The sequence below is a fragment of the Atractosteus spatula genome, chromosome 5, assembly GCF_055471065.1.
Source record: "Atractosteus spatula isolate fAtrSpa1 chromosome 5, fAtrSpa1.hap1, whole genome shotgun sequence".
NCBI classification, from domain to species: domain Eukaryota; kingdom Metazoa; phylum Chordata; class Actinopteri; order Semionotiformes; family Lepisosteidae; genus Atractosteus; species Atractosteus spatula.
The window spans coordinates 47,653,455-47,928,540 of NC_142710.1; the positions used below are offsets into that span (position 1 = coordinate 47,653,455).

The 275,086-nt window shown below is 38.0% G+C and overlaps 7 protein-coding genes across 10 annotated transcripts; 5 read left to right on the forward strand and 2 right to left on the reverse strand.

The window, feature by feature from the left end:
- The first annotated feature begins 3,133 nt into the window (after nt 1-3,133).
- Nucleotides 3,134-107,356, forward strand: synpra (synaptoporin a). 2 transcript variants are annotated; one of them, XM_088915908.1, is made up of 6 exons: nt 3,134-3,322; nt 3,448-3,513; nt 84,121-84,245; nt 96,728-96,926; nt 102,156-102,347; nt 105,608-107,356. In XM_088915908.1, the coding sequence occupies exons 1-6, from the start codon at nt 3,305-3,307 to the stop codon at nt 105,902-105,904; spliced, it is 897 nt and encodes a 298-aa protein (XP_088772034.1). In that variant the 5' UTR covers nt 3,134-3,304; the 3' UTR covers nt 105,905-107,356. The 2 variants fall into 2 exon arrangements, with proteins under 2 accessions (XP_088772034.1, XP_088772035.1); XM_088915909.1 differs by lacking the exons at nt 3,134-3,322; nt 3,448-3,513 and adding an exon at nt 69,093-69,929.
- Nucleotides 107,357-113,131: 5,775 nt separating this feature from the next.
- Nucleotides 113,132-116,039, forward strand: LOC148835177 (sentan-like). The gene is made up of 4 exons (XM_088916466.1): nt 113,132-113,241; nt 113,865-113,899; nt 114,272-114,411; nt 115,667-116,039. The coding sequence occupies exons 1-4, from the start codon at nt 113,132-113,134 to the stop codon at nt 115,817-115,819; spliced, it is 438 nt and encodes a 145-aa protein (XP_088772592.1). The 3' UTR covers nt 115,820-116,039.
- Nucleotides 116,040-161,382: 45,343 nt separating this feature from the next.
- thoc7 (THO complex 7) lies at nt 161,383-168,982 on the reverse strand. Its single transcript, XM_088917386.1, has 8 exons — nt 168,752-168,982; nt 168,459-168,576; nt 167,002-167,129; nt 165,397-165,483; nt 163,597-163,654; nt 162,834-162,900; nt 162,664-162,733; nt 161,383-161,718 (listed from the first exon to the last, which is right to left on the reverse strand). Exons 1-8 carry the CDS (start codon nt 168,768-168,770, stop codon nt 161,645-161,647), a joined length of 621 nt encoding a protein of 206 aa, XP_088773512.1. The 5' UTR covers nt 168,771-168,982; the 3' UTR covers nt 161,383-161,644.
- Nucleotides 168,983-169,165: 183 nt separating this feature from the next.
- atxn7 (ataxin 7) lies at nt 169,166-228,073 on the forward strand. 3 transcript variants are annotated; one of them, XM_088917868.1, is made up of 13 exons: nt 169,166-169,299; nt 175,727-175,829; nt 183,960-184,172; nt 184,367-184,435; nt 198,229-198,333; nt 214,216-214,495; nt 216,395-216,657; nt 216,917-216,999; nt 218,165-218,415; nt 219,361-219,559; nt 220,170-220,291; nt 221,333-222,326; nt 225,200-228,073. In XM_088917868.1, the coding sequence occupies exons 3-13, from the start codon at nt 183,968-183,970 to the stop codon at nt 225,215-225,217; spliced, it is 2,589 nt and encodes an 862-aa protein (XP_088773994.1). In that variant the 5' UTR covers nt 169,166-169,299; nt 175,727-175,829; nt 183,960-183,967; the 3' UTR covers nt 225,218-228,073. The 3 variants fall into 3 exon arrangements, with proteins under 3 accessions (XP_088773994.1, XP_088773993.1, XP_088773995.1); XM_088917867.1 differs by lacking the exons at nt 169,166-169,299; nt 175,727-175,829 and adding an exon at nt 177,074-177,104; XM_088917869.1 differs by lacking the exons at nt 169,166-169,299; nt 175,727-175,829; nt 183,960-184,172; nt 184,367-184,435; nt 198,229-198,333 and adding an exon at nt 210,728-210,903.
- A 2,140-nt stretch (nt 228,074-230,213) lies between these two features.
- Nucleotides 230,214-237,013, reverse strand: psmd6 (proteasome 26S subunit, non-ATPase 6). Its single transcript, XM_088917344.1, has 8 exons — nt 236,778-237,013; nt 235,553-235,758; nt 234,477-234,622; nt 233,164-233,383; nt 231,484-231,592; nt 230,927-231,095; nt 230,681-230,758; nt 230,214-230,475 (listed from the first exon to the last, which is right to left on the reverse strand). Exons 1-8 carry the CDS (start codon nt 236,920-236,922, stop codon nt 230,379-230,381), a joined length of 1,170 nt encoding a protein of 389 aa, XP_088773470.1. The 5' UTR covers nt 236,923-237,013; the 3' UTR covers nt 230,214-230,378.
- A 569-nt stretch (nt 237,014-237,582) lies between these two features.
- On the forward strand, nt 237,583-250,049 carry slc2a9l1 (solute carrier family 2 member 9, like 1). Its single transcript, XM_088917464.1, has 12 exons — nt 237,583-237,606; nt 239,198-239,293; nt 240,155-240,315; nt 240,719-240,843; nt 242,260-242,389; nt 242,676-242,824; nt 243,496-243,683; nt 247,729-247,839; nt 248,200-248,301; nt 248,604-248,679; nt 249,196-249,323; nt 249,846-250,049. The coding sequence occupies exons 1-12, from the start codon at nt 237,583-237,585 to the stop codon at nt 250,047-250,049; spliced, it is 1,494 nt and encodes a 497-aa protein (XP_088773590.1).
- A 2,401-nt stretch (nt 250,050-252,450) lies between these two features.
- On the forward strand, nt 252,451-270,578 carry LOC148835182 (uncharacterized). Its single transcript, XM_088917969.1, has 7 exons — nt 252,451-252,529; nt 253,504-253,599; nt 255,407-255,498; nt 256,224-256,414; nt 257,814-257,875; nt 260,762-260,863; nt 268,402-270,578. The coding sequence occupies exons 1-7, from the start codon at nt 252,527-252,529 to the stop codon at nt 268,600-268,602; spliced, it is 747 nt and encodes a 248-aa protein (XP_088774095.1). The 5' UTR covers nt 252,451-252,526; the 3' UTR covers nt 268,603-270,578.
- Nucleotides 270,579-275,086: the final 4,508 nt, after the last annotated feature.

Sequence of the window (275,086 nt, forward strand, 5' to 3'; positions counted from 1 at the left end):
ATCGTGCCAACTGGTATGCAGACAGACACTTGGACCACAAAGTCCAAATCGTATTTTGGAGAGGGGAAGGCTACTGCCAAACTTTGGGTTTATTTGTCATGATATCAGCTTTCCACAAGTGGGTGGAACAGAAACTCCTGGGCTCATACTATTTAGATCCCAGTTCTTGTGTTGGGTAACCATATCCCCTGCAAAAGGATGCATCGCAGCTCAGGGGCCTGGCTTCAGTACTTGTACTCTTTCAGAAGCCCCCTTCAAACCACTTTCATCAGAGGACATACAGAATTTGTTGTTTAGAAGCTGCCTTTCTCATAATAATTACTTCAGACAGTAATGTGTGGGAATTCTGTCTTGAATATTAGTCTATCTGTGGCAATGCTGTAGCCCAATTAAGCTTTCATGCCAAACTTTGGGATAGATTTTTATCTCAACTGACCACTGACACTGGATGCCTTCGGTTCCCCTCCACAGGAAACTTTATATCAGACAACTCACCTCACGTGCCTTTTTGGAGATCTGTGTAATGTGGCAGGTGGACAACTGCATTGCCATTTGGACCATTTCTGGCCTATGAGTCCTCCTGCTTTCTGCTTGGCCTTGAAGCCCATTCCACTAGAGCCCCATCAACTCAGGCCATCTTCAGTGGCGCATGTTGGGAGGGCCTTTGCTAAGTGGCCACCTTCTACACTTGTCCAGTTCCAACTTCAACGTGGATGGGCTGCCCTTGGAATCACTCCTCTGATCATGAAAGTCAGAGCACTGTTGTCACCAGTTGGTTATGAATGCATTTTGAATTGAAAGGGAATGATGGGCAGATTTTTACAACCTTGGTTCTCTGAAAGAAGTCATTACCCTTCCACTTTGATCCCCACTGACCTCATGGATTCATTCAGCAAACTAATGGCAATGATTTGCTATGCAGCTCAGCCTCATAGGAAAGGGAGGTTCTGGGCCTGGCTGAAAGAGTAGTAGTTGGGCCTCTCTGATACACAAGCTCAGAGCCAAAGCCAAAGCTATAATGAAAAAATCTACCATTCTGAAACAATTGACAGATGAAAGACCCAAACAACATTATGAACACAAAAATCTATATATGGTTTGATCAAATACTATGTAAAGACTTATGTCCTCAGAAACCAATGATTTGATTTTGAGATTTTCAAGGCTTGACAGGTTAGGTGTGCTAGATCATGGTTATTGATTCCTTTTTCTCTGTCCTCCAATCTCAAGCTCCCTGTTCTATATCATCCATCTCCTCAGTGCACTAAACAGTGACCTGTCTGCTCAACTTTGCATTCTCATTGTTTCACTCCTTTGCACTGATCGTTCACCCTCCCCTCAGCGCTGACCCTGCCTGTCCATCTTGTGGTCCATTACCTCACTCACCGCGTGTTCTTGATTCACAGTGAAATTCAGGTGTCCTGAACAATTACCAGGGTAATCAGACACAGAACAACCCTGGACTGTAAGGTTGCACAAAAAATAGTAAAAATACAGAACCATAAAATAAACACTATTACCTTTACTCCAAAAATTATCATAAGAATTACACTTTGATAAATCAAGTTTCTCATTACGGCAATAGAAACAGAACTTCTCAAACACATAATCCACTAATCCAGAAGAGCTGTTTTCTACAGATAGCAGTCAGATATTTTCGCTCTTCTTCTGAACTGTAGCCCTCGGTTCCTTTTCTTGTGGCCACCCATTATTTGTTTGCCTTCTTGTATTTGTTGTATCTTGATGTTTTGATCCGTTTTCAAAATGAATAAACATTTGTTAAACAACTTTGATATCACACTGTTGTATTGTGAAATCTCTTGGTCTCATTTTTCAACTGTGTTAACGGCTTCCTATGTAAGATACTGTACCTGTACTGTATAATGCTAGGAATCTGCATAGTGGTTATAGTGTTTTTTTAATTTTAAGTTTAATTTTTTAAGTGAAGCGATTAAAGCTATTAAAGCTATTAAGCTATTAAATCTACGCTATTAGTAAATTTAGCAGTTGTAGTGTTCATTAATCCAAGACAAAATACATTGGTTTGTCTGCTTTGTTAATAGTAATGCATGATAACAAACTTCATATTCCATATAAAACATCTCTGTTGAAAGCACAGGCTTCTACTTTGTGTATGCCTTTGAAAAGGAACTCTTACCCTGGATAAACATTATTGGCAACACCTATTTATCAATCAGTTACGCTGCAATAATCATTGAGGAGGCTTTATGGTTACTTAAGTTTTATAGTTCATGAACAGATATAAAAATACTCAGAAAGTCGAAGATCGGCGACTGTGATAATTCTGATAATTAACTGTACAGTAATATTCCACATCGAAAACGGATTTGAAAATAGCTCGAATCTCCCGATAAAGAAGCTAAACACAGAAGCAATGGAGAAGTAGCAATAATTATGCATGTTATAACTTGGAATCATCTGTTATATAGAGTACAGAGTGCAAGGGCGGACTTTTAAAAACAGGTGCGCTAATTAATGATTGGCTATGTCTCAAGTTGCTGGTCCGGTAAATTCTCAGAAGATTGGTGCTTAAAGTTGAAACAGCTTGTGAAACAAATGCAATACGAATATTCAGTTTTGTTAGCTTTTTTTTTATTCATGAATGAAAAATTAAAGTGAGTGAAACAGGTCATCCCCGCCAAAAAGCCTCGCTTTGACTTCTCCAAAACGTTGCAAGGTTTAATTTGGGTGCTGCTTATGCATTGTTCCCCATTCAAAATTAGATTCGTCCATACTGTTCTTCCACTTTGTACCTTACTGTTCCGTTAATTGGTCTATTATGTTAAAAGTACTTTTACAGCATGTCTCTTACGGTATCAATTGAAACTCAGCTTTGCAGGAAATCACTAGAATGTCGAGGAAGGTCAACTCTTCGCTTTTTTAAAATTCAGCGACAAATTCTTTTTCAGTGGCTTCTCTCGTTTGCTTCTTGAAGTTAGCGTAAATGTATTTCTTGGGAAACTCACGCATTTCATTCCGACATGCAACACAAATCTGTACTTTTACACCAGATAGCAATAAACAGTATACCGATGTCAGTGTTGTCCAATAACAAAATGCAATAGCTCTCGCTCATCTTCGGAAAGCCAATCCTGGTCTGTCGCCGTGGGGCTTTTTTATTTTTCACCAAGGCATAGGCAGTCGGCTTTTTCCGTACAGAGTAGTAACATTTGAACGGCGAGTCGTCTGTTTGTGCTGGAGAGACGTGCACATCAACTGGGTTTTAGGTGTGAAATCCAAATCTGCTACTGCGGAGACAGCGTTCAAAACAAACTATTTCCAAATGGATACGGCTAATCAGGTAATGACACGGCTGTCTTTTTCTGTGTTTTCTGTTTTTACAATGTTATCAAAATGTATTTTGAAATTTTGCCAACTTAAAATCTTGTCGTTTTTTTTTTATAAATGCACTATTCTTTTTTTTAGCTCGTTTCTACCGGGATGTTTGGTATAGTGAAGGAGCCTCTTGGATTTATGCGCGCTTTGGAATGGGTAAGTTCGGAGCTACCTGTATGAAGAAACATCAGTTTCCTTGTTTATTTGTGTACAACCAATGAGCGGACTCTTTATGAAGTAACGTAGGCTCACTCCAATAAAGCGAATATTTTTTTGTGTTGTTGCAATGTTTTTGAAAACATTCCATGTAGTATCTATATGTTGCCTTTCAATGTACTGACAATTTAATATTTTTTTACAGCGGAGCGCGCGGCAATTTTGCTTTGGATGTTTTACACAATTAATGCCTTTTGTGCGGACGTGCGAAACAGGCTATCTTTAGAAGTCCCTGTATTTTTGCTTTATCGTATTTTGATTTTTGCTCATATACTATTATATTGTAAAACTGATTTGGTCTTTATTTTATGCAAGACCTGTGACTCCTAGTTCTGGTCAGTGCATGGAGTATTTGATTTAATATGACCAGGTGGTTAAGGATTGTAACAGATTGATGGGTTTTTTTTAAATTGCAACTGATCAGAACGAACTTCGAAAGTGTGAAATACACTTTTTTAGAAGGGAAAATATATTTTAAATTGATTATTGCTGAAGGTTTGAAATAATGTGTCTTTCGGTTTCAGTATTTAGAAATTACTAGGAACATCTAAAGAAAAATAGATGAGAGGGAACACGCTGTTTTAAACCTAGTGGTCACTAAGGAGTCAATTGTAAGTATTTTCAGCCAGTCAGAATAACTGAGATTTCCTTAACAAGTACAAATAAGTGATTTATTTGCGCTTTTTAAGACGATTTATAATTGTTAAGGTAAGTGAAGAAGAACGGAACTCATGTTGAGGCGGAGTCAGAATTTCAAGGTTTCTATTTTTATTGTTTCATATGATGATTTCAATTAAGTCTTTTAAGACAAATGGTTATTTTTTGTACATCATTGTCTGGTTTCTTGTAAGCACATGCTGTAATACATACAATTCTTGTCATAAATGTCATTGCCTAGAAACTTGGCTAACCTCGATAATCTTCTGCCTGTGTGGGGCCAATGCGGAGCTTTGGCAATGCGATTTGAAACAGTTTCTCTGTTAGAGGCGGCCAGCGATGGGTGAAACAGTATTGCTTATTAGTATGATTGTTATTCGCAGTGATATTTGCGGGTCAGCTGACAGATACCGCCAGTAGGTCTTAAGCACCATCTGTATGTTAAAGATAGCCTTGATGTTGAGTCCGTGGAGTGTCATTTAAAATTATTCATATGGAACATGAGCAACATTCATTTTCATTTGTATAATTTTTTGCTACCGAAAATACAAAGTATTTGACTTTGCATATGGAGGACTGAGACAAAAACAACTCCACAGATTTTTCGTTTTATACAAATTAAAAAGTCAAATTCCGTACGTAGCAATTTAGAGGCCGTTTGAATGTTTTGTGTTTTATTAGGTGAAAATGAGGTTCTTTTGAAACAGAACACAAAACCCCTGAGGTCTGTTATTGGGTCTCTCTCTCTTTTCTGGTGTTGCCGGCCAGGAACAGTAATAAGTAGCTGAAGTGATCCAGCAAGCCTCAAGGTGGAACAGTGTCAGGAGCGTCACGCATTTCACATGATGAGAGCTGTCGGAGAATATTATTACGCATAGAATCTTGAATCTAGACTATGGCAAAGCATCTAATACGTTTTGGCAAGTGTTTATCTAAAAGAAAAAAACAATTTTTGATGGGCAATTAACTTAATGTTTTTCACACCCATTATTGGTAAATACGTACGAAAAACAAACATTTCAAGCATGCAAATATTCATTTACTCATTGGCTTAACATGGTTCTCTGTTCACTGATAAACTTTAAAGTGTTTCTTCTTCACAGAATACAGTCATTCTGGTTTTGTGCCAGTAAACTGAAAATATTCACCCAAATGCAGTGATACATGTAATGTTAATCTCATTCAATTTGAAGGAATAAGTTTAATTAAGTTAAGCTGTATTAGTTGCCGTCCTGTTTACAGTATGTTACACATGTTGCAGTTTCATGAGTATACTGGAGCTGTATAATGTGACAGTATACTGTATATTGCGCATACTAATACAACCGTCATCCAAAATTGTGGAAATTGCGTTTTATAGGAAAATAGCAGCAAAGAATTGTGGTGTGCTCAATTAATTGATAAACATAAGCAAATGTTATTCATAATTATGCACTATCAAGCAGCCGGTAGTCCTTTTTGTGAAATATTTTGCATAAAACCAATTTAACAGTGCTTTTTGTCTATATATTAGCACAATAATTACCACATTGCTGGTGTGTATACTGTGCATTGAGGATTAGGACTGATGCTTAACAATCATAAATACAATACCGATTCATGTTGTTCTTAATTGATGTGTCCCTGAGTTATATAAATGTAAAAAGTAAAAATCCTGGCACCAATTTAAAATATCAGATAAAACTCCCCCCTATTGTCAGAAATGAAAATGACCTAGCATATCACATGGTTTCTTTGTTTGAGAGTGTGATGCCCAATGTAGTGAGGAGGCACACACTTAAGAGACTCATATGTAAATAACTAAACACTAAATACAGAACATGAACACAAACTCTTTACAGTCATGGCAAGTTCTTTAATTCAGGATTCCTTCAGTACAAAGCTGTCTTAACTCATCCCCTTAAAGATGGATACACATTTTACACACAACAGTTTAATGAAGCAATTATGTTTTTTATTTTTGTTTTGAATTTAGAATCATGCATTATGTTTTTCTTAACTGAATTCAGGGCAGCCAACTGCATGGCTATCACCCAGTGTTCACATGGCTACTAACATGGCAACTTCACATGGGGAAGAATAAGGAAATTCTCCTCTGACCCAGCCACCTTGGACACATCAAGGGCACCACAGTTTCAATCAGGAGGCTTAACTTTGATTGGAGGAGAGTCCACTGATAACCAGGCTGTGAGCCTATGAGCACACAGGCTGCAGGGATCACTGTCACCAGTCGTCACCATGCCAACCAATCCTGCCCTTTCCTCTGTGGCCTTCAGCCAATTGTTCACCACCACTTGGGGAAACCTGGTCACAGATGGGTAAATGCACCAAAAAACACCCTAGTCTTCTCTCTGAAAGTGATGTTAAATTATGAGAACTGTTCTATGAACAAAACAATGCATCCCAGAGACACAGGCTCTGCCTGATGGATAATACATCTTCCTTTAGAAAAGAAAAGCACAACCTTTTTCCTGTACTATCATTTCAAGTCTCTTCAGTGCTCAAAAATGCATCTTACATTTCAGTTCTTATAGAGCAGACATATTACTGGAGCTATGGTATGTTTGAAGGATGAGCTTACTTGTAGTGTCCTGGTTCTGCAACTGCGGCAGATGAGTCAGTAAAACATGGCTGATCCTACTTCTGATAGATTATGCTGGTCTTCCTGGATTGGCCAGTCACCCCTTAGCTTGCTGTTTCATTATCATGATTGGGCATCTTTTCCAAAGATCTCCACTTAATTGTACCTCTCGCAAAAAAAGGGATGAGGTTCTGTATATATGGCTGGAGTGTTAGCAGTAATTTTCTGTAATTGCAGAGAACACCCTAAACAGCCCCCTGTCTGACCTGGAGGCTCTCCGACCTGCATAGCTGTCAAGATGTACTGGAGCTACTTAGCAGGTGGCTGTAACGAACAGTTCTTTCCGGACCCTATGCGGACGACACAGTCCGACGGAGAGGGGGGAACACTAGGGAAACGTCATGCAGGAATACGGGGCTGAAGACAGGGGGGCGTGTCCAAGGTGCGCTGGTGCACGGGGGAGGTGTGGCCGAGGCGAACAATCCAAAAGAGTAGTCCTTAGAGAGTATCCAAAAACACACGAGAAAATCCAAAACCAGGAGATCCATCAAAACAAGTTAAAAACCACGAAGGCCGGGTCGGAACCGGCGGACGGGGAACAGGAACGGGAACCGAGGTTAAAACCTTAACGGGACCAGGCGCCTCCTGGTCCCGGACTCGCACGATATGGAAATCAGATGCAGAGCCCGGATGAGCGTCAGCGCCTGGCTTTTAAGGTGGGCTGGGAATAGGGAACAGGTGCAGAGAATAAAGTCTTAGTGAAAGGGCTGGAGCACCCTTAAGGAGGGGGGACTATAATCGTGACAGTACGCCCCTCCTTTTCAGGGCGGCTCCGAAGCCCTAAGAAAAAAAAAGGGGAGAGAAAAAAAAACTGATGGAATCCAGGCTGCCAGGGTGCCGTCCGCGGGGTCCAGGTGTTGGCTCTGCATTCTGTAACGAACAGTTCTTTCCGGACCCTATGCGGACGACACAATCTGAAGAAGTGGGGGAACACTAGGGAAACGTCATGCAGGAATACGGGGCTGAAGACAGGGGGGTGTGTCCAAGGTGCGCTGGTGCACGGGGGAGGTGTGGCCGAGGCGAACAATCCGAGAGAGTAATCCTTAGGGAAAATCCAAAACACAAGGGTAAGTCCAGAACCAGAAGATCCATCAGAAGAAAGATTAAAAACCACGAAGGCCGGGTCGGAACCGGCGGACGGGGAACAGGAACGGGAACCGAGGTTAAAACCTTAACGGGACCAGGCGCCTCCTGGTCCCGGACTCGCACGATATGGAAATCAGATGCAGAGCCCGGATGAGCGTCAGCGCCTGGCTTTTAAGGTGGGCTGGGAATAGGGAACAGGTGCAGAGAATAAAGTCTTAGTGAAAGGGCTGGAGCACCCTTAAGGAGGGGGGACTATAATCGTGACAGTGGCCTCCTTAGGCCATATGTGTCCCTGGTTACTTGCCTTTTATTTACAAGATACTTGTATTGACTAAATGGTACAGAATTTTTGACCTTCCGTGTCTCTCAGGCAGAGGCGGGGGCATTATTGTTATTTACAACCTTTATAACAATTTAAGTCCTATTACTATACTGTACCTCCTCCCTCTTCTTTTGAGTGCCTTGTTTTAAATGTCTATCCCCCAATCTACTGTCATTGCCACAGTTTATAGACCACCCAAACTCAGCAAAGCCTTTTTAGGTGAGTTTGCTGATTTACTCTTATTTTTATGCCTTAAGTTTAAAAGGATTCTTATTCTTGGGGACTTTAATATACACATTGACTCAAGGTCTTCCAGTCTGGCTAAAAATTTCCTTTTCTTTCTCTATTGGGATGCTTTGGTCTTACTCCGTTTGTTTGTAGCCCTACACATAACAAAGGACACAGGGCAAAGGATTTAACTATTACAAATGACTCTTTTGTCTCCCACTGCTCTTCCCTTAAACTAGATCTCTCTGACCACTTAGCTATTCTCTTCACTCTGGAATTACCTGTTTCTAACACTTCCCCCTCATACTCTGTAACTTTCCGCAACTGGCGATCAATTGATCAGCCAAGGTTTGCACATTCTGTTCTATCCTCCTTATCTTGTTTCTCTTCCCCTGACCCTCCAGAGCAGTGGTTCTCAAACTTTTTGGACCAAGTACCACCCCTGATCAAACCAAAGCATCCAAGTACCACCTACTCATAGGAACCACAGAAAATCTCATAGGAACCACAGAAAATCTCAATGACCAACATGAGCACACACTCACACACACATATAATAAAAATAGCACTAAGCACTTACCATTTCAGTGAGAGGCGTGAGCCTGTTCAGTCGAGCAAAGCAGATGTGAATTGTATCAAGGTTCAACCAGTGAATTCACAACTTTGACAGCAGAGTCTAACAGATTTTAAATCCTCAGGCATTTTCTTGACTGCCAAGGCCTCGCGGTGGATGCTGCAGTGCATCCACTTCTTATCTGGAGCAACGTTTCTAATTCACGCAACTTCACCGCTGTGTCTGCCTGTCATCGCTCTAGCACTGTCTGTACAAACTCCGATGCATTTTATGCAGTCGATGCCATTCTTTTCGATAAATTCATTCAGAAGCTGAAATATGTGCTCTCAAGTAGTTCTTGTTGGTAGTGGCTAACAGAACAGAAAGTCCTCATGGGACATGCCCTTAAACACATACAGTGTCTAATGTAAACAAGCAAATTGGCCAAATCAGCGACATCTACAGACTCATCTAATTGCAGTGAAAAGCATCTGCTCATTTTAACGCACTCTATCAGCGTACTTTTGACATCATCCGCCATATCAATAATTCTACGAGTGACCCCGAATTCACACCAGAAGTGATTCTGTACGTCAGCACAGCAAAAGCGTAGCGTAAGCAACCATCTGTCCAATCTACACCAACTCCGGCAGTTGCGTTCCATATTCAAACATGGGAAAGTCAACGGAACATTTGAGAGAGAGAGAGAAACAGCCGAAGTTGCACTACCTGTAATTACAACACAGTGTAGTTGATTTAAACCCAACACAAGCAGGTGGACAAACAACAGATCTATGTTTATTGTTGCTAAATAACCACAATACTTTACCCATGTCGGTGTCAACAGCTAGTTATTGTGCTCGTGACAACAAAGTGAAAAGTTGCACTGTATCAATGGACACTCTGGGCCAGCATGATCATAATATTGTTGTAGATTGTGCTTATATAGTTCACAGAGTATAGAAAGTGTGGGTTTTGAGTGATTTGAATGGATCCCTATGGGGTTTATGCATCACTCACACATGCAAGTGGGAAAAAAATAGACTCGGAGTGTAAAAAAAAGGAGGATGGAGCGGCCGGACGTGAGACATGGGTCTCATGGAGCCGGTGTGGATTGAAACATTGGTTAAAATGGAAATGTATCTGTTCTGTGAAACGGACGACTAAAAATTTTTCAGAAACACTTCCGGTGTGAATTGACTGTGTCATTCGAAAGGGGCAGCAGGTCGAGCTGTTTAGCAGCGTTTTCTCCACACAATCCGCAAGCTTGCATTTTTCCCCATTTCAGGAGTCCGTCTCAGAAATTAAAAGATTTTATTTCATGCACATGGGAGCGAAACACAGCGATGCTCTGTGTATTTTTCTCAAATTAACCTAGAACAGTCCTTAAATATTTTTCTGTTATCTAACATGCTTTCCTGTACTTACAAAATTGGCAGTGTTTCAAAATCACGCATATTCTCCTAAGAAGATAACTCCTTTTATTACAGTTGGTCACTTGGGTTCGTAGCACGCATTCCTATACAATGTTATAGAATTTACATAGTAGCTATTGTGTCCACACTGTATCGTCGCAGCTAAGTATGTAGGCTGCATATTTGACACATAAACTAATTTTATTAAAATAAAAAATATGAAACCCCGTCCCAATTTTTCAGTGCACACAACAAATTTCCAGGGTCATCTGGCGTACCACCTGCGGTGTACCATAGTTTGAGAACCACTGCTCTAGAGGACAAAATACAGTTACTTGACAGTGCTCTTTTATCTACCCTTGACACCTTTGCTCCTCTAAAAACTCAAACCATCTCCTTCTCTCACCCTACCCCCTGGTACACCGACCATCTGTGATCTATGAAGGCAGTCTTCCCGCAAACCTGGGTGTAGGTGGCATCTTTCTGGCCTAAATGTACATTGTCAGGCTTGGAGAGATTACTTGTCTGAATATAAGGTTACTATAGAGTCTGCTAGATCCACCTACTTCTCTCGCATCATTGAAAATTACCATAACAACCCCAGACATCTTTTCTCCACCATCAACAGTTTGCTGAAGCCAAACTGCCCCACCACATTACCTGCCCCATCACAACTTTGGAACACATTCTTAGATTTCTTTAGCTCCAAGATCAACAACATCACATTCTCTCCACTATGCATATCATTTCCATAACTCCTCCTTCCTTATCCAAATTTTCTGGTTCCCTTCTCTCCAAATTCTCTCTTCTTGACTCAACATCTCTCAATAAACTAGTTACACGCAGGAAACCCACCACATCTATTTTAGATTCCATTCCCACCACTTTATTTCAGTCCTCTTTCTCTTCTCTCCGTCCCATTGTCCTCAATATTATAAATGAATCCTTTAGCACTGGCATTGTACCAACGGTCCTCAAAACTGCTGCCATTACCCCAGTGCCAAAAAAGCTTAACATTGTTTCTTGACAATCTGAACAATTTTCACCCCATCTCCAGCTTACCCTTTCTTGCAAAAATTCTAGAACGTGCTGTCACATTTCAGTTACATAACTACTGTACCTCATGACAAATAACCTTTTTGAACCCCTCTAATCTGGCTTCCTTCAACTTCACAGCACTGAAACTTCCCTGGTCAAAACCACTAACGATCTTCTAATAGCTTCTGATTCTGGTTCTCTTTCTATACTTATCCTTCTTGATCTCAGTGCTGGTGTTCCCCAGGGCTCAATTCTGGGCCCCTTGCTTTTCAGCATTGACATGTTTCCATTTGGTCAGCTTTTAAGATCACATGGCCTTAGCTATCATTTCTATGCTGATGATACTCAAATATACATCCATACCAAACCTGACACTGACGTGGCTGTCTCTATTCTATCTAATTGCATCTCTGACATATAAACTTGGATGACTCAAAATTTCCTTTATCTTATTAATTATTGTCATGATAATTAATGATAATGCATCCACTAACACAACAATGAAAAGGGGAAAAACAGAACTAAGCAATGATAGACTTTCAATATTACCTTAATATATCTAATAGTTGTGAAAAAAAGTAATAATAAGGATGAACCATATATATGAAAACATCATTATTGGAGATAGCAAAGATTTAGGAGAGGCGAATCATACCTAACTGATGTACTAGATTTCTTTGAGTAATAAACTAGAAGACTTTCAGAAGACGTTTTAATAGTGCTACAAGAAAGGCTGATCCTCAGACCTAAAGCTGTTGGAAGCAGCATATGGGGGAAAAAGTGCTTTTAAAAAGCAGAACAAAGTGTGTGGAAAAGGGGAGGTCCCTTTAATGGTAGTGAGATCTTTAGTGGGGTACCACAGTGGTTCTAGAACCACTACTGTTCCTAATCTTTAAATGATTTTGAATAGTTATGTTCACTTTAGGTTCTCAAGTGCTGCAAGCCACCTTAATATGTAACATATAATCCTTAATGAGTAAAGACCAGGAAACAGTGATAATGGAGACCATTTAAGGGAACAACTGATTCAAATAGTAAAAGTCCAGGGTAGATTGAAAAGCAGAGTAAATCGAGACCTTCCAGTACCAGGAATGCCTATCAGTGATCAAGACCAGCTGTAGATCTTTTCGTTCTGACCTGTCTACCTGTCAGTTAACAACTGATTAAGGCCTGGAAACCTCCCACTTAATTCAGACATGTCATACGTCATCGAAGTTGGGGACTGAGACAGAATGAAAACCAGAAACTGTTGAGCCACCAGAGGAATGGAGTTGTCTAACCCTTATCTTGATACTGATCCGACTCTGGTATGATGAATGAAACGGTAGCACAAGCAGTTTAAGAGGGTATAGAAAAAAGCAGCATTAAATGGGCATTATGTGTCAAATTAAATTGCAACATAAAGTTGGGCATGTCCACATAAAGATAACCATTCTAAGGCATTACAGTACATGCAGGGAACAGATTGTAAATTTCTAATGTTTAGGCTACGTATTTGTTAAGCATTGCTTGAGCTCAGTATAGCTAAATTAATTATTGACTCATTTGGCCATAATTATCATGGTTCCTAGGAACATAATTTTTGTACGGTTTAAATTTACTGTAAGATCTGCAGAAATGTGGCTCACTAAGACTAAAAATATCTGTATCTGTAGATATTTTTAAGAATGTAGAATTTAAATGAAAGTATGTCAAAATTTACACTCAATGCTAAAGAGGACAAAAGGGCATTGTTCACATGATAATTGGGACATATTGGTTTCATTGTGATTTTCTGTCTTTCAGAAATATACATGTGTATAGTAAATTTCCTATGATGCTCAATATAATAGTACGTCTGTATTTCTTTGTAATTTACAGGTAAGCCTTAGTCTATTCTTTAGACACTCTTTCTTTTTCATGAAGACGTTTATGCTATGTTTGTAGTTTTCTACGTCAACCGAAGAACCCGGTTACCCAAAATCTTACTTTATATCATGATTTTAAGTCCCTTTTCATTAACCTGTCATGAACGTTACTGCTTGTAACAAATTGCTTGATTTAAACTACTGTATTTGGAGAAATACCAAGACATTCTGCCATCATTGAATGATGTATTTTTAACATTATACAGTTTTTCTGAACAATGTATCTATACGACAATAAAATAGAAAATTAGGGCAGTGTCATGTTAGACAATGTAATTGTGTATACTGTATACTTTTTTGCTCAAGTGGTTATAATTTAAACCACAGTAAAGATTAAGCAAAATCTTTGCTTCCTACAGCTGTTTTTCTATACGGCTATGTGTAGGATAAATTTAAAAATGTAAATGTCATTTTGACCTTTGTTACACTGCATATTCCATATTTTGCATTTATAATGTCAGACACAATAATTTAAATTTTGTGTTCAAGATTAAGAATCAATATATTTTAGGCTTTGGAAATTTCCATAAAAATCAAATGCCCTGACAGTAACTCTAGCAGAACAGAAATAAGCGGCTACAGTCTTGATTTATTTACTGGTGCACATTCATGCTTGGAGCTATACTAAGTTCCAGAACATCTTTCACTTTGAGATAAGCTTCTACTAAGTTATGGTTTCTAAATGCCTAATGAATGTGGATGTCAGCTGCTGGCTTCTCTGGGTACTATTATCAGATTCATCTGTGGTAAGATAACATCATTTTTTCTCCCAGTTAATGTAAAAAGAAAAGTTAAATGTCTGTAAAATAAATGCAAGCTATTAATTAAAATGACAAAATAGGATCTCAGACTTTTCTGATGCTTAATGTGCTACAGGAGCCATTGTTTCTGCATGGAAGAATTATCGTATGATAATATAACTCATGAAGTACGATATGTCATGCATCAGTAGTTTGATTTTGATGATACAAGCACATATTGTAGAGATAATATTTGCATATACAGTATAGATTTATACCCCTGTAATATTTGTAAGATATTACAAAGTCTGTGTTCAGTACATAAAATTGTATTCTGTGTTAAATGGTACCTTTTATTGTATTTCAGCAGTGCACATACACCACAGGCAATACTAATTTTAAGCACTGGTAAACACAGGCTAGTATTAGAATGTTTTTATACTGTAGGTGTACTCAGCATTCACAGGAACTGCAGGTTTGACTGCTAAGCCAGCAAATGGGTGCTGATTTCCTGTATAATCACTCATTTAAATTTATATAAATATAATATTGAGAAGTATGATTGTATTGATTGTTTTTGTATTCACACTAGTAGCTACAGTATATGAAGTAAAGTCTTAACTAGTGTTCATGTTTAATTCAAATAAGGTACATATGAATGTGTTGATTTCCTCAAAGCAACTATTTTTATTTTTAGGCCTTCATGTAAATAGATATTAACTTTTGATACAATAAACACCATATTATTTGTGTTATTAACATATTTATTATTGTTCAGCATGAACTACATTTCACATGAGATCAATGATGTGATAATTTGTTCTTTAGTAGAAAGTGAAGCCTTGGAGACTGTTTGTCTTATCATCTACTAGTTCTACTGTTTCTGGTCCATCTATGTTTTTCTGTGTCCTTGGAATCATAACCTCTTTCCTAAAATGAGGCATGAGTTTGAATGATATTGTGTCGTTTGGTCTCTTCATACAGCTCCTTGTGAAAAGTCTTATAGACTGAATGAAAGTGAAGTGCAGTGGAGTGCAGAGGGGTCTCACAGGAGGTGCAAGAGTTCCCCCAACAACTGGTAGAACTTAAAATGAATGACCGAGCATTGTACATACTGTACAGTGCTAACAATGCCTGATCACAGATACCTTCAAAAAGCCTCATGATATGTTGTTTTGTCTTAGAAAGGACATTATTATGCCCCCATAATTATTATTATGGGTGTAATTTCTGCAATCTTATTTGCCTTTTCAGGAAAACCCCAGAGATTTTTTTTCCTTTCGAAACTGAATCAAAGTCCCTGTTGTTATTATTGAGTTCTTTGATATTTTTTTTTTTATTTATCAATGTATTGTGTTAATGTTATTGTTTACCATGATCCACTGTAACTGCTGACCTAACAGCCTTTGCTTCCCAGTTGAGTCTCCTGGAGAGAAAAGTTCCACATGTATCACACTTCACTATTCACTCAGAAGTTACTGATCCTTGCACGTACAGTACACTGTCCCTCTTGCTCATCTGATATGCTTTAAGATAGGATAAGATAAGATCACTTTATTAGCCATATACAATTTCTTGCATTAGGGATTTGTCTTTTCGCATACCCCAGCTTGCTCTCCAGAAGACACAGACACACAGACAGGGAGAGAAGCTTGGGGTCAGAGCGCAGGATCAGCCATTGTACAGCGCCCCTGGAGCAGTTGGGGTTAAGGGCCTTGCTCAGGGGCCCAACACAGTAGGAATCCTCCGCCGGCCGCAGGATTTCACCTGGCAACTTTTCAGCCACAGGCGCAGATCCTTAGCAACAGTGCACCGGCTCTGCCCGGATATGGATATGAGGATATTAGGATATGATTATGGATTGGAGGTTCATTTTTGGTTGTGAACAATGTTTTTTGTCAGGTGTGGTACGGTTGCACAGTGGTGAGCATTACTGCCTTGCAGTGCTGGGGCACTGGGTTCAATTCCAGACCTGGGATTTTATCTGCATGGAGTTTGTCACCCTGTGTCCACAGCGGTTTCTACCAGGTGCTCTGGTTTCCTTCCACAGCCCATAGACAAACTGGTAGGTTTATCCTCTTCTAGGAAAACAGGCCCAGGTGTGAATGATTATGTGGTTATGTCTATCTGCCCTCTGATGGACTGGTGTCCCATCCTGGTTGTATCCTTCCTTGTGCCTGTTGCTTGTTGTCTCCAGTTTCCCCATGACCATGTATTGGAAAAAGTGGTTAGAAAATAGATGGTGGATGGTATTAGGTTCACGAGACTTTTTCGCTGCTATTTAATTGTGCATGATGGCAAATTTATAAATTATAAATAAGCAAATTAATCTAGTCTGAGCTGATATTTTGTCCAGTTGGTTAGTTTCCTGGTCATTTGTGACACCTACAGAAAAATCTAATCTTATATTGTTTCTCAGTATGTATTTCTAATACCCTTAAGTGTCCTGCATGTTCTAATTAAAATTATATTTTCTCATTAATAAAGAAGCAGTTGTTAACTAGTATTCATGAAGTTTGCTTGTTATTCCAGGAATTTTCTTAATCTACTGTAAATGTTGAGATTGTTTTTGCTTAACCAGTAATCTCTACCAGATGAGAAGTGAAAACAGCCACAAAAACATCTTTTTTTTGTCTGAACAGAATATTGGTTGTGATTTAGCCAATACTACTGTAGGTGTTAGGCATTGCACAGCCAAAAGAGTGTTGGTCAGCTGCTACTTACGATGACCCTCAGGAGGTACAGTCCAGAAGGACCTGGAAAATGAAAAGTAATTTCTTTTGAGGACCAGAATGTTTCATCTAAGAAATAGCAAAGAGAACCTTTTGGTTTCCCTTTGTGCTCTTGGGTAGTAGCAACTATTGTTTCACTACACCTAATTGTACTGTACTTTAATCCTTAATTTTTGCATGAATGGATTATGAAGTTAATTTGCCATTCTCTTGCATTTCTCTGTGCCCGAAATGATTAAAAACAGTTTACCACCTCTTATTTGTAAGATGTAGAAATTATAAAAAAAAAGTTTAGGTCCACACAATAATGTATTAATGTATTTTTACATACAGTACTAGACATGATCTGTTCTCTACAAAAAAGCAAGGTCTCTTCAAGGTCATGTCATTTATTACTTAAAAGTTCCAAAATGAGAACTATAAACACAGATTAACTATCTTGTTAATTAGTGCACATTTACTAACTCAACATAGCAACAAGAGAAAAAAATCTGATATGGCAAAAAAAATGTTATGGGTTTACACGAGGGTCTTGCAGTGATACAGAGTTTAATTACAGGTCTTTGCTCTCATGTTCCACTGGTACTGTAAGTGAAGAGTGCACTGGGAATTCTCACTACTGTCAGGGGAATGGAGAAATAAGATACAGTAATGTTATTAAAAAGTATTTTTCAACCGTCGTAAAGTGTTTTTTGAGTAACTGAGGAGGTAGCAATACTGTTAAATCGTTTTAAACACTTTTGTGAGCAGAATAATCAAAAGCAGACTTGCTTGAGGCTACAAGGGGAAAGATTTGGAAAGAATCTGAGATTTTAATGCTTCACAAAGACAGTCACAATATTTTCACAATCCCTAGAGGCAGGGTGGTTCTGATCTATTTGTTTATTCCCCCCTTTGTAGCTTACCTGATCTATTTCTTAACTAAATTTGTATTATTTTTTGTTCTAATTCAGGGCAGATACTGCTGCAGTAAATGTCATAGGTAACAGATAACAGGAGTTATCCTTCCCTTGTTCACAGTGTGTAAAACTAAAAATACAAAATATAAAAATAAATTACACAGCATCACAGAATCCTATAAAACAACACATAGTGTAGGTAATTAAAGTACTTGTTGAAAAAAAATCTGTTAACCAATTGATAAATAAGTTCATGTCCTTAAGTTGCACCCATGTGCTCAAATCATAAATGCTGTGATTATCTAGTGGTAAAGGACAGATGCATTAAGTGGAAGTGTCATTACAGATAATTATTGCATTTAAATGCAAGAGAATCAGTCCAAAAGATGTAACTTCTCTTGGGAAAATTAATCTTTCCACATTCTATTTCAAGTGTCCTCTGGAAAATGGAAGGCTTATCACTCACAAAACATACAGTCTAATCATGTTCGGCATATTTATTTCTTTTATAATATGCAGGGGCTTTTGGAAGTTGATTTTTGTATACAGTTTTTAAAAACAGATGTACTGTTTTTGCATACTGCACATTACCAGATATGAGCTTGCCAGAGTGAAGAGTTTAATAGTATTTCCTGTAAAATATGCTGATACTAATGAATTGTGTACAGGAATCTTGCTTTATGTGGGACAATATTCTTGTCCTAAAAATGCAGTTTGTAAAAAAACCCTCTTTTTAGTCTTGTTTTATAGTCTGTGTTTACCTGTTTTCTTGGTACTTGTTTTGCATTTTTTAGACAATGGCATTCTGTCACTCTTTCCCTGGTGTAGCACCATGTCTGATCTGTATCCTTGTGTCGTTCCTTTGTTAAAACCAGATCTGCAGAAAGTTCTGCCTTCTTACACTATTGAATTAGTTATATTGAATTAAAAGGAACAGATTTCCAGCAGCATCATTATTGATGTTTGAATCTTGAATGTACAGTACCATCCATCCAAAACGTTTATCTAAAAAAACAGCCTAAGTCTATTAAACCCTAAACCATTATATATATATATAAAAAGTGATTTATAGGTGTTAATTCTGTTTGTTCAGTTAAGTTCATGTCCCCTGAAATATTAAATTAAGCATGTTTTCTTTCATGTTTTTGTGGGTGTGAAGAAAATATTTAAATTATGTATATGAATTATATATATGGCATATACAGTAACATACAGTATGTTAGTCTTGTTCCAGTAATATACAGCGGTATTCTTGAGATGCCAGTTGCTTTGTGTTTTCAAGTTTTGAACTGACACTTTTGTTTATCATGGCTGTGCTTTTAGACAGGTGCTTTCTCATGAAAGAATTCATGTCACACGAGTGTCTCTTTCTCAAGATAAGTTCCAAGCTGGTGGAAGAAGCTTAATTTCTACAACACACCAATCCTAACGCAAAAAGGGGAGAGTGGTGTTTAAATGTAAAATTTTAATTTTATAACTTTGTGACTCCATCTGGCCCTGGGAATTTCTTAACTGTTTTTTATAAAAGTTCTGCCTCTCTTTAAGCTAATATTGCTTAATATTCCTTTGTCTTGACTTAGTCTAAGGCACGATGTTAATTTCTTCATGGGTAAACACCTAAGTGAAATATTTTTCGAATACACCTGCCATTTCCCTTTTATTATCTGTGAGTTTTCCATTTTTATATCCGAGACTCTTCATTCTTTCCTTATTTTTGCTGCTCTGATATGGAAACTCTTATGCTGCAGCCGTGCGATGGCAGGTCGAGACCCAAGTGCTAGACTTCGAGGATCTACGGCCGTGAGAGACAACACGGTACTTAGGCATCGAGTAGGCAGCAGAAGTGCCCTGGCAGGCTGAGGTTAAGGTGTGAGCAAGGTTGTGGTTGACAGGATGAGGACTGTGGAGGAAGGGCAGGGAGACCAGCGGGAGAGGCGCTGCCTGGAAACGAAGGCAGCATGGTGGCTGGAGAGAGTCTGCCAGGAGGATGCAGCTAATGGGGACAGTGGGATCAAACGACAGTGGGGCCCACAGAGGATTGAAGACTAGAAGTGCTGGTGAGAGGGTTTTTAGGGAGAGGCGAGTGGCTCAGTGCTTGCTTGATCAGGTGGAGTACGTGAGCAGTAGCTTTACAACTGAAACTCAATGGCGCAGGGCCAATCTAGTGGAGAGTCCTGCTTTAAATATGGGCCTGATTAGATGATTAGATGACTGCCTGATTGATATGCATTGGGTCTAACTGGGAGGTGGCCCAACCTCGTTCTCACAGGGCTGGGGGAAGAGTGAGTCCCTGTGCATATGTGCTGGTGGCCCCCTGGTGTGACCAGCCCGGGTGTGACAGAAACAATATTCTAGCATCCAATACAATATTCTTTTGTCGTTCTAACCCTTTCTTTGTATTAACTGGAAGCTGTCCTTTTTTCAGAAAGTGCTGTAACTAGGTTTTTATTGATTTATTAACCATTTACAGCACTGATTTCGTGCATCTGATTTGCATTCTCTTGGGATGAATCTGCTATGTACTTCAAGAAATACAGTATTTCTTATAACTATTTCCATACATTCTCTGCTGATTCTGTATTTCTCCTGACCAATTCTGCTTCTCTTAAGATCTGCCTCTATCTTCATAGTTTGCTCTCCTGACTCACAATGAAGTGCCAGCATTTTTTAGCTACAGTCTGTGCAGCGATCCAGATACATCTCTGCCTCTGCTAGAGGCTAAGATTAGAATCATTGTCTAGCAAGAATACCAATTGAGGACATGATAAATATCCCAATTGAGATTAAGGGCCAAAGAGAAGGATACCTTTTTACAGAACTTCAACACTTCTGGATGCTCCCACAATGTGTAAAAATGCACCCATATCTCCCATTGGATTGAAAGTACTCTATGGACTATGTTCTTAAAAATGAAATAAAAATAGATTATTCAATGATTATGGTTTTGTTTTACAAAATTTTGAATTGCCAATCATTTTATTGTTATACCCACCCCATTTTGGAATCGTCATTTGTGTGTTTTTCATGTCTCGCCTGATGGCTATGATCACTGTGACTCCTAGGAGAATGAGGAAGTGTAGATCCACCCGTCTTTGAGCCACTCGCCTTTTATTACATCACGGGAAACACAGCCCATAAGAGAGGCTTAGAGCCAAGCGGAGGAGAGGCGCATCCCTCACTAATGGTACCGCAAAGCTCAGGAGGTCGCAGGAATCGAGAGACCCAGCTAACTATTCCCACCCTACCCTCGGCTGGCTCACTGCTTGAAGAATCAGCTAATGGCATGACCCTGGCTCGAACCCGTGGTCATAGTGCTCAACCTGCGCTTGGACAACAAGTTTGAACCATCAGTTTGAATGATTAGGAGTCTGGAAAGTTCATACCATCCCAAATATTGTACCAAGAAGTTACTCACCTGCAGCATTGAAACAAATAGTAACAGCTGCTAAGGGTGAAGCATCATCATAAAACATCAACATAATAAACCATTATTTTTCCCCTGTGGGCCGGCATCCCTTTGTTTTTGTAATGTGAAGAAAAGAAAGTATCTTTTTTCTTTAAAGAGTGTGTGAATATGAAAAACAGGCGACTGAATACCAAATCACCTTTTTATTTATTTTTATTTAATATCTGAGCTGTTCTAGGGTAATCAGCCAGGAGCTGATTTTGGTTTTTTTTTTGGATGTCCAGTGGATAGAAGAATACATACACTCTATAATCAGGATTCATAAATATGAGAAATCATTTAAATCAACATGTGTGTGTGTGTGTGGGGGGGGGGGGGGGATTGATTTGCAAAGAGGTCAGGGACAGGTGCCCTGCTCCTCCTGTCAGTACTGTTCCATATAAGACAGACTGTAAATAGGGCTCTCTGTGACAGGTAGGCATTTCAGAGGAGTGTAATGTAGCGTGTAATATTACAGCGTGTGGTATAGGAGCTGGTGCTAGAAATATATAAATTTGTGATTTTAAATTGGGTGGATAATCTAGAAACAATACAGAATGCTCAAAATGTAATGGTATCAAAAACAGGTATTGTTGTACACTTTTTAAAATAGTTACTTGCATTAACTAATTACCTACACCCAAACAGAAAAGCATATACACTATAAATCATCAAAAATCTAGCACTGATGGATTCATTAATCAATTGGTCAGCTGTTAAATTTGCATACTCACTCTTTTCTCTTACAGTGAAATTAAATTTATTAACGTCAAATTATTCATTTTTCATGAGATATACAGTACAGTGTCTTGCAAAATGTTTCAGACCCTTTCACAGGTGTTACATTTTGTTGTTTTAAAGCTTGCAGTTATAACACTTTGAAGTAGCAAGTAATATTTTATATATGCCACATATTCAATGCAAACAAGAAAAAAGTAAATTAATAATTGACCTAAAATAAAAATGGAAAAGTCACAATAGAATACGTATTCAAACCTTGCCACCAGTTGTGGCAAATGTAAATTAATTTGGTAATGTGGTAATCACAAAATTACCTTAAGGAGTCACTCAGTTGGCCTGTGTGTAAAAATAGAGGTTCACATGATTTCAGAATTAATACGCCTATAATAGTATGGTAGTACTATTAATAGTATGCTTATCTCTGCAGGGTCTGTCAGGAAGTGCCTTCATTTGCTAACCTTGCTTGAAATGCAAAACAACTCAGGGATAAAGTTATATGGAGGCACAGATTAGGGGAAGGGTATAAAACTTCACACCTTTATTCACCCTTCTCCACTTTGCACTTCCTGAGTGGCCTCTCTGCCTCTCTGCCCCTCCTGCCTCCTCCCCTCTTTTGTTCTTCTGTGCTTTTTAATCTTTGCTGTCTGCCCTGTCTTTCTCATACCTGCAGAAGGCTCCACAGCTGAAATGGTGTGTTTTCTCTCTTCTCTTTTCAGCATGGAATAAACCTATTACTTGTTCCTTTGCAGACTACACATGCTGACGCAGCTACCCACCTGAACAACTTTAAGGGTATAAAACATTTTAAAGAGCCTTAATATCTCTTTTGGCATTGTGAAGTCATTCTTTAAGAAGTTGGAGGCACCCAGACACTCCCAAGATTAGATTTCCCCTCCAAACCAAGCAACTGGGCAATGAAGAGACTGGTTAGGGTTGCCCCCCTGAAGCCAGTGGCAAATTTGGAATGGTGACAGGTTTTCTGGGATTGGAGAAAATGTCCATTGCTCATCAGTATCCTCGTCACTCCACACAGAGGCTTGTACTGAACTAAAAACAAAATATCTCACATCCCACATGGGGTTTACAACAAAGCACCTTTGTGATACTGTAAAGGCCACAGCTACAGTACATTGGAGTGACTTAAAATAGGAATGTGAACGAGAATCCTAATGAGCAACTGTGGAAAGACTTGAAAACTGTCCATACTGTAAGTGATCCCGAAGCAAAGCTGATAGAGACGTGTTGCTGTAATTGGTGCTTCCACCAAACATTGAATTCATGGGTCTGAACACCACATTTCATTTCTTTCCCTTTAGTTTTTGCTGACATTTACTGGAAACGGTACTACCTTATACAACAAAAGTTGTATGTGTCATTTAGTAATTTTACAAAATAGACTACTTTAGGAAGGGTCAAAATGTGCATGCAAGGCACAAAGTCCTGTAAAGGATTTAAATGCACAATAATATAAAGGAAAAAATGTTTTAAGTGTGTGGTAAGTACCCCTTTTTATATGACAATTGAATGTGTTCCAAATGTACTGTATACAATTTTGGAACTGAAGTTTTGAAATTGAACACATGTTATGATTTATTTTTCCGTTTTGGATGTGTAAACCTTACGCTTTATATATAGAATCTTTAGCATTACCAGCTTGCTGGAGAACCAATTTTATTATTTTATAAAATGTTATCATTTTTAAAAAAATCATTACATTTTAGGTGGTGCTTTATGAACCTAATGTTTTATTCTAGAGGTTCTTATTTCTATTCAACCAGGCAAAATCCCAGACACACATTTGACTGTTATCTCTCACTAAAACACAGGGAGTGAATAACTGAGGCAGGGACAGTGTCTCCATAGATCTCATCATTGGAGATTAAATTCTATTTCTTCTGTCACTCTAATTCAATGCTTATCTATGTTGTATGTCTGTTACAGGGCAGCTGTTGTTGTTGGGGGATTTTGGTTGGTTGAGGCACCTAAATCACCATAGATGTGTTAATTGGCTGTGTAAGGTTATTAGAGAGATCAAGGTAAATGTGCACATGGGTTAAGTGCACAAGGTTGCACGTGGGAGCTGTGCAGCACCCTGCTGCAGCTGATGCTCATTAGTAGTCTCTTAAATTATAGTTGAGACAGAGACACAGGAGAGGAAAGGTCACACACGCAGAGAGAGTAACAAAAACTAACATCGGTCATGAGAGAACCAAGTTACTTTACATCCGTTTTGAGTGGAGTCTCCCTGGTAGTTGGTTAAGATCTGTCTCTTGGTTGACGTAGGTAGACAGGCTAAGGTTTAGGAATCACCTGGAAAGCATTCTCCAGATGAAAGGGAACAGTGGGAGGAGAGAAGCAATGTTTAGTTCTTGCCAACTGGTTAGCTCTGATGGGTTAGGAGTAGAGGTCTCTCCCTCTGGTTAGTAGGGAGTGTTGTTCTCAGCTCTTGTTGTGTTTGCTGCCTCTAAGTTGGGCGGCATAGTTTCCTGTCAGCAACCAAGGAGACTGGGAAGGTAGCAGTAGACCCAACAGCATATGATAGACATCCACCACCTTCCATGGCCAAAACTGTCACCGATTCCCAATGCTAGGAGGAGCTAGTAGAACTATTTGAATGTGTGATGTAGACAGTCCTACAAGAAGAATGGAAATGAGCTGTAACACATTAGATAGTAGGGTTTCAATATTTTGGATAGCTATTGCACCAGCATCAGAATGCAATACTCATTGCTCATTGATGAAGAAGGTACTTCAGTCTCACAGTATCTAATCCTCCTGCAATTGTTTCATTCTAATGGATTGATTTTAATTGTAACTTTTAATCCTAAATTAAGTATCTCAACATTTTACTTTTCATGTGGTAGTATTTCAATGATGATAAGGGCAGAATCTAGGGCGAAAAAAATATTGGGTCTAAAGTTATCCTTTTATCAGGCGGAAATACAGTAATTTTAATCAGGAATTCATTACCTTTTTAGCATTTTAATGTCTAATTCTTTGAATTACAGTAACATACATAACATACAGATCTACTTGTGTATATGTTATGCTTCCAGTATAACAGGAAAAAATGAGAGGCTGAAATGAGTAGGTGTTTTTAGGTCAAATCTAACACCATTTTCCACAACCCATTGCACAGTATTGTATGTTGTGGACTGTGAAATTAGTTGTAGGCCTACTTAGATTTCTGTTTATCTTTGATTGTTTATGTTCCTTTTCAGTCTGTGTAACTTCCAAAAGCTTCTGTGTTGGCCCACTTGCCATACTAAAGCAGTCTCTTGGTGCAGAGGTCAGATTCAGTCCCCAGTGGGTGGCCAAGCTGCCTAAGCACAGTGACAGTGACTTCAGGGCATGGGTGGGCTATAGCTGGGTCACCTGACAAAGTTGCCATGGAAACCCCTGAGGTAAAACCTCTGTTATCAAAACAAATTGAGATTTTCTGCTTGATAATGGTTGGCGAATTTTGCAGAGACATTCGTTTCTGCTGAATGAAGAAACACAGAAGAGAATTAGATACAGTAAATAAACAATAATGATAAACAATTATGCTAAATGCAAAAGCGCTCTTACATATCAACTAGATTAAGTGTGACATTTTTTAAAAATAGTATCTTTTTTAGACCAAACAACAAAAGGATAATTGATGTACTTCATGCATACAATTTTTTGTGTTTGAGTCAATATTTTTAGAAAGTATAACAGTTTGCATAAAGGTTTCATTTTTAGTGTCAATTAATAAATAATGGAATGAATATTCCATGGAAAGGTCAGGGATCCCTTGACATAGATATACTGTAGCTTCCACTTTCGAATGAGCAGTATCCTACGCTTCCTGTAGTGCTTTAGGGCATTAACAACCAAATCCTTCTCCAGCATTAAAAGGATGAGAAAATAAAGATAAGATCACTTTATTGGCCATATACGCTTTCTTGTATTAGGAATCTGTCTTTTCGCATTCCCCAACTTGCTCTCCATGAGACACACAAACAGGGAGAGAAGCTTGGGGTCAGAGCGCAGGGTCAGCCATTTACAGTATACAGTGCCCCTGGTGCAGCTGAGGTTAAGGGCCTTGCTCAGGGGCCCGATGGAGTAGGATTTCTCTGCCAGCCGCTGGATACGAACTGGCAACCTTCCAGTCACAGGCACAGATCCTTAGTCACAGAGCCACCTGTTATTGATAGTGCAGATATTTACTGCTTGACGTGGACTTTATAATGAAAGTTCAAAAGCAAGGGCTGACCCCTCTCTCCTGACTAAGTATAAACACATCTCATTAACACTCTTTTTCCCAATGTAGTTTTGCATTCCCCCTTTCACACTATCATTGCCTTTGTGGGTTCTTGACTCATTCAGCCAAATGTCATTCGCAGAATTTCTCACATACTAAACAACTTTTTTGTTAGCCCAAAGTGGATATCCTCATCAGGTTCTCATATCGCATGCAATTATTTTAATATGTTAAACATCTATTTCATGCCTCTACATTACTTACTCATGAATCACAAAGAATATTACAGTATATTCAGGGTAAATTGTCAGGGACTTTTCAGCTGATATCTAGTTGCACACATTTCTATATTGATACTACCCTGAATATATCTGAGAGTGTGGTTTCCCAGATGTGACGAGCAGAGATACTAAACTACTGGGACTGTCAGCAGTCAACATGGCGGAGGTCATACAAGGCCAGCAGTTATACAACATGTCATTCCTAATAGAGACATGAAAATACAGTGGTATCACCTTGACAGGAGCTTGAGGTCAGGTTTGTCCAGTTATATCTCACTCAATATCATGTGCAGAAGAGGTTGGGCTGTTTAACATGTGAGATGGACCTGGGAATACTGGAGTTCAGCTCCCTTCATGAATAAGTGCTATTTCTGTTTGAACTATAAGATGTTAAGACACAGACCTGGAGAAGAGTCAGAAAGTGTTTTTGTGGGCAACATGTTGTAGAATATACTGTACAGTAAGTGTGCTTTGCACTGGGATTTCTGGGGTATACATAACAGCTCTGTACATTTTTATGCAGTAGTCACTTTGACAGCTATAAGATACACAGAAGAAAACCTTGACCGTGTGATGAGACCTTTTGCGATGTACTGTAGTATAGTGGGTCCTTACTTTATTTAACTGAACAAGCAGATTGTTTGATGTCTAACTAGAAACTACAGTGAAACATTAGTCAAGTAAATCTGTTACGTAAATCAGTCACGTAGTGAGTACCACTGAGTCTGTTCATTTTGAAGGGGGCCAGTGATTTTGAGACACTTGACAGTGAAAATTCTCTGACAGAATCCCGGTAAAATTAGCTGAGTTTCCAGTGGAGTTGCAGATTTCCGAAGTTTAATTAAGTGGCAAGTGCTGCAGGTGTTGCCATTTATTATGGGAGTCTAGATATCAGTGAGTTGTCTGCTGAAACAGGCCATTTTATAGAGCTAATAATGGGAAAGGTTTAGAAGCTACAGTTTAATGAAAATAAAAGTGAAGCTGAGTCAGGACTAATTTTAGTGATTTAGAACCAGTATTGAAAAACGAAAGACAACAGGAGATGGCAAAATTTTTGGTTAATTACTTTTCTTTCAAGATCACAGTAAGTGCATTTTCAAGATCCTGTTTATTTACAATGCACGTGATTGTTCAGGTTATGTGATTGTATAGATCGATACTTACTTTGAAAACCTGTCATGCAGAGTTTCTAATCTTGGCATGGGGCTGACAGACAAAGCTGCCCTGACCTTTTCTACAGTATGTAATTAAAAAAAACAGTTCCATTTTCTTTTCCTATGATTTTATGATTTAGAATTGTGTATAGTTGAAATTATGTAGCAGGTTTTCATTCAACATGTTGGAGTAAGATTGTAAATTGTAACTTAACCTGCCATAAAATGAAGCATGTAACTTCTGTTTGTACTGTAGATATACACTTTAAATATTCATATTCTTTAAATATTCATATTCTTTAATATATTCAGGGAATTTTCATTGCCTTTTGAAAGACCTTCCAGACATGTCACAAGAAACTTCTACAGTAAGTTTCAAGTTTGTGTTGTGGTGGATATTCCATAGCCTTTCAAAAAATGCAGAAATGTCATCGAAGTGCTAGTTATCACTTATCTTACCACAACACCAATATCTTTTACCATCTTCCTGACAAACCAGAAAGCTTTAAATAAAAGCTTATTTTGATTCCCTTAACTTGTAGAAAATGTACTTTTTCCATTACATTTCATTATAAAAGTTTAAAATTATAGTATACTTAAAAAAACATTTTAAAGCATTTTCATCCTTCAAAAAACTAGTAAGTTTTGTGGACTTAAACCAGAGTAAGTGGTTGAAACCTCACTATTCGTCTTAATATTGTGCTTTTGATGTTTTTAAATACAGAAGAGGTTAGCTGTGTTACAAACAATTTTTGAATAAAGACCCACAAGATCGACAGCATAAGATAGTGAGCCTCAGCAACACTACACTGGCCCACGATAAAATCTCACACGGAAAGACAAGTACAGCATTAATATGCTACAGTAATAACGTCAATTATATTCTCATTGTAGTAGTTATTAATTGGACCACCTGCAGTTCATACACAGTAACTACTAAAAGATGTTTTGAAACATTAACACATGATTATCCAAAATCTACATGACTAACATTGTTTGTAAAGCCAAGTACAGTGCATTTAAAAAAAAGTGTAAATATCAAAGCTACAGTATAAGGAGTAGTGAACTCTACAAGGGATGACACAATGTAGTGAAACAGACTATGTGAAAATAACATGCTGTCAAGGCAATTGAGTTAGTTTCTTTCTAGAGAGGGAAGTTCAAAGCAACTGCTATGGTGAGTGGTGCCTGTAAGTTTGTGTAAATGCCACTCACAGGCATGTTTGAGAAACAATAATGACTTAGTGCATTTTGTGGGTCCAGAGTTTTAGATCTGTATTGTCTTTCAGAATTTGTGACAGTTGTGACAGAGGTTTAATCACAATGGGATCACTGTTCCCCATCATGTGCTCTTTGTAAGAATGATGTTTCAGCGTGTTCCTGCCCTTTTCTGTGCTAGATCCTCCCCATTGCAGGCTTGCACATGAGAAGTCTATTTTTGAGTGCAGGTCAAGTGCAAACACAAGAGACAGCATGAGACAAAGTTTCACTCATTATCTTCTCCAATTGTAGTATTTGTTTTTTTTTTCTTTTTTCCTCCTGTGACTTTTCTCAAGCTCTATTATTTTTTGTTTTAATACTACTTTTATTTTGGCTTGTTTGCAGGACAGTGCCAGAGTATATCAGCCTCGCAGGCTGTGCCAGGCGAGTGCATATTTGTTATATGCTAATTGGCTGGTAATTAACATCCCCTCTAAAAATAAAAAAAACAAATATGTGAATATTATATTGTGTACTGCACAGAATAGTCTCTCATTGAATGCCTAGTCTTGTGTAACTTTGGTAAATGTTAATCAGGTTTCTGACCAATGGTGTGTTTATGTACTGTACAGTATCTAATTTTATTTCTGTAACATATGAAGTCTTTATCATTCATACCTGCTTTTAAAAACCATGCCACAGTTGAATTGTGTTAATTGCCTCATCCACCATTTCCTCGGGTGTTTATTGCTAGTTCATGGTGTTTTAGAAATCTATTTAAATGCAGACGGATGGGGCCCTGAAAGAACATTATTCAGCTGTCAGTCCTTGGAATCTTCTCTTACATTCACTCAAGAGTAAAGAGGAAAAATAAATTGCGTTCTTTCATCTACTATATATACTGTATCGGAAATAATTATGGAATCATGAAAAAGTGGCTATATCATGTAAATGACATGTTATAGAGTAATAGCTTTTGTGTAAAAATGAAATGTTTCCTAATACAGTATTATATGGATATTCTACAATGTCATTGGCTGTCAGGCAACCAAACAGGAAGTGCCACACTGCCTTCAAGGTCTGTATACAGTATGTGTAAGAGTGATGGTAACTGTGGAGTTTAAGTATGTGGAAATCTCACATGACAAGTGCAGAAACAAGTTGTTTCCCTGGCCCTAGAGGCATGTTTTTTTGGCTGCTTCTTGTTCCGTCTCTAAATCTCAGGTACTAATTGATGACTTCATTGATGATTTTTTTTTATTCGCCTTTTTTTATTTCGTTGCTCCAGTCATCCTTTAGTGTCATAAATACTCTACTTCAAGGGTATGGTTTCCAACAACTTCAGCATAAAGATCTTTACGCAGCGTCTACTCAACTTGCTCTTATTTCTGGCTAAAAACTCTTACTAGTAAAACTGTTACTAGTTATCATGACAACTAGTACTGTATCAGACACTCCCACAATGAGTGTTTTTTTTTTCCTTCAATAAAGGTCTGATTTGTTACAGTTCAGGCAGCTCACCTGAATGAAGGAAGTTCTGAAACTTGGAAACGGTTGATCCTAATCATGAATCACATGTGTCATTTTAAGGACTGGTAACAAATTTCAGGTATCTTCCTTTACTGTAGAAAACTGAAATCAGTTAGCCTGTGATTAAAACCTTGGAGCAAAAATCAGGAGAGACGGTGTTCCTCTGGGACCAGGGTTGGGAAATATTAGCATAGACATGAAACTAGAGATAATGATTACAGAACAAATCTAGAAACAAATCTTCTCCAAAATGCATGTAAAGTTTGTCATCTTAAATTATCTACAGTACATTATAGGTGACAAGGTAATAAAGATCTTGAGAATAATATTTCTGCAAGTATGGCTGTTATAATTTCTTCAAGAACAGAAAGGCACACATTAGCCCAACATGACTTCAAGTACAGTAGCTGCTCAGAAACTTTTCCTTCATTCTTTTTAGCTTCTGAGCAGCCACAGGCCATATCACTTCTCATGTGATTTATACCACATTTAAATCAACGTGACTTTCACCATTATTTTTCCATAGCTGTTTGTTTTCACTATGGAGAGTAGATTCCATGGGCATGCTCCTACCCACAATGCAGATGCAGCAGTTGAAAGAAACATAGATTACTGTCTCTTTGTGTTACATTTCTGAATATTGCCATATCTGAGCTGCGGCTCTTTTGTGGAAGATGATGATTGTGATACAAATGACAAAAACGTCCCCACTAATAACCATGTTGATGCACAACATCACCAGCTCTGTTTTCCGCGTATTAAAAATTGAATGAACTCTTCTCGCTGAAATGGTGTTGTAACCCAGACTGTCTAGAGTGTGTACAGAGTTTCTCAAACATCTTCAGAAAGCTTTCACCTCCAGAATATAGTACATCTGAAAAGGAAGATAGATAGTAGAAGGGGTTTTTAATCGCTATAAAAAGTGCCTTATAAAAGTATTCAGACCCTTCTTATTATATCTCATTTTTGTGAAATTACAAAATGATTCATACTCATTTTTTAAAACATTATATTTTGCTCAAAATGTGAATGATCAAACTGTCTAGAAAAGTCAAAAGTCTTGAAATGGTAAGATACAGTACATCACAGTAAATATCAGGAAAAAAATTAATGTGTTGACTGCATAAGTATTCAAACCCATCCATCCAATGCTTCGTTCAATTTAGAGTTAAGGGGGAGCTGGTGCCAATCCCAGCCACCATCTGGCACAAGGAAGGGTACAGTCTTTGACAGGATGCCAGTCCATTCCAGACCACATACAGATATGGATATCACAAACACCAGGTGATTTTCCCAGAAGTCAATTAACCAACAGTACTAGTATGTCTTTGGACTGCAGGAGGAAACCCACTCAAACATGGGGAGAACATACAAACTCCGTGCAGATAGCACCGCATGGCTGGAATTGAACCTAGGGCTCCAGTGCTAAGATTCGGCAATTCTAACCACTGTGCCACTATGCCCATTCAGACCCATGAATTCTCTATCTGGTGGAAGAACCTATGGAAGCAATTGCAGCAGCAGGTTTTAGCTAAGACTCTTTTTCTCACCACCTTGGTGCAGGTCTTGTCTGTTCTTTCAAATGTGCTCAGGCTCTTTCAGGTTACTTACTGTAGGTTCGCTTATGGACAGTAGTTTTCTACAGAAATCTTTCCACAGAATGTTGGATTTGTGTCACATGTTACACTTTGTATTTAGACCAAAAGTCCCAATTTTGTCATGTCTAACCACAACACTTTTCCACATGTTTTCAGGATCACTCAGGTTACAAAAGTCTTGCAAGATCTGAGATGTTTTTGTTTTTCATTTCATACAAGCTCCCTTTGTGAAGTAACCAGGATGTTGTTGGCCCATGGACATTTTCTCTCAGTTCAGACCATGAGGTCTGTAACTTCTTCAGTGTTGTCATCACATTGGTATCCAGAACCAGTTTCCTCCCCAGTCTGGAGGGACAGCCTGATCTAGGGAGTGTCTGGGTACCTTCCACCATCTACTTCACCACCAAATATCTCACCAAAGACATATTAAAAAATGTTTTATAACATTTTCCTGATCTGTGGCTTTATACAAATGTATACATGGGTTGCTTTGGAAGCTCATTGATCTTCACAGTGTAATCTTTTCTTGAAATTCACTACCTGACTGAGGGACCCTGCAGAAACAGATGTATTTATTTGGAAATCATGTGAATCACTATAATTGCATGCAGATAGAGGCCATTTAACTAATTAGGTGTCTCATTAAGGTAATTTTGAGTTGATAAATTAATTTAGGTTTGCCACAGTAAGGGGTTTCAATACTTACTGTATAAGTATGCAATGATGTTTCCATTTTTCTTTCATATGTTATCTACTGTATTTACTTCTTTCTTCTTACTATTGTTTTAATGTGGGCATAGTTTGTGTATATAATATTAATTGCTTCCCGAAAGTGTCATGACTGCAAGTTTTAAAGCAACTAAATGCGAAAACTGTGCAAGATTCTGAACATTTTTGCAAGGCAATGTATACTGTACACACCATACATTGCCAGGTTTGAGTAGGGAGCTACTTTAGCCTGTGAACTCCAAAAGAGCAAGTAGAGGTTAATTTCGCACTGAAACAATCCAATGGTTCCACAGACAAATCTTTTTTTTCTTTTCAGAATGACAATAGCATTTACTCGTTCCTAATACAGTATGTTACTAATCTGAAGAGTATTCATGAATTGCACCTCAGGGAAAGTTAAATAGAGCAAAGTGAGAAAAATGTTGCAGGTATGCTATAACTTTATTACCAGAATGCAGTGGCAGGACATAGGTTGATTAGATGGAAGAAATATATACAGTATCTGCTTTAAATTAAATTAATATACAAAAGAATATGATCTGTAAAATCTCCACCAATGCCTACTGAAGCCATTTTTCTAAACCATTTTATTTTTTGTGTAAAAGGCCAATAAGAATGTCTTCCAGAAAGAAGAAGACAATAAGTCAACTCAAAACTCATTACAACTGAGCACTGTAATCACACCACTGACATAACCAGCCTTGTGTCACAAACTGTTGTGTGGAGCCCTTTACAACTGTGTTTCAAGGACATTCATGATCTCTTGAAGCATCACTTTGCATGATGAGATTGTGCATAAATTGCTGTACAACCCAAGAGGACTGCATATCTGTATTTACAACAGTGTTCTGCTTTGAAACTGTATGCTTTAAAACATACAGATCTAATCTCATACATATCTTTTCTCTGGCCTGGGCATTTGAGCTTAGTACTTTCCCTGTCTCTTTTATTTTCACAATGTGAAAGTGAGTTTCAATGTAAAAACACTCAAAGGCTTTCTCCTTTAGTTATAATGCAAACTGTCTCCAATTTCTAAAATCATAATCATTACATTTTCAATTGTAAATGTTTACACTTATCTGCAGATGAGTGAGAACTCAGAATATGAATATCATGTTAGTGAATTAACCAAAACGTGTATGTATTCAGACTATTATGCTGTTGATGCTATATTTTAATCCCTTATATTTTAATGCCTTATTTGCTACTGTTCTAAAACCTAGAAAAAGAATCCATTTTTAGGGGATAGCTAAAAGCACATCAACTCTTTTTGATTTTTAAGAAGTACTTTTACACTTCTACACAGACATTCCTTTAAGAACTCTTAGTAAACTTACAAAGTATACTACAAAATAACCTCAGAATTTCAGACAGTTAACAACATAATAGCAAAAACCTAACACTGCCGCAGTTCTGCTAGTTAGGCTTGTAGAAAAGGTCACAGGCAGATAATGTAATGCCTGGTTAATGTGGGCTTGTTTTATTAGCATAATGACAGCACAATGCATGGCACCTGTTTTTGTTCACATTCATTTCTTCTTCTTTTGGAATCCATTACTGAGCATGGTAAATTTGTGTTCAGCATATCCTAATTTGCACCCTTTTATCACAGCATTTCTGCCTGTCATCACCAGTTTTAGTGTGCTCTGAAGCACACAAAAAGATTTTGTGAAAATGCTGGTGACCCAGCAGGTGAAAATATTAACTGTCTTTAGCTTTTATTCAATTGATGTATTTTTGCTGCCTTGTTACAAGAAAATTACAAATAAGATTTGAAGAACTCTACACTGTCCTTTAGTTCTCAGCATTGTGAAACAGCAAAATATGAATAAACAACAGAGGCAAACAGTTTCAGAGAAGAATACATATATTTCATTTTAATTTAAACTAAAGATCTAAATTTAAATGAATGTAATCTTACATGCAACCAACTGCTGAGATAAATGTTCCTTAAATCCATCAACCTAACTTTTTTACAGTGGGGAAAAATGTGTAATACATAGTGTAAAAGAGCAGTGCAGGTCTTGTATAGCCTCTTATGGTGGTATAGGCTTTGTGACTTTCCTATTAATCAAAAACTTTGTTTTCCTTAGCATAAAACTAATCAGGTTTTATGCATTTCTTTGAGAAATGTTTCACAGAATGCTAAAAACCATGAGGATTGATCAATTCTAGATTCCACCTTTTGTTGAACAAGCATGTTTAGTTTAGGAGTGCAGAGTCAAGCAATGTATAAATCTAGGTTCTGGAGATGTGCTAGTGTCAGAAGTAAAATTTAAAGTTTTGTATACTTTGCATAATCAACCTTAACGTTGTCTTAATAATCAAATTTCACTTCTTATACTTGGGATCCACTCCAGATTTCCACCCCTTAATCAGGGTCTTCATGAAATTACTGGAATATTTGTTTTAATTGACCATATTCAATGGCTGAACTGCTTTAACCGACATGGGATTCGTATAATTGTAATAATAACTTCCATGTCTGCTGTCAGTTTCAAATGTTGAGGATTGAGGGATACACTTGATACACTTTGGTTATGTTGATCATGGTAATCATATTCTCCAGATGGAAATCACTTATATCTCTTATAAAGAGACTACAGAAATTACTGTACTCTTAAAGAAAGGTTGACAATCAAAGATTAAACATTAAAACATTATTGAGAATCACACTACAGTATGTTTTATGGTAGATGTGTTGGTTATAGCAATACTGACTTAAATATAATGAATAATTATAAATAATGTTTTACACATAGAAAATCTCTCCAAATCTCATACATTTGACTAAAGAAAAATGTTAATGATAAAAGCTACATGCATACTAATGTCCTTTCTTGACAGCTCTGAATTTAGTATTTAATTTACTGTTTTCACTCCAGCAATGATTTCTTCATATAGTCATGATATTTATTGTAAATTAGTTGTGTATTTAAAACTAAAATGTTCATACAAGTTTTTATTATTAAAAACATTTGGGAAGGTATCTAAATTTCAATGGTTAAAGGAATTTAAAAGGAAAGTAAATGATTTACAGTTAGCTCATGGAATTTATTAGTATTTTTGATATGAAATGGAAGTTTCAGAAATAAATTCTGTGAATACTGACTGCATTGCAGTAAAATACTGCCAAATATGTAATTGTCATTGTAAAAGCTTTTTTTAGTTTGATGCATCAGCACTGTGGAACAGAGTGAATAGAGAGCTAAATCTAATGTATAACACAGAAAGCCAGTGGAAATTAGCAGCATGTTTAATTATATGACTAGATGAGATAAGCGGGTTCCAGTCACTTTTGAAAAACGAATTAAAATGCTATTATCGGTCTGTAACCCCATCCCCCACCCAATCAGTTTCTGTCCTTGGTTTACTGAGTGTAATATAGAATTTTAAAGAACTACATGAATTGTGTGTATTATTTCGAGAGGCTATCTTCTCATTTACAGTTTTTATTTATGTAACTTGGAAATGAAAGGTTTAGGATAGAGAAACATTTGCTAAGTTAGATTAGTTAGAATGTGGTGCCATGGTGGTAGAGTGGTCAGCATTGCTGCCTCACAGCGTTGGGGCCCTGGAGTCAATTCCTGGGGTGCTATCTGCGTGGAGTATGTACTGTATGTTCATGTGGCTTTCCTCCAGGTGCTCCAGTTTCCTCCTAGAGTCCGAAGGCATACACAGTACTGGTACTGTTGGTGAATTGGCTTTTAGGAAAGTTGGCCCAAGTGTGAGTGTGAGCGAGTCTGTGTCTGTGTGCCGTGCGATGGACTGGCATGCCGTGCAGTGCGTGCACATTGCGTGCCTGGAGAGGCTCCTCCTCTCCCGCGACCCTGGATTGGAGAGAGCAGTTTGAGAATGGATGGACGGACAGCTGGAATGTTTTACATGAACAGAAAGCCAGCTAAGGTAGATTTAAAGCTGTTGTTTCACCAGGCTTTTATTCTCCAAATAGGCATAAACACTTCAAGGCAAAAAAGTGTATATCTAAGTTGCAATTTTCAAATATGATTTTTTTCATGTCCAGTAAGTGTGGAAAAAACAGCACTCTTCTTGTAACTGTTGTAATATCCCTGTTACCTTTCTCCAGTAAATGGTCAAACAGTCACTTTATAAACAGTCTCTGGAGATTTACAATTCCTCTTTCGTATTATTATGCGTGTTCCTTTAAATATTTAGTTACTACATATGCAGAATTATATTTTGGAGAAAGAACTATCAACAGAGACAGTTTTGACTTTGAGATCATAAAATTTTGATGGGGTAAGTTGTCCCCTTTAAAGCTTTTTAATTTTTTAATTCTGGATTTCAGTTTAAGGTGTTTTCCTAGAGCAGTGATTCTCAGCCCTGGTCTTGAAAGAACACTCTGCTGGTTTTTGCTCTAGCTGAGTTGTTAATGACAGGCAAATTGATTTTAGTTTTCCATGTGGTTTCTGTAAATTTGCTTTCAGCTCTTAAAAGGTCAAATGGGATTTGTAATTTGTAAACTTTGCATTAATTTTTAAGCTTTAAAACTATCCATGTGCATCGCCTAAATTGTAACCCATCTGACCTCTGCAGAAGGAAGAATAATCTTTACAGTGGGCATGCCTGATACAGAATCATTCCCACCTGTATGTGTTCATTATCACCTGATCAACTAGAAATCACCTGACTAAATAGTCAGAAAAAACAGCCACTAAAGGGTGACAGAAGAAACAAATTAAATTCAGTGATCAATTCAGTTATCCAAACCGATGGAGATGAAAAGCTCAGGTGGAATGAAATGAAATGACTTGCCTTTACATTACTTACTACACGACAAGGACAAAACAGTGAAACATGTAATCTTATTTTGTAGAATCATTGTGGCTGATGAACACTTTCATGGCCGAATGAAGTTGAACATACAGAATATAGGTCATACAAAGCTGAATTTTGGTGTTTGACTTTGCAAAATTTCATTTGCTTTTTTAATTAAATTGTGCTGTAAAATGAAGTACTTGGGATGTTTGTAACTTAGTTAGAACTCTATTTGTCAATATGTCAGTGTTAATAAACGGTTTCCAGAACTACTGGAGGAAACCAGTCTGATTTTCCATAGACATTCAAATCAGAGAGCTGAACCTTCAAGTTCAAGTTCTAGCTTGTAAGAAGTTTCTACTGACTAGTTATTAGAGAAAAAGTCACCTAAGTAGACATTGTCTTGCATTTAGTTTATTTAATCCTTGAGAGATATTTTACATCTCTAACTTACAGACCTGAGTAATTTATTTTTAGAAAATGCAATCTATACAACTCCTGTCAGTAAACTAATAAGAACAGAGTGATAAAAGAGAAGCTAATAAAATCTTCTCTTCACCCCCTGCAAAACTAAGAAAACATTCACTGATTCCCAGTTGTAGTGTGTTTGAATTGATATTAACAACAAATTTTAACACAAGTCTAATAAACCTCAACAGACTCAATTACTGTACAATGTCAATTATTGTACACTTTTATTAAACAAAATAAAACATTTCTGGCTTTAAAAAATTACAACAACTCTGTGTACCATGATCCATGAAGGGTTTGTTTACATGCTGTAGCCTTCATACAAAAGTTTATACTGTCTTTTTAATTGGCATCTTTATATTGTACATCTAGTATTAGCCAGTGATTTGTAACTTAAAATATTTTGGTGTTCTTACTTTGATGAATTCAGTTAAACAATATTGTTCAGAATTACAGAATGTCCTTCACAATTACTCAAATTTACTCTGTGACCAAATTCATTATTCATTTCCATGAGTAAAGTTAGTGGGTTTAAAATGAAGAGTTATAGGTATTTCAGATCAGTGGACGAGTCCTTGTTTGTCCTTGAAATGCCTTTTTTTGATCACCAGGTGGCAATAATATTCTGACTAAAAACACTGTTGTGCTGTGTAAGTAAATCAAACAGGAATCCCCTTAAAAGCTGCTGGCTTTATTATAATAATAATAAAAAAAAATAAAAACTTTATTTTATATAGCGCCTTTAAAGGTGGCTTCTCAAAGCGCTTTACAGGATGACAACAAAAATAAATAAGAAGAATACACAAGATAAAACACAATTACAATATAAAGAGGAGACAGTGGATGGTGGTACTAAGAAAAGCAGAGGGGTGAAGAATGGAACCAGTTAAGTAAAGGCTTTCCTAAAGAAGAAGGTTTTGAGTCTGGATTTGAAGGAGTTTAGAGAAGGTGACTCTCTGATATTCTTGGGGAAAGAGTTCCAGAGCTTGGGGGCATAACAGGAGAAGTAGTTCAGGTGGGTAGCTGCGTCAGCATGCGTAGGCTGCAAAGGAACAAGTAATAGGTTTATTCCATGCTGAAAAAAAGAAGAAAGAGAACACAACGTTTCGGCCGTGGAGCCTTCTTCAGGTGTGAGAGAGACAGGGCAGTAGGCAAAGGTAAAGTAGCGGGAGAACAAAGGTTGGGAGGGAGGAGGAGTGAGAGGCGGGAGCAGGGGACAGAAAGAGAGGCCAATCAAGAGGTGTGAAGTCAGAATGGGTGCAGAGAGGTGTGAAATGAAACTTCCAATGAATGGAGAAAATTTAAAAGAACAGTAGTCTGTCGTTAAGGGAAGGGAGAAGGTGTGATCCTAGCTGCAGAATAATTTTAGTTTCGGTGGTCTTTCTGATGTATGAGTTTGGAAAACCGTCTTTGAGAACACAGACGGAGAGATTAGAGTGGTCGTGGCCGTCAGAGGTGAAATGAGAAACAATGGGCTTGGAGAGATCTTTAATCTTTACAGCCCTGACGTGTTCTCTGAAACGGTCTCCGAGTCTCCTTCCTGTTTCTCCAATGTAGATGGCTGGGCATTTACTGCAAGAGATACAGTAAATAAGGTTGCTGGAGGTACAAGATGCTGTCTGGGTGATCCGGAATTGTCCTGAAGGGCCTTGAATGAGTGTGGTGGTGGCTGTGTATTTGCAGGTGATACAGCGAGCTCTGTTGCAAGGGAAAGTGCCTGGTGTGGATGGTTGTTGAGGGCGGTCAAGGGAGCTGTGAACAAGGAGGTTACGCAGATTAGGTGGTCGGCGATATGAGATGATAGGGCGATCAGAAAAGAGGGCCCCAATGGAGGGATCATCCTGTAGGATGGAAAAGTTGTGGTTAATGGTCCTGGGGATAGGAAGTGTGTTAGGGTGGTAAGGAAGCACCAGAGGAATGCGGTTGTTACGGCGGGAGTTCCTGATCGGGTTGATGGTCCGGGGGGTGTTTTTGGCTCGGGCAAGGGCCCTGTCAATCACACTGCTGGGGTATCCTCTGTTGATGAAAAATGAGTACATTTCGAGGGCTTGGTTCTCGAAGTCGATGTCGTCGCTGCATAATCGTCGTAACCTAAGGAACTGTGAAAAAGGAAGAGAGTTTTTAGTGTGGTTGGGGTGAAATGAGCTGTACAGGAGGTAGCTGTGTGAATCCGTGGGTTTGTAATAAACTGAAGTGGACAGTCGGGGGTAGTTGATAGACAAGTGGATGTCTAGAAACGGAAGAGTAGTGGAAGATATGTTAATCGTATATTTGAGGGACGGGTGGAAGTTGGTGAAATGATGCAGGAAGAACTCAAGCTGATCGTTGGAGCATGTGGCGGCACCGACGCAGTCATCAATATATCGTTTGTAGAGGTCAGGGACATAGCCAGTGTAGGAAGCGAAGAAGCGTTCTTCTACCCAGCCGACAAAAATGTTGGCATAGCTGGGTCCCATTCTGGTGCCCATGGCAACTCCACTGACCTGTTGGTAAAAAAGATTATTGAAAGAGAATGCGTTCAGTGTGAGGACCAATTCTGCAAGGCGTACCAGGGTGTGGGTGGGTGGATCAAGCACTGTGCGTTTGTCCAGCATGTGCTTGAGTGCTGTAAGGCCGTCATTATGGGGAATGACGGTGTACAGAGATGTGATGTCCATGGTAAAAATGTAGCATTCGGTACCCTGAAATTGGAAATCATTAAAAAGTTGGAGCGCGTGGTTGGTGTCTTTGATGTATGAGGGAAGATCTTCAACCAGCGGTCTCATGAGGCTGTCGAGAAAGGCTGAGATGTAAGTAGTTGGACAGTTTCATGCTGATTCGATGGGGCGTCCAGGGGTGTCCGGTTTGTGGATTTTGGGGAGGAGGTAAAATTGAGATACCTGTGGATGTTCCATGATGAGCCGGTTTGCCTCCTGGGGGAGCTCATTACTGCTGATAAGAAGAGAAATGGTGGATACCACTTCCTTTTGGTAGTCAGTGGTAGGGTCCTGTTGGAGAGGGAGGTAGGCAGAAGTGTCAGTTACAGTGCCTTGCGAAAGTATTCGGCCCCCTTGAACTTTTCAACCTTTTGCCACATTTCAGGCTTCAAACATAAAGATATAATTTTTTTATTTTATGTGAAGAATCACCAACAAGTGGGACACAATTGTGAAGTGGAACGAAATCTATTGGATTTTTGAAACTTTTTTAACTAATAAAAAAATGAAAAGTGGGGCGTGCAAAATTATTCGGCCCCCTTGCGTTAATACTTTGTAGAGCCACCTTTTGCTGCGATTACAGCTGCAAGTCGCTTGGGGTATGTCTCTATCAGTTTTGCACATCGAGAGACTGAAATTCTTGCCCATTCTTCCTTGCAAAACAGCTCGAGCTCAGTGAGGTTGGATGGAGAGCGTTTGTGAACAGCAGTTTTCAGCTCTTTCCACAGATTCTTGATTGGATTCAGGTCTGGACTTTGACTTGGCCATTCAAACACCTGGATACGTTTATTTGTGAACCATTCCTTTGTAGATTTTGCTGTATGTTTGGGATCATTGTCTTGTTGGAAGATAAATCTCCGTCCCAGTCTCAGGTCTTTTGCAGACTCCAACAGGTTTTCATCCAGAATGGTCCTGTATTTGGCTGCATCCATCTTCCCCTCAATTTTAACCATCTTCCCTGTCCCTGCTGAAGAAAAGCAGGCCCAAACCATGATGCTGCCACCACCATGTTTGACAGTGGGGATGGTGTGTTGAGGGTGATGAGCTGTGTTGCTTTTATGCCAAACATATCGTTTTTACGCCAAACATATTAGTTTGCATTGTGGCCAAAAAGTTCGATTTTGGTTTCATCTGACCAGAGCACCTTCTTCCACATGTTTGGGGTGTCTCCCAGGTGGCTTGTGGCAAACTTTAGACGAGACTTTTTATGGATATCTTTGAGAAATGGCTTTCTTCTTGCCACTCTTCCATAAAGGCCAGATTTGTGCAGTGTAAGACTGATTGTTGTCCTATGGACAGACTCTCCCACCTCAGCTGTAGTTCTCTGCAGTTCATCCAGAGTGATCATGGGCCTCTTGGCTGCATCTCTGATCAGTCTTCTCCTTGTCTGAGCTGAAAGTTTAGAGGGACGGCCAGGTCTTGGTAGATTTGCAGTGGTCTGATACTCCTTCCATTTCAAGATGATCGCTTGCACAGTGCTCCTTGGGATGTTTGAAGCTTGGGAAATCTTTTTGTATCCAAATCCGGCTTTAAACTTCTCCACAACAGTATTACGGACCTGCCTGGTGTGTTCCTTGGTCTTCATGATGCTCTCTACGCTTTCAACAGAACCTTGAGACTATCACAGAGCAGGTGCATTTATACAGAGACTTGATTACACACAGGTGGATTCTATTTATCACCATCAGTCATTTAGGACAACATTGGATCATTCAGAGATCCTCGCTGAACTTCTGGAGTGAGTTTGCTGCACTGAAAGTAAAGGGGCCGAATAATTTTGCACGCCCCACTTTTCATTTTTTTATTAGTTAAAAAAGTTTCAAAAATCCAATAGATTTCGTTCCACTTCACAATTGTGTCCCACTTGTTGGTGATTCTTCACATAAAATAAAAAATTTATATCTTTATGTTTGAAGCCTGAAATGTGGCAAAAGGTTGAAAAGTTCAAGGGGGCCGAATACTTTCGCAAGGCACTGTAGTTGTCTAGAGGCTTCAGAGATGTATAGATCCTTACGCCACACCACAACAGCGCCTCCTTTGTCCGCTGGTTTGATGACGATATCATCCCTGTTGCGGAGAGACTGGAGCACCTGATTTTCTCCTTGGGTGAGGTTAGACCTATGTTTACTGGGTATAGAGAGTGCCTTGGGAGCTTGATTAGTGCATTGGTTGATGAAATAATCAACTGGTGGAAAACGGCCAGAGGAGGGAGTCCAACAGCTCTGTTTGGGATTAATGTTGTTAATGACATCAATAACCGGGTTGTTATCAGCTGCCTGTGAAGAGGAATTGTCGGCAAAATGTGCTCTGAGACGGATCCTGCGGTAAAAGCGGTTAAGGTCGACATTGGTCTGGGGGATGTCCAGCTTCCTGGGAACTGGTACAAAACTGAGCCCTTTGCTGAGGAGGGATCGCTCATCCTGTGAAAGGGAAAGGTCAGAAGGTATGGTGACAACAAGGTTAGGGTTGGTGAGGGTGTTCGGGGTGTTGATGGTTTTCTTCTGTAGAAGATGACTGAGTTTTTTGTCCTTCTCTGTAGTGAGAAACTGGTAGAGTTTAGAGTTGAGAGATCTAATGAGGTTAGTTATGAAGGGAAGATGATGTGGAGCTGTAAGCCGTAGAAATTCCTTAGCCTCTTTGATGTTGTTGTCGGAAAGGATAATCTGTTTTTTGAGGGAGAAAATGGTGGAGAGCATTAGTTTCCTAGAAAATTGTTTTAGAAGTCTCTGAGTGTTACTCTGGGTGGTATCAGAGTCAAAAGAAAAGGTAAGAAAAGGTACCTTTTCTTTTAAGAAAAGGTACCAAAAGGAAGTGGTATCCACCATTTCTCTTCTTATCAGCAGTAATGAGCTCCCCCAGGAGGCAAACCGGCTCATCATGGAACATCCACAGGTATCTCAATTTTACCTCCTCCCCAAAATCCACAAACCGGACACCCCTGGACGCCCCATCGAATCAGCATGAAACTGTCCAACTACTTACATCTCAGCCTTTCTCGACAGCCTCATGAGACCGCTGGTTGAAGATCTTCCCTCATACATCAAAGACACCAACCACGCGCTCCAACTTTTTAATGATTTCCAATTTCAGGGTACCGAATGCTACATTTTTACCATGGACATCACATCTCTGTACACCGTCATTCCCCATAATGACGGCCTTACAGCACTCAAGCACATGCTGGACAAACGCACAGTGCTTGATCCACCCACCCACACCCTGGTACGCCTTGCAGAATTGGTCCTCACACTGAACGCATTCTCTTTCAATAATCTTTTTTACCAACAGGTCAGTGGAGTTGCCATGGGCACCAGAATGGGACCCAGCTATGCCAACATTTTTGTCGGCTGGGTAGAAGAACGCTTCTTCGCTTCCTACACTGGCTATGTCCCTGACCTCTACAAACGATATATTGATGACTGCGTCGGTGCCACCACATGCTCCAACGATCAGCTTGAGTTCTTCCTGCATCATTTCACCAACTTCCACCCGTCCCTCAAATATACGATTAACATATCTTCCACTACTCTTCCGTTTCTAGACATCCACTTGTCTATCAACTACCCCCGACTGTCCACTTCAGTTTATTACAAACCCACGGATTCACACAGCTACCTCCTGTACAGCTCATTTCACCCCAACCACACTAAAAACTCTCTTCCTTTTTCACAGTTCCTTAGGTTACGACGATTATGCAGCGACGACATCGACTTCGAGAACCAAGCCCTCGAAATGTACTCATTTTTCATCAACAGAGGATACCCCAGCAGTGTGATTGACAGGGCCCTTGCCCGAGCCAAAAACACCCCCCGGACCATCAACCCGATCAGGAACTCCCGCCGTAACAACCGCATTCCTCTGGTGCTTCCTTACCACCCTAACACACTTCCTATCCCCAGGACCATTAACCACAACTTTTCCATCCTACAGGATGATCCCTCCATTGGGGCCCTCTTTTCTGATCGCCCTATCATCTCATATCGCCGACCACCTAATCTGCGTAACCTCCTTGTTCACAGCTCCCTTGACCGCCCTCAACAACCATCCACACCAGGCACTTTCCCTTGCAACAGAGCTCGCTGTATCACCTGCAAATACACAGCCACCACCACACTCATTCAAGGCCCTTCAGGACAATTCCGGATCACCCAGACAGCATCTTGTACCTCCAGCAACCTTATTTACTGTATCTCTTGCAGTAAATGCCCAGCCATCTACATTGGAGAAACAGGAAGGAGACTCGGAGACCGTTTCAGAGAACACGTCAGGGCTGTAAAGATTAAAGATCTCTCCAAGCCCATTGTTTCTCATTTCACCTCTGACGGCCACGACCACTCTAATCTCTCCGTCTGTGTTCTCAAAGACGGTTTTCCAAACTCATACATCAGAAAGACCACCGAAACTAAAATTATTCTGCAGCTAGGATCACACCTTCTCCCTTCCCTTAACGACAGACTACTGTTCTTTTAAATTTTCTCCATTCATTGGAAGTTTCATTTCACACCTCTCTGCACCCATTCTGACTTCACACCTCTTGATTGGCCTCTCTTTCTGTCCCTTGCTCCCGCCTCTCACTCCTCCTCCCTCCCAACCTTTGTTCTCCCGCTACTTTACCTTTGCCTACTGCCCTGTCTCTCTCACACCTGAAGAAGGCTCCACGGCCGAAACGTTGTGTTCTCTTTCTTCTTTTTTTCAGCATGGAATAAACCTATTACTTGTTCCATAACAGGAGAAGGCCCTGTCACCCATACAATGTAAACGGGCTTGGGGGACAGTAAGGAGAGCAGAATTAGAAGAGTGAAGGTTGCAAGGTGGGGAGTAGGGCGATAATAGTTCAGACAGGTACTGAGGTGCCAAACCATGCATAGCCTTATAGGAGAGCATGAGGATTTTAAAGTCTACACAGAATTTGACTGGAAACCAGTGCAAGGACTCCGGGATAGGAGTAATGTGAACACTTGCACTAGACCTGGTCAGGATTCTGGCTGCTGAATTTTGGACATACTGTAGTTTGTTCAGAGTAGATTTAGATACCCCAGCAAGTAGAGCATTACAGTAGTCAATTCGAGTTAATACAAATGTGTTGATCAGCTTTTCAGCCACAGTTAGTGATAGCATAGGGCGTACTCTAGCGATATTTCTGAGGTGAAAAAAAGATGTTTTGACAGTATGCTGCACATGTGGGTCGAATGTTAAGCCAGAATCGAATATAACCCCAAGGTTTTTCAATTTTGATTGAAGCTCAAGTACAGAGCCATCTACTGAAAGGGCTACAGGACTGGCTTTACGAAGTTGATGGGGGGTGCCAATAAGCATGACTTCAGTCTTGTCGCAGTTGAGATGAAGGAAGTTTTGAGTCATCCAAATTTTTATGTCAGAGATGCAGTTAGATAGAATAGAGACAGCCACATCAGTGTCAGGTTTGGTATGGATGTATATTTGAGTATCGGCAGCGTAAAAATGAAAGCTGAGGCCGTGTGATCTTAAAAACTGACCAAGAGGGAACATGTAAATGCTGAAGAGCAAGGGGCCCAGTATTGAGCCCAGAGGGACACCAGACTTAACAAGACCAATTTCAGACCTATACCCATTAAGAGAGACAAAGTGACAGCGATCAGTGAGGTAAGATTTGAACCATTTGTGGTTGTGCTATATTGTGCTATATTTATCTTTTGCACTATACATGTCTGCACTTTTGTTTATTTGGTACATTTAACATGTGGAAGGGAATTGGTTACCATGTACCTCCAAGGTAACCAAAGGTAACCTCAAACGGTTCTGACTGCTGTTATCTAGGTTGTCATGACAGAAACATTTGGCTGAACTGATTAACAGCATGCTGCATGTAAGTAGTTGCTACTATGTGATCGAGTACCTACCAATGGGATCCCAGCTCCAATCCTTAGAAACTGGAATCCAGGATGTTTCTAAGTCTCTCTTAAATATTTGTTTAAGAGCCTTAAATGGGAGCAGTTTAGCCGTTTTCCATTTAGAAATTTTTCATATTTTGAGAAAACGCAGAATCCCTGCTGGTTTCTGGACAAAAAGGCAGAATGTGAGAACTGCTGAGCTAGAGAATGAGTGTAAATTAGACAATCTGCTTGCCATCTAAGTAAAATTATCAAAGTGTCAGAAACTCCAAACACAGTCTCAAGACGAGAGAGTAAGATGTTATGGTCAACAGTGTCAAAAGCAGCACTGAGATCAGGAAGGATGAGTATAGAAAGAGAACCAGAATCAGAAGCTATTAGAAGATCGTTGGTGACTTTGACCAGGGCAGTTTCTGTGCTGTGAAGTTGACGGAAGCCAGATTGGAGGGGTTCAAAAAGGTTGTTTGTCATGAGGTGGTTATGTAACTGAAGTGTGACAGCACGTTCTAGAATTTTAGAAAGAAAGGGTAAGTTGGAGATGGGGAGACAAATTAATGTCTGCTGTGACTACTCTGTCATATTTAATAAAATTTTGGTAAATTCCATAGGGCACAAACAGACCTTCTAAATGCAAAATTTCAAAGCTTCAGGACTTTTATTTGTGGAGAGTACTATGTAAGCACTAAATTGTACATGTGGTTTATCTCATTATGTGCATTAAACTGGGAAAATGACAAAAAAAAAAGATTATCCAAAACTGGGTAGCTTTTACAAAAAATATTTTTTCTTGTGCCCATTGCTTTCCAGTATAGTCTTCAGTTCCCCTGTAACTGTGCTGGATAAAAGCAGTTAGAAAATGGATGAGGTTCTCTTCAGGACACAGTAGCTGTATTTCTTTATGTAAACTGAAGAGGGCAGCAGAGTCATTCATTTCAAAGAGAAAATTCTATAAAATCCCATTACGACTCCGAATTCAGTAAACTGGAAAAAGCTTTCTTGTCACAGATGTTTGATTTCAACACTATTTGCATGATTGTATCATTTCAAAAAAAATAAATTGGTGTTAAAGAGGTTGCATTTAATAGACCCGATTCATAACTGCGTTTGGTGTAATCCGATAAAGTATGTTGGAAGAAGCCTTGTTTTTTTTTCTTGGACTTTAATTATTGCTGTAAGTTGTCTGACTCATGTAAGTTTCACACTGATGGGGCCTTTCTCTAATTAGATCAAAATGGAGTAAACTAAGGGTGTACAAAACAATACAAACTTGAGGTGTGAATTAGATTTGCTAGATAATTTGTTGAGGGAAGTATGGTTTTAATTAGTATGGTTTTCAGAAGTCAATTAGGCCTGAAAACCAAATGCTTTTTATCCCCAATAAACCTCTGCAACAGACAGCTCTGTGGGTAGCTTCAAGAAAGCATGATTTCTAAGGGGTTCCAAGAAGAATCTGAAGTAGAGATAAAATGATAAAATGTCTAAAATAATTATGTATATATTTTATGTCTTCAGACTAAACAATATTCTCATTAAATAGAAAATGTGTGCCTTTTTGTTAGAAAAACAAAAAGTAAAACCGTTTTTGAAAGGTATGTCAACAAGATTCATTTTAAAGGGCTAGGACACGGGTAAGAATCAATGCTCATGTGTTTCAAACTGTTTCCTTCAACAGGTTAGTCTGATTTCTCAGATGTGTTAGCCTTTGAGGGTGACGCAGTGGCAAAGTGGTTAGCATTCTTGCCTCTCAGTGTGAGGGACCTGGGGTGCTTTCTGCTTGGAGTTTGTATGTTCTGCTCGTGTTCTCATGGGTTACCTTAACAGGCCCAACTGTGTGTGTTTGCTGTCTGTGTGTGCCCTATGATACCATCCAGGTTGTACCCTGCCTTGCAACTGTTGTTTGGGATAGACTATGGCACTACTGCGACCCTGTATCAGAAAAAACAGTTCGAAAGTAGATGGAATAGATGTTTAAATGAATAAAAACTACCCATCACACCTAATCAATTATGACATCATTTTAATAAAAATCACCAACTTCTACAAATCATGTCCACCAGTACTGTGCTTTATTGATCTTTTGCACTGTACATGTCTGCACCTTTGTTTATTTGGTACATTTAACATCCTCCAAGGTAACCAAAGGTAACCTTAAACGGTTCTGACTGCTGTTATCTAGGTTGTCATGACAGAAACATTTGGCTGAACTGATTAGTTAGTTTCTTAGAACAGCATGCTGCATGTAAGTAGTTGCTACTACTGTATGTGATCGGGTAACTACCAATGGGATCCCAGCTCCAATCCTTAGAAACTGGAATCCAGGAAGTCTCTCTTAAATATTTGTTTAAGAACCTTAACTGGGACCAGTTTAGCCGTATTCCATATAGAAATTGTTCATATTTTAAGAAAACACAGAATCCCTGCTGGTTTCTGGACAAAAAGGCAGAATGTGAGAACTGCTGAGCTAGAGAATGAGTGTAAATTAGACAATCTGCTTGCCATCTAAGGAAAATTATCACTTCTTGTTTCAAAATAGCTGTTTTGTTTATATACATACTGCACTGTATACAGGCTTGGGTTCCTTGTTCTTAAATCTTAATATTTATGCTACAATGATTCAACATTGAGTGTTAAATGATCAATAATGATTTAGAAAAACAACAGCAAAAAGAGTTTGACACTTGATTTTTCCAGATTGCTCCAGAAGACTTGTGGATTATTATTTAATTGAATTTTTCTTTAACACTTTACAAAAGTTTGTGGGGAGAAATTAAGATTCACTTAGAAAATAAATTATTTATCTGTCTTGCAGGATACCTAGAGTGGAAAAACCTTCTGTTTTGTAAAAGACAATGGTTACCAATAGTAATTAATGAACTTATACCTGGACAGGTACTAAATGGTTTCCATTCATCAGTCCTTAAAAGTAATAAGAAGCTTTTGTACAGTAAACTCTATGTGGAGATTGGTTTAGAAATGGGTTATGGGTTCACATCACTAATAATCATGTGTACAGTACATGTTGTTTCCTTTAGAAAATCAAAGCAAAATGAAGTATGAAATCCTGTTGAGTCACTGTTGAGCTGGAGGAAGAAGAGGACATAATTCCTAATAATGGACAGAACACAAGACTTCAGTGTGCAATCCGAGCAGGAACAAAGAACATCTGAAAGTATTAATCATGGCATATTTCCCCAAACCACATCAGCCTGAATGCTGCTTACTGTAAATAAAATCATAATAAAAACGAAATTCCTAAACGTGTTATTAATGTATTTCAGTCTTTTTTTTTTCATTGGGATTCTCAAATGTCCAATATGGCTTCTCTGGAAGACATGTTAGAAATGCGCAGTAATTTAATGCTTAACTCTATTAAAGGGTAATTAAGCATGCTGTTGCTCAGTGTGACAGTAAATAGCATGCCACATGCTCCCTGACAGGGTATCATGCTGATAAATGGAGCATGGCTCACATTGATTTGTTTTATATATATATAAAATCTCTTCCACATAAGATCAACAGCAGCACTTTGAAATTGTTCTCCATAATTATCATGCCAGGTGGTAATACAGCCAAAAAGGATTCGTTTAGTCTTTTGTTTCCTTCTAAATAACTATCTGGAAAGTTTTAAGCTGACAATTTTAAAGGTTACCGCTAAGACACATTGTAATTTAATGGGAAAGTCAAGCAAACAGAAATGGGGGGAAAACACTGCATGGCCCATTTACTTCCCAGATGCAGTATATCTCCGGAGATGTAGTATTTTGTCTGAATTTAGACAGAGCATATTCCTGCTCTCAAATGAGTACAGGGACAAATTATTCGGCTCTTATAAAATCACCCCTTAATCATCCTGTAGTTCTGACCTTTCTTTTCTTTCTACAGTAGTGTAATGTATGTGAGAGGAATGTCTCTTGACTCTGTGACAGGTCTCGTAGTGTAATGTGAAACTATTCAGGTGATATCATTCCCTGGGACCCTCCAGAGTCTATAGAATACCTGTGATCAGAGACCACAGCCTTTGGCAGTAAAGAGTTGGAGACTTAACCGGGCTGTGCTGGTTGGGTGTTCTGAAATGCTCCTGACACATGTCAGGTCTGTTCCCAAACATACTTAAATGATCTTAGCACAATCAGGAGCTACAATATGTTATTAACATCAACAGTTTACTTAAACCTGGCACTAGTGTTTTCTATGATTATCAATTGTCTTGACTTGTCTTAAGACATGTGAGACGAAACCATTCTTATCAATAGGGACCCTTTTAATTCAGGCTGATCAGAATCTTTAAAAAGCACATCACTGAAACGCAAGATAAATTATACAGTAGAAGCAAATATGACGAGTTGTATCAATTTATCAATCAAATCTAATTGACATAGTGCGCTATGTTAGAAGACTTTTGTACAATCCTGGGCCTTGGCATTTATGTTATGACTTATGAGTAGTGAAAAACCCACTTCTGACCATGCCACAACTGACCATGTACAGTAGTTACTCTAATAATTAGAAATAGGCTTATATAGGAATAGGGTTAGTGTTGGTGAACAGCGTGGATATAAACTGTCAGAGCAGTGCAGTGGGAGCGCTCAGAAAAATTTAAGTCCCTCTTCCCTGCTCTAAAAAAAGCTGTGTCAAGTCTGTTTCATAACATGCTCAACCCTCAGGCGTGGTGTTATAACCTCATCCAGATCTCTCCCATCATTTTAATATGAAGAACCCCCAGTGCTCATGCTCTTTCTTTATGATTGCCTCAGTGACTGTAGCTGGTGTAATAGAAAGTCAGGCACATGGTTTTCCAAAACTTGGCACATACTATAGTTTTCCAATGCTGGTCTTGTAGGGCTGGTATCCCTAAGGCATCAGCACCTGAAGAGCTGGAGAATGTTGTTAATTCGATCCAATTAAAGAAGTAATGAGCTGACTTGTGTCATTAAGAGCTGAGTTGAAAACCTGCAGACATACTGGCCCTCCAGCACTAATCAGCACCGTTGACTAAGTGTGTGTGAGTGAGAGAGAGTGACCTGATGGTGCACCTTCTTTACGATGAGTCCCTGAACTACAGTACACATACCACTGCTCTGCCTGGGTTTGTTATGGATTTAAATCCTGCATCTCCTACTTCTCTTCACAATGAACATAGAACCCTGTGGCTTTTGCTTGTTCAATAAGGTGATAGTGAAAGACAGAAGAGAGATTTTGCCATAACGTTTTATTTTTATATTTTAAATGAACACTGCTTTTGTACTGCTGATTCAACAGGAATATATGCATACCATTATGCAGTAACACGTCTTGTACAATAAAACAAGTTATCAGTCTGTAACTTCAAAAACAGTTGAGAAATAAAATATTGGAACATTGATGTTTTTAACCCACTGTCAAAAGAAACAGCAGAATTAGCCAGTGACTTCTGAAGACCGTGTTTCATGTTTTTGTTTTCTTCTTAGTTTTAAAAATAGTATTTAAATGGATTATACAAAGTTTTAGGTTTTTTTATAGGCTTAAAGAATGGTTATATGCCTAAGTCTGTTTAACAGAAATATTAAGTTAATTAAAAAACAGTGGTTTCAATAGTATTAAATCATTTATAACATTTAAATCACTGTTTTAAGTTTGGTTGCAATGCATTTTTTCTTTTGAAAAGAAAAAACCTACAAGCATTATTGAGCTCCACTTAGTATGTTCAGGAATGCTGAGATGAAGAACTAAAATACCTCTGCTGCCAGTGTTATTTGCAGTGAAGTCATTATTTGGTGACTAAACATCAATGTTCCTGGAATACTTTTGTAATTATTTGAAGATTTCCCACATGATTCCAAAATTCCTATGAAACTCAACTCCCTGGATGAAAAGTCATGAGACTAAGCAGGAATTTAAAGGCTTATGAGAAGTTGGGTCAAAGCTAAACTTCAGAGCCATCAAGTCACATGGTTTGGTCACCTTGTCAGTAAATGACATAATTTGGGGAATGTTGTTGTTGTTTTCTTAAACTCAACATCATAGAGGTTCAAAATTCTTAGAACAGAATGGGCCTTTTTACACTCATTTACATAAATGTAAAACACATTTTAACCCTTTTTACACTCAATAAATTATTAAAAATGTGTTTATTACAAAGTGATTGGTCGTGATTGGTCATGTGGGTAGGCTGCTATCTTGGATTTAGCAAAAAAAATTAATTAATGTGTCTTTAACTCCAATTAAATCATGATACCAATTAAGCAAAACTAGTTACACATAGGTATGCGTAACCTGTCAAATTGTTTGTGGTGGGGACACCATACAGTAAAAAAGAGGTGCCATCTTTCAGATGACATAAAACCAAGGTCCTGGCTCGCTGTGGTCATCGAAAATCCTAAGGTGTTTCTTAAAAAGATTAAGGGTATTACCCTGGTGGCCTGCCCTAATTTCCCATTGGCCTTTACCAATCGTGGGCTCCTAATAATCCCCATCTATGAATTGGCTTCATCACTCTGCTCTCCTCCCCACTGACAGCTGATGTGTGGTGAGCATTCTGGCGCACTATGACAGCCGTCGCATCATCCAAGTGAGGCTGCACGTTGGTGGTGGCGGAGGGGGGAAAAATCAAAGAGGAAAAGTAGCCTATGGGAATCGTGTTACATAACTGAATAAAGCTGATTGTTATATGGTATGGCAGCCATATAACATCTTTGATATGTCCTTCTTGTCAAATGAAAATACCTTATAACTCTAATGTGTGCAGATGGGGTCATTGTTACTATGGAACATAAATAGGATCTCTTACTGTACTGTATGTGCTTCAGCAAAAAGACTTTGGTCTTGGAACATAATCTCCCTTTTGATCTCCCTCAAAGATCAAAAGTGTATCTTTGTTGTAACAGAAAAGGAAAATGTCTGCTTAACCCCTGATGATTGCTGCTTGCATCTAAAATATGTTTATATGTGTGTTTCTCTTGCTCAGGTGGGAATTTAAGAAATAGCTCAGTCTCTGAGTTGTTACTGTACGTCCTGAAAGCTGCAATAAAGAAAGACAGAAGCCAGTCACATCTTAGTCTTTTTAGAACCACATCTTGTTTATTTCATCCATTCTCAAGTTCTTTTTTCTTCTGCATAGAATGCCCTACTCAAAACCATCATTTTCAATAAGAACTTCAATTTTTAAACTGAAATGCAAATGGCTTATTCATGTCTTCTGTCAGAAGATGTTTCTAAAAATGTACACATCTATGTGTAATCAAGCTGTATGTAGTATGCACTGACTGTAAAGGATGGGGAGGAGATTGAGTAGGTAAGCATAGGCAGACAGCTTGTAGATGTAATCAGAGGTCATAAAAGTGAATTTAAAAAATGTTGGAAACCAAAGAGACTGCTCATGCTAAAGCAGGCAGATAAGCCAGAGTTTAAAGGGTGCAGAAGTGGGTCTGCTTTTAGCTGAAGTTCTTGCCCATTGTAGTGCCAGCACAGCATTAGTGCTCATGATTTATCTGGTGAAGATTTCCTTGGGAATTTGAGAGGAATTGGCCTTGCCCAGTAATTCCTGTATCTGAATCCTGTGGACTCTGGGCATGTCTTCTTCCTTTCTTGTTTGATTTTCCTGTGTGCAACGAATGCTTCCATGTTTTGATAACCCACTGGTGCTGCACTGCTGCTTTTTGGGAGGATCTCAGCTCATTATACGTGCTTTCCATCTGTAAAAACTAGCATTCAAGTTAGATGCAGCCAATACTTTGAAGAGGTTTGTGAATAGCATATGCATATCATTAACCTAATCACTTCTATCATTCCTCATCATTTGCATACATTGGCATATTAGTATATTCATTAGTATGTAATATATTCGGTGCATATAAATTTAGACATCTTCTAAATTTTTTATCTCTGCACGCGCCTGTAAGGCTTTTAGGTGCTTGTAATTGTGGATTCCGAATGCTGCATTTCATTATGTGCCCCTTATGTTTGACTTAGACACTTCTAATTACATTAGAATCTTTCATGAACAAGGTCCACAGAGCTTTTATTAACTACAGTGCACTACAGTGCCCTGAAAGAATAAAATGAGAATTCTGTCATATGTAACACAAGGTGCCTATTGGGCTGTTGGTGCTAGTGTGCTCTGGATTGCTTATTTATAATAATAGCTGCACCATCAAATTGTAACTTTGTTATACAGTATATATATCAAGGGGTGCTCATTTTATAGTACATTGTAAAATACAAATTTCAAGTCATCATGTTTCACGATTATATTCAGCTAAGAGCTCTATTAAAATGATTATGGACCCCACTTGGATTTATGATTGACTAGTGTTGGATTGAAATTTTTTATTAGCCTCCTTGGCGCTGTGGGAGCCCACAGCTCAAGAACTTTTGGTGTACTGCACATTTTGGTTGAGTTATAGGCTGTTCCAGCTGGGAGGTCTGTCTTCCAGGAGATTAGGAAATAACCATGTTTTGTGTGAGTTATGTAATTCGAGACATGATTGCTGCTGCTTGCTGCTGTTAATAAGAAGGACACATGATATGGACAAGGAATCTAGTTTGTTAAGACCAAAATCCTTCATATTTCTGTAGTGCTGTTAACATGATGGAAAACATACATTCAAAAACTAAAGCTGCTAAAGCTGTTTTTTTCTCCTGAGCTGTGATACAGTTTATTTGCAATTTACACTTATTTTTAATAACAGTACACAGAAACATAATGCTCTAGATTCACAACAGATACTGTATGTTCCAGTGAAAATCATTGTTTTTTTTTGGGAGGGGGCAGGGGAGTCAAATGTTTCAGTTTAAAAAGTATTTATGTACAGTTGACAGGTTTGTCTGAGAAATGTAATCCTCACAGGGATCCTTTTCTGTAGAATTGCTACGAATGATTAATAGATCTACCTTTTAAGGGCCTGATCCTCAGGAAGAGAATGTGCAATAAGTGACAATATGTTGTACAGTATTTAAAGTGTTTAAATAATATTATTTAAAATAATGCATCCAGTATTTATGTAGTATGTCTTAAATCCCCAGCTCTTAAATATTGGACCAAATGCAAAAAATAGCATTATGGATATCCATTGTCATTCTTTGGGGTGGGGAGGGGCGATCAACCTTTACAAAACTTATAAGTTTGTATCCTTTTAATTGTCAATGTTAGCCAAAACCCGGAGCGTCACAACCGAAACTGATAACAATACAAACAGTAAAATGGGTGTAGGCAGGAAAGATCAGCATTTATTTCTGTAGGTTTTACCTTGTGTTCATAAAACTGTTCAGGTTTGTGTGTTAAATTGAAATACTAGTTGAATATGTATAGTATTTCAGGATTACGTGACTTAACTTTGCATTTGAAATATTCACTTTTCTTTAAGTTGATGCTTCTGTTCAGGTTCTAAAAAAATGAACCTCTATTTGCTATTTATAGTGACTGTTTATAACTGTGCACCTGTAACCTCCTAAAGAAGGCAATCCTGAAGTCGTGTCTTCAACCAGGTCAGACTTGTCCAATTATTGCTCTTCCTGAAGTGGCTCATATCATTGCAGGATGAAAGTTTCAATCAGACAATCATGTCTGAACAATGAACTAAAAATAGGAAACAGAATTGCTCTTATAAAAATAAAAATGGGACCTTTCAACACTGACATGTCACCAACCTTGGTTGTGATATGGAAGTCCCATGTTTTGCTTCCTGACAGAAAGAGTTTGTGCGTAGGCAGCTCTGGAGTATTGTCTGTGTGTAGAATGTGACCCAGTTGCATCCTTCTTTCTGTTTTCCTGCTGCTTTGAAGGACTGTCACATTTCCAGAGTGGCTGGGTTGGCGAAGAACTATTCTGTGTGTTGTTGGAAATGAATGATGTACAGTACAGTAGCATGCTCTCTGCTCATCAGCAGACATGAATGTGTCTCCACCCAGACCATCATACTGCCCCAGACTGTCAGTCCCCCAACTACCCAAATTTTTTAGGTGTTTTTGATTAGATGAGGTTGAAGCTCTGCTGGGGTCCTGAGGAGCAGATCCTCCAAGAGCCTGTCCATCCTTGCCTGTCCATCATGTGCCACAGTTGTTAGTCAGGTTGTTCATGAAACCAGACTTCCAACTTTTGGTGAAACTGAGTTTCTCAGTTGCCCTGTGTGGGGTTGGCATTGTATTTCCCCTTCTGAAGAGCTCTGTGATCAGTGGCAGGTGACTGAATGCTGAAAATAGGGTGAATGGGGGACAGTGATAGCCCAATTTATAAAACTTATTATAAAAACTCAACTGGTCAGGTAATACCATTTGAAGGTGCATGTTTTTTTTAATTTTAATTTTTAATTTCATGGTGAGGAAATAAACAGGCAGTCACTTCAAAGGCAAGTATTAGTTACACAGAACTATAAACACAACACAAACTTATATTTACATCTGAAGCGGTCTAGAGCCCAAAGCTTTACTTTAAACTTTCCCAACTAGATTCCTAATATTTCCTACCCTGCAGGCATGTGGTACTGTTGGTAAGGGATGTGCCTCTTCTGCAGCTGGCTTTGACCCTCTGGTACAGGGCTGTGGTGTTCTAAAAGATGAGTAGTTTAAAGCTGGGCAGGTCTGAGGAATCTGCCTACACTTCCTCACTCTCTCCCATTTGAGGATCAGGTGCTTTGTAGCTGTGAGTTGTGTAAAACATAATTGCCGATTCCGAATTTTGGTAAATTTAAAAAATATAAACAGCTGCACCCAGTACTGTTTCATACTACACCCAATACATAACGCGATTGTTTAAATACCAGTAATAGAGACATACAGTAATGGTGGACAGAAAAGGTCTTTATTTTCCTACTAAGAAATAGTATGTTTTTGCTTCACAGTGACAATACTGTGCTGTCAATGGCTTGTGCCTTGGTCCACTGTAATGTTGTGATACAGCAATTTATATTGAGTAATCAGCTATGGGAATGGACTCAGGCCCAACTAAAGAAAGCATTCTTGGTTATGGAAAGAAAGGGGCCTCCATTGTCTGTAGACACATATTAAATTGTGACTTCGTGTTTAAAATAGTCATAGTGTTAATGTAACTCCTGATAAAAGACAGCAATATACATGTAAATGTGGATTATTGCACTAAAAGCAATAATGGCCCTGTAATAATTTTTAAAAGATATGTTTACAATAGTCACCATGCTAATTCCATTCAGTCACACATTTAATTTAATGATTAATGAATACTGTACAAAGGCTACATCTTGGCCATGCATGACTATGCATAAAAATTGTACACCCTTTTCCCAGCATTCACTGTGGTGGATCACTCCCTTCATTCCATTATCATCCTCTCAGAAGCTCCTGGCTTAGTTTGCTTAGTTGGGGGTTGTAATGTCCTCATTCTTATTGCAAGTCTCTGTCCCCTCGGACAAGACAAATCTTTATCTCAAATGGATTATTCACTAAACCGCTCAATGTCTCTCTTCAATAATGCTTTATTACTCCTGTCTGGATAGCTGCATCCAGAGGGATCACTCTCTGCAATCAAAAAACACAAAATAGAATATTAAAATCTGGGATCTGGAACATCAGGACCATCATAGTTGGCTCAGACAATGACCAGACAAAACCCCATACTACATGTGTGGGTTGAGAGCTCCGGAGATTTGTCATTGACATCACTACTCTGAGAGAACCTTGATGAGCTGGATACAAGCAACTCACTCAGGGAATATGAAGGTAGCTATACTTTCTGTAGAAAGGGAAAACCAGAAGATTTCGAAAATAATTTGGATTTGACAGTAAGGATGAAATTATCAAACACCTACTGTACAGTACATGATTTCCCTGTTGGAATCAGGGAGCACCTCAAGCATCTTCATCTAAAATTAGCAAGGGAACTATATGCCTTCATAGGAACAGGTACAGGTTCATTCTATGCTGAAAGGCAAAGAAAAGAAACACTTCGTTATGTCAAGGGTATACAAGTGTAGTGTTCTATTCTTTTCTTTACCTTTCAACATGAAATGAACCTTCACCTGTTCCTTTGCAGCCTTTTCAGCTGACGCTGCATCCTACTCAAATGTCTTATACTGTATGCCTACATGATTTCTGCATATACACTCACTCTAGTTCCAGATGACAAAATAGTTAGGAAGATTTATATGCCAAGGGTGAAAAACATTCTTTGTGGATGTAACGAACAGTTCTTTCCGGACCCTATGCGGACGACACAGTCCGACGGAGTGGGGAAACACTGGGGAAACGTCATGCAGGAATACGGGGCTGAAGACAGGGGGGCGTGTCCAAGGTGCGCTGGTGCACGGGGGAGGTGTGGCCGAAGCGAACAATCCAAAAGAGTAGTCCTTAGGGAATATCCAAAACACAAGGGTAAATCCAAAACCAGGAGATCCATCAGAACAAAGAATTAAAAACCACGAAGGCCGGGTCGGAACCGGCGGACGGGAAACAGGAACGGGAACAGAGGTTAAAACCTTAACGGGACCAGGCGCTTCCAGGTCCCGGACTCGCACGATATGGAAATCAGATGCAGAGCCCGGATGAGCGTCAGCGCCTGGCTTTTAAGGTGGGCTGGGAATGGGAAACAGGTGCAGAGAATAAAGTCTTGAGTGAAAGGGCTGGAGCACCCTTAAGGAGGGGGGACTATAATCGTGACAGTGGAATCCCAAAGGAGGACACATTAATTATACTTGGAGACTATCGGAGTTGAAAAAGATGCCATTCTCTGGAACAGCCCCACTGGTAACAAAAAGGTTGTAATATATCAATGAACTAATCACTACCAATACCCTGTTTTTCCAGAGGAACCTCTAGTTATAGTTATTGTTTCTACAATCTGCACATAATAGAAGTGGACAAAAATGGAAACAAAATATCCTGGCAAAATCCGCTATCTAAGCACTGGCATCTGATTTAGTATGTTGTTGTCTGTGTTTAAAATCACAAAAATGTTTGTCATCTGAGCAATGACAAGAGCCCATGGGTTCTAGAATGACCATTGATTGTTGGATATACATTCAATTATGGCTATCAACCTGGCTTAAAGATATCACTTACAAAAGAGGCCATGTCAGTGTCAAAGCAACGTCAAAGCAGCAAAGCACCCCACTAAAAACCAAATGCTTTAAAGAATGCATTAAGGGAAAGCTCTCAAGCTTCTACAAAGTACAAAAGAGAGCTGTTCACTTGATCACTTGGTAGGACCTTAAGACAAATATACCATTGCTTGAAAAGAGATGCTTGGAGTTTTTACTAGAAAAATCACCAATGATCTTATTGATCAATAACACAGAATTGTGTGTATGCCAGAGTAATTCAAACTTCAAGCAGCAAATGTTGGCCCAGCAACAAACAAAAACACAGGTTCAAAGGAGAACTGTGTGGTATAGGTGTAAGAAGGATCAGACAAAAAACAATATCTACAGTATAGTTGCTTTACTGCTACTTGTTGATGGCCAAGGTGTTTATGGAAAAGTTCCTGTGAGACCTATGAAAGAGGGAGACTTCTTCAAAGAAAGAAAGACTATCAGTACTCATTCGAAGATGTTGTTTTAAGATCTGTTCCATCTGATAATACAAAATATTAAATCTGTTCAGTTCAGGCCTGTCAATAAAACATATTCAATTCCATTCCACAACACCCAATTAGAGAGCAATGAAGCTTAGAACTCTGCCAGAAACTATTGAAGTGATGAAAGCTACCATACTAATGAGGAACAACAAAACAGCAGGAGGTGACGGAGTTCCTCTGAAATTTTTGAGCACAGTGGACAGGAACTAATATTATTCCAAAATACTCTCATTGTACAGATCTGGAATGAAGAGTTGATCCAGTGGTTTAAATTCTTTTATGTTCTTCTATAAAGGGAACAAATCCAGCTGTGCAAATTATGGAGGGATCTTTGTGCTGTCCATCATGGACAAGGTAATCCCAGTGTAGTATCAGATCCTCAAGAGGCATGGCTGACATGATTTTTATAGTCAGCCAATTACAGGGAAAACTGCAACACCCCCCATACTTAGTAATCTTTGACTTGACAAAGGCATTTAACTCTGTGATTTATTAGAAAGCGTCTTCAATATGATAAAATATGTCTGCTGAATCCTCAGCAGTGGATCAATTACAAAGTTCTTTGAAGTCCAAACAGGAGTCAGTCAAGGGTGTGTCATTGCTCCAACTCTTTTTCAGTATTTCGGAATGGAATTTTCCATTACTCCATTAAACTACCCAAAAACTCCAAGATGCTGATAATGTTGCTGCACCTTGACATACAGAAAGTGGATCTCAGTTCAGTTTTTTATATACTGTATTTACTGAAACATATCACAGAGATGCACTTAATATGCAGAAGATCAAAGTTCTCCATCAGCAACTACCAAAGATTGTTCACATTGGAACAATCAATTCAGATTTACAATGAGTGACTATAGAATGTAGTCTTGGGAATTTGGGAAAGAGTTTTCATTGAAGATTGATGTTGTTGAGGAAATCAATCATTGCCTGAAATGCAGCCTTTGGTCTCATAACATTAGGAGTTTAACATCAGCTCCATTGGGCTGGTCAGGGTATCTGGATGTCAAACTCAAAAATCCCCAAAAAGGTCCTCTTCAGCTTAGCCAAAACAATTGGACCAGAAGAGGGTAGAAGAAGAGTTTTAAAGATAATGTAAAAGTTAAATGTGAAAGAATGAAACATAACATTGGAAGAGTATGGTCATTGACTGAGCAAGATGAAAGACAAATACTGTATCTGGAAGGAGCCCAGCACTTTGAGATCCAAAAGTGTCACAACAAGGAGGCAAGGAAAGCACACCATGATGACATTGCACAATATACTGTCTTGAGTCAACACCTGCCTAACCTGCCAGTGCAATTGTAGATCCCATACTGGTTTTATAAGTTACCATTGGGTGCATGGAGGACAAATTATCCTTGAACATGAGAAATAGCCAATGAATGATTGATTGCCTCCATTCCCTATCTATTAGCCTGCATTTAGTGCATTACTAAATTACCATTGCCTGCATTTGAAAACAGATGACATGAGAGTGTACAGGAGAAGATCCCTGTTGAAGATGTAGTAATTGATGAGTTGACTCTGCAACCCATCCAGAATCATCAAATACTATGTGAAAAGCTTGAGAAAACTGAGCAGAATTGCTCCAGATGGGGTCTGATCTCTCCCAGAGATCCCCACATCAGCGCTACTCAGTCAGTAAAGAGATCGCATACGGCAACCTGGCTTGCTCTGTTGAGAAAGTTGACAGCTGCATAGCGACAAACTATCCCACATTGTGCGAGAAATTCTCTGCAGCCCTCATGATCCCCTGAATATGGTAGTGGAGGGTGCATTTGGGGTTCTGTCGGGGAGTGACACTGGGAGAGAGGACAAGAGGAGACTGAACCTGCTGGGCAGGGTCTGGAGGTGCTTTACCAGCAGCCTGAGGCTGCTGAGACTGACTGTAGTGCTTTTTTAAGCAGAGCTTGCATCTCCTGTTCTCTGCTCTGTTGCTCTCTTGAGATTCTTAGGCCGCCTCAAGGGGAGCCAAACTTTGTGGGACCTCACTGAGCCCAGCTAGATTCTTTTCTTCAAACTCCAATGTGATGCAGCAAGGCAATCCAGGCAGTGGCGGAGGAGTACAGCTGAATGCTGATTTCCAGGGGCTGTGAAGTGGCTGTGTGCTACAGGGAGCTGTGCAGGGTTTTGAACCAGAACCCAGGAGGGGAGGCTCAGCCGGTGAAGCAGGGAAACTTCTGAGTGTCTGGAAGCACTGTCAGATGCACAAGCAGTGATCTTAATCAAGGCTTAATGTTGGATCGCTTCCAGAGTGGAGCCTAGAAAATTTATAGGGAACTGGGATGAGACGATTGGGTACCTGCCAGAAAGAACGTGGGTCGGACCGAGAGGCTTTCAGGCCCCGTTCTCAGCTCCACAGGAAATGTTCTTTGCTTTTTAGAATATTTAAAAAGTTTATATCCTATATCCTATCCTACTTGTCTATGTCTTATATCCTATCCTGATGTGCGTTTCTTTATTGCTGTCTCTTTCCTTCACAGTGTGCTTTCTGAAAGTTTTTGGTTTTGATTGAACTCCCAGTTTCAAACTATACTTTAAGGCACGTGATAGTATGACCACAGCTCCCCAATGGGACGCTCACTTGTCTTTTCCTCATTCTGTCCTGATTGTTTGAAAAGACGAGATCCTTACAGGCTTCCTCTGTGGTAGTGGAGGTACTGTATTGTAGAGGGTGCTTGGAGAAACCTGGGAAGGAAAGCTATCGTTATGTCCATGACTTCAGTTTCAGCTGGTGGCATATCCCTCATGGTTTGTTTACAATCTGAGTGAAGGAAACTAAAATCGCTCATGTTAACCATGCCTTCCTTTGCAGATATATTCCATACATTTCACTATGCAACACTACATTTACTGTTTAATTTGGTGATCTTAAGTATACATCGAACACAATTTTTATATATTTTTTTTAGTCTCAATTCTGAGAACCTTGAATCTTCTAGGTAACATTCCTGTTATGTTGCCAGAACACTCTTTCATTCTGTAATGTATAGTGCTATTTCTCTCCGGTCTCTCTAGAATGCTGTGAATCTTTTAGCCGTTACATCTTAATCATATGCGAGTTCAGTAGCTTCTTTTTTGTTTTTTATAACCTGGTCCTTTGATTTTAATTTAGGTTTTCTTTTTGACCTTACTTCCTGTGCATCTCCCCTGTGCTGGATTGTTCTTTTCAATTCAAGGATTATTTTTGAATTTCTCTGTCTTGATCTTTGGTACAAGCATTGTCTTACAAATCTAATCACTACTTGCGAATAGGGGTTTTTGTAAAGCCTGAAAAACAAACATAGTTTAACTTATTCTCCCAAATGTGCAGTATGTTACTCCATTTTAAGTGAATTCCCTTGCCATGACTGTAAAAAAACATCCCTCCTGGTTAACATGGGTCTGCTTACATTAAGCACTTTATTTTATTTATAGAAAATTCCTTTCACTAGAGGATCGACTTCATTGAGCTAAGCTGCTTTCCTCAACATCCTTAAACACAAGGAGCAGTTAAGGGTAGAACTAAAGGGGCATTTTGTGTGTTTTGTTTAACTGGCTACTGATATTTGTTTTGTGTTAGGAAAGCTTTTGCCTAAAAAAGTACCACAAAAAATATTTTCCTGAACAACTGTCTTCAAGTGTGGTAACTTGTCCACAATTAGCAAGTACCTTTTTGTTTTCACAATATGAATTCTACAGGAAACAAAATAAGAGGCAGAACAAGAAACGTAACTAATTGATTTATACGCCTTACTGATGTGCAAAAGGAGAATTATCTTTCATTTAATTAGATTTCTTATATCTGACAAGCAGTTTAGATAGTATCTCACAGAGATCTAGATAAGATCCACCTGTTAAACAGATTTTAAGACTGTGCCATTTCTGATGGAACTCATGCTGCAATATTTCAGAATAATCTATCTTATTCTTAAACTTTTTTGGAAGTATTTCAGTTTTTTTTAGCTCAAACATGGAACCGAATCTCAATACACATGGATCATGCTGTTTTTTAATTTTTTTTTTACTTGCAAACTATTTAATGAGAATGTTTCAAAAGTCAGGAGCATTAATTAGTTTATATGTTCTATGTTGACTTTGACAGAATGTGCGCTGACCGCTTAATATAAAAAAGTGAAGGAAGCACCATATGTCTCATCTTGTAAGTCAGTGGGTTTGGGTCACATGAGAAGGGGAATATTATCTGCCTTAAAAAGAACTTCTGCCAACGTGGTGAAATCAATTGAGTTTTCCTTCTTGTGATTAAAAAAAAACTCTCTGAATGCCATAATAAGATTAAATTGCAGTTCAGAACAACTGATTTCCTAAATGATGGTGATATTTTTGTCTTTGTGTTTTTTATCTTCAATTGAAAAAAATGTCCTTAGTGTTTTTTCTCCAAAGAGTTAATTTTCTGTCAGTGCCAGACTAGTGTGTTACCATAGCAACTCAAGAGAGGCACAGTGAGGGACTATACAGAATATGTTTCTGTTGTAGTTGTGAAAAAAAATCTGTTCAATGTTTTATTTCAACAACTTTATTGGCAGAGAGATTTGCTGCAATTAGCTAATTAAATGTTGGGAACAATCATGATTTTTGTTATGAATGTGTTATTTTTATTAATTAATTTATTGTATTTCCAATGTTACACTGGGTACTAGTGACATGTTAGTATCTAAGGACCAATGTTGATTAGACCATTAAAAGAATTCTTAAATATATGTTTACTGTCTAAGGAGGAATACAAAGTCTGTGAATCGGGAATGAAAGAAATTGATTCATCCAGTGAGAAAGGAATTCTTCACCTTATCCTGTTTGAGTTTTTTTTAATTACTCTCAGTCATACAGTATGCAGAACCATTTTCAATTAACAAGATCATTTTCATTTGATTGGTTAATTAGAAAATAATCCGTCAACAAAAACATAGTTCCATAGGTCCACCATCTGTCCCTGGTCAGCCATTTTAACCCTTCATTCAAAGTGGAAGCAAATAATATTCATAAACCATTCTCTTTATACAATGTGGGTTTCTCAGAGGATCTTAAAATAATTTTTAGAAAATCCTTTATTTAACCACTGAGAACAAATTTTTATTTACAGCGACATACAGCAGTGTACCCAGTTATGCAGCAGGGCTTTTATTGGAGCAATTTGAGTGAAGTACTATACAGTACCTTGGTCGACTGTACAACAGCAACATCTCACCCAGGACTAAAATCCATGACCCTCTGGTCAGGAATCTAAGGCACTGACCTCTGCTTCATCCAAAATGACTGGTGGAATAGGAAAAAATATCACTGGACAATTTTTCATTTTGAAACCAAATACTAAAGAAAGATTAAGCTCATAATGACTTTGTGTTTGGCTGGACTTAAAAATATTTGGTTAATAATTTATACATAATTCATAGAGAAAACAAAGCATTACATATAATTACAGTAATAAAGACTTCTCAGTACTGCAATTATTATGTAAAAGGTTATCTTATTACAACCCTCTATTAATATACTGTATCTGAAATGTTTTTATTGATGCCTTGTAATTTTTACATTGTATATTCAATATGTACTGTATACTATAGGCAACAACTTATTATGCTGTTACTAAATCATAAATGAAGAGAGGATGGTTTTGTTTGTGTGCGATATTGTTTGTATATATGTGTAGTGTTATAACCTTTTCTCTATGAAAGGATCACAAATAAATATCAGGCTGTTAACCCAAGTTAAATAATCCGTTAATTGCACTTCCAACTAATTCACATGGATTGTTTCAGTGTTAAAAGCCAATGAGACTAAACTATAATCTTTTCCTTCAACATACTGGCCGTCCAGCTGTTGGGAATACAGGAAGGAAGTTGAATGTTAATTAGATGTTAACAGTAATTATTGTAATTATGTCTGTTTAATGGCTTTTAGAAAAGCTTCATTTGTAAATGTGTTAAAAATAAAAGAGTTTACTAAAACTTTTTGTCAAGTTAGAAAGTTTTAAAGCACTTAACAGGAATAAAAATGACAATCCTAAAAAGGAACAGAAAATGCATAAAAAACAGTAAATAGAAGCATTAATTAAATGTTATTATTAGCATTTTTAATACTACACCAGTATTATTTAATTTAAATATGAATTTGATTATTTCAAAACTTATTATTTAATAATACCTATTAAAATTTTAATTGGTGTAATAATCTATTTTATTTTTTTTCTAACCATGAGAGGTTATTTTAAGAGGATTTTTAACTTTTAGAACCAGGAGTGATGGATATCAGAGATAAGGTAAGAAGTAAGAAGAATTAAAACTGTATTTCTACATTTACATTTTAATTTTACAGTGATGTTATATTTCAGAGAAATGGAAGGTCTGCTGGGTTCAAAAACTAGCCTTTTGCAGGAGACATAGCACAAAAACCAAGACTGTCAATTCAATTAAAATTATTTTAAAATGCTTTCCCTATTTAAGTGAATAAGCCATTGAACGGAAAAAAAATAATCAATTAATCCATCAACAATTCAGAAAGTTAAGGTCTGCTTTGTAGAAGAGAATTCATATATTTCAACAGATGTTGTCTGGGAAACTGATCGGTCTTCCCAGTGTTAGAACTGGTTTGAATCCTGCCAAGGTGATATGCTAGATAAATCTGTATCCAGTCTCTCTGAGGCTTTTCTTATGCAATATCAGTGTCTTCAGGATTGTTAGTTAACTGAGTGTTGGTGTTGATTCTGACTGGAATTCATGCATGCTCAGCTGGAGGTGAGATATACAAAGGTATATCTATCTGGTGGATTCATTCAAAATCTATCTAAAATAAGTCAGGCCAAAAGACTTAATCTAGGCCAGATCTAAATTTGCAAAGAAACAAGTAAAGGTTTATTCCACGCTGAAAAGAGAAGAAAAGAAACGCAACGTTTCGGCTGTGGAGCCTTCTTCGGGTCTGACCCTCAGCTGACACTAATGGAAGCATTTTTCGATGATAACTGAGAGTTGCATCTGCCCACAAATATGTGTTTTATACACAAAATGATCTTGTTAACACCTGGCAACATTAGAGTGCCAGGCCTTGGTGGCCTTTAAAATAGAGAGAACTAGAAAGAGAAGGTCCAACTAAAACAATCTAAATTTGGACAGCAGACGTTTTTATTTGAACTATATTTGAGCAGTCACTGTGCAGTTAGGTACAGTAGGTAGTAAATGATAAAAAGTGGTGCCATGTTTTTTTTTTCTTGGAAATCATGACTTTAATCACTATGGAAAAGAAGAGGCAGATTTCTGAATTTGCTGGTATTGTGAATTTCTACTACTTCTACAGTACATATTTGACTGGTTCGTTTTGCTAATAAGCTAATGTTTGATTAACCAATCTTTTGTGATTTCTGCAGTACAGTATAGTATGAAGAGCATGTCCTAGTTTTCTGTCAGGAGTAATAAACCAAATGTCTTGTAAATGTAGGATTTGGGGAATTGGTTTTCATTAAATTGCATGCCTCTGAGACAAAATACTTTATCCAAGCCCATAAATGAATTTGTTTTCCAATAAGCAAGCGGTAATTTGTGTTCTTTGGTCTTACTCCAGTAGCTAGTAGACATGATTTCTAATAATTACATCATTATTGCACACATTGTGACTTGGGCAGACAACTCTACTGTAGGCGCTGGAAAAGACAAAATCCTGATGCTTTGCAGATGGAAGCAGTTCATTAAATAAAGAATACATTACTTATTGTACATCATTAGAAAGAAGGAAAAAGTATTGTTCCTACATTTGTGAAAATATGTTGTGTAAAATGGCTTCAGATTCCTTTTGCACAGTAACGACTATTTAAACGAGTGGACTCTGCGGATAAGCTGGGTTTAGCAGCTTAAGTTAAGCAGAATTCATTATAGATTTGAGAATTGTGCTTGCCTAGAGGATATAATGCTTGAATGACATTGATAGGATAGAAGTATTGATATACAGTGTAGTCTAATTGTCATGGTCTGGGGGAAAAAGCAATTTGCAAAATGTGCATTTTTGTTCTGAACATTTTGTAATGGAAAAAATAATGCTACAGATATGTTTTGTTGCTTTTCTTTATGAGAACATTTTTCAGTTATTCAGCAGACCAACTAGAAGATCGATTTCAATTGATGGTTTTTGATGAATGCAGCACTCTTCAGTGGCTCAAGTGTTTTAAGACCATACCTTAAGGGGGTTCTCCAAGGGTGCAAGTCAGAAACAAAATAATCATCTCCAAAACTTAAGCAACTACATGTTTTCAAATCAGATCTCAGACACAAGTGAGAAGAGCATGGTATAATGTGTTTTACTGAATAGAGTGGATTGGAGTTCAAAATTGTTTTTAGTTCAAGCGAATGATATTATGAAACTTTGCCAGGCATACTATTACTTCTAATTGTCTTCATATTTCCCTGTAATGCGAAGCACTCTCCAAAATGCACAGAGATCGATTTCAAGTCCATGGTTAAAGATGAGCAGGAAACGGTCAGGAAAGCATCGGTAGTCAACAGATTTTCCCAAATGTTGGGAAAAGTTCCAACATGTTAGACAAGTGTTACAATCAACTGAAGTTAGCACATTTAAACAGCAATATATTTAAGATAAGTAAGGTAAACTGAGAAGACTCAGAAGAAGAAGAAGAAATCTATGGCATTTAGGGTAATAGCTACTGATAATGTAAGCGATGAGTACTCCATGCACATACCGTAATAGAAACCCATAACTGTGAGTCTTCATCTGTGGAAATTTTTAGATTGCTTTAGGTGCAACAAGTAAAGTTTTTTTTTTGTTCAGTCTTCAAAGATATCTTTTCACCTCTGAAATTGAGAAACATTTTGACAAACTCGTAACGTGTTTTGTTTAGTAAACTTTTCTACTACTTGTTTAATATTTGGTGCATTTTTTAAAGAACCTCCAATTGCTAATTGTTAATGCTCCTGACATGTATTTAATGATGTTCAGGTACAGGTAGCTGCGTCAGCATGCGTAGGCTGCAAAGGAACAAGTAAAAGTTTATTCCATGCTGAAAAGAAAAGAGGAGGCTACTAGAAGAAGGCTTCACAGCTGAAAAGTTGTGTCTCTTTTCTTTTCAGGATAGAATTGACCTTTACATGTATTTAATGATGGCATTTTGATTAGATGAACAAGTAAATGTTTATTGGTCTGATTGTTTCACTTTTGTGTAGTCTAATATAAATGTGCAAATCACAGCAGAATGAATATTAGGTTATAAGCAAGACCTCATAACATTACTTTTTAAATTATTTTTTAAAATGTATTTTTACCTGACACAATAGCTCCCATACTGTGCATCCGTGCCGCCTTTATCAGTGTAAATGCTGTGTTAAATCTTGCGGTTATTATTTCACAATTCACATGAACTGAATCTGAAATCTGAATTGCATTGCTTTTTACTTGGATTCCTTGTATTATATTGGTAGAGGGTGGTATACATATTTTTTCATCTGCAACAAATATGTATCACATAAAACTGCTTCAGGGGATGATTTGCAATACCTGATTTTTTTTTTTTGTAAGTAATGCAAGCTGCTATTAAGTTCAGATTTCAGAAATCACAATAGGGAATAAATCTTCCTGTTGTGGGAAGCGCCCATGGAGCGTCTGTTGAAATTACTTGCCGTCGGTCCCACTAGAGTATGACTTCTTTGTCAGCCCTCAGCAAATAAGGCAAAGCCTGCTGCCTGATAGGTGTATCATCTCACTTTCCCTCAGCATTGATTTCTGGCTTCTTTATTTACTTCATAAAAAGAGGGAAGCAGAGGGAGATGAGACTGCACTGTCTTTGGCCAGCTTCTTTGGAAATCTTTTTATTAGTATGAGAAAGCTGTTTCTGCTATTTTGTGAAGTGAAGCTGGATTATATTTTATTTTTTAAATGTGTATGGTGATATTTGCTCCGGTAAGTATTTGTTTTTTTATCTGCTCTATAGTTTTGTGAGTGGAGAGGATAATAGCATACAGTAGTAGTTAACATTTGGGGAATGATTTTTGGATGTAAATTTGAGTATCTTAAATTATATTACAGCATTGCCCTTGTTGTAGCTTTATATGTATGTGATAGTACAGTTCTGTTTTCAGATATAAATTTTAAATGTGCAATCACTGAATTAAGAATGCTCCAGTTTTCTTTAAACTGAATGCATGAATTTTGTAGATTAAAAATCAAAATCCTGTTCATTATGGTTTTATGTGAGTGTAATTAGCCTGATACACATCATACAGTTTCACCGCAGATAAATCTTAGTGAACATTGCAGAACTGTTTTATTTTTACTATAGCAGTAGCCTTTCACTAGCTATTAGTCTGAGGGATTATTTTACATAAAGCTTTATCTGTTGAATGCATTTGCCATTCTCACTCAGTTAAAGATCACTGCTGCTAGTGTTAAAATATCTAGGAAACTACATAAACTATAGTAATATGCACAATATTACTTGCTTCTACCTGCTAAATGGTAAATGGTAGCAAATCTAAACAGGTTCTGTGACAATTCTGCAAGTACTGTGCCATTGTACATTTTAAAATCTGCATTGTGCAACAATTTCAGTCTTGTTTGTTTAACAGATGTGCTTGGCATACTTTAGCTATTCTTTGTAGTAATTCTTTATCAGTTGTGTGTTCTTGCAATTTTACAATCTTGCAATATATAAGAATCTGAGGGGACATTCTTTTGAATATGACATATTTTAAAAACAAACCAAGACAACTCTTCAGCCTAACACAAATTTCTTAATTTAAATAATGTCAGTAAACTTTTTAAGCAGTACCTGTTGTGCCTTTTCTCCAGTCAATGTTTTAACATCTGTCTCTCTTGTTTCAAGATTAAAATGTTATGTTAATTTCCACCTAGCCTTTCTAATCCCTTTGATTTAATTCAGTGTTTTTTTTCACCCGCACTAGCTTGGTAACATACAATTATATTCACTAATCTGTACAAAATCTTGTAGATTAGATGCTTAATGATTTGAATTGTTACTTATGAACGAACTGACACCAGTTTTAAAGTATGATCTGATACAGAACAGAAAGACGATAGAACTATTGAAGCATTTATCTTTCCTAACTTGTTATTCCATCTGTGTGCCTGTACTATTCTCATAATGCGGTTAATTACATGCACTGATATTTCTTCAGGTCATTTCAAAGCTGTGCTTGAACTGCTGCGTTGCCATTTGAACATTCTCTTTCCAAATTTGAACCTCTGGTGCAAATTTTAGTTATGAAAGTATCCAAATGCAATGTTTAAATATTATGTATGGTGTTAAGCATCACATCATTTCTAAATACATCACAAAATTGTTTCATCAAAAAATGTGACTTTTTTCAAGGTGTTCAGGGATGCTGTTTTGATAAAATTACATTGAAACATGGGGTCTCACACAGGTTTGGGAGTTAGCACTGTGGACTCATAGTCACTGGATCCCGGGTTTGGTTCCAGACTTCTGTGTTCTGTGTGAAGTTTGTATGTTCTGGCATCTTCCTGCATTCCAAAAATAGACTGGCTAATTTAAATGGTTTCTCTAATTTGTCCATGTTTGTGTGCCCTGTGATGGACTGCCATATTGTCTGGAATGTAGTTCTGCCTCATGCCCTGAGCTTCAGGGATAGGCTTAGGGTTGCTGTAAACCTCACCAGGAACAAGTGGTATTCTGTTAATGTATGGGATGAATGACATTCACACATCAAAAACAAGAGTATCCTGTCAAGGGTTACAATTTAGTCCTTGTAATATAATGTCACCTTGCTGTGTTACTGCATTATCACACAGAATAAAAGCCTCAAACCCTGTAATCACCTCTAGGTCTGAGTATAGGCTTAAGGTTGTGTTGATGCCTAAGAAGCTATTTTAAACTGGGTGCTTTTTTTCGTTAAGGTAAATGGAAAAGTGCCGACTACCTTACATATTCAGTAGTTCAGAGGTCAAATTTTAATAACAATGAAAATGAGAAGTTGAATATAAAGGGATAACATAATTAATACTTTGGTGTTAGCTCACCTGTCTGAGGAAATGGCAGTGCTGGCCGAAGAGCAGCACCGTATCAACCTCTCTCACTTACGAGGAATGTGAGGGAGGGCTGTTAGAAAAAATTCGCACAGAATAGAGGATAGAGGAGCAGTCAGAGAGTTTTCATACATAGGAGAGTCCAAGATTACAGTTTAACCCTCTTCCTGAACTATTAAATTACTCCATTAATAACAAACCAATATTTAAGGTTCCAGCTTCTATACAGTGGCACTCTTGTGCCAGTTATTTGCAAAATGTACTTTACATTGCTTCTTATATTTTTGGTGGATTCTGTACTATGATGAGTGTTACAGTGTGTTCTTAAATATCCATAACATTGTAATGTACTATTGTACTCTATTAATCTATGTACCTAATATTTACTTAGAGTATTACTGTGTTTAAGAAAGTGAGAAATGTTAAACATTTAGGAATTTTCTTCATGTAGTATTTTAACGTGCTTGAAAATATTATCCAGCCCCTTCATGATAGACTCCAGGAAACCAGATTTAAGACTATGGTTTGTTACGTTATATCCTGACACCCATACACTCTTTTCATAAAAATGTACTGTACCTCTTTTAGGTGTGCTCCTCTTAATTTCCACCTGTGTCCTTTGACGAATGTTTCATTGTTGATCTTGTTGTATTATTCAGTTTGTGAAAACAATCAAGGATCTGAGTACTTTTGTCTAGCCCCTTCATATTATATTAATCTTGATTTTATATTCATAGTATCAAGACTAAAGAAATTCAGTTCCTTGTAGCTTGTCTGTACATTGAATGTCTTTTAGACAAAGGGTCATTGTAGTCAAAATGCGGGACTGAGCTTTATTGTACAAGGCTATGTCTTTCCCAGGTTTGGGAAACGGCTAGAAATGGAGATTAACAAGATACAGCAGGCAAATGTTATTGTCGTCTCTTCTTTCTCTCTGTTTACTTGTGAGAGCAGATGCTACCAGAAGGTGAATTAAATAATAATTGCCTTTTGTGTTTGAAGGTACAAAAATGACTGATTCTAAATTCATATAGAGTATTCTAGGTGAACCTGTGACTGTAATCTTTTGCTCCTTCCTTTTCCCTTTAGCATGGCATTTAATAACTAACTTCATTCATTGTGCCTTTAGGTACATCAAAGTCAATATACTGTATGAGATGATCTAAAAAATAAAAGGACTATGTGTAGCAAAGTGTTATGCTGCAGAATGTCTTATGATTTCCATAAATATCTGCTGCAGTGGGTAATGGAATTATCAAGAGCAGGATGTCTATTGAATAAAGCTGAGAAAGTTTAGCTGTAAATGCAGAGTGTTTCTTACTTCAAAGGGAAATGGATATTATAAAAGTACATTACAACAACGTATTTATTTCCAAAAAAATGTCTTTCCTTGCCAAAGCAATATGAAATTTTATGGTAAAGTACAATAAAACTGTATTACCATTTTTTTTATAATTAATTCATGTCATAACATTCCCCATTTTTATAATAAGCATTTTTTTCTTTGGAGTGTGTATATTTGAAGGTAATTTTAGATGCCAAAACTTGTAGATGCCAAAAAAAAAACAGGATTTTTTTAAGAAGTCAGAAATGGCAATTTGATCAATAAAACCGTCTCTGCTCTGTCACATTCTGATTAAGTCACACTCATTAAAAGAATTTTAACGAGCTGCATCTTCATCTAGCACACATTATGTAACCCATAGGTTCTGCGTCTTTTATGCCTGACACTAGCGTAAAATATTTCACAGTTAGAGCCCAGTAGTTTCTCATATTTTCTTTAGTAGGATGTTACATAGTTGCAATTGAAATTAGAAAGGGGGGCATGATACTGTTGTACATCTATGTATAGGCTGGCACTTAAAGCTACAGTACTATTTTATTGACTTTCATGTGGATTTGGTGGTGTTAAACATTAAGTAATGCTTCTGAGAATTTATATAGAGACTCTTGATTATAAGAAAAATCACTGTCTGTAACCATTATATATATCCCTTACCCGCAGGTCTATTTTGTCTATCAGGCACTGATGTCAACTTTGGCAGTTAAGTGAAATTCCCAGAGGTATTACTCTCATCTGAGACCGCTGGGCTTCGCTTTTGTCCAAATATCGTGGTGCAGTGAATGCAGCTGAGTGGTCTTCATTAAAGAAAAAGCGTGTTTCATTTAATAGGCGAGGGAGGTCCTGAAAATAGGAAACCGAGTTCAAAGAGAATTAATTCTTCGTGTTTTTACTTGAAATTGATCCCTGCTCATCCTGAAACATTTAAAAACCTGGATTACAGATTAAAAAGACATACAGTATTTTTGTTTTTTGTCAAATATAAATGTTTTTAATTAGAGACAAAACCATTACCTGATCCTAAGGCAGTGTGGCTGTCCATGTCCTGGAAGGCCAGTGTGTGTGCAGGTTTTCTTTCCATCTCAGCCATTAACGACCTACGTTAGCTCATTATTGGCTTAATTGGACCAGTTTGACAACTTCCTTCAAGCAGTGGTGCTATGAAGAGACCTCAAATCTGCCATGCGGCAGAACTGCCCATCCATGGTCAAAAGGACAAAATTGTTTCTGACACGACTCTTTACAGGAGGAGAAGGTGCTTAGTGTGACTCAAATTCAGTATCTACTGTTACATCAGGAATACTCTAAAGAGCAGTGTTTAAACAGCGGACCTTTTTGTTGTAAACCTTTTTTTACACATACAAGAAAACGCTACAAATAATATAGTGCAGTATATCCCTGAAATCCCTGCTTCTTTCCATTCTTCTGCAGCAGACAAAAAGTCACAGGGCAGTGCAGGAATTGATTTTTATCACATCCTAACTGAATAAATTTTAGAAGTAACTGTAATTATATCAAAAAAGTTTAATATACAATTATTATGCAATCCCAGCACAGTTACTGTAAATAAGGTCCACTGAGACTGGAGATTTGATATTGCTGGAGAAGACTGTTGTTCATATTCTGAGGCACTTTTGGGCCATATTGAACTAATATAACTTGTGGCTTACATGCTGTTTAAATATTTACTGTATTAGTGATAGGATAGAAGGATAGAAGAATACAATTTCTTTTCCCTTTGGATTTTGAGATACTTGTTTTATTTCAAAATCTCCAGACACCAACTGACCACTTCAACGAAGCTTTATCTTTCTTTTGTCTTTTTGAGTGGTGCAGGTATATGAACCATCATGATGTATGGCAATATGAAATATAGTCTTTCAGGGTTTAAAAATAGGCTTCAGAAACAATGCAGACATTCTAGGAATAATGAGCAGAATTATTTTATTAAATTGATCGTGTTTATGCCTTAACTTGATACACTTCAATTGTCTGTATTTTAGGGAGCTCTTGAGAGCTTCAAAGCACTGCAGATTGGTTGACTGCAGTCCTGGGTCTGTTGAGGCCATTTGATTACATTACAGAGACAGTTGGCAGCTCCTGATCTCAGCCATAGAGATTGAATGTTAAGAAATCTCAGAACAAATGCTGAAGTGCCCCACTAATTCTAGAGGTCAGTAGACTAGAAATGATAGAAGGGTTACATAATAAGCATCTTTTATTTATAATATACATAAATGAAGATAAGAGGCACGTTGGCACATAGTATTGCTGCCTTGCAAAGTTGGAGCCCTGGGTTCAATTATAGACATGAGATGCTATCTGCATGGAGTTTGTATGTTCTCCCTGTTGTCACAAGGGTTTTTGCTGGATGCTTCAGTTTCCAAATAAACTGGTCAATTAATTGACTTCTGGGAAAACTGGCCCTGGTGTGAGTGAGTGCTTGTGCATGTGTGCACTGTGATGGACTGGCTGGGATAGGGTCTCACTCCAAAGTGGCCCTGTGTGGGATAAAGTGGTTAGAAAATGGATGTGAGTATAAATGTTTATCTTGACTAATTAATAACAACGTCATAATGGGAAGCAAAGAATATACTCAGTTACACCAAATACACATATTAAAAAAAAGCCTTTTTTAATTTTCTTCATATGGATGGAACCGTATGCAATAATTTTAGACTAAGACTAAGTCAGTTAAAATGAGGGAGTAATAAGAGAAAGGTTTAGGAGTAAATTTGGCCTATCAAAGATTGATTTTGGCCTATCAAAGTGTTTAATTTTCCCAAATGGGTAACAAAACCATCAGCTTTTCATGACAATTACTCTCACAGAGCTGCCACAAATTCCCAAAAGAAAAAAAAAAACATGACAGGAGAAGGTTTTCTGGGTGATGTTTTTTTTAAAAAAAGACCTGCTCAGTGATCTCTGAATGTAATTGGGTAATTTACTACTGCAACATCTGCCTGTCATCAATGGGGGTTGTGAGGTACTGCCATTTTATTATTTTTACCCTCCTTCTTCAATTTGCTTTGTTTTCCTCAACCAAGACACCTCTCTATAGCTATAGAGCATAACAAATACAGGTTTATTAAGAAGGGAAGAATTTATCTTATTTATCTTAATATACAGGGACCTTATGAGTTCATGTTTGTCTTTGGTGTGCAAATGGTTGTGAGGCCTTCAAACTCAAGAGCTGCTGGGGTAAAACCAGTTTATGGAAGCCCCCAAGAAGGTCAGTAATTAAATAGTCTTCATTTTTTTTAAAGAAAGCCAAAAAATCATAAACAGTGGATCCCTAAGTATCTTTAAGCAGCTACTTATTTTGAAGAGAAGTCTGGGGATATGATCTCTTACTATTCCTGTTTATTTGCTGTGGGCTGACTGTAACAATATTAAACTTTACATAATCAGTGTTCTTGCTCCAGGCTGTGTAATGAATAACTGATAGGAATTAAGTTTTCATTTTTATTAAATCTATAGCATAAGCCAGGCACTGTAAAATGTCAAGGATTAGGGATTCTTTATGTATATCCCTGTAAGCATTTGTAACTATTTACCAAGGTGTACTGTATTAAAGCATTATACTGAATGCATTTATATGAACAATTCATATTGTTTGTTTCTTAAAAATTAACTCTCAAGTTTTTTTTAATTGTATGAATGAGGTTTTTTATTTATCCAACCTGCTTGCAAATGTCTTTAGTTAAATGATCTTGTATCATGCCTACAAATCTACTCCTGCTGCAGATCAGAACACTTTTCCACACAGCTCCAGACAAGAACAGACCTGGAGTTTGAAGCTGCTATTAAGAATTCAATAAGAAATGAGTGGTAATAAGCGGGAGAAACCAATATTTTGTTTCAGTTACCACAACTTAGAGAACAAACACTGTTATTCCCATGCCTCATCCTGTATCCTATCACATCAAGTATCTTCCACAAAAATAAGATTATTTTAGTGTATTTTGACATTGTTTAGTTATAAGTTATGATATGTGGACAAAACAAATAGACATACCTATCAATGTAAAGTCACTTAAAAGGGCATGGGGTCACAATGTGTGACCAGTATGGCCTATATGCTCTGTTATCATCCAAAATATACACTTGGTATCCATCATTTACCCATTTTTTGTCCATTTCTGTACATACATTATGTCAATTAAGGAACACAGGTTTGAACACTATTCTCGATTTGATTTTCATGGATGTTTCTAGGAAAGCCAAATAAGATGATTTCAGTCTTATAACTGAAGTTGAGTTCTAAATGAGATTGCATCCAAAGTGTAATACCAGCTACTCATATCATCCTCTTCTATATCACATTTAGTTTGCAAGTAAAAGTAAGTCATCATGAGAATGAGGATGGAAATTTACACTATAGAGCCAACCAACCTGGTGAACTAGAACTAGACAGGAGAGAAGGAAACCAACCTGGTAGCAAACATAAACAGACCAATAAAGACTTTGCTTTCTGTGAAGCAGATAAAAGCTAAACAGACTGAGAGTTCAATAAACCCTAAACCACTAATGGAGCAACACAATCAGTCCGAATTCTTTTAAAAATGGATAATTGCACTCAACTGGAATAGAAAATGAACTTATATATTCACTTTTCTCTTAAGCCATAGTCATACAGCATCAATTTGCATGTCAGTATTTTATATAATCAGAAAAGTGAAATAGTTTCAAAGGTGGTTATGTTATTACAGTGTGTGCTTTTGTTTAAGAAGTTAAGTATTTTCCCCCATAATTGACTATAAGAAGGTTAATAGTGTACTTTCAGGTTTCTGTGTTCAAAAGCTGTTGACATACCTTGATGGCTTCAGGGCTAGGATGTTGATATGAGAAAAAATGGTACTCATGTTATGATGTTAATGGAAACAAATTGTACTTTTGGCACTATTTCTGTCTGGTTAATCAAGTGTACTTTCCTGTACAACATACAGGTAATGCGTTTGAACTGTCCAATCCAATTAGCAGTCAGGTTCTGCAATATTTGTAATAAAGGGTAGCAGTGTTTGGAAAGCCCTTAAAGAGGTTTGCAGAAATTAAATACTGTCAAAACTCTAGGGGCTAGGTGCAGTGATCATTTTAAAATTTGAAGTAATTAGCAAGAAGAGGACCCTGGAAACATCTGGAAAGATGTCGGATTTAATTGGCAGCACTGAGCCACAGCAACATTTCCTGACTTTGATGATATCATTGTAAAAATCTTTTTAAAAATGGGGAGTGCAGAGGGTTGTTTAAAAATATATTGCTTTATTTCCATTAGGCTTAATTTTGTAAAACTAAATTTACTTGATTTTCATTTAGAGTCGGATTTAGAAATGTTCCAAATGTGCTGATGCACTAGCACACAATTTTCTGTCATTTGGAGCCAGCACTCAGCAGGATTAAGGACCAAGATTCTCCCCTGAATCTGCTTTTTTATGACACTGAAAAAGTAATGTATTGATACAGGTGCTCATTTTTGCTAAATGAGGCCCACCGCATCTGAAATGTTTATCAGAACACCAAGAAAGGTGGACATCAGTCAGCCAAGGATGTTCTCGCTCCAGTGAGCAGTGAATCTCCTCATCAACTCAAATATGTAGGCTTACAGAAAAGAAGGATTGTACTGGTTGGAATTTTCTTCAGAAGTTTCTATCTTGATCATTTAAGTACTTGTGCACTGATACAAGTTGTTATTCACTTACATTAACCAAATATGATCCCATAGCTTTCAGGAATGTCTGTGGGGTTTTGTAGTATTACTTTAAAAAAACAGTGCTCCAAATTACCTGTTCTCAGAGCACCAAATTATAATAGCACTAGTTTAATGACATGGTATTAAATCCTCATTATGTTCACATTAACACAAAGAAAGGCAGGAATGAGTTGCAATTCTGCCTTCACTCCAGTAGTCAATGGGGGTCTATAGAGAAAATATTTGTAAAAACCAGTGTGTACTGGTCTTCCTGTCACTGGACCAACCACAGTTCACTTCATAAGAACATAAGAAAGGTTACAAACAAAAGGAAGTCATTTGACCCATCTAGATTTGGTGGCTAGTACCTAATCCTTCTAAGGATTGAACTTCAGATACAGTAGTTCAAGACTTTTGAGTTAAAAAGTACATATTGCATATTATGTAGCTTACTGGGGTGGTATATTAATTTTGTATACTGAAAGGAAAGACAAAAAGTGTGTATTGGAAAAACACCATTTGTTGGCTTTCTAGTGCGTCTCTGTTTATTTAGCAGTTTGCAGGAGATAGTTTTCAGAATGAAAATGAACCTTTTGCAGTTCAGTCTAATTTGTATGTACTGTATTAGATTCCAGTCACGTTATTATTACATTCTGATCGTGATGTTTTGTTTCTCGTAAATCTACAAAGCTAAATGTAAGGGGTTGCATTGAAATCTTGACAGATGGTAGGTGTTCCACCTCTTCCTTGCATTCATGTGTGTTTGGCCCAAATACTTATAATCATGTCCTAATTTAGGGCTCCTCATATTAATCATTTTGGTCATTTTCCTTCACCTGATTACAGTGTGGCGCAGGGCACAGCCTTCCTACAACCAAGCTGTGACTGTTGTCTCACTGACTCACATTTAATTTGCACTGGTGTCTATTTCTGTTCCTCACCTGAAAAAAAAAATCTGTGCCATGCATGCCCTTTTATCTCAAAGCTAATAGCATTCTCAGAGGGAAATGCATCGATTGGAAAGACATCTGGGCTTTTAATTGATGTCACTTTCAATGCTGCTCATACCACCTTGCAAGCTCACCCTGTGCTACCAGATACACAAGACTTCTTGGGCAACAGCTACAGGTCCACAGAACTGTTAAAGAAAGGCACGTGTCAGGTTTACAGGTTATTTCACTTTTGTACTTTAATGGACATGGTTATATTTTTGCAATTGCATTGTGTTGCTCTTTTCTGTAACTGACCTATCCAGTTTCTTTCATGCAACAGCAGGGAAACTGTTTCTTTTTCTTTCAGGACATAGAGCAGGGACTGTGTCAAGGCAGAATTGATTAATCAAGAGAGCAATGCATCATCTCTAGAGGAATTATCTTTAAATTTTCTCTCTTCCCTGTGGATTTCAAACTGTGGAAGGGTGCTGGCACTGGGAACAGTCAAGCAAAGGAAAGCAATACAAGCTTCTCATTTGTTTTCTTCCTGTTTTACCTGTTTGTCATATCAAAGTCCAATTTCGTACAAAGGGAAAGTTCTGGGAGTTTTCTCCAAACATCTTGAATAATTACAGGATTGAAAAGCTGTAGGTTTATGAGTTTATCTGATGTATATCTTGCTCTTTATTTTTTTAAGTCAGTACTGAAGTAGAAATGTTTTTTATGTGTTTCTGTCAGTATTTCTGAATATGAGTATGAAGGTCTTTCTTTTAATAATAGTTAAGCAAACATAGTATGTTTTTGAATAAAATATAATATTTCAATAGTTAGATTATATAAAATACAATATAATTCGTTAGATTACCTTTGTTATTTAAGGTGCATTTTCCCAACAGTTTCTGAGAATAGGTGAAATACAGAACACTGCTAGACCCTTGGAATTTAAATTCCAGAGACCAAGAAGACAGTTCTAATAAAATGAATGGATTATTGCCCTGATGCAGCTTAATAATGGTTTCTGAAGTGTAATCTGTCTTGTTTTGGTTTGTTTTATGTGCTTTGTTCTTAGCAAGAACAGTGCCAAAAAATCTTTCCATCTATCAGTTCTAATGGCCTCTGTGGGTTTTGCAGGTAATGAAAAAAAAACTGCATCTTTAATATCAATAATACAATATCTTCCCCTGCCAAGTGCCACTTTTCCCCCTAAAGCTGTAAGAGAATGATCTGAAATGTATTTGTACTTACACAGTAAATCTCAGCCCTCTGAGTGCTGTTGTGAGAATCATCTTTTTGCCTCCAGCCTGCTCATCAGCACTCCTTCCTGCCCTACTTAAGGTATTGAGGGATAGATGCATTGCTTTGTAGTTTGCTTTGATACAGTTTTGATTTGCTCCCTTTCATACCCTAACATATGTTAACAGTAGAAGCACATTGACTAACTGTATTTTAACCTTGAGCGTACAGTAATATTAAATGAACTTTTAGTTATGGTAACATCAATATATTGACTTAGGATTTAGATTTTTCAATAACTCTTTTGAGTAAGATGGAGCCTCTGAATGGAATACTTTGCTATATCTTCCTCTCTCAAATGCACTTCTGCGGAAACTTTCATGTCTAAGTCTACCTACAAATGTGGTTTAGCTTTGTTGTTATTTGGCATTTTAGTTTATTTTTCTTTCGAATCCCATGCATAGTTTTCATCATGAGATTTGTGTTTCAATTGAGTCTTTCCTTTTGTTTTCTTTCAGATGTAGAATTTGTCAAGTACAGTACTATGTTTTAAACGGATTAGCTGGTGTAACCTGTTGGCTACTATAACTAAGAGGGTTAGTCAGATTTCCTCAAAAGTTTGCAAGACTTTAATCTGCTGTTGTGACACATTGCCACCAGATGTCAGACAACCTCAGTTGTTTGATATATTTAAAGATAATTGATCCATTGGTTAATTACCATGGATAGCTATGCAATCCTCAGTGGCACAGCCACTATTCAAGGTCTAATAGGCATAGGAATCTCACTGTGTTGAGCCTTTGCTTCATTTCCTGTTTTATTAAACCATGTTTTATTGTTACTGTAGCAAATCTTGTTTCTTGAGTTCAGGACAAATGGTACTTAAGACACAGACTGGAGTAAAACTAAGGGCCCAGGTTCTGTCATCTTTATTATCTTTATTATTTTGAGACATGCTGGAACATAACAGAGCAAAAGCAAGCACCTGCCAAGCTCAGCCCCCGTCAGCCTTTGGACTCAAAGATTGTGGGAGCCCATGCTTGTCCAGGGCAGTGACTTCAGGGAAGAGAGGCTTCCCAGGTGTGGGAGAGACCCCTGTTCTCTACAAGTCCATTAGCTCCCAGGGGCTCCCTCTCTTACATCTCCTCTCTCCTGCAGAGCTTCAGTAGTCCAACTCCACCCACACTACTGAGACACACACACTGGGAGAACGTTAACTAGCCAGAGCTACAGTACAAATCTGCTTTATTTCATCAGGGTTCCATGACCTTTACATAATGTACAAGTGGGGAAAATAGGTTAAATGAATGTGAAGTATGTTTAATACTGCTTCAGCGTGGATAGGAGTGTACCATAACTACACTTTGTACTTGCAAATGAACAGCTATGAAATGCAACACTGTGCAAACACTGTGAGAACCGTGGACAATCTTATCACATTTCTGATCACGTAATGACTAAATTAGCATGACACTTAAGATATCATAATTGTATGTGTCAGTGATTTAAAATCTTGAATTACTTATCAGTTTAAGAGTAAGAGTAATTTAGAGCCTAATTTAGAATAATAAAAATTGCAGTTTTGAATTTTCCTTAGTCAATTTACAGTGTTTTGAGCATGTGAACACTCTTAGACAAGGTGATTGATCTGCCATTGAAGCTAGTCCTGCAGTCTTGGGAAGATTTTCACTGCCTTGCTTTAGTGCGGTGCTTTGCTGTTTTACAAGGTGTTATACAACAGCACACACACACCCACAACACACATCACTAACTTATAGCAGGCTGCGTGGCTGTAGAAGTGCAGACAACACTGGGCAAGCATTCGTTCTCTGAGTTTTAGACAGGTTCCAGGATCCACGATCCTTCAAGAGTGTGCTAGCACATCCAGTGGGGAGTGCACCAAGAGCGGTACTGCCACTGGTAGCTCAGTGATGAAGTGCTTACTCGATGGTGTTTTAGGATTAAATAGGGAGTTAGTGAAAATAGATTAATTGGATGATTGGTTGTCTGACTCTTAAAGGGAAGGACATTCCAAAAGGTGACCCAACCCCATCCTGAGAGCTACAGGATAACCATGATCGCTGCAAGCTGCCACTACCTGGGCTTAGCAGTATCATATCAACTAGGATTAGCTTTCAGATCTTAACCTACCGTAGCAATGGTGGAGTGAGTTTTAAATATGTGGCGTGAACCAAAATGTTCAAGTTACAAGATTTTCAACGGACCAAAGGTGGAAAAGTAAAGACAAACAGTGTAGCCAAAAACTGGGTGTACTGGATGTACCTTCTGAGTATCATTAAATACAGACAGTGCGTCCAAAAACAAAGGCTTGCTTTTTTTAGATGGAAAGTACTGATTACTAAAGAAATCACTTACGGTCTAAAAATCTGTGTCCTCTTTGCACTAGTCACATAAATAGAAACTATCAGCAGATCCATGTAAAATAAGAGGATAATATAATGAAAATATTAGCTATTTTATGAAAGGGAAATTTTAAGAAAAAAATAATTCTGAGCTCAGCCAGCAAAGGCTCTCACTGAGTGCAGGGTGAGCTGTGTGATCTGGGAATTTCAGGTTTAAAGTCATGTGATCAGGACTCTGCAAGCAGGAACGCAGAAGCAGTTAGTTGTGTCTCTATCAACACTTGGGGAAACATAGAGCCCTGTGGCCTCCTGGACACTTGCAGGCTTGTAGTGCTGTCAGTAGTGGTAGTGCCTCTCCTTTCATCAGCATTAAGCCACCAGGTCGGAGCTGTGGTGCCAGTGATGTGTTAAAAGATGAGTGGGTGGTTTTAATGTGTGCGCGTAGGAGGAGTCCACTTACACTTTGTAACTCACCCCTGTGAATAAATGGGGAAAAAAAACATTTCAATTATTTGTGTTTGTTTTACAGCTTTTTGCAATTTTTGCATTTGCAACATGCGGTGGGTACTCCGGCCAGCTGCAGGTCAGTGTAGACTGTGTAAACAAGACGGACAGCAACCTGAGCATTGGCATCGAGTTTGCTTATCCTTTCAGGTAAGGAGATCAGCTATGGGCATGTTCATTTCAGTCTCATTTTTGGTGCAAAATGAGTTTTTCTCTTAATACTCTTTCAAAATATCTCGCCTGTATCATTCAGAATGGTTAAAGATTGGCTTAAATACCAGTCTGTAGCCGTCTAAAAAGTGGTTAAAAAGTTACTGATAGAGCAGTGCCTTACAGACACTATGCAGTCTGGAGCTAGGTAATAGAGGACCAATCATTCTTTTTTCATAGTATTTTTACTGCTGTTAATGTCTGTATTTTCAATTTATAGTCTTGTTTGGCTACTCTGCTACCTGCTGAAGCATCTACAGTGCATTACAAAATTATTCAGACCCTTGCAAGGTTTTCACATTTAGTTGCTTTAAAGTGTGCAGTGATGACATTTTGAAGTAGCAAATAATGTTTGTTATACAACCATATTACTGACTCAATAGGCATTCATGGAAAAGCTAGTGTTTGGCTTGAGAACTGCTTATTAAATAGAAATCAGAGGGTACAGGTATGAGGTGAATACTAAAACTGGGTTGAGGTAATTAGTGGAGTACTGCAGAGAGCAGTACTAGGACCACTGCTCTTAATTTATATCAATGATCTACTGTAGAAGCTGCAAATGAAACTCAAAAAGATTTAAATAAAATGCACAACTAGGAAAAGATATGCTAGATTTAAGGTGGACAAGGCATTGCGTACAGGTAGTAAAAATAAATTATTATTACAAAATGGGAACTGCTGGGAAGAGAGTAAAGACTAAGGTGTTTATGTTGATACATCATTTACATCTTTCACACAATGTGGAGAAGCCGTTTAAATGCAAACAAAATGCTAGGATATATAGTTAAGTGTATAATTTAAATCAAGGGATTTTATGTTAGAAATGTATAACACATTTGTAAGTCCCGATAGAAAAGTTATCTGTGCTCCGGAATCAGTCCAGAGAAGGGTAACCAGGGAATGTCTGAAGGAAGTGAACCTTTTCAGGCTTGAACAGAGAGGATCATTAAGGTACCTGATACAAGTATTCAGACTCCTCGAAGGCAGTGTATTTCTGCTGAATGAACTGTGAAACATGAACTACAGGGCTCAAGCGGAAACTGCATGCAAGTGCATTTAGAACAATAATGCAAGGCACTTCTTCACCCAAATGGGTGTGAGTCCATAATTACCATAATGAGCCACACAACTAGTTGTGTAGCCTCTGTTTGTGTACAATAATAGTGGTTCACATGATTGCACAAGACTCCTGACCCTGTAAGATCCTTCAGTCAGGTATGATTCAACCATGAATATCTGTTTCAGCATGGTAAAGTATTTATTATGAAATTTAAGGCACCCAGACACTGCCTAGATCAGGCTGTCCCTCCAAACTGAAAATCTGGACATGGAGGAGTTACAGAATTCAGTGACTGAGATAGGAGAAAATGTTCACGAGTCAAAAATATCCCAATCACTCCACTAAGAGGCTTTTATGAAACTAAAAAAACATCTTGAATCTAGCATGGTGTTTTAAACACAGCGCCTAAATGATACTGCCAACATGTGGCATAAAGAGTTGTGGTCACACATGACACAATTGGAACTTTTTTGTCTAAATGTCAAGCAAATCGGATGCAAACCCAATATAGTGCAACACCATCTCCACTGCCAAGCATGGTGGGGGCAGTATCATGTTTTAGTTTTGCTTCTTATTAGGTTTCTAGTTCCGGCTGAGGAGAAGCATTCTCGTTTCCTGATGCGGCCACCACCATGCTTGACTGTAGATGTGATTTTGACTGGGAGATGTGCTGTGTGGTGTCTGCGCCAAATGTAGTGCTTGGGATACAGAACAAAAAGTTCCACTTGTGTCACTTCTGACCTCAACATCTTTTTGCCACATTTTTCCAGGATCAGCTTTGTGACAAACTCCATGTAGGATATTAAATAGCTTATTTTTAGTAATAGTTTTCTTCATGCCACCCTACCACATAAGGCTAGTTACTGTATGTGAAGTATACTGGATATTGTTGACTGATGCTCAATTTCTCATGTCTCAGCCACTGAACTGTGTAGTTCTTTCAAAGTTGTCGTTCCCTCCAGTATCTCTCAGTAGTTTCCTCTTTGCCTGGCTGCTCATTTTGCAGGGGTAGCCTGATCTCGGCAGTGGCTGGGTGGTATGATGCATCTTCCATTTCTTGGTGTTTGAGATGACTACTCACAGGAATAATTAGAGATTGAAATCTCCTTAGTCATCATGGTTGAGTCTTTGCTTGAAATTCATTACCTGACCAAGGAACTGCACAATGACAGGTTTATTTATTCTGAAATGTGAACCAATATTGCACACAGACAGAGGCTACTCAGCTAAAAGTGTGGCTCAATCCTGTAATTGCAATAATTAATTAATTTCTACCTAAATTAATTTAGGTTTGCCACAGCAAAGAATTTGAAAATGATGTAATCTTGACTTTTCTATTTTCATTCATAATATTTCAATAATCATGGTTCTATATTCTATATTCATTTTTCTATATAGTACAGTATATCTATTTACTTCTTTCTTTTCTTGTTTTGAATGTGTGCATTTGGTTGTGTATATACAATAACGAATAATAATTGCTATTTCAAAGTGTCATGCCTATAAGATTTAAAGCAACAAAAAGTGAAAAAATTGTACGGGTCTCCATACTTTTACAAGGCAAAGTATATGAGGATAGAGTTAAGTAGAGCTCAGTTTTTGAAATATGTGCAGTCATCACCATAAACACTTTAATCATCTCTATGCTGGCACAGAAATGTATCTTCAGTGAATCTGCAGAGACTGCACAGTGGTCCCGGCACTGGTTTTGCTTCATCTAAAAATAAGTGTGCTTCTCATTTTGGGATTATTTGCAGTGATGTTAGTGCCCTTCATTTCTCTTTAAATGCCTAGAGATGCACAATTTGCTTGAAAGGGTCCCGCAGCAGAGCTGTTATTAACAGAAGCAATTTTAATTTCCATTCTCACCAGAGCAGTGAGTAGTGAGTCTTGACTTAAACTTCAGGGTGCTTGACATTTAGAGATGGGTCGGCATTATGAAATAGGTTAATATATTCTTTGTCTTAAATGAAAAGCCCTGTGTGTTCACATTTACATATTCCTTCATCAGCTGTCATAAGGGGATAATAGCAGTAATTCTTACAGTCTGTTGAAAGACTGTACATATAGGTCACAGTAGTTGTTGAAACCCTTTTTTATGACAAACTTTATTAGTGCATTCTTGCAGTTTTTGTAAAGTTCAAATTTTAATTATTTTTCCCATTTGATACACACTTAACTTACTGTATTGTATAGTAGGAAAGAAGATAGTAACATAAATTGTGTCATCAGGTACAGGCACTGTTATCTGCTTTTTAATGTCATTCTTACAGATTGAGAAGCAGCATAACTGTTGTTTTGGGCGGTGAACCCACATGGTGCCAGAGAAAGAGCCATACAGTCATAGGCATTGAACTAGCAAAGGTAGCCACTGGTATGCAGCAAGCAGAAAACTCTTTAGTTGACTTGTTCAGTACCTCTTTGGTGAACTATTCAGCTGGGCACTAGCTACTCCTGGGAACCCCAGCACAGCTGTCTGGTAACATAACTCCAAATTAGTGAGCTGTAGGCTGTAATGTACATCCCGTACTTCAAATATTAACTTCTCCCTGTCATGTTCGCCATGGCTCCTGAATTGCGGTATGAGCTAGCTGTGGCGCGGCCTCCGGTGATGACATCATATACCTATCTCCCTTCTCCATCTCTCGCAGAAAATTAATCAACCTCAAGTCTCAGAGCACTTGGAGTCCGTTTATGATCATAGAGTCTGTCTCTGGCTTTGAACATGGACTCATGATTCCTGGACGCGCCACTGACTTTGTCTCCTACAGTGTCTCCCTGCAAAGGTTTGCAAAGGTGCAAACCTTTGCTTGTATCAGACTACATATCTGGACTGTTTGCCTGCACCACGCTCTGCTTCACCAGTCTGCAAGCGGCCTGCTCCCTGATCCCGGAGTGCTCATTCCCCGCACCCCTCCGATCTCAGTAACAAGCTTTATGCATTTTCTGTGTGATGTTTGCAGGCTCCCCAACTCAGCCAACTGCTTGCTCAACATAGTGGGTTCTTAATACTCCTGAAATGCACTCCGAGTCTCCCACCTCAGTAGCGCAACATTACACTCCCTGGAATCATCCCACATAATGGGATTGAACAAGTAGCATGACGGGCAGGGTCTCCCCTCATTTCTTAGTTTTCTTATGTTCTGAACTGTGTGATGCTTCTAGGGGTGTAGTAGCAGATGGGCGATACGTTCAAGGGCGTGTCATGGATTTTAGTGATATTTTTGACTGTATTGCGATAGCCACAGAAAAAAAACGGACATTTCTGGAACAGGTGCACACTTTGTTCCAGACAGTATAAATCAGTTGCAGATATGCTAAGAAGAGAAAGATAAGAACACATTATAATCTGAAACAGAGGACTAATACACTGCTGTGCTGTAAAACCTTTTAAACCAGCCTGAATACCAAAACTGCAAAAGTTGGATGTAAATGAGCTGGGAAGAGATACTGAGCGAGCTAAGCAAACTAAATTAAAGGTATGCCTGATGCTTACCGGATGTCTTGAGTTTGAAGTTCTGCATAGGAGAATAAAGTAAAACCGAAAGAAGCTGAAGGACACAACACTAGTACTGGAAGGCACCCCTGTATGTGAGAAGGGAAAGAAAGAGAAACTAAATCCAAGAGAACAGACCAAGGAAAAGACTGAAGTAAAGAAGACCAGATGAAACTGAAGGTTGGAGCTGGATTTAGGCAAAGCTTTTTTTTTCCTTTTTTGAAAATGTTAAAGACAGTGAGAGAATTTTTCTTCTGGCATGTTGAGAGCAGCATACCTACCCCTGATATTTAGATACAAAACTAAGAAAGGGAGATTCTGCAACCATGAGCTAGGCTTTATTTTCCCCAAATTGAGTTTTTGAATAAATAAAAAGTACCATTATTTGCATTACTGACTGGGAGTGTCTTTTGTCCTGAGACCCAGAACCTGTATGATAACCGCACCCCCAGCAGTATCTTAATTGTTAGTGTAACAAGATTTATAGGATACTATAATCAAACACTGTATCAAGAAACACACAATCTTTTGATTATAATGCCTGAATGAAGTGTTTCTAAATTAATATGATCGTTGATAACAAAATTGCAAATGGGGATCATGGGGCAAAATTGCAAAAGTGTGATGGCAAAGGTATTTTTTATTAGTGAAGCCAAGGATTTAAAAAGTGATTCCTGTCTGACCAGGTTTCAGTACCTGGAAATATGAAGCCTAGAAGGTGGTGATTTAACTCTCTTTTAAGTTAACAGATTTTGCCCGTTTTCTTAGCTTTAAGTCTGTTGTTCAAAGTGTGTGGAGCAGTACAGAACAACTCACGTTCACTAGAGAAGTATTCTTTTCAAGAGACTGAAAAAAAAATTTAAAAGAGGTGATAGGGAAGGGAGATTCACGTGTTTTTGTTGCTTAATAATTTATTTACAGTATATAATTACAAAGTCCTTATTTTTTTTAAAAAAACTATTCAAACAGTAGCTTTTTGGACTAGTGCTGTTTTGGGCTTTGAGAAGAACATTTAGAAGAACACTTAATTCAAAATGTCATGTAAATGAAAGTGTGCGTATGTTTGGAAGGGCATGTATGCAACCACATTGCGGTGGTTCATTATGTAAAGGCTCTTTTGAATTTACCAGTTTAAGCTAGAAAAAGGGAAGACTCTTTGTACTAAATGATATTAAATTGAATTCCAATGCCTGTAACTGTAAGTAATGTACAAATCACTTAGTTCTTTAAAGAGACAGCTTGAAAAACTGCACTGTTCCCAACACTAATCGCTTTAAACAAATGTTAGATTATTAAAGCTTATTTCTAGTGTTCTGTTCTTCAGACAGGAAATAATTTTCTTTACCTGCAGTGCATTTTAGACATTGAATGCAAATAAAATTACACATTTAAATTCTCCCTAGCAGGTCTGAGTACTGCAAAGTTGACTCCTTTTCATTTGAGCGGGAGAGTTTATACTGTATACAGTATATGCAATCATTGAAACTTGAAGTATTTTGAAGTTTACTTTTTCTACATAAAGAATGTAAGTGATCCAATACAGTAGAATCAATAATATCAACTTTGTGTTTGCATCTTACATGCTACTTTCCAGAAATCTAGGATCCCCTTTGATATAGGTGCAAAGGTTTCATGCTTTTCTGAAAACCTGCTGTGGGGAGGGTTAAAAATAGATCAGCCTTAATCTGTCAAATACACTGCTCTGATATTACAGATACATGTGAGAGAGAAAAAAGTCGTAGTTGAAGTATTGTAATATACTGCATTGGCCCAGTAAAGAGAAAGACAAGCTGTTCAATAACAGATAGTAAGAGGACATTTTGATTGGAAAACTTAGGCCAGCTTCTCAGCTGAGAAGCCCCCATTTGTAGAGTACTATTGTGTTTGAACTCTTATATTTTTGTTGCCTTCATTAGCACTTTATTTGACATATTGTGAATGAAGACTGTGACTAAGACTTAGTTAAAGACCATTTTATTCACACATTTTAGGATATCTGATATTAAGTAAAACCAAGGAAAAATTGTCCTTGATTGCACAGTGAGAATTAAAGAAATGTATAGCAATCTGCCGTAAGAAGTATTAAGAAGTATCTCAAAATTGTTACAGAACTTCTGGCATCTCACTGGGAAAATCTTTCTCCAAGTGGTCAAAATATATATTTTTTTCACTTTCAGCTGCATTTATGGTCTTCCTTATGTCCATTATAATATAAGAACATCAGAAGTCTTTGTGTTCAAGCAATAATTTAAAAACTCTTTAAAAAGATGATGTTCTATTTAAGTGAATTTTGATACCCATTACGAGCAGAAATTGAACCCTTATTTGCAGACCTATCCATGGGACATAAAGCTTTTTCTGGTCTGCTTTTAGATCATAATTAAAAGAGCTAGGCTGCTTTGTACTGTCTCGCCCCCACTGTTTTCTGACCACATCTAAATGTAAGCATAGCTATTGAAGATTTTCCTGTCTCCTGTCAAATGAAGATGACATTAAAGAACATTTTGGAGTACCAAATTTAGCTCAGGGTCAAACTGAAATCAATAAAATAGACTCCCTGACTGTATTAGGAAAGTATGTAACTGAAAATAAATGCTGAGAGTGCTTGCATCCTTTTATATATTTAGAAGAATACATACAGTAGTACGTACAAATGACTTCCACCTCTCACAATATACAGTGGATATCAAAAGTCTCCACACCCTTACTGAAATGTCAGCTTTTGTTACAGACTGAAGTCGAGACAAATCATGTCAGATCTTTTTTCACCTTTAATAAGATCTTAACCAACAATATTTAAGTGAAAAACAAATGGATCACTTTTAGGAAAAATAATTCAAAATAAAAAAACTTTCAATGCCTTGGTTGCATACTGTAAGTATGCACACCTTTTAACTAATACTTCATGGAAGCATCTTTTGCTTTAATTACAGCAGTAAGTCTGTTTGGATAGGTCTCCCATCAACTCAACTACACCTGGATTTTGCAATTTTATCCCAATTTTCTTTGCAGAAGTGTTCAAGCTCAGTCAAATTGCAATGGGATCTCCTATGCACAGCTCTCTTGAGGTCAGTCCACAGACTTTCTATAGGATAGAAGTCCGGGCTCTGACTGGGCCAGGATATTGATCTTCCTTTGTTTAAGCCATTCCTTGGTTGACTTGGCTGTGTGCTATGGATCGTTGTGTTGAAAGGTTAAATTTTTCTTTTACTTCAGTTTTCTGGCAGAGAGTAGCGGATTTCATACCAAAATATCTTGATATTTGGAGCTATTAATTTTCCCCTCCATCCTGACCAGAGTCCCTGTCCCCGCTGAAGACAACCAGCCCCATATCATGATGTTGCCACCACCATGCTTGACATTAGGCACTGTGTTCTCTGGGTGATGAGCTGTGTTGCCTTTTGGAATTAAGACAAAAACATTTTACCTTAGTCTCGTGAGACATCAGACATTTTCCCACATGGTTTTGGGAGATTGGATGTGTCATCTTGCAAACTTTTTACATGCTTGGATGTTCTTTTTCATGAGTAATGGCTTCTGTCTTGCCACCCTACCCCACAGCTCAGACTTGTGGAGAATACACAGAATGGTTGTAATATGCAGCGAGTAGCCAGTTACTGCCATAAATTCCTGCAGCTCTTTTAAGGCTGCTGTTGATCTCTTGGTAGACTCCCTAATGAGCTTTCTTCTTGCTGGTCATCATTTCTGGTGGACATCCTAATCTTTGCAATGTCTTGGTGGTGCCATATTTCCTGCACTTCTCAATGATGGTCTACATAGCGTTCCATGATATATGTAATGCCTTCAAATTATTTTATATCCCTCTCCTAATCTGTACATTTCAACAATAAAATCACATAGATCTTCTGTTATCTCCCTGTGAGCCATGGTTATCTCAGTACTGTGCAACCAAGAAACCTTCAGGGAGGTCCTACAGGCACAGCTGATTTTATGTAGGGCTAATCGGAATCACTTCAGTTGATGTCAGGTGAAGGCAAATTACCTTTGTACATGATATGGAATGTGATTGGTTAAATCTGAATAGTTGCAACTCCCTTTATAAAGGGTGTGCACACTTATGCAACCAAGGCATTGAAAATGATCAATTTGTTTTTCACTTAAATATTGATGGTTACAATATCTTATAAAAGATGAAAAAATGACTGACATGATTTGTCTTGATTTCAGCCTTTATATAAGGGTGTGTAGACTTTTAACATCTACTGTACAGTATATGATTCCTTATTATATCAGCCTGCTAAATAGTTACATTACGGTACTTCATAGTAATAAACAATATTATTTTTTTTAAAAGCTGTTGGAATTTTGTTTGTGTTGATGCTGTGTTGATGCTATTCTTCTTTTGACTTGGTTGAGTGGATGCTCATTTATTTTATATTTTCTTTTTATATAGTGCCTTGCAAACTTCATTCATTCAGATCCTTCCTAGGGTGTCCCATTTTGTGAAATGGTGCACATAGATTTTTATCTTCATTTTATTTTATTCAGAACTTGAACGCTCAGACTGAAGCCTTCTAATTGTAAGATGCTGTATGTTATGGTAAATGTCATTAAAAACTGAAATATGTTGATTGCATTAGGCCCAGTCAGCAGCCATATCACCCTGCAGCTCTCACCTGGCAACCCACTGAAGCTAAGCAGGGTTGAGCCTGGACAGTAACTGGATGGGAGACCTCCTGGGAAGCTATGGTTGCTGCTGGAAGTTGTGTTAGTGGGAGCAGTGGGGGGTGCCCACCCTGTGGTCTGTGTGGGTCCTAATGCCCCGGGATAGTGGGACACTATACTGTAAGGGGTGCCATCTTTTGGATGAGATGTTAAAACGAGTGCTCATTCCCTGGACATTTCTTGATAAGAGTAGGGAATTTCCTCCCTTTACCTTGGTCTCCAAATTGTCCCCATGTATGATTGGCTTGCACTTGCCCTGTGATGGACTGGTGCCCTGTCCAGGGTGTACCCTGCCTTGTGCTGGTTGCTTGCTGGGTAGGCTCTGGCTTCCTGTGACACCGTATGGTATAAAGTGGTTTGGTAAATGACATGACCTTTGACAGGAATTACTATACATATGCAAGTGAACTTTTCACACCGACCTGGACATGCAATTTTTGTCCATTCTTCTTGGCAGACTTGCTCAAGCTTTCTCAAGCTACAGTGTTTGAGGATCTCTTAGGGACAGCAGTTTTATACAGACTCTTGATAGGATTCAAATCCTAGATTGACTGGGACACTCAAGGACATTCAATTTCTTGATCTCTCCAGTGCAGCTTTCATCTTGTGCTTTGGGTATTTTGTCCTGCTGAAAGGTGAATTTTTATCCCACTTTTAGGTCTGATTTTCCTCTAAAATCCATCCTTACTGTTTCCATCTGTGTTCCCAGAAATCTTGACAAGACTTCTAGTCTCTGCTGATGAGAAGTGCAACTCTAACATAACATTTCCACACTCATGCTTGACAGTAAGGATGTTGTTGACAGGGATGCCTTACTGTATGTTGGGTTTGATTGAAGTGCAATGCTTTGGACCAACACCAATTTTGTCTTGTCTGACCATACAATTTCTTACTATGTTTGTACTGTCACATACTGTATTTATTTTGTTGCAAACCCCATATTAGATTTCAGGGTTTTTTTTTCAGTTCTATACAACCTCCTTTGTGGAGTGTGACTAGGATATTTCTGTCCCATGGACATTTTCTCCCTGTGGAACTCCTAACCAGTTTCCTCCTTGCCCAGCTGCTCGGTATGGATCTAAGCAGTGTCTGAGTGCTTTCAACTTCTTAATGATCTACTTCTTCATGCTCAAAGAGATATTAAGGGTCTTTGAAATGTTTTATACCTTTCTTCAGAGCTGTGTCTTTCATACAATCCCTGCGTTGTTTTGAACATTCCTTGATCTTCATGATGTAATATTTTCTTGAAATTCTGTATTTGACTGAGGGACCCTACAGAGACAATTAACTTATTCTGAAATCACATGAATCACTATTATCGCACACAGACAGTGGCCATTCAACTAAATGATCGATTCATTAAGGTAATTTTGTTGACTTAAATTAATTTAGGTTTGCCACAGTAAAAGGGTTTAAATACATACAGTATGCAATCATGAGTTTTTATTTTTTCTTTGATATTAACTAAACATTTACTTCTTTCTTTTTGTTTTTTCATTTGAATGTGAAGTGTAGCTTTTGTGTAGTGAGGAGGAGGTGGTGTATATACAGTAACAAATATTAATTGCTGTTTCAAAGTGTCATGGATGCAAGCTTTAAAGCAACAAAAGGTGAAACCCATCTGGATACATTTGCAAGGTACTGTATTTACCTCATTATCAAGAAGCCTAATGCAACTCTCGCAGGCTCATATGGATGAGCCAGAATATTTATTGACTTGCTTTTCAATGCTGCTTTCCGTCTTGACTTCAACCAGGTGTTTTAGAGGAAACATCACACCTTATTGTGAAAAGCACAGAAAGCTTCTGATGTGGGTAACATGACTCCCTTTGAAGTTCTGCAGAAAGTGTTGAACATAACTCAGTTGCTCCATGTGATACTTCCAGACAACTGCTCATCTGATGAGTCAGAAGAATGTCACAGAATATCTGTGATGTTTAAAGGTTTACGGATCTAACCAGACAAGGCATTTTTAACCAGGAAGGTTAAAACACAGTACTTCTAAAGAATATCAAAACTCAAGACTTAGTTTCAATTAAAACATAGAAACTACAAGATTGCCAGTACATGGGTATCTGTAGGAGATGATAAAAATGTTTCTACTTCCTTTATGTATGTAGTGTATGTTTGCTTCTTGTACAATGAACACCCTATAGAGTTTCCTTGTCTACTGAAGAGAAATCAGTTAACTTTTCTGGTTGTCTAGGTTTGATTTCATCTTGTATTGGTCAACTTTTTGCTGCAGCAGACATTAGGAAACATATACCTGTTTACTACAAATACAAAACAAAATAAAATAAGTGGCTTAGAAATAATGGAATTTAATTGAGTTTGGGTGCTAACTGCTTATGTGTTGAAAAAAATAACAGTAATCGTGACAGATAGATCATGTAAGTGCTTTCAGAAATCTTCCATTGTGTCACATAAAACTGTTAATGCTTGTTGTTTCAGGTTCTGGATTGTACAGTATTGTGTTTTCAGCTGCAGACATACAGTATGTGCCAGTACCCTGTAAGAAGTGCTTCAAATCCGTTTTAATTCAATAGAACATCTTAAGTTTCACTAGTACAGTGACCCTTGTCTGGAAAAACAAATTGAAAATGGATTAAAATGGATGTTCCACAGGCCAGGGCAAAGAAGTTTTCCACAAATGTAGGAGAGGGATTTCATTAATAAATTAGTAAATTACTTATTTTGGACACAGGGTTTTAAATCATTCGCTTGTAACTATTGCAGTATGAATTTTTTTACTGAATTTTGTTTTGCACTGATTTTATTTTTATTTAGTCACCTAATGAAATTGTATTCTCAGTGGATTCCCTGGTTGTGAGGACCTTTGCTCACTGTGTGGAGTGAGGCATGCAGGCAGAAGATCAGCCTGGTGCAACTGGGTTCAGCAGTTTCGGCAACAAGTGCCTATTATGTTTATTGGGGGGTAGTGAGGCAGTGGCGAAACAATGAGATAAAAAAAACAGATTCTTAGCCCTCCTGGCTACCCTGTGGGTTGCAGAGGTGAAGTGACTTTTGGACTAATGGGGGAGTTAAAAGTAGCATTAACTTAACTTATGGTAAATTCACAATTCCTCCTTGCAAAAAATAAAAAAGTGTGTAGTAACTTTAATTCTGCTGTATAGTGCATACTGTAAATGCCCTTAACATAAGCATCTTGTTGTTTTTCAGGTTGCATCAGGTTTATTTTGATGCTCCCTTGTGCGAAGGTAAAAGGCGAGAAAGGCTTTTCCTGATAGGAGACTATTCTTCATCGGCTGAGTTTTTTGTCACCATCGCTGTCTTCGCCTTCTTGTACTCCCTGCTGGCCACTGTCGTGTACATTTTTTTCCAGAATAAGTATCGAGAGAACAACAGAGGACCACTCATTGTAAGTCAAGCCTATTGTAATTCTGTCTTTTTGATGCTCAGATGAAAAATCTTTGAAATACTGGTTGTAGCACAAACTGACTAAATGTATTTGCTGATTTATGTTGTATGTATTCTCCCAGTGGTTGTGTTGTTTTTTTATAACATGTCAAACACTTGACACTTTTTACACCGTGGTGGATGATTTGGATCCCCTCTTATATAGTATATAGTTATTTTCATATCCTTTGGGGAGGAAAGTGCCAGCCTGTACAAATACAAGCAATAACTTTTAATCATCTTCAGTCAGAGGCCTTAGTTTTGAGCTTCCCAAGTGGGAAGCTAGAATTTTATCATTGAGAAAATACAGAGAAATTATTACAATAAATGCTCTACTGTGTAAATGGGTATTTCATCATTACAAATGAGTATTTGTTCTATATTGACTTATGTCATTAAATGTGACCATCTTGTTTGTGGTCAGTGTCGCTAGCTTATTGATCCAAGAACCTCAACCAGTCCTTACTTGAAGGAACCCAGGTGTTTGGCTTGACTGAGTATTTTGATTCGGATACCCATGACTAGCTGGCCAATTTGCTGATGAAAGAGATTTTCTACAGTACCCAGCAGTTATGATAAATGAGTTTTTCCTCTTCAACAAGTCAGTGTAAAGGGAAAATATACTTAAATAACTAGCTCTTCAGCTATGAAAATAAATCAGCTATATTATAAATTGTTTCTAGTACAGAACAAATGAAGAGATACAGACAACCTGTATGCTGACATGTCACAGAATGTCATTTTTATTTGTGTAAAAATGTGTCATTTAAAGGGTCAGCATTTGTGGGCTCTTTAGACATGTAGTAAGTTATTAATGTATATCTCATTTAATTAGAAATATGCACACTATAATGCTAATTTTGTTTTACCTTTTTTTCCTTTACCTATTTTTTTCAATACAGTTAAACTGGAATATATTTCCTTTCCTTTTTTAAGAAGAAAAAAAGAATTGTCATCTCACTTAGATGTTCCAAGGTGTTCTTGGTCTTAAAGGACACTTCTATCATTTTTTGTGGTCAAAAACTTCACTGAACTCTTACTCCGCTAAACTTCACTGAACAATTGTCTGAACTATCTCAATCTCAGTTACTGTGATTACTTGTGATCTTAGCTTGAGAAAAAAACAGAAGAGTCTTAGAATCTTACCCGCCATGTTAGTCCTGATCATTTTCAGTACAGAATCATGTATTCTTCAGGAATGGGAATGTGACACAGTGTGAAGCATGCTTTGTATGTATCCAGTTAAAATATCTGTATAGTGTGATAATGTAAAACAGTATGGATGGTAAGTCTCATTATTATTTAGGGCAGTGTTTCCAATAGAACCACAGTTCTACCTGAGCTTGTAATGACTAAATTGGCCCAATTATTGATTTAAATTGCTTTAATTGCTAATCTTTACAAGTCTTTAGTCCTTGAAGAGTTTGAGTTTCCTAGAAAATCTTGAGGACACTGACTCAAGGACCAGGAGTGATAATCACAGATCTGGAGCACACAGCATTTTATGTTCAATTTGTTTATTGGTTCTTCATGAAAAAGCAAGAATATAACATGGTACCATATACAATAATGAACAACCATCAGGGCATGACAGACTATTTTAAGATATATTTGAATATTTATAAGATGTATTATACTTTTCACTTAATTTGAGAAATATTTGAGAAATTTCATACAGAAGTGAGTTTAAAATGTCTTTATTGAATAGATATTTATATGCCGACATGAAGTTGTGATACAGTATCTTTAAAATATATTGTTATTTTAAGATAAATTAAAATATAAAGCTAACTTGAAGTGATTTAAATTTGTCTTAAAATGATTGAATGATGCCTAAAGGATTTTTAAGATATCACATTTAAAACCAGATTTGGTGTTGCGGGAAGCCAGAACCTACTCAGCAAGCAACAAACACAAGGCAGAGTACACCCTGGACAGGGTGCCAGTCCATCACATGGCAAATGCAAGCCAATCCTACATGAGGACAATTTGGAGGCCACGGTAAAGGCTGAGGGGAGGAATTTGGCTCAGGGATCTTTAATGACCTCTGAGAGTCAGGACCTCGGTTTAACATCTCATACAAAAGACAGTGCCCTTTACAGTACACAGTAGTATCCTCACCACTATACCAGGGCATTAGGACCCACACAGACCACAGGGTGGGCACCCCCCACTGGTCCCACTAGAACCACTTTCGGCAGCAACCATAGCTTCCCAGGAGGACTCCCATCCAGCTACTGACCAGGCTCAACCCTGCTTAGCTTCAGTGGGTACCCAGTTGAGAGCTGCAGGGCGATATGGCTGATATCTAGCTGTGTTATGTGGATATATGGGAATTGTATTGAGATTTTAACATATTTTCTGATATCTGTTGACTTTAAAAAATATTTTAATATTTTCAAGTGATGTGTAACTATCTTAAAATATTCTAGGATATTTGCTGTTTGAGGAAGATATACAGTATTAGTAGTAGTACAAAGAAGAAAAACACATTTGTTGAGTCCTAATCTAAGATTCATCATTAATCAGTCAAGTAAATTAGGACAGTGGATAGAGGGGCTGATTTAGGCTTTGAAGAGATTACTACAACTTTGTAGACTACAAATCACCTGGTCTTTGGGATTTGAAAGCATAAAAGCCTGTTCTTGCCATGAAATTAAGTTTTAATAGAGAGCTTTTCATTTTACTTTGAAATCTTTTCTATTTCTTGTAACTCACCTCCCAGCTCCACGGACTATAAAGCTACATTGTAATAAGAACAGAAACGTTGGCTACAACATTAGTTTCAAGGCTGATACATTTTTGATTGTGGGGCTGTGTAGTATGTGCTTTAAGCTTTTGTAAAGGAAAATCCGCAGATGCAGTTCAATCTACACAGGCCCTACACAGAAATTCTACAGGGTTTTTTATGAATCCAATCAAGTCCTTTGCATGAAACATTCGATGAGAGAATATTCACAGTATATTGAATTCAACTAATATTTATTAAAAGCTTGCACAGAACAAATTTTGTCCACAGGAACCCTCATAGCTTCAGTATTATTTCTCTCCCTGCATGGCTTTAATTTGCTTTATTCACATACTGTAAGTACTTCTGAGCTGAGTGGTCTTTTTATGGTGATGGACAAACAGAAATCAATATGTGGTGGGTTTCCTTCCTGCAGACAGATTTAGAAATGCAGTCTTTCTCTGTAATGCCCTGTCATGGAGGGATGATAATGAGTGGGGGAGAGATGACTGCATGAAGGAAATTAGCTACTTTGTGTCAGTGATTGTGGTTCATTTTAGAGGTAGACACCCCACTGGCACTCTGCCAAGTGATGTGGATTCACACCGTGATTCCTTCCTTAGGCAATTTGACCATCTATCTTAATCTCTGCTGCTTATGCTAAATGCCTTTTACAAGTAAGGGAAAAAGTCATGAATCATTTAAAGTTAATTACATTAATCTTAGTTCTCATTATAGTGGTTGGAGATGAGAGAGAATGTGCAATGATAATCGTTTTTATTGTATTTAGCTGCATGTCCAAATGCAGTACCGCAATATGTAACAGGTCCTCTGAAATGAATATCGGTGATGAGTCATAAGAACATTACAAAGGTTTCAAAGGATGGCATTTGACCTGTCTTGCCTAATTAGTAGCCAGTCAACCCCACAGGTTCATTGAGACATTTCTTGGACATTCCTAGGTAGTCAATTTCAAAAGCCTGGCAAAGTAATATGTTCCACACACTGCTGTCTGAAAAACAAGGCGCTAACTATTTCACCCCTAAACGCCTCTCTTTGCTAGAATTAAATACATGCAACACAGAAACTTTATGTGTTACTTTTGTTGTCGTTTAGTTTTTTGGTTGCAGAAAGGAAGTTCCCCACTGTTATTTTATGAACAGATAATAGGAGGTCGTTTCAAGATATCTCTATCTAAAGTCAACTGCATAGGGGAATTTGGTAAACAGGAAAACGTAGAAGGTAAGGCTGAGGTCCCAGTGTCCCAGACTGAGTAAGGAAAATGAATGAAGATGGCAGATGTGAAACTGCATGAGATAGGTACACAGCTGGAAAATCCTTTGGCCAATTGTGATGTTGCCCATTATGTTCAGCTGTCTTGTGACATACAGTATATTTAAAGGATTACTTAATGTGGAGCACTGAACCAACCTTGGCCAAAGCGCTTTAAGAGTATAATAATAAGACAGCTCTACACCAACAGCAACAACATCAGATACACAAAAAGAAGCATCGTGCCAAATCAGAGACCTGGAATAACTGGAAGAAAAAAATTGAAAGATATACAGTAGGTGGAGGTTGGTCTACACCTTACAGTCCTATCTGACATTTGCTACAACTACTGTATGTCTTTGTCTAGTGATCCTGCCCAGCATGCCTTGTTCTCCTGGTAGAACTATCAGTGCCATGCGTGACAAAGTTGAGAGGAAGAAATTCTGATATGGTTAAGACAAGACAGTGCAACTGAGTATGTCCAGTGGGGTTGGGATGTTCGGGCTCCATGGTACACTCTTTGACTTGACTTCACAGAGACACTGGGATTTAACAGATATAAGTTATGGTGAGGAGTAAAATCTGTATCTCTGAACTCGTATCAAACTGCAACTGGCTCTGCCTGAGGCCAAAGGCTGCTGTGTGCATACCGCAAAGGAGTTAGAAAAAGATAACAGGAACACAAAGTTGACCTCTACACCTGTTAACTTCCCCAACTATTGGTAGCAGGCTGTCAGGCTGATTTTTGTTGCTTTCTGACACTTGTCTAAAGAAGTACTTCCTGTTCTCTGTTTTAAATGCACTTCCATATACAGTAGTTTCTGCTTCTGCCCTCTGGTTCCTGTTGCTTTTGGAAGAAATCTGCTGGGTAGACTTTGTCAATGCCTTTGAGGATTATGAATTCTTTTATCACAATCTTCTCTGTTCAGACTGAAAAGGTTTAGTTCCTTCCACCTTTGCCTTAAGCACAGGCTTTGAAAAAATGAAAACTTGCAGCCAAAATAAATAATTTGACATTAATCTTACGTGATGGATGTCCTATTTTTTTTCTTTTGCTAGGAGCGATTTATATCCCGTTTGAGCACACGCTCTGCCTACCGCCACTGTTGACATTTTTCATTTGTGCTGTAATCCCAACCTCGGTTTTTCTGTTTTAAAAGTGTGTGCTGTGTGCTGTGTATCCCCATGCAGGACTTCATAGTGACGGTGGTGTTCTCCTTCATGTGGCTGGTGAGCTCCTCGGCCTGGGCCAAGGGGCTGTCCGATGTGAAGGTGGCCACAGACCCCAATGAGGTGCTGCTGCTCATGTCGGCCTGTAAAGTCCAGGCCAACAAATGTCTTTCAGTTCGAGGACCTGTGTGGTCAAGCCTAAACACCTCTGTGGTAAGTTAAACATGAGCTCTATGAGAACAGACTCAGCATTTCCTGTTACTTGAGTCTTTCAAAAAGTGCAGGAATTTTTTTTATGTGTAAAGCCATGTGTGAATGGTCCTGTCACTGTCACTGTCACTGTCAATAAATCAGGACCCTATGCAGACTGTAGAATCTGGAAGGGAGTGAAACAGACACGGGGAGAGAAGACTGTCTCTCCTGGACCAGCTGGTAGGCATGCTTCTGGGCATCCATCTTCCAAAGCTGAGCCTAGAATGGTAGTAGCAGAGCGTCTGGCTTATAAAGAGAGGGACTGGAATAGGAGTCAGGTGCACGAAATCAATGAAAACAGGAGTCGGAGCGCCCTTAGGAGGAGGGACTTACGATCGTGACAGGTCCACATCAAGAACTTGGGCTAATCTGGTTTTAACATTTGACATTGTTGCGACCAACCATAACAACTACCTCTTGAAACTGTCATCTTGAAACCTGTGTTAGTAAAATGTAAAAGTCTGTATTTATTGTCACCCGTGATTTTTCATCAGAAGTGTTGCTTTAATTTAGATACATGAAAAGATTTATGAAGCCGATAATAGAAGCAAGAATGCTGAATATAACAAAATATAATGGAAATAATTATATTAATAATATGGATGTTGTTTTAAGCTCCTGGTATAATTAGATTATCTCTCTTATATGCACTGAAAAAAATCAATGACAGCGAAAAGCTACAATGTTCTTTGATGTGAAGAATAAGGATTGCTGGATTCCTGACCCACTGAATTTCAGGACTTGAGGCCACTTAATAGCTGCAAGAGCAGAGTTTCTCATATGTATTTCTGACTCTTTCAGTCCATTTTTAATTTGTGTCAGCATTTGCTGCAGTTCTGTATGGCAAGAAGCCTCTCTTTAAAACAACCCATTTGTTTTAGTGGAGGAAGATTAATTAAGAAACAGCTTAATTTAATTGCCATTAAGCTCAGATTTGTGGAATTAATGTGATACATTTAACTGTTATCTCTTGATCCTGCTATTATCTCTGTTTATCTTAAACAGTTTAAAAATGCTATTGACCTCAACAGATGTTGAATATGAGATTAAATCTTAATATTTTAATGAGCAATAAAATACATGAAAACTAAAGGAAATTAATTTCACTTGTCTGCCTGAATGTCTGTCTGAATGTTATTATACTGGCTAGGCAGTATAATAAATGTATTAATGCTTATGTTTATATTTTGGTGATGTAAGTGTATCAGATAGTAGATAGTGTTTTTTCTTCTGTTAGTGATTACCTTCCTATTCTATGTTTCAGAAGAACAGTGCAATTAGGACTCCTACTGTATGAGACAGAGAATTTGTGATTTAAAATAAGGACTAACACTATGAAGCATAATGTTGCTGTAAAAACCTCAATAGCAGACGTCATTCGACACACCTTCTTTGTTTCAATGTTGTTTTAAGTCCTTGTTTTCCCAGGCCCACCATTCATCTGAATGCATAAACAATTGAACCATTCAAAAAAGCTTACAATACTTGCAATCTCAAATGAAGCTGATATTTAATCTGATAAGTAAACTGGAGCATACAGGTACCATACCAGATGAAATTAAAAAAGGAAATATTTTTTATGACTTTACAGCCTAAAACATCTACTGAACCTGGGTCTGACAGTACGAAAAATAATGGCATACACAGAAGAAAATTGTGTTTCAATTGTGTGAAAATGTTTCAATGCATTCAGCCACAGATAGCTGCATGAGAATTTGCAACTAATTAATTTGGCTTCAGTTAGTCTGGGTGACTGGCATAGGTGTACTGCTGGCAGACTGTTAGACAGGTGGTGGCTTGTTTGGCATCCAATGTTAATGGAAAAAAGGAAGTTTGAGCTAAATTATTGTACCAGACAGGCCCCATCTCAGCAGGTGTGCTTATTACACACCTGTCGGTCCATGCTTTTTTCCTCTGCTCCCTCACAATAACATTTTCCTTCACTTCTCTGATTTTTCGACACATTTTCTTTTCTCTTTACACATTCTCACCACAACTAATAGCTCGCAGTCTGACATGTACTGTCCCCCTGCCAAGACCTCTGTCCATGCAGTGTAGATACGCCTAACATCACTCAGCACAGGAAGGCAGGAGCTGGAGAATCAACCCCTCCTATTCTTTCATCAAAGAACAGAGGAACACAGGCTGAGTCTCCTTCTCTCCAGTCTCTCAACTGCACGGACCAGACACTACACCGACGTTAACCCTCTTCTCTTAGACTGGGGTTTACACAGGCACTTTTAACAATAACAGACATGTTTCAGTTACCCTCAGACTTTATCATACAGGAGAGTTGGAGTCAGGCTACAGTCTGACAGAGCACCAGGAAAAACAATCCACACCTCCAGATCCACCATGTACCATACACTTGAGCCCACCAGCATAACCCCATACTGTGGTCTGTCAGGCAGAAGCCCTTTTCTGACAGAACCCTCCCAGGATCTTAGTTCTCACATGTTGTTCCCCTTCTGGGGACGAGTGTACGGCCTTCTCCACCCACCAGTCTTCCCTTCCACTGGTTTCCTTCCTAAACACAAACACTTGTTACCCACACTTCCAGCACCACTGACGTTTGCTGGTACAGACGCCTATCACCAGTTTCCTTCCCACAGTGCTTCACACAAATTGTAAGTATTTTGACAGGCAGTTTAAAAAGGAGAGCTCACAGCTATAGCTCATCAAGGCACTTATTCCCTGCAGCTGTGCCTTGCAGACGAATATTGGCTAACGGCCTGTCACAATCATGTTTCAGCTTGCTCTATCCATCCATTCATTTTCTAACCACTTTATCCAATACAGAGCTGCAGGGGAGTCAGTGCCTCTCGCAGAAAGCAACAGGAACAAGGCAGGATACACATTGCACAGGACACCAGTCCATTGCTGGACACACACAGACACAAAAGACACAAACACAGCCACATCGATTATCGCAGAAGCCAGTTAAGTCACCTGTATACCTTTGGACTGTGGGAGGAAACCAGAGCACCCAGAGGAAGCCCTAGGGAAAACTCTGAGGGAGCACATATGAACTCTACACAGATAGCACCCTGGAAATTGAACCCACGGCCCCATAGCTGCAAGGCAGCAATGGTAACCACTACACCATCATGCCACCCAACTTACTCTCTCTTTAAATTATTTATAGTGGTTCAGAAATCAGTTCATAAACTACTAACTACCTAAAATGACTATCTTAACTGTGGCTTCTGATGTCCTTTCAGGTATTTGGATTCTTAAACTTTATCCTGTGGGCCGGAAACATTTGGTTTGTCTTTAAGGAGACTGGGTGGCATTCCTCCGGACAGAGGTATCCTCCCAGCAGCACAGAAAAACAAGCAAGTGGCTTTAATCAGCAGCCCTATAATCAAGGTGGATATGATCAAGAAAACTTTGTCCAGTCTGGTGGGTACAATCCACAAGGGGAGTACGGGCAGCAGTCCAACTATAGCCAGGTTGGCAGCTATAGCCAGGCTGGGTATGCCCCAAGTGGGCCAACCTCCTTTGCCAATCAAATGTAACATCCATACCCTGGCCATTACTGCAATTTAAGATTGGAAAATCAAGGGAGATCTCATGGTTATGAGTTGCAGCCTAAATTAGACTCTGCAATGGAATATATTCTGTTGTTAGTAGTCTAGTGATTGGAAGGCATTTGATCTAGTTTGTAAAAAATGCAGCATATCTACAGTAGGTTGTCTGTACAGACAAGGTATTTTCTGGAGTGGCTGTCCCTGAACTCAGTATTTCTATTGTAAAAATCAAAATTGTAGTTTTTTTTCCAACTTTGGTTTTATTTTCTTTTTTGAATGTTGTATTGCAGTGGTTTCAACTGTTCGTAAGCAATTTCTTTTCTGTGATAGGTGCTATGCCACAGATCATTACGGTAAGTATTTCTAAACTGTTTTGCACTCTTGTGAGAGAAAATGTGGTACTTTGTATCTTTATTGAAGATTACTTTATTGTGTTAATAAAGTGCATGAAATTGTGCATTTCAATTAATATATATGCCTGTATGTGCACATTTTAATAATTTTATAACACATAGTGCCGACAGGATTGAATTGATGTTAACTTACATAAAAAATAGGCTTTACATAAGGTTAATTCCTTTTAATTTGTCTTATATTTTAAAGTTTAAATTATTATATAAAAGATGCTAGTTCTAATTGATGAATATCCTGATATACTTTCCTCACACTTATTTGCTTTTCTTAAAAGTTCATTTTGGAGCATTTTACAAGATGTTTGTTTAAAAAGGATCAAGTTCACGTTTATTGCATATTAATGATTTTATTGCACAAAATGACTACCCTTAATGGAGAAATATCTGTTGTGGATGTTTTGTGAGTACAGTATTTTGATGTTTAGTGTTTATACTTGTAAAAGGGGCCATTCATTTGTTAAAAAATGTACTTTTGTGGAATTTTAATAAAGACAAAGATTTGGACAGGTGTTTTAAACTTTTGCTGCAGTCAAAGTAAGCAATTACTACGTTTTCAAAGCATGTGCGATGCAAGAAAATAGTTATGATGTCAACACCTTTTAGCCAGTAGCAACTAATAACAGATTAATGCTTTTATGTTGCAAACCGCACAGCTCATCTACTGTTAGTGTTGTTTCCTTTTCTATTCAGAACACCACAAAAATTGTATTTAATGACATTTTAAATAAGTCATTCTGATAAGCCCAATTTGCACAACTATTAATAAGATTTATACAAATATAAATTCATAATTTAACTTTTCCTTCCTTGTTTTTGACTTTCAAAGCATGTGGCCACAATCATCACAGTAATTGCATTTGTTAGACCATATATATACTGTATATCATCCTTGTGTTTGCTCTGCAGTGTTACATTATAATGTGATAAAGTTGGAGTCCATATACTTCTTGTAATCTGTAAGCGATTACTCAGTGTGAATGATATTATATATGCATTTCAAATAACATTAATAAAGATGTTGCACAAACCTTGCAATGATGTGTCATTCTCTGTAGTGTAGCAGACCAAACAAATCCTCAGACACACATCAAGATTTCCTCTTTTGTTTACGTCTTGTATTTACTAGTACTTATCAGATTTTTTAAAAATATGAAAATATCATTTTTGGCTAAATAAAGCTTGCGCATTTTTTTGCACACCTGACTGCATAGATAAAGATGGTGGCCTGTGAAATATTAAAAACATCTTTTCGAATGGAAGAAAATAGTTTAAGAAACGGTTTGATGAAATAAAAGGATTAAATTAGTTTGAATGAAAATGCGGCTTAATTATGAAAACACTTCCATTTTTGATTTTCACTTCTATTACAAATTCCTACTGCAAGAAATTGTATATGGCTAATAAAGTGATCTTATTGTAAAGGAGAAGGCTGTGGTCAATGAACTGAGTCCACTGCATATAGATTGCAACACTAACTTGGTGCTGTGCATTAGTGCATTAATACAGTACCACACAGACTCACTCCTCTTACTTTGTTCTTTGGTGGTATTTGGACTAAATCTCACAGTACATAAGTTGTGTGGACAAATCCCTGCAGGAAAAGATCACATACCTGAATAAAGCAACAAAGTAATACCACAAGTGCATATTTTTAAAATAATTGTTTGCGAAAGTATTAAAAGTATTAGTTAGCCTCATGGAAAGCAAGTAATATGAATAATGGTGTTGCTTAATCTTTAATCTTGTTGCTGGCATTATACAGTGGTCTATTTGTCAGCACACTTTACATACCTCTACCTCTGCTGTACATAGAGATGCTCTGATGTTAAAATGATGACAGTCGCCCCCTAGAGGCTTTTCTGTACTTCCTTCTGGGATCTCACTGTTATCATTGGTCGCAGAGCTTCCTTCACCTGGCCAAAGATTAATTTTCTTTCAGTGCCAGTATGGGTTCTGGACTGCTTAGGGAGGCCAACCATTTATTCTGTTACAAGGAGATGCACTTAAGAGTGGCGGATATGTGGAATAATAACACTGTCCTGCCCTTGAAGTGTATTTGATTGATAAATGACAAATTCCCCTGTCTGAGTCTCGTATACTGTACATGAACTCATTTAACATTTAGAAAAAACTTAATATGAGATTAGGTTTCAGCATTTCAGCAGGAAAATTTGAAGTGTTTTGCAGACATGAAAGTGCTACTGTTCTGTTCAAAATGTGTGTTTTGTAGTAAACGTGTGTGTTTTCTTTCCATGGCATTTTGTCTACAGTAGATTGCATAGCATTGTGACTGTGTCCTGGGCGCAATGTTGCCATCATCAGCTCTGGAATAGTTGGCTGCTGTGGACCATCCACATCTACTGTGTGAACTGACACTGGGATGAGGGTTCCTTCTGAAGGAATGGCAGTGTATTAAAATTGCTTATAAAGACGCCTCCTTTTTTAATGCTGTCTGTCACAGCTTGAAAGTCCACACAGCCAAATGTGCTCAGAGACTTGTTCCAAACCCAGTTTTGGCTGATTGATTTCCTGCATCTGCCGTTTCCACAAATAAAGCAGAAATTGAAATGTCACTAATTGTGTGTATTTAATTATATTTCAGTTTTTAAGTGTTTTGTGTTGGTTGTGGAAAGTATATTGTCTAGTTTTTGTACATCATGGGTGGCACAGACAAACTGAAGTTTAAAACAAAGCACTTGTTTTGTGAAAGACATACTGCTAATGGTTGTTAGCATGTCTAAACACAGGCAACTCCAGTATATTATTCAGACATTAATGAGCCTGTAAATATTTATATCTACAAGAAGTATGAATATCCATATCTATTGTATATACATACGATTTCTTCTGCACAGTGCGAAACCTTAATGCCACATAACAAAAGGCTTGTGAAGGAAACATACCTATACAAAGGCTGTAAGAACAGACCCTCAATCCTAGTTTCCTAAAGCCATAGGTAATATGTTAAATGCAGCATGTTGGCCACACATTTCTTATAGTGTTTTCTGTTAAAATGAAAAAGATTCATTTAGACAAAAGAAAAAAAAAACACTGCAAAAAGGAAAGTTACCCCCAAGACATTCAGGATATTAACGACGTCCCTGCTTAAACCAATGTGTCAAAAACGGAGGAAATGGCTTCACCTGTGATAACAGCTGCCTTCCACATATGTGACACTCTCACAATAAGCTGCAATGTGGATAATTAAAATTAGTGACTGGAACAACAGCTTATTTAAGGCAGTGCTACTAAAACTTTTTAAAGTCCTTTAACAACTTTTCGCAGCACACCAAAGGACTCGAAACATAGTCCCGACATCAAGGTATGAAAAAAAAGAACTGCATTCACTATATGTACTACATACATTTGAAATATTTTTCCACTTTGTAGGGCATTAGCATGGCTAAATCACCCAAAATGACTATAAATGCAGTATATACAGTAGCTCTCGATGATGTAACCAGAAGGATGGAACCCAGAATTAGAGCATCTATACTCAGCCACGTTATGTTATCCTCCTTGTTTTTGTTTTATTTCTATTCCCTGCCCATTGAAGAGGTAGGGATGTGGGAAAAGGTGGATTAGTTTCCTAATTCCTAAGATGCTAAACTAATTTGACCCTCCTGAGCTAGCCAAAATGACCACTCTGCTACACACTCAATGGAAAAGCAGGCATTGCTTCTTAAATGTAAGATTGAGGCAGGTTTGGACTACCAATTTGGCCTTGGTTGAAAAGGCAAAATAGAAGCTCTGTTATAACTAAAAATTGCTGCTGGTTGCTCTTTTGGGTAAAACAATTGATGTTGTTGATGTGAAAATGGGAAATAACATTAATACTCATGACACAATTCCCCTAACACCTTTTTCTACCACAGATTGGAACACATGTAGAGAGTCCTCAAAAGGAAGAAGGTATTTTTTCTTCAATCAGGTAAACATCTCTTATTAATTACATCTTAATGCACAATGATGATTACATGCTAGACGAAGACATGTAGCCTCAGATCAAAATATCACTCCAACTTCAGTTCTCCGGTCAGTCACTCAGAAGGATTTCATACTTTCTCCTCTGCTTCTCATTCTTCCGTTATTCCTCTTTAGATCTTCAACACCATGGTGCTCCCTTTTACAATGGGCCTTGTTTTCGGTCAGGTCTTGATGTTGAAACCAATACAGTATAAAAACACATATGAAAAAAACAAGCTCTGTTGGATATCAGTAAGATGGTGCCACAACCTTATATTCTCACGGAACACAGTTTGTACACATTGGAAGTTGCTGTATAAAGAGATATTGCTTCACCCCTGAGTAGGAAACTCATGTTTCTATACAGCTGCCCACCTTATGTAACACTGGGAAGTGCTGATAACGAAGACACAGCAACCGAGCTGTTAGGAGGACTTGAGATCAGATCAATAGGGTTTAAAAGGCATTGTTGTGGGATGCGTACTCAACAATCTGGGAGAAAGTGGGAGAATATTTTCAGCGAATGAAAAATAAATTAAGCTTATGAGAGAGGAGTGTAAATACACTGGCTGACTTACTAGGTTTAAAATAGTGTTTATTGACTGCAGGATACTTGAATAGCTTGGTTTTGACTTCTGGAGTAAGTGTGATGTGCTGTATGTCGACACTAAAATAACTGACCGAAAACAAGCCTCAGGCAAGAATAAGGCTCTAAAGGTCACTTGTCTAGGTGTGTGTGTGTGTTGTAAGGTTCTCTCTGTTGAGCTGTCAGCCTTTTCCATCCTTGTCCTTGTCATCACCTCTCCCGGTTGTGAGAGTTCGTTTTATAAGTTCAGCTACCAAAGGCTGACAGCACGACAGATTGCTGCTGAGTTTTAATTTAAGCTTTTTCAGTTAGGCTGTCTACTGAACATATTTCTGTAACTTCTTGTCTTATCTAAATTGGAAATGTATTTTAGATGTTAAAAATGTGTAGAAAGTTTATTATATAAAAAGGAAAAGGTAAAGGTTTTTTTCTTTCCAGTTTTTAAAAATATTTATGTTATAACAAACATTTTAAGTAAAGCACTTTTTAGTTTTGAAAAATATTTAGACTGTATATTTTATAAAAAATAAACTTTTAGGTAAAGCATGTGTTTATTGTACTGTATTTAAACCAATTTCCCCTTTTTTGATTAATTTCACTGACTCACTTACTGTATAATGGGCTTCATGCTTGACGGAATGTGTGATTTGACTCCCTAAGCAAATAGGAATGTAGCAATGTAGCAATGTAGCATTTTTATTAAAGTGCTTTACCCTCTGCATAATGAATTATATGAATATTAGAAATTACTTTAATTTGGTCCCTGGTGTTAATGTAAACTGACATTCTAATGAGGATGATTAGCACTTGATTTTGCCAGCTTCAGGTACTACATTTATCATTTCCTGGAAATATTAAATATTGTACAGGGATGTATCAGCAAGAAGCTGCTGTTGATCACGACTATTGGAAATATTTTTGGTTTACGTACACAATAACACAATCAAAAATGTCCTTGTGTAACTAAGCAGGTCTTGGAAATCTATGGGGATTGTTATGTTGTGCTGATCTATGTAGCTGGAGGCAGCTTTTTAAAAATAGCCATGTCTGAATTATTTTTATTTACAGCTGAAATGCTGAAAGTGACAATGGGTGAGTCAGCAATTCAGTTGTCCTACTCAAATGTAATTACTGCAGCACAGGCCATTAACTTTCAAATGTGTCTCTTACTTAATGCCCCTTTTATTAAATGGCAGTGTTAGATTCTAGTCTCTGCAACATAGAGTCTTATTTACAATGCAACATTTTGAAATAATAATTATATGTATTTAAAATCTTTGTTCTCACAGTTCCTAATTAATTGTATCTTCTCTTTGGAGGCACTTGTCCAACTGAAGTTTAATATGTTTTAGACTCAACTCACAGTCTCTACTTTCAAGACCCCAATCATTTCATTGACCAAACTTAAACACTCTTCTCATCAGTGTCTAGTGCGTAAGCCATCTGAAGAAAAGTGTTAGAATCTGCTGCAGGAAGAATGTTTTTATGTCTCGTGCAAATACTATTACAAAAAGGCCATTAGGTTACTTTTTATTTTAAAAAGAAAAATCCAACAAATGGCAGATTTTGTGTCCAGCAGCTATGGTCATGTTATTATCACACAGACAAGGTTACAACATTCAGGCCAGGCTAAAAAAGACTTGCTAAGCTCTGCCCCCAGCTCCTCCTGATGGACTGGGAGCCTCCACTTACCCAGAGGTTAGACAGGCTCTGTAGCCCTGATACAACTTGGTGAAGCTCACAGATAAGGACCAGACTGAGGATCCACCACAGGCATGAAAAAGATACAAAACAACCAATACATTAACTTATTTGTACTCAGCACAAACCTTTTGTTACAGGATAAGGGCAACAGATAACAGAGTGAAAAGACTAGTGATAGATCTAAACAGAGGTCATGTGACAAGGATCTCCACCAGCCCCTCATCACAATCCTTCCTCTTAAAATATCAGAATGTACCAGTTTTATGGCTATATTATGCATCTATTATGCAGTCTGTCAGATGATACTGCCACTATATTGGATACATTAAACAGCAATAAATGAAATATGGTGTTCCGGTAAATCCATATGGTACTGTTTGTTCAAAAGGTGCAGCTATATCATCCTTTCAGGGCAGATTGCTGTTTGTTAAGTAAACAGTGCTCAAGCCCCTGGATGTTAAGTGCCAAGCTCAAAGTCAACTATGCACCAGAATGCCCGTTGCTAAGTGACTTATTGTACAGTAGGTAACTGAATCTAATGTTAATATGTGTGGGTCTGTTTCGAGCTCTGAACAAGCAGGACAATTAACAAATAAAAAGGGGGTTAATTCTGAAAAAGTGGGTTACCAGTTAACATCACAGAAAATGTCAAAGAGGTATGTTTATTGTTTATATATTTTTTTTACTTTTTTCTGTATCAGATACCTGACAAAATACATTGTGAATGCTTGACAAATATCTTTGTAGCACATCAACAATACTTATATTAGCTAGTATGTTGGGTTTTGTACCTTAAATAGGGCTAAAAGAATACCAAAACATTAATAAATTGATTAGAGAACATTTAGATTCCTTGTTATAAAGATTGCTTCATTTCTGTTTGCTGTTAATACAGAACTGTGTTGATAGGTTTACCTTCCACCTGACAGAGGTTTCTGACAAACATTTCATTTCATGACTAAAGCAGTGGGACTTTAAGTCAACTCCCACGGAGAGCAAGGAGAGCTTATTTACTGTGAGAAACATTTCAAAACAATAGGTTTGAGTAATTTCAAAGAGGAAATTTGAGCAATGTACTTCACTTCTTTGATACAATATGTCCATATTAATAAGTATAACTTTTTTAGGTGAAGCTTTCTATTAAAAAATAAGAGTACCACTTAAAAATATGAGAAAAAAAACAAATACTTACAAAGAGATCCTTTAGCTGTTAATTTTTTATTCATATTGCCTAGTGCTTTCCTATAACTCAATAATAGCCTCTCTGTTGTTTAAACAGCATGCCAGTATCCAAACAGATCAACTCTGTCAAAGGTAAGTCTTCACCATTTTAGTGTTGCCTGTGGCCTCTTTACAGATAAATCAACTGCTAAAACATACTGTTTGCAGTTACACATCCACTTACACTCATACGTGCCATCAATCCTTGTGCAGAGTCCTGTTTTCATCATTATTCCATGTCAGAGATGCTTTGTACCAGTAGCCACTTGTCTCCAAAAAAGATTAACACACACTCCCTTGTGAATCTGGCCCTTGCAGTATCATATCCGTTTCTTGCAGGCACTTTACCTTGTTTGATTGATTACCAAGGTTTCAGGGAAAAGGACAAATACAGTAAGTAAGTATTAGTACATGTAATACCAAATGTGGCTGTGTCTTCTTTTTATTTCCCTCACATGCTCCTAGCTTTGGGAAAAGGTTCAGACCTCGAAAAGGCGATAGCAACTGCTGCACTCGTGTTCTATAACTCTGCAGGAGCAGATGGGAGACTCACCAAAGGAGAAGCAAAAGAAATGTTGCTGTCACAGTTTCAGGCATTCATACGGGTAAGACTTTGTACTGCTGGTATAAAGCACCATTCTTGTCTTGCATTTGGGGCTAGGAGGGGGTTAAATCCAACTGAAAATGGTAAGCTTTCATCTCACTTTCTGGTTATAATGTTAATTTCCAAAAGCTTTTACTGTACATGGCAATTGAATCTATTGTTTCTGAACCAATAAGTTACAAATGAGCATTTTTAAGGACAGAGAATAACTAGAAATGTTATGCCTATAAATAAAAATAACATACAACAGAAAAGTGCAGTACAGTATGTCTACAATAAGTATATCAATATAAGGTGAGAAGGACACCTCCCTGCTTACCCAATTCTTGCTAAAAAATGGGAAAGGCGAATACATACAGTTTGTACAGTTTGTAAAGTGTATGACAAATTGTGATAGTTATCTTTTAATTAGAACACAAATTCTTATAGTAATCTTTTAATTAGAACAAAAATTATTATTATAAACCTTTTACAGTGTAGTACAGATTATACCAACCACATTGGAAATTTTTGGTAGCTGAAATGTTGACTTGTGGTGTTTCTTCACTACAATCACTGTCTTTCCCCTCAGATGTTTCCACCTTTTTAAGAGACTGTTCCTTGAGACATGCCAGCAACTTGGCTTTCTTAAATATGACAGCCTTACCAACACAGTGTAATGGTGCTGAATTGGTATGTTCCAGTTGTAGGGCTCTATCAAAGTCTGCCAGTTTGGCTGTCTTGCTCATTAAGACTGATTCTGACTCGTAACAGAAAGCTGCACATCCTCAGGAAGAATGGCAGGGAAATATTTCCACAGTGAGTTAATCAGTTGTGTGAGCAGAAGCCATCTTAGATCATGTTAAGGCTTTTTTTTTCAGTTGGTCAGCTACCTCAAATTGTACTGAAATTTCATGGACTTCTGCCTCCTTTTCATTTCACTGCTTTTTGGTAGTTTAATGAGATTTCTAATATCTAGAAAGTACATGGAGGAGCATGGCCAGAAAACGAAGAATGAGCATTCCTATAGCAAGAGCCACTGAGATAGAGAGATTGTGTCATTGAATAACATTTCCTTGTCTGCTAGTATTTTCCTTTTAACTTTCAATAGAAGAAAGGGTGTAATTCTTCCCTGGGGAAAAAAAAAAACAACTTTTACATTTTAAATCACTGCCAGTGCAACACAACATTTACTAATGACTTCGCCTTCTGCTGTGTATCTTAGAATGCACCACAAAGCACTGAAAAGGGATTCTAAGCATAAGCCTATTTTACAGGGTCAGGAGGGAAAACCGAAATACAAAGAGATCTTTGCAGACCTCAGTGAAGATAAAGAAAAGAAAATCGCTCTTGAAGACTTCATGGTTTTAGTAATCAGTCTCACTATCATGTCTGACATTTTGAAAGATATTCAGAAAGCCAAAATATGATTAAGTTGCAGCCATTTCCCAGTGAATTGATTTAAAAAAATGAAATAAATGAAATGTGAAACATTTTTCTACTGTAAGGTTTGCAAACCTTTTGCAGTGCAATGAATGGATAAATGTTTTGCATAAAGTGGTATGTTTTTCACTGAATACCATAATTGTCACTTAGTCATTTTACATTAAACAGTATTTAATAAATGTTAAATACACATTAGCCCAAAAAGGATAAACAAAAGTATCTGTTTACTCCATGTGTCATCTACATAAAGGACTTACAGTACTGCTGAAGGCTGAAGGCAACCTAAGGAGAAAATCAAGTTTAAACACTATACAAGAAATCAAAAAAGGGTTTTATTATATTATTTCATATTTTTGTATTTTTGAAGTCTACTCTTTGTGGAGTATTTTGGCTCCACTGCTAAACAATGAAGAAAAAAGTATTAATCATTTCCATTTGTTATCTTTGTAACTCAATGAGTTCCACACATTGGAACACACTGTATGATTATATAAAGAATTTATTTTGAAGTATATTCAGATTTGAAGTGCATTTATTTTCATAAATAATCTTTACATTTCATCCATCTGAGATGATAGATTACTTCCTCTATGTTTTACTCAGTCCAGTTTCACATTGTTTAATTAACATTATTCATTTTCAAACATTTAGAATTTTTAACCATTTTTCAAAACCTCAATAAAAATATTGATGTAAATTCATTAAATGTAATATTTGGATTACAATCTAATGTTCTTCTTGGTTCCAATCGACGTTACTCAATTTGTTATAAACCATCTGTTATAAATTAAGAATATCTAAGAATTGATTTAAATTAAACATTAAAATGAAGAACAAAGTAAAACAGACATATTGGACACTAAAAGGATTTAGTGTTTGAGTGTCATATTTAGTAACCATGAAGTATATCAGTATTTGAAATATAAGCAATGTTTTGCTTCTTAAAAGACTTTTATCTTTCTCACAAAACCGTTTGTGTGTGTGGGCATGTATTATCAGCAATGTCAGGAGCAAGATAGCACCTCCTCACAAATGATGATATGTGGACATCCTCAAAAGGTAAATGGATGTTTTATAATCCAAATGGAAACTGCTGAATGTAAAACTGGCACAAGTATGCCTTCCTTGTGTGAAGTTTCAGTTCACTGGAGTATGGAACAGGAGATAAAATCAGATTGAAAGTCACTGGAAAGTTGCTATAATACAAAAGCATTTATAGTTTGTCTTCTTCTGCAGTGGCATACAGTGTTCACCTTTGTTTAAATAACAGTTTTCATTACCTTTGTTAAAAGCTTTAAATTCACATTTATTAGCAATAAGCAGCATTAACATCAATGTTTTAAATATTGCATTGCACTTGTAATGTGTTTCTAACACTTTAGTCATGAATATAAATGTTTATTCACATTTGAATACTACGTAAAATAGTAAAATAGAGTTTACCCATTTCAAGAAAGCTTCCTTTTTAGTCATTTTTCTATATACAGTAAATGTATGTAGTTTCTCCACTTCAAATAAAGTGAGAACTAGCTAATATGCTCTCTGCAAATCTGGAATTGTAGGAAAATAACTCCTTATCTGGTCTTTAGTAAATATTAGTGAATATAAGTGACTCTTGATTTCTCATATTCCTTTCAAAATAAATTTTAGAATTTGGACCAGGGACATGTAGATGCTAAGCACTGTTGAAAATAGATTAAATGTCAATTAACTTTGATTGGTGTGAACACAAATCATGGTGGAACAACAAGTTGTCTACAATATTAAATTCTCTAGGGTCTTTTTCGAAAAATGCATCAGTCCTGTGGCTCTGCAGTTATCTCAAAGGAATTGTGACATGTAATTCTCAGCTGGACACAATGTAATTATTCCAGATTCTAGGAAATGGAAAATGAATTTGTCATTCGCAGCCAGAAAAGCCAGCAGAATATTAGAGCAGGTGAAGATTCATTCCCTTTTCTACTGGATAACACAAAGTCTATTGCTTACCCCTTTCTTGTTTGTTTTTAATTTACATTTTAATAATTTCAGTAGGTTTATTGATTTTCAAGGAGCTTGGAGTTTACAAATGAGACTGCAGAACGTGCAGAAAGTGCAGTGTGAGAAAACTCACCTACATGTGAATTTCGGTTTTCAAAGAAAACCACTGTCAGTACAAGAGATCGCAGCCTATTTCTTTCTTGAAATAAGAAACATTAGAAAAGGAACAGACGGGATGAGGGAATTTGTCCCATCTAGTTCATTTCTGTAGGTAGTTGTTAATTGATTCAAAGATCTCATTCTTAAAAGAAACGAGGGTAAAGGCTTCAACAACATGACTGGCAGCTTGTTATATGCTCCCACAATCTTTTGCTTAAAAAGCCTCTCCTGTTCTTGGTTTTAAAACAGTTTTTCAGATGTGTCTTCTGGTTTATGTGTCACTGTTGATTCTCATTAGAGGTATTGAATTGGGTCCTTGTGTAATCCTCTCTTTTTAAACTAAAACAATTCAGTTCTTTTATCTGTAAGTGTAGGACATTCTTTTACAACTGGAAATGTTGCCTTGTTAATCTTCTGTGGACTGATTCCAATACAGACTTTGTTCTAAACATGTAGACCAAAATTGTATGGAATATTATAAATGAGGATATTATTCTTAGTAATCCTATATTTTTTATGTATACTGTAGATCATATGATGTATAAAGTCAATATTTTTATCAAAACTTGAATGCTGAAACTGAATTCATGGGTAAAAAGAAGAAGAAAAACTGCAGAAACACCTTTAGCAGGAAATAACAGCCGTGCATCTTTTGGGTAAGTCTCTACTAACTTGGTATAGCTCAGTCGAAATTGGTTGGAAATTGTGGATGGACAGCAAAGTCTTGCCACAAATTTTCTAAAGGATTCAAGTCAGGACTTTTACTGGGCCACCCACATTCACAGTCATTCGCTTCTTGTTAAGTCACTCTGGTGTAATTTTGACCTTTTTTTGAAAGGTGAGTGTTCACCGAGTCTTAGCTTTTTAGAAGACCTAAACAGCTTTTCCTAGAATATTTGCCTTTACTCCATCCATTTTCCCCTCAGTCTTGGCTCCCAGTCTCTGCTGATGAGAAACAGCTCCAGAACACAATTCTGCCCCTACCATACATAACGGTGACATACTGTGTTGGGTTTTCACAAAACACTTTGCATTTTGAGCAAAAATGTCCATTTTTGTCAGACCACATAACAGTTGCCACATGCTTGCAGTACCTCTTCAATGCTCTGTTGCAAACCCCTTGTGGGATTTGAGAATGATTTGCCACTCTGTCGTACAGGCCAGCTTTTTTGGAATGACTGAAGTCTTGTTGACTAATAGATATTTTCTCTCATTTCAATTATTGATCACTCCTCATTAGTCATACTTTCAAAGTCTCCGATGGCCTCAAGGTGACATCCCTAACCGATTTCCTCTTTGCCCTGCTGCTCATTTAGGAATGACAGTTTGATTGCAGTGTCTGACTGATGCCTCCCACTTCTTAATGATTGAATCACCGTGATCAAAGGGATATTCAGTGTCTTTGAATCATAGATGAAATCTTGAGCTTAAGAATTTTTAATCTTACATTTATAGTTTATGTTTCTGCTACCTGATGATAACGTCAGATGATTGCCCAGTTTTGATGTGTGTCTAAATTGTGTCTAAATTGTTTTGAATTTCCTTTTTCCTATCTGCAGTGGTTTTTGCTTTATTTTCTTTTGTAAATCTGCAAACTATGCCAGAGCCGATATTCTTCCCATAGGTTTAGCGTTGGTGGCATGACAGTGAGTGTTGGTTCCTAAGAGTGGTTGGGTTCAGGATGTGATTTGAAACTGCTGAGCCTTCTGTGTGGAGTTTGCATGTTCCCTTGTGTTCCTATGGGCACTCCACACAATTCACAGACAGGCTGGCTAGGTTAACCATTGTCTCTAAATTGCCCCTATGTGCACCCTGCTAAGGGCTGGGCATGCTTAAAGGATGAGCTACCTTTTGCTGTGACCCTCACCTGAAATAGAAGTAACTTTATCTTAATGGATGGATGTGATGAATTTTACTTAATCCTTGGTTCTGTTTTGCTGTTGTTATACCTGAATTTTACTTAATCCTTGGTTCTGTTTTGCTGTTGTTATACAGGTACCGTTTGAAATAACATTTTATTATTTATTTTATGTCACACCCAGTACACCTAGAGGGCACTCTACTCTCCTGTTCCTAGTTCCCTGTGATTATTCATGTCTTTCCAGTGTGTCTTGTTGTGTAGCCTATTTACTTCCTGTGTCTGCTCTGCTGCTCACTCATCATTGAGGTTCGGATGTCCTGAGACCCGCCTAGTACCAGGTCGCTCCTCCTGTCTGTGGCCTGAGGGCATAGGTTTCTATACGGCATTTCTGAACAGCTGAGCCTGGGCTAACCCCGTCCCACGGCTACGCATAGGGTCTTTTTTCGCTCTCCTGCCATTCCACGGTTCATCCCTTCAGACATCCGTGATACCCTCAGCCTTTTTGAATGAGGGATTACCTTTTCACTAACTCTCCCCTATTGTTTCTTCATTATTTTATTGTGTGTTCTTTTCCATTAATCAGATCCTAATTGACTTTTTTAACCATTTTAAATATACTGATGAAATACTATAAGTTATAGCTTATAAACTTTCACAAAAAGTTGTCAATTTCTTTAAAGCCCTCTGACCAGCAATGCAGCTTGTGCAGTGAGGCGTTGCAACTTGCCAGTCACACAAAAGCTCGTTAGGTGCACTTTTAACCAACGAGGTCCAGGTGGAACAATGCCTGATCAAGTCACCTTTAAAAAGGCCTTTAATCAATACTTAGGTCACAGCAAGAAACAGGCCACACTTAGGCAGTTTCTGTGCATTCCATAATGCCTCAGATCTCACCAGAAGCAAGGGAGAGGGCCATTGGCATGCTGCAGGCAGGCATGTGATGTGCCAGCGTTGCCAGACACTATGGGGTAAGCCACTGCACTTTGTCCTGACTGCAGAGAAGGTTTCAGCAGACCAGCAGGACAGATAACTGTCCAAGATCCAGTCGTGCTCGAGTGACCACACCAGAGCAGGACCGACACATCAGACCGGTCCATCTGAGAGATCATTTCAGATCTGCCACCCGTACTGCTGCTGAAACTGCCGGTAGACACGATGCCCACATCAGTGACAGAACAGTAAGGCTCCATGCTGCTGGCCTTAGAGCAAGGCGACCTGTCAGAGGCCCTCTGCTCACACCTCCTAGACGTCACACCTGACTGGCTTGGGCCAGACAGAGGCAGCGATGGACTCGTCAGCAGTGGCATCAGGTCCTCGTCACGGATGAGTCACTCTTCAGCCTGCTCCGCGCAGACGGGAGGGCCAGAGTGTGGAGGGGGAGGTGTTGCGTTTCTTTTTCCCATCAGTATGTACTGTATTGTTTAGATGTAAGAGTCAGTCTTGAGATAAATCTGCTCTGTGCTTCAAATGAGAAACGTTTCAAACTGTTGCTATCCATTCTCCATCCAGTTCCATATCTATCCTGTCCCATTCTATATCTCTTAACCTTAGCCACATTTGTTTATATTCTGCTTACTGAACCTGTAAGCTTTTGATTTTAATTCATTCACAGACTCAAAAACATTTTAGTTTTTAGCTAAATCTGTTTTTTCTAAATCCTTTTTGAATAACTGCTAGAATCATATTATCATGAAGTTTTATTTATTTTATATGTATTAATTCCACCAATTCTGTTCTAATTAGCATTTCCATAGCTTGACATATAATAAAACTAGGTTCTGTTGATCTATGATTCCTTCGCTCAGCTTGTTCTTACACTGCTGAGGGTGGTCAGAGCAGCACCAGCAGAATTTACAGTTCAGGTGCTGCAGTGGATTACCTCAGAGATCCACCCTTTATGGACAAGAGCAACTGTCTTGAGATTATTGGAAGAGTTAATACTCTATAAATACAGTAACATTACCTTACCTAAGTATAATTAGTAGAATGTCATCAGATCTGTTTGTATTACGTATTTCTAACACCTGTAATATTTTGGCCTCTCCAGATTTTCACACCCACTGCTATTCGGAATCCTCCACTCCATCAGCACTGCGTGCCCTTACACAGATCTACTACTATTTAATATAGAACTGAGTCTTTGATCTCAGCAGGAGAGATCCTTGGTAATCACTTAGAGAAATATGTATTATATATATTAGCGTTTCCAGCTAATATATTATCATCAGATTTTCCTATTTTTAATTCTGAGACACAAACTTCAGTCATTACCCTACTTCAGCTGTTGAAACTGCTGAAACAAACATTCATTCTAGCCTCTATTGCAACATTCATTTTTATCTCCCGCCGCCTTTTAAAAATATCCCTTTTAACCTGGGCTTGCAGACTATTGGACTCCATTTGTTTAACCAGATTCTGTTCATTTTCATTTATCTTTTGCTACCTTCAGTCCTCCACAAAATAAATGATAAACCTTCAGTGTGCAGTGCTATAGTATCATGCAAAGGGCATTCCTTCCCTGAAGCAAAGAGTGATGAGAGCATGCCCCATACTGGGCCAAAGTTAGCCTTTCTAAAACACCTGCCTCTCTGCAGAATTCTCTTGCTTGTGCTGTGAGTAGGCTGCAGTGTTAATCACTGTATTTGTCTTTTGAAAAATATATTCTATGAAAGAAAATACCATTATGTAATTGGAAGCCATTTTCAAATTGCAAACTATATTTCCTGTTTAATTTCATCCAGCACTCTGATGCCATGCATATACAGTAGCCTGGGGTGGGTTTCAATGCATGTGTGCCATGTGTTTATTAGTAAACAATTAGTAGGCATTGTGTTTACTTTGCCCAAGAACATTGCTTCCAAGGCACACTGAGGGGAGCAGTGACTTTAATATACCTCACTAGATATAATAGTTATAATAGTCATCTTTTTTGTACTAATCTCATAGGCCTTTGCTTTCCTGACCCAGCTCTATGTTAACTTCTATAATTAAAGCAGAAAATAGTCTTTCCTTTTGGAAAAGGTGTTGTCTTTCTGTATGCCTCTAAGATAGCTTTTGCAAAATCAATTAGTATTTGTTAAACAAATATTAATTAATGCCTATAGCACAGCTAGCCTTATGACCTGAATATTAACTAGCATATAAACAGGGGTTTAATATAAATAATGATGCAAAAGGAAACTACAATGCTTAACTTTATTTACTTACTGACCAATATAAGGAATATATAGCAAAAAGTTAGCAAGTATAGCAAAACGTTCTATATGGGCTATCATTCATGTATCTTCAGTACATTGACTTTATTGTTTATTAGCCAGCAGCCATATCACTCTGCAACTCACAACTGGCAACCCACTGAAGCAAAGCAGGTGTGAGCCTGGTCAGTACCTGGATGGGAGACCTCCTTTGGAAAAACTAAGGTTGCTGCTGGAAGAGATGTAAGTGGGGCCAGCAGAGAGTGCTCACCCTGCGGTCCATGTGGGTCCTAATGCCCCAGTATAGTAACGGGGACACTATACTGTAAAGAGGTGCCGTCCTTTGGATGAGATGTAAAACCGAGGTCCTGACTCTCTGTGGTCATTAAAAATCCCAGGGCTTTTCTCGAAAAGAGTAGGGGTATAACCCTGGCGTCCTGGCTAAATTTTCCATTGGCCCTTACCAGTCATGGCCTCCTAAAGTGCCTATACATGGTACCTGTAAAGTGCTTTGAGTGGAGTGTCCAGAAAAGTGCTATATAAGTGTAATTATTATTATTTGTAGACTGAAGTCCTAACAGATGGGTTTGGCCACACACTCATGCTCAAAAACAGCAGTTATTTCTTAAATATGACTTTAAACAATAATTAACAATAATTACTAAAACTACATTTTCAAACAAAATGTTCTCATCTGTTTCCAACAAAGAAGTGCTTACTTGTCCATACAGATTTGCTGTAATAGACACATACCCACATGACTTGTGGCATTTGTTTCAGCATTTTCTTGTTAATTTTTACCAACCAGTTGATGGAAATATTATTGTTTATGACATAACAATATTGTTTATGACATTATTTTCAGTTCAACAAAGAAGGCATTTTCAGCACCTGGTAAATGAGAATAACATTTTAAAGACATAAATGAGCGTAGATATTATGTTGAAGTAGAATCATTACTGGTATTTACATTATCATTACATTACTGGTAACGTCATTTCCTTGACGTTAAATGGAGTTTATATAACTAAAGTTTGGGAGGGATGACAACAACCACGCTCAATCATTCCCAGCCATCAGTAATTAGTAATCGCTCCCTTCATCCTTCCTCCACCAAACGCTATAAATACCAACGTGATATCTCTCTCCCTCACGTGCGACTTTTGCATGTTCGGGTGTGTCTTTTGCATTGCAAAAGCCCGTGCTATTTTCTCTTGCGTTTCGATTGCCTTTGGACCTGTAAATTTCTGCTCTGACGTAGAGCCTTTGGCAGCGCAGGAGGATTCCCCTATACTCCTCGACCAGCCCGTTCCTCCTGCTTTTCATTATAGCGTCCTGTCGCCTCTATCCCTTGCCTTCCTACCAGCAGCACTCATCTCCGGCCAGCTCTTTCAGGACTCAACTCCTCGCGAAGTTCACATTCTGCAATTATCGCCCCCCGCGCCACAAATCCAGCTCTCCTTCCTCCGCTCCGAATTCTCCAAGCAGCCCCTGCCTCATACGTAAACGTTCCCACCGCAGTTATGCATATCCGCTCCTCCTTTCCCTGGATCGTCTCACGATCACAGACCGGACGCCGTGATCTGAAGGCTTGCGACAGTCCAGTTTAAAGAAACGCTTCCAAAAAGTCCCGTCTTCACTCCATCTACTCACTGTCTACAAAAGCTATTTCGGTTCTACAGCATTTTCCGGCGACCTCCACTGACATCACCCATGCCGCCGTTCTCCAGCCTATGCTAGAACTCGCGCTCCAGCAGTGGACCTCGGGGTCCCCCCGCTGAGCTCCGAATCCCGCCAACTGCAGCACCCCCTCACTTCGTTACGCGCTTGCACAATGAAGGAGAAGCACCGTTCGGGCATACAAAAAAAAAAACAGAAAATATGAAGAAAGAACGAAACATGAATACACAAGAAGAGAAAGAGAAAAAGAAGCTAGGCTGCCCGTGCCTCCGCCCCTCGTCTTCCGTTGTCATGTCCCGCTACACCTTCGTCTGCATCTCTTCTTCAACCAACTTGCCTTCAACAGGCAACTGCAGTCTGATTTCTGCAAACCCGCTGTCAATGGTGTCCAAATCCAAGCCCACACTCAGGCAGCCATCATCTTCGGATCTGTCGTTGGAAACATATGAATCCAGGGAGAGACTCTCCAGCTCATTGTCTCCCGCCTCCAGCTGGCTCCGGGGAAGTACAGCTTGAAGCAGTCACGAACGAGGTGTCACCTAGGCCCCGACCCCCTTTTCTGTCCTTGCTGCCATCCTTGGCCTCCATCTTACACGGCTTCTCCAGGGAGCCCTGCTTGTCACTCATGACAGCCACCACCATGTCCTTCTCCAGGTCAAACACCGGGAGAGCGCCGATTGGGCCTGCACCAAGCTCTATACCCAGCCTTCTCTCTAAACCCTGTGCCGCAGCCCCACACGCCTTGCTGGCCCCGCATAAATGGCCAGGCCATTCCCAAGACCAGGACCACCCGTCCACAACCCATCTATTCGAAACACCTAGCATCTGAACATCCAGATACTTCTCCTGTTAAAACGAAATTGGACTGCTCTCGACACTTGCTGCCACGTTTGCAAATCCCTGGCGTTCAATTCAGCCCCAGGTTCCTGTTTCCGCTGCTAAGTTCCTGGAAGCATGCGTTTTCAAAACCTGTGTCTCATTTTCCCTATCCCAGGCGTCCAATTTAGCCCCGCGTCTATTCGTCTCGTCTCTGCTGCTACTGCGGTCATCTTCTTGGCCCCGGGTCTGTCCAGCGTCCTACCTCTGGCCCAGTCCGTATCTGTCACGTGTCTTGCGTTCCTGTCTCGTTTCTGTTTCTATCCTTGTCCTGTTCAGCTCTTCCACTACCGGCACCACCTCTTTAACATTCATACAGGTAAGTCCTATGTCTTGCGCGTCCGTCTTGACTTTGTGCTTTTTTTTCTCTCGCCCTTTCTGCTACCAGTACCACCTCATCGACAGGTAAGTCCTTCATCTCATGTCCCCATTTCATCCGTGTCCTTTAACTCCCCTCCCCCCATGTCCAACCTGCCCCTGCTTTATTCGCTTCCCCATCCCCGGTATCCAGTTTGGGCTCCAAGTTCATTTCTCTTGTCAGCAATCGCCCTATGCCTCGAGTCCCTGTCTCGTAGCCTCTTTATCCCTCTTCCCTAATTCAGCATCAGTCTCATCCCTCCCATCCTCTGTTGCTATCAAAGCCACCCCCTCGACGTCCGAGGTAAGTCCCTCGCCTCGTGCCCTCGTCTTACGCGTGTTTTTATCCCCCGGCATCCAATCTGGCCCTGGGTCCATTTCTCATCCTCTGTTGCTGCCACTGCCACCTCTCGGCCCTGGGTCCGCCCAGCTTCCTACCTCTGCCTACTCAAAAATCACCCCTCGACTCAAGTCCCTATCCCTGACGTCCAATTCAGCACCAGGATCATCTCTCCCACTCTGCACCGCTACTTCTCAGATCCAGTACTGCTCTCACTTCTCGCAATATCCATACACGTAAATTCCATGAGCTATAGTACTACAGCCGGAGTCTGTCAAAAATGCCTATCAGCCCGGAGGGGGGAGCATCCATTGGGCCAGGACCCCCAGAGGTTTATTTTCTCCAAACAGGAGTTTTTGGTTTCCTCTCCACAGTGCCCACATGGATCTGTCATAAGGCCATCAATGCTCGCTATACAGTTCCAGAGTACGTAAGAGTCCCAGCAGTTAGTTCCTTACAATTAATTTATCGTCAGATAGCAAGGAGGTTACTTGCCAAAAGGTTTACACGCCTCCGCATTTCCTTCGAGCCGGCCACTCCGTCTGCCCAGGAAACCCCCATCAAAGTTAACAGCTATAAAAGGTCAAGTCACTACTGTTTACCTCCATCTCTCCTCCTGATCACCGTGTGAATCAAGTGCAGGAGTCTCCAATTACCATTGCTGCTTTTGGGGGTCACAATCGCAAACATGGGCCGTATCCATTCAGATAACATCACCACCACTAACCCAATCCAATAATAGCACCGATTTTCTTTCCCCATCTACAAAGAGCCTACATGATTTCTCGTCATCTAGACCCCGTGTTCGTTCGAATTCCCTTCCATCAACACCTCAATGTGTACCTATAATAAGCGACTCGCCTAGGCCAACAGAAGCCGACTTCCCTACAGTAAACCTATACAGAACGCAAACAAGCACTCCGACTGCCCTACTTCCGCAACAACCCATGCGTCACAGATCACACCTTCTCACCTTCTTCAGGCTCTTCCAAATTCTGCATTGGTGTTTTGGGGTCCCGCTTGGTTCTTTTTGGGGGTCCTGGCCTCCTCGTCCTATGGCCAGGAGGTCAGCCCTCAGCCAAGTGGGTTAAGCCAAATATCCGCTCCATAATAGTTCATTATGTTTTGATCTTGGGCGTTGTCATTCCTAGTGAATAAACATTAGCCCAGTAATATAAATCCTTCTCAGTGTAACAGGAATATTTTATACTATACCACACTTCACTCAGATTGTTGATAGTGGGTGTAAGTGGAGGTGGGATATGCCCACCCAAACTTGGCTTCCTTCAAGGAATGTATAGATAATATCCTTGGATCAATTACTGTAGCTACTAGCAACCTAACAAGCGGGGTGAGTCAAATGGCCTTTTTTCACCTATAATTATATCATTTCCTTATGATACTTCTGTCCATTTTCTAATTACTTTATACAATATATGGTCACAGGGGAACTGGAAGCTATTCCAGCAAACAACAGTGAGAAGACAGCTTAGATCTGGATGAGATGCTGTGCCACCATCTTGTCCTAGATCTTACTGTGCTTACCATAGGGTATTTGTCCTTTTATCGCAGTTTTACCAGTTTTTCTCTGGTTTCAACATGACTTTGCTGTGCTTTAATATCCTGGATCATGAAAATATTGTGCTGTAGTAACCATGCCTTATGAACATTTATCACGGTCAGGACTTGACAAAATTCACATAAATCAAGTGATACACAAAAATGTATGTATTACCTGTTATCATCACATGTTAACAACAAACCAATGTCAATATACTGTACTGCTGTAATACATGCACTATTTACAGTACATGTACTACTGTACATCAGAGTTCAATGTTATGTTATGATGGCTGCGTTTGTGATAAAGAGCATTTGGCTTTGAAATATTGCTATATTGCTGTTCCTATATTGCAATCTATATCTGTGGCCTGAAACAAAATGCTGAAATCTCAAAGTTCAACAGAAAAAAATAAGCCTAATGCTTATGATGTTAGAGAAAAGCAGTTTTCAACCAGAATCACATCAAGGGATTGTACGTAACACTTGAAGATGATGCTATGGATTTTGTATATTGTTCATATTGTATATGGATGCAGACCACCTATGTAAACAGAAACTGCTAGAATGTCTGGAGGTGAAGAAATAGAAACAGAGTGCAGGATATAGGAGAGCAGCATTAGAAAGAAAACACTGCTACATTGTTTTTGAAACAGCTGCAAACCATTTTCAATGTATCAGCCAAAAAACAAAATTATGAAAAAAATTGAGCAACACTAAAAAGATCTTGAAATATTTATTTTGCTTCCAGAAATGTCTGCTTGTTTAATAACTTTTTAATACAGCATTCATCCTAGAACTTGATCATTAAAAATGGGAAACATATTTTCATCACTACTTTTTTTGGTACTTCTTCCTAGTCTATAAGATTCATGAGTTTTAGTGCTCCGAACAATTGGCTTTTAACTTAACCTTTTGTAAAAAACAGACTTTTTGGACATACTTTGTATTGTATATGAATCTAATGTTTGTATAACCAAATATGGTATCTGCCTTGATATAAAGGGAAGATCAAGCTTAATCAAGCTTTTCTGTTATAGTTTCACCTAGGACTGAAAACATTTCTTTGTGACTCCTGTTGTCTACATCGTATGCCTCAGCAGTCATCTTGTCTGTTTAAAAGCATTTGTTAATAGTTCTCATAAATCCTGCCTATGATACACATTGGTCTAATACATTGGATCTCTAGTGCATGAACATTTAAGAAAGACAAAAGCCAACAGAAGGATATACAGTAGAAGTTCTGTATATGTATATTTTGATAATTTTGCCAAAGAGTGCTCTGTCATTATTATTTGATTGCTTATAAGACCTTACTGAGGGCAACATACACTCTTTAGTTCTTTAAGAATGATTATGAATAACATATACAGCATGTATAGTGCCTTGGAGAAGATTTCAGCCCCTTTCAAATTATGTTTCATATTGTTTAATTACAAAGCCAATATTTTTATCAAAACTTGAATCCTCAAACTGAACATTTTTTATGGGTGACTGAAGTTAAATGTTAACATAATCTGCAAAGAAAAATCAAACTCAGATATGCTGATTGCATACGTATTCACCCTACTAAGGCAATACTTTTGGGAAGCATTTTCGGCAGTAATTACAGCTGTGAGTTTTTGGATAAATCTCTACCAACTTTAAACACTTGGATGGTGGAGTATTTTTACTCATTCTTCTTTGTAATCTTACTCAGGGTCTGTTAGGTTGGTTGGGGGTCATTGCTGGACAAAAAGTCACAGATTTACTTTCAGATTCACCCCAAGTTTTTGACTAGGGCCCTCAAGGACATTTAATGTAGTGACTAAACAAGAAGAAAGTTTATCTTTGGTCTTGTGCTTTGGATCATTGAAAATGATCACTGCAAAAACCTGATGAATTTTTGTCCTAGGTCTATGGCTTTCTGTTTTTTCTAAGTTTTCCTGCAAAGATTTGCCGATATTTTACTCCAACCATTTTTCCCTGCTGAGAATCAATAGTGCTACCATCATGCTTAACAGAAGTAATGGTTTTGACTGGGTGTTGTGTTGGGTTTGTGCCAGGTGTAACACCTTGCATTCAAACTAAAAAGTTCCAGTTTTGTCTCATCTGATTAAAAAAACATTTTGTCATATGTTTGTCATATAACCCAAATGCTTTATTACAAATGCTGTATTTAAGATAGGGAGATGTTAAAGACAAGCCAGATTTGAAGATTGACTGCGATATTGTGGAGTCATGGACATTTTCTCCCATCTTAGTCATTGAACTCTGCATCTCAAAGTTGATTTTGGCCTCATTGTGGCAACCCTAACAATTTTCCTCTTTGCCAGGTGCTAATTTTGGAGTGACAGCCTGATCAATGCAATGTCTGTGTGGTACAAGATACCTTCCACCTTCGACTCATCTTGCTCAAAGGAATGTTCAGTGTCTTTATATATTCTAAGGTCTATGCTTTCCTACAACTTTATTTGTGTGTTGTTTTGAAAGCTCCTTGGTTTGTGGCCGTCCATCAAACTGTATACCATGCAGTGTCTCAGCTGTATGCCATATTGCATGTTTTGAAATTATTAAAATGTAAAACAAACAAGCCACATTATTTAATCTTCTGCTGTTCTCAGCAGAATAAGATTAAATAATGTTTCAACTAAACCGTGATGTATTCAAAGCAATAAGGCACAATTTATAGTTTATAAATATCAGTACTAAAAAAATAACGGAATACATTTTAGAGATGTGTTGAAGATGCAATTTATGGGATCAAATACTAGGATGAATATAGTGATAAAAAGTTATCATGCAAACAGAATTGTCTGGAAAACTCTGAATATTTTTAATCTGTCTGTTAGTTTCCAGAAAAAAAAAATGTTTCTTGTAGAAGTATTGAAAATGCTGCAAAATTGTGTTCACAAAATAATGCAGGAGTGATGTTGTCTTAAAAATGATGGCTGGGCTCTAATTCACTTCCCAGCCTCTGCAGTTATGAGAACCGCATCTTGAGTGTAATGTTCATATCGGAGTGCTCTGCCAGCTCACCCCTAGGTCACGTGACCAACAGAAGCACCAGTATTTTATACAGAGAGACAGCCAGCATTGGCACTGTAGTAAGAGAATGAAAGAATGTAAAACATCTGCTCTCTTCCCTTTTCATTAATTGGGTGTGCACTAGCACACTTCTATAAGTCATCATCATGGTAGCTGTTTGGAATGTAGTCCTGTTATTAGGATGTGATGGATGTGATGTTCCTATTGGAGAGTTTTGCCAACATGCACATCTGAATATGCAGCTTCACTGAATCTACAGTAGTTCATGCAAACTAGCAGCACCAGTATTACATTGACAGCTGGGATTCTCATATCAGTAGCAGAATTGAACAACACGCCTCAACATACATTGAACTCCAGCACTATCCTTGCTGTAATGTAGGAGAGACATCAGTACTTATGCAAGCTGCTCGCAACTTTTGCAGGTTTTGACAGCACATCTTGTACATAGTGTTTGTATTTTAGAGCTTGGCCAGCATTATCCTTTGACCATTCTAGAGTCCAACAAATGCACATTGAGTTGCCATTGTTTTTTATACAGAGAGCAGCACTGCACTTAGTAGCAGAAAATTCTGTGCATTCACTCTGCTGGCTGTAAGAGAGAAATCAGTGCTTATATGAGCTCCTTGTAATGTGGGCAGGTTATGAGTGCACGTCTTGAATGTGATATTTGTATTGCAGTGCATTGGCCTTTGACCAACAGAAATCAGATGTATACCCAAAAGTTCGACACAGGCATATTTTTAATACAAAGAGAGAGCTGGCATTGCATTCATGGTAGCAGTATACTGTAGATTGAAAGATATCTGATATCTAGAACCCCCTAACCTCCACCCCTCAGAATGTATTTTACTCTAGCACTCTATTCACAGATTTAATCTAGCACTTAGAATAATTGTAATATCTGCTTGAAGCCTATACTGCTTATGAATGTACAGCTTGTATGTGATGTTCACATTGGAGTCCATGTAGCAGTATCAGTGCTTTACATGTAGAGAGACAGCCTGCATTGTGTCGTTGTGATCATAAGTCAAATAGAGTAAAATGAATACTCTTTCTTCCTGCCTCCCTGCTTAGCGTTTGTGCTGCAGAATTCTGTTTGATATAAGGAATTACAGACAGACATCCACGCTTTTAATAGCTACTTGCAATTTATGCTGCTTATGAGCACCTCTTGTGTTTGATGTTCAGACTGAAATGCTCTGCCATGCTCTGAAATGCTCTACCTCACACATTCAGAACAATAAAACAAAAAGCAGTAAACAGATGACTAATATGAAAGAAAAAAATGTAATGATCCCTTAAATATTCAAACCTGTTCCTGAAGCCAACCTAAATGAATTTAGGTGAACAAAATTACCTTAACAAGCAACAGAAGTAGCTGAGTGGCTTCTGTCTATGTACAATAAATGGAGTGCATAACAAAAGTTCGGAAGGGATGTCAACAACCACGTTCAACCAGACTCAGCTGTCAGTCGTTAACAATCGCTCCTGACATCCATTCCTCTCCCAAAATGTTATAAATACCTATGAGATCCCTATCTCTCTCTCTTGCATGTCTCTTGCATCCCACCACCACCCCATCTCCACCTCTGAAGCTACCCCCTGGTCACCCTGCATGGGGGTCCTGGCCTCCTTGTCCTATGGCCAGGAGGTCAACTCTCAGCCAAGCTGAGTATTTAGTATTCAGTATTCAGGCTTTCAAACAATATTACATTTAAAAAATCCATAGTCAAGGTTTTGTAATTTCACAAAATGGGACACCATAGGAAGGCTATGAATACTTTTACAAAGTACTGTATGCTCTCACTTGCATCTTGTATGTGATGTTTGGATTAGAGTGCTCTGTCCGAACACCCATTTAAAGATTTAACTAAGCTGAGATCAGTACATGCACCCTAGCAATACCCCTGTAAAATAAAGCAAAAATACAGTCCTGGCAATATTGCATATGTAGTAGCAAAAGAGAGAAGACTTGTGTGCTTCCTATCCCCTGACCTCAGAATAGATGGTGCTGCAGCACTCAGTGTAAGGGAGCGGAGACATCAGCACTAATAAAAGCTACCTGAAACATGTGCCACTCATGACAGCATGTTTTACGTGTGGTGTTTGCTTTCTAGTGCACTGCCTGAACTAGCTACAGAAGTATTATATACTCAGTTTTCAGAAAGTTTTCACCCCCCTCTGAGCAATTGTAAATATTGTTGTTAAAAATTCCATATAGAAATGTTACTGAAGTATTCACCATCCCGAGACACGTGTCCTTGCAATTCCCACCCATGGCATTTCTGTCCCTAATTTCTCCCTAGGAGATTCCTGCAGAACAATTACACTTCTAATTTTAAATGGGCTTTAGTTCCCTCTTGTGGCTTTAGCCAGGACTACGTCTGTCACTTACAGTCACCCTGAAATGCAAAACACACACAAAAGTATAACATAACACCAAAAAGGAAATGCAAACAAAAATGAACAGAACGCAAGCAACAGAGGAAACTCAATCTCAAATAAAAAAGAAAAGGCAGCAGAAAAGGAAAAAAATGTAAATGTAATTTATCACAGCAGAATTCGGATCACTACAATGGCCTAAGGTAACTAAGGTTTCTATTACAGCTAGTTGATGTGTGTAGTATTGTAAAAAAAACAAGCATTTGTTAAACAAATGTTTCTTGGACTTTAATTTCGTCTACTCAGTGCAGACTATTTCTTGCTCATTTTGTGTTTTTTCGTTCCTCTGCAAGGAAGGCATTATTTTGACCAAGCTGTGGTGAATCGATTGTGTTCTGCCAGACATGAATGATAGAGAAATTGCAGGTAATATATTTGGTTTGCTTGTATCCTGCAGGATTTGTAGTTTATGTTGCTGCAGCACTTAACCTGTGTTGTTGATTATTAGCTTGGATGTTAATTATTTGTGTGATGTTAGGTACAGTATTTTGAAAACCGATGACTGTAGGCAGTCTAATCTTATAAAGGAAGTACTTCATCAAGAGTTAAACCTGTAATGATATTTTCGATTAACCGACAACACATCATGATTGATGAGTCTGGAACAGCTCTGTCTATCAGTCTAAAAAGACCAAAAGACTTTTCTAACTATTCCAGAAGTTATATAAATTGGGAAGAGCACTGGTCCTGGTACAGATCCCAGTACTCCACTAGTAACCCCATTGTACTCACCCCAGTTTGAGTGTTCTCACCTTATCTGTACCCTCTGTTTGCTATTTCTTAACCGACTGGGAATACAAACAATCACATTTCCTGAATGCCTATTGCCTGCAAGTGATGAATTAATCTTTGTAGTGAATTTTATCAAAAGTCTAAAAATCTGAATACACCATATTATATGTTCTGTATGTGTTTGTTGCTGTTGTTGCCAGTTCCACTGGCTCAACAAGATGGTTAGGCAAGACTTACATGCTCATATTGTCTGTACCCTGGCCTATTATTTCGATATACTGTAGGTGCTCCTCTGGTTTAGTTGTAATACATTTTAGAACACTCTATGACATTTTGTCTCTGACAACTAACTTAGAAATCAGGTCTTTGGAATGTGAGAGGAAACAAGCAGGACTCAGGAGATGGAGATGTGAGTGACAGTACTAAATTGATACTGAAGTAGATACTGAAGATAGACCTCCTAGGAGACCTGAAGAATTTGGACCATTTCAAAGGCAGTCACAAACACAAGTGTTTGCTGCACATCTCTCTTGTTGATATCCTCCAGAGAGATTCACATTAAAGGGAACACAGAATTAGACCATCCATAATATCATCTTGTCCATTTGTATTCCAGTCTTCCTCCTGGGTACAATCTACAATTTTAATAACAGTGTACTGTAATTAAACAAAACTGGGAAACTAATTTTTAAATATTAGTGTCAGGAGGAATATGCTAAAAACTTAGTTGTGTTATCTAAGATTTATTGGCTCTACAGATGCCATTATCAAGAAGAAAACTTAAAAATAAGCAGCAATACATTAGGTACCTACAAAAAAGAAATCATTCATATACAGAAGAAGATAAATATACTAATGATAAGAACATGAAACAGTTATGCAGGAACAAAATAGCAGTGCAATGTTTATGCAGTACTGAAATAAAACATCCATTTTGTGGTAAATAGCATGGAAATAAGGCATCACTACAGAAAAGAAGCAAAGTTTGAATATTTGGTTGTATAAATTTAAATTTTGTAGTATGTCTAAATTTTGATAAAACTTTTGCTAATATTCGAACTTCCACATTCGTTTTGGAGCTCCAACACTTAAATTAGCTTTATCACCTGATGGCCTGCTCTTGTCAAAGGAAAGTAACTGAGGACATTATTGTCTTCCTCTTGTCTAAGTATCAACTGGGGGACTGTGGCTATTCAGCAGATCGGCAGCAACTCAAGGAAACTTGTGTTCATGTGAGTTCCTCCAGGTGCTCCGGTTTTCTCCCACAGTCCACCTGGTAGGTTATTTGGCTTCTGGGAAAGTAGGTCCTGGTGTGAGTTTGTGCGTGTCAGTGTGTGCCCTGCAATGGACTGGTGACCCGTCTAGGGTGTACCCTGCCTTGTGCTCAGTGCTTGCCGAGAGAGGACCAGGCTCTCCCACAACCTTAAATTGGATAAAGAGATTAGAATATGGATGGATTGTGAAGACGTTTTTCCATGTGGTGCTAAAGACATTTAAGCATTCATTGTACTTTAACATGCTGCTTGATGTAAAATAGTAGAGATATCATTACAATATATCAGTGCTTATGAGTGTTCATCTTGTAAGCTATGTTTGCATTGGAGCGTCAATGATCTTGTCATTTGACCTATTGCCTAAACTAATTCCAGCACATGTGCCCTGGCTGTACTCGTTTAATATAGAAACATAGCTCAATTTAGCAGAATAGTATCCTAGCTTCCATTGATAGGCCTCGCTTTATTTTTTCCTTCCTGAGGATACTGCTGCCAATTTCAAAGGAGAGGAGCGAAGACAAATATCTGGCCCTGCTCACATTGTGGGAATGCCAAAGCCAAAACTAAACTTAGGTGAAAGAGCAACAGTTAGGGAGAAAATCAGAGGTGGGGAGCACATACATTTCCTGGACCTCCGCTTGCTTGGACGTCTTCAACCTTAAATATCGTTTATCTCCCTCTCTTTCTCAACCAATGCATTCTCTGTCAGAACACACTTCCTTCCATGGTATCCTGGGTAAATGTGCCACAGATAGACTAAAAACAACAAGAAAACCATTTACACTTCCCAACTGTTACTCTGAAATGCAATCGCTAACAAACTAAAACTGACTATTTCTCTCGCCCAGTCCATCAGCTGCAGCAATTCGGTTCCACACTTTTGTGGAATTTTTGACTCCATCTCAACCTTCCATCTTGCCAGCCGTTCTGGATCTTTTGGATGGGAGAAAAGGAGGGGCTCTTGGGTCCTGCACAGGTCAGTATCTTCCTTCTTTTGGGCTGTCAATCGATTTCCCAGGAGCCGCCCACATAACCCAGTTAAAACACCCTCCAATGAAGGCAAGAAATATGTAGGTGATTATGGGAAAATGAACAGAAAATGCCGTCTACTGTCACAAACTGGTTCTGCAGTCCAAGCGGCTTGGGCTGAAGGAGACAGGAGGCATAGTATGGGGAAACACACACAAGGAGTTAATAGTGCAATAAAGTAAACAGTGAGAGTTTGTGAGAAAGTGGACAGGAAAATAAGCAGTGGCATCCAAATCTGAGCAGGTCCAAAACAGGGTCAGGGCACAGTCCATGAGGCCATTTCTGAAAGATCCATCCTGGGACGTGACAAGGTTAAAATTCCCGGGATGGGGAAAACACGACCTCACGAACATAGAGATCCTGGGATTTCATGGCAAAGTCCTCCAGACCCCAGGATCAGAAGCGGGTAATGTTGGGGATGAGGCCTGTGCCCTCAGGCCATGGACGTGGGGTGACCTGTTGCTAGGTGGGCCTCACAACTTCCACATCCTAATGCTAACCCCTGAGCCCTGGAGGTGCTGAGAATAAATAGGGGGAGACATAAAGGCACACCTGGAACATATAAAGGATCACAGGGAACTATTGACAGGAGTAAATGGAGCACCCTCTAGAGGTAGAATGTCAACCGTGACAGCTATTGGATCATTCTAAAAAAAAAACAAATTGACAAAGTATGTGCAAAATAAATTAAACACAGGTCACTGCCTTATTTCTACTTTATCCTTTCAACTATCCATTTTCTAACCACTTTTTCTAATTCAGGGTTGCAGGGGTGCTGGAGCTGGAGCCTCAAACAAGTCCATCGCAGGGCAGAAACACAGACATGCACACACTCACACCTAGGGCTAATTTTCCCATAAGTATGTTTTTGGACTGTTTGAGGAGTCCACCAGGAGGAAACTCGACTGAATGAGAAACAATAATACAGATTTCATACAGATAGCACCCCCACTCCAGAATTGAACCCAGGGCCCTGGTGTTACAGGGCACCAATGCTAACCACTGTGCCAACCTTAATATTATAGAAGCTGACACACTTTAAGAGTGCCAGCTGTACATGTCAGTTTACCCCATAAATGTTGTGATGGACAATCAGCACAAAAATGAATACAAATACAAATTCTACTATTGTGAAACTACATAAGCACAGGAAGCAATGAAATATCCACAGATGTGTTTAAGTGTTAAATGTTTATAAAAACATTTGTGCTGTGCATCAGAAATGTATCAGGAAATAAAACCACCATATGTTGCAAGCTAGTGTATGTTTTGCCTGCCTTGTGCAGAGTGTTCAGATTACAGCTTATTGCTGACAAACATTTCTTCCTTTTGTTGGAAATAATGGCTCTATACAGTTTCCAGACCCTAACCCAGGCACTCTCATTCCAAAGTAATGGAGTCAGCGGTGCATTGTTTCCAATACTACAGATGTGTTGACTGTGCCTGTTATTCCAGAAACAAACTTAGAGCCAGCCATTCCATTGTGCAAGCCATTTGTCTCATTTTAGACTTTGAATGTAAAACCTTTATGACAAAACAGGGAAGCTGTTGAATAATTACTTTATTTTACATACAGTACTACAGTACTTGTATTAAATGTGTCATGATACCAAATGGTCTGAAGCTGTTGAACCACAAGGGGGATTCAACTGCACCTATTTTTTCTGTGATCACAACCTCTAACAACACTATCTTCATGTTTGGTTTGGCACTGAATGACAGTTGCACTACAAAACTGTCCACCCTCCATCTACACTGACCATGAAGACAGCAATCTAGCCAGGAAAGAAGTGCTGTGGATGAAGCTTAAATGTGTTTAAACAGCCATGCAGGCAGAGAGCTCCAATATGGCTATGGTACACCTGATGTGCCCTCATAAACAGCACACATTGCAAGCAGCTAGCATAAGCACCAATTCTTGGTTCCCTTACACCGAGCAGCATGTTGCAGCACTAAAAAGTAATGCTCTGTAAGTATAAAAAAATACTAGTATTGCAAGTGTGCATGCACTCTAGAAATGGGTTCAAAGAGAAGTGCTGAGTGAGCACTCCAAGCATCACCTACAAGAAGTGTGCTTATAAGTTGCGACCAGAAGTTAGTAGTTGATGTTATAACTTATTGAAATTACAATGAGTAGAATGATGAAGGCCAATAAATGCTTAGGTTTGAGTACAAAGCTAATCTGATCAGTCTATCCTGCTACTGAAAGCTGAATATTGGCTGTCTATGTACTGTTATAATACAGGGGCTGTCAGTTCACTGGGGTCAGTGTAGTGGTTTCGTGGTTAAAGGGATATGCAAGCTTTTCCTTTGCACTTTCTAGTGTCACGATTTATTTACATTTTCTTTCTTATTAAGAAGTCTCCAGCAGGGTTGTCTGAGAAAGAATAAAGGAGTATTGTGATCGAGACAGTTAGCATGAGCAATCATTCATGATGAACAAAATATTATACAGAGAAGTTGGAAAATTGCCAGATGTGTGCCTTGTATGCTTACCCCGCTTAAGAAATAAAGATCTAGAAGAAATTCAGGTAATTGGGAAGTGTACAGCATGTCATATACAGTACATGCAATCTGTAGCTATCATGCTGCAGTAGCTCCAGTGCATTATGAAAACTTCAGATCTGGCAGCAGTTTGTGTCACGGAAGCCGGGAACTAGCCATGGAGAGAGACCGGCGAGATGGTTGAACCCTAAACATATTAGTAGGAACGGAGCGAACGAGAGGGTTCATCCGAGCTCAAGTTATTGGGTGGAGTCGGAGAGACATAAGCCCTCAGGTAGCGGACATGGGGTGACCTGTTGAGGCGAGCCTCTCAACAACCGATCCCAATGCCGAGCAAGGAGGATAGGGAGACCCGGAAATATAAAGCCCCAGACACAAGACACACCAGAAGTATAAGGAAAGCACAGGGAAACTAGGAACAGGACAGAGCAGGAGCACCCTCCAGCTGTGGAGGGCGTGACAGTACCCCCCCCACCCCAAGGGCGGCTCCTGACACCCAAAAAATATATAAGCTGCACAGCACTGGGGGGAGGAAAAACCTCATTTAACTGAAAGGAAACCTCCGGGAGTCCACAGCTGAGAGCTACCCCCTCCTCTGGGGTTAAAAACCTTTATTGGGTGGAGAAGGTGGGGGGGCGGGTAAAGCTCCGGGAGAGCAAGACCAAATAAAAACCAGACAAAACATGTAACAAAATAAGCCCTGACGGAACAGGGGAACAAAAAACACATAAAAATGACTGACAAAAAATAGGGAGACAGCGGGGGTGGAAGCCTGGGACGGGGAGACAGCGGGCGTGGGAGCCCTGGTACACAAAACACGAAAAATAAAAAAAACACACACAAAAATAACCCCTGATGGAACAGGGGGACAGGGAACAATAACAAAACCAGGGAGACAAGGAACCAGAAGCCGGGTAGGCTAGGGAACCAGAAGCCAGAGTTGCCGGGAAACCAGAAGCCAGGGCGGTTGGGAAAACAAAAGCCAGGGAAAGAAGTAAAGGGAGACAAGGAACAGAAGCCAGGGTGGCCAGGAGAACGCCCGCAGGGCCCAGTGTAGGCTCGGCATTCTGTCACGGAAGCCGGGAGCTAGCCATGGAGAAAGACCAGCGAGACGGTAGAACCCTAAGCGTAGCAGTAGGAATGGAGAAAATGAGAGGGTTCGTCCGGGCTCAAGGTATTAGGTGGAGTCGGAGTGAGACATAAGCCCTCAGGTAGTGGACGTGGGGAGACCTGGTGAGGCGAGCCTCTCGACAACCGATCCCAAAGCTGAGCGAGGAGGATAGGGAGACCCGGAAATATAAAGCCCCAGACACAAGACACACCAGAAGTACAAGGAAAGCACAGGGAAACTAGGAACAGGACAGAGCAGGAGCGCCCTCCAGCTGTGGAGGGTGTGACAGTTTGCAGGGTACAAGTGAAGTGTATTCCTGTGTCTCCAATGTTATTTTCACCACAACACTCTGAAGAACATCACCTCAGCTGTGAAGCACATGTGCCTCAGGAACTAGGTCACTCATCTTGGCTGATGATGTAGTAGTAGAATGAATTCAGTATCTTGCTGAAACATTGGGACTGTGTAAAGTAGTGAGAGGTGGTTTTGGATGAAATCTATATGGAAAAGGTCATAGTGCACCAGTACACTCACCACACACCAGCTATCAGTGGGGAGGAGAACAGAGTGATGAAGCCAATTGATAGATGGGGATTATTAAGAGGCCATGATTGGTAAAAGCCAATGGGATATTTGTCTAGGACGCTGGGATAAGACCCCTACTCTTTTCCAGAAACACCCAGAGGCTTTTAATAACCACCTTCATCTTATGTTTCATCCAAAGGAGGAGCTTTTTTACAATATAGTGTCCCCATCACTATACTAGGGCATTGGGACCCACACAGGCTGCAGACCCCTACTGGCCCCACAAACACCTCTTCCAGCAGCAACCTTAGCTTCCCCAGGAGGTCTCCCATCCAGGCACTGGCCAACCTCACACCTGCTTAGCTTCAGATATACTACAGTAGGTTATATTTCAGGTGTTAAGATGGAGACAAGGGAATTGAATGAGAAAATCATAGCTGTGCTAATGGAGACTTTTCAGAGGTACTGGATGTGAGCACTTGCTATGGAAATCGGGCAGCTGAAACATTCCCAGGTGATGGACATGCTCACATTGAGCAAGATAACACAGGTAACAAACTACTTGGGAGAATATTACAATATCAGTTGTATTACAAAATCTATGAGGAAACATAATAAATACATATATTTCCTTTAAGCTGTCTTTGTACTCTACAGTATGTCTCTATTCAAAACTGGCAACTCGCAAACATCATTTAGAGATTTCTTTGGAATTAGTACAAATACATTGATACAGCTGTTTGGGGCTTAGCTTTATTTAGTTGCCTCCTTTTCTATTTAGTCTCTCAGTTGCAAGTGCCCAGTCTGTTTTTTAAATTTGTTTTTGTAAATCTCCATTGCCAAACTCTATTACAGAAACAAATGTTGTGCTAGGTTCAAATCTGAGAAGCTGGGCAGACTGTATGGTTTATAGATTTGAGTTATTCTTGACATCTCTGTAGAAGAGACCCATTTCCAGCAAGTGAAGGCTATAACGTCAATCACTGAGTAAGTCGTATATTATGTGTTCTCTTTCTTTCCCCAGTAGTGTTTTGAAAACAGAAAGCTGAGGTGATGAAAATGATCTACACAGATGGAAACAGGTAAATTGGTTTTGAAGATTTTATTCCTTTTATTGCAAACTTAACCCTTAGTGTGGTCCTAGCCATGTTCACTACATTTAAAACCCTACAATGGTGTCCATGCCTGTACTTAGATAAGACTTTATTGATCCCAAAGGGAAATTGATGTGTTATAGAAGGCCAGCCCAAGACAAGCAAAAACAGACATCAGAATAGACAAAAATTATACAAAATTAATACATAGGTGTGTGCAAAATATGATGATCGTAGTCACTGTAAAAACAATAAAATATGTGCAAAATGTGCATAGGTTTTGTTAGAAATCCCTGGTAGGGAGATACAAGGATCCTGTGCAGACGCAGGCACGGGTAGTAGATGAGGCAGGCGAACAATCCAAAACTCCAAGTACTTGGTCTAAAGGAGAAGGGTGTACAGCAACTAGGAAGAGCGTAGTAAGCGTACAGTCCAAAACAAGAGGCAAGGTCGTGGTCAAAAGGCGTAAAGTAAGTCGTAATCCAGGGAGAACACAGGTGGCAAACAGTCCGAGATGAGAGGCGAGGTCCAAAGTCGAAAAGGCTGAAGGGGAGTCCAATATCCAGAATAAACGAGGTACGGGGAAAACCGCCAGGTAGCGCTCTCAAGGAGTAGACTCAATACTGAGCAGCGGGAAGCAGGTTAAGATGGTATAAATAGCACTGCGTACCGCATGGTGGAGCGTGTGCAGAAATGTAACCTACTAATTGTGTAGTAGGTTACATTTCGTTTTTATGCACTATATCAATCCATCTGCTTCTACCAATTCAGGGTTGCAGGGGAGCTGGAGTTTATCTCAGCAAGCAACTGGCACACGGAAGAGTACACCCCATACGGGACACCAGCCCCTCGCAGAACAGATGAACAGACACAAAGACATGCACACAGTCACACTAGGGCCAATTCCCAGAAGCTAATCAACCTACCAGTATGTCTTTGGAGTGCGGGAGGAAACTAGAGCACTCAGAGAAAACCCACATGGACATGGGGGGAACATAACTCCACACAGATAGTTCCCCAGTTCCAGAACTGAACCCAAGGCTCCAGCAATGCTAACCTCTTTGCCACTGGCCTGCCTGCCACACTAAGAATATATAGTATACTTCATAATATGTATTACAGGAAATACAAGCTTTCTCTTTTATAGGGAAAAATTGTTTAAGGTGTAGTATTTAAGCACAAAGTTTAAAAGTGCAGGCTGAAATATGTAAGAATGCATACACTAGCATTTGTATTTAGCTTCTGAATTTCACAGATAGCTATTGTCAATTGAGATTTCTAGTGTATAGTTTCTTCAGATTGAAACTTTTTACTAAAGAGGAACAGGCGCCTTGATTGACATTTGGTCAGTTTGGGCAGTTCATTAAAGACCTCATTCAGCTCTACAAGGAGACCTAAAAATGCACAGACTTGAGTTACCATTTCAAAACTGTGAAAACCAATGTTTTCTTTAAAATGGCCTAAAAATGGTTAATGTAAAATAAATTTAAGTAAAAAAAATGAATCCATAAATATTACTTTTCATTTATAAATGAAATAGTACATTTCCCAATTTCCACTGCAGGTTAAGCACAGTTTTAAGGCAATACTTTATTACAGTATTTATGGCACTTACAGTAAGCATTAACACAATTAATACCCCAAATACCCTGGAAGATTTTAAGTCCATTTATAAGTAGACTGTCACAAATGGAGCAAATTATATCTTTTGCAATTTCAAATTTAATATTCAAATTTCCCTGCAACAATTGCACTGCTTTTGCCAATAGAGATGTCGCTTCAAAGTAATTATAATCTGTCCTATTAACATGTAAAGCATTATCCAGAAGGATTTGACCACATGATGCAGATGTTCCATCCCATCCACAACAGCCTTTTGCATTTTTAATTTGAAAACCAGTGTGTATTGAAAATGTTGTAAACAAAAGAGGTTAGTATGTATCTGCATAAGGAAATCCTGATTGTGTTGAATAGTGAACATTTTCTTCAGAAGAACAGAGATTATCAATATTGCATTATATAGTTTTTTTTTAACATAACAAGCACTAAGGAGCAACCACCTCTGGAGTAAAACACAACAGCCATTCGGCAATTTGACGGACAACAAGCAGCTCTAATTTACCATTGGATTTTAGGTGACTTGTGAAGGATGAAAGAGCAGAAGATCCTCCTAGTGGGAGTTTGTCGGTAAACAAACAAATTGAACAGTTGCAGGAAGGGAAATCTAATTTGTATTGTACTAATGGTTCGAATGGTTTATGTGCATGGCAATAAAAAACACTTTTCAGGGATTCATTTTCCCCACAGCCTGACAAGGTGGTCAGGTGTCACTTTTTCCAAAAGAGTTTAAGGAGCACCTAGGCAAACACTGCGGCTTCACTCAATAATTCTAAACTTAGAGACGGATTGTTTAGGATGAGCTAGCAGGCTCTCCCACACTTCCATCATGAAAAACTATACTCATTATGCTCACTCTCTCCCTTGTTTATTTCACAGAAAAGGTAGCGTAGCTTAACTAATGAGACAGCAGTTTTGTTCCAGCAGCTGCAATTGCTAGGTATTGCACAACCTTTAGCTGTCACGCTCGGAGGTAGGTGTCAGAGGAACACAAAAGCGATCAAATTCCAGTTGCTAGCACTGCATAGAGAAAAAAAAAGTTTAAAAGCAAGGTGAGTTTATTTTCTCCAAATGGATTTGAGAATTTTTGAGATATAGTTTGGGTTTGAGATGGGTTTTGCATGCAGTTTAAAAACTCCACCACAGTCTTGAGAATGTGACCAGGCACAGATTTCTTGCTTTTTAGGAAGTGTGCCTTTGAAATACCACATGACAAGAAAAGTACTGAAAGAAGTCTTTCTCTTCTCAGCATCTAATGAATTAAAAAAGAATAACACTAAGGCAGTGTGGTACTGTACTGTATGTATAGAGTATCTCAGTTATCCAGAGATATATCAAGGCATTTGGCATTTTATTTCCTGCCTGGATGGCATGTGGATTGAAGCTGACAGCATTTTGGTTTCTTGCTATCATATGGTTTATTTGTGTGTCCCTCTGCAAGATATCCCTTCCATTCAGTCTGAGGAACGACAGGTACGACAACAAAATTGCCTAATAACATTGGTCATCTAGACACATGGATTTAAAGACAAAGCGGCCATGCAAGGCCATGCAAAAGTCTGAACACAGAACTGACTGCAGTAGTCCCACAGCACCAATAATGGATTCATAGGCCAGTGAAAAATGCATCTTGTGAAGTGAGGAGTTCACTGTTAGCTTCCAGTAGAGTCTGGGTGTGACTGCAGACTGGAAAACTGCTACCTGCAGTGCATTGTCCCAGCTGCTGAGTATGGAGGAGACAGTGTGATAATATAGCTGTGTTTCTACGAGATTGCATTAGGGCCATTGCTTCTTGTCGAGCATAAACACCAATATGCACTGTGACATTTTTACAGTGGCATACTGGATACCATTGATGCACTTTTACAATATGGTCTTGTACCTTTAACAACATGATAAACCACCATGTCACAAAACACTAACCCAAGGAAATCCACATGCAAAACAGTCTTTTTGAATTTCAGTTTGAATTTAATTTTAATGTGGGAAGTGTTTCTTCCAAAATTGCAGCTGCCATTAAGGTCAAGTCTGGGCTTAGACCTTGTCACACATGTCATTGTCTTTCTTGTCTGCTGCACTGATACTCTGGTTAGTGCTGTGCATCTTGATTAATTTTGATTTTATTTCTGAAGCCATGTGCTAATTTCACAGCCAGCAGTTGCATTTGACAGTAAAAACGGTTGTTGAGACACCAAAAGTTATGCGAACTGAGATTATAAGGACAATTTGCTCATACAGCCAATTGGAAATTGCTTATTCAATTCTGATTTCAGTGTGGGAAGGGGAAGCACTGTAATCAGCCAAGTGCACAATCTGTCTGTGACCGCAATTAAATCAGCGGTCCTCATGGAGAACAGCTTCACTTTCCTTCCTGAATGCTTTAGGCAAGCACTTCCATGGCTTTAATCCACCAGAGAGGAATGGTGTATATTAGTCAATTGTTTCCATACAATATACAAAAAGCCAGAGCATTCATTTTTAGAATAAACAGCAATTAATTTCTGTGCCAGTTTTATCATTGTGAAATAACAAAATAAGTTTTTATAACAAAATAAGAATTTTGTCTAGAACAAAGAACACTGCTGCCCCTTATTTGTTTTAACGTTTGTTTGCCTCAGCAATCCTTGGTGTTTTGATTAGTGTTTTGAAATAAATGTGTCCTTGTTCTGATGATGGTGATGGACAATTCTTTGTCATTGAGGAAGCTATCTTAGCTTTTAAAAGAGCCAGGTACGGCTTATCTTTCAAACCTCGACTACGTCCTTTGTGGAATTTCATGCCTGTGTGTGATGAAACAAAAATTATTTTTTCAATTAATCTTTTATTATCAAGTTAAAAGAGATTATCTCCCCCCTAGGCTGATTTAGCTCTGTGCATTACAAGAACAATAGAAGATGATTTCCTCTTTCCCAGTGTGAATATTTCTCTGTTGGAGAGCTCAGTACCTTTTCTTTTCATCTTCTCTCCACTCTTCAGTGCTATCGGCAGTGTCTTGTGTAACATCATTGCCAAATTGACTAACTTAAGTTTTGGTATATCTCAACTGAATAATAATCAATATAGGAACTATAAGACATTATAAAAAGTTTTATAATATTTGATGCATGTTAGAATTTTACATATCTAGAACACAAAGAACGTAACATCTACCATAAGTAAACTCTTCTTCTAAAGTTCTTACAGTACACGGAGACTTGTAAGACAGGATTATGGCCCTCTCTGGCTGGAGTTGTACAGCACTTTGAAATATTTAATTTGATCTTTATAAGAATACAGAATTTTTATTACAGTTTTTCTTTATTGCTTGAACACATTTGTCCAAACAGAACACACTTCTTCAAAACAACAAAAAACACAGCCTCAAACTGAAACAAATTGGTTAAATTGACACATTCCATTAGCAAAATGCAAACCATTAAATACATGACAGAAAATCGCCGTCTATGAGAACATAAAACTTCTTATCAATTGAAGGTACATTTCAATCGATTGTTACACACTGGCCTTTACAAATTCAGTGATGCTGTGTATACAGAGAATAAAAATAAAAATAAAAATACACCAAGCTAATAAATCACTGTAAAATCAAAGCATAGTCAAAAAGATTAGACAACATTCAGTCCATTTGTTCTTGTCAATAAGGCCACATGTTCTTATTAATATCACATTGGATGTTTTCCCTTGTTTTCCTTGCACTGAAGCAAGGAAAATATCTCCTCATATTGAACATCCATGCTGGACAGTTCTCTGCCAGACAAGCTGCATTCAATGCATCTAAGAGGGTAATCTGATAATGTGGACAGTAATCATAAACTTTTCATCTCCACGCAGAAAAGAATTCCTCTGGACTGAGAAAAGGAGAGTATGAGGGGGGGAGAAATTGCATCACCATTCATTTGTGGGTCACAAACCATTCAGTAACCCAGATGGTAATGGTAGAAAGCAACCTTGTCCCATATGATGATGAAACAGGACATATCTGGCCTCACCATCCCTCTCTTTCTGATGGTACCACTCTCTGGTGCAATGCATCAAGAAATGTGAGGAGGCGTTCTGTATTGTATGAACCAGTTGTAGGGATGTGGCAAAAAACACCATTTTGAAAATGGAGGCACACAGGGTGATGTTTTCACTCCTTTGCCCTGACACATTGACAGTTTATATTTACAGCCTCAATGACATTCCTCCCTCATCTCCTGTCTTTCAAAAGGTGGATGCCAACTTCATCCATGTAAGTGATTGCAAGGTTTTGTTTCAAGCTCCATTATTCTCTAAGAAATACCTACAATAGAAGCAGTATTTATGTATACATACTGTAAAATAAATACATTGTTAAATATTTCTTCAAGAGGCAATGCTAAGAAATCCCTAAGAAAAGGGATTACAGTGACAAACCCTTACCTGTATATACTGGAGTCTTGTAAAGTTGTTTCAGTCACACGTTATGTATGTAACAATCCGATCACTAGTGGTCAAACTCACACTGTTGACACTTTGGAATATGTTGTGATCCTGAATGACTGCTTTATGGATCTCTCGCAATCTTATTGAATAGTTGGCAACAACCATATCCACAATGACAGCCTCCTGTGCCGCTGTGAAGACTTGGCCTCTACCACCAGCACGTGGTTATCTTTGAAACCTTTAAATACAGGAAATAAGCACAGTCACATTTTAATGTTTACATTAAGGGCATCAACAGAACTACAATTTCACACATATTGTACTATATACAGTACAGTAATACTGAATTACATTTTGATATATCATTGTAATTGACGTGTTTTCATTCTTGAATATTCTTACTATTGATGCCATAGTTGATTTACTAAGATTGGGCTGAACCCACTGCCCAGTCTCTCATGGGCCATGACAACAATGGTCAATAACCATGGCACAGATTTCATCTGAAATATTATCTCTTTGTATTCCCCTTTGAGCTACACCCCCACCACGCGTGTGAACCTGTAACGAAGTGTTCTTTCAGGACCCTATGCAGACTGCACAATCCGGGGAGGAGTGAGGAAAACACGGGGTAAAGGGCATGCAAAGGGGCTGGAAGGAAAACAGGAGGCGTGTCCATGGTGCGCTGGTGTTCGGGGGAGGTGTGGCCAAGGCAAACAGTCCAAAGGAGTCCGATGCAAATCCATGAGTGTAGCAAAAGTCCATAACCGGGTAATCCATCCTGACAGACAAACGGAGTTAAAAGCCGGAGCGGGATCCGACGGAAGGTCAGGGGAGTAAAAGGGGGTAACGGAACCAGGCACTCCCTAATCCCGGACTCAGAAGGTCAGGACGCTGTGATGAAGCCTGTGCCGTCGAGTCGCTCCTGGACTCACGGATAGGCGGGCTTCCGGGCGTCCATCTTCCAAAGCTGAGCCTAGACTGGCAGGAACGTCTGGCTTTTATAGCACGGGGGGCTGGAACCGGAGGCAGGTGCGGGAGATGAGTACAAAACAAGGAAGGGCTGGAGCGTCCTCAAGAGGAGGGGTTTACGAGCGTGACAGAACCCCTCTTCCTCTATTGGTCCATATACCCCTCCTTCGTCCTTGTCCTCACCCTCAGCCTCTTACTTGGTCCATTCACGTACACAGCAATTCTGAAGTGACCTCTTTTATACATGAATAAGGAGTGATTGCAGAGAAGGTTTGCACATGTGCATAACTGGTTCACAGCCACTGCAGTAATTTGTATAAGCTGTGACCAAATGTTTTAGTTTGGTTTGACATGATTTACTCAACTGAGTATTGTGTTTATTATAGGGGGTTGTGTTTACTGTTTCATGGAAAAGTGCTTATTTTTTGTATTGTGTGTGAAAGCAATATGAAATTACTTACTGGCTGGCAAAAAAGAATACTATTGTTTCATTAAAAGTGTCTAAACAATCAAGAAAAAATGTAAAAAGCATTCTTTTTTGATGCCCCAATCCCTAACAGTTTGCATGAGAAAAGTGAAGGAATATATATCCATCCACCCATTGTCAAAAAACCGTTTCTGGGATGAGTCACTGTGGGAACAATCATGAACAACAAATTCGAAACAAACTTCCAACATGTGGGTAAGATCCAACATATAGTCATTTTCTCTCAGTAAAGACAAACCTTTTCATTTTATGGAACAAGTTAAGGTTTATTCCATGCTGAAAAGAGAAGAAAAGAAACACAACATTTTGGCTTTGGAGCCTTATTCGGGTGTGGAAGCACTCCACAGTTGAAAACATTGTGTTCCTTTTCTTTCCTTAGAAGCCTACGCATACTGACACAGCTACCTATTGTACTTAAATCTGATTATTTTATATTTGAGATATGAGGATATCTCAAATGAGGATTCATTGATGCAACAAGTGCTGCTGTTCATTATAGTTATTGAATAAGTCAGCGAGGAGCTCATGTATGTTTGTTAAGAGTAATATATATTTGTCTTGAAGAAGTACACATTTTATACCACATTGCCACCTACTGTCTAAATGAAAGCTTATCTATAAAAAAAGTACATTTAAAGCTACTGTTAAAGGGCCACACAGTGATGCTGTGATTGGCATTGCTACCTTGCTGCACTGGGGCCCTGGGTTCAATTCTGGACCTGGTGTGCTATCTGTGTGGAGTTTGTGTGTTCTCTGTATGTTTGCGTGAGTTTCAGCCCACAGCTCAAAGACTGTGTGTTTCCTTTGATGGACTGGTGTTTCCTGATTTGTACCCCTTTCTTGCCAGGACAGGTCTTGAGTGACAATCTTTCTGCATTGTCTTCTTTGTTAAAATAATTTTAGGGGAAAAGAATACAGATCATGCTGTGATGGTATGTTTACTTGCCTTTTATGCCGCATACTTAAATATCCTAAATTAGATAAAGCAGGTATAAAATGGTTGGAATACTATCAAAGCTTTACAATTTTCCTTTTTTAGTTGCTTATACATTGTAGTGTGACTCATCTGACATTAACAATACTGACTATTATCTTTTTCACAGCATCCTTGCCTTACATAATAGTTCTTGTTTCACCAATCCATTCATTTCTGAAATGGCATGGCGCTCATTTACTAACACATATAAAGTGCATTGGTGCATTTTGAAAATTATAAACACAGAAATGCTTTGTGGGGTCATGTATGCTGTGTAGAAGAGAGGAGAGGAATATATTACAAACTGTATTGCAAGGTTATCCCAATCAGATCACAGAATTTATTTAATGGAAAAAAGAGGCTTGCATTCTTTAATACAATTACAATTACTGTACCAGAGTTAAAGATTCCTTTATTACTTTTTTGAATTAAAAGGAAAACGAGAAATACATTGGATGTGCATGGACCTGTGAGACAATATGCAGACTTTATAATTACTCACTACCCATAAGACTAAGAAAATATTCCACATGGTATGTAAAAACTGTTTTAAATCTGATATAAGACAAATACAGTGGTCACAATCCTGTATGTAATAATGTGTGTTCTGTGGATGGAGAAAAGAAGAATGAATGTATTGTGGATGACCAAAATATTGAAGAATCAGAATTCAGAAGGTAAAATAGAAACAGAATATAGCTGAAAAGTAATAAAAGCACTTGTTTCAGAAGGTGTTATATACAATAGTATATTATATTTAATATATAACCTCTATCTGTTCAAACTGTATTTCACTGCCAGACCCCAAAACTAAACAATACACTTTTTTTTGTATATGTATGCACTGCCTTGTATCTAAGTTGCATTACTCCTGAACTGAGAGAAGTTGTATTTCTTAACTGGATTTTAAAAATATGCTACTAAACCTTTTCTAGTCTAACATAAAGACAAAACTGTTAAAAATACACGTTTTTGTCATCATCTGGAACAACAGCTTGCATTAGCACTGTAATAGAAAATTAGACCTTGCCAGTGGGAAGAAAAGGGCATCATTAAGACTTGCATCACTAGCTGTGAAAAGAGGAACTGAAGTCTTAATTACCAGTTTTCCCTCTAATTCGGTATTATAACAGGCTTTCCCAAAGTGATGGTTTAAATGACCATGATTTCATCCTACTAGTATTTACAAGCATGTGTGGTGAGTTTAAAGGTCACCTGTGATTGCTGCAGTCAGAAAATCACACCTTCAAGTATCCACTATAAGGTAGATATTTTCATTTTGGGGGCAAAAACAGAATTAAGCTGTGCCCCTGTAATCTCATGGGTAGATGAATCAGTGTGCCAGCAGCAAAGGAACACGCAGAAGTTAATTCCACACTCACAGGTAGAACAAAAAGCACTTTGTGTTTCATACATTTTAAAAAGAATCCACAATCAAAATGTGGTTTTCCCAGCGTCTTTCTACTTTTCAGTGTGAATCAGCCCCTTGTTTAACAATGCAGGCAATGGATTTGAAAATGGCAAAGGACTAACAGAAGACAAATTAGAACATGGCCACACAATTCAAAGCAGCTCGAAAATCTTCTTCTCTTTTCTTAAAAAAGGAAAGATTCTATATAAATGCTTTAAAACATTTTTGAGATATACCAAATAATGATTGAAATGAAGAATATTAGAGGGGCTACAATTGAGAAAAGGAATAGCACAGGGACACAGTGGTTAGCATTACTGCCTTGCGGCTCTGGGACCCTGGACTCAATTCCTGCAGTGCTATCTCCCTGGAGCTGTTTGCATTGGTTTTCTGTAGGTGCTCCAGGTTCATCCCACAGCCCAAACACATACTGTATTAGTAGGTTAATTAACTTCTGGGAAAATTGGCCCTGGTGTGAGTGTGTTAGTGTCTGTGTTTGTGTCCATGTGTGCCCTGTAATGGACTGGCATCCCATCCAGGGTGTATCCCACCTTGTGCCCATTGCATTTATAGGCTCCTGCTCCTCTCTAACCCTGCATTGGATAAAGTGGTTAGAACGTGGATGGATGGCTACAAGTGACACTCATGACAAAAGGACATGCAGCCATTTGTTTGCTGGTCCATGCTGTGGCTAAGGATCTCACCCAGTGCTGTCTTGACACCAGAGTATCACTTTCAACAACACGATTTGGTCGCTTGTTACAAACTCCCACAACCCTTGGTGCAGAGAACTGCCTCCTGGTCTCAGGTTTGAAGCCATTTGTTCGATTTTGTGTTAATGTCCATTGGCACGCCCTAGGCAATATCTTTGTAACATGCTAAAAAATTGTGTACATTTGTTATCTATTTACAAGGATTAAAGACTGTATAGCGGCCTCAGGTGGTAGGCCAGCTGTGACTGCAGTCCTTTTGGATGGTCATTCACAGCTTCTTACCCACAACCGAAGGGAGAGCATCAGCCTGTCACAAACAAGGACAGGCTGAAGGGGAACATTTCTTACAGACACCCCTCCTGGGTTGTCTGGTGGCTGCAAGTCTCTGCCCTTCTCTCCAGGAACATAGTAAGTGCTCTCCATTGTCCCCTGGAGGCTGTGGTGCAGATTGCACCCACACTCTGGTGCCAACACCCCCGTCTCTCCCCCACAGACAGTGGCTGCTGCAGGAGGGAGAGCAACATCGTTGTCTAGGCAACGTCCTCTCCCTCCTATGGTTTGGGGGAGAAAGGTCATGGCCTCTCTTTTAGCAGACTTAGGGCCAGACGTTCCTCCCTTTTTACCCTTTCAGGCTGACCACTGTAATCCCCTGCCTCTTCCGGAAGTTCAGGCCAGGAAAACCAGAGACTTGTCTTTTCCCTCAGGTCAGAGTGCATCACCATCTGCATCAAGTCTTGATAGGATATACTTGTATGAAAGACTTTGTGCTGCTTTCTAGCAGACACCAGTGCTTTGTAAGTCTTGGGTGAGATCCTGGGTTTGGTTCTTTTGTTTTCATTTTTTTTTCTTTCAGGAAGTGATCCTTCTTCTTTTTCTGCCTGCTGGCTAGTTTCAGAAAATGAGCTGCACTCAGCCTGCAGATTTCCTATTTGTGCCCCTTTTATTTTCCCTTCTGCCTGTGCCCTGGTCAGGCAGTGAGGGAGCTCAGAAAGGGTGGACATCTCCTGCTGGGCCTTTTCCAGTTCAGCCAGGAGGCAGCTGCAGTAGTTCCGAGATGAGTTTCCAGCTCATCGCTCACCTCTTTCAGTTCCTAAAGTATCAGTTCCCTTTTAGCCTGGCTGGAGTGCAGCTGGCTGATCTACTGTAGGTCTTACATGCATCAATTTTCCTACAGGGCTAATTATTATGCACTGTGAGACTATTTACAAAGATTAGCAGCCCCTAGTGGCAGGGCAGATGCTATTACAGCCCTATCTTCATCTGGTCTGCCATAGCAATCTTATAAACTAAGTCTTTATTAGTGCATTGTACAACTTTAACATAACATTAATTTTTTAATAATTTTTTACTTCTATCTACTTATTTTTTAACATTTCAGGTCTATAGCATTTTTCAAGCATGTTCCAAGAAAGCTCTCCATCCAAGTATTTACTGTAGCAGGCTCAATACTGCTTACGTTCTGGAATTAAGCATATTCAGAGTGATATGGCCATATGCCTTTCATTACTATTCCTCCCTTCCTTATGAAACCACCTCCTATATCTATGCAGTTCCCAATTTTTCTAAGATTTTTCATTAAGATTCACATTAGGTCTTAAATTGGCCAAGAATGTATAAAATACAGCAGGATAAATATGAGGAGGACATGTCTGTGTGGACATGTGATTATGATTATTGTCTCCATTCTGCTGCCACAGACTGAAATGTGAGATTTTGTATTTCAGCTGCATTTTCAAAAGAAATTCTTCTAAAATGTGCTGATGCCATCCCGATGAGAGAAGCAGGTGAAGTTCCAGGTTAATCCCGTCACCCCTTATTGCCATCTTGGGAAGAGCATTTTGCCACGCGGCACAGGCCGGATTAAGCAAGATGCTTCCGAAAATGTCAGGACAGAAACTCACTTCTGCAATTCTAACCACAGACAGCAGGACAAGCAATCCAATAATCATGAGATCAGCATTCTTTACCTCAAGCAATTTGCTCTATCTTCACCTAAGGCTGTATGTTTCATTTGTTGATTTTTCTTAATTCAGCTTGTGAATGCACTTTGTTGTTATTAATCATCAGGTTTAAGTACACAACAGGTCCCCTTTTAATTTAAAAATGATGGCAACAATCTTCACAGGCTGTATTACAGCACTCTTTTCACAACAGACAATTATTTTTGCTGAAGTATTTTGACGTAACAAAGGAGTACAGTTGTGTGTACAAAATATTATTTTTATTATTCATTTTAGTAGCTAATACCTACATCTTCAATGAAAGGTGTTCATTTCCTTTCTAAACACCAGCAACTCCGGAACATTTAAGCCAAAGCATTACCTCAGTGATTTATAATGTTCAGAAGGAAGGAATTAAGTGACACCTTTATTTAAGCAATTTATGTTTATCATAGATTAATTAATCTTGTATAGACTGTGAGAATGGCAGATATTTGACATACTGTATAGATAATGTAACTTCTTTTTGACTGGCCCTTAGGAGTAATTCATCATTATTAAAGAAGTGTACCAATTGCTTTACTGCAATTTTACTACACCCATCCAGGTGAAAATGGGTATAAACTTTCAATAATGCATTAGGGCCCTATGTTTAGTGATTGGAAATTTACAGTAAATCCATATCCTGAGGCAACAAACATAAACCTTTAAAACATGAGCATAGAACTTTACTGACATCTACTGGTAAATACATAAAAAAGCATTACAATCTGAAGCATGAGACATGTGATGAGGGACTTCTAGACTTCTAGAGGGAACATCGTCATCTTTCACTCTGGAACAACACTCAAAAACTTCCAATGCAATTTTATTCTTTGAAATGGAAACCACTGCTGCTTCAATGACCCAAAAGAAGCAGCCTTGTATACACTTTAAGCTTAAAATGACTCATTTCAACATTATCAACATTGACAAAAGCATATTACAAAAACAAAGGTTTCTGATTTTGTTTGTACTAAAGAGAGGGAGACAAAACTAAACAGTTCAAAATTTATAATATATAGTAACCAATAACAGTTATTTTATTCATAAATAAAATAAAGACTCTATGAACACTTACAGTCACTTATCATGTTTTTAATCTGTCATATGTAGAGACCGTAATAAACATAGGTTTTCTAAATACAAAGCATGCCAGGAGAAATACTTGTAAATGATGTGGTGGTACCATTTATGATTGGATTTCAATATAACATGAAATCACAAGTCCAAACATTTTCCTGAAGCACATCGAAACTCCAGATCTAATATATAGCCAGCATACAGGTTTTATAGCCTTGTTTGCTTTATCTTTTTAATCCTGTGACAATGTAAATTTCATACTTTTGCCGCAAAACCAGCAGGTCACATAAGCTAACTAAGATTGTTCCGGTGCGAGCGATTGTGTTGTTGCTTTACTAATGTAAGCAAAATAATGAGTGAGACTTTGCAACCTTTGAATTGAATATTTTGAATGTTCCCTGAAAGTACCATCTTCACTGACGCAACATTCAGACTGGTTGTGTCACTAATAACTGTGTGCTTTGGAATTTCTTACACCCTTGGTGGAATTCTCATCTCCAGCCATGTGCAATTGTAATGAGGTCTCTTGAAGTTGCACTTAACACCTGCAATCAAATGAATCCGTATTCCCATTAAATCCATGAGCTACAAAATAAACAGTGGGAAATAAAGTGAGGAAAAAAAAACATTTTCTTCTTACATAAAGGAATAAGCAGTCACAGAGGCAAGCTCCTGAGGCAGTCGGGGGGTTGAACATGCATCACAATAAACCAGAGCATTCTCCTTTTGTGTCTAATCGCAAACACACAAAGCATGGAACAGACCATGGGAATAAGGAATCCAGACTGGAATGCAAAGAAAACAGAATTTGCAGGTAATTACATCTGCTCTTCCTTTACAGACAGGCGTTGGGGTTTTGCAGCACTTTCTAGCTCAACAGTTCTATGACATAGACCAGTCAGTGACTACAAGATGCAGTAATCTGTGCTGACTCTCACTGATTGCCATACAGCTCATCACATTAACACTTCAAATGAGGATGTATATATTTGATGGCATTTTTATTTTATTGTAACCTATGTTAGAAAAAAAACCTACAGGAATCCAAAGGCGTATTTAAAACACCTCCTCCACCACCAACCATTGAAATTTCTTTAATATCACAAAGTGCAGCTTACTGATTTCTCTGGTGGAATATGATTACTCTTCTGTGAGACCAACACATCCGAAAGAGAAATAAATTTATTTTTAATGTTTGCTGTGTTCCTGTAAGGGAGTATATTGACTGACTAATCAATAGATTAATCAAGAAAGCTTGACAAAAGTGAGGAACCTGTGATTAATGTTATTGCAAAACATAGAACTTTACTAATTGATATCTCATGAAGACTAATGCAACCGGATCATGTACAAAAAAATGCACACACTTAAGTAAGATATCATTGTAATTCTCTTTCCTTCTCCTAGGTGGCATGGGATGGCGTACCCTAATGGGGAGCAAGGTGTCAATATTCCTGAAAATGAGGTTTCTAGTGAAACTGACAGCGAGCATGGTAGAGCTCCAGTTCAGAAACAGAGAGGTGCTGTCAAAAAACTGAAACAAGCTCTGGGGAAACTGGTGTCTCCATTCCATCAAAACCTCCAGGAGGACCAGGGCAACAAAACAACCTACACAGAAAATACCCAGAAGAAATGCTCTAATGCAGTCAGTACTGGCAAGCAACTGTTTCTTGAAAAGTGCTGGCCATCCCCACTGTCTCCCGAAAGACATCCCAGCAGACCGGGACACAGCACTGAGAAGCATGATAGAAGGAGAAATCTCTACGCTTTGCCTTTTTCCAAGGTTGAAGAGAATGACATCATCGAGTCATTTAGTACACCTCCACAAAACAGTGGTGTGTATAGAAGAAGCAAAGTGTATGGTACAAGTATCCATTTCAAGTTTTATATAAAAAATATTTCTGCAGCAGTGCTGATATTCAGTCGAATTATGTTTTTTTTTACTAAGAATGAATTAAAATTAATTTCAGTAAGCTGTTAATCTGATGATCCACAATTCTCTGACTAGTCCAGCTGGCAAAGAAACAATCTGTAGTTTTGCTGCCGAAAAAAAATAGTCTTTCCAGTCTGTACTGGTCTCAAAATGAACGTACTGTTGAATACGGCATCTTTTATCATTTAAAACTATATTAATGGAAGCTTTGTGAACAGATTTGAGGTTATAAAAACTTAATCTCAGATGCTGTCCTTCTCCCACAAATGATATTTACAGAAATTATATTTTAAAATGTTCCAGTATAAATATTTCACTTTGGTTCTTTTCATTTCTGCAGTTCAAACTTCGCCCTCTGGTGGTATTTTTATTTAAGTATTTACTTCTAGAAAAATGCCTGCAACTGCTCATCTGATGTACTTTCAATTAACATAAAATCATGAGCATGTGAAGATCACTGGCTCTTTTTTGGTGGTGGAAAGAGCAGCTACAGAAATGTTCTCAGAACATCTCGCTCGCAGTGGCTATCTTTCACAGTACATGCAGATGTACCTGCGCAATGTTGTATGTTTTGGTCCGCACTTCAAATGAAAATAGTCATAGAAATATTATTCCCACTCTTTACTGAATTTGTTACAGCAGCCATCCACGTTGATGTTGTGGACACAGAAATGGAGAAATTCATTGGATGTAAAGTGATACTGAGATCCAGGCGCATCTCCAGAAGAGTGTCTGTTACCAGTTTACCAGCAAGATGCCAAAAGGTACTTTAGCTTACAAAAGCCAAAACTCATGACAAACTTTAGCCTTACTTTATCCAAAAACTCCTGACGCTCTGCGGTAGATCTTTGTTTCTGCCAGCACGTGGAATCAGTACTCAACTGAAAGTTTAAAGGGCGATATCAGAAAAAGTCATGTCTAATCAGATATCTTTGAATTTCATAGGTACCTTATCGAAGGAAAGGCGAGTGCTTGTCCTTTTTTAAAAAGAGAAGAAGGAATCCTGTTAAGAAGAACAGAAAACAGTCAATCTTAACCATAGGAAAATTCCAGACTCAGGTAGGGTAAGTATGCTGAGCATCAAAGGAAATACTTTTGTATTGCAAGATATTCACAAACTATAGGGAAAATTACAAAATCTTTTCATAGGAGTTGCAGTGATGTTTTATTAAACCAGCACCGATCAATATTTCACTTTGGTGATTGTCAGATGTTAGTACTCTGTACATTACAAGCAGTCTCTGTAACACATTCTGTAACATACACTTTGCATCCGGTTGCAGATGTTTCTGTAGTTCTTAACTTTTCAAAACAGCCAGTTCAAGAGCTGAGGGATCCATTAGGGAACCATGATCAAATATTGCGTGCTTTGTTTTGGAACTGTGCTGATTGAGACAAAGCAAAAGTTTACAACTTCAGGAAAACAGATCTGAAGGAATGAGACACAGTTTAAGAGAAGTAAAATGGGATAGAATAGATGTGAAATCAGTGGAGAATGGGATGGCAACATATTAATCAGATTCTGCTTGAAGCCACAACAAACCTAATCCAAAAGTGAGCACAAAACATTATCCCACATATCAAATGTAACGGAAAAATCAATTAGGAAAAATATAAGTTAAAGAGAGCTTCATAAAATGATTAAAAAACAACAGGATACTGTAAAAGAAAGGAATCGAATTAATTCTAAGCACAGGCAAAAAAAAAGGATATCAGAAAGGCCAAGTGAGACGTTGAAAGGAATTTTGGAATGGAGCTAAAATCATAAAAAGTTCTTTCAGTGTTACAACTGCAAAAGAACTGTGAAGGGTGAAGTAAAATGTACCCCGAACAAAAATGGTAAATGTCTACACAATAAAATTGAAATGGCTGATTTACAAATAAAACAAATATTTTGCTCAGCTGTTTACTAAGAAATAAGTTAACAACATACTTCAGGCAGAGAAAGGACAAAACTCTGTACTGGATAGTAGTGGCATAGAAAGAGAGTTGTTTTGGGAACGAGAAGCACTCAAGATTAATGAATCCCCAGGGCCTGATGGTATCATTTCCTGGATGTTATTCAGAAGCCATTGATGCAACTGTTCTAACAGTCCCTTAGGACAGTAGCACCCAGCGGCTGGAGAATTGCTGATAAAGATATTGCTACTTCAGAATTCATCCAGGAGTAGTTGATCCTTTTTAGTCGCACAGAGAAGACAACAAGGGGAGCTGACACAAGTATTTAAATCTTAAAAAGCATTGACAAAGTCAACCCAATGGAATTCTTCAGAATGAACAGTGAAACGCATACCAAAGAGCAGAAGGAGAACTAATGTGGAAGTGCATTTAAACAGAGCAGAAGGCACTTCTTTCCCAAATAAACTACCCATCCAATATCCTCCTTTCTTTCAGGAAATGGCTGGATGGGATTTTTGGATCACTACGTTACTCAACACCAAAACTACACCACATGGTCTTAAGGGCGTCCCCTTTTTTTAACCTTTCTTATGTCATGATGCTGTTCTGTGGGATTCTATTTCATTCCTTTCGAAGACATTTACTTGTTACCTGTTTACTGGTCTCTAGATGCCACACATTGGACCAGCTCTTCCTGCAAATGTTCAATGGCTCCAGTGTGGCAAGCAGGGCATTCACTGCATTAGTGTCACATACTCATCTTGCAAGAAGGCTGTTCATATGAGTGCATAAATTATGCTGCAGGTGTATTTCATGTCAGGATAGACTCACAGGAAGATGAGACAGTGAGTTCCCAGGACCTATTCAATGTAGCACTAAGCAGTCAGCCTGCTATCACTACAAGTGCAATTCCCACCCAGACCATTACACTTGGGCGTCTCCGTTGATTGGTCTGTTCTACACAACCATTAGCATTTCAATCTGCATGTCTGCACCACACTCATTGATTCATTGCTGAAGAGGACTTGGCTCCAGAGCCGGCATTGAGTTGTTGTTATGCCCTGTTGTAAGTGAGGTCAAATTGGTTTCTTTCTTCAGCTAGTTAAAACACTTGGACCAATTCATTCGCTCAGGGTGATTTAATGCCTATATGACAATCAACATCACTTTTAATATATTGAAGCCAGTCATAAATAATGAGTTGATCAAAATGACTCCCAAAACATATAATCAATATACAAAATCTTACTTTTTTACAAGAAGAGAGTTTCTTTTGAACACATTATAGGATTATCACACTCCATATTGTTTTTGCACACTGTGAACCTGGGATTTTATATGTATATTCATCAATAAACTTACAAATTGAAAATATGCTAGTTCCTTCTGTACTGGCCGGATGCATTGCATGTGTCATCTTTCAATGGCTGCATTTTAGACACAAATATTCTTTAATGTGGCAAAGCTAATAAATTCACATTCTAACAAATCTAGAAATTTCTCAGATAAGCTGCAAGTGGACAAAGATGGGTACTTACACATTCCTCCTTCTTTGTATAAATCCTAAATCACCATTTGCTCCTCAGGTGGATGATCTGATCGGAACCATGGCTGATAAGTCTGTGATGCTGCTGGCTCAGAGACACGCAGAGCTGGAGCAGTGCGAATGTCTGGGAGACGAGATCCTTCAATCTTCCAAACAGTTTGAGAGGGTGTCCAAGAAGGGGGCTCAGCAACGCAAATGGAAGAACCTGCGTCTACTCTGTTCATGTTGTTGCTGAACCTGCCTGATAGTGCAGTTTAGCTTACAAAAGCCAAAACTCGTGACCAACTTTAGCCTTACTTTATCCAAAAACTCCTGACGCTCTGCGGTAGATCTTTGTTTCTGCCAGCATGTGGAATCAGTACTCAACTGAAAATTTAAAGGGCGATATCTGCTTATTTTTTCTTTTTATACTCTTGGCATGATTGAGTGATTGGTTTTCTAACTATAGGTCCAGCTGAAAAACCACCATTTCTCACACATGAACAATACAAACATTGACCAACCAGCTTTGGCAATGTTAGTTCTTTTCAGCCCCACCCTGGTTTTGTGAAGTTTGTAGTGAAATATTAAAGAGAGTGGCAGATGATTACACTCATTTAGAAATGTAATTTTATACTATTAATAAGAATAATTGGAGTCAGAAATTGGACTTAAGGATCCCATGTTCAGGGGATGATACAAAATTCACTGATCTCCCCATCTCTTCTACACACTTCTCTTTATAACACCTACAGTTATAACCTTTAGGAGAAGTACCAGGTCAAATAACACCACAGGTGAATGTACAAACACTATGATTTTATTAATAAAAGCATTTCACAATTGAATAAGCTTGACCAGGAACATGCGTATTTCTTATAAAAGGCGCTGGTGTTAATGAGACCTTTCCCCAAGGTGGGAAGAGACTTTGATGACTAGAGACATTCTGTTTTGTAGCATTTAAATGATCCATTTTGTACAAAAACTTCATAATACATTATACTAATGAAACTAATTAGAATAAAATTCCAGTAAAACTAATTAGGTTCAGAAAATGTCCTTTAGACTTCATGTCCATTTTCAGTTTCAATTTGGCTCTCCTGGGATTCTTCAGCATCTGAGAACTTCTCATCATCTAGTGAAAAAAAAACAAGTTTAAGAAAATCACTTCTGTTTTTCGGCTTTCTTAAGGTGTTAAAGATCCTAGCTGATATACTGTATGTCTACAGTATTAAAGTGTAAGTAATACATCCACTGATTCTCATTATCTTGTTGACTATTGCAGGGGTTCCTGGGGACCCACAAACATGTTGGTTTTCATTTTAGCTGAGCTCTTTAAGTTCTTAATTTGTTTAAAGACAGAAGTAAACCTACTGAACTACTAATTTATACTTGGCTGACTCTTTTATCTGTACCCAATTAGACAGCCGAGTATTTAAATGGAACACTTTGTGTGAAGTGCTTTTCTTAAGGACACAGCAGCAGTGTCTCACCTGGGACTTGAACCCACAACCTTATAGTTAGAAGTTCAAAAACCTGACCATGGCTCCACACTGCTGCCTCAACTGAACCAAGTTGCATAGTTGGGACCTTTGCAAGCTTTTTAATTTTTTTACTTGGTCACCTTAAACCTGGTGGTTTTCCTTCCCTTCGCACTTAACTGAATCAATAACAGACTGATCGCCGCTACTGTCACAGACAAGAGTAAAATGTCCAGCCTCAAGAACTCATCTAGTTCTAATTCTTTACAGTCCCACAGCCAGTACAGGGTATACTTGGAACCAATCCTTACAGGCACAGAATTCCCCTTATACCCATACTCCCATATTTGGTTGACTTACACTTGAATTTCAACTTATCAGTTCAAACTGCTTAAAAACAGAATATATCTTTACCTCTAAAATGTAACATTTAAGGTAACATGAAATAACTAAACAAAATTTAAAAGCTAAAAAATAATGAAAAAGTTCAAAGTGATCATGTTATCTGAGAGAGCCCTGAAAGTAAACCAGCTGGCGTTAGGTTTATGAGGACCAGCTGGTAGTCTATCAGTGGAGTGGTACGCGGTAGCGATACTTACTTTCTAGTGTCTGCTGAAGCTCATGGATTGTGCTGAGCAAAACATGAAACTGTTTTTTACGTAGTTCAAGCTGTGGAGAGGGAGAAGGAGCCACATCAGTATTTCAAACTGGGGATAATTAAAAAAATACTATTCTTAAAAAGACACGGACACTTCAGTATCTGAATTACCTTGTCTTCAACGCTTTCTTTCATCCGAGACAGAAGCTGCAGTTCTTTGTCAAGGGCTTCAAGCTGCCTACGGGTTTAACAAATACTGAAAATCAGCAATGTAAAACTGGTGAAAGGTAAAGAAAAAATAACTGGACGACGGAATTAACAATTGAATTCAAAAGACGATATTCACATCTTACAGATCACAATGAGGCGATAATATGTATCAGTGGTGCACATTGCACAGGTTTTGTAATGCATGCATGCAAACTGAAAAGCTGGATTTTTGTAAATGAAAACGAAGTGCCTGCATAAACCAAGTTGGAAATGTCTTTTTTCTTCATTGTGAATACAATGCCTCTAACACCAAATATCAGACATTATTGGCCACTTAACTCCAAATCTTTTAGTCACAATAAATATCAGGTTCACTAGCATTTCGCACTGAAAAGTGTTAAAAGGAACGAATTTTCTAGCTTGCAAATAAGCATTTCTGATTCTTATTGCCATTTCCAAGATTCATGTCTATCTTTTTACTACTAATGCTTCCTACTGTATAAAAAGGAGCAATAAATGGATGATTGTCTCTAGCAACTAAATACAAGTAAAATCACCATTGAGATGACATTTTCCCCAACCACATTAGCTTGCAGAAACCCTCTTTGTGCTGAATTTTCTGCTCTGGGAGAAACTTGAGCAAAGTGCATAGTGTCTACATAAGAAGCTCTTGATGTGCTAGTAAAATGGCAACTCTTAACACTGCAGAACACGTCTCACTTACTTCAGAGTTTCATGTCTGTCTGGATGCTGCTGAATGACTTCTGCTAACGCATCATACTCTATAAAAAAAGAGAAAAAAACACTTACAAGAAAGAAATGCTTGGCTTTCAAGACTACCATTGTTGAAAGGATTTTTATATACTTTTCACACTGCTTATGTTCAAAGACCATATAAACAAACAACTCCATATAGATCACAAATGGGGTTCTGTGTCTGAGGCCTAACCCATGTACTTGACAAATCTTTCAAAGTCTTTTGAGCCTCTGCAACAAATGAGCTGAAACTGGTCAGAGCTAAAAGGTTGCTATGATACTTTTTACACACCCAACTGGTCATAAACCATTTTTTATACCACTTATCAAACTGCTCTTGTGCAAAAACCTTCTAACCAATTAACTTCAAACTTTATATGTTAGTAGTACCAACAGGATCACTACATGTGAAAATGGGGTTCCTCCATAAACCAAGATGTGTTGCCTATTACACTAACTCCTCATGTTGACAAACATGTTTTAGTAAGCAAAGAACACATATATCCAATTCACTGGCATTTGTGCATAAACCAGAATGGCTGCCAGACCAGAATTTGTTCTCACAAGTCAAGCTGCCCCTGTTTTGGGAATCACTGCACCAGTTGAACTGAAACTTGACAGATTCAATGAGCAACACTTATCTGCTTCTAATTTGCACCTCCTAAGTTACTGTGATAATTTTCCTGCCCACAAAGAAATATCACCTGTCCTGGTGACAGATGCCCAGTGCAGCCTGTAACACAAACCGCTCCAGTTCAAAGACAGCTTGGCCAATTAGGTGTGAACATAACAGATACAATTATAGTGCCGGAATCTTACAGGATACTGTGGGTTATTAATGTACAGAAATGATCTTGGAATTACTTAAAATAAGAAATCACCTGCTTTCTTGATCATAATGAAATTGTTCCAAGTGTTCAGAAAGAGTGATTTAACAGTGACAAACAAAATCTACTGGACTGGGGCTCTTCAGCATTTGCAGCTGGAGACCAGTGTTGCAGTCTCATGTCTGTCAGTTTGTATTAAAACCTCAAATTACTGCTGTCTTGTGAACCATTGCACCAGTTGTGTTTCATCAGCACCCAAGACTACTTCAGTCTGGCACTTCACAGGCTGCAGTGATACTTTTATGCCTTCAACGTGTCATTACGCGCTTGCAGAAACTTAAATATCAGATAGCTAACTCATTTTTTTTCCCAAAAAATGTCTGGCCAGTGATCTCCAAACTAGGTAAGTATCATTCTGCTTTTACCTTTAGTTTACTTGCAGTTCAAATTGTTAAATAAGTGGCTAGGGACTTGTATGGGAACCTTCAAAATTGCTTGCAGTTTCCTGGTTCTACTTTTAATTGAAATATTTACTGTATATTTTAAGATCTCAGTACTCTTCAAAAATACAGAATTGTACAATTCAATGCTGGGTGACTTGGAAAAAAAGAAACATGAAAGGTTATTATGCTGATACACAATAAAACTTATTTTTGTTAAATCCAGGACTTAATATTTCATCACTGAGTACTGGAGAACCAATATTTTTCTTGCAATGCTATTCTGATTTATGACCAGCAAACAAAAACCTACACTACAGCTGTCCTGTAGGACCTAACCTAAATATTGTCTAGAAACATAGCCTGCAGCAATGCAATCTGTGAACTGAATTTTTAAATACTTTGAATGTTCAAAAAGGTTTGCAGCATGTGATAAAATGTTTAAAAAGAAGTACAAAGTAACAGCTGGCCCCATACTTAAAAATAAGAATAATTCCTTACCTTGACGGTTCTTTCGTATTCTCTTTGCTTGCAGTATTTCTTTTTTGCATTCGGAAATTTTCTCATGCGCCGACGTTATGTTTTGCTCTTTAATAAAAAAAATAATACAAACCAGAATTTAAATACTGGATTTGATCTCAATTGAATCCAAATCGATCTCCATGATCAGGCAAACGTCATGCTGGTGAGCAAGAAGAGTAACAGAAGGTATGGCAGAACTACAGTACAAGTGGGTCTCAGCTAAGGCATATGCCGCGTCTTTATATGTAACAAGGTGCATTATGTACATCAAAGGAAGGATGAACAAAGAAAATACAAGTTATGCACTTGTATATTATTTAAGAGGAACTGCAGTCCCAATTTCTCAGATCAGTTATTAAATCTCGGTATAAAATAAATTAATTGATGCGATAGAAGAAGTTTACAAATTTCAAGCACAGAATCATGAACTTTGTGTAAGTACTGCAAGTCGTCGTGTTGTCGAAAATCTCTGGTCTCGGCATGGGAGAGAGCAAGAGTTCCCTCCCTTCCTGCTCACTAGCCACCGTAATGACTAATCTACTGCGATGTATGAGTGAATAAGTATAGATTGTGCAGCAGACATTTCATCGCAAAATTGTTCCAACGGGATCTCAAAGTCAAGAGTCAATATTCCTATTGGATTAAAAAAGAAGTATTCACAAGCCAGCTTGTTTACAACGTAAAAGGGCTGTACTACGTCACCAGACATGTTGTTGGCCTGTTTTAAATTGCAGAATATGGCACTATGCATACCTGGAAATCTTGTATATTTTGTGATGTTAATACTTATCTTATGGTTTGAAATGTACTCTTTAATGCTGTTTCTTTCTAAACCCAAAACATAAAAATAGCATTGCAGTTCCCCTTTAACTTACACGTCTCTATCAACTGTAGTCGTTGAGAGTTCCTATCCACATTAAAGTGTAGGTATAAGTCACCATTTCTAAAGGTTAAGCAAGTAATTTGTGCAATTAACCAAACTATTATTATATAATTCGTTACACTGTGGCTGTGTTGTGTGTGTTAAGCTGCTGTTGCACTGCAATTTCCCTCACGGGATCAATAAAGTATCTATCTATCTACCTGGTCCTTGAGGGCCGGCGTATATCCAGATATTTGTTGCAGCTTCCAGGTGATCTCTAAATTGCTTAGTTTAACAAAATGTTTGCCACTGTCTCTCAGTTCAATTGTTTCTCAAGTCTTCATCCAGACGTTTATGGTTATCTACAAAACCTGATGAATGAAGGTTTTCAAGAACAAGACTTGGAAGACCCCAGATACAGATGATGCATAACTATTCGTGGTCTCTTTTATAAAGAAAAGGAGGCCACTTTTCATTACGTTTGTGCCTGCATATGTAAAAAGTAATCTAATTCTGTATTTCATTCTGCCTTTTATGAGACAACTTTACCTATATGTACATGTAGCATAAGACCTTGGATAAATGATTGGCTACTTTAATACAAAAATGAACTGATAAAGCTAACTGCTGCACACAAAGAAAAAAAATGTAAGCATAAGAATGCTAGCTGAAACAAACAGCCACAAGGTGTAAAGGACTAAAATAGGACAAATTCAGATTACCTATATCCGTGTATATTTTTTCATAGTTTTCCATCTCCCGGAGGTTCATATCATAAACCAGCAGGGTCTTCCCCATGGAGAATTCGCACTGTGCCAGTGTACCTAGCATCCTCTGAAACTGGGTGTACCTAAAAAGAAAGACACACAAAAGATATTTCACTGTTTCCTGTGTGCACCTTGAAAACAACAGGATATGTTGCCAGCCTGCTTCCTGCTTCAACTGAAGTGCCAGTATGTGCTCTAGACAATGAAGTGACCTTTTGCGAAACCACTGACTCATTCCGCCAACAGTTCACAAGGTGCTCGTTTCTCCAGAATAAATGGCACTGTCGTGCCACACATTTCAGACATTTCACCTTTAATGTGAACAAAACCTTCCCAACAGCATGCAACAGGCACATATAGTAAGCAAATACATTGTGCTATTTTAGGGGAAAATGCTTTAAAACTAGGGGTTTAATCAATTTAAAGAAAATGCCATGATTAAACCTCTCCATTTGGATGTTTCAGTTTTTGATGAATCTGAAGAAAGTATCTAGGGGTTCTGTATTGTCTTATGTACTACAAATGCAGCTTTTTAAAGTAAATTTAGTCACTGAGTAGACTGTATTGCTTTCATTTGAGGCCTTTTTCAAAAAAGAAGAAAAGGAGATGCAACTATGTTCACGAATTACACAAATGAAACAACGGTCCCATTTTCACCACACAGGCATGGCATCAGCTGTTAGCGTCCTGATGTCACTTGCAGCTGCAATGTCAGGTGGTTTCCAGTCCCTGATTTGCACGAGTGCCTGGTCTCTTTAAAGTACCAGCTCCTGGAGAGCTGCTGTAAAACGGGTCCAATCCAGTCAAATAATGATATGACTGAAGTTAAGAGCACAGCTGGACTGAAAACTCATAGAATTGACCCTCTAGGACCAGGACTGGGAACTCCTGGCACAGGCGATGACAGTGCCTGTGAAACAACAAGTAAAATGAACAAAGAAACAACTACTTCACAGCTGTGTTGTGCTGAGGAGAATCCACATAAATATGTGCTGAAATGCAACCTCAGCATCACAGTGCAACCCAGGAAGAAAGATATAAGACAGCAAACACCAGGAAATATCATAAAAACATTATGTCAAAACGCATTTCCACAACCTGTATACAGATAAAGAACCAAGACATATAGTAGACTTATTAATTTGACAAGATACCGCTATGAAGGTAGAATGGGTATGTACCTTGTGCTGGACACAGCAACAGATATACACGCTAAAGATATATGAATTCGGAACGATCAAGACATTAGGAATTTTACTAGCTAAAACAACACAGCTCTACGGTCAGTTTTAAACCCCCAACACATGACAGAGCTCTCGGAGTTCGCTTCTGAGCAGTTCCCCACGTGTTTGTTTCTGAAGAAGATAAACTACTGGAGTATGAATCTGTATTAGAGTCAACGAGTTAGCTACCCTTCCTCCGGGGCTCCAGAATTGCACCACTTGGTAAAGCTTTTCAACAGTACATTGATGCGACGATCGTCACCAGCTCCATCTCCGTCAATCAGAAGTCGTTTCCGGATAACCTCGTCTAGAACGGAGAAAACAAAACAGATAACTATCCAAAGCCACAGAGGCAGGCGATGCGAAAAGCGAATTCCTAAGTCAATTGCCTGTAATGCCATTTTACAAAAAAGTTTAAAAAAACACGTGCGTTCAATAGTTAACATTGAATTATAAAACATTCAGTACTCATAGTAACTTACCATCAGTAACAGCACCCATCACTTCGACAATTTATTTGTTTTCAAATGAAACTTTATTGACTGCAAAAGCTATACCGACCCAATTCACAAAAGAGATAAATAAGCAGTAGGCACCCGTCTCCGCCTGTGAGACGGATTGCGTCGCTTTGTCAAGGGGTTGGAAAGACCAAAACGCTTTGCGGTCAAAATCGTTTGTCGTTTCCGTAAATACTTCTTGTTTGTCTGCCATGTTGGCTCAAGTTTCCTGTATGTTCGTAAGCCAACGCAGAGGCTTGCTCAGAGCCACAATGGCATCAGTTTCGTAGGCCTCTTAGAGGTGCTGAAGCCTTGCTAAGCGCCGACGTGCAAAGCGTGCGGAAAGAGTGACGTATGTCTCCCAGAATGCAGCCTGGTAAACAGACATGGAAGCCCCGGGTAAAGACCTCCACAGTCAGTGAACACTGTGTTCGCTCTTTATTCGCCATTCTCACCGCTCAAATTTAGCTACATTTAACAGACTGACATCTCGAAGGAGCTTTTGTATCTTTTTAAAAAAGTCCCGGAAGCAGGTAAACACGGATAAGGTTTATTTCTCTGTTTGCAGTGTGCTAGTGTTCTTGTTTTTCTTAAATGACAATGAGAAACAATTTAGGTAGCAATTTACACAAACCACCAGTAGCCCGGTGCTAAGATTGTTTAATGTGGATATTCGAGTATTTGTAGGAGCTTTGTTCATAATAATGGAAGAAAATAAAAGTAACAAGTTCTTAATCCTTTTCAATACACAGTAAGATCGTCCAGTGAATTAGAATTGTTGTTTTATGCGGAATACTCCTCGTTAAATTAAGTTACATACTGAAAACTTGAAACGGTGCAAGATGTTTTATTTTTTAAGGTTAAGTCAAAACATAGTTTTTCTTGCAGGTCTGATTTTTGCTGTAATGTCCTGAATGAAGATATAGATGTGCATCGTTTGTTTTCTTCGTGCTTTGCCTCTTTTCGTAGGAAGTAGTAATGATTGTTTTACTCTTAGAAGTATTCGGTGAGTTTTGGAAACTGCTGAAGGAAACAGTGGAATGATAGAAAAGCTGGCACTTATTTACCCAGAACCATTTGTAAAATGCTACATTATATGTGGTAGGTGAAATAGTTACTACAAGCTCTGCAACAAATTCTTATTTCTCTTCCGTTATATTCCACGTAGATCTTTGTTCTCGTAGTTAGTGAGAATTTAGATGAGTTTGGCAATGCTGAAACTCTTAATTTTTTCAAGAATCGATTAAAACTTTAAGAAGGAGATTCTTTTCTCTTATTAAGATGATTAACGTTTTCGTGTAAAACGCAGATATTTCTTGGCGGGGGTTTATATAATCTCTTCAGCGGGACAGCCTGTCATAGAAAGTGGGCATAGAAATACAAGTATTCCCTTTATCTATTCAAAAATGCTAATACATGAGCCTGTTGTTGAAGGTTCAAGCAGACGTACTTCACCTTAATAGCAAAAGAAAGTAGAAACATTAGCGTAAGGTTTTATTTTAAAATATTAGCAAGAACGTATGGGTTTTATAGTAAGGAAACTGACTGTCAAGACCATGCCACCTAGGTTGCTGCTTTCCTGCATTGGGCTATTCCATGTTGAATAAACCAAATTCACTAAAGTTTGTGTTCACATGTATTTAGTGTAGTGGAAGCGTGAAGTCAGGTTTGTAACAAGGTGAAATAAGGCTAAATTGTTGCATCTTAGTCTGTTAGATTGTGAGCTCATCTTTCAGTTTTCATCCAAACAGTGACTTAAAACTTAGGAACTGACAACTGGACATATCTTTTACATTTGGACATCATAGCTACATGAAATGCTGAAGTTATAATTATTTTTCAGTTCTACAGAAGATGTCTAGCCAGACAAGTGATTTTAGAAGCTTATGTAGAGATATATGTATTCTAAATTTTTGAGGCAAAAATGTTTAGATATTCAAAATCTCTCCAAGGCTATATTGTATGTATTTTAAGTATGGCTGTGCTCTTTCACAAGAAAAGTGTTCCAGTAGATGTTCATCAATGAGCTTAAATTCATCCATTTTCTAACCTCTTCTTCCAATTCAGGGTCGCAGGGGAGCCAATCCTGGCAGGCAGCAGGAAAAAGGCAAGATACACCTTGGACAGGACACCAGTCCACTGCAGGGCATACACAAACACACTCCCAATAGTGCCAGTTAACCTACCAGTATATTTTTTAACTGTGGGAGGAAACCAGAGCACCCAGAGGTGACCTATGTGAATATGGGGTGAACATACAAGTTCCACACAGATAGCACCCCAGGTCAGGAATTGAAACCAGGTTCCCTGCACTGCGAGTTTGGTATAGTTTATGTTTGCTTGTTCACGCTGGATTTCTCTGATAAAAGGTATTTCTACAAACCTACCACTGCGCCACCTTGTCGTCCACATGAGCTTAAAGATTTGGTCTAAATATCCAACCTTCAGTTGTCTTCAGCTGCACAAATATTAGCAAAATTAAAATCATGATTTGGGAAGGTCTGATTGACTTGACACAGAATGACCCAGCTCCAGTTGTTAATTAAGTGCCTGCATTCGTCTTGTGCTTTCTTTTTTATTCCCAAGGATTTCAAAGGATCTCAGATATAGGAGAAGCCCCACTTCTTGCACTGAAGTGCATCATCCACCAGTGTGTCATGTGGAAGCATTTTTGTGCTGGCAGCCTCACAACAGAGCATTTTAGGTAAAGAGGTGAAAAATTACTTCACCTTTTTAATTGAAGGGGAAATGTAGGTAGACCACATTGTGAATGCACAAAGCAGAATTTAACTAGGGCACCAAGATTAAAAATCCTATTAACAAAGTTTGGGATATTTAACTTAAGTACTCAAGACCTCAATGTGATGTCTTATCCAATGGAAGACACCTCCTGCAGCATAATGTTCCCTGTTACCACACTGGGATATTGGTTTAACATTTGCCTATTGATGTAATAGCATCACTTACTGTTCACACAGCCTGGCTCTATTCCAGCACTGCCTGGGCCCAACCTTGCTTAGCTTTTGAGGTTGACAAAAGCAGGCTACAATGTGATAACGATTCTGAGCGATTCTGTGACATTGTCAGGTTTATTTTTTACACTTTTTGGTGTTTCTGCTTGCACATCGTGGCTTGGTAATGTGATCCCTGCAATAATTGTGATTGCATTTATATCATATAAATAATAGATTGACCATTTACAACTACACTTTATGAGGGAAATCCAGTTGGACAAAGCAAACATAAACTATACCAGACTGCAGATCAGAACATTATGGTAATGAATGATAATTGATAATCTCTTCATAATGCTACTGAGAATCTCAAAAATCAGGCTTTTCAGTTTAGCCACAGAGGATGTCTTTGGCTAGTTTAAGAAACAAGGCTGGATTAAGGTACAGACAGACTAGGCACATGCCTATGGCACAAATATTTAGGCCCAAATTAGCTTTATTTCACCTTGTTACATACCTGACCTCACTCTTCCACTACACTTAACACATGTGAACACAGACTTCAGTGAATTTGATTTATTTGACATGGAATGGCCCAATACAGGAAAGCACATTTGCTAATTGTTCAGTTTTCATTTATTGATAAAATGGTGGTGTAATGGTAAGCATTGGTTCCTTGTAGTGCTGGAGCCCTGGGCTTGATTCCAGACCTGGGGTGCTGTCTGCATGGAGTTTGTATGTTCTCATGGTGTCCATGTGAGTTTCCACCCACAGCCCAAAATAATACTATTGGGCTAATTGGCTTTTGGGAAAATTGGCCCTGGTAAGAATGCGTGCGTGTCTGTGTGTTTGTCTGTCTGCTTTATGATGGACTGGTGTCCTGTCCAGGGTGTACCCTGCCTTAAGCCCGTTGCTTACTGGAATAGGCTTCAGCTTCCCATGACCCTGAATCTGAAGAAGCGGGCAGAAAGTGGATGGATTATTCAGAAATCACCCTAGATTTGATTTTCTATGTCATGAGATCTGTTTAGTAATTTAATTATACATACATTCTGTTACTTTAGCTGTTGCTCCTAGGTACAAAGAAACTGTAAAAACTGTATTGGCTACATTTGCTCGCTTTTGCCTACCACTTAAAAATGTCTGAGCACTGAGGCACAAAAACAAACAGAGTCTGTAACTCACTGATTAAATTCATTAAAAAGCATTTGCTATTGAAAGACTTTATATCATCCGTGACTGCCTAATAATTGAACTGCAGTCAGACATACAAAGAATTAGAGTACAAAATTGGATTTCTGCAGTTTATTTCTTTGAATATTTGCGATGTTCATGTAGATATAGAAATTGTAAAACAGGACTTCTGTGTTCTGAAAAGCAAAGGCATCAGCAGTGAACATGTACCAGCTAGGCCTGAGGGACACATGTGGATGCTTGCCTTTGTATGCACACAGTCTCAAGCTGTTAGCACTCTCTAGCTGTTCTGGAGCTGTTCTTTTTATTTGATGAAACTTGTGAATAATTGCCTCCAATCAATGGTGAAAGGAGAAAAATTAAATGTATGTACATTGTTAGCAATTGAGAACAGTTTTACAATGTCCTCAGATTGTGATGGAAGTTATTGATAAGTTTACCAGCAGAAAAGGAAGAAGAAAGGTATTTTAAAAATGAGTGATGATAATGCTTGTAATCTAACCGTTGAGCTGTCTTATTAAATATATGTATAATTTATTTCCTCATTAATACCGCTGCAAATTCATTTTCACTAACTGTAACATTGCTTTTGTACTGGTCTGACTTGTTTATTTCAGAACATGAAGACGTTATTAGATAACTGTGCTACATTTATTTATGTTGCGTCAACAGTGTGTAATGACTTAAAACTGAGAATTAAACAGTTTGAGAATGTGATGAGATATAGAGTTGAATATACTGGTGTTCATGCATTCTTGGAATTTCAAAATGTGTTTGTATTTCAGTGGAAGTCTGTGGAACAATGCACTTTTTGCCTAAGGCCTTTCTAGGGCCCACCTACAGGTTAATCTGGCCCCGACAAGGAAAAGGTGCATGTGTCCAGTGTAGAGACACTCTGGTCATTCTGTCTGCAGACAGCAGAGCAGGTCAATTGGAGATTTGCATTTTGGCTACACACATGGCAGGGGAATATGTGAGGAAAGGGGTGGGTCCTGGTCATGTGCTCACCACTACAGTGACAGCTGTGAGTAAACTGGGATTACAGGACAGATGACTGTTTTGGGAGCCTCTTGTTAGACATACTTTATGACGTGTTTTGTCCATTGGTATTGGTGCAGAATAAACTTAAATGGTGGTAGCCTGTGTCAAGATGCTGTTTTTGGTTCCTTACATTTAGGCTAATATAGAGGAGTCTCAAAAGGATTTGTTGATGATCATTTCTTTCTGATCATTCTGATTTGTCCTTCACTTTATTACCTGTTTAGTGGGATGATAACCTGCTTCACGAGGTGTTTGGTCTGGGCTTTGCTCGTTGAAGACCATTTCCACCATCAGGCCCATGTCTGGTGCTTATGCTCATCTCGCCCAATTCATCAGTCACTGCTGCAAGGCTTGATTTATCGGATAGGTTACCTGTGCTTGCCTTGTTTTCATGTGGGAGTGTTGTTGTGCCAAACGAAAAGATCAGTCTTCCTTGCAGCTGTTGTGAAGCTTTCCTGTCTTAGTCTTCCAGCTCTGCCAGTGAGTTGGTTTTGGTGTTGCTCATTGCTTTGGAAATCTCACCACGACCTTGCCCTAATTGAGTGGCACTATTAGGAGTTGAAACATCACTCTCTGGGCCTTCGGAGCACAGAGACGTCTCCACCATGAAAAGACTGTAATCTTTAGAGAGGACGTCCCCTTAATTTAGTGGGCAGAAATAGCATTTTTCATTTTCTCACCTGACATTGGTCCAATCTTGGCCCAGGCTGATATTTCTTTTGTAGCTAAATTAGCCAATTTATTGTTTGATCTATATAGTAAGTGCTGTTTGTAATAAAATTCTTACGTATCGACCTTATGTATTGGACTTTTATACAGTTTCATTGACCATCATACATAGCTTATTTTTACAAGTCATTTGCTGTGTAAGATAATAGATGTATAAAATCTTAAGTGGATATGAGTAATGGCTTAACAATTTACAAAGTATACAGTCTGATATTGAATAGATTTCCACACAATTTTTTAGTAGTTTAAGCATACATCACAAAGTAACGTAAGAGATCTAACTGAAACAGTGAAAAATATTTTTCCCAAAACCAGTCATACTCTTTAATCATTTGTACAGTACAATTTACCAGTCCTTCATGATTGTAGTGCAAGCGCATTGCAGTAGATCAAACACTAATGTAATGTAATCTTAATTCATGTTTTAGTAATACTGCATGAATTTGTGAAATAGGATTGTAATAGCTGTGTACTCGCATTGTAGTACCTTTTTATTTAGTACTGTATCTCATAGTTCTTGTCTGTTATGGAAAAAATCAAAACAAAAAATGTTGGTTTCACAAAGCTTTCTTAGTTTTACATAAACTATCAACAGTTGGAATTTTTATTTAAACTATTCAGGAGGGGAAATATTTGATCTCTGGCTGATTTGTGATGCATCAAAACCTCCAATTCACCCTTTTCAATAATTAAACTCATGAAGTGCAGAATGATGTTAAGGTAATAGTTTGGTGTTTTCAGTAATTCACAAGGAAATAGGATTATTGAACTGCAAACTGAAATACTCTCAGGTGGTTAAATAGGGATACTACTTAGTGGATTGGATTACTTGGCACTGGCGGGTTGTTCCATAAGCAGCTCATGTACTAACATGAAAGCTCTCAGTGAGAATGTTAGAATTACTGCTGTCAGATCCAATTATGGCAAATAATATGTCTTTCAAGCAGATAAATAGGTAATTCCCTAAACAGTGATCATTTGGAGTCTGAGTAATTTATGAATTCCAAAAGATTAAGGTTCAAATTGCTGTGATTTCTTTCAGATTTTCCTTAAAACTGTTGTGTTGGAGTCAGAACACCCATAAAACCAAACTGATGAAGCTCAACTGATCTGGCTAATAGGATTTCTTTTTCACGTTTGACAAGGTAAGGGTCCAGTAAATACCATGCTTTATTCTCAATGGTTTGAAGATCACAGATTCTGTGTACGTTTAACTCAGCAGTGATGAGCTTTGATTTATCCCTATCTGATCCATGATAAACACAATCATAAAGACCAGTAACTGCAGACTACAGTACGTCAAGCTTGTACGTCTTTCCTATGCTCCAACTGCTACTTCTGTATCGGCCTGCACAAAATAATCAATGAATAACAAAGTGTTGAATAGCAGTACTTGTGCACGTCTGTTATCTAGAACACTGTGACTCCAGAAATGAGCTACCACTGGTACTGAAAATTAAACCTTGTTGCCTGATGGCAAATAGTTGATTAGTTGCTTCTGTAGTGTGAAGGTAATTTTTGGAAAATAATACTGTTGTTATTGATTTACTTTGTCGGTATTAATCAAACATCCTGGCACAAACCTATTGTAATGGCTGCTGCTCATGGAAATAAGCAGTGGTCCGAGGTCCCAAATTAGTGCAAGACGGAATAGGCAGTGGAACAGGCAAAACACAGTTCAGAGTCATGGTCCGAGAATGTAGCAGGGTTCATTGCCAGGCAGCAGATAGACTAGCGAAAGCACTGATAAGCAGAGTCCAGAACTGTAATCAGGAAACAAGCGAGGGTTGAAGCAGGGATAATCGGAGACACAGCACAAAAGGGAAATCCAGTGCTGGGGTCAGAACTCTAGGGTCTAGAGTCCAAAGAGAAACACAAGCAAGGGAATCAAAATATAACCTAAGGCACTGGCTCTGAACAAACCTCTGTAACAGCCCAGAGTACTGTCACGGCAGACATTAAGTAGTTTATTCCATATAATAGGTCCAAATTATGAAATGTCATAACCCATATAACTTTAAATGCCACAAAACACCTCTTAGCCTACTCATTGGACCTTATTCTTCTTTGAAGCACAGATGTAATTATTGAAAGTACATGTAAGGCTGTAGTCTGTTTCCTTTACATTTGCAGTATACTACTTGAAATCATACAAGAAATAGTAAAAATTAATGTATTTGTACGCTGTCGGAATGTTTGTATTATGACTCTCTGTCGTGGCGGGACTCGGGGTGCGTTCCAGGAACAGCAAAGTACCCAATTGCAGGGAGCAGGGCAGCCGAATTAGGCTCCCCAGCCAGCTACAGCTCCACACCTGCCCGCACATATGACCACCTAGCCCACCCGTGCTGACACAGGCTCAGTACAGAACAGGACGGAAGAGTGGCAGGCGTCCGGCCATCGAATGAGCCCACAGACAGGTGCTGTGCTTTCTTTCGCCATTTCTTTGTTGTCAATGCTGTAGCTTTTGTGAAACTGTATTTGCGAAATACACAACGGATTATACTGTTTAATGATTATATTAAATATATAATCACATATACAAAGAGATCCTTGTATCTGTCCACCTCAGTAGTAAGTTTGACGTCATCCATCTTTGAAATGATTCTTGAACTAAGCTTTTCTCTGAGTGAAACATGATCCAAGATGTGGTTTTCCACTTAATTGTTTTCTTGGCAATGACATTATCAACTGGTCATCCATTTCAACCACAGGGTTTCAGATGTCAGCTAGTAGTGGTATTTGGGCTCATCAACACCTCTGCAAGCGTCCTAGAATATTTCAGGTGTGAGTTGGCCACTGGGACATATTGGGATGATATAATGAAAAAAATATCTATATTACAGTGTGTAATTAATTACACATTGTAATAGTAACTCCTAATTTTTACACATCAGGAATTAAAGTTGTGTGAATGCCTTTTTTTCCTGTCATTATATTTTTAAAGATATACATATATTTTGGCCAATGAATTGTTCATATTGAATAGCTTGAAATGTAAGGACAAGAAAGAATGATGTATTTTTGTGAACCAATTGCATGGAAAGCTCAAACAAACCAGAAGAGTTATTCCTGTGTAGTTTATCCTGTCATGTCAAAAGAACACCATTGGAATGAATTAATTCCACAATTAGGAGAATATACTACCGACATGTTTTAAGAGAAGAAAATGTTTTTTTGATGTATGTAACGTAGACCTTAGTAGTTTATCATGCAGAGAAGAGTTTTTAATGTAGTAAGTAGGTAAGTAGACACACACATAAAACTGCATCTGTGAATAGAACTTTATTCTGAGAATCGAGGTTGTAGAACGTTATGGAGTGTTCAAAGAACCATAAAAATGTATGTCACATAAGTGGTTCATAAGTAATTCACAAGGGTTAATAATTTCAGTCTTTTTTGGTTACAGTGACGATGTTCCACCCCTGCTTCACGATGGTTCATAGCAAACATATTGCTGAATCACAGTGATTCATTGTTTACATATATTAAAGCCATGCATGTATCTTTGTAATGAGTTTAATGTGGTACTTAAGCTTACACATAACCTTAATTACTTCACACATTTGTCAGTTTTTAATGTGCATGTCCTGAGATGTTCATGACCCAAAGTGTTCCATAGGCAGGCTGATGTCAGATGCAAGATAAAAATAAAACAGGTCAACATTGGTCCTAGTGTACATTAGCCTTGAAAAAGATGAGTTCAGATATTGTGGCAATTAATGATAGATTACTTGTTGCCACATTCATTCCTGGGAATGCACTTCAATGTAAAGATCAGACTGAAACAATTAGGACAGGATGAGCCTCATCTAAGGCTGCACCAGTTATACCGGGGTAAGGAGCATGTGCACAAATTTACAAATTTTGGTATCAGAAAAAGAAGTGTTTACATGGCAGTACTTTTAAGGAACGTAGTAGTTTTCCCTGCCTCTTGATTGGAGGAGTATTTGCATGGAGAAATACTGGAATAGGCACCTTGAAATATCTTTCTGAAAGAATATGGAAACATGAATCGTGTAAATTTCACTTTGGTAGTGCTATGAAGTGCAGAGCTGGAAGTGTGTAGGAATACGAAATACAGAACTGAAGCAGATCCGTTACTCATGAACAAATCACTATTGAAGAAAAAAAAGCCAACCAGATTTGTCCAATGCTGTATATTACACACTAAAGTTATGTTAAAAGTTTTTGCTCCACCTGTGTGTTTGGCCTTCAAGGGCTATTGTGAAAGAAGAAATGCAACTCTAAGCAGGTGTAACAGTAAGCCACATGGTGGAGCGTGTTATTTAAGAAAAACACAACAATTTTTATTACACTCATGTCTGTATTAATCACCTCTTGTTTTTCCCAGAATTATATTCTTAAGCATTGTTGTGATTACAGATATAAATAGAGAAGGTTTAATGCTCTACAGTGTGCTTTGCATATTATATTTCAAATTTTAATGTGCAGATATTTGCAAAATTGGATCGGTATGCAACATTGAGTGTAAGCTGCTGTTACTTTATTATTAAACCCCAATATTTTATTTCCTGCAAAAGCAATGTGATATTCAGTTGTAAGCATGTTAATGACGTGCAGGGTCTGGGGAGCAATAGCACTGCGGAAGCTGAATTGTGTCTGATAAATGACCTGGAACAATTGGATAAGAGAAAAGTAGTCCGAATAGTGCAGAATTTGTTTTTTGGACTGCTTTGGGGTTATAAATATATTTAAAATAAAAATACAAATTGCTAGAAAACTAAAACATTTTTGAGAAACATAACATCTTTTACGTTAAGCCCATCTGCAGAATTGTCGTTGTCACTGTGTTCACAATTAAAGCATTAATTCAAACAGACCCATCTTACAGAGGAGTTTTATTAATAACTTTGCAGCATGTTGAAAACTTGTGTTCATTGACAGTTCTCACAGGCTAACTCTGTTCACTGTGTTATCCTTGGTACTGGACAAACAGCAAAACTTTGTCTGAGAGCCTGTATGATAAATGTGAAATGGAAATAATAATTATTGTCAGTGTTATTATAATTATTTAATTGGTGTTTGTACATTGCACTACAGCTGGAGTGGTGTTTTGGTGGATAAAGCCATCTGTCCGTTACTTGATGAATGGAGACTGTCGTCTTGTGGAAGGGCCTTTGTCGCACACTCTAGTGATTCCATAATCTGTCTGCTGTACAACACGCTCTCCTTTCCCCTCCCCGGGGGCTAATCTGAATGAAGATGAGGAAACTGAAACGGCTGCACAAGGGCTGGTGGCGTAATGCCAGGCTCTTCAGGGGAGTGTTTGATGTGAAACTCGGTGGAAGTATCTTGTCCTTTTTTTAGTTCTTCGGCAAAGACTTGGACTGTATGGTACAAAGAAGCCTTGCAGTCAAACAAAAACATTTTGTTTACAATATTTATCGTGCCAGCAGGGTCCCAAAAAAGTCGATTTAAAAACCAGACACTGAAAGGTTTCGTCTGGAGCAGTTGAGTACTTTTGATTATTGCTCTGTACCACTTGCAGTATTTGTTGTTTAAGAAGGTGTTAAAATGCCCCTTGCAAAAGGAGAGACGTAAACACTTGATTTATTTATTTTTTAACTGTTTGCTATCTTGTGATTAGTGAATGGTGTGGTAGTATGTTCAATGTCTGCACTTCTTTAATCCTGGTCTGTGGGTAACCGAGCCAGACCCTTTCTGGTATTTGAAAATCTCAGTTAAATCATTTCAGTTTTTTCTTTGTTAGGAGTTGCAGAGACACAGATCTTTACGTTGTTCACATGCAGGCTATTTTCAAGTCCAGGGATGTTTCTGGAATCTTTTGGCTTCATTTTATTTCAAGAGCAATTGTATCTTTTGTGCACTGTTGTAATTAGAAAAGGATTCTAGTGTGTTGCAGTGAAACATTTTCAAGTGTGGCATTGACTTTCTACATTTGGATTCAACTGAATGCAGAGCACTATGTGGATTTTTTAGTACATATAACTATCTTAATAACAATAACCTGCTCTTGTGTAAGCAAACGCCTCCAGACCAATTAGCCAAGTTTAGTTTTTAATTCTAGCAGATTTGTTACTGTAAATATATCCTGTCTGTATAAGATTATATTTGTAAGAGCAACAGATCAAACATGCTGCCTGTAACCCCAGTAGATTAATAATATTGAAGACTGACCTTGAAGAAGAGGGGCACAGCGAAGTCATGGTTAGCACTGCAACCTCACAGCTCTCGACTCCTGTGTTCGAATCTGCACTTCAGTGTGGTGTTTGTATGCTCTCGCTGTTGTCATGTGGGCTCTTGCTGGGTGTTCCAGGTTTCTCCCATCTTCCAGGGTCAGGCTGACTAGGTTGATCAGTGTCTCTAAATTGTCCCTGCATATACACCCTACTATTGACTGCTGTCCAGTACAGGGTGTAGTCCTTTCTACACCCTTGTGCCCAATACTTCTCGGATAGAACAACTATGACCCTTGCCAGGAATAAGTGGCTTTCTCTAATGGGTAAATGGACCTTCAAGAATGTATTTTTGGGAAAATAAAAAAGCCACCAACTTCTACAGAGTAGCTGAAAATGACATAGGGTGCATAACTTGACATGGACAGTTTGTCTAGAAAGCGTATGAAACCCAAAGCAGATTAAACCAGTGGTTGTCCAAGGTTAACAACACATGAAGGCCTGATCCTAGAATGCTGGCATTTTCTTAATAGCACTACAAACCTCCCAAGGCCCATTTTAACAGTACGCAGTGCAGCGATTCAGGATAGGCAATTAGGGCACACTTGTAGATCCTGTTTTACATGCTAGAGGCCTGGCTGCATTACCATCTGAAACACCTTAACTGGTTTGGATAAATAAGGTCAGAAAACAATACAGTGGACCTTTGAAGCTGGAAACATCAGAGTTTAGGAAGATCATCACTGAAAATGGGCTTAGATATAAGCAACGGTTTACATACCTTTCTGTATTTTGGGATTGTGTATCAGATTAGATATTGTATGTACATAGGATTACCTGATGACTCTGTAATCAAAGTGTGAAACAGTGAAGCCTTTAGTACACTTGTGGTGCAATTAGGAGTCCCTTGAACTATGCAGAAACATAGTGAGGACTAAAAATCATGGGTAACTGATTTTGTTTTTGGTGTTTATGGTGAAAAGGGTGAGAAAAAAATCTGACCTGTGTGGTACTTGTGACAGACAAGCTTTTGTTTGCATGGCTGCATGCAGAATCATCAAATAGCATAGTTTCATGAAAAATCAGTATCCTAGATTATTGACTACACGTGAGCATCTGTTTGCAGAGATGAACTCTTATTTGGAACTGCACAAGAATTAGACCATTCTCTGCAGAACATAAGTGAGAGACAGTGTTGATATGTTTAATTGGTGGCATTAAGCACCTTCGATGAAGCATTAGAAGCCAATGTTGTAATTAACACCTGTGCAGATAAATATTCAGTAAGAAATGTTAACAGTTCAGAAGTGCAGTACACTTCTCTAAATTATTTCCTCTTCAGCTGAAGATCCTTATTAAAAACAAAAGTATATTAATGTATTTTTTACCGTGGGTGTTTAACTAACACAATCACTGTGTATAATAAAGATTCCATGCAGCAAAAGCAAGTTCTGAACCCAGTATTCAGACCACTTCATTTCAGTGTTATTAGTTTTTATTCAGTGAGGAGATGAAACCTGCAGTATTCTTCCACAATAGTTCAGTGTATTTTGTTATGACAAAAGATGTTTTCTAGGTAATGTGAAAAGTGAGTTAAATGAAAAACAAATGTATGTTGCATTGATAAAGTTTAGGTCTCCTATGTCTCAATTTTGTTCTCCCATGAGGGAGCTTATGTGTATTATAAAGCACCAAATTATGAAATATTTGATTGATTACAACACATTTATGCCCAAGTAGCACACAGTGATTAAATGTTTACCAAGAATTGAGAAATTACAGGTTTCAGATGGCATACTGTATGTGAAGAACTTCACCAATAAGAAAGAAATAAGAACTTAAATGACCTACATTTCACAGAGTTAAATAATGAGACTTTGGATAAATTTACAGGAATATAAAGTTGCTCTTGTTTTATAGGTGTGTTTTACTATCCGTTACTTATCTATTGCATTAAACTACTAAAGGCCTGGAAGGGTTCAGCTGTGCAGACTCAACACTTGGACTTGACTCAGAGAAGCTGCAACAGGGTTTATAAAATGTTTACAGTAGTCATCAAAATATGGAATTTTGTGCGTTGTCTAAACATCTTCAAGAATTTGGTTTAAGTACATCTCTCAGTGCACAATTATGCATTTTCAAAAGGCGCAATTTCACGAGAGAGAACGCTTTAGCACGTCCCTTGCGCTGTGTAAAAATGTGGAGTATTTATTCCTTGATGGTGCAGTTGCACTTTCATCCTTGTGGCACTGTACTGACGCAAAAGCTGGAACTGAGGGAAATCTGAACTGACGTGCTGTAAAGCTGTCGGCTTTAAGGAAGCGGAGCCGCAGCATGCCCCTATAGCACCTCCCACACACAGAAAACCAAGTCTACATTACTGCCGCTGTGATATCGATGGCAACACGTACATCGAGAAACAACGTGTATGTTTTGTTGGCGTTTCTCAACAAAGGTGGAGTTAGTTCTGTAGTCATGAAAATGTGTCATATCTCAAATTTACAGAGGCGCCATCAGCAGAAAAAGTGATACATTGATTTTATTTTACAGTTTTGTTTTTACCCTTTTTGGCCGCTTCGTCGGGAAAATGAAGTAAAATTAATCCATTTATTGAACTTTGGAAAACTTGTATACGTAGTGTGACAACGTCATTCATGACCCTTCTAAGTTGTGTCAAGCGTAGTAGTAACGCGCTACGGTGTGGCTGATATGCTTAATATGGGGTGAGTTTATGGGAAGTTCCCTCCGTTCTCTTAAATGACCTGCATTCCCTGTTATTCCGCGCTCTTGTCGGCGAACTCCTTTCAATAGTTTGGTTCCTCCTTAAAAGTTTTATCTTTTTCCTTAATCTAGGATTGTACCATTAAGAAATATATACGGATCTAACGAACACCGTTAGATTGTTTTATTTATACCTGTATTGGCTATGAGAAATAAAGGGGGAGGCAAGCGAGCCCAACTGTATCCCCCTCCCTGCCCACTCTAAAAAAAGACCCTGATGACTACAGGACCTGTCAGTGAACGCGAGAAACGTGTGGTGTACGGCGTCATCGCCAAGTGGAAGAATTGCTCTTAACCACCTTAAACGCTGACTGCTGCTTTGTTACATTGTAGCGGAAAGAATGTCGGAAAGGGCCGATGATGACGTCAGGGGGGAGCAGCGCAAAGCGGCCAGGCAGCTCAGGCAGCAGCAGCAGCTCCAGCAGGGAGAAGGCTCCACAGCAATGGCGACTGTAGGGGAGCGCAGATCGCTGCCCAGTCCAGAAATCATGTTGGGACAGCCCTGGAGCAGCTGGGTCGATGCTGCTAAACTTCACGGGAACGACGGTGAGCGGTTCTAGCTAAAAATCTGTCCGATTTCTTTTCGGAAACAGAAAATGAAGAGCTCTTTTTTTGCTTTCTTTTTTGATTGCGTGCAGTTTTTGGGGGAAATATTAAGAAACGCTGCTAGGAGTAACAGCAACCCAGCAAGTGTAACTATTTTCTCTGACTGGTGTGTCACGGTTTGCCTCTTATTTTAGGTGCGGAATCGGAGGAAAGTTTGAAAGAGTGCGGGAAAAATCGAGAAGCAATGAGACTCTGCAGGGAAGGTGAGTGATCTTTTGTGGAAGGTGTGTTTTTGTTTGGTGGTTTGCATAGACTTAATCTACCGGGCAGAAATCTGTCCTGCGTCTGAAGCAAGTGGATTTGTAGCCCGGGGTGGTTGAACAATTGGAGGGACCGAATGTTTTCTGGGGGTGGGTGGACTGGAGTTTGACATTTTCAAGAGCGCTTCCGAGAGGCGACAGGTCTAACTTCGCGCAGCTGATGTTTGGGAAGGTGCACAGGTAATAAGTGTTTTTGCTGTACGCCGGGAGGGAGGGGCAGAGACTTGTACAGCAGCAGTTTTAAAGTTAGCAGGAGTGCTGGGACTGTCATTAAGTCCCAGAATTGTGCTACTGTACCCGTTGGAATCCTTCCTGGTGACTACCAGCGCAGTTAAAACATCCGCAGAGTGTGACAGTTTTGTTTTTGCTTTATATCATATCGAAATTACAGGTAATGGTTATAACATTTGAACACACAACCAAGAAGTGCTAATTATTTAAAAATGAACTTATCTTCTTCTAGCAGCAGTGTCAGTGTGACTGAATTTAAATGAAAATGTTGTACTACTCCAAGATTCCTGAGAAGAAAAATGTTCCACCAGTGGCACAAACCTTGTATTTAGGAGAAAAGACAAGCATGTTTAGAAAGCTCAAGATGTCTAACAGTTCCATGCCACTAGTGATTAAAAACTTTTTTTAATGCGACCGGACAGATAATCTTGGTTTTATAGTCATTGGAAGACAATAGAAGTACACATTAGGAACACACTACCTGCTTTCAGAATATAGGCAAAATTATGAAGTGGCGCCATTCAGTGTTCATTAGAACCTGTTAGAAACTTGTTCACTACAATGTGCATCACTTTCTCTTCCTTTTGAACCAAGTTTTCTTCTCCAGCACCAATCTATGATAATGACAGAATTTTGTTTTCTGATTTTTTAAAATTTAAATTAAATTTGGTGTCTAGTAATCCAGTAGCAAAAACTAGCATGCTGTAATGGCCAAATAAAACATTCTCCCAGAAGATAACCACAGTCATCAGCCTCTGTCAATGAGAAAAAATAATAACCATTGAACACTGAAGCCTATATGACATTCTCAGCTATCATATAATTTGGATGACTAGAAGATACTTTGTCGCTCTTATTGAGTGGTACTGACACATTGCACAGACATTGGGAAATATTATCTGGGAAAGTGCATTTTCTGCATTTGCTAGTTCCTTTGTTTTTGTTAGGTTAAAGATTTGTTTACTTATCTGTTTCATTAAAGGCCACATACATGCTCTGTTTTGAATTGTCATGAAACCAGTTTCACAATGACTATAGTTAGATTCAGCCACTACTCTGATGCCTTTTACTGTATGTTCATCATTAGTCTGTAGTAGGGTGGGAAGACACATTAGGTTTGTAGGACCATATTTGCTTCTGCCTGCATGCAACACACTTCATTAGTTGTGTTCTAGGTGTTACCCTAGTCTTGAAAATTATTTAATAATTATTAATATTTTGTTTTTAATTCTAAAAAATGTTATGCAAGGCATTCATAACTATACTCCTGATTTAAAGAGTATGAATAGAAGAATAAATATGCTCCTGATCAGGTCATAGTGTGTACAGTAGTTGTAACAGTTATAATCACTAATGGTCAAAAGGACGAATTTACGCTTCTATCGATGGAATAATTTCTGAGAAGCAAGAGGTGGCTTTCCATGCTTTGTCAGAACACTTATCTGACACTACATTTGCATGGGCAGACAATGGTTTTAGTGTCTACACATAGCACACTTAGCAACAAATTAGTCCTCTTAGAACCTTCTGCATTGGACAGCGTTTTTGTTCCATAAACCACAGTTTAACTTTTACAATATTTTTTTCCAGGTCTACTTGTTTCTTGGACAGTTGTTAGGCATTGTTAATAAAACAGATCATATATATTTGGACCTTTCTTTTTTTTTTGTTCTGTTTTACATAAGTAACAAGTTAAACGATATCGAATTGTTGTTGTACGTTTAGCAGTAAGATTCAAGCTATACCCTAATGCCTGCTACATGTTACTGTATGTTCATCAGTAATCTGCAGTGGGGTGTTATAACAACATAAGAAGCCAGCACCCAAAATATGCACTGTTCACTACATCTTCAGCATAGTTTAGTAGAAATGGTCTCAAAGGCTGGACGTGAAATTGATAGTTCCAGTGGAAAGTGTGTGTTGACAGCATTGTGAATTTGTTTTTGAAGGAAGTGAGGTATGCTCTGTTATTAGAAGAGATGAAAGAGCACCTCTTACGACTCCATCATCTTAGTGCAGGGAAGGTAGATTGCTGTGACTGGTCTCTCGCTCAAGCCCAAGTAAAATTTAGATTAAGAGCATCCTTGTAAAATAATTTTGCATATGTCCTCTGAAGTTAATTGAGTTGTTGACAGTCAAGTTAAAGAACGAATAGAGGCAGTTACCATCGCAGTGATCAAGGAGTTATGCTCACAGACATGCCAGCTCTGCTTATAGCTGACAACTCTGTGACTAGTTGTTCCAGTTGTATGTGTGGTTGTCCTGCAGGACTGGCAAGGTATTTTCTAATCCTGCCAGCAGATGCAAGCACCGGCTTTTTAACAGCTGCTTTGTATTTTTCATTTTGCATTTGCCATATTTGGAATCTGTAGCTTCTTTTCACCTCAGCTTGCAGCAGCAACCCCTCTACTGCATGAATTTAGCCATAATCTTCGACATGCTTGAAGCCCCACATCGTCTGACTTCAGGACCTATAGTCACAAGGTTTCTCACCTCTAGAGTATTAGACAGGGTGCACGGCGGTTCACTTACGTTTAAGGAATTGTTGGACTTCCAAAATGCTTAGCCATTAAATCCACTTGTTGACAACACAAGCTGAACTCTAAAGTCCATACTAGTCCACCAATGGTTCCTTGATTTGCTAAGTGACAGTGACCTCTGTGGCTTGAGTTTGCCTGGAATTCTTAGTGTTGCAGCTCAGAGCTGCATCGGTTTTCCATTAACGGCTGAGCATTGTGAGGAGAGGCAAGTGACTGCGCCGGGTTCATTTAAGAAAAGCATGTATAGTCACTTTCCCTACTATTTTCCCTACTCGCCAGCAGCCATATCACCCTGCAACTCACAACTGGCAACCCACTGAAGCTAAGCAGGTGTGAGCCTGGTCAGTACCTGGATGGGAGACCTCCTGGGAAAAACTAAGGTTGCTTCTGGAAGAGGTGTTAGTGGGGCCAGCAGAGGGCGCTCACCCTGCGGTCCATGTGGGTCCTAATGCCCCAGTATAGTGACGGGGACACTGTACTGTAAACAGGTGCCGTCCTTTGGATGAGACTTAAAACCGAGGTCCTGACTCTCTGTGGTCATTAAAAATCAAAGGGCGTTTCTCGAAAAGAGTAGGGGTGTAGCCCCGGCGTCCTGGCCGAATTTCCCATTGGCTCTTACCAATCATGGCCTCCTATTAATCTCCATCTATGAGTTGGCTTCATTACTCTGCTCTCCTCCCCACTGAGAGCTGATGTGTGGTGAGCGTTCTGGCGCACTATGGCTGCCGTCGCATCATCCAGGTGGATCCCCATTACCTGTAAAGCACTTTGAGTGGAGTGTCCAGAAAAAGCGCTATATAAGTGTAAGCAATTATTATTATTATTTTGTTATTAAGTTCATGGTTGTAATCTGAGGTGACAGACAAATTATATTTTTGGATTATGGACTATGAAGACCAGTAATGAATGAACCAGATTTTAAAAAGTGCATAAAATGTTGGGTTACCCTATCATGTGTCACTAGAAAATGACAGTAAATAAGTTTAAAATGGGAGGAGGCCATTTGACCCATCATTAACTGGTTATTAGCAGATAACTAATCCAAGGATTTTATCTAACTGATTCCTGGAAGCATATGTAGTATGTAGTATTAGTAGTTTGCCTCCTGTTTTTTTTTTATTTTAATTGTGCTTCCCCTTAGTTTCCACGTCTTTCTGTTTGTTTCTGTTTGTGAACAGTTTTAATAATTTGTAATTCCTTTCTATATATAACATAAGTTACAACAACAAAAAACTTCTTCACCTCCAAGGACCAAAGCAGCAGATTCACCTGATGCTAAAGTCTTCCATTGCTCTGAATTTGTCAATGCATTTCAGGATTTTGAACATTTACCTTAATGCATTTATACAGCACTTTTAATTTCAAAAGATCCAAAGGCAGTTTACAAATAGGATAGGACTTTCTTTGTCAATCCAAAGTGCATTACAAATGACCAGAGCAGGATTTAGCCAGAATAGTGAGTTTAACACCCCTACTCTTTTCGAAAAGTGCTTGGTTGAATAATCAAGTAGTCAGGGCGGAAGGCTATGTTAAGAAAAGGGTGAAATTGCAGCTGACGTACCACTACAGAATACTGTATGGCATTTAACTATTGTAAATAGTGACACAGTGGGTGATAATTAGGTAATTAGATTAATATAGTAATTCTCATAAAAGGGCATGTACAGTGCTGGTGGTAGTTGGAGGTTTTTGATTGGTATTTTCTTGTTGTTGGGACCTGAAAAGGCAAACACTGGAGCTTCCTGTCACATAATCACTTTCAACCGCTTATCCAATTCAGGGTCATGGTGACCCGGACCCTGAAGAATTCTGAAGCGTTGGACAGAAGGCAGGGTACACCCTGGTTGAGATGACAACAGGGCACATAGAGACACAAGCACACACACACTCAAACCAGTGCCAATTTACGGAAGCCTCTTAACTTACCAGTCTGACTTTGGACAATAAGAAGAAACTGGAGCACTCTGATGAAAAACCTTGTGAACATGAGGAGAACCTACAGGCTCCACCATTACCTACAGGCACCCCAGGAAGTGTACCCAGGGCCCCAGTGTTCTGAGGCAGCAATGGTAACCACTGTGCAGCCCACTCTTAAACTTAAATTCATTACAATAAAATTGGTTGTTGTGAATTTTTGTGTGCAGATCCTTATAAATGACCTGGGTAATGATTGGGTCTGTCCCATTCAGGATCTATTTAATGTCTCATCCTCCTTTTTAAATTTTGGTTGAGAGGGAAGAGTGCCACCTTCTTGCACCACCCGAAGCAGTAACCTAGATTTCCCCGGAGTCTCTTGATTCCTGTACACATCAAGCGCTTAGCTTCTGAGATCTAACTTGAATTAGGTGCTCTTGTAGTTTTATCTGTTCAAAATTAATAACCTTTATTTTACCTTTCAAGGTATATAATCTCATGGCAGGTCCAGTTCTTTTAGGCCAGGGATCAGCAATGTGCAGCAAGGTGTACCGTAAGTGAAATTGTTTGATTGGTCTGTCTAAGAAAACCATTCAGTTGGTTTGTTTACAGTATTACTTTTAGCAGTGCCATCTTGATTTGTAGGAAAGCTCACAATGTGATCTGCTAATCACGTTTTTTGTACTTATTTAGAAAGTCAAGCATGTTGTACCAAATAATGGTTCCTAAGAAAGCAAAGTTGGGAAGATGAAAACAGATTTTTTTCAACATGAGCATGACAAACATGCTGTTTGTCCTTTATTAGAAGAGTGTTACACAACATTTCCAGACAAAGCAGGAGCAACACTTCAAGGCTGACTCAATCAAATGGGCCACAATGTGGTACAGAAAGTCTTTACTGACCTTTGTGTCTAAAAATTCACCTATTAAACTACACAAGCAAAGCATGGAAAAACCAATTCCATGATTGGGAATATATAAGAGAGACTTTTCTCATTTGTTTGGATGTTTTGTTCAATCCTTTCCTAAATAAAGAGACCAGCATCTCCAGAATAAACAACTTAACTACATTTGCTAGATCATTGGCCAGGCTCATAAGCAAAATAGCCCAAAACTTTAACAATATTAAAGTTATTTAGTGTTACACTTTATGAGAGTCTAAATGATGTACCATAGTAAGAGTGCTTGTGAGACACTGTGACTCAGATGGAATTCAAGAGGAGTTATTCTGCCTAAAACTCACAGGTGACGCAACAATGGGCTGTGTAACTACTGTTTTTACCTGACATCACTGTGCATATAAACAAACTCTTTCTCTGTCTGCAAGGTTCAGATGAAGCTTATGTCTTTTTGAAACTTTTCTGGAATCATTGACACCTTGGCCTTATGCTATTTTCAGCATCTTAAAGCCAGCAGCTATATCACCCCGCAATTCACAACTGGCAACCCACTGAAGCTAATCAGGTGTGAACCTGGTCAGTACCTGGATGAGAGACCTCCGGGAAAAGAAAAAGAGGGGTGTTAACTGGCATCCTGGCCAAATTCCCATTGGCCTTTACCAGTATTGGCCTCCTAATACTCCCCATCTATGAATTGGCTTCATTACTCTGTTCTCCTCCTAACTGATAGCTGATGAGTGGTGAGTACTGGTGTGCTATGGCTGCTGTTGCATTATCTGGGTGGATGCTGCACATTGGTGGTGGTGGAGGGAACCACCATTACCTGTAAAGCTCTTTGAGTGGAGTGTCCAGAAAAGCGCTGTATAAGGAATTATAACTATCATAACATCTACCATCAGTGTTGCCGAGATTGAAATGTACTTGCAAAAATTGGCATCAGACTTTTCCGTCACATTTAAGGGTTGTGTGTCAAGTTTTGGCCCAATATTTTCTTCTCTGATGAAACCAGACAACTGACCAGCCACATGGATTTGACCGTGGTTCAGTCGATGTGTACTGAGGATTTTGAAATGCAGCTCATCTAGGTCCATCAGTCTGTAAATCAAGGTTATCAAAGGGTGAACACAGCAAAGGATGGCAAGGGCAAGGATCAAACTAAGCAGTAAGATCTGTAGCTTAATTTCTTTTTTTTTATCTTTTCCTATTTTAACTTTTAGTTATTCAAAAATGAAGTAGGACTGTTATTGACGTTAAAAGTATTCCAGTGGCATGAAGATTTGTAAATGCAGAGTGGATGAGTTAACTCTTGGCACGCCCCTTCTGAAAGGTTGCCGACCCCTGTTTTAGCCTGTCAGAGCAGGACATTCCTTTAAGCCTGTGAATGTATCCGGTTGCTCCTCTTTGGACTGATTCCAGAGCAGCAATATCTTTTTTGTAATGTGCTGACCAAAATTATACATGGTATTCTATGTGAGGTGTTACTAGTGTGCTGTCCATTTTTAACATTTTAAAGTGAGTTGTACTTTGAAACTATATCATAGTTAAAACTTTGAAACTGTTTGTCAGCTGTGTTAAGTGGTTCAAATGGTAACATACCAAGGTGGAAAGGATAAAAAGCATTAGAAGCATGTGTGAGACATTTGCCTATATGTATTCTTAACATGCTGCATTTATTGTTTTTCACTTAGTGGAATTGAGTGGTTGGATAGAAAAATCCCTTAGATCTAACTCTTATTTACAGTGTGGAATAAGCAGTTAATAATATAGTTAGTGTAACAAATATTAACTGAGGTAGTGTTCAGCTGCCTGCCCTGCCGGGTTTAACTAATTTATAGGTCGTGTTTAGTCTGCATGTTTAGAAAATTGCAATCTATGAATAATCAATAAATAATTATGGTTTTGTTCCCCTTCAATGGGACTTTGTCTCAAGGAAGCTGTTTTGTGACATGCTCTCCCAAAGCTCGGCTCATAGGTTAATTCTGTCCACTTTTGTTCTGGGAAATCTTTTTGCAGATATCCAGGCTTCATTATGTTACTAACAGTACAGAATGCTAAAACTTGACAGTGGGACCCCATTGAAAGTTTTCTTTACGGCGTTTTCAGTAATATAAACTGAATGCTGGATTGTGATCTCAAAAGAGCTGGGTTCCAGCAGAGCTAATGTGGGAGACCCCACATTATTAGACCCCACAGTTTGAACATATTAAAGTGTCTTTGAAAGGACCAGGACCGCCAGGACATATGATGTTTTTTTGGCCTGCGTTTGGAGCGCTTGAAGTTGAGCGTTAGAATCTGACTAGGTCAATCCTAGTCCACATAGTCCACATCAGTCTATGTTCGTACCAATTTATGTTGAAATCAGTCAAAGCTAAAGTAACTTTGTCACACTACCACCGAGGTTTGAAACAGATAATATTGCCAGCCTGCTATGATATAAGGTTCTCAAAAGCTGAAGTTCATCAAGTTTTTAATTAATTGGCCTTTCTCAAGAGTGACCTACATTTGTACCTTCTTTACTCAAGGAAAAACATTAAGGTCCAACTTTAGATTCAAGCTCACAACCTTTCCGTTACAAGTCCAGAGCCCTAATCACAGCACTGCAACTTATGTATTTTTACTGCACTTGAGTTTGGTTGATGTTTTGAGTCCCACGTACAGTATGTTTCATTTTAATTTTTCTTGTTACAAAACTGACTTTTAGTGCACCTCTTTTTTGTACTTGTTTTATTGCTGAACTCTAGAGCCAGTACCGTTGAGAATACTGCCTTGCACAAAGCAAGCTGAGACTCATTCATTACTGTAAAACAGCCAGCACATTGTAGGTCATGAAATGATTGTATCCTGGCTCGAGAGGCTTTTCTGGAAAATGACAGATTTTATTTTTGTGTATTTTTATTTTACAACAGTAACAGGGATTAGAGTTACTGAAGGTACATTTTGGACCTCCAAAATAGAACAGAAACTGTTCATTCAAATGCACATTTTGTTATGCCAACATTCAGGTAGGGCTGGACTAATTTTTACTTGGGTCCTCATGATTACTCATGAGTAATGTGAGTATTCACATTAATACATGCAATCGTATATATTTCATGCCTTAAGACTTTCATGTAATAAACCATGTTCAGGTCTGCAATTTCTGTTTCAGGATTACACAAATTTGATCATATTTACATATTTTGAGATTTCCAGTTTTTCAAACATTGATATTACTCTTATTTTTCATAAGTAACACCATACACACTTTAAATGTCAAGTCAGCAATATTCACCAAGGCTAAAGGCATTTACAAAAACTGGACTTATTTTATAGCCTGGGTTAAGTTCTTTTTTCTTCACAGGTATAAAGTTTTAAAAATTGTTTTCTTTAGTCGTGTCATAGATGCAGTTATTCTTCTGTTCTGAAAATCTTGGACTACAACAGATGCATATATTTAACATTTGTAGTGGTTTTGTTTTGTCCTTTTTAAGATGTGTGGTGCAGTTTTTCTGACAAACTCTTCTGCCTTCATTACGTTTTGCATACCCTTGTTTATTGTTAAAAAACAATAGTGAATACTTTTTTCTCTATATACCATTATAGGTACACAATTGGTTCTTAGATAAAATGTCTGTTTTAATATTGATTTGAAGTGTTACTTAAGTGAATCATAGTGTATAGGCTATACTTGGTTGAACATTAAGTGTATATAATTCAACATTAAATGTTAATAACCTATTTTACATATAAATGACAATTACCTGTTGAAAGCAACTAAAGCAAGAAAATGCTATAAAGCATTGTAGTTACAGTATGGTGGGCTCTGCAGAGAGGATAAAGGTACTGTCAAATGTAAATGTCTTCACATGAAATAAAATAAATCATTTTAAAATTATGAACTCTGAAACAAGAATGTTTATACAGTTGCTCTCCAAAATTAAGGAGCAAATGGTGTCCAGTAGTTATTTACTAGACCTATGGATGATGTACCTTGGAATACTAAATTTAACTACTTAAGACCTGTCAGAGGAAAGGAATTGAATTACATTGACAGTGACACTGCAAAGTAGCCTGTATGTACTATGAGCTACTAGGTGACATACTAATTACTCACAAATAAAAAAAATTGTATACAAGATTTATCCAGTCTCTTATGTAATTAAATGCCAGGCCCACATATTCCAGCCACTGAGTGAAAATAATAATAATAATTGCTTACACTTACAGTGCTTTTCTGGACACTCCACTCAAAGTGCTTTGCAGGTAATGGGGTCTCCCCTCCACCACCACCAATGTGTAGCATAACTATGGCGACGGCAGCCATAGTGCGCCAGAACGCTCACCACACATCAGCTCTCAGTGGGGAGGAGAGCAGAGTAATGAAGCCAACTCATAGATGGAGACTATTAGGAGGCCATGATTGGTAAGAGCCAATGGGAAATTTGGCCAGGACGCCGGGGTTACACCCCTACTCTTTTCGAGAAACGCCCTGGGATTTTTAATGACCACAGAGAGTCAGGACCTTGGTTTTCCATCTCATCCAAAGGATGGCACCTGTTTACAGTATAGTGTCCCCGTCGCTATACTGGGGTATTAGGACCCACATAGACCACAGGGTGAGCGCCCCCTGCTGGCCCAACACCTCTTCCAGCAGCAACCTTAGTTTTTCCCAGGAGGTCTCCCATCCAGGTACTGACCAAGCTCACACCTGCTTAGCTTCAGTGGGTTGCCAGTGTGAGGTTGAGCAGTTTTGCACATAAAAGAAACTGTTTCAAAGTTGCTTGAGGAACAATTTTCTGAATAAAACTCAATGTAAACTTTTGTAATGTGTTTTTGACAGGGGGGTATTACCATTAACTATTTAGACAGGAAACATCAGAAGAGTTAACAAAAGCAGTTCTGGAGAATTAATATTATGGACTGTTATCATTGGTATAATGGAGCTCCTTTTATATGTTATTGGTCCATTATTTAATGAAAAGGTGAAACAGATTTGTGTTTGATTTAAGAATTGTTCAGTGCACTATTTTCATGTTTAAATAAGTAATAAAATAACCAGATAACTGTGAAAGACAGCTTTCACAATAACTGGCTTTAAAACAAGGTCATATTTATTCTGTAGAGAAGTCTTACTTGATCACTTCTTAATTGGGGAACTTAATAGCTTTGCCTGTGATGATGTTTTTTAGAATACCTTATTCTATCCGGAAAAGTGTTTGGTGTTTGGTTGATGTCTTCTGTGTAGCTGATGAAGAAGAACAGTTCCAGTGCATCCATTGTTCATCAGTAGTGTAGTATAACATTTAAATAAGTAGTCATAGCAAACACTTTTATCCAAAGAAATTTAGACACCTGTGAATGAAAGACTGCTGCTCACTCTCAGTGGGACTTTGAATTGTCTTCTTATCCCAGTGAGACAGCACACACAGGCTCAGTAAAGACTGTGGGTGTGAGACAGAAAGTCACTGTCAGTGGGGTTCGAATTAGAAACTAGATAAACTTACCTCTACATTGGCCAGTAGTACATTGTAATATCATATTCTACATGTGTATCTACAAACACCCATAAACCTGTTCCAACCTGTAGCAATGTAGTGATATCAGACTTGAATGGCATGCTCATGTAGATATGAGTACATTGCTGGTCACGTGAAGAACAGTAGTTCAGAAGCGGACATTTGGCTCCAGGTATCCAAGAGTTAACAATAAATACTAGGGGATTGTTGGTCAGGGTTGGTGCCATCAACATATAGCAACATTTGTAGCAGGCCCAGTGTGATCACAGATACCTTAGGGAACATTTTAATCATCTTCTGATTTTCCCACCATGGATTTTAATTTGATTTGCTTGCTCCGATTATTTCAGGAATGATGTTTTTAGTCCTGTTAGTTTCCTCTATGTAAATTCATATTCCACACTAGGAGGCTGTTAAATGCATGTTTTAACTATAAAACTAGAAACTATATAGCTTTTTTTGTATCCAGTTTTATGTACCACTTATGAGACTGGGCAGTGGGCCAGTTAATTGACTATAGCAATGACTGACTTCCTGACTTTGAACTGTAATTAACCTGTATTGCTTATGTACAATGAAGTTTATGTACAGTTTTCATTAAATAGCCTGGGATACCTAGAAAGGTGCAGTTTATTGTGCACTTTTAAATTGTGTTTTGGACATTATTGGGATTATTTACCATTTACAATTTTCAGCAATTTACCAGTAGCAGAACTTAACTCTGAAGCTGAGTTATTAATTTAATAAGGAGAGAATGTTTTTGAAATGCAAAGCTACAATGAACTTTATAATGCAGTAGTTACAATTCATGTTTCACGATTTTAGTCTTGTAAATATTTAAGAGCTTTCGGTGTGTAAATTGTGCTTCAGGCTTTTTTTTTTGTTGAAGGTGATGCAATCCTGATATGTTACAACTGTAAAACTCAATGTTGGTGGAGTGTGGTTTTAACAAATGTTTCCTTGAGGGAAAAAAATCGGGAAAATTGTAACATTCAAATGTGATAGTGTAATGTTCATTTTAGATGGTTATATTTACAGAACATTTTATTGTAACATATATTCTGGATGAGATTAAAAACATTTACAAGTACAATAATAAATGCCTTGCAGCTCTATATTAAGTCATATTAATTTTACTCAATGTGAAGTCTTTGTAGTTACCTAAATAACGGGAGACCTTAACCCCATCCACCCATCTCATCCATTTTCTAAACCACTTTATCCAATATTGGGAGCCACCCTATTGTTAGTCCAGTGCAAGACACACAAAGACACAAGCATGCACACACTCACACCAGGGCCAATTTTCCTAGAAGCCAGGTAACCTACCAGTACGACTGGAGGACACTGGAGCATCTGGAGGAAACCCACACAAACCCAGGGAGAACATGCAAACACCATGCAGATAGTACCCCAGGAATTGTACCCAGGGCCCCAGTGTTGCGAGGCAGTAATGATTACCAGTGTGCCACCATGTTGCTCCATGTCAAACTCTAATAAGAAAAAAAAATATTCACCTGCTCACACGGTAAGGTTGGAATAGCAGATATTTTCCTAGATTAACTATGAGTTTGAATTGTAAACGAAATACTTCCTGGATCATGCAGATCAAGACTGGAGTGGCTTTTAATGTTGCTCTTAATTTGTCGTCTTTGAAATAATTCAGGTGGGTAGCCGCATCAGCATGCGTAGGCTGCAAAGGAACAGGTAATAGGTTTATTCCATGCTGAAAAGAGAAGAAAGAAAACACAACATTTTGGCTGTGGAGCCTTCTTCGGGTGTCTTTAAAATAATACACAAATGTGTTTTGCTTTTTTTTCCTTCTCTGCACACCCCTGGAAATCTATGAAAATCAATTTTCATGTATTTAAGCCTTTTAATTATGACAAAATAATGCAATGTTGAACATCCCAGGTATACTGTATTTCATTCAGAAATGAAATGCCAAAAGGTCTTCAACAGGAAGGAGTAAGAGGCCTCTCATGTGGATCACCTGGCCTCTCACGCGACGCATGAGAGTAAAGATGCTCACCTGCATAACTCTCTAGCACAGGTTGTGCTCTATGATAGACTCAGGCTTGGTCACTAGTCCACTGCCAGAGAGCTGTCCCTTGTGGCTGCTGTTGGTGAGGGGCATGCCTCTCTGAAGAAAGTAATAATCTTGTAGAAAAGAATATACCTCATGCACATAAAATTTAATATTATATTCTAACGACATTAGTCAGTTTCCTGAGGAACTGAACGGTATATGGCAACAGCTTATTGTAATGGTGGGAGGCAACCGAGTCCCAAGCCTCATGCTGCCCACACTGTTTTGAAACCAGCTGAGCCACTCTGCACCAGCTGATGTCACAGTGCATATAGACCAGTTACAGTCTGGCTTGTTAATAGCAAGCAGGTACTCTTAAATGGTTATTCATACAATGATACCCATTTTTTGAAAAATTCTATGAACTTGAGTACATTTCAGCCAATATAAAAGTAATCCAGTTTCTGAAAGACATATGGTGAAACTCATTTTTGCCTGACCAAGGTGCGCCAGCTACCACTCACTTAATGCCTTCCAGAAATGTGTATTTAAATATTTAGTTCCAGTATGTCATTTGTGTTTGTAAAAAGACTGTCCTGTTTTTCTGAAACTGTCTTATCTTTTTCAGATATGCCTATTTTTGGTCAGTGTCCTGCTCAAGATGATTTTTACTTGGTGATGTGTAACCATTGCAGTCAGGTTGTCAAGCCACAGGCATTTCAAGCACACTATGGTAAGTCAGTGTTTTTCAAGGAATTTACTCTTTATAATTGTTTGATGTATCGGCTGTCCACCAAAAAGAAACTATGGCAGTGTGGTGTATTGCTAAGGTATAAAATGTACAATAAAATAACTATATATATGATGAATAATTCCTAGAACACTGTGCATTACTCAGTCATCTGAGTCTTCAAGTTGTTCATTTTGGTTCTCTAAAAGTCACTCAGAGGGTGTAAAGCCACTTCCTAAAGTCATCCATGAATGACATGTTTGTGAGGCCTTGCTCTTTGCAGATGGATTCTTTGGTTGTCAGATAGTATCTTGGCTGTTAACAGCTTCCCCCTCAAGGTGACTGTGGATGTGCTTGACCCTGATCCACCTGTCTTGTTCTGACGTTGTTACTCTTGACTATCCTAAATGTACCTCATTATGGATTGGAATATCCCAGATGGTCACTAATGATGTTTGGGACATCTGAAACACTTCACAATGACTGACCAGGACGTTCCTGCTTGAAGAATGCCCAACACATAATAATTGCATTATTGCGGTGAATGAGATGGAAAATCTTGTGAATTTAAATTTCCAAGACGTGTCTTTTGAACTTCTGTAAAAAAGAACAGTTTAGATGTGCAGTTGTGTGAATTTGGGATATGTTGTGCTTGAACCCATGTGACATGTTCAGAGCTTTTGTTGCAGTACATACAGTATAGTGTCAAATTAACTTGCTATTAAACAGTTTAAAGAAGCTATAGATAAAACATACAGGTGTTTATATTGATGTTATTTTAAATGGTGTGCGGGACACAAACAGTGTTCATTTAGTCATCAGTTTTGATTTTGTCATAATCTCAGTCAAGTTGACTAAAGTGTCTATTAGTCATAGTCACTTTCTAGTCACCCGTTTTAAATTTAGTCTAGTCAAGTTAACGCACCCAAAGAAGGCTCCACAGCCGAAACGTCTGTTTTTCTATTTTGGCACTGTTAATAATAAATCTGTACTTCAAGGTTTTTTGTTATTTTTCAAAGTGACTTTTTTTCAAAGTTTCAAAGCAATATTATGAATTTATTCAATAGAGGTTTCTGCCAATACTGAATCTGCAATAACTATAGGGGAATTACTGCACAAGTTACATAAGAATATTACCACTGGACAGAACAAGTAACATATACTTTTTTTAACTTACTGAGATAATATTAATAAATCCTTTTGATGCCATTAGTTTCAGTTGAAAAGCTACCATAGTATAAGAGTTGTCTAAGTGCTAAAGATGTAGTGCTAGTATCATGCCGACAAAATGACAGGCCTGTGCTTGAAGTCATCACAGCAATTTCACTCCACACTTATTCTTCTGAAGAAATAAGAGGAATGCCTGCACATGCTTTAAGATGTTTGCTCTACGATATTCCTTGGTTAGCTAAACACCCAGTGACATAAACAAACCATATGTAATTTAAAAAAACATCTTTTCCGACACATGCATAGCGTTTGACCAGATCTCACATTGAAGAAGAAGTAACATCTTATACATTAATCTTAGCCAAGACAAAAAAAAAACTTCCTAATGTGAAAACTGTAAAAAATTTTGTTCTTGCTTAGTTTTGTAGTTAATTTATAGTTAATTTCTTGACTAGCTACCATGTAAAAACAGATGTCTTAATGAGAAAGCATCTGAGTCCTGCAACTCATATGGCGCTTAAAATTTGTTGCACTTCTTCAACTCATAATGTAGCCACGCTCTGATTATCTTCAGTAATGTTTTACAATAGCTTTACCTGGTTTCCTCAGCCTATAAAAAGTGCTGCTGGTCTCCAGATCTTTTTCTTGGCAGCTGAAAGCATGTAGTATCACAAGCATTTCTTGCATCTCCACAGCTTTTCTTTTTTAAGCAAGGTGTTTTAGTTTTAATATTTAATCTAATTAGCACAGCATGTGCATTTTATTGTTTATATAAACTCAATTAACACAATAGGAATTCATGACATGAGGTGTGGAAAAGATTTCCTGGAAAAGAGGGACAGTTAGAAAACAAAAGCAGAGAGAAAACGCCACTTGCGATTCTCGCACGTTAGTAACCCTGAGGCACCACGCAGTCCACATATGGTCACAGCCCTGGGATTATACCCATTACAGCAAGCCTGCTATTTATCAGATGTAAATTAGTAAGCAAATTGTGAACCTCGTGACGAAATTAATTTCAGTATGAGCTGTAGTCAAAAGGTCTTTTTCGTTTCGTCTAGCTTCATTCAAACAAAATTACAAAGCAATTTAGTCAACGTCATTGTCATCGTGGATTATTTCTGTGCGTGTTTCGTCTTCATGAACTAAAATGAAACGCAAGTCGTTGATCTGAGGCGGCACTTTTACATAAAGGAGTCTGGAATAAGCTGCTGAGCCTTGTGTCACACCTGAAGAAGGCTTCACAGCCAAAATGTTGTTTTCTCTCTTCTCGTTTCAGCATGGAATAAACCTGTTACTTGTTCCCTAGTATCAATTAGCCACTAATAACCAAATGAGGTAGGTAAGGCCAAATAGCCTCCTGACATTTCTCAACTTTATCATTTTTCAATTTTTAAAAATGTCATGTTTAAAGCACATCTTTAAAAAAACATTAAACATCACAATGGTTACAAATTACAGAAGGTCATTTGGATCATGGAGGTAGTTTTTTCAATTCCTGAAAGAGCCCCAGTTCTATGAGAACTGGTGCACTCTAATAAGAAAAAAAAAAATTAACTGCTCACACAGTAAGCTTGGTATAGCAGATATTTCCCTAGATTAACTATGAATTTCAGTTATAAATGAAATACTTCCTGGATCATGCAGATCAGGATTAGAATGGCTTCTAATGTTGCTCTTAATTTGTCGTCTTTGAAATAATTCAGGTGGGCAGCTGCGTCAGCATGCGTAGCCTGCAAAGTAACAAGTAATAGGTTTATTCCATGCTGAAAAGAGAAGAGAGAAAACTCAACGTTTCGGCCGTGGAGCCTTCTTCAAGTGTGACACCTATTACTTGTTCCTATGAGAACTGGACAGTTTAGAGCAGCCACTCAGGCCTGTTTTTTTCTGCAAGAATTAAAGTTCAAAATATATGTTCCTTGTATATGAAAAATTTGGGGCATCTTAGTACCCAGCTTTACTGGAGTCTAGTCTACTCTTTTTCTACTCAATGCTTAGTCTACTCTCTTAAGACCAGGGTTCAGAGAATTAAAGAAATTCATTTTTGCTTTGGGATGTGGGAGGAAACTGTAGTACCTGATAGGAACTGACACAAGCAGGGAGACCATGCAACATCCACACTGGTTCCCCAACCTGGAAGTGTACCCAGGAATTGTGTGGCTACCTAAAAAGTGCTTTGTAGAAACTTTGAAAATTAATTTTAATTTTTATTTTGTCTGATCCCTTTATCCAAAGAGATTTAGTAGTTAGAATTATCTATCCCTAAAATAACCTGTAGTTAGCTCTTCAAAACAATAACCAGGGACTCTGTTTGCTTTTTCTCAAGTGCATATGATTAAGAATACATGGATTAAATATTAAAAACAAATATTTTAGAGAGATTTTTGGAAATTACATATGGTACAAATCAAAGTTTTAGCAATTCATGGTTCTTTTCCTCTGCTGGAGAAGTTAAGTTGTATTCCCTCTACTGTGAATAGAAATGTAGAATAAACTTGAGCAACAGACCAGTGTTACCTGGATCGTCTCTTTCCACATGTCAAGAGGCTGATTCCCATATGATTCTCAGACAAGAAAGGCACCTTCATACAGTCAAGAGTACTGGAGTCTTCAAGCTTCTGTTCACAGTTCTTTTCCTTAACCCCAGCTGCTGTTCTAGTGCTGAATGGAGCGATTTTGCTTCTTCCTCAGAGGCGTATGTGGAATGTGAACTTCCAAGGACTTGACTAAATTGGAAATGTCAAAAAGTGTAAATGCAAAATTCAGTTTAGGTTTTTTTATATATTTCTTCAGTTATGCTAGAAATTTAATTTCAAAGGAAACATCTGAATTGATTTAAAAATTGTTTTCCTGGGGGGAATAATCTCATACATATCAAGGCTAAATGAGTAGAAAAGGGCTTAGTTTTTAAAAGTGGTTTCTTGAAAAAATGCAAGCTGAAACATCTATCCATACATTTTCTGCCATTCAGGGTCACAGGGGGAGTTGGGAGTATCTTGGCCAGCAACAGGCGCAAGGCAGATTATAGCCAGAATCAGACGCGAGTCTATTGCAGGGCAGACATTAGCATAGACACGCACTCACTCATACCTAGGGCCAATTTTCCCAGAAAATTCTACCTGTATGCTTTTAGGCTATGGAAGGAAACTGGAGCACCCAAAGGAAAGCCATATATTGTATACATCACATTCAGGTGGGTAGCTGCATCAGCATGCGTATGATGCAAAGGAACAAGTAACAGGTTTATTCCATGCTGAAAAGAGAAGAAAGAAAATGCAACATTTCGGCTATGGAGCCCTCTTCGGGTATGAAGGCTCCACAGCTGAAACATTGTTGCCTCATATTCAGATGTATTGAGAAACATTTGTATTCAAATGTACAGAAGCACTGCGTGCCCATAAATATTTTCCCTTAGGAAACAAAGTTGATCTTATCTTAAAATGTGGTGAGAACATTCAAACTCCATGCAGGTAGCACCCCAGACAAGGGACTAAACCCAGGGCTCCAACTCTGTGAGGCTGCAATATTAACCACTATGCCACAGTGCAACTGAAACACATTAGTTTTCAAGTGATTCACTTTAACTGAGCAGTTTAGTAGGTTATAATAGTTACCATATAAGGAGCTTTAGTTACTGTTATCCAATGTAAGTTTAATATGAAAAAAGTATGCAAAAATGTAGTGTTGTAGCTGAAAACCTCATGTCTTGTTATATGAAAAATGTCCGCACGAGGGGATGAGTGAATTTAGTACAGTGGTGACATCTATTGGCATGTTCTAGAACAGGCAGAGGTGCTGGAAATTATCTGGGGAATATAATGTTGCTCCACATTAAGCTGAGCAAATTGTAAGAATGAATATTGTCAATGTTTTGAACAATATACTGTGTCTTGCATATTCAGGAAATTGCCATTCACATTATACCATCAGAATCTTACTTAAAAAGAAGTTTAATCAGTCCTGTTTCATGCCATTTCTACAAATAATGCTTTGTTACCCTTTCTAAGATACCTTTTTGCAGTTATAAAAATTGAGAAATATTATTGTGTAATTGATTTACTTGAGAAGGGTATGTTGATGGTTTTTTAAATATTTAATGTAATGAAAATATTTACTGTGTGTTTTATGTGAAGAAATCATTTTTTCTTGTAACCCCATTTTGACTTAATGTGTGCTTACCATAAGGATTGTTTTTACCAGCAGTTTACAAAAGTCTTCTGAGTGGGTAAGCACTTGAGTATTATGAGCTTGTTCTTCTGCATTATGGAAAGCAAGGATTTTCAGTGTAATTGAGGTTCAAATTGCATTCTGGTAAGAAAGAAGAGTTACTTATGTGCTCTTTATTTTTTACCTCAGGAATGTACAAATGTTATCCACACAATCTACAGTGCCTTCAGAAAGTATTCACCCCCATTGAATATTTCTCGTTCTGCTGTGTTGCGAAGTAAAATTAAAGCATATTTAAATGGGATTTTTTTCCACTCCTGTAGAAGTAATTCTCTATAATGTTGAAATGAAATAAAGTATTTAGATGTCTTCAGAATTATATTAAAAATAAAAATCTGAAAATTACTTAATTGATAAGTATTCACCCCCTTTGTTTTAACAACCTAAATTGGGTGTGGTATTCAATTATCTAAAGAGTTATCACACCAAATACATTAACAAGGTGCACCTGTGTTCATTTCAAATCCACCTGTGTTCAGTTGCTTGATTGCACAATAAATATCACTGACTTTGTGAGGTCTCACAACTAAAACAGTAGATCAGATCAGTCCTGCTGTCATGAAGACCAAGGAGCTGCCCGTGGAACTTCCGAGATGAAGTTGTTAGGAGGAAAAAAGCTAGAGAAGGCTATAAAAAGATTGGCAAAGCTTTGAACCCTCCTAGGAGCACCGTGAACTCCATTGTAACAAAATGGAAAAGACATGGCACAACCCAGACACTACTAAGATCAGGCCGTCCTACCAAATTGAGCAACTGGACAAGAAGGGCAATTGTCAGAGAAGTGACCAAGAGGCCAGCTACAGCACTTTTCCAGTTCCAGGAACTGGAAAGTTTGTTGCCATCAAGGGCAACATGGATGGAGCCAAATACAGGCAAATCCTTGGGGAGAACCTAGGCAAAGATTCATTTTCCAGCAGGACAATGACCCAAAGCACACAGCAAAAACTATCAAGGAATGGCTTGAAAAAAAGAAGGTTAGTATTCTGGAATGACCCAGCGAGAGCCCAGACTTGAATCCAATTGAAAATCTGTGGTATGACCTAAAAATTGCTGTCCACCGACGCATTTAATTTGGCAGAGTTGAAGCAAATTTGCATTGAAGAATGGGCAAAAATTCCACAATCTAAATGTGCAAAGCTCATACAGACATGTAGTAAGTATTGGCTCGGAGGGGTGAATGCTTTTGTAAATGAGAAATGTAAGTGTGTTATTGAAGGGAGAAAAAATCATTTCAATGTGTTAAGTGATATACTATTATTGTTTTCTTTAAATTTAATTACAGAAAATAACCTACCCAGAAATATAACCCCTGTTTTATATAGCGGATTTCATAGTACATATTGGTCTCAAGGTGCTGTACAAGTCAAAGACAATACAGGTAATCCAAAATTAATTTCAAATTGATAAATACTTTTTAAAACTATACTTCTACAGTATACACATTTCATAATGATTTCTACTGTAACTAATAACTAATAGTTAGATCTGATCACAAAAGTATTGTCAGCCTCCATCTCCAGCAGTGCTAATAACTATTAATAGTTCCTTAGATTTGTATAATACTTATCATCACAACGGTTCCCAGAGAGTTTTTGCATATGCGGGTGTGTTTGCATTCTTTGGAACCAAAGTGCAGCACCTACTTTTGTGATGTGCAGCAGCCATTCTGTGCCGGTAGCTCCACTGCACAACAGGTCAGGTCAAAGAGAGAAGTTACTTCACCAGTTGAACTAAAGGGGAAATCTGGACATCTAGGTTAACACCCCTACTTTTACAAGACGCACCCTGGAATCTTTGATACTCATGTAATCAGGACCTCTGTTGGATGTCTCATCAGAAGGGGTCTTAACTCCTACATTACGATCTTTTCTAGGTTTATTGGACAATTATTCAATTCAGTGAGGGGTAGTAAAAAAATTATAGTAAATTAATAAAAGTGACATGATCTGTATAGCTATTTCTACAGCTCATTTTATTTGCTAGAGATCTAGATACCAATACTTATGTCAACGGCTGTACAGTGTTGTGGATTGGTAAGTGTTGAAACCTAATCAAGTTACTAGTCTCCTTTATAAGAAAGTCAATTCTAAGTACTTTTAAGTGAATTAGTCCAAACCTAATGATAGTGAATACTAAGATGTTTACAAATGTTTCAGTACAGATTGTCTACATCCTTAAACTATTAAAGTGTTAACATAAATCTATTAGTACTCTTCAGTTATCTGCATAAATATGCTTCTTTTGCTTCTGAAATCAAAGGACTGTTTTACTGCAGCTTACCAGTGACCATACTGATGATCATTTGAATGTAACAGGTCCTTTTGACTGTATTTATGGATAGTCACACATGATTATGCAAAGTGCATAATTCACCAAACCGTTCATTTACAATTGGCTAAGCTTTGGTTTGTCTTTGTACACAAGTATTTTTAGAAGTCATTAGTAGATTTAGATATGTACACAGTTATTTTTAGAAGTCATTAGTAGAAAGATGTCATGTCTGTAATAAGTGAAGGGCTGTCTTTTACAGCCTTTCATGTAGTTATTCCCCTTTATAGTATATTATCAGGTTTTTGTTAGTGGGAGTACGAAAATGGACTCCTTTATATGATCTATTAATGTTTTTGTGAGTCATAGATTATTTTAATGATGCTCTTTTTTTCCTATTGTGGTTGAAAGTACGTGCGTTCATTGTAAAATCTACTCATTCTTTGACATCAGTGTGCAGACAGTGATTAGGTAAGACCATGGAAGCACACTACAGAGAAATATATTTTGTTTTGTGATGTCTTCATCCAGGGCTACTTACATATCATATGCATTGCAATGCTATAAGCTCTTAAAACAGCTATAAAAAGATGTATAGAGAAATATTAAGTAGTGTGATGTAACTGAGACATTAGTTCTAAGTAATCTTTGATTGCTATGGTTCCCTTTGCTACAGTTTGCCATTGAGCTCTTTAAAGAGATACAGCAGATGACAATATTGTAAAGCAAAAAATAATCAAGTGGACAAAGAACTGAAAATAGTTTCTTGTCTATATTTTCATGACATATGGTGGGCAACAACAGTTATTAAATTGCAGTACAATGAGCATGAATTGCAAGCTCATTTTGGACAGAGTTTAATAAAAATTATGCCCATCATACGAGTATAGGGTGTACAGCTGGATGCAAAGCAGAGCTGAATCATGGAGTTGTATGTTATCAGTGCAAATTTTAAGGAAAACTGGATATTTAAAAAAAAAGAATTTATTGACAAAGAATATAGAAGCTCTAAAATGTTAGAACTCAATCTACACCTCTGTGACAAGTTTCAACAAAAACGTACATTGTAAGCGTCACAAAGCTGATATTTATGGTAGGGATGTCCTTTAACCTTATAACCAAGGTCAATATGTAGCAATACGTTGCCTGGTGTAATGAGGACAAAATCTGGACGTCTGATTGGGTGCAAGTAATATGCTCTGTTGAGTCATCTTTTATTCTGTTTTTCTACATGGTTAAGTTTGTTTGGAGAAAGCCAAGGAACACTGGCGGTGGATCTGTTATAGTATGGGTAGCCGTGGGCAGTGGGAGTCAATGGATCTGATTATTACTCTGCATGGTAAAATTACGGCCAAGGAATACAAAGACATTTTAAGTGATTAGATGCACCCTATGATGCATAGTTTCCTTTAGATGCTTCCACATTCCAAGCTGATAACACCCCTATACACATCGCTAAACACATTTAAGGGTAGTTTCATGAACACCAGGATGAAGTCGAACCTCATTTCCAGTCAGACATCATTGAACCTTTATGGGAGGTTTTGGAATGTAGTGTGTAGTAGATTCCACACTTTTCATCACGCAAAGAGCAGTGAAGAATGGTCCATTATCCCACTAGAAACAGTTCAAAACTTTCTATAGTATTTGAGAAGGTTTAAAGCTGTTCTGAAGGCAAATGGCAGCCTATCTCCTTATTAGTCCATATTAGTCTAACACATGATCTTTTTATTAACCAGACCTGACCATCAGATTATTTATGGGATATTCAGGACACAGTGTTTTCCAACTCTATCAACTGGGTATTAATTGATTGACTAACTTGTGGAATAATGATGCCACATCCCTGCTGCAGAGGAATGCTTATAGACTTTATTCCACAGTGTCTATAGGCTGTACTGGGAACACTTGTGGGTCAGTGTCTTTTACATTGGTCTTTCCATTTTTTGTCCACTACCAGTACTTTTCTGATTAATATTAAAATGTGCAATGAGTTTTTTTGGTACGTCATTTATATAAAATATAAAAGGTAAAAGAGTTCAAGTAGGTAGCTGCATCAGCATGCGTAGGCTGCAAAGGAACAGGTAACGGGTTTAAAAGGTAAAGGAGCTTGCTGAAATTGTCACCCAGCAGTTTAAAGGGCTATAATGAAAAGGAACAAGTAAAGGTTTATTCCATGCTGAAAAGAGAAGATGGCTCCACAGCTGAAACATTGTTTCTTTTCTTCTCTTTTGAGCATGGAATACACCTTTACTTGTTCCTTTGCAGCCTATGCATGCTGACACAGCCACTTGAACTACTATAATGAAAAGTCTTGGTTCCGTCTAAATGCTTTATCCAATACAGTGTTGTAAAGGACACAGATTCTGTCCTGGTACACAGAAGGCACAAAGCAAGATACATCCTGTACAGGATGCCTGTCCATCATGGGGCACACACAGACACAAATGCAACAGGGCCAATTTTCTCAGAAGCCAGGGAGAACATATATACTCCATGCGGATAGCATCCATGCTGACTACTGTGCTGCCCCAAGTCTTGGTTCCATTTAGGCCTAATAATATTCACAGTTAAGACATATGTAACTCTGTTTTAATTTTTGAGTGCGAATCCAGCAGTGTACTTTAAAAAGATATTTTTTAAAATATTAAACATCAAACTCAAAGGAACCAAAAATGCAATATCGAGAAATGTTTTACTTGGAAAAGCTCCAGGACTGCTTTTTGCAGGCTTTTATTTTGTTAATAAGGAAAGAGTCAATGAGAATAACTTCCATGAAATGAAACCTGCTGTTTGAATTGGAACATGTGGGAGTCATATTACTGAAGGTAATTTTGGCGTTTGAGTGGGCTGTGCACACCCTTTTCAAAACATAAAAAAATAATTTGAGAGAAAATAGTAAGAAGACATGTCCAATTCCATTTGAATTCTTTCAAAATGAAAATGTCATTTCAGTTTTCAGTGTAGCTTTCAGTGTAGCTTTTGATTACTCTCAGCTGCTAAATACAAATGCCCGACAAGGTGTTAGTGAAAGATAATAGCACCCTGTACTCTGTATACACAGGTTGTTGACACAAGCAGCAAGAGCACTCTTTTGGGCAAGGATATAGCAAATATTCTGAATCTGCTGCCAGTCTAACCTGTCTTTAAGATACTGGCATGTGAGAAAAACAAACAAGAACTCAAACTGATTTATAGAGATTACATTGTTTGAAGTGTATCCATCAAGTGCAGAGTTTGTCAGATATATTGATGAAATTGTACTCTGCATGCAAAGTCTGCTAGTCTCTATGCACAAGTGAGTTTTTCTGCATGCCATGAATGTGCACTCCGATGCAGGGCTTCTCAGTAAGTACTGTTCTTGAAGAACGGTACTCAGATGTGCTCCTTTTTAATGTGGCAAAAAGTAAATCCTAGGAAACAAGTGGATTTGGAACCTGAGTTCTACGCTGAGCTTGTCAGGTTTCACTGCTAGAATGCTCCTTGTTTTTATTTCTTCAAAAACAAGTGACAACAGTGTTTTTGCTCTCCCTTTTTAGCAGGAACTGTTTTTTTTATTTTGTTACTATTGCAGTTTTTCCTAGATCAAATATCGTTTTAATACAAAGAGGGTGGAACATTTTTGGAAGTCTGAGTTAAATTACCTTTTGCATGATATTTATGGATTTTTATGTATAATATATAATTGGCCTCTGTTGACTCACATCTGAATGAAGGCATCCCCAAGGTTCGCTTAAAAACCTCTGTCCTCGGTTCGCCTCATTCAGCTGTTGAGAAACTGACTTCACAAAAATATTACCTCCTGACAAACCAAAGTGGTTTGCCAATAAGGATGGATTTTATTGAATCTGAAAGTGCCAAAATGTTGTGGGTCTATTTTCAATCTGTTGAGGTTGTATTATTAGGATGTCAGGACTTGTAAATGAAGAGGAGTGAAAAGGGGGGGAAAGTCCCCACAAATACAGAAATACAATAGTGTATTGTGTATATAGTGTGAAGATATTTGGATTATTTTAATATATTTAAAATACTGACTTTTTAATTTCACATTTCACTAAACAGTGTAAAATAATAACAATGCAGTGGCACACCAGGCAACATTTTTATAAACACCTTTTGACCATGACAGTAGTATACTAGAAGATATCTTGTTGAAAAATGTCAGATTGCATTCACGTAATATTCAATTAAAACTAATCCAAATGTTTTCACAGTGTTTTATATACAATATATACATTTTCTTTTAGAGGCTAATATTTCCATGCAGGTTCTCTTTACAGTTACAGCTAATGCCAATCCAATTCCTGTAAAATGTCTCCTGCAAGCCTGATCACTTTTTGTATAAGGTAATACAGTAAAAATGAAAAGTTGAACATTATCATGTTAAAGAGAACACAAAAAATAAGTACACATTAAATAGCAAAGTTTTACTTTTTCTTTGAATTCTGCAATGTTCAGGAATGATTAGGTCATTGTTGATTGGGGCTCAAACATTGAAGATTGTTTTGAGTGCAGCCTGCTGAATCTCTGCCAGGCTTTCTCTGAAAAAGAAGGATTCATTTGCATAAAGAGGGACTTCTGGTATGACCATATTAGATAAAATTAGACTCCTCCCTCTGTTTTTCTATTTATCTGCCAGGACCTTTGTGACTCAAGTGCACTTTTTAGTAGCATACATAAAACCAAAGATGGAGTCTGTGAGCTGAGATCGCTAATGATACTAGACTCAAGTAGAAAGTAAGCAAAAAGGCGCACGCAAATAATGTGAAACTAGAAGGAACGAAAAGGCTTTGTGGAGCGGCCTCACTTTGCACAGGGCCGTAGGCAGAAGGCGAGTTCTCTTCTGCAGTCTTTTTTTCAGAGACGAGGGCTGGCAGGGAGCCCAGAACTGCATGGAGTTTGCAGAAGGTTAGTAGAGTTGTACATTAACTTACCGCAGCACAGAATGACAGTTGGACTTTGCTGCTTGCCTCTTTTTTATTTTCCTTGCAAGAAGTTTGCTTGCCACCATGCCTGGGATGCAGTTGCTGATTGCGGAAGAAGTTGTTGTTAGCTGGCCTGTGTGGATAATCTCAAAATGAGGGATTAACTGCTGCGATCGGCCCACATAAGCCATTCTGAAATGTCATTTGAGTGTTTTTGGCCAAAGTTCAAAGACAGATGGGAGTTGAGTTTGCTGTGAACTCTATGAAAAAATGCTGAGTGTTGCAGGAGGTAAACGCCCACGATATATAAAATAGTAAAAATAAAAAGCAGCTAATGGCATTGAAAGATAATTGTGAATGTTTACCTGTACTAATTTCTGACCGGATACTTGTATCTTTTTTTCCTTTCATATTGTATTTTAAGTAGTTTGCTTTTATTTGTGGTAACTGTGGTTTCAGTGTCACAGGAAACGCTGTTTATAGAGGAAGGCTCGCTTTCAAGCTGTTGAATTTCCTCTTTAGTTATAGGTCAGCGCCACACATTTTAAAAATATGAGAACGGATCCAGCAATTATGCTGTTGGTAACTTTGGTTAGGGAGATGTATAGCATTTAGGCCTTAATCCTTTTTATAGCATATCTGACTTTGACAAAATCTGACTTATGTTGATATGAATAGGAGGTAGCAGTAATCTAGAGACACTTTTCTCATCAGCAATCCTTGTTTGCATAGCCTTTTTAAAATAAAGATGCTCTAAGAAGAGCAGATAAACTTGGATTTAAGCAGGTTTATGACCAATCAAAACTTTTCAGATTTCTTTTAACCATATTTAACATGCATTGTATTAGACATAAAATAATGTTTTTGTCAGTTGTGTAAAATATTTGAATACATTAGAGAATGTAATTATTTTCGTTATAGATTGTTTACAAAAACATTTTTCTTGTAGTTTGACAATAGGCTGACTCGACTTGTTTTATAATGCAATGAATCCAAAAAGACTTTCCTTTCACTTAGTGTAAATGTCACCCACTTAAAAACAGCTAAAACATTCTATGCATTATTCCTAAATAATAGTTGTAGAACCAAATGTCGAGTTCATGGGAATTCAGTTTCTTCAAAAAAAACTTGTGTGATTATTTTTTTAAGATCAAACTCTTGTTCTATAATAAGTTTCTAAAAGGTTTTATGTATACCTTTTGGTGGACTTGATAGCATAAAATGGTTAGAAACGTTAAACATATAGATTATTCTTTGCTATATTTTTGGAAAATAGGTCCAAAGCAATAAACAGCAAATATTTTAGCGTAATGCTTCTCCTGGGAACTATAGCATTTAAAAGTCTTTTCTAGCCTGCATCGCTATTTGTTTACAGACCAAGTGCACCTATAAGGTTTAAGAAAGTAGTGATTTTGCTGTCTCTATGAATTATGTTGTCTTCTTCTGCAGCTCTTTCAGAGGGTTCAGTCGTAAATTCACACGACAAATCACAGATTGGGTTTAGTTTAAACATTTAAACTTTGTCAGCTAATGAGTTCTGATCAACAAGGTTTTTCTAACTGAACTAATACAAGGCCACCTCCTTTTTATTTTTATTGAATATAAATATTTGTCTTCCTATATTCTAACCTCTGAGTCCTTAAATGACACTCTTCAGGTTTGCAACACTTCCAGATGCTTTTTGGTGTCAGGATGAAGAGAGGATGCAGCAATACCACATTAATGTTTAAATCTGATTCAGCAAGTTGCATAAAAAATTGCTGAAATCTTTGTGTGCTTTACAGGCTGTAATTATTGTTGACCAATATGAAAATACTTAACAAGTTTTAACTCTTATTTGCCAACTGTAGCAGCATTTTGATTTTACTTGACTGCGTCATGTGGGTCTTTTAAATTATGAGTTGTCCTGGAAGAATCACAGGCATCATTAGCCTAATACCCTTTATATAGTATACAGAGGCTACAGTGAAATTCTTACACTGTTACTATTTAAAGACATTTGGCAATAGCCAAAGCGAAGTCATGCTGGAAGAATAGTGTAGAGTCTAGTGACTTATTTAATGTACCCATCTTTAAAGATGTACAAAGTAATCAATACAGTTTTTCAGCTGTCTTTTGACAACATTTTGTTTGTGGTTGTATGTTACTGCACCTATTTTTTATTGCATTCATTGTCTGTTTTAAATGGGTAAAGAAACCTAATTATCTCCAGACCAAAAATTCTAGGAACACTTTCGGTAGGAAACATCTTTTTTCTATTTGAGTTTAAACCATGTAGAATAGCATCCTCAAGTGCTGTTTTCTAGAATGAAGAAAGACATTAGAGTAAATCCTTAACTGCATTAAAGATTTACTCTGTGTATTACAGTGCTTCTGTGTATTACAGTGGTGATGTAGTTTATTTCACAATTTACAATGGCTGTCTTGTGTAAATGAATAAGGAGGATGTCTCTGGTCCCATGTTCATTGTTTGCAGCTCGCTTCAATAGGCTGCTGTTCATCTGTGGCTACTTTTGCACTGGGGGCTATCCCAGTAGTAGATCAAGAAAACTTTAAAAGGAATAAAGATATTCAGGACATCATGGACATGCATTGAAGAAGCACTTTTTTACCCATAGGGTTGTGGGAGTATGGAACAAGTTATCCAGCTGTGCTGCTGAAGCTCATACACTGGCTTCTTTCAAGAAGCCTTCCTTGGATCAGTTAAAACCTAACCACTAAACTGGCTAGATAGACCACATAGCCTCCTCTCATTTGTAACCTTTCTTATGTTCTAGGACTGAAAATGACAATTTGCTTTCAAACCAATGGAGATGATTAGTCAGTTACCTTGTATATGCATTACTGTTTTAATGGAAAAAAACACTTTCAGGGGAAATTTAATGACAACCTGATGCTGATGCCACTGTTGTATTGCCATTCAATATGCAAGCAACCAACAAAATGTGGTGTTTTCTCCTGTGACAAATGCCCTCAGTAAATTAATGAATAGTTCATTTTACGTAATATGTTTAGTGTAATCAAATACAAGAGCTTCTATGGTGACCATGTTACTTTCATTGATGTTCTGTGCTGCTTTGAAAACTAACTTTGCATTGGAAGCATTTCGGTTCATACAATAACAGTTTGAACAGTTTCTAAATTCAGACTTTAAAGGGAAGTGTTCTCAGGTTGTCCATGTTTCTTTGTGGTCCAACTGGAGAGGGAAGATGATACCTGTTGAGGGGGGACCTCACACACGAGAGCAGCTGGTCTCTTGCCGTCTCGTCTTATCCCGGTTTGCTTCGGTCCACAGAAAGACGACACGGCTCATCCAGCAAACCCCCCCCAGCTTCGACATCTCTCTCCGCCTTTCCGCTGTCAACGCCGTCATCGAAAAACAACAAGAGCGGCGGCGGAGGGGGGGGCGGCGGCAGCAGTGGTAGCGGTAGCGGCAGCAGCGGCCGCTCGTCCAGTGGCAATGGCGCCTCCTCCAACTCCAAAATCCTGAAACCGGCCAAAGAAAAGCTGCCCAGCATCAGCGGGAACAACAGGCCCATGCACATGCCATACAGCAAGGTGCCTCATGACAAAATGTAAGTGCTGGTTTGTGTACTCGCACTCGACTCGGCATAGATGGATGTAATGCACTGGGTGACTTGTTAAATTTACTGTTCATTTAATCTCTTCTTTGTGGTGCCTTTCCGGCTGCAGTACAGCTGCTTCGCATACAATCTAATTGCCCTGTGATTCTTGGAGAAAGGTCCAGATTTGTCCGTTAGTATCAATTAATGTACTAAAGTAAGCAAATTGAATAAAATGTTGCAAGATAATGGCAGTGCTGCCTCTCCACACATGGATATTGATGGCGCTGTGCGTTGTTTTAACTAAAAATCCTTGAGATGCGGCAATCATCATAGTGTTTAATATTACAGCCAAGGCATCCAATGCCAGGGGCGGTGGGGTGGCTCTGTGGCTAAGGATCTGTGCCTGTGGCTGTAAAGGTGTATCCCACGGCCAGCAGGGGAATCCTAGTCCATTGGGCCCCTGAGCAAGACCTTTAACCCCAACTGCTCCAGGGGCACCGTATAAATGGCTGACAATGTGCTCTGACCCCAAGCTTCTCTCCCTGTCTGTGTGTCTCATGGAGAGCAAGTTGGAGTAAGTGAAAAGACAAATTCCTTATACAAGAAATTGTATATGGCCAATAAAGTGATCTTATCTTATCTTAGTTCAGGTTGGTAGCTGGATCAGCATTCGTAGGCTGCAAAGGAACAAGTAATAGGTTTATTCCATGCTGAAAAGAGAAGAAAGAAAACACAACGTTTCGGTCATGGAGCCTTCTTCAGGTGTGAGAAAGACAGGGCAGTAAGCAAAGGTAATGTAGCATAGGGGAACAAAAGCTGGAAGAGAGGAGGAGCGAGAGGCGGGAGCAGGGGACAGACAGTGGCCAAACAGGAAGTGTGAAGTCAGGATAAGTGAAGAGAGTTGTGAAATGAAACCTACAATGAATAGAGAGAATTTAGAAGAAAATTAGTCTGTCGTTGAGAGAAGGGGAAAGGCGTGATCCTAGCAGCAGTATCATTTTAGTTACTGTAGTCTTTCTGGTGTTTTGAGTAAGAAAAACCAGCTTTGAGAACACAGATGGAGAGATGTGATCATGGGCATCAGAGGTGAAATGAGAAACAATAGGCTTGGAGAGATCTTTAATCTTCACAGCCCTAACATGTTCTCTAAAGCGGCCTCTGAGTCTCCTCCCTGTTTCCCAAATGTAAATGGCTGGGCATTTACTGGAAGAGATACAGTAAATAAGGTTGCTGGAGGTACAAGATGTCATCTGAGTGATCCAGAATTGTCCTGAGGGGCCTTGAATGAGTGTGGTGTTAGATATGTATTTGCAGGTGGTACAGCGAGCTCTGTTGGGAAAGTGCCCAGTGTGGATGGTTGCTGAGGGCAGTCAAGGGAGCTGTGAACAAGAAGGTTACGCAGATTAGGTGGTCGGCGGTATGAGATGATGGGGTGATCAGAAAATTTTATCTTATTCCTGATATCAGGAACATGGAAACGGGGAGCAAGGTGGGATTGTCCCCTGGATGGATGAATAATTTTGTGCATCCTGTTTTGCTGTTAAAGTAAAATAGCCCAGTGAAAGAATGTACAGACAAGATCATTCCTAAAAAGGTTGAGCTGCTTCTTTTAAAACTGTACTCTCCTTTGCTGGAATACATATGGAGCAATCCACTGTACAGGTCCACACGCCTGGAGTGTGGGGTGACTGCATCCCTAAATACTGTTTTCTGAGGGGAATTCTTGGGACCTGTATTGTTGGGGAGGGAGGTGGTTGACGCCCGATAAGGTTGATGGGAGAGCGTTGGGGAAAACATGACTGTTTCTAAATTTGTTGTGATTATGTGATTGTTGTTTCCTAATCCAAATAATTACTTCAACCTTAGTGATCCTTCAAAAACATGAATTTTGTTTCATTTTCTGTTTAGCATGACTCCTTCTGTGAAAGTGGAAAAGATGCCTCTAAACGCAAGAGTAGACGGTGCATCGTTAAAACCTGTTCCGGGTCCCACCTCTTCTACCACTGTGAGCTCCTCAATAAAGCCAGGCCTTAACTGTCCCTCAATACCAAAGCCACCCCTGCTGTCTCCTGGACAAATTCCCAATGGGAAAGGTCTTCTCTCAACGCCTGACAAGAAGCAAGATGACAGTAATATCAGTAACAAGAGGCAGTTGCACAAAAGACTGTCGGGTGAGTAACACCTCCGTTTGCCAGATTCTACTACTTTACACTGTAAAGGGAGGGTTTTTTCTTAATATTTTGTTTGTAGCTTTCAGAAGTGTGACCTCATTTAACATTAATTGCAAGCATACATGTCAATAGTGACAGCTTTAACATGAGTAATTGTCATATTTCTGTGAGGCATATTCTGTTAAATATTAATAATGGTGGTCACTACAGAGGTAGAGTCCTTAAGATCTTGTAATGATGTTGTTTTACTTCTTATCAGAGCGTGAGTTTAACCCTGATTTCCACTGTGGGGTTCTGGATCTAACAACACGGAAGCCATGCACAAGATCTTTGACATGCAAGGTTAGTAGAGATGTCTTAATTTTAAATTCTTTTACAGGCAGAAGGGTGTCCTCAGGGGCTCAAACAATACCTTCTTGGAAAGTATGTTGGGCGTTTTAGTTGAGAGACTAAGTTCAAATCTCTGTTGTACCAGCTGTGATTATTGCTGTACCTCTAGTGGTGGCGTTATAAAGTAGAGCCCTGCAGTGGGATTGGGATCTTGTGAGACCCAACCTTATTGCTGTGGGCGCGAGACATTTTGTCTGTTGCAGGCGGTTGTGGGATAATTTAACTATGGGTGGTTAAGTAACAGTGAATCTGGACTGTTATTTTTCATATATATGCTGATTAAGTACTGAGAATACACTTAATTTAGAAAAGGCGCACTGATAGCACACAGCAAAGAAGCAGTTTCCTTAATCTGCCAGTACAGCTGCCATACAGCTAGAACTTCTGTGATGTAACGCACACGCTACATTTCAGTACAGTGTGTGAGTGCTGCTGTGCACATGGCAGAATCCATGTGAATCTGCCAGAGAAATGCTTTTTATTCATGGTAACTTAAACTAATTGAAAGATTTTTTTTTCAATTTACAGGCTTTTACATAACGCATTACCACAGAGGCCTTTTTGAGAGCTTTAAAGGGCCGATAAAACTGAATGTTTTAATCTACATTAGTTAATTAAAATATTACATATTGCCTAATTAGTAGTTTCATATGCTTTTTGATTAGATATGCCTACAATAATGCAATAACAAATATTCTTATATTAAAAACTGAGTGAAGAAGGTATTGCAGGGCAATGTGAGACTTGGTTTTCTTGTCAAAGCCAGACGTCCATGGTACAAATATTAGCGGTAGCAGAATCAGATAGAGACAGTAGTCCCATGCAGAGCTCTACTATGGGATTTGTATTGTGAAGAGGATGCAGGAGGCCTGGCAGTGCAGTTTTCAGAGGGCCTTTCCTTTTCAGAGGAAGGGAAAAAGAATACTTGTAGCTTTGAAAAATATAAAAACTGTCAGTCTGTGGTCTTATTAAAATTTAAAACAGAGCGGTATGGTACATAAAAACTAGGGATTGGGGGGAAAAGGTGTATTTAAAATGAATAACATCCCTTTAGAAGCTGAGTATGGATTGTTTCCAATAATGCAGATGGTTAAGTGCAATTTTCCTCTTTCCTCAGACACATTCCTTAAGCCAGCGTAGAGCAGTACTGGGTCGAAGAAAGCGCTTTGACGCTTTATTAGCTGAGCACAAAAGTAAAACCAGGGAAAAAGAGCTACATCGGAACTCGGAGTGTTCTCAGCAAACCACCCCTCTCAGGGAACCTCACCCCCCCCAGGAAACACACCAAATTTCTCACGGAAACAACCCCGCCGAGTCCAAGCCTTCAGCACCAAGTAAAGCTAAACCTCACAATCCTAGTCTTCCACGGTGAGTGTTTTTTACACTACTCAGTTGTTTTTGAAAATGGTATTTACCCTTAATTACTCTGTAGCCAGCTTCTTAATTATTTTAAGGGTCAATAGAGCCAAGTGCTGCTGTGGAACACTTTTTCAGTGCCCATTTTGGCATGGATCCACTTTCACTTTAATTTCTCATTTACAATGAAAGCCTTTCTCTTCACTGCATGCAAGAGAGAGATTTAGAAATTTCTCATTACTTTATAGGTGATTGAAATTTGTCTCTTCACTTTTCACTAGGTGTAGCTTGCACAGATCTATTAAAAACAGCTTTGGAATTTTAAAGCAAGAAAAAAAGTATCTGAGGACAACACTTAATAAAATGAATGTATCTGTTAAAAGATGAAACGTCAAAAGATAGATGTATACTCATACCATTTAAAATTTTTATAATGTGTAAAATACATGTATACAATTTAGCCCTTCAGAGATCTACATTTTCTTGTGCACTAAGTGATTGTCACACAAGGCTTAGCTTTGAAAGATCTCTGTTTTCATCTTCATAGTGTACCTCAAATATCTATTCGATGCAGTGGTAACTCAGTGAAAAAAAGTGTTGTCTAGCAGCAGCATAAACCTGAATTTTATTTCCAGCTATGTCTTCATGCTATAAACCACATTGCCTTGCAAACTGTCAGTCATTACTCTTCTCTAACATCCCTTCAATATGTATTCTTTATACAAGAAATGAGTCTTGTGGCCCTTCTCTAGACTTCTGTATAGCTTCTGTATGCTTTTATGATATAAAGATGTTTAACTGGTGCAATCTTCACATTGTGTGATTTAGTGTTTGTTTCAAAGGTTTATGATTTCTATAGGATGTTTCAGATGTTTGACTTTATTTTCAGGTAAGCCTGAATATATTTTTATTAAAAGAGTGGTTTTGTAAACTAATTGGGAACATTTGCCTATGCAGACCCAATATTTACTCCACGCACCCTGTTGGGAATGTCTCCAGTGACCCTGCGTCAGTCCATGAGTCTCCCCACCACTCCACACCAGCAGCTGAGACAGCGTCCCGGCTCTCCAGCGATGAGGGGGAGAATGAGGAGAAGGAAGACACTGTGGACAAACTGGATTGCCACTATTCATGTTATCACCCACGACCAGCAGCTGTAAGCTTGCCGTCTTCTTCGCAACTGTTTTCACATAGGTTTACAGAAAAGAAGAAGCTTGAAATGTATTTAAAACATTTGGGGTTACATTCAGTACTGGTTTCTGGTTTGAGTTCTGGAATATTTTTCTGACTAGCAATTAATTCAGGGTTGTGGCTGTCTAGAACAAGCTACCCAGCCATTTTTTTGGCCGACATGCTGACTTCTTTCAAAATTTGACTGGATGAGTTCATGTCAATTAGACATTAACAGGCATTTTGAACTAAATTGTCTCCTTTCATTTGTACTGTAACTCATCGTATAGTAGTTTCTGTATTCACCATGTTATTTTTTTTAAATCTTTCAAAAACTCAAACTTATTGCTGTGTAGAAATTTTCCAAAGAAGTCTGAATTTTAGTATTTTTTTTAACAAAGTAAAATTTTATCTTACTATTACTCCCTACTGTGCTCGCTTATGAAAAGTTGTTATTGCATTATTCTTATGGTCCATATGTTGTTTCTTTTGGCATAATACACTATATAATATACTATATGTTTGATTTCTTAATAACGATGGATGGACTGAGATGTATTTTCTAACAGGTAAAGGATTGTGATTTTTTTTTTTAGTTTTGCTCCTTTGGCAGTCGGCAGTTTGGTAGAAGCTGCTACGCTTTCGACAGACGATGGGATCGTGTTCGATATGCACTTAGCGCTATGGTGGATAAGCATGTGAATTCTCAAATGTGGAAGTGAGTTGCTGTTTCACATAGAACGTAGAATGTGAATATTACATTATTTTTACATGCAGGTTTTCTTTGTTCCTTTAATCTTTGCACAAAGCATAGAGTTAAATAACATCTAAAAAATAAGTCTATGCTGAGTTGTTTTTTTCCTTCTGGTATAACCAAAAAATGTAGCTTTCTTGCAAAATTGTCGGTAGTCAGGATTTTTGGAAATACTTTAATGCGAAAGCTATTCTGCAGCATTAGGTGAATGATCTAGTAAATAGAACTGTACTGTCTTGCAAATCTCCATTGACTTTTAGGGTAAAAATATCAGCAGAAACCCTGAGACGCTCAACGTCCCAACACCCCCAATCATTATTAATAAGAACCCTTCTGTGTTTCAGCAGAAGTAGGCTTTATAAGAATCACATTAAGTGAATGCAAAGGCATAAAAATACAACTATCTGGACTGGCTTTACTGTGTATGACCTCCTGGACCCATTTAGCTAAATTTAACACAGTGATTGGTAATTACTGTGAAACTATTGCTTTACTGCTTAAGCTTGAAATCCTTTCTCTTTAAGATTCTGTGTGCGGCACAATTGTGAGGAGAAAATAAAATGCAAATATTCATCTTTGTGAAGTTGTAACAGCTAGAAAGAGTTGTGTGGCGGAAGGTTTAAATTAAGACTAAAACAAAAAATATCACTATTTCCAGTGACAAATATAGTATATTTAGATTAAATATGATGAAGGATAGAAAGTTCTTTGATAAAGCCGGAAAGTGGTAAGTTTTTGTCCAAACTAGAACTGAATAGAATTCCTTTGTATTTATTGTTTAGGTGTTTAACTTCTGAGAGAGTTGCTTTTGGATTTCATTTGTTTTTATTTTTAAAATAATTTTCCAGTTTTCTGAAATAAGTATTTGAATTATTAGGATAACAGTTAAATGAAATGCGTCTATCCACTAGTTTTCCAGACATGGTGTTAGTCTAGTAATTTGTTCTGTGTTGCTTTGGAAAGAAATTTACATAGGCACAACTAGTGACATCTTCTGTTTTGCAGGAAAATTCCTCCAGTGTCCGAAAACACAGCGTCCACAGCGCCACACAAGACAAGCACAAGCTCTTTGCCTATGTCACACTACGGTGTGAATGCCACAGGATTCCTGTGCCCCTCCTCAGTGATGCCCTCGCCAGTGCTGGTCTCCCCACCTTATGCGCAGTCTTTTGACAGCAAATCAATACTTTCATACGGGACTACTTTAAGTGCCCGTACTTCTCCGTTGAGTTCTATCGACCATGCTGCATACAACACACAGTCGAGACAGGTGTCTTCTTCGCCCCAAATGCCTTCAGGACACTCAGCAGTACCTTCCCTGTTATCGAGTAGACCTCAGAAATCCAAACCCAGCAGCAAGTCTTTCAGATCCAAGGAGCCTTCTGCAACAATCACTAACTGTAACAGCAGCAGCAACAACAACAGCAGCAGCAGTAGCAACAGCTCGGGAAAGAAAAGGAAAAACAGCTCCCCACTGCCTGCTTATTCGTCTTATTCTGCAGAGTCACCTTCTTTCAAGAAAAACTGTGCAGTGAACTCTGGCAGCTCAGGGAGCATGTACCACGCATCGGTCACTTCCTCATCCCATGGCAGCGTCCACAACACGGGCCTCAACTGCAGCACCAACAGGACAAACTCTCTCAGCCTCAAACACGACCAATCAGGGAGGGGCCCTCCATCGGGGAGCCCCGCAGAATCAATAAAGCGAATGAGTGTGGTTATGAAAAGCAGCGACTCCACGCTCTCGCTTGGACCTTTCGTTCACCAGTCCACGGAGCAGGCTGTGAACTCGCACAGTGGCTTCTCGCACCCTCACGCTCCCATGGACAGGCTGGAAGGGAAGAAGCGGAAAGGCTCCCCCGCTTCCAGCAGCGTTAACAGCAGCAGCAGCAGACCCAACAAAGTGGCCAAGTCGCCTGGAGTGAACAACATCCATGCAAAGCATGGCCGCACAATCCCAGGGACACAAGGACTTCCAAACAACTCGCTAATACAACAGGTACTCAATTCAATTCAATTTATTTTTGTATAGCGCCGTTCACAACAAGGTTGCCCCAAGGCACTTAACAATGCACGTAACCATACGTTTTATGAATACAGAGCAGAAAAGACTAGAAGACAATGGAGGAGAAGAACCAAAAACTCCTTATTAAGGAGAAAAAAAAACCTCTAGGGGTCCAAGGTCAACTGGCTGCCCAACCCCTTTGGGCATGCTAACATTATATAATTAAAAAAAAGGAAATAAATGAATGAGGGTATTAATCCATCCATCCATCATGTCTTCTGTATGTCAGTACTCCATGGAGATCTCTGTAGACCAGCTAAATCCTCCTAAACGATAACTATATCCACGATTCCCTCTTGGATCCATGGCAGTGATGCAGCATCTAACTCAGATGATGCCCAACCGGGGTGCCATCTGGATATGTGGGGAGGAGAATAGGATAGTTTGGTCAGAACAGATGTATCTACCTGGTGGGCCAACACAGAGACACACAGTGACATGTACTGTGCAAAAATAGGCTTCTTCTGTTTTGACATTTTTCAAATTCAAGGTGTCTATCTTGTCTGTCAATTAAGTACAGCTCTCCCTTCACAAATAAGGCTTTCAAGCCTCAGACAGGCAAGGAAGTTTGGTGATCAGCAGGGATGAAGTTACAAAGTGGACAGTATAAAAATGAGGCATTTTTTCATGAGTACAAAACTGTTGGGAGTAGACACTCCTGCCTACACACTGCCGTATTTCTCATTCCTTGTATTGAAGCTATTGTGAAACAAGTAATATGTTTATATCTGAAAAACTGACCAGGGCTGGGGGGTATAACATATGAAGTAGCTATACACAGAATTTGGCATTTTTATTCTTTGGCTTAATATGAATGTTAAAGTAAAAGATTGAAGCCCATGATGTGGTATACAGGGCTAGAGTTCATTCTGGTTTCTTTAGTGTTACTTAGTACAGAACCAGTGCTAATTTAGTCAGTCTTAAATTTAGTCTCAGTCAAGTCAACTAGTGCCTATTAGTCACAGTCATTTTCTAGTCACCCACTTTTAATGATCTAGTCGTCTACGTTTTGACAAAAAGTAGTCTTACTTTTAATCAACTAAAACAGAATCAGTTTTAGTTCGATTTTAGTCAAGCTGTTTAATTTAATAATAAAATATATAAAATACATAGAAGATGATTAAATGTGTTTCTAAGAATATATCTAAGACATCTGATAAGTCTTTGTTGCACAATCTAAAGTGTATCGATTCCCAGAAAGTTCAAATATCAAACACGAGAAACATTTGTGCAATAAAGTGTAAATAATAAATCATCTTAAAAAGAGACATTGTATGAATCTTTCCTAGGAAAATCTGTTTTTGAACTGTTAATAATAATTCTGTAACTTTACATAGGGTTTTTTGTAAAGTTATTTATTCAACGCAATATTGTTATGAATTTGTTTTGAGGCTCCTGACAATACTGAATTTGCAATAACTATAGGGGAATTACTGCATGGTTATTAAAAATATTAAAAATAGGACAGGATAAATGCCTGCACGTGCTGTAAGATGTCGATGCTGTGATAGTATTTTCTCGCTTAGCTTAACACTCAGCCATATAAACAAACTACATGTAAATAAAGAACATTCTCTTCAAATGGCTGTTATATACTGTGAAATATAAAGTACACAAAAAGCATTTTACAAACTAACATTAGTTTCTGATTAGAACACTATTACGAAGCTGAAATGCAGCGCACGTGGCGTGTTTGACCAGCTCTCACATTTTAACAGTAACTTACTTCTTACACATTAATCTCTTGCCAAGACGGAAAATAGTAATTTCCTAATACGCAAAACTATGGTTAGTTTTCTAGTTAATTTTTTAGTAGTATAAAACTTATTTTTTTATGCAAAGTGTCTGAAATGCAGTGCTCTGACTCATACGGCACTTCAGTTTTTTGTAGTTTTCATAATGTAGCTGTGTTTTTTTTTATCTTCTGTAATGTTTTACAATAGCCTTTTGGTTTGCTCATCCTATATAAAGTACTGCCAGACTCCAGATCTTTTTCGTCCAGCTGAAAACATGGAGTATCACAAGCATTTCTTGCATCTCCATGGCTTTTCTTTTTGTAAAAAAAAAGCGAGGTGCTCTAGTTTTAATATTTAATCTAATTAGTACAGCGTATACATCTCGTTGTTTATCTGGATACCAACCAATTAACAAATTAAAAAAAACCTTACATGAACTGTGGAAGACTGGCTGGAAATGAGGGACAGACAGTAAACAAAAGAGAACAGGTTGGAACATGGCGCACCCTGATACTTGCGATTCTCACAGCCGCAGCCCTGGGATTATACTGGTATAGCCTGCCTGCTATTGCTCAGACCAAGTAAACGCAAAACTTCAAAATTCATTTCAGTATGGGTTTTAGGCAGATGTAATTTCGTCTCGTCTTAATTCACTCAAACAAAAATCCAAAGCAATTTAGTCATTGTCATTGTGGGTTATTTTCATGAGCATTTCGTCTTCATTAACTAAAATGAAAAACCGGTGATTAATGAACATTTTCGTTGCCTAAATCAACACCGTACAGCACAAATCTAGTACCCTTCTATAAAGCTGGTGTGACTGAAGTATTGGGTTAAAGGCAATTGTTCAAAGGTATGGTTGTAGTGTTTGTATTTGAAATTCAGTTGCAAAACCCTCTGCTAAAGAATATGAGCTTTTACAACTTCTCAGTGTTGCACCATTGTGAACATCCCCCAGCTATACTAAGAAATTTGGTCGACTTCAGTTTAAAGGTGAAATAGAAGAGGACCGATTTAATGAAGTAGTATTGTTTTAAACTTGTACTTATGGCTTTTCCCCCTTTTTTCCAGCCAAAGGCGCGTCCCTGACGACTGCTGTTTTAGTTCTTGCTTCGAAAAAGAACTGGACATCAAGCAGAGACATACTGGTCCGGTACTCTGATTTGCAAGAGGCCTTTGTTATCTCAGCTTCCCATGTTCCTCAGGGCTGGAGCTCTACTGAACTGTCAAGTTACATCAAGGAATTCCCCAAAGCCATGTCTGTAGCAATGCCACAGTCGAGGTTCCATGCCAACACTGGATGAAGATCCATCAGGCTGTTGCTCTAATCAGTGTTAATAGTGGAAAGGACGTGCTGACTACACATCTATGAGGTTGTCCTTTGAAGAATAGTGTATGCAGTGACCTCACACTAAAATATAAGGTACAGATAAGGGCTGGGCAACAAGTGGTGGGTTAATGCCTGCGTATTTGTACCCAAAACCAAAAGTTGCATGAGGGAGTGACCTGTGTGTTACTAATATGATGCTTTGGTTTCTACCAATCTCTTCCTTGTAGTTGGATGCAAGTGCACAATCTGTGTGTTCAGCAGGACAGACTCTGCAGAACTACTTGGATTAAAACCTAAAAAGCCTAGCTTCTGAGTAGGCAAGTAGGGGTAAGAAACTGTCAGGAGTTTTTTTGTTTAGACACAGATTACTTTGACGGTCACTGTTCAGTTTCTCGGGAACATTATTTTTGTTTCTGACTGCTTATTTGTTGTTAAATCATTTCAGTATTTTTTGCATTTATCCATCAATTAATTCTAGATTGATATTCAGCTGCTGAAGCATAACCATTTGGAGCCACTGAATATTGTTCATGCCCCCATTTTATGCAAGTGGTAGTTTACATTACATTGGAAAAAAAGGTTTTATTCAGAGGGAGAAACGTTCTGTGTAGCACTGAAAAGACCAAGCATTGTGAGAGTTTTTTGTTCTAAATAAAATTTTCAATGTGATATGACAATGAAGTTCCTCTTAAATAGGGAAATGCTGACTCTGCAGATGGTTGTGCATTTTAGCAATTGCAATTTCACTTAATTGTCACACGTGTCACCTTATACTGTGAATATAATTGCCTGGATGATTGGGTTATGTCACAATTTTTTTAAGTTATTATATACAACCTGTTGGTCAAAAGCATACAAATATATAAGTGCATAGTCTTTAAAGTAAATCTCACTTCAATAATCAGCGGTTTCTACACTAAAATTCAGATATTATTTATTTCTATTTTACCATGAATTTCTAAAGTTTTTACATCAGACAGTTCACTAGAATTTATGCTTGTGGGTTATTTATAAACCAGTGATCCTTAACTTCTGTGGTTTTCTTGCACAGTTGTTCAATTGTTAGCTTTGCAAACTTACTGATAGGAGTTTTAAGTGAAGTGAAGGCAGTTACATACAGTGGCTAATTATTTTAACTCCTGAGGTTTTCTTAACCCTATCTGTCACTTAAAGAACAAAATTATAAAGCAGAGTCAGTTTTGTATCTTTATTTTGGCTTTTCTTGTAATGGATTATACAAATATTGAAGTATCCCTATTTCAGAATACATATTTTGTTAAAAATGTACATATTTAAATATGTATTTTTGCACAGGCATTTTTCTTATATCCAATTTTGGTACAATTGAGATCATCAATATTTATTTATTTAGTAAATAATTAACAACTTAAAGGACTTTTATTATTTGAAGTGGTTCACTGCCAAGCCAATAATGCAATATGCCTATAACAGAAATTGATGGACATTTCTTTAATATGTTCTGGGATTCTTTGAAGGTTAAGTGTTGTCATTGAGCTCTGTCATATGGAAAAGCAAAGAAAATCTTAATTCTGGAAGGTCTTACAGTTTTGCTTTTTCATGTTGGTTTTCCAGAGATGCAAGGTGAGCAGAAAAGCTCCAGTCTGACCAGCTCAGCCTCACAAATGTCCAGTATGTAATCAGTAACATCTCCAATTCCTTTTTGGCAGCACTTTCCCTTTAATGTCTTGGGAGTAGGGCAATTAGAACAAGGAAGAACAACTTTAATACAATGCAACTGCTTGCATCATTGTTGCCAAACTTTTAATTTGAAACACTGCTTTTTACTGAAGACTTTGTTTGCAGCTTTTAGAAAATAATGGGGAAAAAAGAAAGTGCCTGAAAATAGTTTCACACTATGACTGTTTTAAGGACAGCTGTTTTTTATTTTTTTTATAAGACTTGAATGTTTAAAATTGTTTAGGAGCTTGCTTTTTCCACCTGACAGTGGTTCTTAATTGTGGAAAAAACACCAACACTTATGTCAGCTAGCCTCAATGTCAGAATCTCTTCTTCAGAAGATTATGTACGGACCTGACTTATTTTGAAAACCGTAAGAGAAACATTTTTGGTTTTCCCATTCGGTCTGGTGACACTGATTCTTTTAGACTACTGTTGAATTTAAATCCAGTTCTGTTCCAAGAATGAAAACTGAGCTTAATAAATGTTGGCCTCCATGTGTTTCGTTAAGGTCCAACTATTTAAAATAAAAGAGAAATCTCAAAAGGTGTTTTGTTTACCTTAACATTCAAACTTTTCTGACAGTTCTGCCAGTGTTTCCAAAACATAGTACTATATAAATCTTTGTTTGATTAAGCACTACACGTATGTAAATGTGAATTAAAGCCAGAAAGCAGCTTGCTTGTTGAGAATGGTTCTAAAAGCAAACTCCTGTGTAAAGTGTGAATAGTTGATTTTTGTATACATAATCAAATGCATTTGATCAGCTGGACTTTTTGTGTTGGCTGCTATATAATTCATGAACAAATGTAGTAGGATAGAGATTTACTTTAAATATTTAAAGAAAGATTGTATAGTCTATTTGTTTTGTAACAGGTTTCTGTAAATAAAAAAATAATTTATACTGTTATTTATACGTAAAACAAGTCTTGGCTTCTTTTTCTGATATTTGTTCCTTTTTATGTTTAGTAACTCACTGAAATCTGTAGGGATATGGTAAGCATAACACTTCAGGAGGGCATGTACTAAATGAACACTCACTGTCCTAAGCATAATGATTTTATCTTGAAAGGAGGAGTACAAGATAAAATCGTATTGAATTGAATAGGAACATGCTTCAATCTTAAAAACCCCTAAACCCCTCTAAACATGGTAACCTATTATGGAATTTGACATTACAACATTAAGAAAAAAAACTTAAAATACTTAATAGAAAAATTAAATCAGTTTTAAATGCCAAATATTCTTATATAGGGTAAACATGGGTCTGCATGACCATTAATTTATGCTCCACGCATGCTAACCCTCCTTTCAATTACTGTCATTAATTCTTAGAAATGTTGTGATTACTGGATTCAATTAGCTCTGGTTTTCTCTAACAGTCCAAAGACAATGCTGCCTGTCTTTGATTGGCTGGGCCAATGCAATTGTCTACTTGTCCTCTTAGTTTGAATCTTGTAGTATTTTGATCAAAAGGTGTGGGGGTGTTACCCAGGTATCCTGGCCAAATTTCCTCTGGCCTTAACTAAACATAGCCTGCTAATAATCCCCACCTCTTAACTGGTTTCCTTACTCTGCTCTCCTCCCCACTGATAGCAGATGAGTGGCAAGAGCACTGACGCACTTTGGCTGCCATCGTTTTATCCAGGTGGGTGCTGCATATCGGTGGAGGTAGGTCTCCATTACCTGTAGAGCACTTTGAGTGGAGTTACCAGGAAAGCCCTATATAAGTGTAAGGAATTATTATCCTATTTTCATTAACTGCTCAAATCTTGCTTGGATGCTATATTGTGGTACACATAATGCACACTTAAAACTACCTGCATTTCTGAAAACTGTTACTACATGCATCACAAAATAAACATTACATTACTCACAAACCTTTAAATTCTGTGCAAAATGGTACCGGTTTATGTGGCCAGTGTGCTGTTTAATAGGTTGCTAATGAAACATTTGTATGTACAAATCCACCAGGGCTTAGTGCAGAGGTGGCCAATCATGTCATTTCTCCCAACTCTTGTCCTAGGGGACCAGTCTTGTTTTTTGTTCCAGCCAGGTTCTTAATTACAAGCTAATCAAGGTGTTTTTAAATTTGCTTTTGGTTCATGAATGGTATTTGTAATCTATATAAACACTGGACCAATTTCTGAGAAGTTGTTTCCCTTACTAACATTTTCATAACCCACTGGATCTCCACAGAAAGAAAATGAAGTTTTGATACATTGTAATTTCTTCATGTTTCTATTCACCAAAGTCAACTTGATCAGTTGTTGTTCAGAATAATATGGGACCAATGCTGTATGAAGTTGAAGAGAGCATGACATTTCCAGTGCTGTAGTTGCTACTACACAACAATGCAAGTACATGTATACTGTATTTTAAATCAAGGACTGTGCAGAAAAAGGTGAATGAAAGTATAGGAGATTAAAACCATCAAGCACTAGTGATTGACAGTTTTAGTTGAAATCCCCTGTTTTATGACGGTCTGAAAAGTGTTAATCCAAGTTAAGATCAATTAAAATCATGATGAAATGTTAATTTGTGCAAAGAAAATAAAAGGCACACAGAACCAAGAACCTCTGCTCTAGGGAACTAATTTCTTAACATGGAACATTTTTAACTTTCAAAAAGATGTTCTCCGATTAATATGGAGGTTGACCTGTTTCAAGTGAACAAACCGCTTTTGCTAAATTGAGATATTTCATGTGCTAAAGTGCTAAATATAAAGATAAGCTAAAGTAACTCTTGGTATTGAGATCCCTACCACATGAAGGCTGAGATTCAAACAACCGATTTGAAGTATAAATGTAGAATCCTTTAATGTGAGAGAACTGGGAGAAGGTTCTGCTTGCTAATAAATATCCTTGGCTCATTTGACTGCCACTACAAATCAGTATTGATATGTTTCTTTTTTAAAAGAAAAGATCACTTTATTGGCCATATACAATTTCTTGTATTAAGATCTAATTTATCAGTTATAAAATGAGTAGTTACAAATGTTGCAGATTAGCCTTTCTAAATGATGACTGATGACATTAAAGAGCAAATAAAAATACATGTAGTTGCAACTTTTTTGAAAATTTTATTATATACACTTAATAGTTAAACATACTGTAGACAACTACAAACTGTTACATGAAATATTTTAGTACTATCGCTCAACCTTTATATTTCATTGCCTGAAACCCAAAGCTTACAATACCAATCTTTATACATTGCATGTTACATATTGATAACTCTGGAGAGCTTTTGGACTCTGTTCAATAGCAGATCTCCTTTCTTTATGGTCTCCTGGTACTGCCAGTTCTTGCTGTCAGGCCTGAAAAGAACAGAAGCCATTTAAGGGAAATTCTCTTGACACAAAACTAAACATATTACATTCTGAACAGAACAGCACGATATAGAAAATACAAAGACAGTATAAAATCAGTTAAACTGCTCTCAGATATATTTTAAAGTATTTAGTTAGTTTATGGTAATAGCAATGTCCTACAGTCTCCGTTATAATCCAAATTATACCGTACCTGTTTGTTTCCACAATCTCATTCACTTTGTCTATTTTGCAATGTAGTCTACCAGCTGCAATAAATCTGGAAAGTTCCCTGTAAAAGAAAAAGTTGCCCAGATTAAATTAGCACATTTAAAACCTGAAAAATTAACAGAGCAGGTCCATTGGCAACATTCCACATTGACATTGATCTGAGAAGTGTCAATGTTAGATGTCAAGCGTTCTTGGTTTCATTATTGTGACCGTGCCGAATGCAACTTACTGATCAATGAACTCCACGCCGACCCCAAAGGCCTCAGCCATGTAGCCCAGAGTCAGTGAGCGATAAGACTCCAGCAACTGGCTGTAGGCGTGGATTCTCATCTCTCGGACATAGTAACGATAATGGGGTGCAAACAGCCAGTCTTTTTTTAGCTCCTGTTCCACAGTTGCTGCAAAAAAAGTCCAAGACAAATGTTTAAGGAGAATGCAGTTATGTACTTAGTCCTACCTCTGCTTCACAAAGAGGTACACATTGAATGAATCGAGTGGATCAAGCCTTCAGCTTACTGAAGTCAAGTTCTGCACAAGTGCTGTGCACAGCAGACAGCAGGGTGGTGGTTGCCACGCATGTCACACAAACCTCTTACTTCCTCATTGCTAATCCTACAAACACAGCCTGTCAGCATGGTGCAGAGAACTGGCACTCACTACACTAAGCACTTCCTTGAATTTCTGACAAACACCGTCATTAAAGTTTGGGTTTGAACACTCAAATGAGCTCTTTTTCACAGCACCAAAAACACGAGCAACTTGTAAAAAAATCAAAGGGGGACCTACCCAAAGACTGAAAGAAAACCGAGTACCGGCACTCATACAGAGAGAATAAGTACTGTCGAACGGCAGGTAAACTGTGCAACACCTCCAGGATCTCTGCTCCTTTTATTACCTGGATTACAAGAGAAAGAGAAATAGAAAAAAAACTGGTTCAATGTTATAGTAAAGGGAAGATAATTTTCAAAAGATTGCTTTGAAGAAAGTAAATTCAATTTTTTTTTGCCTACGGTTTCAACACACTATTGCCTGTGCTCTGAAGGCAGGTGAAATACAAAATGGGTTCCTTATTAAAAAAAAGTATACAATACAGTGGCAGACAGCTCCAGGACTAGAGTGCTATCTTCGACCTTAAAGAATTTAATTAAGTGGAGAAAGGTGTCACATTGGCTAAGTTTTCTAGCTCTTAAAAATGCTTATAAGGTGCCTACAGAACAGAGGTGATTATCTCCATTCCTCAACAGTCACTCTCCAGCAGATTTTCTAAGTGTCTTTAAAACCCCAGCTCCTTAAGAACATAAGAAAGATTCCAAACAAGTGGAGGTCATTTCTACTGTTTAGTAGTTAGTAGTTTATTATTTATCCAAGGACCAGCTGTTTCCTTTAAAAAAAGCCAGGTTTCAACAATGTGGCTGGGTTCCATACTCTCACAACCCTTTGCACAAAAGTGCATCCTGTGCTCAATCTTAAACAGTTCCACATACTTCCCACTTGGGGCCTCTGAATTGTGAATCACTGTTCATTTGGAAGCCGTCCGAATTGTCTTTGTCAACGCTTTTGAGAATTCTGCAAAGTTGTATCAGGTCCCTTGTAATCTTCTCAGTTCAAGACTCAAAACGATTTGGTTCCTTCTGCCCTGAAGGCAGATACCTAGAATGTATCGGCTTGCTGTTCTCTTGTGATAATCACAATTGCACATAAAATTCGAAATGAGGCCTTACTAATGCATTACACCACTTGAACATAACATCACTTCATTTAAATGAGAGAACTATATATCCTATTTTGTTTGCCTTTTACATTGCTTTCCTTAAAAAACAAGGAGAGGGTTCAACTCTGAGTTCAATTAGGTTATAAATTGGTTCAGATGGAAAGAAAACAAGAAACCTTCAGGCATTCTAAACCAGAATTGCACTACAACATACAACAACCCAGTACTCAAGGAAACTCCAGTCCACGAAAGCCACAAGCCAAATCTTCAAATCTCAAAGTGCCTTTGATTAAAGGCCTAGGGGGAAGGGCTTAGTCAAAGCACTTAAGGCTTTGACTTGGGTAGGCATCACAAGTCTTCCACTATGAGGTGTAAAACCAGCTTATAAAATAACAGTGGAAGGCCATTAAAATTATCATTGTCTACATATTTTTGAAAATTTAAGTAAACAAGTAAGCTTGAATGCTTCTAAACAGCAGGTCTCTCCTTGAGGAACAGGGGTTAACAGCTTTAAGCTCATATCCAAATGCATGTACATTTGAGTCCAAGTCTGATAAAGATTCAGTGATAGAAATAAAACCCAAAAGCTCAATTTAAGAAAAGATTTAAACCTTACAATTGGCTGATTTTTTTTTTCACATATCAAGACACCTACAATTTTGACAAGGCTGTGGCTACGGAGGGCCAAAATTAGGGATACCTGCTTCACAGTCTGTAGGTGTCTCACATTTAACTTAAACACATTAGCAACCTACCTTTTCCCTGAGATCAGGTCGCTTTAGAGCAATCATGCTCACGTAAACTGTATAAGTCACAAATGTCTTATAATCCATTAGTTCATAGGAAGTAAAAGTGGACACTGTGTCAAGGAAGAGTTCTGCAGCTTGCTTGAAGTCTCGAATAGCCACACAATAAAGGCCCTGGTAAACTTTCAAACGGTTCCTCCTGTCCCAGTCTCCCCCTTCTTCTATAAGGCTGCAAAACAAGCACACATGCCATGAGCGCCTGGAATCATAAAGAAATAACAGCATCCCTACAGTCCAGCTTGTTCTCTGGAGCACGTGAAAATTACAGAAATGACAAACAGAAAAGATAAAACAGAAAATGTACAAAACAGAATGTCACAGTATCATTCACTTGAAAGTGTTCTCAGTCAGCTTGCAAACAGAAACACATGGATTATCACTTTTCTCTCCACCTTCCCAACAGTCCTTTGAAAACCCTAAAATGAAACTGAGAATTTCTAAATCTGACTGTAATACAAGCAGTTCAGGTGGGTAGCTGCATCAGCATGTGTAGGCTGCAAAGGAACAAGTAATGGGTTTATTCCATGCTGAAAAGTGAAGAAAGGAAACCAGGGTTGTTCACACCAGAAGAAGGCTCCACAGCCGAAACGTAGTGTTTCCTTTCTTATCTTTTCAGCATGGAATAAACCCATTACTTGTTCCTCTATAATACAAGTAGATTTAAATGGCTTCCAAGGAAGTCACAACCCACTTATCGTGTGAGTGATCTGCAAGACAACCTGGAGGAGTCTGACCATGATAAGTGTTTCACCAAGAAGACAATGACCCATGAGCTTAAAAGGTGATGCTGCAACCTGCGAGGTGGATGTCTGAAGCAGGTCAAAGTGTGAGGAAGCCAGCCATGTTTCAAGTTCATTTGCGAGACTTCCCTGAAACAATGGGCTTTCAACATTTTCTACTTCATATGTACTACTCTCTTTAGAATAGTACATATGAAGTTCAGACTTAATTGTTCAGACATAGGAACAGTAGATGCGATAGGTCTCCTTGCTGGATTTAAAATGATTACAGCAGCTTTTAGTGTAAATATCTAAAAATGGCTGTTGATGAAATCTGCTCAATTTTTCACTGAATCGGTTTAGAGATTTTTAAGGCAATTTTGAAAGGGGTTATGCAAAGTTCAAAACCAATCCCACAGCATAAAGAAATTATGTACCCTTTTTTTCACCAATTTAATCATCTAAGCATCTACTGTTCAAATAAAATTCATTTTACTCATAATGCACAAAAGTATGAATGTATTTTCATCATTGTGATTTTACCTTTTTGCTTTTTCAGTGTTTCGTGTGATGAGGTCACTATCCATATAGAACAATCCAATTCTCAAAAGATAAAAAACAATATCTAGACGATGTCCCAGAGCCACAGTTTTGTCATAGGTCTTCCTAAAAGCTGTTAGTGCTCCTTCCTAAACATTGACAAAACAAAACACACATGGGAAAAAGTACTTAATACAAGACCTACCAAATTTTACTGGTTATTAGAAAATCTTGTTTATCAGCAAGACAAGAAAATGATGGTCAAGCAACCATCTTGTATTATAGAGGAAATCTACTGCACCATACTGTAAGTGCTTCATCACTAGAGTGATCCATACTAACTTAGCTTGCTAAAGTTTCTAAGGTAGAGACGATCATGTTACACAGCACATTTTGCAAAGTGTGTGATGACCCAGTATGGGCACAACTATGCCCCCAATATGTGAGATGGAAATCTGAAACAAGCTCTGGGTATTAACAAAATCAATTATGTCACTTAGCAAAACAGCTCATAAAATCCATGCAGTTTAAATGGCCTTGGACAAAAGCAGTTCTGAGTTGAAAGATAAAGTTTCACATGCAGTGGGAGGGAAAATAATCATCTTGTGGGTTGTAAACCAGAACCAGCTTTGGTTGCTTGTGAAATATTCCAAATTTTAATTTAACTGGTTCAGCTCTTTATAAAAAGACTTTGAAAGGGGTTTCAAATATGCAGGTCATGGTTTTATGTTGGCTGACACAAGACCAGGCTTGGAAGTGCATCTAAAACCAAGAAGCTCAGCTTTACCCAAAGGGTTGTGGGAACATGGAACAGGCTACCCAGCCATGATGCTGAAGCAAATATCATGGCATCTTTCAAGAAACAGCTGGATGACATCCTTGGATTAATTAACTACTAACTACAAAATGGGCCAAATAGTCTCCTTTTTTAAAAAACTTCTTATGTTCTTAGATTTTTATCAAATTTAATGGCTTATCTGTGCCAATATACCTGCCTAGTATGAAGATGATCAGATGCCCAGTCTTCAAAAAACAAGCAGTTTGAAACCTGGGGAAATATCACAATAGATTATATTTACCTTATCCCCAATTCTAATCAGGTATTCAGCTTTGGCCATCATTGCGTCACGGATTTCACTCTCTCCCAAATTCTTCTCTGCGTCCTCCAACACGTCGTCCAGACGTTTCAGGACCTCTTCGTTGGCTTTCTTCATTTTGCTTAAGAATTCCGTGTCAACCTGCCATTTAAGTTCCTTGCACAAAGCCTCGTAGTATGGGGCCATGTCTGAAAGACAAAGCCAAACGGACCAGCTAATAAAACAAACTTGAATACAAAAGAACAAGCAAAGGTTAGTTCCGCAGAGTTGAAGTGCAGAGAATAACAAACAACGTTTTCTTCATGTGTAAAGAGGCTCAACAGCCTGTCTTTTTTCTATTTGCAACTTGGACACACTGACGAACCTGCCCGCTCGAAATTATTCAGCACAAGCAAAAGGCCGAGGAGAATTTTCCACAATAGCTGTGCTGTAAGACGAAGTATTGCCAACAATAATAAAAAGTATTGTGGTGACAATATGTAATATTTTATATTTTATAGTAATATATAAATTATATATATATAATAGTAAATATTATCTCATCACTAAAGAGACTTATTCAACTCTAACCGAATATGCTTACATCATCATGACCCAACGTTATTTACAATCCAACAATGACAGTCATGATAATCCTGAAACAAATACAAAGAAAACTTTTTCAGACAGTTGCAATTAATCCAATGGATGGGACGCTGGTGCAGAAAATTTCTTTCAAGCTTTAAAAGACAATCAGGCCCTAACAACTGTGAATTGAGGAATTATATAGGAAACTCGTTAATTTTGTTACGCAGAATTGTTTCATTTAAAAAAATCTAAATAAAATCAGTCGACGATTTCATTTGTTTCACATCAAGCTATACATGTGTACAGGTGTGTAAAACTGTCACAATCCTGTTCCAGACATGAACATCACGGGTCGGATATTCATATCATATGTTCATATCGTATTCATATGCAACTTTAACATTGTTTCAATTAATAAAACAATTTAATTGTTTCTCAAAAATCCAATTTATCAGACGAAAAATACTGCTTCCTTACTTCCCGATACAAATCGCTTCTGGTAGTTGATTTTGAGCCGCGATCCTAAGAGCCAGGCCCAGGCTACATGTCTAACTCGAGCCCCGGGATCAATCCGAGGCCCCAGTGACGCTACAGTTTTGACTTGACAGCGGCGGCCTTATTGCAGGTTTCTCCTACTTACTATTCTCTTTAATGGCCTCCATCAGCTCCTCTTTAACTTTTACATCTGCACGATGTCCATCAAGCGTGAGCAGGAACTTGAGCTGGGCTATTCTCAGATCGGGGTTTTTGGGCAAACCCTCTTCTTCCAGGTTTTCCAGCGGCATTTCTTCTGGTTCTCTCGGCGTAAATACAAGGATTATGCGGGGACCTGAAAATGAAAACCCGGGCTGCTGAATGAAATTACACTACGCCAACGAGCTCAGACCAAGCGAAAGAGCCGAAGGCAACAAGGCGAAACTGTAACTGCCACCGCCGCCTCCTGGCCATGCGCGTAAATGCAACTCGTTTTTTTGTACCGTAATTATACAGTATCTGGATAATAATTCAATCTCACTCCGCACTCCCATTCCTCATACAAATGTTTTACACAGAAGAAATGTGTGTTTACTTTTAGCAAAATAATAAAAGTATTGTGAGTCTGTATATGTTCTTTTTTTCAATATTTGTCCCATTCGTGAAAAATATTGTGTATATCTTTACCACATTGTTTGATATTGTTCTTTACATAATTTTTAATACATTGTCAGAGTCCTTTATTGTCATTAACAAAACCATATGTTACAAATTATTGTGTAAGATCAACTGTAAAAGATGTTCTTATCAGTAAAGAGTCCATGGGGGAAATAGCACGTGATTGATGAGGCGATTCTATAAAAAATTAATCTTACTTTTTATAATATCTAACAGAGCTTGTTTAAATTGTTAGCCAAGCTACATTTGGAGATCTTGCTGGTGGTGTGCTATCGGCTCTGTGTGCAATAAAAATGGAGTTTTTACTGAAGCACATGGTAAGAAATCTACATTTTCTCTTTGAGATCCAAAATACTGAACTTTAAAAATACTGGAATGTTTCACTTTGTTTCATAATTATGTAATGAATGTAACATAATTGGGCAATGTACTGTACCTCTGAGTGTTTTATACAAAAAAAACATCGCTTTAATTTAATAATATTTGAAGGCAATGTATTGTAATTTAAAGACTCACTATACACAATAGTCTTTCAAAAACCTGATTTAGTGCCTCACTTTCTATTACCATCCTCGTCACTTTGATTTAAAATCTCGCACGGTGTAGCAAAGTAGGTATTTTAGGTATTTTGCTTTACAAACTTCAAGTACGTCTTGCGATTTATATAGTGTGCAGACTGTTTACTTCCACAAGTGGCTTTAATTAAAATAAAACATATTCTTAATTAAAAGGCAAATCTGTTCTTATAGTCTGTTGCATTGAGATTAAGTTTGATGCTTAAGCATTTTTGTTGTGTGTGTTTTATTCATGGTAACAATCAAATGGGTTTTTTTTCATAGCATTTCTCGGCATTATCCAAAGCTAGACAGAAGGACTAATCCAGGAGGCCACAGTGTAACTGTGATGCAATATGAGTAAATGTGACGGCTTTAGAAAAGATGACTAATCATTTACATAGAATGCACTAACTTTTATTTAATATAAACCAATGTTGATGTCATTTTTGAAGAAAAAATTATGCAATTCATCTTGTTTTCCACAGTTGCATCAGTAAATTGAATGACTCATCTAAAACTTGAACAAAGGAATGTTAAACATTACTTTCACTAACTTGCTGCAATCAGTCACACAGATGTACTTTTTTTCATTTCATGGAGTGATTAAGTTCTCTCTACAAAAGCAGTGTGCTAACGTCATCATTTAATTATTTTATTTGTTGGATTGTGCTGTTTAGTATTTTGGGAATTGTATGACACAGAAGTTCCACAGTGAAATATAAAATGTGCAAAATTATGTTAATTGGTTCTTTCACTGCTGTATTTTTTTAGTCATTTTAGACCTTTGATATGATTACCGTGACAGTATAAAATTACTGAATAAGCTTGCTCATTAGATACAATTTTAGACAGCACCTCTGAATTTATACTGTACTTAAAAAAGTAACAGTGGTTAAAATGTTTAAATCATTAAAATAAAAACTTAACAGGTTGTGACACAGTGGCGAAATGGTAAGCATTGTTGCCTGACAGGACCTCTGGGTTCAATTCTGGACCTGGGGTGCTGTGTGGAGTTTGTATGTTCTCCCTGTGTTTGTGTAGATTTCCTCCAAGTGCTCTAGTTTCCTCCCACAGTTCAAAGATACTGGTAGTTTAATTGGCTTCTGGGAAAATTGGCCCTGGTGTGAGTGAGTGTGTGTTTGTGTCTGCCTACTTTATGTCCTACAATAGACTGGTATTCCATCCAAGGTGTAACTGGACTTCTGCCCATTGCTTAATAGGTTAGGCTCCAGCCTTCCTGCAACCTTGTATTGGATAAAGAAGTTAGATAATGGATGAATGAATAAAAACTTTATAAAGGTCATTGTGGGCTTTGCTAACAGAAAGCTCATTCCTTCTGGTGTGTTTTCAGCTCTGTGGTCAAGTGATAATCTTCATAGTAGTCCTGGGAATCGGAGGATCATTTCAGAATGGATTTCACATTACTGTTATCAACTCACCTTCACCTGTAAGAGATATTTGATGTTTTTTTCTTTCATTGTAAATGAATTGTCATTTTTAATAGCACATAGGTAAGAAAGCATTTCTTAAATCAAAATCATGACAATGTTCATGTTTTCCTAATCTGCATTTTTCTTTTATGCAGATTATTCTGTTATCTGGAATACATTTATTAATAATAATAATAATAATAATAAACTTTATTTTATATAGCGCCTTTAAAGGTGGCTTCTCAAAGCGCTTTACAGGATGACAATAACAATAAATAAGAAGACTACAACAATAAATAAGAAGATTTCACAAGATAGGACACAATTATAATTACAACAATACAACAATAACAATAGAGGAGACCGTGGAAGGTGGTATTAAGAAGAGCAGAGGGGTGAAGAATGGAACCAGTTAAGAAAAGGTTTTGCTGAAGAAGAGGGTTTTGAGTCTGGATTTGAAGGAGTTTAGAGAAGGTGACTCTCTAATATCCTTGGGCAAAGAGTTCCAGAGCTTGGGGGCATAGCAGGAGAAGGCCCTGTCACCCATACAATGTAGACGGGCTTGGGGGACAGTAAGGAGGGCAGAATTTGAAGAGCGGAGGTTGCGAGGTGGGGAGTAGGGCGATAAAAGTTCAGACAGGTATTGAGGTGCCAAGCCATGTAAAGCCTTATAAGTGAGCATGAGGATTTTAAAGTCTACGCGTTTTTAATGCCTCAAAATCATCATGAAACATTAAATTTTTTTCACAACCAATGACATTCCGTGTTAAAAATGAAAATCATCTACACATTTGAAGTATGTGTAGCGAGTGAATTAAAAATCATGAGCATAGTGACTTTTTCTAATCTCGGGGTTTTTCTTATGTGTGTCCCTTCAGTTCATTCAGAATTTCATCAATGAAAGTTGGATGTCCCGCTATGGCAAGCCTATGGAGAGGGAAAGTGTAAAATTGATTTGGTCAGTTTTGGTATCGATGTACTCTATAGGAGGCCTGATTGGATCTGTAAGCATAAGATGTTTTGTCGTGAAATTTGGAAGGTGAGTTATTTGAGAATCTTAAATATTAAATATGCATCCAAAAGTTATTTGAAGGTCTCCTTTTGTGGGTTTTATATTATCTTTTGTAAATGTAAACTATACATTTTAAATGCTAACCTCCTGAAAACTGGTTTTGCAGAGTCATTAATTAAATATAGTCTTTTGATATCAAATATAATTAATACATAATTCCTTCAATACAGAGTCAATTAATTTAATTTGAATACCTACAGTACCAGCCAAGACTCTTTCAGTTCCCTGTGAATTACTGTATAAAACGTTTACTATTTATTTACATATATTTGTGTTGAAAAGTTTGGACAGTGGACTTTAAATCTACAGGGTATGTTATCATTCATGCTTACAGAAAGCATGAACTGCTAATGGCTGTTCTTCGTTGCAGAAAGAAATCTATGATATACAACAGCATTCTCAGCATTGTTACTGCTGCAATAATGGGCTCAAGTCGGAAAGCCAACTCTTTTGAAATGATTTTGGTGGCGAGGTTCCTGTATGGATTCAGTGCAGGTACGCACCTGTTTTTTTTACTGTGTAGCTGTATGTTTTGCTTGAAGGAAAGGAGGAACACTTGCTATACAGTCCATACCCCAGTCAAAATGAACAAGACCACCACCTTTCATGGGATACATTATATAAGACAAAAAAAGTAACAAAACATTTATATAGATAAGTCAGTATTTTAATTTGCCAGAACCAGGCAATCAATTATTGCACATTGTGTATAAACTCTGCTTTGTGCAGTGTTTTAAAAATTAAGTAGAGACCCAGCAAAAATGTTGTGTGGATAGAACAAAAATATAGATTGATAGATCATGAAACATTCAATTTATTTTCCCAATTACCTGAGTTTAAGCGGTTGCCCTGGATTCATTACATAAATTAGAATCAAATGCCTTGAGAAAGAAATCCCAAAACTCTTGTTTCTATAAGTATTGCATAGTCCTATATACAGGTAGTGGACAAAAAAAGGAAACACCTGGGTCAATGAGGGACATCAGGTATATTGAAGGTAAGGTCTTCCACACAGGTGTGGCTCGTGTGTTAATTAAGCAGATAACATCCCAGCATGCTCAGAGTCATGTATAACCATACTGAACTCACTTGGTTCCTTATAGTTATGGCTGTAACAGGAACCTTAGGGACTTTGAAGGAGGGGTGATTGTTGGGGTGTGATTGTCAGGAGCAGGATACCAAAGTCAGGTTGCACCTTGAAGTGCATATTTGTGAGTAAAGTGGTGCAAAGAGAATAGGCAATAAACCACCAAGCAGTGAGGAAGTGTGATATGGTCAGATGAATCACCCACTACTATGTTCTTGACAAATGGACAAGTGCATATTTGGCATCGAAATATTTGGTTGCAACAGTGAAGATTCTCATAGTTCCGTAATGTGGGGTATACTTTCCTGGGTCTGGGTCCATTCATTTCCTAAAAGTCAACTCAAGGTCAGCTCTAATTGCTACTTAATACTAAGTACAAGTGATCAGCATGTTGTAGCATTTCTCTCCTGCCAGAAGGGGTGTCTTTCAGGATGACAATGCCCCCATCCGCAGAGCTTATGTTGTTGCCCAGTAGTTTTCTAACTATGACACTGATGGTATCCATATGTCAATCCTTCTCAGTCACCACATCTGAATTGAGCATGAATGTGATATTCTGGAATGACACCTGAGACATTATTTTCCAATGCTGCCTCAATCTCTTGACACCAGTAGACTCTATGAAAGGGCACAAACATGACAGATTGGCTATATGTGGTGGCCCAACGCCCTCTTAAGTTACGTTCCAATGGTGTTGTTTTTGTCCACTACTTGTACATTCATTATTATATTCAATGGAAATGGTTTACTCAGTGTTGATATATGAGTTTTATATACAATCAGGAGAGCTAAATGAATACCAATTTTCTGTGTGAACCTCTAAGGGCTAGGCCTTAACATCCACTTGATGTATCTTGGAGAAAGTTCGCCTAAACAGCTCAGAGGTCTGATGACCATGACAGCAGCTACTTTCACTTCGCTCGGCAAACTATTTGGACAACTTGTTGGTCTCAGGTAAAATAAATGTATATGGAGAAATAGGTTTTAGCTCACTTATTTAAAACAAAACTGGAAATGGATAAAGATGTTCTTTTTTGTGCAGCCCACAAGGGCTTTCTTATGGATATTGGTTTCCCACCATAACAATACAAGATTAAAAGATAAAAACTGTTATTCATGTATTTTATGACATTTTCAAATGGTGGCTCAAAACGTGGCTTAAAAACCAAATAACAGTGTACTGTGCATTTCAAGTGTACAACATATAAGGAATTGTATTTAATGAAATTGTATATTTCAGTGAATTACTTGGCCAAGAGGACTTGTGGCATATTCTGCTTTGCTGCGCCTCCTTCATTTCCATTCTCCAGCTTGTTGCTCTTCCTTTTCTCCCAGAGGCCCCCAGATACTTATTAATTGACAAAGGGAATGAAGAAATGTGCAGAAAAGGTAATTTAAAAACGGTTGTCATATTTTCACTATTTTGTCTTTAATTAAGTTGATTCTGGAAAAGTCTTTTTGACAGGAGGTCATTCTTGCCTTCTGCCATAAGACTGTACAACACATCCACCTTGCGTCTGGGCAGAGGCAACATTGACAGTGACCTGTTTCTGGTCTGAACAGTAAACTGATACATCTGCCCTTTTTCTTTTCCCGTTTAAAACCGTTTTTGTGCAATATATGCCAGGGACCTGTGCAATACATTTATATTTATAGTCATATTGTGCAATATGACTTTTTTGTGTTCTGTTCTGGTTTGTTATTTGTGTGTTCTGGACTGTGAGTAACTCTTCTTAGTGCACTTATCACTGTACTGATTGTATTGTATGTATTGTATTATTATTATTGTATCCTCCGTTACACTGTGTCTGTGTTGTCTGTGTTAAGCTTCTGTTGCACTGCAATTTCCCTCACGGGATCAATAAAGTATCTATCTATCGGCATAGTGTAAAAACAAAAGTGACCTACAATATGTAGAGCTGTCTTCCCTTGGCCCAGCAGGTTGAAGCTTTGATTAAATTAAACATGGATGTTTTTTTTTTCTGCCAGACACACCCTCTCTTGTTCGTTCGCACCGCAAGTTTGTGGCTTAACTCACTGCCAGGCATTCTGTCTTTCAGCCCTGCAGAGACTCTGGGGGAAAAGGGATTTTAAGGTTGAAATTGAAGAAATGCTGGCAGAGCAGGCTGCCATAAACGGGGAAAAACCGAAAAGCCTTTTCGAGCTCCTGAAGGACAGAGAATCACGCTGGCAACTCTTGACCATGCTGGTTGTTTTGATTGCGATTCAGTTTTGTGGCATCTCTGCGGTGAGTGTGTTTCTGCAGTATAGTCCAATGAACTAAAGAGAAAAAAACAGACACTCCAGAGTGCTCTGTAAGAACCAGCTTTACACTGTTAGTAAGGCACCTCTATACGCAACAAAATGTCACATTTTTAATGTTGGATTAAGTGAAGGCAGGGGTACTCAACAAGCAACCCTTTCAATTCATTTTGTGATGAATTGTTTACAGTTGAAAACTATTAATTGCTATCATAGTCCTGTCAATCAATTAAATAATCCTTGAGACAGTTGACAAAAACATCTGAAATGCAATATAAGGTCACAAGACTGAGTAGTTTTGAGTTATGTAGTCCAATACAGCTCTTGCCATTTTTATAGACATAATTATTTTTTTACCTTTATTTATATGAAGTTCTGCTGAACTTCATACTTTTCAATTTAGCCTGTAAGCATTTCATCATCAAATACACATCCTGTAGATGTAGAAAACATAGAAAAAAATCTAGAGAACCATCCTTTTGAAAAAAATAATTTATTGGCATCCTTCAAAAACAGGATGGACAACACATAACTATGTCACTGTATATATGTGCTATTGCAATCATATTATAAAACAAATTGCAAATGAGTTGTTAATGTACATCAGAAAATGTATTTAATAATATAGTCAATTTAACAGTTTAGGGGGGCACAGGTTTCCAGAGCAAAAAACGTAAAAATATCAGCCTTAGTTCCTAAATTAAGTTCTGATGTATTCATTTCTTATAAATACCTGTTAGGTTTCAGTGCTCAAAGAGTAGGCTTGAATTTCTAGAGCTTTGACCTATGGGAAGGAACACACCCACAGTGCTTTGCTTCTTTATATCCCAAGGAGAGAGAAGAAGAGAGAGAAGTCAACAGTACTACTGATACTGTTCTGATCTTCCTAGACTGACCTCTCAATTTTTAGTTTACCTTGTTTGGGCATCTTTTACACAGGTCTCTGATTAATTGTATCTCCCAAAAGGAGATAAAACTCAAAAGGAAAGGTTTCAGTATGTACAGGTATATATAGCTGGGGAGCATCATCTCCAGTCATTTGTTCCTAGAAACCTTTGAAACTGACTTAGGTCATCCCATATTCCAGTTCTGTTTTACAACAGACCTTATATTTATGGGTAGCTGTAGACAACACACTTCAAAAACGATGACCTGACCTAACATCTCCAACCTAAACAATGCTCTAGACATACTGGAGCCAGGTATGATGCCTGTGTCATTTACCACCACTTACTGGCCTGGTTAAGCTGTATAAACAGGGACCAGCATTTGCAGGGGTTAGGCTCTGCAGTGGACCGGTATCTCATCCAAGTGTCACGTGCTTTCTGTCCATTTAAAGCCATGGAAACCAGGATAAACTGTGGCCTGATGAGCTATTCTGGCACCAATACTGAAATTACCTCCCTACTGGCATGATTTGGCTTAAAGGTACAGAAAGTTTAATGGCTACGTCATAATCCATATTGGTATAAATAGTATACCTCCCAGCACACGACAGTTTATAAAGTGGTGCTTCATTTATAATTCTCAAAATTATGGTTACAGTTCTCATCCTAAATGACAGTTCAAATATCCCAGCAAGGGATGTAAGAATAAAAAACCTTATTTTTATTATGAACCAATGAGATAATACCTTCAGACCTTTACAATCTGGCTGAAGGTACCAGGCTGAAGATTAAAGCCAATGTGAAACACTGCATGGTAAAATTCAACCCAAAAGAAACTAGTTCCTTATTCATGTTTACCTTCCTCTGCAAATAAGTAACTAACTCCATCAGATATTTTTCTTCAGATTATTGCACTTAACAGAGTATTGTGCAGGTCACTGGTTTCCAGTTCCTGTCCTAGGGTGATCATTGTGTCTGATGTCTTTTGTTCCAGCTCAGCTCTTAAGCTCCAGAGCTGATTGGTTACTTTAATTGATTTGTTCACTTGTTAAACTTTTGCTTAACTGTTTCTGACTTGGTCCTGAGTTTCATAAATATCCTTCTTCAAGAATTATGAAACTGCTTGTAACAGCTTCACCCTACATATCTTTAAGTAGTTTCTCTTTAACTTTGCACCCTTATTTCTAACAAAACATCTCTTAATAGGTGATCTATTTATTACAGTGGGAATGACAATATATCAGACACTATAGGAGCATTTTTCCTTCTGCAGAGATCCAATTGGGTACATATCAGGCATACAAATATTTATTTGGAAATATTGTTCTAGGTTGTAAAAGTCTTAGCATTGTTAAAATAATTTAAATGTTTTGATTCAGAGTCACGTCAAATCCTGTTTAATACAACAACATGCATGTTTAATACTTAATACTCTACTGTGAATGTCATTCTGCCGGTCCGTTAACTTTGTTAGGGTTATTTGTTGCAATTTTGCATGCAGCTGAGGATGAGGATGTTGCAATTGGCCCTGTGTGTCAATTACATTAATCAGTTTTCCTAATAAACATTTTTGGGGATATCTTGCTAGACGTGCTAGAGTTTTAATGTTTTAGAGCCTATAAACCATCCTTCAGTTATTGACTCTGAATCTATCTAATCCCATTTCGCCACATGTAAACTCATCCTTTCTCCTTCACAATCTGCATTTCTAAAATTATAAATCCTCATTTCTAGTCTGAAGTTTTAGAGATTTGAAGTGGGAATCAAACATTTTCATATTAGGGTCACGATGTCCTAGTGATTCTATTTAATATATTCCATATATCTTGATTATTTCAAAAGTTGGTCAATAAGAGCATATTCCCTAGCAGAAGCTGTTATATACTGGATTAAAATTACATTATTAACAAATTTAACCCCATCAGTATCAGGTTCTGTATTCCCCTTATACAATACCCTTATATGAAGAAATCAAAATTTCCAACTTATTCAACAAAATCTTTGCTACAGTCCTTCCTGATTTCATCAATAGTAAGCTACGTGTGTCCATGTCTGTATTAGGTGGTCTATACAATGTACTTATTGTTAAGCTCTTAAAACTTATATTTTTAGCCATTATAGAATTGTAAAACTGCCAAGAATTCATGTTTCAGTTCTCCAGATTGGAGGCTATATAAAGGTGGGATATATATACTGTATATCCCATATATAAAGATATAGTTCCACCCCACTCCTGCCTGTTTTTCCAAAGAAATTTGGTTTTATATTCATCCTTTCAGTCATAAGTAAGTCCAGTCGTAAGTTTATTTCAAGCCGACCTGTGGTGAGCTTCCTTCCACCAACAGCTCTACACATACGCTTCCCAGACACGACACATACAGTACACTCTTCAACAACATGGTACTTACACCTCGCAAATGGCACCCCACTGGTTCAAGTGCAATCTTGCCCCATTTTTATAGATCCCATTTGTTATGAAATGACAATAACCAATAACCTAAACCATTCTTTTCTGTTGTAGTTACGTAGGCACCTACAGTGGGTTTTCCAGCTGAATATTTAAACCTGTCTTACAGAATTATCATCTTACCTTTTCCTGTGTAATTTGTTCCAACATGGACCATGACAACTAGATCCATCTCACCTCTGGCCAGAAGCCTGTCCACTCATGCAGGGAGGTCTGCAGTCTGGACATCAGGCAGGCGACACACCATGCAAGACTCCCCTTCACTACACACTGCCCCTTCACCATGCACACACCACTGTCTCTGTACCTTTCAGAACTGATTCCCCCACTTTTGCTACCTCTCTTTTACTGGGAGGAATGGACAGCTGGGTGCCCTGGGGCTCATCAACCCTTTAAATGCTGTTTTCCTTCAAGCAGTCAATACCCTGATCCATATCAATTAAGGCCTGGAAGCATTTGGAAGTAAAAATACATTTTCTGAAAGAAAGGGATCCAACAGACTCAGGGAATGCCACTTCTGTGTGACTTGCACTCCATTCCCTCCATAGAGTGGATGTTCTTAGGTTCACTCAAAATGGGCTTTATTTGCTTTAATGGATGCTATTTAACCTCTTGACTGCTTGTTGAAGGGGAGAAGTAAGCCAGATGTTCAGTGAACTTCTTTCCATGCCTTGCAGATCTGTGCCTACTCTTTCAATGTGTTTTATGAGGCTGGCATCTCCGAGGATAACATTCGGTATGTCACACTTGGTATAGGAGTTTCTGAAGTCCTCACTACGATCACATGTGTAAGTTGTGCAGAGCAAAACATCTGATCTTCATATAATGCTGACCAGTTTTACACAACTTGACCTTTTGGAGTTATACTGTTTTCTGACAATCAATGCAACCTGAATTCCTTTTCTGTCCGCTAATTAGTCAAACTAATTTGAGATAAGGAATTGCTAAGGAGTGTATATGCATTTGCTTTTAAGATTTAAAACTATTTATGGTATTAGTGAATCATTTCATTTTTCTGAGCTTTTTTGGTATACTCTACCTCTTCTTTAGAGCAAGAACGTTCATTTATATAACTTTAAGAACCATATTTTGTTTGCTTGCTGGTGGCAAAGAAAAGGATTTACTTAGAAATGCATTTTTCTCCACAGGCATTTCTCATCGAAAACACAGGGAGAAGAGCATTGTTGTGGAAGGGATTTATATGTATGTCCTTAATAATGACATTAATCACAGTGACACTTTATCTGAGGGTAAGCATTTCTTTGGTTTGAGTTTTCTAGTGACTAGTGCAGACTTCAAGGGCAGAGGGCCTCTTCTTAATTTTAAGCACTACAAAGACTTTATTTTGTGCTCAGAAGAGGATGTGGAGGATGAGGCTTCAGTTCTTTTCTTGTTTTTTGTCATCTGAAGAATGACTTTTAATGTGTTTAGAAACAATGACGTTTACCCTCTGCTATGATATGTAGCACAAATATGTCTTCAGGAAGTGTATTTTCACTGCTTTTATTCAGGTTATAATCCATATTCTCATTGATATATTTGTCTTTTTTAGGAGACTATTTCTTGGATACCATACAGCACAGTGTGCCTAATTTTTCTTTTTGTTATATGTTTTGGAGGTGGGCCAGGTAGGTTCTTTTGAACACAATAACACATTGCTTTGCATTATTACTTTACATTATTACTGGTGAACCAGCAATGGATCTCTGTGCCACTTTATGGTGGTATTAGCATACAAGAAGTGTGAATCAATCTTATTTTTTTGCATTTCTTAATAAATAAATGAAGATCACATTTTTTTACATCAAATCAATACTTTTGAGGATTTTGAAAACTTAAATCATGTCCCCCTCAGAATCTTTTGATTTCAAGTATTGTGCCATCAAAAGTTGTCCACAACATTCCAGAACATTCTTAGTGAAGCATTGTACAATTTTAATTAATGAAATGTCTAGTGTTTTATGTTGTATGCTTAAAAAATACATTTTCCAAAAGGAAAGGATTCAACAGCTTTTACATTAGAAACTTTAATCAATGACCATTTAATAATGGATCGAGTCATTTCAGAGTTAAACTCACTGCCTCTGTCTTAAGTCCCTCATGTAATGTGTAAGGATATATTTTTGCTTGTTTTTGTGCTTTAGCCAGTGTGTTACCATCGCTCTCTCATGAGATCTTTATTCAGTCTTCAAGACCTGCAGCTTTTGTCTTCACTGGAATCTTGAGATGGGTGGGCTTTTCTGTGCTGGTAGTGGCTTTTCCATTCTTGATTGTAAGTCTCAGAGGTGGAAACATTTCAATATTTATCTAATTGGAATGTCAATATTTTGGAGTGAAAAAATAATAACAACTGTAATACTGTGAAATCATTTTTGAAAAGAGTCAGAGCACGTACAATATAAGAATGTACATTGAGAACTACATCCACAGCTTTCATTATGCTTAGATGAACTGAATTATTAATAATTCTGTAAACTGTGTTATGAAGATTAGGGCTTATATAGCTCGAAAAGTGCTACAGTGTCAAAACTTAGTGTACTGTACCTAAGTGATCTATGTTTAAGACACCATCCATTAATGGAAGGTGAACTGAGTTAAAAACAAAAAAAACTGAGCCTTGGATAAATCTTTGTAAAGGTTTCAGTGTACAGGTAAGGTGCATATAGTAGTATGTAATGTTTCTAGTGTTATAATTTGTTATAATTCTAGTGTTATAAGTACTGTAATACTGTAGCAATGAAATAATTTATAAGAGCACCTTTTCCCACAGTTATTGCTCTGTTTTTCATTGTAGGATTCTCTGAAGCACTTCAGCTTTCTGTTTTTTGGAAGTGTTTGTCTTGGGGCTGGAGTTTATGTCTTTCTCTTTGTACCAGAAACAAAGGGTAAAACAGTCCTTGAAATATCGGAGGACTTTAAGAAGATAAGTGTGCACAGACACTGGTGTACTAAAAATGGAAATGAAGACAATGAATGGATTATAGCAACAAGGCTGTAAAATGTTACATTAAGCATCTACATGCACATATACTTAAGTTTACATTAATTTTAAATTATTATATTATATTAATTATATTATATAAATTATTATACAAAAATATGTTTAATGGGAACTTTGCAGCAGTTTATTGCAAAAGTGTGATTAAAAGGCTGTTTACGTGTAAGCAAAGACAACTTAGTAACTTTCATAAGTTGACGGAATTATTATACAGTATGTGTTCAAAACTAAGAAGTGTGGATAATAGGTTATTTGTTAATTAAAGCAATTCAATTAAAATTAAAGCTACATAAACAAATATTGTTAAATTATTTGTGTTTTTTTTATTTGATTTCAAATGGTTTTTATCTTATAATAAAGGCAACAAATTCATTTATACAAATTGTTTCCAAATAAGGCTGAAAATGTTTAACGTCATTTGAAATAAAATAATTGTACTTATCTGTACAACTTACAGATTTGAATGGACATTTTAAATCTCTTTTTGGTTATTTTAACTTTTAAATGAGCCCCAGGTTTACCATACCTCTCTGTGCTTTACCACAACCTCACTATATTTTTCTTCATTGTCAGGCCCATTTACTAAGGTAAATACCACTGTGAACTTGTAGAATACAAGCTTAGTTGTGCAAAAGAGAGTCAGACCTTAAATCCAAGAGAGCTTCTGCGGGAGACATTTAGAGAGTTACCTTATCAGTGCTGAGCAGCTGCCTCCTGTTCAAGTGCCTAATTTGCAGATAAATGTATTTGGTGTGCAGTGTAAATTTGGGGTGGAAAATGATTGACCTTATCTTTCAAAAATTAGATTTGATATCGCAATGCTGCTTCCCATTATCTGGTACCACACTGAAGGATTAGTTGTGGATTAATTAGAACTTCTGCAGAAGAAATGCATAGCTTTTCTTTGTACTCCGGGACACAATTTGTCTTTCCAAACAGTGCAATTACCCAAATTGTAATGGGAATAAGAAGAACTGTGTGTATGTTGAGCATGTAGAGAACAGAAAGAAAATGTCAATGCTCTTTCCATGTGAAACAGATTTCATATTGACTTGATGCTCAATTTAAACATTGTCTTGGTGAGTGCTGAGTGCTATTATTCTTCATCTAATTTGTAAGCATTTAAGGAAAGTTGCAAGTAAGATGAGATCATTAAGCCCATTTTACTTGCTTTTCTGAGAAAACACAGGGAATGTGCTTCTGAAACTCCTAGCAGCTTCAAAAGACAGCCCATTGTGTACAGAAACATTTCCTGTTTTTGTCCTTAATACACTAAGTCCCAAGTCCCACTCATGTTTCTTGAACCCTATTTTCATTGTTTCATTGGACCTTGCTTCCACATGACCTGTGTGTAACGGTTCTGTATTCACTTTAATAAAACAGGCTTCACAGTAACACTTTCATTCTGATCGGTCTTCGACGATATTGTAAAAACCTCCTGCCGCGTCACACATTCCAGTCTTGCCCCGTCTGAGGGGAAAAGGGCAGTTGCTATTTTCATTGGCTGCCTTACTAATTGCACACAGCTGTTCACAGGGTAGGCAGCTGGGCTGCCAGGTACTGGTAGCATACTGAGCAATGGACTGTACACACAGTGTACGTTGTAAAAGCGCAGCTTTAAGAAGCCAGACCAAATAAAAAAGGCTGAGATTTTCCCAGAAACAAAGCTGCACATGCTTTATTATTGATTTCCACCAGAAGATAGTTTTAATTTGCTGAAAGTAGGGATGATAAATAACATTAATTAATAAACACAAAACATTAATTAACATTTTGTTTCAGAAATAATTAAAAAAAACTACTTCAGTGGCATATCTTATTATCACGCTTCAGTTTAGCAATTTTTCAAGGTCTTCAGTTGATCTCAGACCGTGACGGTAAAGAAACATTAATCACTTAATCATCTTGCCATGTCCGCCTGGAAATAGTAACTCGGTACTAATCACTTATGCGTGAAGGTTCGTGTAGTTTCACTGTACATCATTTTGTAATTTGTACCCATTGCTTAGAATTTATTCAGGATTACTTCACCTTACTATTTTACTTTAGAAAATAAACTATTAGGTGTGCTCGGTTTTTCCGTATCTTCAAATGACTTTTCACAAGGCCAACCTTGCATAAGATCTATGTGTGATACATACACAGATGGTATTAATATTAACACTTTATGATGCCATTGAAAATGTGAAATTTTATCAGTATGTTTCAGGCAGCAGGCTCCACATCACAATGCATACATTGTGGTATAGGTTTCATATCTTCTCTTCTTAAGGAGTCCTATAGTAACCGATTATAAGGATAGCTGGCAGAACAGCTCTGTTTTTAGGAACATTGTTTCGGTTTCAGTCACTCCAGCAGGTAAAAATGGTGTGACGTACTTATATATTAGACAAATAATATCTGAGGCACCAAAGCGGTAGTAACACTGACGAGGGAAAGCGCTTCATCAAAACATCTGCTGTTCTTACAAAAGCAAAATGGTAAGTGAATTTTGCGTAATCGTGCAGGCTGACACTGAAATCACACAATGCAATGCCTGCTACAAAATAATAATTAAGCAGAAGCAGAAATTACATTTTATACTGCGCATTCTACATGGACTATTTACAAACATAACTGCTTAGTACAAAACAACAGAGTTTCAAAGTCTGTAAAACAGAGGTTATTACTTTTTTTTTAGGATTTATTAACTTTTAACTTTAGGATTTATTAAGTTTACTTGACATTTAAAATCTACTTCAAACTGCGACGCGTTGCATGATAGCCGATGTTTTCTAGGAAGTAACTTCAGTCAAGTCTATTAAACGCGGAAGAATGTTTTTCTTTGTTAGACCTAAGTCTATGATTTAATTAATTAATTCGAATTATTTCGACCTGTCTCCCTTTATTTCAGGGAATTTGCCACTATCTACACTATATTTAGTTTATTTTAGCATCTCAGCCTGGTAAAACACAATATTTACTGCATGGAAGTCGGGGATGGTTAAATATTTGAATTTTTAATTTGAATGATCCAAAACGAAAACTGCCGTCTTTCCATATGTCGTTTTTAAAATGTATTGCAAGAATGAAATACAGTAGTCTTGTTGCTTCCACTTTCTAACATTTGGATCTTCTGTCATTTCCGGTATTTTCCCTTTTCATTTAGTATTTTTCGGCATTCTCGAAGAAAGGTTTGTGGTCTTTTTGTGTTTGTAACATTTAAATTGCACAGAGCACCAGAAATCTTAATGGACAGGTGTAATATAGCCAAATACCCAACACACCCCACCTTAAAATATAAACTACTTTGTATGCGTCTTTTTATATATTTGGATTTATATATTCAAAATTTTATTTAATTTTATGTAATACTTTAGCATGGGTTTCCAAACCAGTTTTCTTGTAGATTAACTGGCAGCTTGTGAAAAGTCTGAAAACTCGGACATCATGCTTATAATAACGTGCTGTCCAGAGTTCCAGTTCCTCAAGACCCCGAGAGCGCAGCAGTGAAGCCAAGGCACAGAGACAGAAAAAGAAGCGCTGTGGTAGCAGCAATCGGGAAAGTAAGGTAAAATATAGTACTACTAGTGTGCAAAATTCTTTCTCAAGCAAATCACTCATTAATGTTTTCCCATAAGTCGAAAACAAAAATCGTTTTCTGATAGTAAGAACAGAGGATGTTTACCAAGTTTTGAATGTGAACTCGAAAGGGAAGTCATATACAGCAGAAAATTCTCTAGGTGAATGACCGGAGGTAGTAGGCCTAGGCTGCAAATAAATTTTACTTCCCTCATCAATCTTCTGGAATCCCTCAGTCTTGTCCCCAGACATAAGATGTGTCAGTCTTCAGATCCTCTTACTTTTGAATTGCATTGCACCTTTAGTTTCAGAAAGAGAAGGCAGGTTTAAATGTGTGCACAACTCAAATTCACAGCACTACAAGGGTTCAGTTCCTTCCAGTTTGTGTGAGAATGCATTGTCTGGGAGCATGGGAAGGGAGGTTCACATTTGTTGCCATAGAGCTAAATAATAAAACACTAAACAGAAGGCCACCGTTTTTCCTGCTTGGGTTTGTACAAGCCATTTCTTCAACGTTGTGCGCCATATCAGGAAAAAAAGGTCATTTTTATTTTTGATTATTTTCAAAATACCGCCAGTGATGAGCTCTAAGTTATAAACTCTGGCATGGAAGGAGCCAGGGCTTTCAGAATGATCTTGTGTTACGAGTGTTGCAATGCTTTGTCTCATAATGACTTTTTTCCAGCAATCACAAATAGCCAGTGTGCCACATGTTTCATGTATACACAATCGTCCCACTTTGCAATTTTTAGCATGGTTTATTCTTTGTAAGTGTATCAATTATTCTTTGAGGCTTTGATGACCTTATACTTAATATTCAGTACATTTTTTACTACATAAGTGAGCCAACCTCCCATTACAATCATGGTTTTATTCCTGCCTTAGAGTACTTCACTAGATCCCTAAAGGCAGGCCTTTGTTATGAAAATCTTTGGAGAGCTGCATTCTCTCTTTGGAATCATACTGTACAAAAGGACTCTGGAGATTCTGGAAACGTGGAAGAAAATGTATATGGCGGTTGAGAATTATATTGAAGAAAGTGGATAGCAGCAGAAGAAATGTTTCAGTAGAAAAACTGATTATCTGGTGGTTTCATCAGAATGATTAAATTCATGTTGCTGGCTGTGGTGGCTTAGAATTGTGCAGATCCTCACATTTCAGAAATCCTTCTCAAGGGTGCTGTTATTAACATTGATGTTTAGAATGAATGTAGAGAAAATGTTTGTGTGTGTAGGTGCATAACCTTTTATAACCAGAAAGTCACTAAAAGAAAAGAATAGTAAATCATTGCATTGGATATATTTAAAGTAAACAAATGTTGTGTGGTTTGGCATAGCTTCAATATGAAAATAACAAAAATCCCGTTTTCGATAGAATGGACCTTCTTTCACGGACTCCTAACACAAGAATACAGGACATGCAAAACAAGATGGAAATAATCAACAACATGAATTTGACAGAAACATATTAAAGTTTTCACATATCCAAGAATTATGTGCATAGATATATATTAAAAGGTCTTAAATTCCCTCAGTCATGTCCTCCATTATCATAGGAGGATATTATCACTGTGACAGAGCCATTGAAAATATGTAGAAAGTTTAATTTGTCTGCACAGAGTAATATTTGTAAATAAAACTCTAAGATATTGTGATGCAAATGTACAGAATGAACTGTAATTGTATGGAACGTCTTTTGGAAATCACTATTTTTTATGTTTGAGATGACTGTACACAAGCCCTTCCGATAAGCTGAAACCTTAAGTAACTGCTGTAACTTCTAACTTGTATGTTTAGGATGAAAGAAGACTTATCAGAAAAAGCAAAAGCCCTATGAGAGCTCCAGTTTTTTTCAAGCCAAGGTTGAACAGACATTTCATCAAACCTCGGTGAGTCGTGAAGACTGAGGTGCTTATCAACACAAGACAAACATTTGTCATGATGCGTAGATACACACAGTTAGTTTGTGGGTCTCTTGGGAAAGAGTAATGAAGAAAATAGGAAAAGAACATAAAATGCCATGACAGGTCAATACATTTTTATGCAAGGCTGTAATTCAATATTTCAAAGGCTAAATTAATTAACTTGCTAATTTTTCTTAACGTATCTTTTTACACTAGCATTATTGTTTTTTAAAGACTGTTTTACTTTATAGTTTAAGTAATAAGGAGTCGTATGGATTTTCTTAATTGGCAGCACAATGGTACTTTGTTTAGCATTGCTGCCTTGCAGTGTTGGAACCCTGGGTTCAGTTCCAGACCTGGAGTGCTATCTGTATGGAGTTTGTATGTTCTCCCCATGTTTGCATGGATTAGTTCTGGGTGCTCTGGTTTTCTTGTACAGAACAAAAACATACTGGTTAATTAGTCTCTGGTAAAATTGGCCCTGGTGCGAGTGTGTGTGTTTGTGTTTCAGTGTGTTCTGTATTTGAGTGGTGTCCCATCCAAGGTGTACCCCGCCTTGCACCTGTTGCTTGCTGGGATAGGGTGTGACTTCCCTGCAATCCTGATTTGGATTAAGCAGATAGAAAATGAGTGGATGGATGAAATTTCTTAATTTTGTAGAACCACTTGTTTTGATGTCAAGGCTGACATCTTTTGCATGTCTTTTTTAGGTATAAAAGGGAAGACCATGCTTTCAGAAAACCTGGGTTTAGTTTCAGATTCCGAAGATACAGATCAGTTTCAGTTGAGAGATCACATCGGACTCTGCCTCCAAAGAATACATCCTCTCCCTCACCCGGTAGCAAGTCTGATTTAAAGAAAGATAACAAATGTTCAAAAGGGACATCAAAAGATCAAAATGGTATGTCGCATCCTGAGAAAGGAAAGAGTTGCATCTTAAGTTGTGCAGGTGTGTCAACGGAACATTAAAGGGTTTATTGGCATTTTACAATGGTATTCCACAAGGGGGCGCTTTCAAAGGAAACTTGCTCAAGTGAGCTCATAGACGGCAGATGGCGCTGTTGAATTTTGTTGAAATTATTCCAATGATGAAATGATGATCAAGGAGCCGCTCTAACCTGATATTGTAAATTGTCTTTTAAATAATAAACAATGTATAAGATAAGATTATATTCACATTTCCACTCAGATTGGTGTAATATTTACAAATGTGTGCTGAGCTACCAGTTTTATGATTTAAGGGTCACTAATGTTGTTTAAAATGTTCACTTTCCAGCTAAGAAATAAGCAAAATTGCTAATGAGATACAAATGTAGTTTATCACAGGGACTTTATTACTTTATTCTTATATTATTGACAGTATATGACTGCTGTAAATCTTTCAACACTGGTATTTTTGTTCGCTGCAAATATGTCAGTGGCTGCAATAACATATTCCAATGAATATTAATTTCCGAACTGTGCAAATAAAATTAAGAAAAATAAGTATTGCAGAAGGAATACTTTTATGTTTCAGATGCACATGCAAAACCATTCTTATGCTTTAAGTCACTGGTAACTCTGGTAACTGGTAGCTCATAGCGTCTAAATATTCTGAAGAAAAAATTAAATCTGTTTTAATTTAAACCTGAAGCATCAAGCATATTCGGGTGGCTGCATATTATGAGGTCTCTTATACTGGTGTAGCAGAGAAGCTGGGTGACTCACCGACGCCTCTGTGAAAGAATGGCTGGGCACAAAGCCAGCTGTAAATAATGAGCAATAGAAAAGCTATGCTTGTGTGTAAGAACACTGCTGTGAAATCTTCCAGGGTCGATTTCAAAGTCATATAGAAAACCTTATGGGATTTTTTAGAAAGAGAGAGAGGGAAATATTCTTACAGGAAAAACACAATCAGCAGTTTATTTTGTAACTAATGTTAAATTATGTTTGGGCTCCCAGACAGACTAGCCTGCTGATGTGCTTCATCCTTAATTCTGTGTAGAGTGCAGCTCTGCAGTTTGTACATTACTCTGGGCATTTAAACATGGGATTCATTGCTCCTTGAATTTACAGTCTCTGTCAGGGGCCTGGTCTTCTGGTATTCATTACAGCTGGGCTCGAAATGACTAAAGTAAACCAAATTATTTTCTTAATTAGTACAAGAGAACAAGTTTTCGATATTCTTACTCACTGAATATTTATAACTACATATAAAGCTTGAAGGACTGTGGCTTTCTGACTTTAGTTTTGCAAAATTCCTGTTGAAAATATGATTACATTGCATGTTACTTTATTACTGAAACACAGTTTTTTTTTAGATGTTCAGAAGTCATTCAAAAGCAAAAGTAGAGAAAAGGAACTTGAGATCTTCTCAATTAAGGTAAGGACTATGTTGATTTTCAGTTATGTTTAACAAGAACAGAAGTCTCAAACAATAGTACAATACAGCATAAACTTTATTCTTCTCCTTGAGACTCACCAGATTATTCCCAGTAAAGGATATCTTTCTCTAAAATAATATGAGGATTTTATGCTCTTAACAATCTTAATCCTGTCATGTTTATGTCTGACAATACCTTAAAATCCCTTGGATTTATTAAACCTACTCACACTGAATTGCAAAGACTCCTACCTGTTTTCCCTGGGAACCTCACAGGGTGGCTTTAAAAAAAACAAAGAAAAACACAAATATGTATGTTTAAAGAAAGGACAAAAACAAATCTTTAATTGAATACCTTGCATTTAATTATAGTTCACTTCACATTAAGCTCTTTTGTGCCTAACACATTTATTTTTGCTGAACTGGAATTTTCATGTTGTGTCTGACATTCACAGACTCATCAAAACAGTAGTCGCAGTCCCAGCTACAGCTTGTGATAATTCATTGCATATTCTAAACTTAATTCAAAGCTTTAATATTACAGATGATTGGAGTTTGCCCAGTATGTATGAAAAATATGTATGAAAAGGAAGCCAAAGTTAAATCTTTTCTGTATACTGTAAGTGTTGTAAACTGAAACTTAAAATATTTCAGAAATGGAAACACCATACCATGAGAATGACCGGGGCACTGTTGTTACCACTGAATCAGACTGCCCCTTGAATGTTTCATCTCAGCTGTTGTAGCGTATCTTTCTTCAAGATATGGTTAGCTTGATACTGCTGTGTAGTCCACAGAAATCATAAAGATCATTCAAACTACTAAAACTATTTCCATGTAGAAAATATGTTGCCGGCTTTTATTAATCAACTGTGAATTAAATACCTGTAAGAACAACAGTCTCTTAAAATGTAAGTGTTCCTTAGGTGAATTGAATGTTGTATTAGTCATGCTCCATCTGGAATCCTTTTTGGAGCATAAAAGCAATTTCCTTGTGAAGCGTTACTGGTGTATGTCCCAAGAAGCCATTTGCTCGATGTCTAAACGATTGGTGCACCTGTAGTGTTTCTATAAAGATGTTGGACACCATGTATTGTAAAAGTATGATAATTAATTGATTTTGCTATGGAAGTCACATGGATGTTAGAAGAAAAAAGACAGCCTGCCATGGGATGTTTCTTAAGCATATAAGAAAGAAAAGTGTTGAACAAGAGGAGGCCACTCAGTCCGTCTAGCTTGTTGTTGTGGTAATAGCGAATTAATTAAAGAGAAGCCACCGGTTCCCAAAGCATGACTAGTAGCTTATTCCAGATTGCCACACCCCTTGTATGAAAATGGAAGCCTCCTATTCTCAGTTTAAATGCAGTTCTCGTTAATTTCCACTTGTATCCTCTGACATGTTTCGCAGTTGATTTTGAAGACGTCAGTTCGGTTGTGAATCAATCAAGTTCCATTTTAATATTTTCTTATTAAGGCTGTAGATATTTAGATTGTTTAACCTTTCAGTATAACATATTCCTGAAAATATACCTTCATAATGGTTTCTTCAGGTGTTTCAACAGGCTTAAGCTGGTTAAGAAAAAGGTAAAATATGACTGTGTTTCATTTATGGTACATTTAGGGAAACTGATATTACTTCTAAGCTTTTATATATCTGGGTGATAATTATTGGCCTAAATGATCTGTTTGAAGTTTGAACATCTCTGAGAACATAAGATAAATCAACAAGAGTCAATGGTTACTTTCGAGGTTAGTGTATTAAAACACTGTCTTAGAGGTTAGTTGAAAACAGAGATACCCTTAGACCACACTTAGCAGAAATCATTCTGACAGAAAGAAATGTGACTTAGATACATCTTGCTATAGTGGAACTGTAACTGCTTGATTAGATGCCTTTTCTTATTATCAGTCTTTACCCTTTTTTTGCACTTCCAGTCTTTGAATGTGTCCCATTGCACATTTCTTATATTACAGAGACCAGAAATTAATGCAAAAAATAAATTAGCAACTCATTTTGCAGAACATTTGCATAGCCTGTTGCAATACTTGCAAAAGTGGATTTTGTACTGGTAGCATGTGGCCTTCTTTTTACCCATTTGAAACAACTACAAAAAAACCAAAAGCTGTGCCAGGAAACAAATCGCATTTTCACAGACTGCTACACAATTAGCGATGAGCTGGTTACTACGAAGGTCTATAGTCAAGAGGAGACAGAGCCAGGTGCAAAGGGCATTATCTTCAGGGTAATTGAAAGCTATGATAATTAGGAGTCTTGTTCTGGTGGCTAAAATACTTAAGTAAAGACAAGGTCAAATAAATGGAGTTTTGTAAAGTCCACTGCCACAATTAGAATAACAGGGACATTAAATTAGTCAGTATACAGATATGATTACCTCTAAAATTGCTGTTTCTAGTATCTCTGTGATGTAGCTTCAGTGTTAATACATGACCAGTATGTGAGTGTTAGATAAGGGTAACACTTGTTAAATTATGAGGAAACACAAAGCTTAATCATAGTCTATAGAGAAAGATCGGTGGCAGTACAAACTATAATGACTTTGACAGCTTTCACAATTGAAAGAATGATGTTAGTACAAGGATCATTAATTATAAAATGTCTTTTAAAAGGAATAGCTTTATTTAGCTTCAAGGGCAACAAGAGAATTTCTGAAAAAGGAATTTTAGGGGGGGATTTTTTTAAGGACGTAATATCTGAGATGTTTCCTAAGAAGGAGATGTTCATATTCATCAAACCATTTGTTACCTTAATATGGCCATGTGTCTGGTGGATTTCAGGCTTTATACCCCAAGTTCCCATGCCTTGCTGTATATGCTTCAAATGCCTCACCTTTGTATTTGCTCTTTTTCAATAAAACCCAACAAAAGGTCACAGAGGATGGTCTGTCTAACACGGAGTTGCCTCCTTCAGTCATGAGAGCAGCACTGCGAAACCGGGCAATCCAGCAGAAGAGGAGAGAAATTGAAGAGGTAATTTCAAACACTTTCCCTCACTGTAACAGATGTGCTGTGCTATGGCAAATGATGCCCCAAATTTTTAGGAACTTGCATTTATCTTCTGCTGTGGAAGGTGATTTTCAGTGTTTCTTAGTGCAAATGACAAATATGTTGGTATGCGTCATATAGAATATAATACGCTACAAAATATATTCACATCTCTAGCCTAAACGGCAGTAGGTTATGATAGATGGAGAATGTGTTCTTCTTGTAGTTTTGTAAAAAGTAAAGCAGTGTACAGTGGAAAAAATGATCAGCAAGAAAGGGCTAATTCTGCACTGAAAAGAAAAGAGGAAGAGGATAAAGTACAGTGTTTCGGCTGTGGAGCCTCTTGTGTTGTGTAAGGAAGAGAGGTAGAGGGCAGGAAAAAGAAGGAGAGACGTGGGGTGCGGAGACCGTAGGTGAAGGTGAAGATGAGGCAATAATCTAGACTCAGATTCCAAAGGAGAAGTGTGAAAGGCAGAATCTGTGAACTGAAAGAGTTTAAGAAGACATTAATTGATTATTGAGTGCTGGGAAAATATGTGAACCCAGACTAAGGTTGATTATAGTCCCCGATGTCTTACTTGCGTAAGAGTCTTTTGAATCCCACTGAAAGGATATAGAGAGGTCAGTGTGATCATGCATTGGGGAAGTAAAATAGTGGAGAAGAGGCCTGAGGAAGTCTTTGACCCTCTGTTCTGACATGTTGCCTTTGCAGCTCTGGGTCGCACCCTGACACAGCTTTCTGCTACAACCTCAGAAGTAAAGCACAGAATCAAAAATTCGACCTAACAAGCTTCAGGGACCTGTGGGGTTTGTGGACTTTGCTGAATAGATGCAGAACATGCACAATATATCTTAAATTCTCCACAGACATGTTGTACATACTTAATTTTAATAAGGATGAATGACAGTTTATTTAACCACATTTTAACAGCATTCCAAAGATGGAAACAAATGGCACAATAAATGTGTTGTATGAATCACTAAGCCTAATGAGATCCAGACTGCCTCAAAGCAGGAAAAATGTGTCCAGAAATTAAAACATCAAAGAAAGTTTCTGCCTCATTAACTACTAAAGGATATATTATTATACGCATTGACTGTTGCAATTTAAAGTAAGCAACCCAGAGTTACAATAGCTTTGGGGTTTAGCAAGCGGTTCATATACTGTAGGTACTGAATTACATTACTTCTATCCATTTTCTAACTGCTTCATCTAATACAGGGTCGCAGGGTAGCTGGACCCTAATGCAGCAAGCTATGGACACAAGATGGAAAATACCCTGGACAGGACACCAGTCCATCACACACTCATACTCACACCAGGGCCAGTTTTCCCAGAAGACATAGAATAGAATGTCTTTGGACTGTAGGGGGAAAATGGAGCACCTGGAGGAAAAAGACTTTCAAGACTAAAAAGACTGACTGTGCATTATGATCCCATCCCCCTAGGTAGTGTTGGTAAGGAAGCTTACTTTTAAGAAGTAATTCATTATAGTTACAAGTAACTTGTATAAGGGATTACATTTTAAAATTAAGATGAAGTTGGAGGAAATACTTTAAAAAAAGGTATCGCTTACAGTGATCTATGTAGTGTGTGCATAGTTACTATATAAATATATAAATAAAATAACAATTTTTTTTATTAATTGAAACAAGTCATTACTTATGCATGTACCTTGTAACTGTAATGGATTAACTTTTAAAAGTAGCTTTTTCTGGTGCTGCTTCTAGGCATTATAATGAAAAAGAGGCAGTTCAAAGACGACAAGATTTTCAGTCAGATTAAGGAAATCTACAGAACAAATTGACCTCCTGATGGTCTGTCCTTGCAACAGCCACTTGCCCTGTCCTGAAAGAGGACAGTCAAGTAAACTGTTAACTGGTGCAGTGGTATTCCATTCTGTTAAAGGGAGGAGCTATTGATAGTGACCTGTTTAATGTATTAAATATAACAGTGTTGAACCCGGTACCTTTATTCATCTTTAACAAATATGTGTTTTGCTGTGCAGTTCCAGCCCAGCTCGTTTTCTGAACATAGTCACTGAAAGCTTTAATCAGAGGTCGTTGAAAGTTTTTTGACTGTGGGAATGTCAACAGAGGAGGCTGCTGTGCTCAGGACCGACAGAGGAGCAGGTACTAACAAAGAGCAGTGCAGGTGGTAGCCAGATGGGAAGCTCAGGGATTCAAACTCATTAATGTCATTAGACATCGGAAGATGGCAGAGTGCATGACAGCTCTGTTAAACAGATGGACCTCTTGGCATTTGAAGATTAGAATATTCAAAACTGTAATTTCCATCTAGTTTTACGGCTCAGAGTCACAGATTAGAGATCATTTTAGAGCTAAATTGTATGCAAATTCAATTTAAATGCAACCCACACTCAAATTCTGCCATTGAAGAAATTGCAAAGATGCAGCATACAGTACAGATGCAGTAAATTCCTTTTATTACCTTGCATGTCTTAGGATTAATAAGGCTCCCTTTCCTTTTACTGAAAACTAGGACAGCCAGAATACTTTGGGGCTCAAATTTCACACTCCTCAAAAAAACCAACTAGGGGACTTTTGGGATTTAAGTGGAAATGTTTGGAAGAGCAGATTCCAATAATAAAAAAGATATCTGGGACTTCAAGAAACAAGTAACTTAAAAAAAAAATTAATTTAACTGTAACATACTGAGCTTCATTTCTGAAATTGATACTTCATCTTTAAAATTGCAGTTTTATTTCCATTACCATAAAATTTAGTATGTTCATGATTAGTTCAGACACTGAATTATGGCTGGCATGTGCCAAGTTCTCATGTCAGTGCTACAGTGAGCTCACTTTGAAAGATAACAACAAGAACTTGAACTGGGAGTCTGTGAGCCCCAGACACCTGACATTGCTTGTTCCCATCAAAGGCAAGTTTAAAGAATAGCTTTGATGTGTGACATTCTATAGCAGTACATTATCTTGCCATCCTTGAGTTTTTTTGAGAGAAGTATGTTCAGAAACCTTGAATTACCCCCCCCCCCGGTCTCAGGACTGACATACAGTAGGAATCTATTCTAAAAATCCAGAGCCCAGGGTATTACAAAAATCCATCATATGTCTAAAACAAAATAACAGGCAGAAAATGAAGTACAGAGACACTGGGGGAGGTGAATCTGTTGCTCAGTTTTTCTTAACATCTGATCTCTAGCTTACTGAATAACACTCTGTCCACCGACAGAGCACTGCTTACTTTATAAGAATCTGCCAGTGTCTGGAAAAAAGATTGAACCTTGATGAGTACATTTCATCCCACTTCCTATCATTGGCCGTACAAGTAGTGGAAGGCTTCACATACACATTCCAATGAAAAATTAACCAGCTTTAAAAAGCAGCTTGATCTCTGAACACCATAAAGCCTGAATTAAAAAATTAAAAGTGCTTTAAGATTTTGGTCACAAAGCTTGCTAAATGTATGGAAACCTTCACCAATAGCAGGTCCTGTTAATGCAGGTAGTACTGTCTCTTAAGTTAATGTGAACTTATGTGAATTATTCTGTCACAGTACTAATTCATGACTATGTGTTTGTTTTATTTTAAACCGTGGTAAAATTGCTCAGATGAAGCTTAAAATAGATACTAGTTTGTCAGTAACACAGCATAAATTGTGAATGAAAATATGATTATCATCATTAACGGTAATGAAGCAGATATCATGAAACTATACTGGTGAAGGATAGAGAGCTGTTGTACCAAATCTAAGTACATTGAAGCAAACAGCACTATTTGCATGCCAGTTAGAATATCTGGCAAAAACAAAGATGATAAACCACTGAAATATATACAGGGAAAAATCATATACCGAAAAAAAGATTCAGAAGGAAATGGCTGGTTACAAAAGACTTAATGTGTGTCACTTTCACTGTTTACCAGAATCTTTTTATGCTTTGCTTCCCTTTATGTTTATATTTGTGCAAAACCCACTTTCTATTTTAGCTCCTGTCATTTCCATATTAAAGCATCAATCGTTCCAGAAATGCATCGCATTCAAGTTACGTGTATAGAAACTGGTTTAAACCATTGATTATTTTCTTTAAAATGTTGTAGTTTGTTCCAAGCTTTCTCATAAACAGAGACAATCTTCATCTTTGAGGAGTTTTATGGCTGCAGAGAAGCAAATGAACTTGTTCATTGGGGGAGATGCTCAACTTTTATGGAAGCTGGAAGGGGCATAAAGGGGCACAGGAGAAGCTTGTGAGGGATTAGAAAAGCATGGGATCTGGATGGAAATGACTTAACGGGTAATCCTTAGGAAAATATTGCAGAAAAGTCAAGTTAAATTGTTATATGAAAGCAATCCAACCATTCCTTTATCAGAAAACCAGTTATTACTGGTAAGGGTAACAGCAGCCTGGAGCTTATCACAGAGGCATAGGGTGCAAACTGGGACTCCATCCTGGATAAGACACCAGTGCATCACAGGACACATACACACAACACACAAAGGCACAATTTCGAAACAATTAGAGGTTAATTCCATGCTGAAAAGTAGAAAGAAAGGAAAGAAAGAAAAGCTTGCAGCTGAAGAAGACCCAACTGCCAAAACATGTTTATTTTCTCTTTTCAGAGTGGAATTAACTGCTAATTGTCCCTTTGCAGCCTGCTTGAACAATTTAGAGAGACCCATTAACCTAGGATGCATATCTTCATGAGAAGGGAGGAAACTTAATTACCTGAAGAAACCCCACGTGAATATCTGGAGACCATGCAAACTCCACACAGAACGTGTGGCTGTAGCATTAACTGCCATGTCATCGTACACTCTGGGTAGAAGCAATCATAACAGTATAACTCCCTTTCTACCTGCTATTTCTCAAGAAAGATTAACTAGTGCTTTTATGATGATGACCTCTTTAAGAAGATTATATGTGACTGAAGCCTTCACATAAAAGATACTGGATGGAAATTATCCTGTAATTAATACTAATGTCAATGGTAATTTATTACAAAATATGAGCTTCTTGATAACCAGGCCAAAATAGTTTAGTAGAAGACAGGAGGGATTTTAATTAATTTTGATTTACTTCGCTGTTTCAGAAGTCTTGAAAGATTTTGTAATCCTCTTCTGTGTTACAGAAAAGGGGTAAGATTTTACATTTCATAAATAGCTTAGCATGTGTAAACACTAGCCTTGAATGCTCCAGAGCCCTGAGACGCTAATCCAGTCTGGTGTAATTGAATGCACATGACAGTACAGACAACAAGTCAGCATCTCTCTTTCCGGTCATGCGTCTTATTTTAAGGCCTCCTCCTTCCATTGCTGGGTGGAACACTGAGATGACATACCAGCTTCTCTTATTTGTAAATAATTGACTCCTTCTATTTTTGCATATCTCAGCTAAGCTGTAATTTAATGCAGTTTGCTTAGAAAGACTAGTAATTATGGGTTTCAGCAACTTCCAAAACGCTTAAAATGCTCAACATTTCTCCTTATATGGAACAAGTAACTCCTGTTAACTTTTCACTTTACTGGTTATTTTCATTGCGTATTTATTGCTTTCTGAAACCTATTTTAAGACATGTATGATATTATTTGTTATCACATATAGTATTTAGTACTTATTTTAGATGCTTTTACAAATACATTTTCACTTGTATTATAAAAAGTGCCACACTAAGTCATGTCATAAATTCATCATTAAGAACCTCAAGTTCCTCTGTAGTACTTTGCCAGTTACCTTTGGAAATACCTTCAGAGTAGGTGATGAAAAGAATGCACTATTTATCACACATTTCCATTTGCTTTCAGCACATTTATCCTGTAGATAATAAAACCTGAGGATGTGCCAAAGATGGAAGGCAAGAACTAAACAGAAATAAGAGAATATACACAGGGCAGACTGTACTGGAAAACCAAAATGGAAAGGGGATTCTTGGCCTAATAATATTCTGTCACAAACTTAAAAAAAAGTTCCTATGAAATGCTACATTTTTGTTGTTATATTTTATTAATATTTAAACCAGAGACTTATGTTCTGCTTAAGCTTTTCCACATGGATCAGAAAAAATATGTTTCAGAGCATGAGTTATTAAAGAGATGTCCAGCAGAAGCACTGAAAGAAAACTAAAAAACAGAATTGGGGTGTGGTAGTGTTGTGTAATTCTTTCTAAAACAATAGATTCAGGTTTAAATTCTATGTATTAGAATGGCACATGTTGTTGAGCAAACACAGAGCTATGAAATGCATGATTGATAAATTACATCTTTGCTTGGGAAACAGACACTATTTACAATAAATAGAAACAACAGTACTTCTTTTGTCTATTGTCGTGACAATTTTATGTTTTTCATTAACTTCATTTTGATTCCAGCATGTCTGTGTCACCAACTTGATTGGCATGGAGCAGTACCATGACTCCCGGCAAGAATCGATTGGAAACACTGGCTGTCAGACACCGGGTTACATGTGCTTGCTCCGCTTATTTTTATGAGTTTAGCAATTGCCAAAAGAATTAAGTACTTTGGAATAGCTGCAAGAAGAAATATCTAGAAAGCACTATATGACTCTTATAAATTTGTTTATAACAGGCCAAATCTTGTTTAGCATGTAAATGACTATGAACAGATATAATGAAGTGGAGTCGGTTTTTATTCAAGATAAAAAAATATAGCAACATTTTAGCTTGGTAGATTGTACTGTGTATAACATTTATACACATAATTTCTTCAAATCTGCTTCGGTACAACAGGAATCAGATATTAATTTGTCGGCTTTTTCAGGTTTTAAATATAGGTTAAATATAGGATTGGTTTTAAATGTTCTGTTCATTTATACTGAGATAAAATAATTTTATGAGCACTTTTCAACAAAGCCAAAGTGCAACAGTATACACGTACACAACAAAAGCAAACAAATAGTGAAAAAAGAACAGCAAATTGTCTCAGTAAAACCAAGAGCAGAATTACATTATATGCTCAAAATTACAGTGAAAAGATAAGCAAGGCAAAATAAAGTGTAAACATGTTGACAATTTTAGCGTCTCTAAAGGATCTGGGGAATGAGTTCCACAGACATGGTGTTGCACACGAGCCTGTGGTCTTTGGCAAGGAAAGAAATCCAGGATCATCTGATGACAGATTAAGACCTGGATTATTCTCACATAATAAATCCTTAAAATAACCTGGAGCTCGACCATTGCAGACCATTGCAGAAATGTTGTTCAAATGTTTTTTCTTCTAATACGATTTCAGGCATATGTGGATAAGTATTGCCATCAGTGTCTAAAATAATGCTAGTCATCAATTTGTGAAGTATGGTAAACTAGTAATTTGTCAGTGAGACCTTGCCAGAGTGTATTGACAGGGGATTTCAATGCTGTCTGCCAATATAAAACCAACAGTGAATACTACGTGCAGATATCTTACCAACTGAACAGTTTAACTCTGTAAAAGTGTAAATGGAAGTGAAGCCCAATTTGATTTTGTGAAGAAATTGAACTTTTGATGCAGTTGGCCACCCAGGGATTGACTGTGTATATTTTGCTTTACAGGTCTATAGACAAGATTGCGACACGTTTGGAATTGTGGCAAAAATGCTGATTGCGAAGGACCCTTCTTTGGAGCAGTCCATCCAGTCGTCTCTTCAAGCAAACCTCAAAGAAATCGGGCAGCGTTGTGTTGAGGCCATGCAGAATTTCATTGATGAATACGATTCTAAATATCCCAGCCCCTGCATACCCCCTCAGTGTTAACCCTCTTCCTCTGTACTACTCCCACGTTCGATCACTGCCTAGGAAATAAGGCACCACTTTCACAACCTATTCATGAGCCACCCATCAATTGGGAAATTCTGTAAAAATAATGTATTTGAAGATGGTAAGCAAGGTAAAATGGTTTTGGTACTCTATGAAAAAATACTATTGATTTGTTATACAAATATTTTTGCCCTCTATATTTAGCCATAGCTGTGTCAAATTTAACTACAAACGTGATTCAATAGGAAAAATGTGGATAGTTTGTTTTGCTCAGATGATCTGAAAATAGGCTAATTTTTAACTAGGTAAAAAATAGCAGCATCATATGTTTTCTGAAGAATGGTGATGTTTCATTTGCAAAAACACAATGTTCAAACTTATTTATACCCCTAAGTCTCTACACACAAATTACAGAAAAAAAATCCTGTGTCACCATTCTGTAGTCTGGACATTTATGTAAAGCTTCTGGAACATTCTAGGACTTTCTGTTTCTACGGCCTATAAAAGCAAGTAACACTGTAGCAGGGAAATCCTTCAGCAACATTCACATCAAGATGAAAAGCAAAAAATCCTTACAAAAGTGCAGGCAAAGAATCAGTAATCTTTAACAGTTGGATAATGGCTATATCACAAAATGCTGAACCTACCAGATTCCACTATAGTGTCCACCATTAAGAAGTTCAAGGCCATAGGAACAGTGCCAGGAAAAGGGCACAAGAAAAAATTACCACCATGTACTGAGAAAAATCTTTTTAGGAAACAACCACAAACCCAGGATTGAAAAGTTCCAGATCTCTCTGACTGTTTTAACATCAGGATACAATGTCTCAAAAACCACCATTCAATGTCAACTGCACGAATATGATGTTCATGGCAAAGTTACAAAGAAGGAATATTTTCTGAAGGCTCAACACAAAGAGACTGTATGGAATCGAACAATCTGCATCTCCATGACATAAGACAGTTGGGTCTGTGTCTTTTGGTTAGATGAAACCATATTTGAGCTTTGTGTACATTCTCAACAGCGTTATGTTTGGCGCCAAGGAGGTGAGGCATGTGCCAAGAAATACATCATGCCCACTGTGAAATATGGAGGTGGATCTACTTTGCTTTAGGGTTGTTTTGCATTTTTGGTCCTGGTGCCTTTGTTTGACTGGAAGGAACAAGGAATTCAAGAATATACCAGGACATTTTGGCCAAAAATCTTGTACCCACTAGTAGAAAAGTTAAAGCTGATTTGAAAATCACATTCCAGCTTGATAATGATCTCAAGCATACATTGCGCTCTACAAAGTTAAGTGAATACAAAATGAGTGTTGTTAACTGGCCATCAGTACCTCCAGACCTGAGTCCAATCTACCTTTTGTAGTTTCAATTTCAAGCAGTTCACAAAAGAAAAAGTCTCTCTGAAGGAATGGTCAGAATTTATACCACAATCCTATAAAACACTACAGGAAGTGTCTTCATTGTGATCGGAGTGAAAGATGCACAAAGAACTTATGGCAGGGATGTGAATAATTTTGGTGGAAAACAAAGCTTTCATTGATCTTTTCATAGTTTGTTGAAAAATTTAGAAGGGCAAAAATTCCAGTCATTTTCTGTAGAATCATTTTTCAGTAACATTTATCAAAAATATGGATAAATATGGAGGGCACTGTATATAGAGACTGTTTTACAGTCTGTGTTTTTAGTGTATAAATAATTAGATACTAAAGTGAGAAAACCTCAAACACAAAACATTTAAATTATGAACAGTACTATAGTGTATATTTTGGGGAAAATGTTTGTTAAAGCATTAGTCGTTACATTAATAAGGAGATAATTATGGTTATTTTGAAATAATTGTAATGATACACTGATAAGGTACTGAAGCAAATGAAAGTGTATATTTACATTGTATGGATTTTTACTCATTGTGAATTATATTACATTTCTTTATATTAAAATATTTAATAAAACTGTTGTTTAATAAATCAATGTTTTGCAACAGGTTTGTTTATAGTATTGGAATACATGTAGTAATTTCTCAATGTGATCAAATATTATCCGTAACTATTTTGTGTTTTAAAATTTAACATTTTTAAAGCTTTTCCATTTTATTATACTAAATTAATTTTCTTTGGCAAAAACTGCCACAGTTCCCATATAACACTATCTAAAGTTTCAAATATCATTTCATATTAAAACAATAAAATAAACATTTTCAAATTAAGAGCATTTAAGAACACTCATTCGTTTGAGAAGACAGACATGCAAGAGTTTATATACACCTTTAATTTACACAGTTGTAGTCCACGTGTTTCAGCTGTAACAAGTATGTCATTGTGGCCGCTTGTTTAATGAACTGAAACCCACTGACCAGTGTACCATGTGCTCAGTTTATTTTTTAAATGCAGGTTTTGTGTCTTGAGAATTAACTGCAATTCAGGTCTTGGTTCTGTTCCTCCCTCATCTGATTGCTTCAGGTATGTGGTGACTACTTTGTCATGGTAACATCAAGAATCATTCGAGGTAGGAAAACGATTATACATTTCAGAAAGCGGTTTTCCAGTGGGCTGACTCACACGCTAAATTAGACATTTGATCAAATAAATTAACTGATTTTTAACCGTGCATAACAAATGCAGATGCTCAGGTAACTAATGTTTCTTTTTTCCCTTGAGACTTTAGAATACTGCAAAGGCATGCAGTGCACTCCGAGTAATTGTCTTGCAGTTTGGTAAGTGATATATGGTACCCTCTGGGGATGTTTTTTACTGGGGCTATTCCTTTAAAACAGCTTTGCTCTGACTTCGGTTTCCATGCAACCACTCTAATGGCAGCATTTCTTAAAAACACCAGAGGTGTCCTGCTGGGCTATTTGGAGAATTGCTATTTGGAGAGCTTCAGGAAATGCCTTTTAAATCAGGAACTGATCTTTTTTAAAGGAGATACAGCATATATTATGTCTCTAATCGTCTTCAGCTGTAGTAACCAGGAACTAGAAAGAAATTACTTCAGATGAGTTCACAGGGCTTTGTGGTAGTGAACTGGTCTGAGAGGATACATTTCAGAGTTGCTATCAATATTACTCTCTGCAGGACAATGTTTTTGAACATAGTGACAAGCTCAATTGTTCATTATTTATCAGTGATAATAGTAATAATACGTAGTTCAGGTGGGTAGCTGTGTCAGCATGCGTAGGCTGCAAAGGAACAAGTAATAGGTTTATTCCTTGATGAAAAGAGAAGAGAGAAAACACAACATTTCGGCTGTGGAACCTTCTTCAGGTGTTATGACGTAACAGACATAACTTCTATGAATATACAATGGTTAAGAGGAATGCCCTTTTCTTCTGTATTTAGCTTGCTATCAAATCAGGTTTGGTGAAATGAAGAGCATTGCTGCCTTGCAACACTGGGGCCCTGGGTTCAATTCATGAGGTGTAGGGTTTGCATGTTCTCCCTGTGATTGCAGGGGTTTCCTCTGGGTACTCTGGTTTCCTAACACAGTCCAAAGACATAGTGGTTAGTTAATTGGCTTCTGGGAAAATTGGCCCTGGTGGTACGTGTGTGTGCCCTTTGTTGGACTGGTGTCCCAACCAGGGTGCATCTTGCCTTGCGCCCACTGATTGGTGGGATAGGTGCCGGTTCCCAGTGCCACTGAATTGGCCTAGAGATTGGTTTTTATTTTAGTTAGAAAATGGATGGAAGGATGAATTTGGTTTCATTTCAAAACATGCAGCATGACAGATGTACTGTATAATCTGACTGTTGGGGTTAACACTTGTTTCCCTGGCATGCACCTTCCATCACAGGAGAACTGAGGAGTTCATCCAATTAAAAAACGGACCAAACAGTTATGCCCCATGAAGCATACAGAAACAACAATTACACATAACGAATTAAATAGAATTATATAGCCAAAGATATATATACAGTATTAAAGTAACAATATGTATATCACATAAAAAGTGACATATACCACACAGAAAACTCGTTGCAAAGCTGCTTTTGATTCTGATTCAGCATGTTATTTGGCCTTCTGTTTTTCACTATTCAAAACACCAGACACTCATACCAGGGCTGTGCAAAGCAATTTGCTTCTTTCTGAAGTGTAACTACAATGTTGAAATATTCGTTTGGGCTTCAGCTTTCCTCTTCATGGTCTTCCACATCATGCTGAATAACAACCACATGCAGGTTGCTGTACCTGCTTGGCTGGTATAAGTTTACATAAGAATGGCTGCAATGGTGGCTATTTGACCCATTTAATCCATTCAGTAGTTAGTAGCAAATTGATCTGAGCATCTTATCAAGCTGTTTCTTGAAAGAAGCCAGGGTATCATCTTCCACAGCACTTCTGAAAAATAGCTTGTTCCATACTCCCCTAACCCTTAACTTGGTTTATTTTTTTATATTGCTTGGTGTATAATATATAACGATGTCTACTTCACTATCAAATGCATAGTTTGGATTATACAGTATGAACTAAATCATTACAGACCAAAAGGTCCAACTTCTATTACATGTAAGGTGATAGAAACAACTAGAAAACTAATTTTACAGTATATGGAACTTACTGTATATCCTAGGAAATAGCATGGATTTAGAAAAGGTAGTTGGTGCCTAACCAACATGTTAGAGTACTTTGAACAAGCAAATATGGTAATGGATACACACAGGGCATATGGTATGATGTTGATAATGTTTTCAATTATCAGAAAACGTTTGATTTAGTTCTCCATAAAGGATTCTCAGAATGCAGGCTGTAGGCATTCACAGAAACAAGAGTGTTTGGATTGAGAAAAATATATTAAATAAAAATCAAAGGGTACAAAAGGTGAATACTCAAATGAGGATGTAAAAACACTGCTGTATTACTACTCTTCTTAATTATCATTTTTTTTTAGATTCTTGAATAGTAAGATATTCATATTTTGCAGATGATACCAAATTAGCAGGATTGTTTTGTAGAAGCTGTAAATGAAACTCAAAAAGATTTGGATAAAATTCACAACTGGTCAAACACCTGGAAGATGATAATTAATGGGGACCAGTGCAGGGTTTTGCATGCATTTAGTAAAAAACTAATTCTAAATACAAAATGGGAAAAGCTGAGCCAGCAGAGGCAACTTCTGAAAAGACTTACGTGTTCATGTTGACACATCATGTACTATCTTTAAGACAATGTGGGGCAGCAAAATGGTAAAATGCTAGGATCTATGTTTAAACGTTCGGAATTAAAATCAAGGAATGTTATGTTAAAATTATATACAGCCTCATTTAGAATACTGCGTACAGTTTTAGTCATCATGTTATAAAAAAGATATTGCTGCTCTGTAATCCATCCAGAGAAGAGCACTTGGATACATTCTGGGGCTTGAATAGAAAACATTAGAAATGAACCTGATACAAATATTCAAATTCCTCAAAGACACTAAGTCAACCCGGCAAAGCTTTTCAGAGTGAACAGTAAAACACGAACCAGGAGGCAGAAGTGGAAACAATGTGGAAGTGCATGTAAAACTCAAAACAAGAGGCACTTCTTTACACAAAGGGTTGTGGGAGTATGGAACAAACTACCTGGACAGCTTGTTGAAGCTGAAACTTTGGTTTCTTAACTGCTGGATGAGTTCACTGAATTTGTTACCACACCAATTAAGTGGTAACAAGTGGGATAGATGGGTAAAAAAGCCCTTTTCATATGTTTATTATTTAGTTTGAAATTTAAGTTTGCTTTCTTATATACAATATATACCATTGATGGTATATGTGCTTTCTAACTTTGCAGAGAATATACAGTGCTTTTCTATCCAGGAATCTTATGGTCCTGCACAATACAGTCACCTTGTAACATATTTATCTTTGCAATGGGTGTACACATTTTGCTGTGCGGCAGGTTAATTCAGCTACATGACATTTCCTTTGCTTGCCTTTGAATTAAGAAGTCTGGCGCCTAGGGAAGGCAGAAGCACAGACAGCACATTGTCCACTTATGATCCTGCATAATAACTGTTTCTTTTCATTAGCAGTCATTCAAATGTAACATTTCTCAGATCTTAAGTTTGTCTAGACCACAGTTATCAGTTGAAATCCTGTCAGCATACATAATGACATTTACCTGGAGATCAACCCAGGACACTGAAAACATCAGAAGAGAGATACCTTAAGTTGTTTTTTTTTAGCAATACCAAGAAACAGATGAGCTAGGAATGAAAACAGAATTTCTTTGAAGAATTAGCAAAATGTATATACAGAAGGTTTTAAAGGTCAACAAATATTAATTTTATATAATGTAGTTTTAGTATAACTAAAATAGCAGATGAAGGCAGTGCTAATGCCTTTTCAATACACTGAAGCATTTCAAGATTTGTTTCTTACAGCTTCTAATGATATTCATGTTCTAAGGTTTTAGACCAAAAATAACGAACACCTTCATGCTGCTATTTAAGAGAGGACAGCAGTGCTCAAGGCCACCTTGAATCAAGTGTCAATGAAGA

Bases quoted from the DNA above. Each gene is read 5' to 3' on its own strand.
- synpra (XM_088915908.1), top strand. The intron at 3,514-84,120 runs GTAAGTTCGGAG...TTTGTTTTACAG, and splicing joins TTATGCGCGCTTTGGAATGG to CTTTTTGCAATTTTTGCATT. The intron at 84,246-96,727 runs GTAAGGAGATCA...GTTGTTTTTCAG, and splicing joins GAGTTTGCTTATCCTTTCAG to GTTGCATCAGGTTTATTTTG.
- LOC148835177 (XM_088916466.1), top strand. From the start codon at position 113,132: ATGTGTGGGTCTGTTTCGAGCTCTGAACAAGCAGGACAATTAACAAAT. The intron at 113,242-113,864 runs GTATGTTTATTG...TTGTTTAAACAG, and splicing joins TCACAGAAAATGTCAAAGAG to CATGCCAGTATCCAAACAGA. The intron at 114,412-115,666 runs GTAAGACTTTGT...CCTATTTTACAG, and splicing joins AGTTTCAGGCATTCATACGG to GGTCAGGAGGGAAAACCGAA.
- thoc7 (XM_088917386.1), bottom strand. The intron at 167,130-168,458 runs GTAGCTAACTCG...CTTTCTTTTTAG, and splicing joins TCTGGAGCCCCGGAGGAAGG to GTACACCCAGTTTCAGAGGA. The intron at 162,734-162,833 runs GTAATTCAGATA...CCCTCTCCACAG, and splicing joins AAGAAAGCGTTGAAGACAAG to CTTGAACTACGTAAAAAACA.
- atxn7 (XM_088917867.1), top strand. The intron at 184,173-184,366 runs GTGAGCGGTTCT...CTCTTATTTTAG, and splicing joins TAAACTTCACGGGAACGACG to GTGCGGAATCGGAGGAAAGT. The intron at 184,436-198,228 runs GTGAGTGATCTT...TATCTTTTTCAG, and splicing joins AATGAGACTCTGCAGGGAAG to ATATGCCTATTTTTGGTCAG.
- psmd6 (XM_088917344.1), bottom strand. From the start codon at position 236,922: ATGCCGCTGGAAAACCTGGAAGAAGAGGGTTTGCCCAAAAACCCCGAT. The intron at 235,759-236,777 runs GTAAGTAGGAGA...TTTGTCTTTCAG, and splicing joins GGAGGCCATTAAAGAGAATA to ACATGGCCCCATACTACGAG. The intron at 231,096-231,483 runs GTAGGTCCCCCT...CTTTTTTTGCAG, and splicing joins GGTTTTCTTTCAGTCTTTGG to CAACTGTGGAACAGGAGCTA.
- slc2a9l1 (XM_088917464.1), top strand. From the start codon at position 237,583: ATGGAGTTTTTACTGAAGCACATG. The intron at 239,294-240,154 runs GTAAGAGATATT...GTGTCCCTTCAG, and splicing joins TTATCAACTCACCTTCACCT to TTCATTCAGAATTTCATCAA. The intron at 240,316-240,718 runs GTGAGTTATTTG...TCTTCGTTGCAG, and splicing joins TTTGTCGTGAAATTTGGAAG to AAAGAAATCTATGATATACA.
- LOC148835182 (XM_088917969.1), top strand. The intron at 253,600-255,406 runs GTAAAATATAGT...TTGTATGTTTAG, and splicing joins GCAGCAATCGGGAAAGTAAG to GATGAAAGAAGACTTATCAG. The intron at 260,864-268,401 runs GTAATTTCAAAC...TTTGCTTTACAG, and splicing joins AGAGGAGAGAAATTGAAGAG to GTCTATAGACAAGATTGCGA.